This window comes from Cyrtonyx montezumae, unplaced genomic scaffold, assembly GCF_038088225.1.
Source record: "Cyrtonyx montezumae isolate F1298 unplaced genomic scaffold, pur_monq_1.0 scaffold_3, whole genome shotgun sequence".
Lineage (NCBI taxonomy): Eukaryota > Metazoa > Chordata > Aves > Galliformes > Odontophoridae > Cyrtonyx > Cyrtonyx montezumae.
The window spans coordinates 21,239,456-21,508,407 of NW_027072034.1; the positions used below are offsets into that span (position 1 = coordinate 21,239,456).

The 268,952-nt window shown below is 40.0% G+C and overlaps 1 protein-coding gene across 1 annotated transcript; it reads right to left on the minus strand.

The window, feature by feature from the left end:
* Nucleotides 1–51,507: 51,507 nt before the first annotated feature.
* On the minus strand, nt 51,508–195,552 carry ABCC4 (ATP binding cassette subfamily C member 4 (PEL blood group)). The gene is made up of 31 exons (XM_065740845.1): nt 195,392–195,552; nt 184,249–184,359; nt 181,430–181,550; nt 180,572–180,787; nt 177,115–177,204; nt 176,485–176,648; nt 172,445–172,570; nt 169,512–169,761; nt 166,578–166,682; nt 161,245–161,334; nt 160,737–160,928; nt 159,173–159,267; nt 158,978–159,064; nt 149,511–149,607; nt 148,273–148,488; nt 146,158–146,298; nt 144,790–144,827; nt 144,338–144,438; nt 140,633–140,779; nt 114,645–114,724; nt 97,149–97,299; nt 96,436–96,555; nt 92,163–92,273; nt 90,604–90,704; nt 89,042–89,233; nt 84,424–84,579; nt 80,182–80,271; nt 79,539–79,711; nt 70,426–70,531; nt 56,762–56,896; nt 51,508–51,980 (listed from the first exon to the last, which is right to left on the minus strand). Exons 1-31 carry the CDS (start codon nt 195,463–195,465, stop codon nt 51,873–51,875), a joined length of 3,984 nt encoding a protein of 1,327 aa, XP_065596917.1. The 5' UTR covers nt 195,466–195,552; the 3' UTR covers nt 51,508–51,872.
* Between the last annotated feature and the right edge of the window lie 73,400 nt (nt 195,553–268,952).

Sequence of the window (268,952 nt, forward strand, 5' to 3'; positions counted from 1 at the left end):
GGAAGGGAAAGAAGGGAAGGGAAGGGAAGGGAAGGGAAGGGAAGGGAAAGGGGAAGGAAAGGGGAAGGGAAAGGGGAAGGGAAAGGGGAAGGGAAAGGGGAAGGGAAAGGGGAAGGGGAAGGGGAAGGGAAGGGGAAGGGGAAGGGGAAGGGGAAGGGAAGGGAAGGGGAAGGGAAGGGAAGGAAGGGAAGGGAAGGGAAGGGAAGGGAAGGGAAGGAAGGGAAGGGAAGGGAAGGGAAGGGAAGGGAAGGGAAGGGAAGGGAAGGGAAGGGAAGGAAGGGTAAGGGAAGGGAAGGAAGGGAAGGGAAGGGAAGGGAAGGGAAGGAAGGGAAGGGAAGGGAAGGGAAGGGAAGGGAAGGGAAGGAAGGGAAGGGAAGGGAAGGGAAGGGAAGGGAAGGGAGGGAAGGGAAGGGAGGAGAGGAGAGGAGAGGAGAGGAGAGGAGAGGAGAGGAGGAGAGGAGAGGAGAGGAGAGGAGAGGAGAGGAGAGGAGAGGAGAGGAGAGGAGAGGAGAGGAGAGGAGAGGAGAGGAGAGGAGAGGAGAGGAGAGGAGAGGAGAGGAGAGGAGAGGAGAGGAGAGGAGAGGAGAGGAGAGGAGAGGAGAGGAGAGGAGAGGAGAGGAGAGGAGAGGAGAGGAGAGGAGAGGAGAGGAGAGGAGAGGAGAGGAGAGGAGAGAGAGGAGAGGAGAGGAGGAGAGGAGAGGAGAGGAGAGGAGAGGAGAGGAGAGGAGAGGAGAGGAGAGGAGAGGAGAGAAAAAAGAAAAGAAAAGAAAAGAAAAGAAAAGAAAAGAAAAGAAAAGAAAAGAAAAGAAAAGAAAAGAAAAGAAAAGAAAAGAAAAGAAAAGAAAAGAAAAGAAAAGAAAAGAAAAGAAAAGAAAAGAAAAGAAAAGAAAAGAAAGAAAAGAAAAGAAAAGAAAAGAAAAGAAAAGAAAAGAAAAGAAAAGAAAAGAAAAGAAAAGAAAAGAAAAGAAAAGAAAAGAAAAGAAAAGAAAAGAAAAGAAAAGAAAAGAAAAGAAAAGAAAAGAAAAGAAAAGAAAAGAAAAGAAAAGAAAAGAAAAGAAAAGAAAAGAAAAGAAAAGAAAAGAAAAGAAAAGAAAAGAAAAAAGAAAGAAAAGAAAAGAAAAGAGATGCAAAAAAAACAAAGGGGTCTTTGTTTCAGAGTGTGCAAGTGGGCAGCTCAGGCTGCAAACAACAGATATATAACTGTAGCTTACACTGTACAGTAGGCAAAAGTCCTTCAAAGTGTGGAGTTATCATCTGATAGGCAGTAACTACCTCTATGTTGTAGAGACCTTTGTCATAGACTGTCATTCAAATGTATTGTGTATCTTAATTTTTTTATATATTTGTTGATATTATTTTTAAACTTGTACATCAACATTAATTGGCTGATGTTTTCATTTTCCTGTTTCTACTTATGTTTAAAAGGAGTCACTAAAGCTAATAAGGGCCAATTGCTCCTGCATCTTATCTGTGACCCAACCTCTTTCTGACACATCAGAATGAACCCAGAGGCACTGTGAGACCTCTAGTGGGGCTATCCTCATTTTGCACAGCTGGAATGACCAGCATGCACTGCCCCTTCAGGCCCATGGTTTGACTCCCGTATATGAAGAAATCAGATGCAGATGCAAGTGCACACGTCTGTAATGATGAGCAGGATCGATGAGAGCATTAATTCCCCCAGTTGTTTAATGCAGTGGACGTGTTTCTCTAGAGAGCTGAGTTCAAATTCAATTTAGATGACAAGTCAAAATAATAGTGGCCATTTTTTTCCTTCCAAGGAGATATCCATCTGCCTCTGGATACCATGACATAATTGGCAATATCTTCTCCAGACAAACAGGTCTGAGATTGGTAGGGACTGCTGCACACTGAACCTTGAACCAAGACTTCCTGCACCATTCCTTACTCCAACTGGTACTGTTGGCCTCATAGAGCCTGAAACTAATGTACAATACTTCAAAATTACAAATTAATTTATAACAGATACTGCCTGCTGGAAGGGTTCAATTCTGCATCCCCAGTGATGACAAGAACTCTATTGGTTTTAAAAGGGATCTGGATAGCCAGTAGTGCCAGCCATTTTCTAAGACTACCTACTAACTTTCAAGCTCTCCATATTTTACCTACTGAAACACATGACAGTGTGCTCCCATCTCCACCCGTGGCCACCCATGCTGGGGATTTGGAAGCATATGCAAATGTAGAGTTGCATGTAGTCTGAGCACTGGAGTTTCCTTTTGGCCAACTCCAAGGTCAGAGGAAGGGGCAGAGGTAGATGCGTGTACTGCTGCCCTCAGGTGCACGGCCCGCTCTGAAACCAGGAGCAACTCCCTTCTTTGCAGTCACCTCCTTGTTCCAGTTTGGGAACACTGACAGCAGTGCCAACACTGAAAAATTTCAGCCATAATGCTGACGTTTCCTACATCAAATCAAGCCCTGTCATTTACACTTTAAACATTTTGTAAAGATAGAAAGATACTCAAGGTAACAACAAAGGTGTTTGGATTCACCTTGGGCTGCAGAATTCTTCATTCTTTACAGAGGTCAAATGAGCAACCTTCCTCTGTGCTGGTAGCCCATATCCCAGCTGTGGCCGTAGCCCTGCTCCCCGTCACCATGCCAGCACCAAGTGCCAGCAGTTGCATGGACAAAACCTTGAAGGGAGAGGGGAAAGGTGCCTTCTTGGAGCTTCACACTTTCATTAGTACCTGTTAATATACACATTTTATTCACTATTAATCTGTGGAAAGACTTTCAAAGGAGCCTTAGCATACACCAGCAACAAAATTTAATCTTCAGCATTCAGCTCCCCCTGAAAATGAAGGACTATGTCATCTCTGGGTTCAACAATAGCAAAAGATGTGAATTCTCAGCTATAACTGAAAAGGACATTTCACACCTAGTCTTGGTTTCAGTGAGTAAGGCTTGTGCTTAGCGATTCAGTAAGACCACCTTGACATTTAAACATGTGTCACTCACTTCAAAAATGTGTCTAGCCCTCCACCCTCCTCGACCCCCTGGCCTCTGTGAAAAGGAAACTGGGCCTTTTAAGGGCATCTGTCAAATGTCAGGCAAGCATGCATAATCTGCAGTGTGCTCCCAGGGTAACTGCTGAATAGTTGCTGCTAAACCCTTCGGAAACTAAGGAAAGGGCCAGACCTGTTGAAACGAAGGACAAAACAGGAGGAACTTTTAGAAACGATTTGTTGGTACAAATGCAGAGACCTCCACTTTGAAGCGGGCAGGGCTGTTGCTGGTGGCAGCAGACAACAACGGCACGCATTCACAACACCGGCTGTCATAATTAATTTCTTGGCAATCATTACTGGGGAAAAAAAAAAGTTACAGAGAATTAAGCCAGCACAAAGTACCCGACACCAGAACAGGGAAAAAAAAAATCAGTGAAGCCTTTGGGAAGACCCAAATTAAGCTTGGCTTTCTGTGTCCTGTAGCTTATTAACCTTAAACTGTGAAATTCTTGAGAGAATTTGACTGGAGTATGAATAGAACAATTGCAAGTCTTTCCTCTGTATTGAAATGAAGTGATTATGTGTATCACTGTAGCGCATAAACAACAGAGATGTTGAGAGACTCAGCATTTCCAAGATAATAAAATAAATGGGCAGAGGAAGTTTTCCTTAACTCATAATGATTTATAAGCCAAACTAGTAGCCGTCTAATCTATTATTCTTGGTAGCAGTTCCCTTCCCACCCAAAGATGTATTTATATATGCAATGTATCCAGTAATATCCAGTCAGAAGCTGAATGATTTATCTTGCGGTCTGCAAATTACATTAACAACATAATTAATAACTTAGATATAAAAACTGTGTATGTCAGAGCAGTATGTCATGTAATCAATGGCAACAAATCATTTCCCCTGGTGTTTAATGATTCTTCCAAGAGGGTGAATCTATAAAAACAGAAGAGTCAATCAATGAGGAGGTTGCATACATTGTCTGTCCTATTTGCAGACTTGAAAACGAAGGTTGCGTTTATTGTTTAAATTTCAACTATTGGAAATCAATCTAGGAATATAAACAGAAAGGAAAAAAAGTATTAATGGAAAAAAAAAAAGTTGGAATGTGTAAAACCTAGTCAAAGTTGCCAACTTCTCAGGTATCGCTAAGTGCTGATCACATAAAATGTTTATGAAACCATTATAACTTGCACAAAAGCATAAACACGGGCAGCACATTGAAAAATTACTTTTTAAAAATGGAGTACTCTTCCTCCAAACTATAATGTACAACTTAGATAGATCATGCAAAATCGATGAGCTTTTCTGACACCACCAGTTCATTCCCATGCCTTCTGCCGAAGGCAGTGTTCAAAGCCCGTCTCGTTCATCCTCAAGAGCAAAATGGGATACAAAATGCATGCCGGGCATAGGCACTCTTTTATTGAATGACTCCACGTGAGACAAGTTTGCTTAGTTTGTTTCTGCATCGCTGTGCTCTGCATAAAGGAGCAAATGCTCTTATCTAGAAGCTGCTTTGGACTGCCAGGTTCCTCCTTGGATTTTGGCAACAAGCTTTTCCACTTGCACTGACTCATTTCAGTTAAACACCTTCATTCAGGAGTCAGGGTTGTAATTCAGGAAATGCTTTTATGTTGTTATGACAGACGTTCTTTGAATTCATTTTTCACTCTAAGATGGAAAGAATGACTGCCTTCTCTATAGCTTGGAGGCACTCAGAAGCTTTAAAATAAAAAAAAAGGAATTATTAAGGGCTTCATGCTTTTTTCTGTGCTATCTACCTGGAAGAACCAGCTCTCAACTAGGAGGCCTAGGAGGACAGGGGAATCTGGAGCTCTGGATCCACACAAGCACTGAAGTACACACGGGTGGGATTCATCTTTCCAAACTTTACTGTTCACATTTGGTCTGGCTATCCCACTCCCTACTAGTAATGGCAAGAAATAGGCACTGTATGGTGCATTTTGAAACTGATGTCAGAGGTGCCCAAGAGGATGCATGAAGTAGTCTTTTCCAGCTGATTTGAAAGAGCAGCTAGTTCTGGTGTGGAAATCTGTGTTCACACCATCTGTGGGTGTTCCTCAGGGCCTCTTGTTTGCCAGAAGCTTCACAATCCTAAGTGTCTTTGTAGATCTGGTCCATAACACCTCAGAGAAGAGCAGGTATGAAGGACCTTCTTGTTATGCTGATCATGAGGGTAATCTGCAGTGCTCTCCTATGATGCACAAAGTTCAGCCTCCACCTACTCCCAGCCCCACCCTGTCCCCTGCTTCTGGCCATGAAGGGTATTATAGCTTGAGCAGCTACAGAGTAATAATTACTATTTGTGTGCATTCTTCCCATTGCCATGTTTTTCAAAAGCTACTCTTGATCTTGTTCAAAGCGTGACGCACAGAGGATAACAGCTCCTGGGACAGACAAATGGCACTGGTTAGCAGCACAAGTCTCACTTTCCAGTTGTATTTCTACGTACGTGTTTGTATGCTTCCCAAAGCAAACCTGGTAACCAACTTCAGCTATGCAGGGATGAGGCCGGAAGGGGTAGGAGGGAAGGAGAGAGAACAGAAGATTTTAGATACCTACAACAGGGAGCATACGGTTAGACAAGAATAACCCAGATACAGCAAAAGCCAGAGACAGCGAAGGATCAGTTACACATTGAGCCTCTAATGATCTGCTTACATCAAAAGCCCTTTCAAGACACAGCGACATACCTGTCCTGCAAAGGCTCCTGAGCTACGGGATAATGTAATCATCCGCGCAATATCCCGTCTCCTTTGTGAGTAGTTTAAGCAAAGAAAAGCAGCTGCACTGACTCCAGTACTAAGCCTCATCTTGAACAATAACCGGGAACAATAATGCCACCTTTGCTGAAATGTGCTGTGTTTGTAGGGTGTCTCTACCTGGGATATTTGGGCCTTATCGGTGCAGTTTCGGCATTTTGTAAGTTTTGATTTTTTTATTGTGCTCACTGTGGAGTTGTGTGGGAGCTGGGGAGACACGCTCAAGTCAGTTGAATTCCTCTTACTTGTTTCATGAGCAGGTATTTAGATGAGCTTTGTCTCCCTAAACCTCTTAATATAAAGAGTAAACTAGATTGCCTGTGAGTGTATTGACTGTGTTAAGAATGCTGGATTGTATTGCAAAGGAGTTCAGGCCTGTAATGTTATCACTCAGCAGGAATGGATCCCATCAGAAGGCACATGGCGTGCCATGACGTAGCCAGCCTTAGACCACAAAAGCAGACTTTTCTCTGTGAATTAGACAAACCACACAAAAGGCAACAATAGCTAGCATAAACACTATTTAATACTATTCACAGGCTATTGAAGAGATGGGCGTTGACTAAGAATTGCAGCAAAGCCAGTACATTGTTGTCAGATGAAAGGACGCCTAATGAACAGGAAGCATCATTTGAGCAGGCTGACAGTAACCATATAACTGCAGGATTGTGGGACTGGCATTTACCCCATGGGTCTTTACAGTCAAAAAAATAAAGAGAAATTAAAGCATAAGGAATCCTTTTTTGTAGGCACTTAAAGCCCATAAAGCGACACAAGAAACTGTACAATTGTCTTTTCATGATTTGTCTGTGCTTTAGATAATCATAAAAAAAAAAAAAAAGAACATTTGGGGTGCAGTAACTATAGGTTCTGTGTCGTAAAATAAACCTTTCACACAACAGAAGATTTAGGTACTTGCAAATTGTCCCATTTGAAATAAGAGCTGGTTGGTTTTTTTTTTTTTTTTTTGCATTCTTTTTCTTTTTCTTTCTTTTTTTTTTCCTCAGTTACCTCAAACTAGATTGCAGCAATGGCTCCCTTACCAGTGTCACGATAAACACTTTTGTACTTGCCCCAGCAAACAGACTGAATAAATGCCTCCTTGCTGTCCTACTTTATTTGCTAATGTGTAACAGTAGAGGGAACATAATTAAATAGATTCCTTTCTGATACTATTATTCCAAGTATGTCCTCCCATCCCAGTGATCACACACAGAAAACAACTTTAAATTGTTCTTGCTTTGTGTTGTTAACCTTTTAATTTGGGCACTTAGGATTCAGGATGCGAAAACTCCTTTCTGTCCAGACTTCAGCTGAGACAGAAGCAACTCAGGTTCTTAGAGAACAGAGGTCTGAGAGCCGAATTTTGCCAGTGAGAGTTTTTCTGAGTAAGATGTAAAATATTTTAGGACTGGCATGTTTCAAAATGTTCTGTGGGAAACTGACTAGGGAATAGTGTCCACAGAAAGACCTCCAGGCCACTTAGGCCTGTTATTTGGCAAAAGACTGTGATGAGTATCATTGTAGCCAGGAAGAGGATATTATTATTTTCTGAAACTGAAGAGCTAGCTCTGTGCTGTTTGTCACTGACAGAGCAGGGGCAGTGGAATTAGATGTACATATATATGTGTGTGTGTCTGTCCATGTACACATACGTGGTCCAGAAGAGCAGCTCCTGCACTCTCAATTTCTCAGCACTCTGCCCCAGTAATACAGCAATCGGTGCACACAGGGGGCTGTGGAGAGGATGGATGTGCATCTCTAAACCCCCACTTTCAGACACTTCAACCACAGAAAGCCCCAAACCAGCATTTTGGCACTGACACTGTGAGCAGGAGGCAGAGAAAGTTTCAAATAACAAAGTGTATCCCGTATCATCGTTTATCCCAATTCTCCACTAACCCGTCAGCCCTTTCAATAGGTTCACTGTAATGCACTTGCAGAAAAGAGAAAGCAGGTGTCAAGGGAATGAAAACGTAAGATCCTTTCCTACATGAAACAGCTGGGAAAAGGCAATCCGTGTTGAACTGTGTTTCAGAGGATTCCAGCTAAATTGTCCCCTTAAGGATTTCATTTTCTTTACAAAAATTCAACTACTTGAAAATTAGTTCTACATTAAAATTTCTGTGAATGAACAAATGAGGGAACCAGCCAGCTCCTGACGCGCTATCAGCCCCATTTACCTCGCCCACACAAACCTTTTGATATGTGCTGAATTAGAGCATTGGTTATGCAGTTGGCTTTCTACGCTGTTTATTAACTGGCAGAAGGAGACCAAAAGAAATACTCAGACTACACCGTGTGCTGCCATTACTCTGTTTTTGAAGATCCCCTTTATGTTTATACAAATATATTTAAACACGCACTAAGGTATAGAGAAACAGTTTTTGTCAGTAGAACTGGAGTGATTGATCAGCCCAGTTGTAAAACTACGTAAGATACAACTATAAAATTTCACTGATCTGGGGTTGTTAAGCTGGTAAACTAATATTTAAGGGGACACAGCTAAGGTTTTTGGGCAGCGGAAGCAGAGTAGGATGTGCACACGGGCAGTGGAATGAATAGCTGATTTCAGCTTTAACCACTGAGTGACTAGTATAGTTTATCATGTATTTAAGGCTGGAAAAGCAAAACAAAAAGAAAGAAACAAAAAGAAAGAAGAGAAATAGAAGTTTAATTAAATGCCATGGATGCAGTATAATGCAAATCTCACAAATAGAGCATAATTGGTTTAGCAGAGAGATCCAATGCCATAAATAACCATTCATAATCATATACAATTAACATATCAATAGTTCTTTTTTGGAGTTATAGTCCATAAGCTAAGTTAGTTCTTCACGAGAAAAGTCTGGCAAAACCAAGCTGTTAATTAAAACCTTTTCAGAATTTGGTTCCACATTTCGACTCCTTCACAAAAAAGTCTGAAACTATTATAGTGTCCCTCTTCTTCACAAGCAAATGGACACATTTTTTTGCCTATTTAATACCACATAAATCTTCTGAGAGGAGAAAACCAGTAATATCAAGCCTTTCCACTACAGCTGGTTAGATGAAGTTGCCTGTGCTGTAGAAGAGTATTGAGTCAATGCAGTTTAGTGGAGACTTTGGCTTTTTGTGCAGCATCAAATTCAACTTGTGTGACTGAATTAAAAAGACTTCACAATAATCTGAAACAGTCTTAAAAGAGTCCAGTCCCAGATGAGGGTTTATGTACTTTAGGTGAGAATTGTAAGAAGAAGTTAAATATCTTATTTTCCTCAGAATTAATTAATGCCCCTCTTTTGTGTATATTAACAATAATTTAACCCTGATCTCTTAGTAAAAGAAAAGTGCTCACTAAAGAATGGCGAAGAGCTTGCCAGTTACCTGCAAGAATGCTGAGAGCTTTCTGAGTACTCCCAAATTAAAGGGGAATTAGAAAAGTTTTAACCGGTTCCACAAAGGGCTGAAATTTTCACCTCAAGATTGCTTCAAAGAAAGGTAGCTCTCCGAGCAGCTGGAGCCCCTGCTCTGCTTTGAACAGCAGACTTGCAAACAGGATTGCTTTCCAGCTCTGTGCCTCTCCTGGGGTTTGCCTTTCTTATTAACTTCACCAAACATAACTTCACAAAACAAACACCAGCCCAATCTTGACTGATGGCTCCTCAGAGCTCCATGGGCCTTCCTCTGCCCCAGCTCCTCTTCCTGTCCACCGGCCTCCTGAGGCCTCTTGGAACTGCCTACCTAGCTCCACAGCCAGTAGGTCTCCTGCCCTTGGTGGCTTTGGTCAGCTGAGAGCAAGGTGGCTGACCAGATGGTCTTGGTATCTGCCACCCTGCCTGTTTTGCTTGTTTCAGAGCCCTGTTATGTGACTGTGGAACTGTGCAGGATTCATTTCAATTTACTGGTATATTGTTTCTTAATGAGGCCTTAGAATAACTCTGTGGTCGTGCGTGCTACATTTTAGCTTCATATCTATGAATTTCCACCCTCACCTACAAATCAGTCAGACAAAACCATGAGGAATGATGTCTAACAACAGAGTTTATCAGTAATACCACAAAGAACAACAAGCTGTTTTGTCAAGATGACACCCATCCTTGTGCCTTGGCTGAGGCACCTCACCACAATGAATACATGAGCACAAAGATCCCTCTAGGATCCACTCCATTCTGAAAGAGAATTACGATGACCGCCATCATAAAATATATTTTTAAAACAGATAATGGCTTTCTTGTCTGTTGAATGTTGCTATATTACCAGCAAATCTGTTTAAAAGCAACAATGTCACAGGATTTATAAAGCGTTTTCCAGGCATATGTTCCTTCTGTACTCTATGTTGAAATCAAATAGGACAAGAAGACAAAAAATGAATAATGAAATGTCGTCCTTCACCTCCTTAATTCTAATGCTATACTCAGGTCTGTGGGCTTTCTTCCCTACATTTCATTAACAATGCTGTGGGAGGAATAGGGAGTTTGATTGATGGGACCAGTGTTACACTAAGCTAGTTGATTATTTCATATTGGATGTCAAACAAAGATATCTATGGTGCTTAAATCATTAGATAATGTAAAACAGAGAGCATTTAAATCATGAGATAATGGGTACAGAAAGTGTAGCACTATCTAATCTCTGAATCAGCTGAACTTTAAAAACCAAACTCCAAGTCCAAGTTTCTCAAATTCCCTAATACCAGTCCTAGATAATCAGGCATGGAAAAAAAAAAGTCTGCTAGTCTTACAACTATAGTCCTGCAGCCGTTGTTCTATGACCACAATCACTTCAGAAGACTTGATGACATTCTTTAATTTAATGCAGTTTTTGTCTTCAGAAACAGAACAGCACATGTAGTGGAATTTATTCCACATACCTGTATTGCGTGTGCTCTATGTACAAATGAGGATTCTCAGGCAAAACTGTCAGTGTAAATTGTATCTCTACTTCATTCTGAGTACAGGCACAAATCCTTCACCTATTTGTGCCATATTCAGAGAGCACAAGCACAAGTCACAGGAGCATGAGGAGACATTGAGAGCATGCTACAAGTGTATTTTTGAACCAATTAGAGAAAGAAAGTGCCAAGCACAGATCTTCAGGCATCACTTCAGGATGGGATACATGGTAGCATTTGGGTCACTCATGCTCAGTATCTTCCTCTGAGAAATAGACTGGCCATTTTTCTCCCAGCGACACCTTCCTATGATCATTATTTGATCAAGGAGCCCAGATGTTCCCCAGTGAGGAGAGCTATTTGGGCAATTTAAGCTTCGTCAGTCTGAAGAGCATGAGTACTGCATTAAGCTGCAGACTTTTGACAGGTAGTGGTTTTCTTAGTTTCTCACATTTCTCGTTCTTTCAGTTTACTCCTGTTCTCAAAAAATTCCTCTTCTGTGTTGCACCACACAGTGATGACATCCACACACTGCATGTGGTCAGGGGCTTCCGCTGTTCCAGCACAGTCTGGATCAGCCCATGACAAATGGTAGGGCTGTGTTTCCACCCTGAGGTAGTGAATTCCAGGTATACTGGACACCTGTCCAAGTAAAAGCAAACTACAGCCTGCACTTTGCTTCTAGAGATATTGAGAAAAACGCACTGGTGACGTCAGTTGTGGCCAACCATTAAGCCTGAAGTTATGAACTATATGAATACCATGGGCAATTTACATGAATGGCCCAAAGACTGTGGGAATAGTATGTCTGTGTATATGTATAAAAAAGCAAGATAGGCGATGGTAATTAGCTAGGATGTGCAGAAACTGTGGGACCTGCACATGATGTAAATAGTATGGAGTAAGGGTTGAATGTTGTCTTAGTTTCAGCTGGGATGGAATTGTTTTCTTCAGTGTCTGGAATGATGCTATGTTTTGGTTCTAAGAGAAAACGTTGGTAACACAGATGCTTGTAGTTTTTTGCTAAGCAGTGTTGTACAGAGCCAAGGCCGTTCACAGGGAAGGGCCTAAGGAGCTGGGAGGGAACAGTCAAGACAGATGAATTTAACTGTCCAAAGGAACATTTCACACCATATGACATTGTACACAAGGACTTTTGAAGAGAGTGGGAGTTCATCTGACTCTCTTCCACTGCTCAGGAGTGTATTCACTCCTCCACCCCACTAGGATGGGAGGAATGAACAAATGACTCAGCCCCCTGCCGTGTTAAACTACAACAGCCATGTACAACTTTTCAGACACTAAAGGCATCTAGTGTTTATCACACATCATGAGTAGCCAGATGTCCTGATGCAGACATTGTAGATATCCAGCTGTATCCAATGCAGCTGCATAGAGCATACTGACGTGACTCCCATCTCTATAGCTGAATATGCAGCTATATAGCTGAAGGTCATGCTGCGTTGGTGGTGGCTCTCCTGATAGCACCAGGGGTAGGCTTTGTAGCATCATGCACCAAAGGAGGAATAACATATGTCAAAAGAAGGTAGGGAAGGACTTGAGAATCATGACAACATGCTCAGAGTAGTGAATGAGAAATGTACCACTCCTCATGTTGGTGCACCTCTCCAGGCTGTAAGAAGATGTGCTTTGTAAGAGCAAGAGAGGGAAGGTGAGCTGTTGGAGTGACACTGCCACTGAGTAGGATGGAGGGGGCTGGAGAAAGTTAGGGAGGGAGAAATCTCAAAGACTCCCTTCACAAGGGAATATAGGGGTCTCACAGACAGAAGGCACAAAAAAGACAGCTGTTGCAGCTGGAACTCATACATTCTCCATGGGAGTGTGTGTGTGCACTTTGATGAAGGAAATGGATGAAAAGAAGAGAAAAGAAGAGGAAAAAAGAGAAGAAAAAAAAAAGTAAAAAGAAAAGGAGGCACAAAAAAGAGAAAAAGAAAAAAAAGGGGAGAAGGAGAAATAAAGAAAAAGTGAGAAGAGAAAAAGGAAGGGAAGGGAAGGGAAGGGAAGGGAAGGGAAGGGAAGGGAAGGGAAGGGAAGGGAAGGGAAGGGAAGGGAAGGGAAGGGAAGGGAAGGGAAGGGAAGGGAAGGGAAGGGAAGGGAAGGGAAGGGAAGGGAAGGGAAGGGAAGGGAAGGGAAGGGAAGGGAAGGGAAGGGAAGGGAAGGGAAGGGAAGGGAAGGGAAGGGAAGGGAAGGGAAGGGAAGACTTTTATTGCTATGCTACTATTCACAGCTAGGCAGAGGTACCCAAGATCTGATCTTATGCTCTGAGTTTCATTGCACCTGGTTTTTGAGCAAAACAAGAGAGTCCTGCTTCAACTGCCCCTAACAAGCAGAGCTATTCAGTGAGAGCACTTAGACATCCTCGCCCTCGCTCTGGGACAGACCAGACTGAGCACTCCTGTTCAGACCTTCCTTTTGTCTTAAATTCTTTCTTTCCTCCTTGGTCTATTTTTTTTTTCCTCAAAAAGACACTGCACAGTCCAGAAATTCCTTGCTCCTTGTGTTGCATGTCTGGAATCCTAACAAGTCAAACCACAGAAGTTAAGCCAAAAATTTGAATGGAGACAATTAAATTCTTCAACACTTGCAAAAATTAAGGAGTCATAATTTATACCAACTTTAAAATCTACCCCATCTGTTAGTACATTTCTAACAATGTGATTTGTCACTGTAAAAAGTAATTAAATGAATGTATAAAAACGAGTCTCATACCATTTTATACATTAAATATATTTTATTATAATTAGTCACCTGAACAAAGGATGATGAAGTGATTATAAATGGCAACACTTTGAGAATTTAAATACGCAGAAGACATCGTTTAAGTAAAATATTTTCTCCTTGAAGAATCAATTCACCCAGAATATATAAAGGAGAAACCAAGATTCATTCAGATAATCCAGTTGTCTTCAAGAAACTGAAAGTTTTGCGAGAGGAGAGCAGTTATGTACAGTGTGGGGCCCGATTCACTCTCAATTAAAAGACTCCTGCTGATTTCAGTGGCTTTCAACCAGCTTCCTCAGTGTGCCACTGTGCTGAAGAGCTCCCTCACTGAGCCAATAGAAAGAATCAATGGTCTTTTACACCAAGAGAAGAATAACTCACCCGGATTAAATTGATCTCACTGATTCGACGATGTAAAAAGTTCACATTAAAACTGCCCATTATCATATGAATAAACAAACCTTTCTAACGCTGTCATTGTTTTTGCCATTTCCTTGTTGTGTTTTTGCGGCTTTTGTTGTTATTGCTGTTGTTTTTTGGTGTTTTTTGGTTTTTTTTTTTCCATTTGACGTTTGCAGTCACACCTGTAGTATTTCATTTCTGTGCCAGGAAACAAAAAGCTCTTCGGTTACATGCAGTACTTTCAGCTGTGAGGTGTCGTTTACTTGCATTAACTCAAACTAAACAGTGAACCGAGGGGAAAAAAAAACACAAAAACCCAAAACTTTAATCATATGGTACTAAACATAGATGTAGAGAAAACTGAAAATCTATTGCAGGAGAGGGAGATGGGGTTGATCCCATAAGCAGAAACAGCAGGAAAAGCACAGAAACAAAAAGAACACCCAGCATGGGAATGATGATGAGGCTCATGTCTGACCTGACTCAACCAGATCGCTTAGAAAGCGTCTGTCCCTCTCAGTCATTTAACAAGAGCCACTGGTAGTCACCAAACAACCTTCTCCAAGCCTTTTGCACCCTGCTAAAAGAAACAAATAGCCAGACAAAGGTATTTAGGATCTGAACAGATTATGATGTCTATCCTTCTAATTTTAGGATGAATTTCTGATGTGTCTGAAACTTAAACCTCCTTCTCCTTCCTGCAGCCATAAACTCAACCTTTTCTTTTGCTTTTCGGCAAGGAGGACTTTGTTTGTGACATTGAAAAGACAAAAATCCAAAGAATTTTTCTCTAAGGTGATGGAGGGTTTTTTTTCCTTTATCTTTGTCTTTTAGGTTGAGAATTAAGGTTATGGAAATTTAAATGTCCAACTTCATATTATGCTTTATTATTCTTTGTTTCTTTAATCAACTCTCACTCCTGTGATGCAGGAGAAAGACAAACTACAATAAACAAGAGTTAAGTTTCAGAAAACAGCATACTCAAATGCATCTTTGCCATCTTTCCTTCTTTTTACCTGCCTTTGCCCTGGATCTAGCTGCTCACTCTGACCCACTGCTGAAAGCACTGTAGGCCAGAAAATCTTTATTTGGACTACTCAGCAGGAAAACAAGTGACATTGTTCTTAACTTGAACATCACTGCCACGTTTCACTTTAAACATGTAAAAATAAAAAACAGAGCCCCAAAGCCTTTATTATTTAAGTTAAACAATGAGATGGTTACTGTGTCACATGAAGCAATGCTTTGCTCCCAGTGTCTTAGAACATCGATTTTTTTTTCTGAGAGACTGATGCAAAATACATTTTATAAAACACAGATAGATGAAAAGCAGGGCCTCTTTAGATCAGCTCCAGGAATACAGCTTGCCAGGACAGGAAGAAAAAAGAGAAAAGGGATTGTGCTGGGAAAACATGAGAAATTTCACCTCATGGCCAAGGTAAGTTATAGGGAAAGGGCTGTCTTTTTCACCTTCAGTGTTGCGTGGGAAGTGGGCAGAATGTAGAAGGTGAAAATGTGGAAGTGCTGTCAAGCTTGTGGTAGCAAACCAGAGGTGTGCTGACAAGATTACTGAAGTTGCCTAATTAGCTCCTTCTTTGCTAATATTCACCCCAAGATCTCCACTGTAACAGGTAAACAACCACCAACAAAGGAAGCTAAACTCTGGAGTTAACTGTAAAGATGCACAAGCCCATCTTTCCATAGGCTCAGTAGCCACGGCAGAGGGAGCTGCCTCCTCCTCCTTCTCTCACCAGCCTTGGAAAGGGGAGAGATATAGCTTAACTATTTTATTTTATTATTTTATTTTATTTTATTTTATTTTATTTTATTTTATTTTATTTTATTTTATTTTATTTTATTTTATATTTTATTTTATTTTATTTTATTTTATTTTATTTTATTTTATTTTATTTTATTTTATTTTATTTTATTTTATTTTATTTTATTTTATTTTATTTTATTTTATTTTATTTTATTTTATTTTATGTTCAGAGAGCAAGAGCTGCTCACTGGGTGTGCCCCATGCCCTGCTTTCCACACAGCCTGAGAGGGAGCTGGGGGGATGTCCCTTCCCTCCAGGGGAGGTGGCTGACGCACTCCATGTGAGCTGTGTGCTGAAAGCAAGTGTGGCACTGACCAACAGCTGGATCTGTTATGAGACGTGAATGAATATGCACATGACTTGCAAATTATAGCTGATTCCTTGGGGTGTTATAGATAATAAAATCCTGATCCGATGTTTGTGCATCCAAAGAAGCAGAAACAGTTTGTTTTCTTTTTCCCCTCTCTCTATTAAAAAATAAATAAATCTAAAGCAAACCAAAAAAGCCTCAACAAAATAATAATAGAAAGTTTTAATAAACCTCCTCTTCTGAAACAAGGATGAATTTCAGTTCCCTAGAATTTCCCAGTGACTTGTTAGCAACCATTGTGTATCTTTATCTTTTCCTTAAAGGAGGACAAAAATACACAACTCATGAAGCTGCCCAGTTCATTGCTACACTCATTTGCATGTAAGTTTTATTCCTATTCTTTTACTCTTTGTTTATTTTTGTCCTCTAGATGGTTAACTCTGCAGGAAAGGGATTATATCTTTGCTTTTTCATACAGTTCTGTGCATAATGCTCCCCTACTGGTTCCTTTAGACACCATCATAGTATAAATACAAATATTTACTACCACTGCTAGCACACAGGAGGAATTATTCCATATAGCTGTAGAATTGCAGTCAGTAAAATTTTAAGGATCTCAGTACAGTAAAATGCATGTGAATTGCTGTTACCTATTGATCCAAATGAGTGATACCTGTATGACTGCAGCCATCTGGGTTAGTTGCTATTACTCTTCATTTGCTGGCATCATCAGGGCTCTGTATCACTGCTGTACACAGTCAGTTATGTGCCCCGTACCATGTAAATTATTTTCTTTTTCACGGGGCTGGCCATTAACAGTGACAGAAATTATAACCTCTGTCCAAGAAGACCTCTGCCTATGCAGTCCTCCTCCCTTTCATTTGCAGCGTGGCACGCTAAATGCTGGCAAGACAGACTGTATGCAAAACCTTTCTGTAATAAAGGTGCGACACAAGGGACTACTTGTAAAAGACTGATTTTCTCCTTTCTACTCAGTTCCCTGCTATATTTTATATACTGTGGTCTGGTGTTAAAGGGAGATTATATACTTGCCACATGGTAAAAGTTTTCATGACTGCTGACTCCACTTTCCACAGTTAAATCTACAGTTTTTCTTACACACACGGGCACACATGCCCTTTTAATGTTGAGTTCAAATGAAATACAGTATCAAATGAAAATAATATTGTGGCAGGTGTCTCAGTTTCAAATTGTTTTTCTTAGATTGATATCAAGTTTTTGCTCCAGGAAAAAAACCTCCATCTTGCCAGTAATTCTTTATTATTGAAGGTTTTATGTAGAGCAGTCATATGAACAGCAAGGGAGTTTGCATCCCTAGTATTGTCCATCTCTGAAGTATAGCTGTTCTACAGTGCTGGAAACTACACGGAGTTCCTCAGAGATATCTTTTTGCCACCCCAACCAAAGGGCATGAGTTACATTTGGAGTATCTTCAGTTGATATCGCTAATTGTTCTTTCTGGAGGCTGCCAGGCTGATGTTATCATGCTGAGAACCACAACATGATGACTGGACGTCCCTTTGTTGCTGCTTTCTCAGTGGCTTTCTGGCCTTCAGCAGCCTCTGGTTCTCAAAATAAATGCAGGGTCTGGACTTGCCACTGACTGTGCCAAATAGAGCATCTCTATTTGAGTGTCCTCAGGAGTCAGAGTCCCTGCACAATGAGTGGGGTGCATGTGGCTTTTGCTCAGTGGGTAGGCCTGTCCGTGAGGAGAGGCTGCAGAGGCTTATGGGTAGCTGCTTTCTGCTTGGCTTATTTCTGTCTCTTATTGACATCTGGGTAAAGGCCACCTCCAGCTGGCACACATACTTCAGGGAAAACAGTGACTCCAGCATCTCTAACCTGCACTCTTTTGTTTTTGATCCATTTTTATACTAAGAAGAGTACACCAACCTTAACAGGAATTGATTTACTCAAGCAACAAAGGTCCCTTGATTTTTGCCACTTGCTTTGTCTTGATCCTTTGAATACCACTGAGTCCTCTGTCAATTATTACATTTTGTATTGCTTCCTGAGCAGGGTTTTCTTTTTCATCCTCACAGTTCTCTTGCGTTAATCGATGTACAGAGCGAACCGCACCATGAAGTAACTTAGATTGTACCTCAGATGCTGATGCTGATGCCATCTGAGGTGAAATCCTTCAACTAACTCAGATAAGGCCAAAAAGTATGATTTTTGTAGCAAGTAACACCTGTAGCTTGAGTTCACATACAAAAATCATCTTCAGTGTTTAAGTAGTGACCCAAGTTTTTCATTTTGCCTAACAAGAAGCCCTAGCATTTGGAGTCTTGATCCATGTCTTTGGTTCAGCACACAGGGTAACAATGTTTGGCTTGAACTTCTCTTAATGTAGATAATTGACGTCTGTCCAGAGTCACTAAATATCACTTAACTTTTCCATGAGAGTGAGCTCAGTTGTTAATTTCCCAAAGGTAGTGGGACTTCGCTGTATTATTTTATTAGCATTTCATTAGCATGTCTTAAAGACTGTTTCCCAGCCTTTTCAACCTAGCTTTTCAGGGGACTATAAAGCTATTTTGAAAATAATGTCATTTTGATATCAATGCACTCGCTAACCACAGCCGCATACATGACGATGTCCCAGTGTCGTGGCCACAGCCCAGATGTGGCCTGTCCTGGGTCTGCTGGTGGGGTTGGGTGAATATGGGCCTCGTGTCCAAGGCCAGAGCTGGGATGTGGCAGGGTGGGTGCCCACTGCAAACGGGCAGTTGGCAGCACTCCCAGGCCCCATAGTCTAGAAGCAGTCAGTGGGTTAATTAGCAGTAGAGCAAAAGTTAGGCTGAAACTTTCATGTTCCTCGAGTACTTTCGTTGCTGGCTGGCAGATTTCCCTGTCTGTGTGGAGGAACACCTGTGGAGGAGCTCATGGAGTATGACTGAGACTGATGCAAAGAACTGATGTTTTGGGTGTATTGCCTGGCCTCCCCACAGCTGGTCTTGTATTGTACCTCGCAGCACACACGGATGCCTTCAGAGCTTTAAGACATCTGAAATGACACCAGAGGTGTGCTCAGGCACCTGAGTGACTCGCTACGTGACTGACTTCTAAACAGTTCCCACTCTTTAGAGGCTGCAGTCTCACTAGCCAGGAATGTGCAAGAACATGGGAATTAGGTCAATGTGATGTAGCAGTATGTATTCTCTATTCTCAACATATTTCATGAGGCTTTCCTAAAAGTACAAATCTATGTATGGGTTAGGCTAAACAGACGGCGATGTTGCAGCTCTTTTTCAATTGACTGATACAGCCAGCCAGCCCGAATGGGACACTTGTGTCATCTGTTCTGATGCTGACTTCAGCAGAGGCAATGGTACTTTCATGATTTCTTTCCTATTTGGATTGGAGAAGATATTTAAAACAAACAAACAAGCAGTTTTTCACATGTGACATTTAACTTAGCATTATGGAATCTGCTGTGTGTGAAAGATATTGCTTTCCATATTAAAAGCTCATTTGTTTTTGCATGTGATAGATATAATTTTGACAGGAATGAGACAAGAAAGGTCTGCTTTTAAATAAAAGGCACTGATGAGCTCTACTTCTATCAGAAAAAATAGCAGATATTTTCTTCCCATGAACACTGCCCATTCAAAGCCTGGAGTGAAGACTTACTAGTTTTTCAGACAGTTGGTGGAGTCAGCCATGCGGAGACTTGGCACATTTTTAAGAGATATACAAACACAATGGATTAGTGGTGTTTATATTTTACCCTTCACCTCTTACGGGGGTCACGTTCTCAGAAGAAGGTGACATCATTGTGAAACTTTACCCTGCTTAAGCCCCAAGCAACATGTCTCCTTATTTAAAGATCAGATTATCCCTTCTTCATTGTTTTGCATTTGATTTTGCTTCTTTTCTACATTTTGAGGAAGGGCAGCTCACTATTTTGAAGAGGTGATGGAGCATGTCAGGATTTAAGGAGTGAAAGGGAAGAGATTGGTTTGGATTTTCTCCCTTTCCTTTGTGTGCTCTGAAGCTCAATATACTTAAAGTGGTGACTGCAGGTACATGGGCAAAGGAAAGCTTTTGTGCTCTTATAAACCCCAGCATTCGCTTGGACTATACCTCTGTAGTCAGAAGACAGGAAAGAAGTTCAAACAGTTTTTTCAACCACTTTCCATTTCAATGGGTGTTTATTAGCAATATTACAGAGTCTTGGAGACCAGCACTTTAAAGCTCTGATAAGGAGTTTGATGCACATGCAGATAACACAATGCAAAGAGCAATAACAAATATAGACATCCCTGCTTTAAAGAAAGCTAGAGGACCAAGTGCTGCTCACATCTGAGTGTATCATTTTCAGACTATGGTAACTGATTGTTACTGTATGGGAAACAACTTTAGCCAGATTGCTAACTCCCACTTGACATCTGTTCTGGATAGATTCTTACTTCAGTAGCCTCAGAGAAGCTCCTGCAATTTATCTGTCTTGTAAACCTTGCATAATGCTGGAAAATCCCTATGCCATCTTTATCTGTAAGTGTTTGCAAAATAAGGAGAGAAAATCTGACCTCCATGTCATGAATCAGGTGAGCTTCCCATGTCAAGACTTTTTTGCAATTAAAAAAAAATATTGCTAATATTAATTCATTGTATTTTGTATTAATGGATGTGACAAACATGGGAGACAGTAATTTCAGGAGAAAGCAGTTTTGAAGAAATATGGTAAAGCAAGTGACTCTGTGAGATATTGGCAATTCTGAGGGGAACTTGTGCCATTGACAATATGGAGGTGACAAAGTAATACCTCGGTGCACTGTTTGAAGATTGATAGAAAAGTAATGTCATCTTAAAAAGTGTGGAAAAAACATGGGTTATAATGATGTGAATATTTTAGATGCTGTCTTCTTACTAAAGGTGGATGAATGTGTCATGAAAGTTTGATCGGATACTTAACTGGATTTGTTTCTGCTACACACACCTTTTATGCTCTCTTTCTGAGCATTGCAGGGTGTTTTAATTTTACTGACATAAGCATTTGCAAAGGAAAAAAAGCATATTTCAAGGTCGTGTATTTAAGTATTGGAAAATGCATTATAATTCAGCATGCATGACTATTCATGCTAGAAATTCTTGTATAATTACCTCATTTGAGCCAACAGCAAGGCTTTAATCAGAAAATAAAGAATAATAATAAAAAGATTGTCCTTAAAAAAGCAGCTGCTTTCATGATAGTACCTTGGTTTCACCCATCCTCTCTCTGGGCCAGTCACTGTGTATTAGCATGGGGAAATCCATGTATACTTTGATCCTGGTCTTGTTTCCACTGAAATCAGTGACAAAACTTCCACTGATTTCAGTAATGCTGAATCAGTGCCTTCATCTGCATAAGTATAAAACAAGAGAACAAGAAGAGCGTCGTGTAAGATACATCACCAATCATGATTTACTTAAAATAACATTATTCACTGGGGTTAATGAGTGCTTGCAGATCTCTCTGTTAGCTTGCATTTAGCTATGATCTGTTATGCTACACCTTGTATCAATTTCTAAGTTCTCACCGCATGTAGGAACTCCATGGCTATTCAGGATTTACACCTTTTAGCATTATGCGGTGTAAAATTTAGCCCCCATTTTTGGTGAAGGCATTGTCAACATCTTTCTTGACTTACCAGTCTTTCTCTTCTCACCCTGGAGACCTTTTTACTATCAGTTTCCCTGGGAGTAGGAACAAGATCCCCAAAATGCGATAGGTCTTTTGAGTCAGGCATTGGAGGAAATTGCACGACATTAAGTACAAATTGATATCTTAAACATATTTTATATTTAGAGATATTCCTGTTGTCATATTTAAGCTCTTGATGGAGGCGGGACGTATTCCTGTGGCAATTTCCACTTTAGTATTTCTTGGAGTAGCAGTTGTTTTGCTATTTTTGCTTCCTATAGGCAACACAGGACACTGCCTGAACCTTCAGGGATTTGATCTTACAGAGCTGTTGGGATTTTGTTTCACTAAGTAAAGAAGCTCTTTTGTGTTGTTTCCGCCTGAGCATCCAAACCTAATCCAAAAGAGAGGGAATGTAAAATTAAGACTGAATCAGCATGTTATTAGATCTGTTTGAATTAGTTTTAAGAGGAAGGACAGAGCTGTGTTTGGTGAGACCTGATCAGGCAACAGATGTACAGCAGCTCATGCATAATAGCTCCACTCCAAATCGGAGAAAGAGCCATGAAGGGGCAGTGTTTGTGGACTGCAGGATTCATCCCTGAAAATCAACCTGCCATTCATTAGTGAGTACATGCATGCATCTACATATGTGAGGAAGGGAAAATCTGACCTGAGGGGCATTTTTGAACACCCCTCTAAGAGGTGTTTCCTCAGTAATGCTGTAGGTGAAGGACCCAATGAAGATGCAGATATGCACAGAGTGAGAGTCTTGTGCTCAGGACTTGGACCTCCAGTCAGGAGTTCCCCAGGAATTTACATGGCACTGACTTCAGGAGGAACTGTGGAAATGTGCTTGTGAAAATAAAACCTTGCCTTCTGCTTGTATTGCAGTAAAATGAAATTTTAAAAAGGCCCAAAATGGGTAAAAATAGATAAGTACCTAATGACTCTTTCATGAGACCAAAGTAATCCTCGATGCAAAGTTTTGGGAAGGTGCACAAGGAGAGCATGTCCATTGGTGGTGTTAGACAAGCCAGCAGCCCAGTCCTGACTGTAATCAGATGTGGAAACTGTACTGCGAAGAGACACTAATCCCCAGGGAACCCTATAGTTGTCACCTATTACACCACCAGGGTCTGGCGTGCTCAGCTTCACACCATCTTCACATCTACCACACAGACATGTGCACCACCGAGCCCTTCCCAAAGGCCCCGTCCCTGCGAGGTGAGGTGCACCAATGGCCTTGCTACATCCAGTAATCCCATTATCAGGTAGGATCAGGCCCTGGTACCAAACATGCCATCTTGCTGGCTCCAATCAAAATGCAAATGGCCCCTGCCGCGTTCGGGTTAAGCAACAAACACCAGGAATATTCCGAGATCTCCTATTCCCCAGAATGAAGTAATCTTCCAGGATGTTTGTCAGGAGGAGGTTGCATCACTATATTTTTCTGCGTTCCAGCCGTGTTAGCTATGGAAATGCATTATGATTCATAAACAGTGTTTTGTTCCCAAATCCTCCTATGTTTTTTTTTTTTTTTTTTTTTTTACAAAAACATCTCTATCGTTACATTTGCATTTTAAAAGGCTGCGGATGTCGCACTTACAGTGGGCATTATTTACATTTCAGATTTCCATATATCCGCACCAACTGGCTGTGCTGGCTCTCGGATCCGGCCGTGCTCTCTATCATCCATCTTCTGCTGCACGGATAATTCCTTGCTCTTCCAAACTTTGCTGGTCGGGCCGTGCACCACAGCTCACATCTCGCCAGCGCTCCTAAGTTCAGCGGTCGTTAACGGAGCGCTTACGGAGGGGGTGCTACATATTGATCTAATTAAACGGTTTTGAATCAGGACAACAATAGTAATGGGATTAATTATTGTAATTTGTGAAGCAGAAGTATATACATAAACTGGCGATTTTTCCCCCCCGTATAGCCAGCAGAAAATGAATTTCAGACATTAGGACCTGAGAGACCGGAGAGCTACAGCTGCTGAGCTGGTGCCTGTGCCATAGTGCTGGCCAGCAGCTCTGACATCCCCACACAAAGTAATCACAGATCACAGCATTTAATCACTGAAAACAAGCACTCCAGAGGACAGCAGTGTCAATATCCCACTCTCTCATTATCTGTTTGGATTGCACATCCACACTGTCAGATAAACAGAGTGGAAAATTAAGATTAAAAATATGGTAATTTCATTTCAGGCAGCAGGCACCACTCACTGCCCCTATTATGCTATTGATTACCTCTGAATTCAATTTTTCTTTCAATGCAAACTTTAATCTGTTTGCTACCCAGCAATTCAACTCCCCAAGGGCTATTTGAGAGTAAGTAACCATTTAATCTGATGCTAACTGAAAAATCACCGTCCTTAATGAATTGTGTAAATCATTCAGCTCTAAAGCACCTTTGACTTCTATTTCATTTTTTATTTTCTACTCAATATAGGAGGGGATCGGCGTGTGAATAATTACAAAGTAGCAAGTATTTTTAAATAGAGCAAATATGATAAAAACCCTATTATAGTGGGGCATGTGTAATGAACAGTACTTTTTAATTTCAAAATAGCTATTCATTAAAAAAGAATGGGAGATTAAAAAGAGAGGCTCAAAGCTCAAGGTAAAAGTTGATAGACATTGTAATTACATGGTTAATTTCAAAGATTTATATGCTGTTATGATTTAAAAGGAATTTTTATGACCTGACATTTTCATTTGAGAAGATTTTTTATTTAAAATTAATCTTCTAGCTCCTATTCTTAATTATTTCTTGGCAAGCGATAAATGGGAATACAAAAAATGCCCTATATCAAATTTTCAGCAGAATAAATGCATGTGAATTTGTGAACAGCAGCAAAGTGCTCCTACTTACCGTCATCGGATCCCTTTACCCTGAAATCCCGGGCTTGAGTCAACTCTTTGCGTATGGAAATTATTGACACATTTTAGGGAGGCTCTCAAGCCGCCACTGTTTTTATTTTCCCAAAGGAGAATTTCAGGACGCTCTGGCTGAAGCTGTCGGGCTGCAGTCGCCTTTCTGCTTTGCGATGCAGCAACCTGCACACCCTACTCCCCCCACTCCTGGGTGGGTGCCTCCCAGCTCCCTGCCAGGGCACCGCCACTCGCCGCAGCTATGTGGGCATGTTTCCCTGCGCTCAGCCCGGCAGCAGGACGGGGGCTGGGGGCTGGCTCGGCCCTCAGCAGCTCTCAGGGTGGCACACCCAAGGGATGCTGTGCTACCCCATCCCCAGGCACAGCAGTGGTTGGTGTTCCCAGAGCCAGCACAAAGCCGGGCACTCGGCTCACACCACGTCCTTCCTTTGACACCAATGACAGCACCTTTTAGGACTGAGCTGAGCACGCAGGGCAGCCTGTTATTAGAGCAAACTGAGACCTCTCTAATTTTCCCTGCACTGGGCAGGGTTCCCGCTCCTCCCTCTGCCAGGTCTCATGCAGGATGTGGGAGTGCAGGACACGGAGTGCAAGATGCAGCATTATGGGATATGGGACATGGGACACAGGATGTTGGATGTTTGACACGGGATGTGGCACATGGGGTGCAGGTTGTGGGATGCAGAACACAGCATATGCCCAGAGAAGCCGTGGATGCCTCAAGCCTGGAGGCATTCAAGGCCAGGTTTGGATGGGCTCCTGGCAGTCTGATCTAATGGCTGGCAACCCGACCCGTGCATGGGATTGGAACTAGGTGACCTTCCATGTCCCTTCCAAACCAAGCCATTGCATGACTCTCTAATATAGGAGAATGCAGGATGTGACATGCAGGGTGCAGGTACAGGACATGGGACGCAGGACATTGGATGCTCAATGTAGGATACAGAATACGACACATGGGATGTGAAATACAGCCTATAGGATATAGGGATGCACAATGCTTTCTCCCTCACGGTGCAGTGAGAGAAAGGGTGAAGATATGCACTCCAGAGTTTGCCCACACTGCTTGCAGCCACATCAAGGGACCAAATCAAAAGTATGTGAGGACAAGGGGCTTTTTGCGTGGCACCAGATGGTGCAGCTGTGGTGGTGGCAGTGACAGTGGCAGTTCCCATGACATTCTGGTGGGCTGCCCATAGCCCCACTGCACACACCCACACCCACGTGTAGCCCTAAACACCCTCCTGTATGTTTGCACACACTCTTCCACAACACACACAGGGCGGTAGGTACAAGACAAAGCTGCATGCTAGGTATGTCTTCCAGACACAGTCACCTGCATCTTCTGTCCCCTCTCACACCCTTCTCTGATGGCTCTGCTTTTCCTATTCCCAAGCACCAAACAGCTAACAGCAGCTACCATTTAATATTTTGGTCTATTTGAACTGCCAAATAAAACTCCCCTCCTTACCTACTGCACCCCCGATTCTGGAGGTGGTTCAAGGTGCTTCATGTCCCCTGCCAGCACAAGTGACGACTACCACCACCACATCTGACACCAGGTGACACCCAGCTCTGTCTGCAGTGAGTGTTAGATCAGAAATCCCACACGGAAGCCTACTGAAACCAACCCATGGCTGAAACCTCACGTCATCCCTGCTGACTCCTCCAGGACGGCGACAGCCAGAGCTCAAACCAAGACCTGGCTTGAAGATTATCCATGCAGCAAATGTGAGGTGGGAAGGTTTCCATTGAGAGAGGGGGAATTTCAGCTTTCCTGTGTCATCCTGGAAATTCCTGAGCTTTCTTACAACCTAATATTATGACAGTATGCTGTGTGGTGAAGTGTTTTAAAGTGGGTAAAAAGCCTGATTCATGTGGTTGAGCGGCACTCAGTTTGGCTACAGGTTCTGTACAGAGTTGAAGCCAAGAAGGCTACTGACATGAAGAAAGTGCTGCTGGTGTTTACAGAGCCCCGAGACATCTGGCTTTGGAGGCAGAAAGCTCTAGTGCCAATAACGTTATTAAAAACTCTCTGCGACTGTTCCAAAATATTTCTTTAATAAAAGGTATTATACACAGAATAGCCCGTGTTGGGGCAGAGCGTAAAGGTTTTGCTGGCACTTGTTTGGGAAAAGGATGTGTAACCGGTGTCTTATGACCCAAAGCAAGAGTGGAAAAAATCCTTCCACACATGAAGCGTTTGGTGGAAGCAGTGCTGTGCTGAGAGCTGCACACACTGACACACTGACACACTGACACACCAAAGCAGCCTGCTGTACAGAGGCCATACAGTATGCCTCTACAAGGATGCAATGTGGAGTGGTACAAGATATATGACGAATCTGCTGAATGTGCATGTTGCTGAGCTTCGCAGCCTCTCTGCAGCCACTGGTTGTAGTTTCATTCCCAGGCAGTGCTCACTCCAACCTGGCAGTACACCCCTTGCTACTGCAGGGTGGGAAAGGCTCAAACTCCTGCCTTGAGCCTCTCCCAGGCATCATATGCACAGTGTGCAAAGATCATCTGCTAGCCAGAGACCCCTGATGGAAGTTTCTGCTCTCTGCAGTACCCAGGTAGGTTGTGGTGAACAGAACAGGCTCACAAAATGGGGTTGTTTGGCGTTACACAGGCAGAGCTCCCATGCTGCAACCCTGTAGCCCAGAGGAGGTACCCAGAGATCTCATTCTGCTCTTGTTCCAGCTGAGGACTGTCAGTGCAGTAGGAGGAATGTGTTTGTGTGTTCCTCTATTTGTCCCACAAGAACCCTCACCTGGGACCAGAGGAGAGTGTGTACTGCATCGCAGTCATTACAGTGGGCAGCTCTAATGGCCTGATGCAGCTGGAGTGAAATGCCTGCATTCAGAGTAATCTTAAATAAATATCTTTTCCCACATTGGTGCTGGAAACTGTTTTGAAAGCCGTTATGATCCATCATGGCAATGACCACTTCTGGACTTTAAATCCACAGATTAGATGCTGTGCATAAGAATTGGAAGCTATTATGCGTTCAGCTCAGTGCAAGGAGCCTCAGCCAAATACACCCAAGTGCAGAAGCCCCAGCACATCAAGCCCCAGCACCTACTTCCTTATGGATTTACCTATCTGCAGGTGGGCAAGAAGCTCCTGAAACTGTACCTAAACTGTACCTATGAATAAAATGATTTCTAATGGAAGGAGCATAGAGGTGATTATCCCTCTGTACTTGGTGCTGGTGAGGCCATACCTTGAGCACTGCATTCAGTTTTGGGCCCCTCGCTATAAGAAAGACGAAAAAGGTCCTGGAGCACATCCAGAGAAGGGCAACGAAGTTGTGAAGGATCTGGAGCACAAGTCTTACAGTGAGTGGCTGAGATTGCTTAGTCTGGAGAAGAGGAAGTTTGAAGGAGACCTTACTGCTCTCTACAATGACCAGAAAGGAGGTTGTGGCAAGGTGGGGATCAACCTCTTCTCCTAGGTAACAGCGATAAGACAAGATGGAATGGCTTTAAGTTGTGCCAGGGAAGGTTTGGATTGGGTATTAGGAAGAATTTCTTGTCAGAAAGAGTGGTCAGGCACTGGAATAGGCTGCCCAGGGAGGTGGTGGAGTCACTATCCCTGGAAGCATTCAAAAAAATGTGTAGATGTTGCACAGAGGGTCATGGTTAGTAGGCATAGTGGGAATTAGTTGATGATTATGGTCTCTTCCAACCTTAATTCTTAGTTCTTAATTTTTTTATCTACACAGAACTCCCAGTGAACTTGTGTCTATAAAGAGATTCATGAGTCATCCTTGGTTCTGTAATGTTACAAATGTACATAACGTCACACACATCAAGCTTCTCAAAAGCTAAGAACCTCCCCCCCAGAAATCAACGCTATGTTGCATCAAATTTCATTTTTTGCAAATCACATTTGGATGGGAGCATCACAGCTTCAATACCTGAGGGGTCAATATATTTTTATGGCTATTCCAACTGCAAAAAAAAATTGATTTAATTGAAAGAAAAAAAAAAGAAAAAAAAATAGGTAACAGAATGAAAATAACACTGCAGAAGAAAGAAACAATGTCAGGTTGTATTTTGTGAGTGTTTATGTGTGTGGGGGGGGGGGGTGAAATCTGTGAAATGTGACCATCACCATCTTATAAAAAGACTGACTGGGTTCCAGCAGTGCAAAGAAATGGCACCAGCAAATGAAAGCTGACTTCAGGACTGTTCAGGAAATAATGTTGAAACTGTACCTTGGAAGCGCAGCATGGAGTGGTTGTGCCCAGGGCTCACCCTTGGCTTCAAATCAGGTATGAAGGGAGAGGATGGAAGCTTGTTGCAAATTGGCTGAAAAACTGGGACACTGGTTCTGAGAAGAAATGGATAATAGGCGAGGTAAATGAAATGATACCTTGTAGACAATTTCTGCTGTATAAATTAAGGAGTTGTTTCTGAAGGAAATACTTTATTACACAAAGTGTAATTAATGTGTTGGTCCTTAAGCCACAGATACCACTGAGGCTAGGAAGAGAGGATTAAAAAATGGATTATTAATAGAGATGGCATGAGCACTGAGAGCCATGCTACATTAACCAGACAAAAAAAGTGTTGTGTTCCTAAATTGCTCAAACACAAGGAGAATGTTTGTACAGGGAAACTGCAGAGGCCTTTAGGGAGGAGACACGGGACATGGCTGGGCAGGCCATGTGGAGACTGAGTGCATCCACTCAGCTTGTGGACAGCTGCTGTGAGGTGCTGAGCTGGCAGGGATGTGCCCACCTCCTCACGGGGCACCGAAATGCTCCAGGGAGATGACCAAGGGCACTGGAGAGGGCCAAGGGGCAAAGGATGCCCAGAATCATAGAATCATAGAATGGCTTTGGTTGGAAGGGACCTCGAGGATCAGCAAATCCCAACCTCCTTGGCACAGGCCAGCCACTAAATGAGGTACCAGATCAGCTGAGGTCTGGAGACAAAAAATGGTCGTGGCCAGGCCACTGTGCAGTTTCTTACTTCCTTCATCAACATACGCAGTGCTGATCATGATTTCAGACAGCGAAAGGCTATCTCTACCTGTAGCTACATTTTTTATTTTTTTTTCCATTGTAAAAACACATGAGAAATGAGATGGCATTGGTGACATTGCTTAGCAGCCTTTCCACCTCTAAGCTGTCTAGCTGTACTTTGTTTTGCTGAGCTACTGCATACCATGTTAATTGCTATATAGGTAACATTTAAGTATTAAGTGCTGTACAAATAACTCTAAACATTAAATCTACCAGACAGCACTTTTGGAAACTTCAGCAAAATGGCTCAGAGGTAGAATGCCTCTGCTGTGTAGCTGACTTGCTCTTGAAATTAAGTATGTGGGCGAAGAGCAAAGGAATTTTTATGGCCAAGAATTGCACTCCTGTCACTGCAAGACACCTTCCAAAAGGAATGAAAGTATTAGTTTGAGTGATAAGGGCATACATCAGCCCTGCTAAGATCGCTGGGGACATTAAAAAGAACATAGCTAGCAGGTCAAGGGAGGTGACCCTCCCCCTCTACTCTGCTCTGGTGAGGCCATGTTTAGACTACTGTGTCCAGTTCTGGGTTACTCAGTTCAAAAAGTCAGGGATATCCTGGAAGGAGTCCAGCAGAGGGCCGCAAAGATGATAAAGGTCCTGGGGCATCTCCCCTATGAGGAAAGGCTGAGAGACCTGGGTCTGTTCGGCCTGGGAAAAAGAAGACTGAGCGGGGATCTGATAAATGTTTATAAATACCTAGAGGGAGGTGGGAGGCAAATGGATGAGGCCAGGCTCTTCTCAATGGTGTGTTGCAATAGGACAAGGAGTAATGGTCTAAAACTTGAAGACAGGACATTCCACACTAACATACAGAAGAACTTCTTTATGGTAAGGGTGACAGAGCACTGGAACAGGCTACCCAGAGAGACTGTGGAGTTTCCCTCTGTGAAGGTATTCAAGACCCATCTGGACGCCAACCTGTGACCTGTCGTGGTACCTGCTTTGGCAGGGGTGTTGGACTTGGTGTTTTCTTGAGGTCCCTTCCAACTCCTGCAATTTTGTGATTCTATGACACCTCCAGGAATGCCTAAGCTTTGAGCTGAGCTCAGCAGGGATATCCTTAAGCAAGCACAGAATAAGGCACTGGCGGAGCTGAGTGGCATAGCTCAGAGCTGGGCTGAGAGATGCCATTCAGGTAGAGTGTGCTCTGATGCAACTGTGCTTCTGCTGTTACAGCCCTGCATGTCCAGCATACCAGCAGCTGCCCTACATGGCCAGCCAAGTTTGGGTTCAGCAGCAGAGGGCCACAAGTGATGGGCACATGACAACATCAATGCACAAAAACATCAACACCCAACAAAACTTAGGAATTGTGTTTATGTGAACAGGGTTCCTCTGTTGAGTTGCATTATGGTATGCTTGCTCTCACTCGCTCCCAACACCCAAAAAAGATGCTGGCTAAGAACCCCAGCAGCTGGAGTTGCCTGACCGCATACCAGAGGTGGTACCTGTGCTCCACCTTACTGCTCTGAATTTCCCAGGGGCTTGCTTATGCAGCTCCTGTCACTTTGCACAGGTTTCTGTGAACTACACCTCCTCCTGCTCTGGGACAGGAAGGGTGTACATGGAGCAAAAGCTCGTTGCCTAACCAAAAATCAAAACTATCTACAGGTCACTGCGACAGCTGTCTTAAAGCCCCAAAGATGGACTTGCTGGAGAGCTTTAAATAGCACTTTGAGGCTAATGGATAGCTTCACAGGGTGAAATGTGCCAGCCTAGAGCAGATCCTCAGCATATAAAGAATCAATGACTGTAAACTAGGAGTGGAAATTGGAAGAGGCAAAGCACAGTGCAGAACTGAAAAGAAATCACTGAGCAACTAATGCGATAGGGGGAGAATTGAAATGGAGAAATGCATCCTATTTCTATGCCCAAAATGGGTGGAAATGCGAGGAAGAGGTTTTCTGAAAATAAATAAATAAATAATAACAATTTGAAAGTAGTAAAAGACTCTCTGCTAAATTAAAAAATGTTGAGGAAAACCTTTGCACAGCTATGGGAGAAAAGGACGGCCTGAGATCGTGCTGGAAAGGAACCTGCCTCCACATCAGAAACGAGTCACAATGATGAATGGGAAGAAGTTATAACTCCAAATGCTGCGACTATCCTCAGTTCTGCTCTGGACAGATGTTTGATGTATTGTATCTCTCTATGACAGAGTCCTGAGGGTTCTGAGGTCGTTTTTAAAATTATTTAATATTTTAGCAAAACTTGTATAGCTTGTCATGCCAGCAAAGTATTTTTTAATTAAAATGAAATGTATGTATGTGGGGTGAGCCAGAGTTTATGAGGAGCTTCTTCAGGGGGAAAATGATTCAGTCCAGGATTTTCAAGGATTCAAGGCTGAGCTGGAACTTACTAACTCAGGAGGAATGTAAATTAGACCGGACTTACAGGGCTGGGAAACTGGGGCTGGAAGTCAGACTCCTTCACCTGGGTTTTGTGCTACCCTTTGCAGCCCAAACATCAACCTCCAAGCAGCAGGGGCAGAGGTGCACTCATTCAGCTTTATCTAAGCCAGAGCCTTCTGACGCCTTTGCCACAGTGCCACTTTCCAGCAGAAATCAACAGCCGTTAAAGATGGTTTTTCTGGGCACCTTGAAGAAGCACCAAGGAATTCAGCAGTTTATGTGCAGCCTTCCCAGGGCAGGCGATGGGACACTTGCTCATGGTACAAGCTAGACAAGTCCTGCTCATCTCTAGTCAAGGAGCCTCTAGTGGTGGCCAGTACCCCAAATCAGAAAACTTCAAGCAGGTGCTGTTCCATTTACTGTGTCTAAAAGACCATCATCTTGCTGCCTGGACTGGAGTCCCATAGAAACCAGCAGTGAACTTTCCCCTTGTTCCAAAGAGGTTTTCTTTTTTTTTTTTTTTTCTCCTGAATTGTTAAAAAACCCATTTACCAGGGGTGTTAACATATGTTCTCATGGCTTTCCTCTGCACTAGAGAAGCTGTTTCATCAAAAATAGTACTTGGTATTAGATTGCATTATATACTGTTACATATAGTATTTTTATCTTGCCATATATTGCATTATAATAAATAATAGTATTTACTCTGAATAACAGCATTTTCCCCAGTGAACACAATCAGGAGCCTTTACTGTCACGTGTACAGCAGTTGATAAAACAGTCATCATCAGCCTTCCAGCATCACCACCCCCACCCTTCATTGGGCCTAACACCATCTTCCCATGGCCCTAATTCCTGGAGATTGTCCATGAATTTGACTCTGAGAGGGGGCATTGTAATCACTCAGGAATTGGAGGGAGAACTGGTGTTACAGGAGTGCACTACAGCAGGATTAGAGACTAATGGACAGGGGACGTGACCTTTTCTTTTAAGGCAGTTGTATATAAACCAGGAGACAAAAGAAACGTAATTGAAGGTAAGCGCAGAAGATGAGAGGCATAAGTTTACTACTTCTTACAACACTTCATGAATGCTAGGGATATATTTTGTTTTCATATCATTCATATTAATTTTCTGAACATATAATGTGGTCTGTTACGCTGGTAGATTAAGTGTTCCCCATTTTTTTTAATTATTATTTTCTGTGGTTTTTCATTTCTTCTTCTTCTGTTGATTTCATAATGTGATATATTTGTAATAAGTAGTTGTCCTCTCTGAAATCTTTCTTGATAAACAATACATATGAATCATCATTTTTCAACCTTGTTCTGAACCATTTCAAAATTAATAGACTAATTAGTAACCCGGTAAATTATTACCATAACCATTTTGAAAACCAACCACTTTGGTGTGGCCAGAAATTGCTATATAGAAATTGAGATCATATCCGTGAAGACTTTTGCAACTATCTGCCATAACCTGAGACATGAAAGCATGAAAGCCTCTCTGCTATGTGCTGAAGCACGCTCTTGTGGTGGGACTGAGAGTGCTGAATGTGAAAGGGTGACTCAGTTCCTCAGGATTCAGCTATCCTCTCCTCGAATGCTTCACATAGCTCTGTCCCTATTCATGCTGCCTAACTTCAGGCGTCTACCTGAGGTCTGTTGAGAGGCACATGCCTGAACCCTTGCCCCAGCGCAGTTGCCTGGGGTGGCAAAACTCCTCAGAGAGGTATCGCAATGTAGACTGAGTATGGTTTTAACTGGAGGTACACTCAGGTGCTGGGCAGACAGGGCATCTTCAGTCTAGCTAAATGTCACCTCTTTCTATTATTCTCACAGTGCTGAATATCCCCCTGTGATAATGTGCAGATAGCTTGATCTGATCCAGGTTTTTCCATCTTTCTGGAGTTTTAAATCTTCAGCCACACTGATGTCTGCATTAGCAAAATGCCACCATGAGGTTTTTTAATACTGCCAAAGCAGGATGACAGCTGCTGTGTGATCATCCCATATCCAGCTCATCTTCAGTCTCTCCCCACTACCCAGGGTGTTAACCAGATTATATTCCTATCCCTCTTGCACAAGATGAATATTTCTAAACTGGCTATCCCAGTCTCACAGTCTGCAGCACTATCTGTGTCCGCAGCATGCATATTTTTATTTCATCTCCCATCCTTCAAGAGCGATTTTTCTTTACTTTTCCCGAAGCAGTAGGGTCTTGGGATGCGCCCCTTCCTGCTGCTCTGTCTCAAACACCCCCATCTCCTCAGATGGTAATATGTTCCTACGTCTTCTGCAATTATTTTACTTTGCTCATCTTCCATCGTGGCTGAACTGCTATTGCTGACACCACCGTATTCCCATAGACACAGTGGTTTCAGTAGCATGGTGAAATTTGGGGTCTGTGTCAGCAGTTGTCCTAACCTGGGTACCATCAGCAGGGGTTCCACCTCGCATTTGGTGCTACGGCTCATCTCAATCCATCACAAAACTGGCAAATTTCTGGTAATTTCCTTCATTCTGTCATGGTACCAGAAAGGAAACGGGCTCTCCAGACTGTTGGTTTTGCTTCTGAAAGCCAAACGTGCCTGCTCGGTGGCATCCCAGGTGCTACAATACATATTCCTCCAGAAGTGCTCTAGTTTTTGCCATTATTTTGCCAGCTGACTTTTTGGGAGTAAATTGAGCAGGAAATTGCATATTTTCCCCTCCAGTACCTTTATTCTATTTAATCAAGGTACAACTCTTTTTGGCATTTTGTGGATTTACTGTTTTTTCTTTTACTTTTTTTTTTTTTACTTTTTTCCCCCCACTGCTTGTCTCCACAAATTTGAGAAAAATCCTTTCTACAAATACCAGCTAGTTTTTGCCAAGTAGCCTGACTTCCTCTTTATGTAGTGAAATAATTTCTAGTATCTACACTGAAATCTTGTGCAGTTGAACTTCAGTGGCTTTCTTGATTGTGATCCTCCTTTGTTTTTGACAAATAAGATATCCCCTGTCACCAGATTTCCAGATCAATTTGTGCCTGTCAGACTAGGTGTCTCATGCTACTCTGTACACAGTAGAGTGGCACACTTGTCCTCAACTGATCCTCAAGTGTCCTGCAGCGGAGCGTCCTATCAGCCAGCCCCATGTGACGCTGCTAGGTGTCACAACTGTAATGTCTTTATCTGATGATTGGCAACTATGTAAAGCATGGAATCGTAGATGCACAGAATATCTCCATTTGGAAGGGACCCACAAGGATCATGGCACCCAGCTCCAGGCTCCACACAACAGCATCCAAAATCAAACCCTATGTCTGAGAGCAGTCCATGAGCTCTGGCTCTTGGGCAGTGCCTCAGTGCAAACCCTGTCCCTAACCCCCAGCTGCTCCCTCCTCCATGCCGTTCCCTCGGGCCCTGTCGCTGTCACACAGAGCAGAGCTCAGCGCTGCCCCTCCGCTCCCTGGGAGAGCTGCAGCCGCCATCAGGCCTCCCCTCAACTCCTCTGCTCCGTGCTGAGCACACCCAGGGACCTCAGCTGCTCCTCATATGCCATACCTCATTTCCATCCAAGTTAATGACTGAGGCAGTGATGTCTCTCATACTTGTGGCAGTGACTCTGGCTACACTCCTTTCAGCTTTTTGTCCAGAGGCATGCAGGCAGGACATTGTTCAATTAATAAATGGGAAGGCTTTTGCTTGTGTGGAACAATGAAGCTGGCAGCACAGGCGTCAGATACTCTCCTGATAGGTGCATTACATGAAGAAGAAACCCATCTCTTAATGAGTTTTCCAAAGCACAAAATCCTACAGTGTAAATTAAACTCTCCTGGTTTTCCATAGGCTTCCAAAAAGACAATGTGTACGCTACTGGAAATGGATTACCATATCTATGTGGGCATACATGTGTGAGTATGATTGTATATTCCATCGACAGCACCCATGGAATCAAAAACAAGTTGCTTCTCACCGGTCTGCTTTTCCTCTCCTCTCCTTCGGCTGATAACCCTTCTTCTCTCCACACTCATGTTGAATGCCAAGATATTTCAGCACGTGGCCAACAGCATTTTGACAGCCACAACAGCATAAGGAGAGATTACGACAAGCATTATAACCTTCTGGTATCAAATACAGAGAGAATAATGATTGACAGTATAATGCAATCCTGACTTGCTGCAGGCTGGCCCAAGAGAGCTGGGTATCGCTGCAAAGGTGCTGAGAGATGAGCTGCTGCCTGGGATACCAATTTAGTTCCTGAACACGGCAATGGGGATAAAGTGTTGGTGAGGAAGATGGCACCAGCATTTCTGAATCCTTTGTGGAGAGGGTTGACTCCTCCAGGGTCTGTTCTAAACCTCACCTATCGTACATGCACTGACCAAAGGAAAATGAATTCATTGTGAGACAGTGGAACACTCTCAGGTGAGCCCAATAAATGTACAGACATATCTGAGGTACACCTGCTGAAACATTTTCATTTTTTAGACTTTATAGGATTCCACGTGTTTTCAAATCCACATATTTTTGCACAAGAGTGCTGCTGTAACACCAGTATGACCAGGACCCATCACCACCACACAAGTGTAGAGGTAAATAAGGCTTTTGTCGCCAACAACTGAAAATTTAAGGGCTCTGGCTCAGCATCTGAGAGAAGTACCACATTTAACAAGTTCAGTGCTGAAGAAGTGTCCTTCATGGAGTTACAACACTGATTTTTAAGCTCTTAATTACAGACCCATCTGTCTGGGAATGAGGGTTTTGTATCTTTCAATCAACTAAAGGAGTCTTCCTGGCTGCGGTAGTATCTTCAAGAGAGATATCCCATCTGAGCGTGATCTGGATGTAGTCAATGGGAGAGCAGCACTATGTAGGTGGGTATGCAAGCTCTGGTTGAGCTTCTCCATTGCATTCAGCTTTTTCAAGAAGAGGTCCTGGCAGTTTTTCATTTGAAGAGGAAAGGAACCATCAAGAAACAGATCAAAGGGAAAGGAGAAAAAATCCTTTCCTTCTTTGTGTCATTTCAGGGTAGGGAACAGTGACAAACAAGTTCCTATGCTTCCCACAGGAAGGTAGGCAGGCACAGCACCTGAGACATCGCATCAAAGGGACAAGTCAGGAGGTCAGTGTGGGCCACAGCTCCATGGCACAAACACTGCGTTGAGCTAACTCACCAGGTACTATCTCACAGCAATTTAATTCCACGGCTTGCAGTGGGAAACATTAAGACAACCCCTTTCAGGAAAAAGAAAGAGGGCTCCAGCAATTAAAAGGGTCAAATTACCAGAATGCAGCAGGAGGAAATATGAAAGGAGACATATAACAAAGAGTTAGCGTGGCTTGCTAGGTTCTTTCATTAGAGATGTGGCTCCTGGCTGAGGGAGGTCAGAGCAGCAACTCTCTGCTGTAGCGACGTCTGGGATGATGGGATGCATTCATGCTGAACCTCAAGATCAAAATCTCCTTGTTTTGGTGAGGCCTTTTATCTTCTCCTAGTAGTGAAGGCAAGTACTAGAACTGAGAAATGTATTTTCTGCCGTCATTTAGAAAAACAATGGAAAAAGTGAAGCAAAGGAAAGAACTGGGTAGAACAGCATGAGCAGCCCCAAAGGAAGGGGAAACAGAGAATTCAGCTGCTCACTGCAGGAGCAGCCAGGGTAATTCTTGGGGAAACCTGCAGATATGGAGCTTTGAAGAGAGGACCAAGACTAGCATCAGCATTTCTGTGTGGGCTGGCATCTTTGTGCTCAATGCTGGGGCAGGGGAAGCATCCACAGCAAAGCCTGCAGCCCTTGGGGAAGGTGTCCCCTTGTACAGCCAACCTTTGGAAGGAGCTCACATACAAACGACATCTTCCCCAGCAGGTAGCCAGAAAAGCAGGGTCAGGAGCAAGCAGCAACATATCAAAGACAATTACAAGTGAGTAATTTTTTTTTTTCCCCAAGTTTTCTCTTCCTTATCCTGCAATGGAAAAATCCTGAGAGATCACGGATGGAGCATAAAGAAATGGATAAAGAAGGCGGCTTAATTTATAGGGGAGCTTGAATTTTTAATCCTGTGCCCCAAAGAAACCACTGCCTAGGCAGCCAAATCCTATCTGCAGTGACTAATGAAAGCAGGAGGTATAGCACAGACCCCCATAGCAGCCCTATACTTCTAAGCTGCCAAATAAGCAATGTGTTAGCCTTCTCCGCCCAGGAGGCTGAAATTCCCCTCATGAAGGGCCCTCTAACATTAATTGCAGAGACACAACCTGCCTTTTTATAAGACAAATTATTAATTTCCTTAATCCATCATCAGGAAATGGAAGGCTTTGATGCTTTAATTCCTTTCCTGTGACCATGGCAACAACAACCAAAAAAAAAAAAAAGTGGAGAGGGGGGTGTTAATTTTCTCATCCATGAGAATTTAGGCAAATAGCCTGTTAGCGTTCTTTGTCTGCAAGTGAGTCTTTGCTGGAGATGAGTCCAGAGAATTAAACAAAAGGTAGGTAAAAAAATTGGTGCCTGGGATATGATAGCTTGGAGCTGGGCTCCAGCCATGCTGCTTCGATCAGAAGAAAAGTGCAGAGGGTACAGCATGGGGATAGTCCACTTCAGCCCCATCATCCTTGAGGAAACAAAACCAACTGACCAAAGCGGTGTGCCAAGGGCACTGGCGCCCACTGAAGCTCAGAGAATGAGTCTTGTTAAAATCAATATGGGGCTGCCTTACCCCCCAAAAGAAACCATACTGGTGCAGACTCAGCCTCTGTGCCCTGTGTGTGGGGTGCAGGCTCAGCCCGGGTGCACAGGCCCACTCTTACACATGCAGTCATTCGGAGCATAGACCGGGGCTTCAGCAGATCATCGGTCGTGCAGAAAAATGTTTGCAAGGCTGAGATGAAAGCAGACACCTCTGCTGGAGCTTGCTTTAGTTATTCTGCAGTAATGAAGGGCTGGATTCCTAGCACTTGAGTCAGGCTGGATGGTCTGAGGGAGGCTGATTCACCCAAGTTTGACTTCACTGGAATGAACTGAGCCAAGGCCTTGCCCGAGTGAAAATATCGGAGCAAGGATCTAACATGCATAATCCCCAAATTGAGCACGCCGTCCAGCTGGGAGGAGCCCGTATTCAGCTGCTATTAGGAGGCAGTGTCTCTTCAGGTCTTTGGTTCAAACCCTTGTGGTAAACTGACTTGCTGGGTCAGAGGAAATGCTTCCCTTGGGTTCGTGTTCTTTTGCACTCTGGGTGGAAGGTCCTTTGCTTTCTAACATGCACTGTTGGCACATACTCCTCTTCCCAAGCTCCTAAAATACTGGGAGTGTAATAATTGCTGAATAATATTTGCTCTGCAAGTTTTCACTTCACAGCTGCTTTGGGAGTACGACGTGTTTTCAGGTGGGAATAGGAATAGATTTGTTGGCCTTGAATGGGCAAAGAAGCATCCAAAGGACACTTGTGTATTCAGTACTGGCCACTCCCTGAACAGCACTGTGACTATCAGGCTTGGCTACTGAGACACTGGGACATGTCCCTCCTCTGCTGAGCAGACTTTGGATGCTAGAAGTCTTTGGCTGCATGGTGAGATTCATTTGGTAGGCATTGTGATGCCAAGTCCTACACACTTATTGAAGTAGCCCTCTTGAAAGAAGAGCCTATGTAGTCAAAGGAGAAAAGTGTCTGTGGAAGACCCTGCCCTGTCCAACAGGGTTTCCTCACCAGTGGCTGGCACTCCAAGGAACACATCCTACACAACTTCTTGGTGTCTCTGGACAGCTGCTGTCTGGCTGTTGCATTTTTGCCTATCTTTAAAAGCCAAGGCAGTGCTTTGCCATTAGCACTGAAAAATAGGAAATTTCCCGAGTCAATACTTTAGCAGCCCTGAACTAAGACTGTTTAGCTCAGAGAGGAATGAAAGCTGATAGAAAAAGTATCCCATCTCTCAGGAAAGCAGAGATGGAAGCAGACCCCCAAATCACACAGCTCAGGGAAAGGACTCTTGAACAGCTTTGCTGATTGAAGGTGATTTTCTCCTGGAAATATGGACACTGATGTAGTATTAGGATACCTGAAAGTAGTGGAATTATTCTGACGTTCTCACAACAGAATTACAAGTAAATATATTTAACTTTCACCCCATGCATAATGCATTTCTTAGAAAACATGGGCCCATTTAATCCCTAGGGAGTGTTAATTCAATGGAGATATCCAGTCACTAAATGATCCCTCTTCAAATTAATGTTTTGGCTATTTCTGTGCTTCGTTCCAGCTCTAAAGCCCAGGTGTAAATAAAAAGTATGTCAATATCTTTCTATAGGGAGGAATCCCAAATGAAGAAAAGTTTGAGCCTTGCTGCTAGCTACCATTTAGTTGATAACACTCATTTCCAAATTCTGAGCATCCCACAGAAGTGGGACGGGGGAGGGGTTTGATATCCAAAGTGCAGAGTGAGAGTGAACTGGAACTACAAGTGCTCTCTGTATGCCTGTGTAGAGTGTGGGTCTATTCAGCATGTGCGTGTTTACAGTAAGGTCTCATGGCACAGTTGTATTTCTGTGAGCAGAAGAAGAGATCCCTTTTGAGCCAGTGGCTGCCCACATGATTGTCTGAGGGATAAAACTGAACCATCTTTGAGTTCAGGCAGAATGAATGTTCTCAGGAGGACAGAGCGAGGCACTGATATGTACTGTGTTTACTGCTGGGGAGATGATCAGTTTTAACATATGTATGTGTGTGGGCTTAAGGGATTAAGCATGATTGTGTGCTGACTGTCAATACTATTTGCATTTTATCACGTGTAAGTGATATTAACACAGAAGTCATGATGCAATGCGTGGCCGTTTCATTCTCTGTCATTACAGCAGCTCTCCCTTGCAAATGCAAATGTACTGGAAGGCTGACCTAAATGTAGGAGAAGCTGAATGATGATCCTTATCTTAATGAACAAATACAATTATCCAAGTGTTAGAGTGTCAGGTATTGAAATGATCCTCTATAATATCTCCTTTCTTTTATTCCATGGCGATGAGCATCTTCTGATGGTATCAGAGCAGCATCTCATCACAGCACCTGGCAAAATCTACCTGAGGGTCCAGGCAGCATCAGATCTGGGCAGTCACTTCTACTAATTGGCTACATCTACTTCGGTTGGACTTCCTCAAATGCACAACAGCCTTTCAGGATATTCTGGGGAAAGCAACAGCGACAACAACAACAAACACATCTACTTAATGCTTTTCAGCTTTCTTAGCTGTCTCCAAGAACTGGGGAAACCTCATTCTCCCCTACAAGAATTGATCTCTCTCACATAGAAGCAATCAACACTGAAAAATGCTTACAGGGAAAAGTGACAGGAACCAGTGGCTGAAAATGAACCTTGCCAGATGCAGATGATCAGTCCACTGACGATTTATAATAATGAGAATATGAACGAAGGGGCTCCAGGGGGGTCTTTCTCCCTGCTTTGGGGACCTCTCTTGGCAGAACTGTGGCAAGGACAGTGACATCCTTTCTTTATTCTGGTTGCCTGACCTCCTTTGATTTACAGTATCTGCTGCAATAAGCCGAAGACTTCAATCTTTCATGAAGACCCAACTGCTGAGCTGGCCTCATCCCCTCTAGGGTGAGGTTTCTGCCTAGAAAATGAGGGGGAAATAATAGATTTCCATAAGTTGAGATAGATTTTAAAATTTGCAGGTTGCACTCAAATTTTTCAAGGTTTAAACTTTATATAATCTCACTACTGAATACAAGTTAGAAGACTTGATGCAAATCCAAGCTTGACTCCATTGATTAATAGGCACCATGTGCAACACATTTATGCTCTGGGAAGCAGAAACTTCTTCCCCCCTCTGTTAGGACAGGGGACATTTCGCTTGATCAGAGCATTGGAAACTTGAATCTTTGTGTGACTGCATCAAAGAGACTTCTGGGACTGACTGTCTGGGCTTTTACAGCAAAAGAGCTACATCAGAATTGATTACCCAGACTGACTGTTTCAAATGAGTCTTCATAGGGTGGAATAATTAAGACTCCTTGTAGAGGTTTGTTTTAATCTGAAAGAGTTCAACATTTTCAGAGTGACAAAAATTGTCTCACCTGCTTATGCAGTTATATAAATGCATCCTACTTGATCTAGCCTCCATCCCCAGTGTATTCTCAAAGAGGCAAGTGTCTGGATTTGACAATTGGGCTTAACTAGAGAAAAAAAGGGTTAGATTAGACACTGAAATCTCTGATTTCTAGGTCCCTTGCCACCAGCAGTTTGTGAGCTGCACTCAGACTCCCCACATAGTTCATGGTGGAGATAGGTTGCTTCTGTGTTGAACCTAAAGGAGTCAGCAGTATAAAGTGGGATCTTCCTGAAGGGAGCGCGCAGCTGCTTACGTTCAAGCACTAGGAAAAGTGGAGGACAAGGGTGTATCTGCAATCCTCTCTTGCACTAAAAGCTCCTTGAGGCAGGAGTGAGGCAATCCTGTCTGCTTGGGATCCATTGTCTGAAATCTTCTCCTGGAGATTGGTACCTACGCCCTTTCTTTCAAAAGACTCCACACAGATCAGTCTTTTAAAAACAAAGCAGGAAGAAGAAAAGGTGGTGATAGCTTTTATTATATAATGCCTTGGTATTCAAAGTATATGCTGAGGAAGTGGGAGGCCTGGGTTCCTTTCCCGCCTCAGCCTAAGGGGTTCAAACCCATGTCTCCCACATCCCATGAGAGTGCCCTAACCACCAGGCTGGAGGCTACCTTGGGTGGAGGATCCTCCACCCCCGCTTTGAAACTGCTCCACTCTGCAGCAAGGAATTTAAAGACTCATGAGGCTGGGAGTGGGGAAGGGGGGGGAGGGGGGGGGAGTGTGAGGGAGGCATGCTTGACTCTGAAACCCCATATTGAGGTCAGTCAGCAGGGAGTGGGGAGGCCTGGGCTCACTCCTCACTCCCCTCACTTTTGTTAACCAGCGACTCATGTGTGCTAACTGCAGGCACAGTCACATACTTCTCCACCTAGATGAGCACTCACAGCCTGCAACTTTCTCTTCTCTCTTTCGCACGTGACTCTAGGAAAGATGTTCAGGAAGGGCATCCAAGTGGGGACTGTCTTTCTCCCAGGGTGACCTGGGCACCCTTCACCCCGATGGCACTCTTGGGAGAGTCAGTCAATGCAGGCTCAAAGTCCTTCAGTCCAAAGAGGGCCAGGTTCACAGGCTGAGTGCTTTCTCTGCCTCAGGCTGTATGAAGGTGCTGGGGCCCTCCTCCTCCCCTCTCCTCTTTGCTTGGCAGGTGTGCACCTGTGTGTGTCTTCTCGGATGGAACAGATACTGCATTGCATGCAGAGGCTCTGAGTGTGACTACTAGGGCCAACCAAGCTCCTCCGCAAAGTAATACCTGGTTTCTCCGTGCCAGGTAGACGTAGGTGGGAGTGAGACACCATGTCAGCATACACAGTGTGGCTCTCCAAATCTGGGTAAGCTCTGGGGTAAAAAGGAAGGTATTCCTAAAGTTTCCAGGCAGTGGCAGGGTTAAGTGGCAGAAGAGTTGAGTTTTCCAGAAGAGCTGCCTGGACACATGCACTTCAGTTCAGCTTATTCGCATTAGTTTTGATCCTACCTACAGCAGAGGAGGCTTCTTTCTTTCCAAGTGGGCATGCTGGGTGGCAGGCGGGGAATTAATGTCCCTTCCCTGATGCTGGACAATAAATCAGCTCCTCTCCAAAATTCAGGATTAAGTGCAGTCCAGATAAATCAAAGTGGGAAACCCTTCTCTTCCTTGAACTTCAAGGCGATGGATTAGAGACGGGGAACACACTCAGCTTTAAGGAAGCTGCGTGCCTCCTTCAGCTACGATACGATTCAGTGTTAAAACTTTCACAGGGCTGATATTTCTCCCAGTGTAAGATCAACTTTCTCAGTCAAGAAAAAAGAAAAGAAAAAGGAAAAACAAAGGGAAAAAAAAAAAAGGAAGGAATTATGAAAACAATTTAACAGCAGGGGTCAGTCTTTATTACAGTCCCCTCAGGATGGGCAAATGAAAGCCCGGAACAGCTACCAACAACAGTAGCCACAGTTACAGCAACAGGGCCTGAGCCTTGTGTGAGCCTGGCAGCTCTCCCCAGCAAGCAGTCACAAAGCAGCACATTACGCATATTAATACGTGATAGAAGTTTGCCTCAATACCAGTTCCAGAGAAAGGATCATCGCCTCTTGAGAAAAGAAAAAAAAAGCTGGAGGGAAAAGCAGCCTTTCTGGTAAAGCCGTGACAACAGCATCAGCAGCTCCAACTGGTTTGCTGCCATTACTTCGGGCAGCCCAGCAAAGCCATCTCCCCGAGATCTACATGTCTCTCTGTTAAGTAATCGCTGCAGTCGCATGCATTACACCGCAGCGCAGGAATCCCCATTAGCCAATTAACCGTCCCATTAGAGGTCTGGGTAAGCAGTGCGGCTGCTGCGCCTTCCTCGTGGTGCAAGCTGTCACCCCAGCACGCAGCCTGGGCCTGCTGCCCCACAGCTCTCTTATTCCTGGGGAGCTGTCCTCAGCAATGCCTCTCATCTGGGGGCTCCTGCTCCCCCCAGGCTCACCATGGTGCACGCACCGGTGAGGATACCACTGAGGGCAGCAGGCCTCAGCAGGCCATCTCCCCAGCCCCATGACAGGGTGGCCCTCCGCTCCCGTTCGCCAGCAGTGCTGAGCCTCTCCCTTTCCATTTCCAGCGATGGGAATGGGCCCTGCACTGCCTCTTCGTGACTTCATTACAGGCACGCAGGTGTCTAGGGACACCTGAAGGAAAGGCTCCTTCAAAGCCCCGTGCTTCCCACAGGAGCCCTGTCCCACACATCACAGGCAACGCCTGTGCTCTGTATGCCGGTGTCAGAGCGCCTTCACGTTCTCTGGAGGCTGTGATCATCGCTGTCGTTTGCTGCCAGAAATGGAAGCAGAGACTTTTCCATAAAACTATTTAAAAAATGCAGATTTGCTTCCCTGCTGTGCTGCTGTGCCTGCATGACGTGACATGCCATTCAAGTACAGCTAGCTTTACCGACATGAATATGCGCAGAAAGGAACACACACGTGCATGCTCAAAAACAAACGAAAACAGCGTTTTAAATTCACAGGTATGGACATTTACACCCACTGATGCAGAGACAACACCGTGCAGCTCCTCTGATCTACTATGAATATTACTCAAACATCAGTAAGCATTAACCACGTGCATAAATTCCCTATCTACACAGAATGCTCAAAAGTAATTGCAAAAGGATTTGTTGAGTAACTGGGAAGAAAAAGAGAAAGAAAAAAAAAAAAAAGGCAGTGATTGTCAGGAGATGACCTGGTTGTGGGAAGTGGCACTTACTTAATCACTGCATGAATGCCTCACGGTGAATTACTTGCATAACTCCGCTTGAGGAAATCGCTACTCTGCAAAAGTGCATACATGTTAAATCAACCAAAGCGCAGAGTGCTCCATACTCGTGGTACAATGTGGCGTTCTTGCCAGTACAGAACAAACAAAAATCTAGCTAATCTCTCGGCCTGGAAGAGAGGTGGGGGAGAAATCCTCTTTTTTTGCTATCTTGGCAAAGTGTCCAAAAAGAAAGTTGTACGGCGCTCACTCACCCTATTCATGCCCGGCATTTATGTTAAAAAGAAAATCTTGGGCTTGTAATTTTCAAGAGCGAGCTCTTGTTGACAGTGAAACTTGGACTAATAATTCTTAGGCTGTGTTTCCCACACAATTCAATTTGATGCTAAAAAAGGTAATTATAGTTGTTTTCTGCAAAATGGAGAGAACACCAGCAGGACTTGCTCTCTTCAGGCTCCTCTCAGGATAAGTCCCTACTTTATTTGCTATCTGTGACTGAACTGCAAGATACAAAATTTTCCGGAATTTTACAAAAGGATCAATTTTTTTGTTGCCCCCTCCCTTAAATTCCCATAGCAATTCTAAAAAACCCTCAAAAACTCAAAAAGCCACATTTCCTTTGTCAGTCTCACATGTCTGACACGATCCAAAGACATACCTGACATCAAATCTGCATGTGAGAGTGCCTAGGTGATGCATGTGTACTTGGCTGCAATGCAGGCATTTAGACCTTGTAAACCGGGAAGTTATTCTCTGGGTACAGTGGATGCACAGACTTCGGTTGGAAGAGTTCTTTTGTTGGGAGCTTTATTGATTAATAAAGAAAATCTTGGTCTACAGGGAGGCCCACTGGTGCAAGGAGCAGGTGTGGTAGGAATTGCTGGGTAGAGCAAGCAGCCTGTCCAGAGCAGACATCCACTTGGCAGTCACGGAGCTGAGGGCAAGAGTGTCCTTGGGGAGGCAGAAGAAGGGTATTTCCTTTTGTAGAGCAGCCAAACTCCTAAAGCACCAAGGCTGAAACAAGCTGTGAGCCGTGGGAGCTGGAGCCTCGGCCTGGTGGGCGGTGAGAGCAAGCTGACCCCGCCATATGGGGAGACCTGAAGTGCAGAATGGGGGCTCTGGAGCAGAGTCCCCAACTCCTCCAGGTGTTTATGCAATATCTACAAATAGCCATTGAATAAAATGCGGAAATACTCCCTGGAGCTGGAACCACAACCTGGGATTTCCTTTTTCCAGAAGAAACATTACTCCCCACATCCAGCCCCAGCTTTTGTTCATTCTCACTGGTCCCTGCACTGCCACGTTACTGATCCACTTCATTTAATTCTGGTGAATATCCCTGCCAAAACCACCCTGAGGATAACACTTGGGAGATGCAGAAGTCTGAAGGACCCACGAGGCTTGGGATAAGTGAAGCCTACAGTCCCCATCTCCTGGTTCCTGAGCCTGTGTCCTGAAGAACCACAGTACCCCATGAGGAAAGAGGGACAGCAGCTCTCATGCAGCTGTTAGCTCAGCAGTGTGAAACACACAAGGTATGATCCAAGCGGCTCGAGTGCCACTGGGCCTACCTCCTGATTTTTTTCTCTCAAGGCTGTTGCGCTTCTGAGCATGTGTTGGATCTGAGACCAAGGCCCAGAGGGAACTCTGTATCTCAGAATGTACAAACCTATATGCAAACAGCAGAAATCTGACTTCAGAGGTCAGAATGTGGCCCTATGTTTTGATACATTATATTGCTCAACATCTGTGAACCGGCTTGATTCGTTGGGTTGGTGATATCTGTGCTTCTTCTGTGGTCAAGTTCATAAAACTCTGATTTTGTTGCTTACCAACAGCCATCTTTCAGGCAGGTGAGACAGCTCTACCTCATCTCGACAAGTCTTACATTAGCAACAGCAGCACAAGAATTCAGTAAGCATATGCTCCAGGATACTGTGCATACCACAAGTGTGACGGAGCAGTGGCACAGCTGCACGGAGAGGTGGTGGAGTCTCCTTCTCTGGAGACGTTCCAGACCCGCCTGGATGCCTACCTGTGCAACCTGGGCTAGGGAGCTGCTTTGGCAGGGGGTTGGACTCCATGGTCTCTGGAGGTCCCTTCCAACCCCTACAACTCTGTGACTGTGTGACAGGTGACCGTTTCCATTGCATCAGTCCTAAGACTTGCTACCGTGGGAGATGAATGATAAATGTATAATTCATTTTGCACTAAAAACTCATATCACAATCAGATTTAAATGCTTCAGAAAGTCATCAGATAGGGAGAAACTCTGAGCAGTTTTCAGAAATGAGAAGTTTCAGTGCCCAGTTAAATTAAGTAACAAACTCATCAGAGAGAAGTACAGGACTGAGGGACGACACCAGATTTTGGAGTTTTGCTGCTAATCCATTCACTTCTGTGTCCATTAGCTTTATCCGGTCCATTCAGCTTGTGAGCTGTTCGAGGCAGAGACCATATCTGATCCGTCCATTTGCAGCTGCAGTGGTTCCGCCTTCAGGTCATAATAATGACTTTTGGAAACGTATTCGAATTACTTTTTGGTTCCTGCCATTGAGGCAAAAAGCTCAAAAATGCGACCTGCGAGATCTCAGACTGCAGAAGAATGGTAAAAATGAGCTGAGATGCAGTATTCTGTTACTGTCATAATGGAGGATTTTCAGCCCTTGGAGCTGGCAGTGGTACAAAGAGGTGTTCGGAGCTTTCGGGCATGACCCGTACTGTGCTCAGCCCTGCATTTCTGCCTTCACCCACACATTCACAATGATGACAGAACTCGGCACGCTTCTGAGAAACACATTTTTATTGTACGACAGGAGCTGCCGTGGATGTCAACAAAAGAAATCATTGCATAGAAATAACAGAATCAAACTGTTACACAAATGTAAAACCCAAGACAAAACGGAGTTAAAAGGATGAAAAAGCAGTGTGACGTTATGCGGTGTAAAACATACAGAAAGCCACGTTCTTCTGCTGAAGCGTCAGAAGTTCGTCATCATTTCAGGATGTAAGTGATGTCAGTATCTTTTTTCTTCCCCTCTCCCCCTCGAACTTGAAGGTGAGATATTTGGAAAGGTTGAATTAACACAAAAAGCAGCAGTGTCACTGAAATTTCTGTATCGTTCAGGTTTTTTGCCTCCTCAATTCTTCCCACCACCTTATTTCCAAACATGTACTGGGGAAGGTTAAAAGAAACTGTCAATAACACTTAAACAACCAGCACTGCTGATCTAGGTCAGAAGGAGGTCCTCCTTCTTCCAAAGAGGAGCATGAGTGATATCGCAGAAGACTAAAACTGGCTGGCAAATGAAGTGTGGTTCAACTCACTGAGCAGAATTTTGCCCTTAAACTAAGCAAAATCAGAAAGAACCTATTACTGAGAACCATGTTGGCTTTGACTCTCCCAGTGGTCTTTCGAGGAGGGGTGAAGCAAAGAGATACCAAAATGAAGGTTTGAGGAACAGTTCTTTTGATCTTCAGTAGAGGCTGCTCCCAGACTTTCGAACCAAACAAACCATAGTTCCGACTGATGATGTGCAGTATTTCTGCACAAAATTGATCACTGGACTCTGGAATACCTTAAGGCACCTCATGGTGAAGAAACATTTTAAAGGCTTTAATAACATTGAAGACTGAGTTCTTTTTCCAAGATCCCCATGGAGGAATGTAGCTTGAAATAAGCAGCTTTACTATCTCCAAACAGAGCTCAAACATTTTCAAAGTGAAAACTGAGAACTATTTGAACTTTTCTTTAGAAGGAAACACAAAACACCTCACCAGAGAGATAATTTGTACATACAACAGACTACAATGCTCAACAAAGGAAGGCCTCTCTCATCCTCGAGTTTCAGGCACGGTGCACTTTGTCACCCACCTAAAATTAAATAGGTGTGTCAACCTTAACCAGCAGTCATCTAAACTGCTCACAATAACTCTCAACAACAACGAGCAACAAAAGAGTCTAAAGGAACAGCTTCCTGACTGAAATATTTCTGTCACTTTAAACTAAAGAGGTGGATATAATGGCAACGACAGGCACAAATGGCTCACTATCTGTTGTTCTATTCAGCAGTGTATGGTTTTCAAGTGTGATTCTTTAAACATTTGATTTCTGATAGCTACAGCTAGCAATGTCCTGTCAAAACACGTGAAGAAGAAGCAGGATCAGCATTTTCAGATACCTAACATTTTTGTGCGTGTTCAAAAAGCTGCAGGATCAAATTCATTCTGCCTTACAGACTGATAGCTGGATCTGTCAGGGTCTCATGGCAGTGAGTCTGCAGCGGTCAGCGCCCTGGAGTTCTGCTCTGAAATACAGCTTACCATAGATTCATTTCAGAGCTGAAATGAACTAAACCTGTAATTATAACCTCGGTTTACATATGCACGTCTCTTCGATTTTGATTTAAAAAAAAAAAAAAAAAGCAAAATATATGCCCATGAAAATGTACTGTTCTCACTGAGCATTTAAAAGTCTCAGTATATTACACATCATACTCATTTTCTAGTGAGAACGATTTAGAAATCAAAATAACTTCATATTGTAAAGCATGGGTAGACTGCGTGTATCTGTCCAAACTACTCCATAAAAAAGGGAAACGCGTGAGCTCAAGCTTCAGTCCCTGGCTAGCTGTCTGCACCGTCACAGTCAGCTCACTCTGGCTGTTTTGGAGCACTCCAGCTGGATCTCTCTACGTACAATGAAGGCTGAGCAGAGCTTGGACATGGTTTACGCCATGGACCCCTTCCAAAAGGCAGTTACTGACAAGAAAGACCATGCAAGGCTGAACTTTCTCCACGCTACACAATCCCCCAGTATTATCCCATGTGACTTGACATACTCAAACACTTCTCTACATCTTCACATACCTCTGCAGTACACTCTGCTGAGCTAAAGAACAGCCCTATCCTTATTTCAGACCACTTGAATTGAGAAGAAACAAAACAAAACACATGAGATGCTAATAGTGTGCTGTTAGTGTCCAGTCCAATGTCTCTTCCGCCCATCCACCAGTGAAACCAGTTGGTGGGGGTGCAGGCAGCAGGGAATGAAGGTTCTGCCTCTCACCGCCAACTTCCGCACAGGACAAAGCCCTCCTAGATGAGCCCCTGTCCTCAGGCACAGGCTTTGGTCTCAGTTTGCTTCTCAGCAAGGAGAAGCAATGATCTTGGATTACAGCAACTAATTTGCTGGTAGAATGGCTTGAAATGAGAAGCATTTGTGTTTGCCTTAATTTTTGACTACTAGGTGAACATCGGGTAAGCAATATTTAGCTTACCAAGGTAACAGTAAGCATCTTCCTTTTTTCTTTTTTCTTTTTTTTTCTCTAAAAAGCACAGTGTTCTCAGTGTCTGAAGAGATCTGTTGTTTTTTAGTGTCTTCTGTGACTTTCGGACAATTATTGTTATAGATTTATTCTGCACTGGACCTCAAAGAGCAGGTATCTCACTGATCACAAAAATACTCTGAAGCAGAAGAGTGCTTGCCTGGCTTTTTTAACCACAGGAATAGTGCTTTTCTGAACCAGGACATCGCATACAAATACAGAGCCTTTCTCTCTCATGGCATTCCCCTCAGCACCAGCAACAGCCATTCAAAACTACGGGCTGCACTTTCCTACCTATTCCAGCAGTATGGTAACTTCAAACAGCACAAGTTCAACAGAATCCTTGATGCAAAATTTTAAATATATTAAGGCTAAATATTTTTAACATATATTTAATGAATTTGTTGTGTACCCTGCAGTTACAGCTTTGGCTTGAAGGCACAAATATTAAGGCACAATAAATGCAAATAACGTATACATTTCAATGTGGTGTGCTGAAGATAACTTTGTACTACATGGTATTTAGGTATAATGACATGTCATTCAAAGATTTCCTCAAGTTATTTTAATACTTCTTTTTTTCTCTGATAACCTGGATAAAAAGAGGAATGTATGTTAAATTATTTAAATATTTCTTCAGTGCAAATGCAGTCGTTTTCTCCTAAACTACAGAAGATTGAGATTGATTTTTCAGCATCTGGATTTCAGCAAAATAAAACTTACATTTACATTCATTTTGAACAGCATTACTTGAATTATTAAAAAAAATAAAAGTATTTAGTACTTTTTGCTACCAAAAAAGGAAAACGTTTTTGGCTTTTAATTCTTTTTTTTTTTCTTACCACGTGCATAGCTACCTGTGACAGGTAGAGAAACAGCTGCATTAGAAACTAATTTGTATGCTACCAAATCTGAGGTTTAGACACAGCTGTGGAGGTAAGGTGATGCTGAAAAAAAAAAAGAAAAAGTCATTTTTTGTTTGCTCTCAAAGTATACCCAAATGAGAAAAGGACACACTCCAATCTTTCTTTAATAAATTCCAAAGATGCACACTAGACCTGTTAGGTGTCCTGCACCTGTTTAAATAACATAGATCTCTACCACATCATTTTGAAATATAGAACTGAGTGTGCCTGATTTCCTTAGCAATACAAAAATAATTAGTTGGAAAGGAAAAAAAATATATATATTGCACTGAAATCAAAGAAACAGGGACAGTAAAACTTTTCTTCTCAGTATTAAATAGAAAGGAAGTCCAGTGCAAAGAATCGCCCCCTCCCTTTCCTCTCTCGTTGACGCTTGTGAACACTGAGAGTTTGGATGCTCTCACGTTTATATTCTGTGGAAAACAATTGTGGTTATGAGGAATCACAGTGCAGTTTCAGTTATGCATAATCCTGAGGAAGGATCCAGCGAGGAGTCTATGGCAAGCTGACCATTCTGAACGACTTCTGGGTAATTCTTGCTGAAGTAAACCTGGGGAAAATATCAGATTCAATACATCAGTTTCCATTAAATGCCTTTTAGTTTAAAATACGATTCTAGAGATATCCAGAGAACAGATAAACGTGTGCCCCTAAGGAATCCAAAGAGGAATTTCAGGATGGGGACCTTCAGTAATGGTACGTCAATGAAAAATTAGTAAAATTACCAATAACATGGTAACAAAGTCTGAGAAAAACCCCACACAACCTGTAGAGCCGTTCAAATTCTGGTGATTCAGATGAACAGATATATATTATCACTTTACATTAAATTGATAAGTAAAATCATTTTACTAGCTCAAAACACGGAGATAAATTAAAAACAGGGCGACAAAGAAGCTGTGAAATCTTGCGCCTGCACAAGGGTTTCTCATTTTCACACATAAAATGAACACAATGGATCTGGATGTTAATATCAGGTTGTAATCCCTGTATTTTACAAACTGTGATTGACAACCATTGAAACGTCGAGGTATATGTATGAAATATCCCAGCGTTTAATTTGAGCTGCAGAGCAGTTATAGGGGCCTATAGAAATGTGATCTCTGGATAGTGAACCACAATAATGAAAGAAGAGGCAAAAGCTTTAACAATGGCTCAACCAAGCAACTTCTCTAAAATGTAAGATGATACCAAATAATAGGACGGTTCTTTGCCAAGCCTTTGAGTTCTTGAATTCTACCAATTTCTAGCTGAACTAGAAGAGATACAGGTTTCCTGATAAATGTATAATCAGAACATAAAGGAAATGAAATGCTGTCAAGTTTCACTGTTCCACAATCATCAGTTTTTAGTAGCTGTATCATATCTCTGTTCCTTGACAGATGCGCATAACAAAATGAAATAATGTCAAGACTTGTGTGCTCTTATCTAAAAATGTGTTTGGGTGAAAAAGGACTTCAAATGCATTTTTTTTTCCGAAGAAGAAGAATGTGAAAAGTTTTGTTTGAGTCTTCAAAGACAGAAAATACACTATCTTCCTGAGCCTGACACGTGTCACGAGTTAGGTCTCATAGTCAACGCTGCCCCGACTACAGCTTATGAAATATTTCTCCAATTTATATTTGAGAGCGTTGTCAGCCAAGTTTGGGCTGTTCGATAATAACGTCCCTATCGTATATATGAATACATGTATAAGACATGGGGTATAAAAGGGAATCAGTCATTCTATGGGAACATCCCCGTAAGTATCACTGTCGCCTTTTGTGTACACATATCTTCAGAGAATATCTCTTTACAGAGAATATTAGGGTTTGGTCTGAACCTGAGGCTGCTGAGAAGCATTCCTCAGTAACCGGCCCCGGTTGGACTCAGAGGCAGAGAGTTAATCAGGAGCCACACACACCGTGCAGAGCCTGCAGCCTCAGTAGTGCTGCGCTCCCATCCCGTTCCTGGTTACAAACACAAAACTCTGGCATACTTTTAATGGAGCTTCTGAGCGTGATTTTTTCTTCAGAGTTAATAGAAAACCTTGGCACATTACTAGAGACCTAATGGCAGCTGCTTTTCAACTGTCTCATTGTGATTCTTCCCCTGAGCCCAATCCCTCGAGATACTAAATGCCCAAGTCTTTACACAAGCTTCTTCCACAGCCAACAGAGCTGCAACCCTCTTATGAGTAATCACAGAGGTGAGATAACACCTCTTTTAATATTTACGCATCTGTCAGAGCTCGAAAATAAAATCACCCTCACTCTTCCCTCAAAGTACTCAAACACTGATTGACAGAAAAACAGTCCTACTCTTGTGGAAAAGCTTCTCCGAGTGCTGACAACAGCATGGAGAACACTCCCAGGCTTTTTTGTTGTTGTTGTTGTTTTGTTTTTAACCTAAATAACACACTTCTTAAAAAAAATTTTTTTTAACTGTTTCATTTCTTGCCTTCCCACAGAATTTTCTCCTCATAAGCTTCCTGTGAACTGAACAAAGACAAATGATGCCAACTCCACCGCAGTCAGGCTCACAGGCTGCAGCCTCCATGGCATTCTTTCACATCTGCACAAAAACGTGGGACATGACCAAAAGACACACAATCAGCAAGCCTGGGTCCATTGAGAAGCCTGAGCTAAGTCTTCTGCAGGTGTTGTGATCCTGAATAGTTTAATCTTTCAATGCTCAGCTGTGATATCCTACATACACACATATATATTTAAATATATATATACACACACTTCTTTTCTTCAGAAGACTGTGTTTCTTTCAAAGGTGCCCCAAGTCTTTCAATTGAAGGTGTGTAATCCCTCTTCATTTGCACCTAAGGGACATACACAAAGGCCATACTGTTCCAGAAAATTGATTTAAAATCTCACCTTACTGAAAGAAAAGCTCTTGGTGCAAGTTTGTTCTGCACAAGATTTGGGCCCAAAGCGCAATAAATCAAACGATCATTGTCAAAGCGTGGCCACATTCCAAACTATTTTACTTAGCAACCCACTGTAACACGTTTGGAAAAGTATGCATATATGCTGTATTATCATTTCTTTTTATGCGCAGCGTGCTGTTTTTCAACAACAGCTAAAAGCAGTTCTTCATACAAACAGTTCTTGGTAACCACAGGAGGAATGTATGAGACCAGCAGCAATACGTGCAGCAGATACTTGTGTAAAATGAACGGCCCCCAGAATCAGCTCTTCTAACTAAGCAACTTCTCTGGAAGTATGCATGAAGCGCAGGGGACAGCAATAACAAAAACCCTCAATTAATGCCCAAGTTCTTTAAAGAGAAAGAACTGTAACTGTGCTTCTGGGTAGCTGCTGACTGGAGATACAGACTCTCGATTCCCATTTTTTGGGCCGAGCGTGGATAAGCACCATGCTTTGCATTCTTGGCAGATGCTAAAGCTTGTATCTGCCTTCTAGCCTGGGAGTTAGCAAACTTTTCCATCAAACCACATTTCAGCAGAGACTGGTTCCTGGATCTCTTCCCTTCCTGTACAAAATCACATAACATTGATGTGGTAACTGCAGATGACTATATGGGCAAGTAACGTCAGGCAATTATTTTTATACATTTTGATTTATCTTTCAATGCAATTGTGCAACTCAGGAGGGCTGCAAGGAAGGAAGGAGAGACAGCATGACGTGGCTGAATCCCTGTAGATGACAGCTGGGCAGCCACCTCTGGCCACCCCAGGGATCAAGTCCCAGGAAGCCAGCCCACCCGAACACTGGTCTCATCAATTAGATCCAATCCTTTTAAATATCATTTATATAGCCTTCAGACTGTCATATGCACGTCACAAAAATACCATGTCAAAACCATTACCTTCAGCAATAAAATATAAGGAGCTACGTGACAGCAGCTGACAAAGACATTTCCTCAGGTCTGCAATCAGTGCCACACATGAATTTATAGCATATACTGCAAAGTTTCACGTTAAAAACTCTTTAAAAAATCCAAAAAGAGATTTAGTTGGTATTAAAAAAACAAAAACAAAAACTAAACAAACAACACCTGAAAACGCACAGACATAGAAAGCTCTTTCCTATGCTTCAAAATGCCCGGTGAAACAGCTGTAATACATGAGCACCCAAAGTCCTTGACTCCACAATTATTTGTTTTTCCAGCTTTCCAGAAATGTGGCTATTCTTACAGAGGAAGCAGGCAGACACCTGACATTTTGTTTGCTGTCTTTTTCAGTTGCTTCATGCTCTCCTTTCCCCCAGAAAATAGTTTGCAATTTGTGTCCTCCTTACGATATGCACATCAAGCAACTTGAGGAGAAGAAAGCATAGAGGACAGAGATAAGACCTCGGTCTCTTGTGTGGAAAGTCTCTTAGGCTGCTACACGACTAATATCAGCGCCTCACTTGCACACTTAGAATTGTGTGAATAGAATCAAACTGCTCCCAGATGAGCACTGCAAGTCTCAGCTGCAGCAGTACTGAAACTTCATTTGCACTATGAAAAATACACCCTGGTTTTGGACATCCCGTGTGCTGAATTATCACAAAAGAAAAAAAAAAAGCAAGCAAGCCAAAAGCTAGTCAAAATGAGTTCCTTAATCAAAGGTCATTTCTTTTTATCTTCTTATCTCAGCTTTAGCTTTCCATCTGAAAAGTGGAGATGATATGGCCTCACCTCAGAGGCATATTATGAAAATTAATCCATTGATGTTTCTTAAACACTTTGATTGCCAGAGGAATGCTCCCAATTACATTAATAATGCTACACTCAAGAGTAGGATTCGAATAGTAAGCAGTAAATCAGGCACACAGCCCTGTATGCAACAAGGAGGCAACAAAACGTTCAACAGCTGTTTCTTAATTGAGCACGATTCATCCCATGTGCAGAACAAAGCAAAGGTAAAAGAACGAAGTAAGAGAAATAAGACTATGAGCACAGCTCCAGTGATCATAATTTAATGCACTATTACTGAACCTCACACTAACACTGGTTGGGACTTCTGGAAAATATAGACAGGGGAAAAGTAAATGCTGGACTCTTCAGCCTTAACGTGTTTTTAAGGAGAGTTTTTGCAAGACACGTGCCCAGCACAGGTGAGTATGTCATATGTTATTTATACTTACACTGTGTGTACATACAGAAGGATGCAAGAAATCCAAATGCTCTTTTGACCTGGGCTATATAAATACAGCTACCAATTGGAAGCCTGTGCATAACTACTAAAAAAACCAATCACTGAAAATGAGGGTTTAGCCTTGCAAAATCAACAGATTGTGATGTTTAGTGGAATGCCTACTATAACCCTGAATACGCTAACTTGTGCTAAACCAAGTGCAGAGACAAACTTAATTGTAATCATAAAATTACCCGTTTTGCTGTTTCAATCAGAGCAGCTGCTTCAGTCTTGCCCACTTGTTGCACCATTTTGTAAAACAAGCCATCCTTTTCTTGCAGCAAAATGTAAGGCTCACCGTATTCTTTTAGTCTTCCTGCATCTAAAACCTGTTAAATGAGCAGAAATCAACTTATTAACATAAGAAATTCAAAACCAAATGTTAAAGACCATAAGCAAAGGGGGAATGTATCCACTTCAAGCGCTAAGATGAACTTTGCATCCTGAAAATGCAATATTATGTCTTCTTCAAACAAGCGTAACACTTCGTTAGTTTATAGACCTGTTGAACAATTTTAGAGTGCCCTACAGCCATTCCACCTATAGGAATCCAATGCAAAGCTATGCAGAATATGGAAATACAATGTTTGTGAAGCCAACAAAGCAGATTATAAGATTCATTGTGTAAGAACGAAACAAAGAGGCCTGAAATGGGCTCTGAAGTAAACAGCTGTAGGTATAAACCACGCAATAACCACCAAGACGGTTAAGGGAGAATAAGTAGGTCTTTTGGATTAGAGGAGGTGAAGATGTAATTAAAGAAAATGAGGGTGTTGCTGAAAAGATAAACAATTTCTTGCATCAGTTTTTGCCAACTACATATTAGAAAGATACTTACCCTGAACCTATTCTTTCTACATAAAAAAAGATGAGATGCCACAAGGGACACAGGCAACCAAGGAAAGGAGGGGAGAAGGAAAAATAGAAAGAAGAAATTAAAAAAGCATTAAGTCAGTAAGCCACAGAGGATACATACAGTCAAAAACAACAGAAGGAATTAAGAATAGGTGGATCAAGTCTGTAAGAAAATATTCTCATGATCATGACTACTTCAGGACTGCACGGTAGCAAATGCTGCACTTACATGTTGAAGAACTTCACATCTTTCAAGGAACTTTTAGACCAGCATATATGTTTTTGGGACAACAATTTAGACAAAACAATAAATAAAATACAACTAGAAGACACACAGATCGCAGGTAGAATTTGTTTACCACAATTTTAGTAAAATGAAACTGTACCTCACAAATCTGACAGAATACTTAAAGCACCAGAATAAAATGGAGAAACATTTTATACGGATTTCCACATGGAAATGTGGAAAATGTTTCCACCCGAAAGGTGTTTGGTGTAATGAAACAGCTGGGGACAAAACCTATTCGAGAACTTACACAGAAAACAAAGATTAGAAATAAGTTGCAGTTTCGCTGTTTGGAGAGCTGGAAGGGTAGTGCTCTGTGACAGCTATGTATGGGTCAGTCATCAGTAAAAAGGAGTTCTCAGAGCAGTGACAAAGCTGCAAATGACACCAAAGCATGTAGGTAAGTCTAGACCAGAGGAGATTCAGGTACACCTAACTAACCTAAGAGAATGAGAAATACAATAGCAGGGAAAAGTCAATATTGATGAAAGCAATACACTCAAATACTTAAGCGGCTTACAAATTAATGGTATTGACTCAAGAAAGAGAACTGGGTAACACTCTACAAGTTCAGAACTCCAGTCAGTGAGCAGGAACAATGAAATTAAGAAAAAAAAACAACCCCAAAGTTATGTGAGAAAAAGTAATGCAGAAAACATTTTTGTCCTTGTATAAATAAAGAACTGACTACACAGGGCACGCTATTGAAAAAGATATTGCCACAACAGAGGGGCTTCAAGGACTCTTAACCAAAGCTATAATTGTGGTGCACATACTCGTAAGAAAATAAAAAAAGACATAAAAAGATGGAGTTGTTCATTTCAGGAAAGAAAGAAAGAGAAGGTGCTATGATGATAACATCCAGAACTAACATGCCATTTTTTTTGTACTTAGTTCTGTCCCATTTGAGCATTTAAGGATTAATTGTAAATCTAACTGTAACCACAACATTTTATATTCCACAATAAGAGTTAAAGACAGCGTCCTTAACAATGCTATAAATTGAACTAGCATATACAGCTCCGTGTAATAATTAACATGAAGTGCCACATAACAGGACATCTGTGACTCCCTGAACGACTTTTTTCAGCACAGCACTAGGTTACACAAACACTCCTTAACAAGAAAACAGAAAGCATGTTCACTAAATGTGTCTCTCCCGCTAGAAACAACTACAACAAAAACTGGAGGATTTTTATTTTCTTTTACGTTCCTGTAGTGCTCAAATTCTAACAACAGTTTTGCAAATATCAGAAAGAACCACAAAGGTGGACAATCTTTCCCCTTGAAAGAACCTGGGAGGGAAAAAGTAATAATTTATTCTTTCTTGACAAGTTTTAAACACTTAAGTCCTGAAGATGAACAGATTGAATGGTTTGTGTCCAGAAGACTTCTATCCACACTTTAAACAGATCTTTAAGGTATTTATATCCTTTCTTGGGGAGTAAAAAACAACTTATGTTGTGAAAACGGACAGAACAGAGATAAGAAAAACAACCCCTGCTACTTTTTAAAAATCTGAAATGGAGAAAAGCATGAATGAAACAGAACAGACAACATCCTTATGAGTCAGGAATACCCTACAAGCCATATTTATCCTACTATCTGCTGCCATCTACGACACAACGGAGAGAATTTAAGCAGGCTGACTTGGAAGCTGAACATTCAGATATCTATACGTTTATTAAAAAGGGCTTAGACAAAGTGATAGGTATTCTTTGAAGAATACGTGCTGATAACATTTAAATAAATAAATAGGTACTTTGGCTAAGGCTTTGCATACTCTTACTCACTGACTCCAAGCCAAATTAAAATCATTAGGACTTCAAAAAGCAAGCTAATCATTCAGGAAAGGTGGAATCTGGTGTTTACTAGCCACATATTTTCTGATCAACTTGCATGCAACCCTTATCACTGTACAATATGACTGAATCGAACCCAGATGCATCCCAAGGTGGTTGTACCAGTGGAACTAGATACAGAAAGCCAGAGAAGTGTGTAGGCAGTGAAATCAGATCGGCACACTGATTACGGAGGACACACAAAGAAGCGTGGGACTTTGTGATTCTGAGAGACAGAGAGATTTTGGACAAATTTCAGTCTTACTGTATATACTACAAACCAAAGTAAACCTCGTAATTTCACTGTCTCTGATATACTTCGACAGCTGAGAGTAAACTAAAACAAGCACAGAACAGCAACATAAATCCAAAGCAACCATATGGAAACCAGGGCTGGGTTCTTCACTGTCTTGCAGTGGCAGCCTCTTTACCTCATCTGCACTGTTCTTGTCTCTATAATCAGATCCTAACAACTTCAACGTATTTTCTCTAGCAGAAAAGTAACTCCAACAATGCAAAATTTATGGAATTGGATGACAGTGACCATGCAGAAGTGAGAACGCAGGAAAAACTTCATTCAGGGGAATTCTCTCACCTTCTACAGTAAAGTGAAACTGATCTTTACTTACAGTCATTCAAATTATCCTTACAGCAGCACTACTAAGACACTTCATGTTCAAACAAGGTGCAAGTTCAATGCTGCTTTTGAGCAAAATCCTCTCGTGCCATCTAGTTCTACTCTACCCAAAATTTAACTTGGGTCCAGCAATCTGGACAACGATGCTCATCACAGCTGATGAGATCTGCAGGATGAACAACACGCTGGGCAGAAGGCAAGATGGTTTTTAACAGCTCTTGGTTTGACATGGAGGCACAGAATAAAAGAGCGGGATTAAAGTATGGCAGTGAAGGCACGGAGAACCAGGAAAGAAACAACTTGAATCAGACTGACCTGCAAAAGCAAAATGAATAGGGAGTATCAGCCATTCAAATGTGCTGTTTATGTTAGCTTTAGCTAACGTAGAAGGACTATTTGCCTATGCCACAGAAATGCTGTTGCACTAAATCTGTGTGAGATTTGACAGCTATAAAATAGTCGTCCATTTCTGCCTCCTCTCTATCCTGCCTGGTTATTTACCTCCACTCTGCCCAAGTCCCCCTAATTAAAAACCAACACTTTCATTACATAATCTCACAGTTTTAAGTATTGAGCATGATTTCTATGGACAAATTCTGGGCAGGGGGGTTCAGTATTTGAAATATCAAGAAATTGTACAATAAGGCCAGAGTATCCACAGCAAATACAGAACTTTATTTATTTCCCAGGCACTGTATGTAAATATTTAGCTTAAATAATATTTAATAATATTTTAAGTGAGCCTTACTCATGTGTAGAATTCTGCTCTCAGACAGATTAGTTCAGATGTTCAATACATTTCTGTGACTGTTTTCATAATGGGATTTGTGTAACATTAAGTGGTGGAGGGGAACGAGAGACAAAAATTGTAACATAAAATGGTGAAAATGTAATCTGAGAACCATTTCACAATGAAATGAAAGGAACAAGACAATGAAGGAAGACAAAACTTCATAAAACTGGTCCACATTTCTGTGAAGACCCAAGCAGCAGAACTAGGACAATACTTTTTCTGATGACTACTGAAATGGATTTACATCGTTGGGTTGCACAGAACTTCTGAAGAGAAAACATTCATATTGCAAGTGAAATTAAAATCTTATATAGTTAAATATTGTCATTAGCCACAGAAAGAGTGTGGATCCTTAAAAATGCTGTAACAAATTCCATGTACTTATGGTTATCCATAGACCCAAGAAAGAAAGTCCTAAATCCCGCATTTTCTAACTTTCAGCAACAAAAGCAGACAAACCAAGAGAACAATAGTTATAAAACACTCTGAGGAAAAAAAAAGTCCAAGGTTGGAAGTGTTGAGCCACAGAGGAGGGGGCATGGGAATTTATTTCAATTAGTATTGAGGAATGACTAGTATTCCTATTCACGTTCATCTTCACCATAAAGCCAGAGGGAAAATGGGACATTTAAGAGTTGATCATAAATGTTTTTATTTCCTATTCAAAAGGAAAATAATTCAAGCAAATTATCTCCTAGGGAATACATCTGATTTAATTTAGACTTGGAGAAGACATCACCAAACAACAAAATTATTAAAGTTCAAAACTCTGCTAGGAGTAAAACTTTGAACAATGTTTTCCTCAGAGAGCATACATCAAGATGATCTTCAATAAAGTCCTGGGAAGAGGATAATATTCAGGAGATGCTTCTGGTTACATCATATTAAAAGAAATATATTTACACAAGACAATACACAGCTTTGTGGGAAAGAGTCAACAGCCCATTCCCCAGCTGGCATTAAGTTCAGATGCAAGTACGCTCCATCTCTTCCATCTCACCAGGTTTGCCAAAACAGATCAGAAACATGTACATACTTCTCTGAAAAGTCATTTATAAATATTATCCTATCTAAACAGGTTTGCAAAAATGGAAGAGCATCCAGGCTGCAAATATAACTCAGGAACCATTTTAAAAGTGTTTTGTTGTTGTTGTTGTTGCTTTTGTTTTTTAAGAGGTTTTTCTTTATTTTCATTTTTTTTCTTTCTGTTTTGATTTTTGCTTTGTTTCACTTTTTTTTTAAAATAAACTTTTTTAATAAAGTTTTCAGCTTTAATCTAAGCATTCCCCAAGCTCCTTCAGGAATCACATACGACGTACTCCATGAGTGACTACAGACAAAGTTGGTGTCAAATAAAGAAGCTTTCATGCACCACATGCCAGCTGTGTACTTCTTGCTTTTCCTCTCATCAAAGCAGAGCACACTTGGGTGGTTACCTTCTTATAATATGAATTATTCTTTTCAGAATTTTCAAATGTTTCATCTCAGCAGAGTTTAACTTCAATGTTAAGACTGCCCTTGGTCTCTGGTATTCCACAAGTCCCCCTGTCCACTTCCCTTGCTTCACAGAAAACGCCATTTCAGACATTGCTCTGTAATCCGAGGAAGTGGATTTCTTTAAACTGAAAATATTATTTTAGAGAAAATTCAGCATGTAACACTGACTGCTAAGTAGTTCCACATATGAGTTGTCTTTACTCCTCTTGCAGAGGCTTAAAAATCTCTCCTGATGTTTTTCTCCATCTGATTGCACACCACCCTAAGCTGGTTGGAATGTTGCGGGGAAAAAATATCAAATATGTATGTAGTAATGAGTCTTATTTTATTGATTATCATTTGATATTAACTCCTATATCTTGTTGGAGGAAAAAAACTTGTTAACCAGTTACTGTAGATGTTTCTGTATTGTTCAGTCTCCTCACCCCAAAACACCTGATACACCAAAGCAATTTCAACCTTTCCCATAGAGCCTCTGACTAAGAGCTCTTGAATGCTGACAGAACTCTTCCTTGGCCAATCAGTAATGACTGTTTCCAACACTGGAAAGCCACATTTCTCAACCTGGATTGCAGAATGGCTCAAACATGGCCGTGAAATGACTGAAGATATACTTCAGCTTAAGAAATCCCACTCTCTAATAACGATTTGAGGATTGTCAGATAAGTTACAAAGAAACTATCTTTTAAAAAAATTAAAGAACATAGTTGCATCTCTCCTAGATTTATCTGCTTCTGATCACAATGAACTTGTGGCTCAGCTGCCATGCACACAGCTTTACCTTATCAGAGACACTGTGCTCAAAGCATCAGCTGTCAACATGCCCTGCACTAATTTGCTTCTAAACAATAACAGTATTTTCAAGAGAGCAGAAAACCACTCTCTAAACGTGTGTTAGCATTTCTAGTGTGGTCTGCATTCATACCACCATCTTTAAAGAAACATCACCTGACTGTTCTGTCCTCATACAGATGAAAATACATTCACACACAAATGACTGACAGAAAGAGAGATTGAGGTTCATCAGACATTAGCTTCACTTCCTGCTGTAATTCAAATACAGCTTTTCATTTGAGTGCTCCCAAGCAGAAGTATTGCTTCAGTAATTAGCTCCTTTATTTAGGCAAAAGAAGAACCTTCTTGGGCAGCCATCTTGAACTTAGGAGCAGCTTTTAAGAACAATCCTGAAGATATCAACATTTTGGGAAAGTACGGCTTCAAATTGGTAAAGAGAATCAACAATTCCAGTACTTCTTCAAGTATCAATCACTGGGACTCTGACTTGTTATAGAGACTGCTAGGCCAAGTGTGATATTTACAACTGTCACAAACATACTTCATTTCAGTAGACAACAGTGGCTCTGATACACAGTTCATGGCTCAGTACTTCATGCAAACTTGGATTAAACATCAAAATAATATCATCTTAATCATAAAGATGTATAATTTACTCACATTTGAAAATAAAGTATTCAATTTTACATCTTCTGAACTGAACTCCTGAATTCCACAAAACAGCACAGAGGAATCTGTATTTTCTTGATGTTTGCAAAACATCAACCCAGCTTTGCAGGACCTGGAAATTGGCTTTGTTCGGATTAAAAACAAAATGGATCATTTCTGAAAGTCACTTGCTACTGCTCAGCTCTTCCAGAAATTCCACAAGTCCTTAATTAGAAAAATCTAGAGGTCGACAGGCCTCTCTGCCCACCATCAGCTGTCCAACGGACTCCAACACAGTGAAGAGCCAAGCAGGTAGATCAGCATTAATCACACCCAGAGTTGCGCATAACTGCATTAAAACTCCTAAGAACGTCCCTGAAACATTTACCCAGCCCTTTTACTTAAGTGTTAAGATATTTCCTAAATTTTCACATTTTATCTTCCGAATCTGGAAATACAGACAATTTACCTGTCACCTTACAGAATACACGTATACAAGCAACGTTTCTGTGGGATGCTGATATTCAGGTATCATGAGATCAAGTATTCTTTCACCTTTCTTCTGGAAAGCATCTCAGCTAGCACTATTAAGTTCAGCGTGCTCCACACTGGTCCTCTTCTATGAATAACACTCATTTTCTTCATATTTCTTCACCCAAGAAACTTTGGTCCTTTTGGTTCCAGCACAGATGGATTTTTTCTTAGGTTTAATAAAAAAAACCAAAACAATCATCATCATAATCATCTAGTTCTAGTGTTCTCTAACCTGTACTTTCCTGAAAGTTAAAAAACCCGAACTCTGCATTTTCCTCTGTTGGACAAGGTTTGGACACCATGCTTCCCACTCCAGGAAGATGCCTTGTCCACCATCATGCTCTTTCCATGCTAAGGATGGGCAATGCTGCCATTTATTATCATCCTTGCTTAGGTGTCTGCTAGCAGAACTGCCTCATCTCCAGCTGGATGGCTGAAAGATTCTAATGTGCAATACCAGGTCAGATGTCACAACTCCAGAAACAGGCACTCAGACCTTATCCGCCGCATGGTATTTTCTGTCTAGCTGTAGGTGACTCCCCTATTACTATGCAAACTTCTTGAATCTCCCTGAAGAGTTCCCTCTTTCCTTTCAAGGTTTTTATGCCAAATTTTGGTGGACTGATTTGCCCTGTTGAGGTTAGATGTCTACAATACATAAAACACAGCGTCTGATTTATGAGGCCCAGGTGTTCCAACAAGGTAAATATAATGTGATGTCAGAAAAATTAGAGCAACTGAACAAGGGAGGTGTGCCAGAGAGATGTGAGAAGTCATCTTCTATTGATCAAAAGAAGACCTCAGGTCCGGTTATGAAGCACACTGTACTGTTAAACATGAATATTAGTCATTTCAGTACACAGCCACAACAGGTTTTCCCATAAATAAATCAGATCTCTTCCCATGGTTCTCTTCCTCAAAAACTTCCTATTTGAATAACAGTTTTTAATTACTAGATCAAGTTCTGCTTGCATAAAGAGCTTTCATTTCAAATAAGTATTTCACTGATATGAAAAGTCTCTGTGGAGAAACATCCTTGTCACTGAAAAATGCACAAGTCTTCATGATTTTAAGGCTTTCCTACAGAAGCTCTTCCTACAGAAGAAAGACCTCATCACAGCAACCAGAACAATGAACTGCATCAGGCTCCTGCCAGATGCACATGCTTAATTTGCTACTGATTCACAATTTCCCTAGGTGAGACTCAATTTCTGCATACTTCAGCTTCTCCCCTCTCTAGAAATACAGTTTCTAAAAAGTATTTCTCAACCTGGAGAAGGAAGCAGAAAAGAGGGGGAGGAATGGGTGATGTGGATTTTACAAGATACCACTGGAAGTCTTGGAGTGGTTCCTGTTGGCTGCCCCAGGCTGCTCCTGACTGGGTTTGGTGAGCTGCAGACGTGATTTAGGTAAAAGGCTCTCATACTGTAAGGTGAGAAAAGGACAAGGAAGCAGCTGCTGTGGTGGTGGGGACGCTATGTAGAATGGTGGGCTAGTGGAGCAAGCCTGAACTGAGATTCTCCCAGGACGTGCCATTAGAAGAGAGGAAACTGCAGCATTTCTCCCATCCTCCCCCTTCTCTGCCAGGGAGAATGGTGGCTGTTTATGTCAAATGGCGAAAATGGGTATTTGTAGGCATCTGATCAGAGGAGGTACAACTTGGGTTCTTAAACTAATGAGGAAACATGAATGAAAAAATATCCTATAACTCTTGAGCAGCGCGGGGAAAGAAAAAGGACTGAAAACCACTGGATTACAATTTTATGGTACCATTATTTGATGACCTGACTTAACAAGTCTTTCCAACTTTGGTTCCAAAGATCGTATGGATACTTCCCTATCTCACCCAGGTGTTTGAAGTTTAATTAATTAATGTTTGTAAAGAGCGTTACAATTTCCAGATGAAAAGTCCTATGCAAGTGCAATGTAGTATTACTCATTGAGGTGATTGGGTTAGAGAGTATCACATTACACAATGCAGCTCTTCCCTCAATGATTTTATGCGTTTGAAGTTTTGATAAAATGTATTTATCACTAAGATAGATATAATGGAAATACTCTTAAGGCGTGACCTGGATTATGAAACCAGAGGTATGGGTTTGGGAATAGAACAAACGAGAATTAAAACAACTCCTGAGGCCAGATTTGTCTACAGTTGTATAAAAACGTATTCTGTTCTTCCTTTTTTTCCTCTTCCAGTAGGCTTTCTTCTCTTTTAAAATAGAACCGGTTATTACAATGGGTGTGAGCAGACATGCAACAGTTCACGTTCAGTTCCTATTTCCATACTCATCCAACTTGACTTTTTCTCATGACTTTCTCAGAATTATTGTCCTTTTTTTTTTTTTTTTTTTTTAATGTTTGGATTGACCCTCATGACGGACATCATCTTTTTGGAAAGTTCTGGTTTAACTAGCAATTGAATGCAATTACATCAAAAATATGCAGACAGTGTCAAACTGAAGACTGTAGTCAATGTGCTTAAGACAATGTGCTTAAGGATGGCAACCAAAGGGATCTATGTGTAAACAGGCTAAAAGAATAGTTCAGCATGAACTTCATGACAACCAATACACATAGATGCAAAGACCCAAATCTGAAATGGGCTAACCCCCTGTGATCAGCACTAGTAGCAGCCTGGGCTGTTATAGCTCTGATAGAGTAATAGCTCTGCTGAAAAGAAGCTGGGGTCCTGGCACAGAGTGGGCTAAGCAAGAGTCAAAACTGGGTATCAACACAGTGTGGATCAGAAAGTGGGATCTACCACTAAATATTGCACTGCCTCACTCAGCCCACCGAGACTGAATTAATAAACTTGACTCAGTTATTCCACACTCATCAAAACAAGTCTGGAATACGGTGAATGGTTTTGCCAACCTTGCTCCCTTCCTCTTTTACCCAGAACAACAAATATGAGGGTAAACTTGTTTGAAGTTTGAAACATGGTCACCAGGGTAATAAGGGCACTGGAGCATCAACCAAGAGAGAGGACAGGTTGACAAAGTTTGTACATTGAGGAGAACAGATGGCTTTAAGAGACTCAACAGGAGTAATTTCATACTTTATATAAAGTTACTCAGAAGACAAGAGCTAGGCTCTTTAGTATATAAGGAAAAATATAGATTTATTGGCAGATAAATAAACACTGGGGCAGGATGCCCACAGTGGTTACAGAATCTCTACCTTCTGGTGCTTCAAGACACAATAGGATAAAGTCCTGAATGGCCTGACCTGTAATAGGACTAGAGACCTCCTTTGGTTCCTTCCAATCTAAATGAGTCAATGGGGAGAGTGAAATTCTGGTTTATGTTCAGGCTATGTATACTTGTCCAGGCATGGGTTTGGACTATTATGATTAAGATTAAGTCAAGAAAGCTGAACGGGTTTGCTCAACATCTGAAAAATAAGTTTACTCATTGTTTGTTAAAAGACAGTTGTTTAATATTCCGACTACAAGGTTCCATCTTTGTTCTTCTTCACTCGTTTTCTACCAAACTTAGCAAGACAGACAACAACAGAGACTTGGGATGACAAATAAATGAAGGCATTATTTTATCGATATGTCTCCGTTAAATGAGAAAGAAAAACAAAAGTTTTAATAATACCTGATACTGGAATAACAATGCACTTCAGCCATGCATTTTTATACTTGAAAAGAATCTGCACAAAGTTAAATCTGTAAATTACTAAAACACATTAAAATTTTGAGACACCAAATTTTAAAATACACAGAAATCCCTCTTTAGCTGAGTTTTCTCCATTTCCATAATATTTCAATAAATGATTATTTTACCACGAACGCTGTTTTTATTATAACGGTACTAAGTTTGTTCTCTAGAAGGATTATCCTGTTCCTTGTATTTTTAACACACATACTTTTCTTACTCTTTCAAAACTGCATTATATTCCCACTGGGATTTACATGCCTGAGTAAGCCAAGTAATTAAAAAATATAACAAAAGCACACCTGCCGTAACTCTGATCACTCCTAAAACAATATAATATTTACGATCTGTTTGGAAGCAGAATCAATAACTCTGAATAAGGATGTTAAGAAAACAGGTTTGTTAATGAGTCAACATGCAAGTTTCCTCCACTTTCTGTCTATAGTTGACTTCCTCTCAGAATTACAGAAATCAATAGGATCAAATAAAGTAATGTAAAAAGATGACAAACATTGGAGTCACTGATGATTGCAGAGCCTAAGGTAGACCTTTTAGCAAATCTTTTCTTTGATATGCTCTAAAGAGGTCAAAGTCATTCCAAAAAGACTGTATTAGACAACGTATAAGTGGACTTTTAGGAAAGTAAGATCTTGACTGTGGCTAAACTGAAACAACGGAAGGTCAAAAATAAGACATAGGATCTAAACATGTAATAGAGTAATTATATTGTTGGCAATTATACTGAAGAATTTGAGGAGGAACTTCCAATTTTAATCAAATGGTTTTAGCGAAATAGTAAATAAAAACTTCTAGTTTTCATTTCAGCTGCACGACAGTAAAGGTAAAACCAAGAAAACATCTTCATGGAAAGAACATTCTGTGCGTAACATGTTAATGGTAGTTAATGAACCAAAACCCACAGAAATCCCTTTGGACAGCTAACGAACACATACAGCTATTAATTAGGTCACACTTGTTTCCTCACAAGTCTTTTGTTCGCTTTACTTGTAGAGAACACCAACATATCCATTAGACTTGTGGGGAGGTATTCACCAGAGAAGAAAATATTTATTTATTACACCTTAAATGCTTGCAATTACAAGACTTCTTATGGCAGTTCTGCTGGTTTCTCTCTTTGCAAGTAAACTATAATCACTGAGTTCACAGTCTGCTGTTTTCTATTCCTCAGAACATCACTCACCTCAGTATATCCAATTGTTTCATTTTGCATACTTTGGGCTACCATTGTACCTCAATCACAGATTTTAAAATGCTCTGGGCATCCAGTTAAAAACAAAAACAAAACCAAAAATAACAACCACACAAAATAACACTGAAAGAGTTAACAAACTTCATTTTAATATGAAAAGAAATTTCATAAATATTTTTTAAAGTTGCCACTGAGAGGATATGGGTAATTTCTGCTTGACACAAACACACTTTGCCCACTATGTAAGGTTACTTCATTAACAGACTGTGAAGAAAATGTTTGCAATAGGCCCTGTTGCTACTGCATAAAATTGCAAAACTGCAGAAAGCACATCATTTCAAGGACACGAAGCAGTCTAACCTCCTGAGAGCTGAGGGAAGACCACTGCCTTCATGAAAATAATCAGCAAGTATATATTTTTCATTTTCTACGTGTGTGCAAGGCATCACAGGGCAGGCACCGTGTGGTGCTCCACATTAGCAGAGTATACCACTGTTCCGTTGCGAACAAAGATGGCAGAGGCTGCTGGATTAGCAGCACTTCATCTTTTCTGTTTGAACATTGCTTTAGAAAGCTGGCCACGTTCAGCACCTCACCAGTCTGGCTCCACTTCTCCAATCAACACCCCTGCCCCAGGGCAGCTGCTACCTCGTTACCACCACCATCTCCCGCCCCAGAACCTCTACCACTTCCTTCTCACACATTCCACACCACTAAATATTGCACTGCCTCTCTCAGCCCACCGAGACTGAATTAATAAACTTGACTGAATCCAGCTGACTCTGTCCAGAGCACTTGGGTGTGTCTTCACTAGTACCGACAGAGCTTATTTGCTTAAGTCTGCTGTTGCACCTCACCTGCAATGGTTTTGTGCCTGGCAGGTTGGAAACCACAAAGTGAGAAACTGCAAGCAATCTTTTCGGGTCATTACTACTACAGTTTCATGAGTTGCCCGACACAGCACCTAGGATAACTAGGATAAGTCTGAAGTTACAACTCAAACTTCTGAACGTTTTATCAATCAAAATTAAGGACAGTAAACAAAACAATCAACTTGCAGGAAAAGAAAAATAATAATTTATGCTGTTAATTCTTACCATAATTCTGTCACTGTCGATAATGGTGTTCAAGCGGTGTGCAATGGTCAGAACTGTGCACTTAGCAAACTTTTCACGGATTGTCTTTTGAATGAACTCATCTGTTCTGAAACACAGTAAGAGCAGTGCAGACAAAAATAAGATGTTTGCAGGGATGACTTAATGGCAGGCAGTTTTTATGACATCATCAAACATGACCATATAGCAGGAAATGTGCTTATGAAGTCAATACAGCGCTTTTTCCTGGAAGCATACCATGAAACATATCCCAAAAGCTATTTGCTAGAGGTTGAGGAGAAACACATTTCTTCTTGGAAGTAGAGCAGGAAGTTTCATTTGAGTCTAGCTTTCCAGACTTTGATTACAGAAGAAGGGACATTCCTTTTATCAGTGAGGTATTCCTACAGATTTCTATACCAAAAAAGATCACTGTTATTTAAGGTCTAGTTTGTGCAAGCTGTGAATAAAAGTTAGTGAAAGTAAATATCCTTCATTGTAAATGAATGAACAGAAGACAACCAAGATTTTTCATTTCAATGGTAAAAGTAGATTAAATTAGAGAGCTTGTAGGTAAGCAAAGCTACAACTGCAGTAGCTCAAGGACTTGAGTACAGAATGGCATGCTCTGTAAGTCAAGTGTTGATTGGTACAAAATCCAAGGAAAGCAATAGAATCATAGAATTCCTCAGTTAGAAGAGATAAAGGCTTTCAAGCTAAGAGTCTCAATCTACTACATGAATTATTCTCCTAAGGAAGTGTATCAGGAATAAACATATGACTTTTGAATAAAGAAAGCTAAGTCAAAGCACAGACACTGGAAGTACAATGTTAATGTTGAGAATTGTTACAAGTTAAGAATCCTGAGAATGGAATATTCTGAAATATACAAGAGACACTAAAATGTTCTTTAGTTGCATAAACAAATATTAATGCAAAAGGCCTGTAATAACGATAATTCAAGAGACTTTAAAGAAGAGACTACTCAAGAGACTATGCAGAAAAAGCACTGATATCACCTAACTTAAAGCACTGCAGTTAGACTTAAATAAGTCAATGAAAAGAAAAGAGGCACAGCTGGAGTTTGAATCAGAGCACCTGGATTAGGCAGCCATCAGGTGATGAATGCCCTCTACAGGCACTTGACAGCCCACAACGCACCAGAAGCCTTAGCTCCCACCCTGGGCACAAAGCCAGGTCGTGTGAATATGCATATATTGTGCATCAGCCTTCAAAAAGATAATGAGTGGCAACAGTAGAGAAAAAGGCAGTGTGGGAACACATGTACAGAAATTAAAATTATCATCCAAGATCAAAGGAAGACATAAACAGTTCAAAATATATCAGTGTTAGTGAGACTAGGGATGTTGCAGCCTAGAATTCAGGCCTGGCCTTGGGAGCCTGCTTTGGCAGGGGGGCTGGACTCGATGATCTCTAGAGGTCCCCTTCCAATCCCTACAGTTCTGTGATTCTGTGATATGAAGGCACAGGCCACATTTCCAGGATTCCTATTAAAACAGAATACCTTACCTTTACGCAGTGATTAGACAACAGTAAATGTTCTACAAAGAGTATAGAAGATGTCTAGATAAACTAATATATTCAGGGACTGTGTTAACTTCAATTAGTTGCTTGCAAAGCCTTAATTCTTCATATTGTTCTAAGTAACTGATAAATCAAATACAGCAACACAAAGACTCACACAGAACACACCTTCCTCTGACAAATCCTTATTATCTAAATAGTACTACATTCAATCTGTCTGGACATGACAAATAGTTGGTATTGTCTCATAAGTCAAGCAAAAAGAATTGTTCTGTTTCCACTGTGGCAGGAGGCACTAACAATAAAAAGGAGAAACAGACAACTTTGGAAGTATAGGATGACTTGAGGAATGGAGTAACCACTGTTTCCACAGTTCACAGTATGATTTTGTGCTCTGAAGGACTGAACACAACTTCTTTTATAGACTGTTTAAGTAGTCAGCATGACAAAGGACAAGACAGATCAAGACTGATAACAGGACAAATGATGGGAGAGAAAAGGAAGATATAAACAGTTAAGTAAGAGTTCCCACGCATGCTTACTGTCATCCTCTCACAGAGATGGAAACATTTATGCTCTGTCATGAATTGGACATGACAGAGCATTTCTAGACAAGAATTCACTTTTTGCCAAAATTGTTACTGCAGCCTGGACCACTGGACCAGTCCGGAGCATGACACGCTCCTTTCTTGACCATCTACTACATTTACTACCAATAGTTTAGCAATAAAAACTCTCATTAAGGAAACGAGAGGTCTGAGATTCTTGGCAGCTTCTGCTACTATTTCCTAAAAGAAGAATCAGGAAAGATTTAGGAAAATCCTTCTCTATTCAGCACTAGTGAGGCCATCCCTCAAGTACTATGTCCTATTCTGTGGTCCCAGTATAACCATATATAAACATAATGGAAAGAATCCAACAAAGGATCACAAAGATGATTAAAAGACTAAAGCACCTCCCCTACGAGGAAAGGCCAAGAGAGAGAGAGGACTGTTCAGCGTGGAGAAGAAGAGGCTTGAGGGGGGAGATCTTATCCATGTCTATAAATACGTGAAGGGACAGTGCAGTGAAAATGGAACCAGGTTCTTTTAAAGGGTGTCTAGGGACAGGACGGGAGGTAATGCCAACAAAATTGTTTCATGAAACACTTGACCCCTGTGGGTTAATAACCTCCTTAAAAAAGCTTAATACTCCACTAGCTTTTACTTCTACCAGATCACAGCAGTAACAATACTAACACCCCATTGCTAATGAACATTTTTTTTTGCTGTCCTCTCAGCAATGCCTCAATGATCTGACCACTGTTTATTACAACAGAGAAAATGATAACACTCAGTAGGGAAGAGGTTATGGTTAAAAATAGTCTACAGTGAATAGCAAAACAGAAACAAAAGCTTCAATACTACCTGGAATAATGTAAAGAAAGTCTTTTTCTTTCATTATAGTCAATCACAAAGTGAGGTTTCCTATAGGGCAAGTAAGGAGCACAGAAAACTGCAGTTTGCTCAGGAATTTCAAAAATAACCTTTGAAAGAGCTCAAAATGATTTTCAACTCTCAGGTTATTCGTACTGTTATCTCAGTAGAATGCAAAATCCTTGAACATCCCTGTCCTCTGCACACATTTGTTATACGTTCCCTCATTACACGCATTCCTTATAGTGCCATCCCTTCCTACATTTCCATTAAGAAAACAATTATCATTCTTGAGAGGCTGGAGAGTAGCCCCGCTTGTGGTAGAGCAGAGGGGCAGAATTACCTCCCTTGTCTGCCTGCCATGAGTCTTTTGATGCATACCAGGATATGGTTGGCTTTCTGGGCAGCAAGGGCAAGTTCTCACGAGCTTCCTCATAACAGACTATATTATATGCCAATTGGAGCATTCTCCAGAAAAGTGGCAAAGGAAGAAGCATTTCTGTCCTTTTTTGAAGGCACACATGATCCCTTTGTGGTGTCTATCCACACTAAGAAAGTGTCCAATCAACTACCAAGGGATTTCATTCACGTCTTCAGTGGCACATGATAAACCAAATATCCAACGAACATCAAACAAAGGCTTCTGGATGACAGAAACTCAACCTTAATCTGATAATATGAAAGTGTGATCCATGAAACTCCCTATTACAAAGAACAGTGCAAAAGGAAAGCAAAAAGAAAACACAGGTAGTCTTCTCATCAGTCCTCCCAGTTACGGGGAATAGGGAGGAAAGCGGCTAATAGAATTAAGAAAAACAATAAATGGTTAAGGGAGTGGGGTCATGAACAGAGCTTTGGCTATCTATGTGATGGAACTAGATTTCAGAAATCTGGTCTTCTGGGAGAGGATGAGTTTAATCACTCAGAGAAGGGGAAGACCATTTTTGCCAACAAGCTTTCCAATTTAATCAGGAGGGCTTTAAGCTAGAGCTGGGGAAGAGGATCCTCAAAACATCCCACTTTGAGGCTGATGATGGTAATGGATGCCCTAGGCCTGGAGCTGAAACACAGGCCAGTAAGAACACTTAAGGTGCAGGGTAAGGGAACTCCAATTGGTAAATCTCCCTCAATGGGAGCCCAACTCAAACGCCTGAACACTAATGTATGCAGTATGGGGAACAAGCACGAAGAGCAGCATGTGCATGTCTACAGGACTATGTTGCCACTGGCATCATTGAGACACTGTGGGATGGCTCTCATGAATGGAATGTAGGAATAAATGGGTATAAACTCTTTAGGAAAGACAGGCAGGGGAGAAGGTGTTGCCCTCTACATCAACAACCAGCTGGGAGTCCATGAAGATCCACCCAGAGATAGATGAGGAGCTGACAGAGAGCTTATGACAGAGAGTTTATTATTAAGGGGAAGGAAGGGGAAGGAAACATCATAGTAGGAGTCTGCTACAAGCCACGTGATCATGGAGACTGACAGGATGAAACCCTCTGTAGAAAGATAGGAGCAGCTTCACATTCAACAAACATGGTTCTCATGGGGGGACTTCAACCACTTTGATATCTGTTAGAGGAACAACGCAGCAGGGCACCAGAAATTGAAGAGGTTCCTGGAATGTGTTGATGACAACTTCCTCTTCCAGGTGGTACAGGAACTCGTGAGAAAAGACACCATGCTGAACTTTGTCCTCAGTGACCAGAAAATGGTGGAGTTCAAGATCCTTAGTGTGCCAAAGAGGTTACACAACAAGCTTGCTACTCCGGACTTCAGGAAAGTTGAACTCTTCGGGTAACTGTTTGTCGGGGTGAAATGAGATAAAGCCCTAAAGGGAAGAGGGGCTCAAGAAAGCTGGTCAGTATTCAAGGACCATCTCCTCCAAGCCCAGAAGCAGCAGATTCTGAGAGAAAGGAAGGCAGGCAAGAATGCCAGGATGCCTCTGTCAATCAATGAGGAGCTCCTGGAATTACTTAAGTGCAAAAAGAACATCTATAGGGAGTGGAAGCAGTAACAGGTTACCTGGGAGGACTACAAAGAAGTTGTCTGAACAGCCAGAGATCAGGTTAGGAAAGCTAAAATCCAGACAGAATTAAATCTAGCCAGGGATATTAAGGGGAGTAAGAAGAAATTCTACAGGTATATCTGTGATAAAAGAAAGGACAGGGAGGATGTGGGCCCTCTCCAGAAGGAAAATGGAGACCTGGTCACAAGGGATACAGAAAAAGCTGAGGTGCTCACCGACTTCTTTGCCTCCGTGTTCACCAGCAAGGGCTCCAGACACAATGCCCAGGCTGCAGAAAGCAAAGGTAAGAACTTGGAAGATCTGTCCGCTGTAAGTGAAGATCAGGTTCAAGACCATCTAAAGAACCTGAGGTGCACAAGCCCAAGGGACCCAATGAAGTTCATCTACAGGTTCTGAGGGAACGGATGGTGAAGTTACCAAGCCACTATCCATCATATTTGAAAAGTCATGGCAGTCTGGTGAAGTTCCCACTGATTGGAAAAAGGGAAACATAACCCCCATTTTCAAGAAGGGGAAAAAAAGAAGAACCAGAGAACTACAGGTCAGTCAGTCTCACCTCTGTGCCTGGCAAGATCATGGAGCAGATCATCCTGAAGGCCCTACTGAGGCACAAGAAAAATGAAAATGAGGTGATTGGTGGTAACCAACATGGCTTCACCAACGGTAGGTAAGTCATGCCTGAGAAACTTTTATGATGGAGTTACAGCATCAGCGGATAAAAAAAAGAGCAACTGATGTCATCTGGACTTGTGCAAAATGTTTGACACTGTCCTGCATGACATCCTGACTGCCAAATTGGACAAAAATTGATGTATGGATCACTTGCCGGATAAGGAATTAGCTGGACGACTGCACTCAAAGAGTTGGGGTCAATGGTTCAGTGTCCAAGTGGAGACCAGTGAGGAGTAGTGCTCTTCAGGTACTGGTGCTGGGACTGGTGTTATTTAACATCTTTGTAGGTGATGTGGACAGTGGTATCAAGTGCACCCTCAGCAATTTTGCACACAACACCACGCTGAGTGCCGCAGTTGACACAGTAGAGGGAAGGGATGCTATCCAGAGGGACCTGGGCGAGCTTGAGAGGTGGGCCCATGCCAATGCCTTGCTGCAGTTCAACAAGGATCAGGGCAATCCCAAGCAAGGTTGTGGATGCCCCCTCCCTCCCTGGAAGCATTCAGGGCAAGGCTGGATAGGGCTTTGAGCAATGTGGTCTAATGGGAGGTGTCCCTGCCTACAGCAAGGGGGTTAGAAACAGATGATCTTAAAGGTCCCTTCCAATCCATTCTATGATTCTACAAAACGGTGGTATAGCTGTCCCTCTGGCACTGTGGGCTGAAGATCTAACAGCAAGTTTCACAGCAACTCAAGACTTGGTATATCCAGAATTAGCTGACTGGATAAAAAAACAAACATCTAAGGAGCAAGTATAAACACAATGTGAGTGAGAAGTAATCAAGCTGTTGAAAGAAATGCTGGAAAAGTCATTATCTTCAGTCTAATGTCATCCTGGGATTGTCCTGAAAGCGTATCTCACACTAAACAATTCCTGAGTGGCCCTGGAGAAGGCCACACATGCCGATAACTTCTCCAAAAGGGAAACAAGTACAGATAGCAATTAGATGTAATAAGAAGTTAAGTTTTACAAGGTTAAGCTGACTAACAAACTGAATTATGTGCAATGACTATTTTTAAGCACTCAATGAACATCTGATGTGAAAACATGGCTGTGGACTGCTTTTACAAGTAGTAAAAACACAGGTTAACACATACTGCTGTGTACACTCAGTACACAGAAAGCTCAGTTCATTGAACTTAGTATTAAAAATAAGTCTCAAAGAATACAGATTTTGTTTCACTATTCCACCAAAGTGACATTTTTCAGTTCTGCTCCAGATTTCCAATCACCTTCCCAAATCACTTAACTGCTATAAAGTTATTCCATTCTTAGGGATATGAATTCTGACTTCAAGAACAAAAAGATAAATTCATTACATACAACTTGGAAGTAGTCTGACTTAGAGGAACCTTCTTTAGAGCAAATTCCTCCTCTCTCTTACAACAGCACTGCCATCCATGCAGTATGCAGAATACTCAGTACCTATGAGGTGCAGGGTACTCATGGAAGCTCAAAGATGCAGAAAGAAGAAAGATGCACTCCAAATTCCTTCCATTTACTCTTCTTCTCAGCTTCACTGAACAGCAAAGATGAACGGGTTAGCTGAGCTGAAGAACCGTGTTGAAGAGGTCCTCAGCCTTGGGGAACATCATATCCACTGCCTTGTGCCATTTCACCCACTCCTCTCTTTCTCCCACCCTCAGATCCTGTCTTCTCACATTTGCTTCCAGGTTGCAGTGGTTAAGGTAAAAAGATGAAGAGCCAGAAAAATGAAAAATAAAGTATAATCTCTAAAGCTGGCAGCAACTTCTCATGGTTTTCTATTCCAGGTGCTCGATACAATGTACATTTACCATCAGGATAGGATAGAGATAAGAGTGCCAGGCATGGGGGTTGTGTACCACAAGAGAAGGAGGTTTTCTTTACATTCCAAAAATGCCTCCCTAACTGCTCAGTTAAGCAACACACATCAGCATTTCCTGATGAGCATCCTATCAGATTGCGCAGCTGGAAAATACTTTGCTCTAGTTTTAGAAACACATTAAGAAAAAAGGCAATAATGACTGTAATGCAAACTGAATTCAAAGGAGAAGTTCCATGTTATTATTTGTATTGTTATGCGTTGAGTTGATACAAACATTTACCTTATTATAATATATATTGCAGCACGCATTAATCAAGATTAATTAAATGGATAGTGCAAGTTGAGAACACACACGTTAGATGCCAGAATAGGGAGGATGAGTAAGAGGTATTAAATTTTCACAGCTATGACTAATCATAGTTAATCTATCAGTGCTCAGCCAAAAATAAACTAATAGTCAAAAAAGAAAAGAAAAAAGTAAATGAAAATAATAAAATAAAATAAAATAAAATAAAATAAAATAAAATAAAATAAAATAAAATAAAATAAAATAAAATAAAATAAAATAAAATAAAATAAAATAAAATAAAGAACCTCTTGGAAGGGAATGCACTTCTCTAAAGGTTTTAGAAATACACTGTCAGCTGAACTGCAAAGCTACCCTAGTGGCACTGCTTCTCCCCCAAGAAGATGTTATAAAAATGAGTCACGCCCAGATGACATACAAAATCCTTAATGCATCTGTTTGAGGGACTTGCTGTGTTATTGTCCTCTTTGGACTTTGAGTTCCCCCTCAAGCCATAGTTTGTTGGAACTATATATTCAGTTCAGACTAATTGATGCAGTACGTTTGCAGTATTGTTTCCAAAATATTTCCACCAGCGTTTCAAAAATTAGCAGTGGGGGTACTTAGCTATTGGAACAATTTAACAAGGGTTGTCATTGAAAGTTTCTTTCTATTGAGGTTACATGTCCTCCTAGAAGTATGACTTAGTTAAAATAGGAATGAATTCAGGAAAGTTCTGCTGGCCTAAGTTATACAAGACATGCTTTAATCATCTTCAAATCTGTTTTCCAGTTCCTGTGGTCTTCAGGATGGCTTACCTTTCTCCCTCTATTTTATCTGTAACTTACTACACTGGTATCTGAGCCATCTGAAGTGACAGCATCTCATAATCACATTGTTTTGACTGTAACTACTTTTTACCTTTTTTCTTGGGAAGGTCAAAGGGGGAGGGAGGGGGACACATTAATTAATGTATTATTTTTCCAGCAGATATTTCTTCCTAGAATCAACAGAACTTAGCTTAGTTTCATGGCTACTCTAACATCACTGATCTGCATTTCCAGGCAGGCTCTTGTCTATGGCTGCAGGAGAAATACACTTTGAATATTAATATTCCTACTCTACAGAATGCACTGAAATTAGGGATATTTTGGGCCCATATCAGATTTACATTATTTGCTGTGGATCTAAAGCTCAGTTGCCCCATTATGAATAGATAATTATGACAGTATTGTGGAAAACATAAAACAGCAATACAAACTACAAGAAATACAAAGCATTTAAGTTCATCTCTACAGTACAGGTGATCAAACTAAAAGAATAAACAGCTCATCTTAACACAGCATTTTGGTTTTTACCTTGGGTCCACATTTGCTGTTGCTTCATCAATGATAAGGATCCGATTTTTTTTTAGAACCGCTCTGGCAAGACACACCAGCTGTCTCTGACCAACACTAAAATTAGACCCAGATTCTGCCAGCTGTGTCTCCATTTTATTAGGCAGATCTTCCACAGCCTCTTTCAGTTGCACCTGTTGACATGTCAACATATTGTAGGATGAGTAACTCCCTTTTAAATCAGCTATTGTATGTCTGATGACACAATAATAAGTATGCAAGATTTACCTTTTATATTCTGTCACAAAATGACTAAGTGCCAAGTTGGATTACACAGTGTCAGTTATTAGAATTCTAAAAACATTAAAGCATATTGTTAAGAATCTATTAATGTTCATTAAAACAAAGATATGAATCAAAATGTAACCAAAACATCATTCCAAGGGATAATTTCTTCATAAAAGGCTTATGTAACAATATACATGTCTACACACATGCACAAATAACACGCACTGACAAACAGACACAACGGTCTACCTTTTTCCATCAACAGCTATGCCCTTATCAAGCGTTAGGAAAACATCTAAAACCTAATGCACACAAGCACAATAGTGCAATTTGGCTTGTAAACATCAGATGTACGTTCTTAGACTTAGTAAATCACCTCTTCCAAGGCATTCCACAGTTCTTCATCAGTGTATTCATTGAAAGGATCTAAGTTTTTCCTCATTGTACCAGTGAACAATACAGGCTCCTAAAACCAAGTAAAAATAGCATCCTATTATAAACACAGGTTTTATATGACAATTAGTAAGCTAATAACAGTCAGAATTAACTCACAACACAGAAATATCCTACAATAAGCTATCTTTTGTGAAACACGTAAGAGTACCTAGCACACTGACAAGGAGGGAAAAAAATGGAATTAAATATTCAGATACTCTGTATGGAGATTATTTACCAAAGTAGGTCTACTTGCAAATTGCTGTATACAGTTACGTTGGTTCTCAAATGGGCATTTACCTGTCACTGTTTTGAGGCCACAAGCTATATATATAACTACATGCAATCACTGCTACCCTGGCATTGTTAATGAAAACCAAAAACTGCTGCTGTCAATGGGCTCAGACTCCTATATGATGTCTGGTTAGTTTTGAAATTTGTTTACACTAAATAAAACAGAGAAGAATTAAAAAGCTCCCAATGCTGTCTTTGCTCTTTTCTTTCCCTTCCCCTCCTCATTTCATACCATAAAAGCCCTTCAGTTTTACCAGAAGAGCCTACAAGAAACAGCTTTTACCATTTCAATGCAATGTTTAAATCTTCCTACACGTATATATTACCTATACTCACAAAGAAGTTAATCTACACGCCTCCAGCATCAAACTGAGCTTAGTCAGAACTGGAGAATGGCTGGGCAAAGATCTAACTCAAAAGAAACCACTGAGTCAAACCAGCCCAGACTTCCATTAAAGTGCCAGTGTGGGTTTACCAGTGGTCAAAGCAGCCATTGATCTACCTCAGTTCCCATTCAAACAAGTAACAGATCATTAATTACATGGATGCAAACCAATGGATATTGAAAAAACATGCTGTTTGAGAAGTTGGAAGATGATTGTTCATAGGTTCAATAGGTTCATTAGGTTGGAAAGGACCTACAAGATCATCTAGTCCAACCATCCTCCTATCACCATCCCTACCCACTGAACTACTAAATCAAATCCCTTAGCACCTCATCTAAATGCTTCTTGAACAGTGCTAGGGATGGTCCAATGTTCCGTGAGCAGCAAGTACTCACTAAGGTGATTGGCCAGATCTGAGAATTGTGCATTGATACAACTAAATTTCTCTTAATATTATACAAAAACAATACTTCAAAAGCTTTAATAGTGCTAATCGTAAAGGAAGACTACTCATCACATAGTCAAGAGTTCTGTTTAATTTGAGACTCCCCAAATGTTTTCTTTTTTATCCCCATAAAAGGATGCCTACTGTATTTCATTACTTCAGTTTATGCCAAGATTATTCTCTTGACTGATGCCCCACCTAACCTAGAGATGGACAGTCCCAAATGGCAGCAGCAAATCAGAACAGAATTTCAACATTAACACTTTTACTATCTTGACATCTAAACCGCTCTGAGGGGCATCAAAGGATTAACAAAGGCAGAATATGCTGCAAACAGTGTAAAAGAACATCTGCATTTCTTGACACAGCATGCCAATTATATGAAAGTTGTGCACTGACAATACATGCCACTAAAATCATATCGAACAAACAAAAGGATTTGAAAAAACATTAACTGGTTCAAAGAACATTTTTCTTCCAAAACACCTAGAAAGTAATTAGTTTGACAATTTGTTTTTTAAATATAATATCTGGCGTGTTTTGAAGGTATTGTTCGTTAGGTTTGTTTTCCTTTTCACTCTATTTTTATACGTTGGTAAAACAAGGGACTGGATTTAAAAAGTGTTCATAACTATTATAAAAATCTTAACAACAGACAAGCACTGCAACAGTAGATAAGGATATTTTTAATTACCATTTCTGACACAGATTATTATTCAAAATAGTCTGGTTTACGGGAGGAAAGTAATAAGACAAACCTGTAAATAATTGTTGTAAAAATGCTTGCAGTCAGGGAGGCAGACAATATTTGCATAGAATAGATTTATAAACGCAACCTTCACACAGCTCTATCCAAACAAGCAATTAGAAGCCTAAGCACATTTTTATTTCTCCAGGTAGGTATTTAAGCTTACATATAAGAAAACTTCAGCCTTGCCTCATTACTCTCTAGGAATGGTTTAGTTTAGCATGCCTTATAATTTAAATGAACATCTCTCTCTCTGGTGCTTTTTTATTTTTTTTCTCTTTCTTTTTCTTTCTTTTAAAGCTTCCCACATAATTATGAAGATATTTGCTGCAAAACAACTGCCTGTTATCTGACTATTTCTATGACTGACACTACTGTTATTAACGTACTACAAAGACAGTGTTTGTCACTCAGTTTACTACAACACAAACAGTTTGGTTTAACAGTTTGGTAAAACACTCAGTTTACTACAACTCTTATTCCAAAGCCTCCTCCTGATCTTACTACCACCACTTCAACATTTTGCATATTTCTAGTGAAAACAAGTCTTCCCTTATGTAGAAGACAGATGCTACTTGCTATCCTTCAGACATTTAAAGCCCTTTTGAAATCACGATGAAAACCCTATCACAATATTCTAATAGATTAAAATAGTTTATAGTCATAAGCCAGTGTCAATAAGATTATATATATATATATATGTATATATATATATATAAAACAATAATGTAAAGCATGTATAACCAAATTCAGTGAACTTTGAGCATCTGCATCACTCAGCATGTAGAAACTGTACTTGACCAACAGCTTTCCTGTTTCAACACTGTATTTTAGTCAATTGGATTGAATGCTTCCAAACGTGGAAACCACTTGCACTAGGGCAGAGCTTTGGGAAAGCTGTAGACCACCCTGAAAGAACTGATGACTATATATTTTCAGGAGAAAGGAACTTAAGTCCACATGAAGTTCTCTGGAGATCCCAAAAGTTGACTATTTCCTCAGTTTAAACAAGTACCTCTGCTGCGCAGAAAGATTTCAGCATACAGAAAGAAAAAGCAGATTGCATTAGGCAGCAATCCAGTTGCTGGGGGAGTATTTATTTATTTTTAATAAGATATATACTCTCTTTCTCTGACTTGTATTCTTGGGAAAATAAAAACAAACAATTTACAACAATATAAATAAATAATACAATTTATAAAAACAAACAAAACAACAAAAAAGGCATGTAATCCAGTGAGGGCTGGAACCACTGTTCATTGCCATTTTTATCAGATTCTGAATTCAAAGAAAGTAATATAAACACTCTGAATGCCACCCCGATGACAGACTAGCGAAGATTCAGAGAAAAATATGGCCAAAGAGCTCTAAATGCAACTTCTGTAACAAAATACAAAGATATGAGAATTAGCGTTAAACATAGCCAATGAATTCCTCTGGCTTCCAGTCTACTGCTCTATCAACCTGCTAGAAAAAAAACCAAGATAATTATTTTCCACAGAGATGGACTTAACATTTGTAACATATGAGCTTTTCCCTCTTCTTTTGTTCTCTGCTGGAGAGGAATTAGCCCTCTTATGAAACGTAGTAATATGCATAGACACTGCCTTCAGGAAGTTCTGAGGTTATACATAAGCCTTCTTCGTTGTCTCGTTTAAAAGGCAGACAATAAAAGACAACACTTCTGGACTATCAGACTTCTTAGAACATCCTTTCTGCTCCAGCATCAGAGATGAATCTACTCCCAACAATATCTTCCGATTTTTTCCCCCCTCCATTGCAGCCTTTCCTATATTCAGCTTTTGAAGATCACCAAGTTCTTATTATGAGTCATAATGATCCATTCTTTCTTCCTTTCCCTATTCTCCTCTCCAACCCTCTCTCCAAAGCAAAAAGTCTGATAGCTCACTTACAGTTGGCATATGAGCTCTTTCAGGACCTAGCTTCAGTCAGTTCATACAGGGGTGCCTACGGAGGAGAATGTGGCTCCTCCAAGTCCCTTCCCAAGAAAGCTTCAGGCAATGCATCAGGTGAGTTTTTGCTAAAGAAGAAACTGACATCAGAGGATTCCTGAAGCTTTGAGTATTGCCACCCTGTTTTCCTTGCTCAGTGCCAGCCGTGAGGGACAGCATACTGCTAACATCTATTTGCACTTATTCTGGAGGAATGAACTGAGAAAAGAACTTGGAAGAAAACCCTCCAATTTCCAAAGCTGATTCCTTTCTATATATACTGAATACGTATCCTGGAAAAGCATTTAACTACTACAGCACTACAGAGAAAATGTTTATAGCAAAGTCAGCTTCTTACCTGAGGTATAATTGAAATTTTCTTCCTTAAGTCATGGAGGCCTAGCTCTGATGTCAAGTACTTATCAATCCAGATCCTTCCTTCAGGTTCAGCCAACCGAAAGAGGGCTGCTATCAAAGAGCTCTTCCCAGCTCCTGTTCTTCCCACAATTCCAACCTGCAGATGAAACCAAGCTTGTACAATTAAACCAGGAGCCTTGCAGGATAAGCAACAGTTTTACAACATTTGTAATAGAAGAAACACAAATAAAACTAGCTTATAATTAACGTTTTTTCAAGTGGAAGAAACCTCCCTGCTAGATCAGTTGGGATTCAGGTGACAATTGGATCCTAAGTGATTTTTTAAGATCATATCATTCAAAGGTGTTATTGTGTATGTAAGACAAAGGGGTTCAGTGCATAGGCTAATGTGATTCAAGGCAGCCAATTTTACTGGTTAAAAAAATCTGGTTTGCTGCTTGACGTTAAGTAAATCACTTCAGGCATGCATCTACTTCTCAATCCAGAAAAGGACTCTTACGAGCACTTCAGGAACAATTTATTACTCCCAATTTAGAAACTAAGTCTGGTTAGTATGGTTAAGGCGAAGTAATGTAAAGTACTTAAATTCTAGAGCCTAAGTAAAGTTAAAACTAGCAGTAGGATTATAAACAGTACCCATGCTTCAGACAGCTTCAGCAGGGAGGATACAAGCACTGAAACTACAGGACTACACGAGCAAGCACAAATTCCCATCTAAACAGGAAAAACAGTGAATAATAAAATCACAATGATTCAGGCTTCATTAGGTTCCCCAGGGAAATGAGAAACCGTATGCAATGTGAGAAAACAATGCTTTCAGGAAAAAAAAGAGGTAGAGACAATGCAAAATATGAGACTGCTAACTTTAACGATGGTGGTAATATCTACAAATGGTTTTATATAAAAATGAGACTTGGGAAAAAGTCAGGCCATTAATAATTAAGTATAGACAAAATTAGTGATGATTAAATACTACTGGAATGGCAAACTTTTTAAAAAAATGTCTGCAGGTGAAGGATTCTTAAGGAAAACAATGTACAGTAATCAACTGCATCATAGAAGGTGATGGGTGTAACTCACTATGCAGATCTGATTTGGCAGGATTTGTTATTTCCTGCACTCAGTTCTAATCGGTACATTTCCAGAAAGAAATCGACACACTGGAAAGAGTTCAGAGAAGTGCAACATAAAATTAATATGAGTTGGAGATACTGATTTTGTGTGGAAGGATTTATGAGGATTAAACATGTACAATATAGCTTGGCAAAGCGATTCGGGTGCAGAAAGGAGGAAGAAACATGAAAACCTTCACGGGTATACGTACAGACACCAGAGGGCAATTACCCACTGCCTGAGACTCAGATGTATGCAGTTATGACTGCTGGAATAAAATTAAGCATAGGAAACATTACACTGAAGAGCAAGGAAAAACTTTTCAGCAGTCAGAGACCCTCAGCTCAGACAAAGCAACAGTGCCCACATTTGAGCAAAAATACACACAAGGAGCAGCTTACACTACATAATCTAAACAGTACTTTCCACTTCTGTTTTTTGATAGAAAAATTGAATCCAACAATTCATTATTGTGCAACTGTACATAAACTGCGGTGCTCACTAGTAAAACTACCACTTAACCTAACCAAATCTGCTACATTAAATAATAAAATATTCAGCATTCATATTATATCAAACAATATGAAACAAAGGAAAAAGTAGTTCTGAACAGTTATATTACATCTCAGAAGGAAAATGCGGAATGGAGAATACAAACAGTTATAAAACCAAAAGTTCAGCTGTTTCCCTGTAAATGTCAGTGATGTAAAGTATTGCATTAAGAACATACAGAAAAAACAACAACAACAAAACAATGATACTTAAAATAAAAATGCAGCTGCTCTGCATATTGTAAAAATCCCACTTTCAGTTTGGCATCAAATGAAAGGACTATGCTGTTCAGTATTTAGAAGAATCTATTTGTATTTTTGGTCCAATTGACTACCGGCTGCTGAAAATTGACATGAATTTGAAACAGCTCTCCCTATACACATTTTTTAAGAACACTTTATTCTTTAGTGATCCACATCCATAACTAGTGCAAACACAAGGATGGTCTGCAAACAGAAGTCCTACCCACCTAACAGGAATCATCGAACCAGGTTTTATAGCCTTGATGTAAGCCATGTGCATATACAAGAGTACACCTGCTACACTGGACTCATCATTACTCAAAAGTCACTTGTACTTCAAAGCAGAGCTGCACAAAAATTGAGACTGAGATTTACAGCATGTCAGCTACTGCTCTTGCTATCCCTCAGGCAACCTCCCTTTCATGCAACACTGTAAGGGTATTTGCGTGAACAGCATCCATGCCATAAATCTAGACCTCCACCCTCCTAACTTTTTCATGTAGCCATACCACCAGATATAGGATCAACTTCCTAAAACAAAGATAGTGGTGTTTACAAATTAGGGTTGTATGTGCTAATCTGCTTCAGTGGCTGACTTTTTACAAAGGCAGACAGCAACAGGACAAGGGGGAATGGTTTGCAAGCAAAAAAGAGAAGATTTAGATGAGATACGAGGGGGAAAATTTTCAGTACAAGGTTACGAGGCACTCGAACAGGCTGCCCAAAGAAGCTGTGGGTGCCCCATCCCTGAAGGTGCTCAAGGCCAGGTTGGATGAAGCCCTGGGCAGCCTGAGCTGGTGGGTGGCAGCCCTGGGCATGGCACAGGCTGGGGACTAGGTGGGTTTAATGTCCCTTCCAGCCCAAATTATTCTATGATTCTACGCATCACCCATACTACCAGAGCACAGCTGGCTGCTGGCACAACTCCTTGTGTGAGCACCCTCTGATCTGTCTCAGGGAGACTGCACTGGGTTAGCAAAGGTGGTTAAATCTGAAGCACCCTCCTTGCCTGTTCTGACTGCAGGAAGATAGCAAACACAGAGAGATGCAGTATAGGTAGCAGCTTTAAAGACACCACACTGTAAGTGATCTCCTAGAAGTTATCTCCTCTATTCCTACTGCGACCAGAGCCTGGCAGACTGAGTGCTGGGTCACTTCTAAGGAAATCTAAGCACATGGCAGAAGTTTAAATCCATTATTTCCATAAGAGGCACTACAGCCATCTGAAGTCTGAAGTAGCCAGCGGTATGAGCAAGCACAGAAGCTGTCAATGAGCTCCATGAGTAGAACCCTCAATATATGAAAAACCTGGTTCTAAAGAGACACTTCTCCATAATTAAAAACAATGTAAGGGGTACATAGATGCTTGGAAGATTTATTTTACACAGTGGCAGTCTACTGCAGTACTGTGCAAAACATCATAGAAAACAAACATGAAACTCTTGGCAACGGTTTCAGGCTGAACAAATTCACTTCAGGATGACAAAACCACAGCACAACTAGAGCAAAAATAAATATACCCACTCATGCCTCCTCCTCCTGCCCCTACCAAGAAGTGAGTAATACAACATTATTATCTCTTGCTTCCATTTTCTTTTATTATTATTTTTACTACTTCATTTTTCTCCGTAAGAAAAGTAAACTGCCTTGTCTGCTATTACACTGGAGTGATAGATTATAGCTGAAGGGATGGCCCACAGGCAAGAAAAGTTCTTTTTCTTAAACACCTTTTTTAACTCATCCATACTTAATTCCACAGGATCATCTCCATGCAGCAAAGTTGGGTTGAATTCCTGTAACACACATTATTAAAAGAGTCCACTTGAAGAACAAAACATGTTTAGGATTGAATGGAAAAGCATGTTACAACTGAGGCAAGGGTAATGATTGCTGAGAGATGAACCAGACTCCTAGGGAAGATATCCTCATCAAAAAAGTACGTGTGGATTTGAAAAGTAGCAAAGTGTGAATTAACACTGTAGGGCTCTAATTTAATTTTGTCTGTGGGGGAGACCTTCCTTGCAGCACTCCTTCAATTGGGATAGTGTCAAAATTGGGAAGAGTCAAATTTGCAGAGGAGAAAGAGTTTTATTTCTTCATTTCTTTTGGCTACCAATCTAATTAACAGCAACAGTTAATTGGATTGGTAGCCAAAAGGAACTGAAATAAAATCCCCGATTCTAAAGTTATGCAAGGGATTTGTATTTGTTTCTTCTCTATTCCACTCTGGGCTCTGTGCAAGAACATGTACGTTCCTTATATGCAGTTGTCTCTGCTCAGCTTGTGTGCTGATACCTTCATTCCATTTCTGTTTCCCATACTGAATTCCCAATTTTCCAATGCAGCTCCATTTGCTTTGGATTTGAACAAATATTTTGGGTTTTACTCATATTCTGCATGTCAGCCACTTTCTGATGAAATCTAAATTTTATCAGTTATTCCAATTATTTTTAACCTTTTGTTTCGATATACAGAAATGTAACATTCTTGGATGCATTGATGCTATATTTACAGGAAATAAAGAGGCTCCAACTAATGCCATTAAATATGATTGCCTTATTTTTTTAAATTACACTTATCTGATTTCCTAACGTTCACATATTTTACAGTGTCTTTTTATATCACAGTTTCTTTTCAACTTATCAACTTTGCTTAATTCCTATAAATGGCCAAAGCCAGCAACATACATACCTTTTCTTCTGGTTTAATAACAACAGACAAATGTCTTAACACCAAAGGTCCATCTAAACTGTAAGTGAAATTAACATTTTCAAATGCTATCATTCCATGGCTTGGCCATTCTGGAGGCGGATGCTTGTTGGTTTCCCAAGGGGCTTCTTTTTCAAGATCTGTGTATTCCATTACTCTTTCTACTGATATCATCTAAGGGGAGGAAGACATATCCATAAATTTTAATTTACTCTGTTTTTTCAGCACACGCACACACAGACACAGACACACACACACACATACATACACACACACGCATTTTCAATATGAAGATTCAATGGAAACTATTCCACAGCTTTTCCTCCAGGCATAGATAGGAACACTTGGTACTGTCCTCTTACTTATTTTATACAACTGAATCAGTGAACTACAATTTAAAGTACGTGCATAAGTTTTAAGAAATTTAAGGTAAGACTGCTGTCTGTCAGTCTTGGCTAGTTTTACACCATTTAACTGTGCATAAGAAAAACAGAGATAGAAATGAAACTGTAGTATAGGCTACAGGCAGTCCAGTGACAGCTCCTAGTATCAAGTTACCATCTTCGTCTTCCCTTTTTTGCACTCCACATTACCACTGTGCTGATGCTTTTTTTTTAATGTATTTGTCACAAGCAACTCCAAAATCTAAGACAGCTGTTAAACCACAGTATTGCCTTCATACGCAGTAAAACTCGTTTCCCTGTGTGCCAGCAAAAAAAACCCAAAACATCACCACCACGAATAACACACCTAAAATTATTTATTTTATCTGCTATTAAACATAGTTTTGTTCTTTTTAGTAAAGAAATACATATGTCTCCTAGAGTACGGTCATATTTAAAAGTAACCTTCACCTGTCAACACAAAACAAAAAGCAGTTTTGTAATGTAGTATGCTCCTTTTATAACTTTTTTTTCCTTACACACTAGCTTAAAAAGAATTAGAATAGAGCATGCTAGTAAAAATTGCAAATTGGTGAAAGTTAGACTACTTTACATATATTCAAAACCATGCTATCCTCTCAGGTGAATATGAAGTTAAATATTTTCTAATATTTATTAACTTAAAGCAAGTTAAGAACATGTAAGCCTTTACAGTGAATTAACAGGATCAGAAAAAATTTAACAATGGATATAAACAAAAATAAAACATGCAGTAATGCATAAGAAAATTTTAATCCCCAATCTGAAAAAATCCTTAAGAAAAAAACTTACTGAGGGATTAGTTTTACGTAATTTTAGTTAACTTGGAATGTAGATGCCTACATCATAATTAGACAGCCTTCTTTCTACTGAAGAAGGGAGATTATAAAGGTTCCTGTACTATCAACAAAGATGAACAATTAATCTCAACAGACATTCAAAATCAATGAGACAAATTATACTCTAGAAGAAGCTGCTTTTCTCTACTGTCTGTAAGCAGTGCCTCAGTTGCTTGACAAGGTATTAACATCCTAAATTAACTAGGAAGATTGCTATCCTTAAAGCATCATGTCACAGCTACACAAAGGAACCAAGAAGCGAAAAGGAAGAAATAAACATTACCAGGTTTTCAACTTCAGCACTTTGTCTAACACCCCACTGGAACGTTCCCATGAGAGTGATTGCATAGGATAGCGCCAAACCAACTTGCCCTGCATTCAAAGCTGCAGAACAAAGAAAAAAGAGAATCAAATAGGTACACTACTAATTACACAAAATTCTAGTTAACTTCACTTTCATGAGGTTTCTTACATGATGGAAGTATCACAGCCAGAATTTTGTTTGGTTACAGCATACATCTGTGTGTGCAATGAGTAGCTCCAGGCAGAACAGTTACTTGCAGCGCTTTTGGGGGTTATATTTTGGAAATTATTTGTATGTTTGAAATGAATCTTGATTCTTGGCCAGGTATTTTATCTAAAAACTGAGACTCGGTCTCAAGACCACACTTACATATCTCATTAGGGTCATTCCTATCCAGCTAAGCATTGGTAATTTTCCAGTCATTTTATAAGGGAATCATATCAGCCTCTAAATCTAAACAAAAAATAATCACAAAATGATTTTAAGAACATTTACATAAACTCTGTACAGTTTTAAGTGATCAGATAAAATAACTGTACAGAATACTTTTCCCCTATTTACATAAAGATTTGTTGCGTTCAGTGGGCCTACTCTCATAAAATAATTACGTCTGCCCCGATATTAAGCATGATTGCCTTCTAACTTACTTGAACTTTATCCTAGCACAGCTCTATTGACTTCAAGAGAGTTACTCCTTATCCAGAGGCAAGGAAATATTCAGGACCATTGTTTTGACTTGTCTGTTTGCATTCTATTAACTTCAAATCTGACTCAAAATTTTCAGTATCAAGAAGTGTACTGCGTTCAAATTTTAAAACACACATGAATATACAGAACTTGTCCAAAGGAAAAAGAAAAGAAACAAAAACAGCAAATTAGCACTAATTTTCACGTCCAAGATAATTATGTCTTCCCTCATACTTTAGATGATTATCTTGTTCTAGTACATCTACCCAATTACATCCTGGATGATGCATACACTAATGACAGTTTGTGAGTGACAGTGAATATAAAATGCATCATTACAAGGTGATTTTCTTTCTCCAACTAGCTTATCCTGCTGATCTAAGATATTAGAAAAGTATCCCTAGGAATTTCAGTTTGCCTTTTTGCCTACTGTGCCACGTGTAGAAAGGAAAAGAGTTGTTAAGAAGCAGCTCTGTGGGTGTTTCAGTAAGAAAAGCAAAGCCCCGTAGGGCTAAAAAAGAAAGGCAAAGGTGGCAAAAAAGATTTATTTGTTATTGTTATTGTTCTGAAAGCCAGAATCTCCCAAGTGAAGTGCAGATCTGCATGTTCGTTTGCACATTTGAGGATGATGGTAAATGCATGCCCAGAAGATGTCTGAACTGCTTCCAATATTTGCAGAAAAGGAGATAGGGACCCAATGCTCTAGACTGAGGAAAAGATCATGATCTAGAAAGAAACATTTAACTTAATTATGGTCCTTAAACAATTAGAAACAGTAAACTATGAAAAAGAATTAGACATTACTATGCATGGTAATTACTGGGTGAACTTTTTCTAATGTCTGTACTTACTCTTGGCAAGAAGCAGGGAACCAAAAGAAACCACTATAACAAAAATGGCACAGATGGCATCCAGACGCACAGCAAACCACCTCGAGGTCGTCAAAAATAGAAACCAGGCCTCTAAATGGTATTTTAGAAAGACATTAGAATAGTGGATTATTAGAAAACTGAGCTTTATAATGACTATTAAATCATTAGAAGACCTTTACATTTTTCCATCTTTGCTTTTTTTTTTTTTTTAATCAATTACAGTTTTCATCTTCAAGTGCACATCTCTATGAGATAATCATCAGAATACTGTCCATCTTTCCTGGAATGGTCTGACCTAGTTATCTCACTAACAGCAACCAAAGTTAGCATAACACACAGTAATAGGACTGAAAGAAAAAGAAAGAAAAAGGCCTGAAGCACAGCCCACTTATTTAAAATAGAAGCTTCTCCTTAATTCTAGTGGACTTGGAATGGGAGTTCCAGACAAAAAGCAGAAGTACAACTACATTTGCTGTAGCTGGACTACACTCCACAGGCTTTTAGACAGAATATCACAACACAAATGTCAGAGTGAAGCCTATAGAAGACAGCTGCAACTGGCTAAGCAAAGAAGAGCTACTCAATACAGTCAGTGGAGTTACAGAGCTGTTCAACTGACCAAATGCACGTATCCACTTTTGGAGGTAACAGGTGAACATTTCCACTGGCCACTTACATACATAAGCAAATGTTCACCATTTGGTGCTAAACTCCATCCCATACAGATGTTCTGCAGTACAAGACATAGGAGACAGAAGCAAAAGACACTAAATAAAGAAGGAAAAGCGTTTGAATTCAAGGCCAAAATCAGAAGTCAAATACCCATAACAAAGCATGGCATTATTTATTGCTTTGGATACAGTCAGATGAATTGTTCTAGCTGCTACCAAGTCACAGTAGAAGACTGCCATCCCAATGCTTTCTGCATTATGTCTTTACCCAATGCTAACAGCCAGCGCTGTTTCAATTGCTTAAGTGTTCTTTAGCTCAGCGCTGGAAAAGATTCAAACAACAAAAAAAATATTTCCATAAAGAAGAAAAAAAAAAAGGAGAAGGTTAAGTCTATTTTTAAGCCATGTCATTTTGGACTGCTACATAATGGAGTGACCAAATCAACAAGTCAGGCAGTTAACTTCTGGAGGGCAGTGGGGGAAAAGAGTGAAGATGCCAATAATAGGCAGCCAGGTAAAAGTCAGAGCTGGTAATCTCTTAGTTCCATTTACATCAGCTCTAACTGCATATATGCGATTTAGCAGCTGGTTTCATTAATCAAAAGACACTGAGTATGGTTTAATGGATAGCCATATCCCTGGGCCCAATGAAATTATATGTGCAGAAAAGAGTCACATGAAGTCACAAACCCAGTTTGAGTAACAGAATTCAGGGCGATATTTTTAGAATCATAGAATCACCAAGGTTGGGGAAGTCCTCCAAGATCATCCAGTCCAACTGTCCACCTACCACCAGTTATTTCCCACTAAAACATGTCCCTCAGTACAACATCTAAATGCTTCTCGAACACCTCCAGGGATGGTAACTCCACCACTTCCCTGGGCAGCCCATTTCAGCACCTGACCACTCTTTCCGAGAAGTTTTTCCTAACATCCACCCTGAATCTCCTCTTGGCGCAATCTGAGGCCATTCCCTCTAGTCCTATTGCTACACAGGAGAAGAGTTCGACCCCCACCTTACCACAACCTCCCTTCAGGTAGCTGTAGAGAGAAATAAGGTCATCCCCGAGCCTCTTATTCTTCAGACTAAATAATCCCACCTCCCTCAGCCACTCCTCATAAGACTTGGGCTCCTGTCCCTTCACCAGTTCCATTGCCTTTCTCTGAACAAGCCCTAGGGTGTGGGTATCTCTCTGAGGCCCAGGAGATGGGTATTACTGAAAACAGAGAAACGTGACACTGGTGTTGGAGATTTTCAACTCCAAGGTTTTGCTCCATTCTTTTTGTCCAGGGTACTGCTCTAAACATTCTGCTGGGGACAGAGATCATTCCGTAATCTCCCTATGTAATTAGGGCCACTGTGTATACAGGAATACGACATTCCTGGGGACAAACAAAAACTCACTATGATGTAACTGTTGATGACTCATGAGCTCTCGTACAGAGATGGTACACTGGCAGGAAGGAAGCACAGCTTTTGTTAAAACCTCCAGAAGCTTTTTATATGTTTCTTATATAAAGGTTACTTCACACTACATTCATAAGCAACCCTGAAACAGGGTTTGAAGGCAGTGTCCTGTTTTCTATGCTGAGCCTTAAATAGAGTGGAGAACACTCTGGCAAAAAGGACTAAACAAAAACAGTGCTGACTGGAAGAACACCGTATGATTCAGGAAAGAATTTAAACCTCTTTGAGGCACTTAAGAACTCAACAATCCAACTTTGAGAGCTAGCACTAAACATTTTTCTCTTCTACTACCTATGGTTTGTACACATTCTGTATCAAAGAATCGTTCAGGGTGGAAACAACCTTGGGAGGTATCTAGTCCAACCTCCTGCTCAAAGCAGGGACAGTCCTGAGGTCAGATCATGCTGTTTCATAATTCATGCAGCAGACGTTTGAAAATCTCAATGGACGGAGCCTGCGCAGTCTTTGGACATCCTGCTCCTCTGTCCTGACTATCCACACAGCGAAAAGTCTTCCATGTTGAGTGCAAACCTCTTATTTCAAATTATACCTGTTTTCTCAATTCAGTCCTCCTGTGAGCAGTCTCATTCTGTCTATTTCAGTATGTCCCCAGTGGATGCTGGCACTGATAAGGTCCTTTCTAACCCTCCTCTTCCACAAAGTAGCAGCTTTCAGTTTTCTCATCTTCTCTTCGTAGTCCACTAACCATCTTAGTGACTATTCCACTGAACACACTCTAGATAAAGCCTAAGAAGTGCTGAGGGATATATCACATTCCTCCTTTCCTTGTCTGTGCTCCTGTTAACAGGATACAGAATGCTGTTGGCCTTCTTTGCTGCTCAGGCACCGCTGGCTCATATTCCCTCCGAGAATCTAAAAACACATATACTAAGCAAGATGGCATACCCCAAATACTTCAGTGGGAAAGACATCATAAAGCACATAGGTACATAAAACACTGCAATTTTAAGCACTAAAGTTTAATCTCAAAAGCAGGTTCCTGAACTGCCCCATAGAAGTGTTCTTGAAATTCTGCATGACATAGAGGCATAAGAATGGAAAACGACAAGTTCGTGTTCCTTTGGTCTGACTCTAAAATACAATAAAAGATTTATTTTAAACGTCACAGTCCTCTCTGCATAGTGAAACTTGCACGTGCAGTTTTTCCATGAAAGATACAACAACTTCGTTCTCTCCTGCAAATCGATTTGGTCAGATACACGGTGAGTTGAAAATACCAACAAATGAGAAATTCAAATCTAGAGGTGCCTCCCTGGAAGGTAAGTTTCCTCAATCACAAATTCCTCCAACTCAACAGAAAGTGTGCAAGTTTCTGTGGCCTGTAATAAACAGCGAGTCAGAAATTATCATGTGGTCTGTTCTGGTCTGAAAATTTAGAGGTGATTAAATTAGAAAAAAGCCACAGAACATATCTGTATATCTTACGGCAGGGAAATTCAAGAACTCACCTAACAAATACCAAATTGCAAACTTCCATTCTGCTGTATCTTGGAGAACATTCTAATAGAGACTATTTAATTGATAGAACATAAGAATTCATAGCACAAATCTAAACCCTATTAATTTTGCTTGCAGAATGCTAATGTTTTGCACCCTCTGGTCTTGTTAAGTCTATTTTTTATATTTAAGTCCTGAAAGTTACTCAAAGTAAAGAAAGAGATTCACATAACTTTTCCAAGATTATGATTTATATTAATTATCTCTGCCTACTTCTAGCATACTACTTAATATTAAATGCTTCATAACATAGCTTGTTTCCCTCTCCCCTTATCTTTTTAAAGATGGAATCCAGGAAAATGTCAAAAATTATTCTTTAAATATTCTTATCAGGGACAATTAAAAATGTTTATCTTAGACACTGTTGAAACACAATGAAGCATATTTCAAGTTATATTACAGCCCAAAGTGAACTTTCAAAATCTAGACAGTATTAACTTTTTTTTTGGTTCTAATTGAGAAATTTTACCCGAGAGACAAAATGCACAGCTCCTACTGATTTTTAATATACATTACATACATGTCACTCAAGGCATAAGATCTCTCCCTCCTACAAAGTCAACAATTTGATTTCTCATGTCAGTTCATCACAAACCTGAGTGGAGGTCTTGATGTGCATCAAATAATTTTTGAAATCTTTCTTCTGCTTTCAAAGCCCGAATAGTCCAAAGTCCCTGGAGGGATGATGACAAGTGGGAGAAAACTGGACTGCGAGCTACAAAGAGAAATGAGAGTGACTTAGCAATAGCTGAAGGGCAACATTTATTTCCTTTTCTAGAACATGAATCATGAATTCTACTACTTTGTGCTTAACCATGCAAGTTAACTGTAATGCATTCTTTCAAAATACATATGCGGTATCTTGGAATCAGTCAGAAGGATTAATATGTACAAAAATGTCTTCCAACAACAGCTGTCACTGAAGAAATTCTTTGAATTTTACTAACAACACAAGGCAAACACATTTGTTATTAATAATACTTAATATCTTATATCACAGTCAAGCTGAAGTCAAGCACAAGAATCAGTTTAGCTCCAAAACACTGTTACAATGTGCATGTAAGGTCCCAAAGACCAGCTACTCAGCATGTTTGTAACAAACTTCAGTTACAGTTAAACCGACATGCTTAAGGTTTGTCACTACACAAAACAAGAGCTAAATATGTAGCTCACTAGTTGAGAAGAAAGGCAATAAGGAAGTTATTTGCATAACAGAAGAATCTTTGATGGATTGTCTATAAAATGCTAGCACTTCACATAATAATAAGCAGGGTTCAAACTAACATTAAGTCCCGCCAAGCTACATACTTGTGGATTCTAGACGTTTAATATCTCTTGAAGTGTCTAAGAAATATCGTCGAAGAAAAATGAAAAGAATAAATAGCGGAATTAAGGGAATGAGTATCCAAGGAATCACTGCCACAGCCACAGCTACCACACCAAAAATCTGCAGAAGAGTCTGCAACACAATAGAAACAAAATAAGAAATTATTTGCCAGAAGAATTTAATTTAGAGCAAGTATAAAAACTGTTTAACACAATTGAGACGCTTAAACATTTAAACAAAACTACCAAATTTTAGAGCGGACGCATTGTCTAACATATGCACTACATTTATTTTTCAAGGAGCTTGAAGATTTTACAGTAATACCTAAACTGACCAATTGTGCAGTTTATGGTTTTCTTATGTATTTGTTGTTCTTTAAGAAGCATCTTTATAAAATTAATTTACAGAATACTACCATCTTAATTTGTTGGCTGTTCTTTGGCTGCTGTCACAAAATAGTAATTCAGTAATGAAATAAACAACTAATCTTGAATGAGTCCAATCTGTATGGTGAATCAGTTACATTTTTTTCACTCCCAAGTAAAAAGACAGACAGTTGAAAGATTGACTTTCAGTTAAAAAACTCAACAGTTGGAAGACTGACTTTTAACAAAGACTTGTAACTTGTAACCCACTTGTATAAAAATCAGGCAACAGAAATTCTAGCTCAACATTACATTCTTGTATTTTATTTACTTAAAAATTCCTTAGAAGTGGCAATATTTTCCAAACTGTCTCTACTTCAAAGACTACGCAGAAGCCACCCTCATCATCACATACTACGCATAGGTAGATTATGGCAAAACTGTGTTAGTGATCTTGAAGATGTATGTCTTGCAGCTGGAAGTCTTCTGTCCCTTTATTTATTCAACAAGTCAGAAAAACTAAGCAACATAACAGCTCAGGCTGGATAGCAGATAGCTACCTAGGTTTGCAAATACTTTGCCAATGAAACAGTAAATTTCCTGTTATGCTTCTTCCCCACACCACACGACCAAAACTGAACACAACCTTTTCTCCAATGTTTGTGCTTTCTTGTGGCTTCTCTGACTTTATTTTCACCTGACTAAACAGTAACCCACAGACGTTAGTTACGCATTATAACTGCATGAGTCAGCATAATTTAGTCTTAGGCTTTAAGTGAGATTTTAGCTCATGATAGAAAGTTTTTCAGCATAAAAGCCTTGAATCTCAGAGATCCTCAAAGCATGCTGCAAGGTCTCATAAATCTATTTAGGAAAATAGCTATCAGGTAGGAATGGGATAGGAGCTCTGAAGAAAGCTGCTTTACTACTCCACTGCTCATCTGTGGGTGAAGTTATTAATGGCATCATGTTGTTTGACCTTCTAGATACAGAATAGATTGCAAACATTTTACCTAGATTTCATCATGGGGAGGTACAGTGGCAGTGAGAGTGCACAGTATTTCACTTGGATCAATTACCCAAATGGTTATGTCAGCACAAAACAAAACAAAGCACCCTGACTCTTCACCAGCAATGCTGTCAGCCCTTCCCAACATGCTTCTCCAGCATTCTTTAAAATCCCACACACATATTTAGTTTTCGTTGTGAAAAAGGATGAGAAGAAGGGAAATAAAGTCTTCTGACTTTCAAATTTTCTCTTCCTTAGATTTCTGCTTCCCCAACACTATTCCTTGACATCAGCCATCCATGCTCTACTTAATTTCTGAAGCCTCCCTCGATTCTATCCTCAGTGGCAAACAGAGACTGAAGTCAGTTCCATCCCTTGGACAATTCACTCCCAAACCTTCTTGATACATCTCCTCCCCAATCACCTTTGCTGGGCTACAAGCTAAATTGCATGATTCCTAGGCAATGACATGAAAGCACCCTGTGAAGTAATACTGTCTCCTCAGACTACAGGCTGCAAACAAAGTGAAACATTGAGGAAAGCTGCTTCAAAGGAAAGAATTACAAAGAAAATGAAACATTTCTTAAAAGAAATAAAACAATTGGAAAAAAAGCAACAACACAAAACTGAAGTTTTAGTGATAATAATCTGTAATAGATTGCAAAGTGCTGGTGGGGGTGGGAGCAGGATCTATTAGGATCCAGCTCATGTAAACAAAGCCTTGCTACAATGAAAATACAGGGAAGGAAAAGATGGTTAGGATGACTAAAGTAAAACTCTGGCACCGCCTTCGGAAGGAATTTTAGATGAGCCTGCACCACCTTATCATTATAAAAATTTATGATAGGGTGGATCAGTCATGTGTGTTGTTTTTTTGGAAAACCAAACTTGCATATAAATTAACTCCTAATGAAGAAGTCTGAAAGGCAGACACAACTACTTGCAGACTGTAATCAAGCAGTTACTGTGTGAGGTAAGGCAAGGGTTCTAGTTCCTGAGTTTCACAACAGATAACCAACTTCTTCAGCTGAAGGCTGCCTGAACTTCTAGTAGATGCACAGCATGCAAGCAGAAGAACCTAGGATAATCAGCAGGCTGCTGATAATGATAACGTGAGCAGTCAGACTGCTCTCTCCTCTAGACAGGAGCAGTGGCCTAGGTAATCATTTGGCAGGACTGGGTATCCAGGCCTGGTCTAGTAGAATCAGCTTACAGTTGAAAAACACATCAAAAAGCTAAGCACGATAGAAAACTACATTACACAAAAGAAATACAGCCCATAAAAAAATCAACACATTTTATCATATTTCTTAATTTCAGCATTTTGAAGTCTTTTGTAATACCATGCAAAAAACAATAGCCTTTTTTTTTTTTAAAGGAGCTGATTAATTACATTTTATAGCTATCTGCACAGTACTGCACAAGACCATCTTACATAAGAGACAGCAGATGCAGATGCTACTAGTACTCAAAAGACCTGGATGCAAACCAAGATCAAATTAATTTGCTTACAAATTGAGCCATATTGTCCAGTGTCCACATTCAAATTTGTTTCAGTTTCCCTGGAGAAAGAAGATTCATCCACTCACAAACCTGTCCTTAGACCACATACTCTATCCTTAGAAAGACAGAATATAGAAAATACAGAATATATAAAAATCAAGTGCTGTTTCTGTTGGGGTCATTCCATTGCTTGCAAGTATCCTGAAGGGCTTCCCTCATGCTCTGATTAGTCACACTATTCACTGCAGCTTATTTTTCCTCAAGAAACCTGGTCCTAACTGCAGTCCTCACTAGTGCAAGCACAGTCTCCTAAAAGCCTCTGGGGAAGTGAATACTCAGATCAGCACATTCATGTGCAAAACACGTGCCTTCCCTTCATCTTCTGATGATCTACATATTCATAATTCTTACAGGTACTGGGAGTGAGATCTTGGCATTTCTGTCTCAAAAAGGTTTTGATGTAGAACAAGGTTTTTTTGTACTCTAACCACATAACAGAAAAGCATTTAAAGTGACATAAGGAAACTGTAAGAGAAGAGCCATTAAAATCCGAGAAAACATAGGAATAACAAATCACAAGCTAAAGCCTTTCCCTTTATTGCAGAAATGACACCATTTATATAACATTAGAACATTATGACAAGTTGTAAGCCGTCTGAAAACATACATTAAAATGTGGAAGTAAAATTTTGAGAGTTTTAAGATGTCTCACAAGAACATCTCCCTTTCTATCTATTGACAGCTGCCATTCCGTATTAGCTGTACCCTGAACTCAATACTTCATGCCTGCCTCGAGCACTCTGAGAAAGGCTATCAGCGTTCACTCAGAGATGTTTAGAATCTCTCAGGTTTGCAGGCACCTTGGATCCAGTGGTATGTATCCTCACTTCTTTACAGTTCTTTTTCTCCTAATGGAAGCACAAGTTTTTTGTTGTTGCTTGTTTTTTTTAAACACAGTTTACAATTTATTTCAGCATACTTGTAAAATATACAGTTATCACGTAGTTGCATGACTGTGTAACTGACTAGGGTGACATGCAATGACTTTACCAGCATGGGTATGACAGATATGAACTGTACTGAGCCTACATACTACCAGAGGAACCATATCATCCTGTAATTGCAGCTAGTGTGCACACAGGATCTCTTAATGGGCAAGTGGAACTCAAGAGATGGCACATGAGACTCATAAACCTGAATGTAGGAGTCCATATGCGAGCTACACAGCTAAACTTCTGTCTCATTTGTCTGAGATTAGGAAGAGACAGAGCTAATGTTTAAGTAGATACCTAGTGACTCAGCAGTTGAGCATTTCTCTAAAGCCTTCTAACTGCAGTGACAAGATGTCCACTGCCTGCAGCTCTCTAACCATCTATGGTCCTACAAGAAGATACCTACATTTCGATGACTGAATCTGCTGTCAAATCCCAAAAACTGCAGGGATTCAGCAATGGTTTTACCAATACTTGAACAGAAGTTGAAACGTATCTCCCTCAACATCAAAACACACGTCCAGGGATTTTATCAGCCCATGGATAGGAAGCCATGCTAATGTAATAAGAGCAACTGTGCATATTCTGGATTTTAAGTCCACAACTTTAACTGCATTAATGTAGGGCACTCTCAGTCAAGCTCAGCTGCCTGAAGTCAAGACAGGCCAACTACAAAATCCCACTCTGTTCATACACACTTGGCATCATGTTTTCTCCTTCTCCTCCCCTTCCCTGACTAAAATTATTTCCTCATTGGCTGACGAGTAACTTCATGCACAATTCATCCCTAATCCACTTCTGACATTTTTCTTTTCCTAATTTTCTTCCTAATTGTACTTCCTCAAACCAGACTCCCCGGCTCAACTGTCATGCAGCTCTGCTAACACCTAGCTGTACGCATGACTGGTTGTGCTGGAACAACAGAGACTGAGCTTCCCTGGTGAGGAGGGACATTGTGATGAGAAGATCAGAGAGACAAACACTTCCCTCGGACATGTGCATCCAGTGCGGCATCACCAACTGCACCACAGATTACATTTTCTTTTTCTTTATTGATAAAAAAAATAATCAGAAGACATCCAAATAAAAACCCATGTAATCTTCACATGTAAACAGTCTTATTTTGTCCCACTCAGCTAAAGTGACTGGAGCTGAGGTGTTTAGGTGTGTTTTTAAACTACTTGTTGAATAAAATGTATGGATTTTCTTTCAGAACTAATTTTAAAATGTAGAAATATGATTGTTTGCATTATTGCTCACACCAAACCATCAGCAAAAGATTTGTCTTGAGGGAAAAAGCAAGACTTACGTACAACATCTTTTCTCTTGTAATCATGACTCCAACATTTGAAAGATATCTCAGATAGAGTTCTTTTCTGAAACAACCAGTGACAGAAATCTCTGACAGGAATGATGGCCCTCAGTCAGCACTGACTTAGTTTTAGGAAAATGCACATCCACAGGAAAATTCAGGAACAGAAAGACAAGCTAAGACAAACAAAGCTCTGAAAGCAGAAGAAAAGGCTTAGTTGGGCAAGAAATTAATTTCAGATAAAGTGATTGAAATGAAAAATTAAGAACTAAATACTGTTAGCTCCAAAAGCTTTAAAAACAGCAAGTTCACATTCTCTTGTACAAGATGCTTTCTCTCATTATCATAAGATAATGAATTTATGTGACTAAATCCACGTCACTGCAAGTGGTCTGAACATACCTGTTGGATATAGCATGGAAATGTACCTGAGATTAACAACCACATCTTTAATGATCGTATCTCCTATTTTTTCTGGTCTCTATCAGACAGTCTTTCCAGATCACTGTTTTTCCAAGTGAAAAAACATATACTTATCTTCTCAGGGCAAATGTTTTCTGTGTCAGGCATGAACCTTAATATTTCACATTATGGCAAGTCTTTCCTAATTGTTCTTTAACAAGTGACCTTATAATAAAAGGGTTTTTTTTAAACATAGGTACTGCTGTCATTTTGTTGTACTAAACTAGCAACCTATCATCACTCATCTCCTTAACCCACAAGAAGGGCTAAAATAGGCTTTCTGGCACTCTGCGCCATTATTTTATGCAGGTCTCAACACCTGCAGCAACTCTCAAAAATCACAGTTCATACACTGCCTGAGACTTCCAGATACTGATGCTTTGAAAACAGATGCAAAATCAAGCTCCAGACCTTCTGATTCAGTCAGACATACAAAATACCAGTTTGTTCAAGCTTTGCATGAAATTACTACATTGTATTGAGGTTATTTTCCTTTTAACAATAAATTATCCTCACTTATGTGAATAGTTCTCAGGGTCCTTTGGACACGGTAATAACATATTGCTAATATAAATTTTCCATGAAAACACAAGCTTTTACCAGAGTTAAAGCCACAGTCTCTATTTATGCATCTCTACATGCAGTTCCTATTCATGTCCACTACACATAGAAGCAGCTGTCTCCTAGACTGACCTGATCAGCAAAAAAGGATAGAGCAAATATGTATTTTTGTAAATGTTTGTGCACAAGCTGCTTTTCTATTTATGAGCAGTAGATACTCCAGATTGGAACCTCTAACATGATTTTCTGAAATGCTTTGCTGCTATTGCACTTTGTGCCCACCAAGCACTTCTGCATAAAAGTATTCTCAAGTGATTTGGGCAAGCAGGGCATGGCCTTGAAATGAAGATCTGTAAGACAGTCCCTCTTCTTGAAATTAACAGGGAGTGAGCATTATTCTGACCTCCTTATAAAAAAGATTTATCTCCCCTTATTAATGAAATATAACACATTTTGTTGTCCAACATTGCTAGGTTTGTTCTTAATTCCTTAAGTTTCTAACCATACTCCTACACTGTTCTTTTCCCTAGGAAAAAATGTACACACACAAAAACTACACAAAACTAAAAAGCCCAAGACAAACATGAAGGATCGTTCAGCGAAACACCTCTGGTGTCAGGCAGAACAGTACACTATTCTAAAGTGTAGTAAAGAAGGTATTCTAAAGAAACAGCAATAACCAGAGAGAGTGGAGAACATACATACACAGATGCTTTGTTTTCTCAGTTTCTCATGCCATAATCTGCCTGAAACAATACTGAAAAATGACGGGCACCAGGCAACCTCTCCAAGTTTCTCCTCAGGTAGTGGAAAACATCAATTTTCAGCGTAGGGATTTTGTGATCTGGATGTAAAACAAGGAGCCTAGCACCCCATGCTTCCTCAATAACACCAGTTTGTTGGCTTCTAGGTTCCCACTGCAATTTTCCTAACTCCTCTATCAATCCGGGCCACCAAGTGGGTGATTTTTTAAATAAGGAAAAACATATGTCAAAGAATGGCCGAGCAGCTTCTGATCCTCAATTACTTCTCAGAATCCATTTTGAAAACTCTTGCTCAGCTACATCAGTCCAATACAGTTCTCCTTAGCACAGAGTCTAACAAAATCAAAATGTTTAATCCAGCAGTGAGTATTTCTTTCTTTACTACTACTGCAAGTGGTGTATTTCCTATTTCATTCTTGGCCCATATGTTTAGTACTTTATCAGTAGAGACTGCCCGACCAGTACTCATCATTCTTATTCTGCTTGCAGTCCCTTTGAAAGGCATTTTTCTTTAGGTGATAATACTCGCCTTTTTCCCGTTGAAGGGACGCATACACAGAGAGCAAAATAAAAAATTAGCAAACATCTTACTGCCTTCAGAATAATAGACTGCATGAGGCAGTTCTCACATGTCAATATAAAATGCTGCAAATGAATGGATATTAAAAGAACCAGGAAATGAAAGGCACTTTGACACCTCTAGTACAAGCTACATGGACTTCCTGCCCTAAGCCTCTTTCCTCCAATGCCAGAGCAGCCCCCTACCCTCCCCACGAATACCTAATTTTCAACCTGGTGACCTTTTCTGCTTACTCAAGTCTAACTGCTTGGCTAAAAGTCAATTCAATTTCAGCAACTTTAAAAGCTTTGTGCAACATCTGAACTGTGGGCTCCACTGCTATGAGGATTGTGAGTTCTTCGGTAACACAGCTCTTCATTCCCACATCAGTTACAAGCTTATAAACAATTAGCTGCTTGTTCTTATAATTCAAAATACAATATCTATCCATTTACTTTTAGGTGGAATTAAGTACTTTCACTTTTGCACATTTCATGGTGGCCTCTCTGACCCAGTTAAGTCAAAACTATGAAAAAGAAAAAAGGACTATAGTCCCAGCTATCCTAAGAAATAAACTAGGTTTTGGTTAGTAACTTTTGTAGTTATCTTCTTTCCTAGAAGATATGCAGAAAATGCTTTTTAGCCTTAGGTTTTTTTTTTTCTTCTCCTAAATTATCTAGAACTTTGCAACTCATATTAAACACTACTTTCCTACTCAAAATAAACTCTTTACTCCTAATTCTTCAGGATAACATGCTGTTCTGCAGTCCCTCACTTAGTAGCCTGACATGTTCAGCACCTGTACTATAATTCATCTGCACAGGCCTCTGAACACCATCACCACGTTTCATTGAGTTCAGTCATTGTCTGCTGGTGTATGTAAGCAAGCAAAAAGCAACTTCCTTGGCAGTGAATAAACATTATTTACTGTGGTAAGTGCATGGCCATTTATAATTTGTTACATTTACACTTCAAAACCATCAGGAAGGCCTTTTACTTGTGACAAATCATCAACACACCACAGCAAATAACTGATACTAAGTGAGTCCCCAGATTCAGATTTCTACCAGTAAGAAAACTGACATTTTTTTTTCTTATGTTAACCGATGCATGGACAGCTTCATAAATTGGAATACCAAAGCCAGCAAATTCTTGGTTTCAGAAAGGAAGATCTAAAACCTTTATTATAGCATGAAATGAGTAACTTTCATAATGAGAGCTCTGCTTGTTTAAACATTACGCTGATTTCAAAACCCAATGTGAAAAAGACAGAAGGAAAAGAAGATTGAGGGAAATAGCTGCAGAAGAAAATGCAACCACTCAGCACTGTTCTTCCACAGTGTGAGAACAGCCACTGTCTAGCCTATGAAAAACATACACTGACACACAATTTCTACAATTTCAGGCGTTCAACCCCAAAATTTTAAATGATATAAAGCTATTATCTAATATGAGACAAAGAGACTCAAGTTTCACAAAGACATTTGATATTCAGTTTCCCACTGAACTCATCTTTTGCAGCCAACACTGTCGCCACTGTGACTCCAAGAAGGAACTCATTTGGAATTTTTGAATCAGATGTAGAGTTCCCCACAGCCAGATCACAGCTTCAGATCTCATGAAAAGCACGAAAAAACTTCTTATGTTCTGCATGAGATGTACACATAATCCTGGCAGCATATTTTTCAATTTTTATGAGACGCAGTCTTTTTGCTAGAGATAATTCCTTGTCATGTTTGTTTTGAGCATAAATATGCATCATGATTTCACACACACACACCAGTTATACGGCTTAGTAATTCAAATAACCTCAAAGTTTCCCCTTCTGTCTTGAATCAAAAGTAAAATCTCCAGTCCTTTTGCCGAACAGTGAAATCCTACTTTGTTTGTAAGCAGACATCCTATCTATAGCATATCAGTAGTTTAAGGCAATCTAGAAGATTTGTACTTATCACCATTCTGAACAGGATTGTAACACTCTATGACTGACAGCAGAATTAAAAGATTTCTAGCTACTGTGAAGTATCAGAAATGTTAATGATCCTTGGAAGTCTTCAAAAATAACAATGTTTGAGCTTCAGATGTGAAAGGATACAATAATGCTTAAAAAATTCAGGTAAAAAAGTATAAATAATAATAAAAATTCTCACTTAAGCACCAAAACCAAAAGTAATATACATAGAAAAAATGTCTGAATATGTAAGTTCACTTACATCAGAGTACTTCTTTGCTGTCTTTCAGAGTAAGAAAAGCAAAAAAGAAAATAGCCTCTAATAGATAAAAAAGAGCCTTAGATGAACAGAGTCTTTCTGAAAGTTTAACCAAAAGGAGGCAAGCTTTCAGATGACATAGAACTGGAGCACATTAGTGGACTTCCACACAACTGTTCAGCTTTCTACTAGCTAAACCATAAAGCAGAGTAAACTGTTAACGAACACTGAGAAGGTAAATAGAGAAGAGACGATTTTAAAATGATCAGAATTCTCAATTTACTGGTTTCAGTCAGACATACCAAAAAACTGCCAGAAGATTTTTGTCTATCACTAAACCACAAAGTGCTGAAAATTTGGGGGAAATGAAGAAGACCGTATCTCATAAGACTAAGTGAGATAAGTGAAAACTAGGTGAAAACTAGCTTTATTTTTCTGAAAAGTACTATATTAAAGATGTCAGTATTCCATACTTACTAAAAAAATGGAAGGAGCAGCCCAGTAATAAAATACCTGCAAATTAAGTATAAAGACTAAAAATAAAAGAGTAAAGTTTAACAAGCAAAGGACAGGCAATGGAACTAGATGACAAAAAGGTAGTGAAACATTTTTTTCAATAATATTGTATTCTTTTTCCTATGTTAAACACAGAGTTGCATCTTCAAGTTCTATTAGGATAGTCAGTACTAAGTAAATATAAACCCTAAAATATCTTCCAAGTTACATTATGCTCCCACACCAATTAGTTTTGTTACTAAAATTGTACCTGCAGCCTTGACACTAATACAGAATGACGGGGGCACAATGGTTTTCCTAAAATTTCTACACATCAATGTAAATAGGAAAAAAATGAGGTGAGAAAAACGTTTGGGACTGAATACATATAGCTGCTGTAGTGAGAACAGATCTTTAGCTTTCCCTATAAAACAGAGGTCTGTGTAAGTAAGAATCCACCTATACACATATGAGCAATGACTGTGGCTATGCAGTCCCTGTGATGCAAGAGACTCACCTTTAAATTCAAAGGAATATGATGATGGGCCCAAAGTAAAGACCAATCATAGCTTTGCCATAGATTAGCTCCACTGCTGATCACCATCAAGAAGACTAATTGGCTACTGGGACTTAACAATCAAAGCATTCAACAACCAATGAACAAAAGGTCAATAAAGGACTGCATTATTTAGACAAGTGGCTATGCTAAACTCCCAGCTCCTGAATGTTGGTATTGGAGGCACCAGTGCAAGCCAAGTCTCGCTCTTCTCCCCCACCCCTTACTGGGGGAAGGGATGAACAATGACATCACCATGACAGACAGCTTGTTATTATTATTATTTTTTTAACACTGTAATTATATAATTTCATTTGAACTCAAAAGAATAAATGCAAAAACTGAAAGTATATACAAGTATCAAGTGGATATACCAGAAATTAAAGTTAGCTTTTTGCAATGCTAATTATATCCTTTTCTGAAATTAGAGTTCAAAAGTAACCAATGAAAAAAAAGTCCAATTTGGTTTTAATTGGCATTTTTTTATGTACTAGCAGATGCACTGTAGCATGCATCTTGGAATTTTAGTTGCAGAGGAAGTGCAGAGAGATTTCAGTAGTCAACAAATAACTTGCTTTACAAAAAAAACCAAAAAAACACAACAGAGCAAAATACTGTTTAAACCTCTACACAGAGTCTTATAAATCACTGTACAAAACTGTTATGATTAACTAGAAGGGAAACTCAAAGTTGTCTTCAAAACACAGGACTGTTCTGCATACCACGCTATAAAGAACTTGTGGACATTTAACACAGATTCAGTAACTGTTTTTTATCACAACATAGTTGGTGTTTATATTTTACAAAGTCACAAATACTTGAAGAACTATTTTTTAATAAGCACAAGTGTCTCCTGAAACCATCTCACATGCATACATACAAAACCTAACTAAACTGAAAGAAAAAACAAACAAACAAACAAAAAAAAACCCCTCACCTTTCACAGCAATCACAAAATAACAAAGTCATTGTTAATAAAAGATACTGGAATTCCTTTTACACACTTTCCCTGACACAATAAATCTTCACACAATAAAATGCAAGGGTCAGTGGTACCGAAACAAGTAACGGCAGTTCCACTCTTTCGCACATACGAAACCAAGTGACCCGAGCTATTATTCCAGTCTGAGGCACTTTTTGTTCCTAATATCCAGATGCAGCAGCTTTTTTTTTCTTTCTTTTCTTTCCTTTTTTTTTTAATAAAAAAGAAGAAATGACTGTGGACACCTCCTTCACATTTTCCTTTTCTTCAGCATTTTCACTTCATAAAGCTGCAGTCAATGTGTTTTGTGTGTGGTGAGAAGGGAATGGCACATTCAGTGGTGGTCTCAGCCACAGCCTACATTGGTGGCTCAAGTAGTCTCAGGATTAGGCCTTTGTGTGTGATGAAAGGATATGAAAAGTCAGTTATTTAAACGCAGTCAAGCTGTTGATTTTGGGGAGGAAAAAGGTTTTGCAATTCAGTTTTCCTCAATAAATCACTGCCCTTTTCCAAGGGCAGCTGCAGATAGTTCACATGTTCACAGTGTTCTCCAAAACCAAAACAAATCATGATTTTTTCCCCCCAGTTCAACGCGGGAAGAAATTAAAAATTAAGGCGCCACTGCATGAAGTTACTTAAATTCACTGGAAACTGAAGCAGAAAATCATCTTTGTTAAAAGGTAATGAGATTACTGAAGAAAGGATAAGGAAGTACAGGAAGAAAGAACAACTCTTAAAAATATATCATTATAATATGAACAGAAAACCAGAAGTCTGAAATATACTTCAGCATCCTATATATATTCTATCAATTTCCAGGTAACAGTATATCACCTTGTGCACTCATACTGCATCAGTGAAGACCACGAATCAAAGATGTTCAGCCTGTACAGATCTACCTCAAATCAAAGTGAGAATCAAGTACCAAAAAGAAACCTCTGATGAGCCCTCAAAAATGCAGCATCCACACTACCAGCTACTTAGGAGTATCTGGGCTAACATGTATAAAATACTATTGAAAAGATTGGATTTCTAATACTTTCTCTCAAAATTCTTTTATTCTGTTCTATTCTATTCCTTAATTGATCCTTTCTCAAACAAGTACGGTGTGTTTTATTAATGCTGCACTGAGCTAGACATTGTTAAGCATTTTAACAACGATATTTCAAATTATAATCCCAACACCTATCACTGAAGCCTGCATCAACAGAGGCAAAGGCAGGAGGAGCAACAACAGCTGGTTACAGCACTACAATATCAGCAGGTATTTTCAGAGAAAAAGGAAATTACATTACAAAACCCAGTCATCTTAAACGGTATTTGACTTCTGTTCAAGATTTCTTTCTTTCAACTTGTATATAAGATGATCAAGGTCATACCAAACAGAAAACACATTTCTGCAATTATTTATATTTGGGTAGCACTTGGAGACTGTTGTCAGGCCTGCCTTCTGATTAAACTAAGAAATATACAAATAAAGCATATAGATCTAACAAAGTGGGTACTTAAATCCTCTTGGAAGAATTTAAAGCACTGCCACGACCCTTATGTAAGTAGTGACACACCTGAAGAGACTGTAGTATACGTAAAAATATGTAACTCGGAAAAGGGAAAAGAAAGGGAGATGGAGAACTGAGGCTGAGGAAGCTTAAAGTACTAAAGCAAGGGATTAAAAATATGCAAGCTCTCTAACAAAAATATATTACCCCTGCCAAACAAGTTCATTCAGCATTCTCACTATCTGAATCAAGTGATAAAAAAACTAGCATCCGATTTTACAAATATATTCCATGCTGGATAAATAATAACTGCTGTAAAGAACTTAGCATTGCTTTTAATTTGTGTAAGGAAGAGGTGGTACAGAAACTTACGGCCAGCCAAAACCCACTCCAGAAGGTAAGATCCTTTTGCAGGACAGGAGACTGTACGATTCATTTTCTACATTAATCAGTTTTGAATTGGACCATAAACATACTATTGAAGGTATCTCAGTTAAAGTACGTAACTTACCTTCAGTTTCTTTTCTGTTTATATACTTTGTATTACTCACCAAGCTCTGTTCAATTGCTATGTAGTTACAAACACCATAAAAATGTTTTCATAAAGGCTTAATCTTGATTTATAAATCTTAGGAATGTGATATATTCTCTGAATGGATAGTAAACTGTACAAACAGGACATTTCCCATTAGTTGTTAATGTCCTAAGTAAAGATGAAAAAGCATGATTGCCTCCTCTGAGCAAGGACCGCTTTCTGCCCTTCTCTCTTTTAAAGACAGGTATGCTATATTCTGGTGTACTTAAACCACAGGAGGGAAGCTATAGACAGAGTGAGAGTTGCTGCTCTGGGCGTTATTGCAAAGCCCCATTCACAAAATCTAGCTGGGTTTTCAGAAAAAAACACAAGACTTCTAACGTATTTTTGAGCTTGCCACAAACCGATTTTTTTCTTTAACTAAATATACAGTAATCATCCACTGTCGTGAACATGACTGACTGTTTCTTCTTCATTAATCCAATAGAAGATGCAAAAAAATTACTTCCTTTACTTTAAGGAACTAATTTTCATGCGGTATAGCTGTCTAGACTAATCATGCTCATTATGACTGTAGTGCGGTGTATCAATCTTATTAGGGAATCAAAAAGAACATTATCAACTTATAGCAATGCCTTAAAATCTGCATTCAGTGTAATTATAAAATTCTTAAAACTAGCATATTTTAATTACTAATTTGTAGGTACTGAAATGGGCTCGTATTGTAGCTTTTGAGTGCCCGATTACATTGTGCTTATTTATACATAAATGATATACTCGCTTGCTAATATAGTAAAGGGCTGCAATGCTTCACAATGATCCTAGTAATAACTCAAAAAAAGAGCACTTCTTCAATGCAAATCCGCTCAAGAAAAGCTTCTATGCACAAAGTAAGATGAACCAGTTACTGCATTGTTTATTAAGTTTCACTTGATTCCTCCTGACAACCATTTAAACAATGAATGTTGGGAAATGTCTCTCAGAGAATCAACAACAATGGCTGGGATCAGACCTTTTATATTTAGCTAATACTGTTTTTAGAAAGGGGAAAATATTTCTTCCTGAAGGGATTATAGGAGGTCTTATAAAAGACACCTGCGAACAAAACAAGCGACAAAAGATCTCTATCATAATTGATAACAGTTATCCTTTGTACAGATCTGTGCTTCTTCAGAAATAAATATTATACTTTTGCTACTGAATTTCAAAAGACATCAACTAATCATCAAGAATAATAAGTTTTAGGAACCCTGCCAAAGAGGAAGTGCTTATGTCTTATGGATAGCGGCCTATTACTGAACTACAGCAAGTCCCTAAGTTCTCTTCTCTGATATCAAAGAGTACAGGCAAGCTTTCATATTGTATCCATTTAACAACATACTGAACGAGCAACATCTTTGCTTTTGTTTTCACTCTGAAGAAGAAAACTTTTTGCTTAAAATACAAAATTCAGTATTTTAAGATTTTTCCCATCTTTTTCTCCTTGTTTTGACAATTTCCTAGTAGCCTAGTTAAAGAAAATTTGAAAAGTAAACAGCATGAGGGGAAATGTTTACAACATGCGGGTTACAATACAAACTTTGAAGAAGAAAACAATCATGCATACAGCAGCAGCTTCTACACCTTTATCACAGATCAGTTATACTTTGTCAGCATATCCTGCCTGGAGTATGTGTACACTGGTCAAATAACTGGGCTTTCCAATTCCCCAGTTCTCACGTACCATGCATACAGGTTACCTCCTTCCTTAACTTGCTTTTGGAACAAAGCAGTTGGCTCTCACAGAAAATAATAATAATAAAAAAAAAAACCAACAACAAATACAACAGTGCAGTTCTCAAGACAATTTGCCTCAGGGTCTGCTCCCAAAAGGAAATATGGACAAGACCACACCAGCTTTGGCTCCCTTCTGTTTACATGGAGTTCTCTAGCATTTTCCCAGCAAATTTTGCATCCTCAGACAACCCCACATGCCTTCAAACCACATGCCAGGGCATGCAAAACACCCACTCAGTTTCTTGCTATAAACACATCATGCAAGTGGGCTGCAACACAACCCTCAAGTTATTATACATGTACAGAATCAAGGAAAAAAGTTAATCTTTTTATCACAAGATTTAAGGTCCAGAGGATGCTCTGACCCCAAGTGGTGTGCAGTACATACACTGTCCAGTCTGCTGTAAAGAAGACAAACATGTGCAAACACAAACACTTCTGCACTGCTTGGTCTGAGGACTAAGGACCTTTATGCAGAAGAAATGGTTTTGACTTTGTGGATGCAACCCCTACGTTAAAAGAGAAGAGGATACAGATTGCACAACAGCCTGATGCCTGATCTTCCAGCCACAAGGAAAGGCACTTATGTATTGTCCCAAGAGAGCAAAAATAAAGTACAATATTCTGTCTAAAAGATTGTTAATGAGACTGAAGAAAATTTGGAATCTACAAAGATCGTAGAAAATGGGTAGTGTATTATTAAAAATATTTATATTTCATTTTCAGGACATAATTTATGAAGGCTTTGAAAATAGGAATCTGAAGTCTTAATATTTGCTATGAAGAACTCTCTAACTCACACACATACAAAGAAAACAAATAACTACCCATGAACAAAACAGCTCTTGTTTTAATTGTCAGGTAAAACACATCATCTTCCTTTCTTCCCCCAAATAGTATGATGCACTACAAAGCTTTGAAAAACAACTGCGTATTTCAATTCTAAGAGCTTAACAAAAGTAGGGCAGCTCTTTGGAACCTATTGTTTTCTTCTCTGTTCTCCAGAGCTCAGCACTAACCATGTCATTAGTCTGCTTTTAAGAACCTGAAATGTCTTTGGTTTAATTTTAAAGAAGTCATAACAAGGTTGAAATCTTGATTGAGAGCAGCTGAAAAGTTAGCAATCACACCTTAATAAACATTTCTCATTGAAATATTACAGGGCTGATCCCCCAAGTGGATCCAGAAGATTCACTAAGCCGTTTCTTTTGTCTAGCTTTCATGATTCTGTCTGTTCAGTGATTCAAGTTACTTTGATACAGTACAGTCAAATGTAGCTTTATGCTTTCCACAGAACTTTATAAGGAGGATTAACAGAAACTGCAACTGAAAAATTACCTTGGTGTCATATATAATCCTTTCCTCATCATTGAAATCTCAGTGCTTTGTCCACTTTTTTGTCTATAGTAACTTATTTCACTTGTTCCTATTAAGGCTATTATATTCACCTTATTACTACTAATCCTTTCTTTGTAAATAGCCACACCTATTTCAATCCAAAATGGTGTGGTAAGCATTTGATTCTTTGTGGAAGTAGACACATAATTAGGTTAATCTTTGCTATCTTTTCATGTGAGTTGATTGTTTCTTTACTATGGACATATTTCTTATAACAGCAATAAGCTTGCCAGATTGCTTGAAGGCAAATCAGGAGCAATTTACCAAGCATGTAGCTACTATGAGCTGAAATCCTGACATAATAGCAAGCTCTGTATAGCCACTCCTACCTGCCAGTTATTACTCATGTTAGCTTTTTACTGACACACTGGATTTCAGCCACACCTTTCTTTCACAAACAAGCACTTTCCTTAAACTAAACTACATCTCTAATAAATAGTTCATTTTCACCAAAGCCAACAGGAATCTAAATTCAGAATGCAGTGCGGAAGCAAATTACCTGCACGAAATCCAAAAACGTCAATGGAAGCAAGTCATCCAGATGGCCAATATCTTTTGAGAAACGATTTAAGATTCTTCCTACAGAAACAGAGTTGGAAAAGAAAAAAGGGAAAAAAAAAGGTAAATATTATTCCATAAAAGATAAAAAATATCTTAAACTATGTTTAATAAACAAATAGAATCAGCTAATATCTAAGAAGACATATTCTGAAACCACCATGGAAGACCTTTTATAACCAGTGCAATGTATTTTGTGAAGATTACTTTCTAACAAATGCTTTCACTCAAACATAAAAGATATACTTCAAAGCTGATATTTTTTTCTAGCAGTTTAGGTTAATAGTTCAATAGAACGTAACAGGTGAAACACAAAATCTTTGTATATTCAGTCCGTACACATAAAGGGGATTGAAGTAAAGGCACCTTACTACAAGTTTCATCAAGCAACATCAGTCAGAATCTGCTTCTGGCCTTGACTGAAACTCACTAGTGCATGCATGTCTTAGATAGATCATAATTAATCTAACTGATCCTTTTTAGTATTTCTGTTCTCATTCCCCCTTTGTGAATTCAAACAGCAGGCATTTCTGAAATAAAATTTAAGGTAGATTTCTGTTTGTGCAGTGTTACATTTAGATTTATTCAACACCTTGACAACACTACTCTTCATTAAAACTAATAAAACAATTTTTAATCTGCTGTCACTGAAGCATTTACACTCTTCTATTTTCCCAAGTTCTACATGAGTGAAAAAAAATCAGTTAGAGCAATAGTTCTTTAATTATTAAGTCACAACACTGCCACTCATAAGTGGATTAGTATCTTTCTCTATTAATTGATACCTTGACTCTACAGGAAAGAAACTAAGCTAAGGATGGGAATCTGCCTGTTATAGGGTGTGTAATGCCCATACATGCATTCACATTGCTTTTTTTATCTATGTATATCTTGATTCAATTATTACTTCTAACTGGTACAAACAGATTCTTTGCATTGGCAACAAAAGACTTTTTTCCCTTTTCAAAGGAGCTCATTAAATTGGAAGTAGTTAAGTTTTAAGTTTCCATGGATTGCACTGGAGACATAATTCAGAGATAGGTACATAAACAGAAGCAATTTCTGTAGCTACCATCATTTTGTTTTCCAGTTCGTGGCTGTCTCAGAATTACAAATTTTGCTGTGTACTGATTTCTTTTTTAAAGGAATTTTCGTTCCACACCAACCAATACGCAAAACACTCCTCAGGGCTGGGATATGACACCAAAGATTCTGCTGGCAAACAGCTTGTTCTGCAGCACTCCAGTCCAAAGGCAGTTATGTCAAAAGACTAAAGTAGCACAAATCCTATTTTGGTGTACTGCTCACAGAGAGAAAGGGCAGCACAAGCAGCACAAGATTCAGCAAAATATATTCCATCGGTTTCAACCAGAAAAGTTAGCTAGGGATTTCACTTATTTCACAATGGGATAGATACATTAGAGGGAACTCCAAGGAAACTTAGACCTTTTCATTTGACTTCCTTACACAGGGATTTTGCTCATGGAAAAGTATTCACACCCTGCACACAAGCTTGAGGTAAGACTCTTTAATAAAATCTCTAAACACTCCTGAAGATCCAAGAGTTCATTGGTCATTACCCAAAGAGATGAATGCCTCCTTTGGGCAGGGCTTTCCTTAGTAGCCTGTCCCAGAGAGCAGATGAGAGAAGCAATACGGTACAGTGGTTGGATTCAGGATACTGGCTTTCTTTCCTCATCTTTGCCTCTTGTTTCCTGAGCTACCCTGTTACAGGTTACAGAGCAAAGGGCAGAGGAAAGGGTGATAGCGGCACCCAGCTCCTTGGTGAAACACCATCAGAGGCATTGACAACAGCCTGGCTTTGTCCTGCAGCTTGGAGTCTGCATCCAAATTCAGTCTTACAATCTTCCTCCATCTTTTAAACATAAATAAGTTTTATGTGTCATAACCTGGGCTAGGGAGCTGCTTTGACATGGGGGTTGGACTCGATGATCTCTAGAGGTCCTTTCCAACCCCTACAGTTCTGTGATTCCATGACTGTCAGCCTCAAACAGATTGTCAGCTGTTCTGCAAAGAACGTCTACCACAGCTGCTATCTTGCTGGCTGCTATTGTGGGGCCACCCTACAGACATGGCACAGCTTGGGCCACGACCAACACCTCCAGGGAGTGAGCAGTGCCTACCTCACCCCCGTGCTCTCACCTGTGAAAGAGCATATCCCAACTTGTACATGGAAAAGCTCTAAGTTTATGCTCAATTTGGATGGTAAGGACAAGGCCTTAAGGGCTAGAGAAGAGAAACCATCACAAAATGCTCACCAACTGTCAGGAGCATTTAACTCTTTTGTAGCTTCACTTCCAATAGGATCCTGGAGTTCAGTTCTCCATTTTTCCCCACCTTAGATTTCTATTGAAGAATGGCCAGTTAAAGTTGCTCAAGGAGGAACTTTGCAGAAGCTGAGTTTGGGTTTGGGCAAGTTTCTTGGAAGGTGTAACCATTCTCAGCAATTTCCTGAAGTTTCATTTTTGCAACTAAGAATTTTAGGCTGCAAATATGATACAGATCTGTATCAGTGCTTCCAGCTGATTAGAAAGCAACACTATACAATAAATGAGAAGTGCCTAATGCTTGGATTCATCCTGAACACCAGGGATGGTTGTGACAACATTCTCTTTTACAGCAACAGCTTCTGGTGAAGCTGTTTGAGGAATAAAGTCACAGTAATACTCTGGTCTGCCATTCTATTCCATATATCCACTAACAACCAATTAGTCAAGTTCCTGTGAGTAATCAAGTTGTTCATTAATTGCCAAAACTGTATTTTTGGCAATTGCCTTTAAGCACTGTTACATTTAACAATTTCATTCAGTGCTTACACAGACTATGTTTTGACAGAGCTACAAGCTGCCACTAGGAAAGTGGAAATTACTCTGACGTTATCAATAAAACATGAAAACATCTTTTAATCTGCCTAATCCTCTTTAAAATGTAAATACAGTAATTCTGTAAAATGACACGAACTAAAATATGAGTGAGCAGAAGAAATGGTATATAAACGGCACAACTTAACAGTGGAACCTTTTACAGTCTACCTCAAACAATTACAGCAATTTAAACACTGGGGACATGATTCAGCTGGTTCACAAATAAGTACTGACTGAGGTGAACCTACGGCTGCAGAATGTTACTGCTTCAGAATTTTCAAGTTACTGGAAGAGTTGTCTACGGTCTATTTAGTGTTTGCACATTGTAATTCCAGAAAACAGAGCTTAAAGTCATTAAGCCTAAGAAAATTCCCTGCTTGTTGCTAAGAGGTCTGTCTCATAGTTATTCCAGTGACTACTACTTCGATGCTACTTTGAAAAGGAAGCAACATAGTTCTATTTTTGTGACGCTGGTTCTCAGTAATATTATCCTGTTGACTGTATAAGAGAAGACACAGGCCCTGAAGATTTATTTCAGATCCTGTTCATAAAGATATAACTGAACTGGCATTTTATTCAGCGTGTTCAGCACAGAAGGCAGCTATGGTAACCCACTAAAGCAAGCAAATTCCAACACCAGATAGCAGAGAGCAGTATAGCTCCAAGCAGAAGTGTGATACTTTGGAAACATCCACAAAATGCCCTGTAGCCATCATGATATTGCACTGAGAACGACTGCTAAATTTACAAGGATGTCTGCAAGTAAATGAGGTCTATTTTGCAAGGTATGAAGAAACAACTGTCTCTACTTATGGGAAGCACAGCAAATCAGTGGCTTAGTTATGCATTATTAACCATGCAAGAGAAAACCTTCCAGATATGAAAATAACAGTAGTCATTTTCAGTCAGGATTCAAAATGCTTGCAGTTATTTCTACAGTTTCTACCTGCATTTACAAAGCTAGCTTTTTGAGATGGTTCTTCAGACTAAAGAAACCGTTGCACCTGCTTTTCAAGAAGGACAACGTTTGTACAACGCATACTAAAACAAAATAAAATGTTTTCTCCAAAGCTTCTAATATCCTGCTCTCCCAAATCCAGACTATCATCATCACCATACGATACTTTTTAAAAAACATATATTGTTAAATGAGCTTTTCTGTGATACAGAGACAAGCTGAGAGACAGTATTTCTTACACCTAATTCAGTATTTTCAGTTTACAAAAATCCTCTGGCTCACTTAATGCTCATCCCTTTTATTTATCCCCTGTATTTCAGTTTGAGTTGCAATAGGAAAGAGGAAGTACTAAATACAGGTCTTACAAAGCAACTGAAATTTCCTGAAAAGGCTACAAAAAAAGGCTTAAAAAAAACCCAAACAAACACAAAACAAGACCTGAGCATGCTGATGTTACAAGAGCACCCAAATTTGCAAATACAGTCTGCTGCTTTAATCACTCTCAAGCTTCCACTTAGCGTGCTGTGTCAGTAGTGAGCTGCAGAAGGGAACGTGTTCTTTTCAACAATTCCATGTTTGTTTTTATATCAAGTAACTTAATCAGAACACACACTGTTGTTAAATTTTTTCCTTAGTAATTAAATAACTATTCAAAGCCAATTAATCACAGTTAAATAAAAGTTTGTCACCAGAGTGCTATGTACACATTTGAGACTATTTAATGGTCAAATACTTAGCAGTATCAAAGTTAAACAATGATTCATTAAACCTCTTCCACTACACAATAGTTAGGCTAAACTTGAAGTGAAAGAATCAAAACTCTTTTGTTCTCCATGAAAAAGGCATCTAACCTATGTGATATTTTTTACTTACAAACTCTGTAGACTGCTTTAATTGCATGAATCAGAATGTGTTCAGGTGCAACAGAATCACTTTGCTTCTGCAGGTGCTTACTGATACTTTGGAATTGATGTTCAAACCTATCATCCAAACAATGAAAACACTTGACAGCGTACCACACCTACTTAAAATGTTTATACATACCTCATGATGAAAGAAATATAATCCAAACTGAATCAATACTTGTGATGTAAACACCAGAAAAAGATTTTTTTTTTAAAACAAGAAATGAGGATTCTCCACAGGACCAACCAAGTGCCACCAACAGCATTCAATATTGCACAATGTAAATTCCAAGGGTCAAGGACCCTAAAAGCTACTGCACATTATTTCTAAATGTATTTGGCATTTCTAGTATCCATTGTTGGCCTCTGCATTCACTGAAATACTTCTCTGTAACAAAATAAAGCAGACACAGATTTTATATACCTTGCAAAAAGTTCACTATTTCTACCCACTTGCTTCACCATACATTACAGAGATACTTTGCTATTTCCCCAGTCCATTGATCGACTTCTTTAGGAAATACAAGTTCTAAGGAGAAGTGCCTTTTAGGGACAGAAAGCTTCTGCACCCTGTGCGCGCCTGCACAGCTGTGAATGCTTATAACATCCTCCTCCACTCTGAGATCAGGATAATACTCAATCCAGGCAATTTTAAATGCCTCCCGCTTTAGCTGAATACACATTTTATTAATAAATGCTGCTTTACTTAATCTAAACAACTCCATAGCAACTGGCCTAACTATAACAGGAACACTTACTAGGGTAAAAGGTCTTCAAAATCCCTTTAACAGTGAAGACATTGCCCAGTAGTCTCCATGAAGAAAAAGCAACAAATTAAATAAACATCATCTCCCACTCATCACTGCAAACTGCTAGAAACTTGTCTGAAAGCAAGCTGTACCGTTAGGAGTTGATTCAGTAAGGTAATTAATCATATACAAATAAATAATCAAAGCAACCTTAAACGCAACTGCACATTTGCCCCAAGCCAGTCGTGCCACAGAAACACTCTTCTGGTTTAAGACAACTCTAATTTGGAGGGACTTCACTCTGCGGCATTGCTGCAACCTGCTTTTATCAGCAAGGAGAAAGCCCTGCACACTGTGTTCTGCTGACAGTATGCTCCACGAACTGCTGGAAACAGGGATGCAGAGCGTGGGCACAAGCATGGTGACCACATTACTGCACTGTCAGCATTCTCCCTCCTGGCAAAACGCACCATCACAGACCACACTGAAGTTTCTGACAAGGTGAAATAAAGGAAAAGGTGTTAACTTTCCCTAAAGAGAGAAGCGATCTACTTTAACAGTTCAAATTACAGATTATAAAGCCAGAGTAATTTTCTACAAACACACGGCAGTAAAATAATGTTCAGACATTGCCTGAGCATGTAATAACATAATAACATAATACTCAAAGGTGAAAATAAAAGTAATAACTGCACAGAATCAGCTGTGCTTACATATACACCCATTCAGCTACGCTGAATAATTTTTCCCTCTCTGTTAGTGGCATAAATCGACAACTCCCCACATACTGTGCTGTTAAGCTATGGCATTCTGTGACTGATAAGTCTTTGCCCATTCTCACTTCACACGCACACACCAGAAAAATGGGGGAAAAAAATACTGTGGCTACAAGCAGCCTTCCATTCGATCAAAGCTGTGACAAAAGTGGATTGTCCATATCAAATGTTGGCAGCAAGCAGACATTACATCAACCTTGTAAAATACAACTATGAAATCAACAAAGTAATTAAAGATGGATTACCGACTTTGAAAGGAATTGTAAGTTTGTGAAATATTTCTTCAGAAAGAAATCTGGAAATGCATCTCCTACATAGCTGTCAATTACTGATCTACTCTGGCTTTTCTTCCATATTTCTACAAAGAAACGTCAATAGGTCTGTTATCTTTTTTTAATATATGTTTAGCACCACACATCCACATAAACTGCCATATACAGCATTACTGTCTTCCCTACAGGCATCCTATAAATATAAATAAGAAATGCTATCCCATTTTTTTCTTTAGCAGCCTGATACTGACAGGAATATTATCACTTTCTTAGACATTTGCAAATAGGCACAGTGGTGCTGGGCCAAAATATGCTGAGATCATAATATCCATTTATCTAAACTGCCAGCTTGTAATAAATTCAGGTGGGATGCTTTCTATCCAAATTAATTTACTACTTGAAAAGGACTTTTTACACAAATGCTGTCAAACGGGAAAACAGCTGGGAAATGGGAAGAAAATGTGAATGCTGTGTTTGATCTTATTTATAAGTGTAGTATTTAAAGAAGAAAGGATAACTATTGATGATGATAAGAATGAAAAACAGGCTTCTGTGTACATAATTTCTATTTTTACTGATGACAGAGATGTCTATGTTACCTATTATAAATATAATGATTCCAACCGTACAGTTTTTTTCTTGAGGTCGAGCTTTCAGTCCATCAGCTTAGCTCAGGACTCCAATGACCTACCAGTTAGAATTGTCCTGTTTGTAGGAAACCACAACAGGTCAGTGATTCAAGCAAGGTCCACTTTTCCCTTCCTTAAATTATATGGCACAGTTAATTTGCCGTTCCTTTTTCCTCTTCCAGTGAGGCCAGAGATGCACGAATATTAGTTATCACCCATCAAAGTCTATCTCCCCAGTTAAGATACAATGGAGAAAGCATATGTGAATCCTTCATTAAAAGCAAAACATAAAATAGCTGTAACCTTCTTTCATTCTTAAATTGCTTTCATGAGAAGTTTCAAAATGCTTCCTGCATTGCATTTGTTTTTCATTCTACGTATCACTACTATCTAACCCATTAGCTATAATTTCAGAACTCGTAACAGAATCGGAGATAGTTTTATTTTCGTTGCTACATTAGGTGCACTTAGGTGCTCACAAAAGAAACATTTTAATTAATTTATTCTACAAAAGCAAGGTAGATCTAGAGTAAAACATCAATTAGCAGTTTCAAAATTACTGATCAATGTAATGCAACCTCTATAACAATAACTAGCATTCACAGATTTTTCTTTATTAGCTTACTGTGAAATAAAGCATTGGAGTCAACTAGAAACAATGAACTTCTGGCTGTATAGCAAAGTTTTATCCTCTAACCTAAGCACAGAGCCACATCTCCACATCGTAATTAGAATGACAACGGAAGTCGATGTCTAATGTGGCACAAATTGCCTCCCTGTCTCCTGCCATGTTGTAATACTAAATCTTTCATACATGATCTGTGATGAAGATTGCTCAAAGTTCTAACAACGTCCAACTTTGGAGCTACTTTATGTTTTCCTGAGTTTGAAGAATAAAATCCACATTTAAGCGTGCTGAAACACATAAAAACTAAAACACCAACTCTAATATACTATCAAAAATACTTAAAAGCACAACTTAATTTCTACCACGTAGTGCAAAATAAACAACATAAGGCACAAGTTCAACTGAATTTTAAAAATGTCCCCTCCTGGATTAAAAAAAAAAAAAAAAAGGCAACCCCTTGCAGCATTTGTTCCAAGACCAGGTGTTCAGTTGCACTCTATCTACCAAATTTCCTGCTGATTTACATCACTTTATTCTACTCCTGATGCAAAGTTATCTGTTTTAGCTTCCCACTCATTATAAAGCATCACAGTAATAGAAACCTGGAAGGGTACATATGAAATATGGGCTTACGCTGGATTTTTACAGGCTGCATCATTAAACCACAAACATCCAATTGTTAAAGAATATTGTGTAGTATAATTCGCTTTTCTGCTATAAAACCAGTTTGGATCGAAATATGCCCCAACTGTTGCTTTGCTGCTATTTCGAGGCAGAGAGAGGAGTTTCAAGAGAGTTCAACTGAACACTATATATCAGGATGGACTGATGGATTTGAAGACTGTTATTGCTCAAATTTTTTTATTGCTTTTAGAGATTTGGTGGTCATACACCAATACGCGTCTATATGAGAATTAAAATAGAAAGGGAAAAACATATTTTGGTAATGTTTTCCAACAATAAATGGAGATTTTCCTGTGCTACTCATGTCATCAAAACTGGTTTTGGAATAGGCCTTAGATACTGTATTCCAGAAAAATCTCAGGAAAAAAGAATATTAGCAGGAGCAGCGTGATATTCGTGTATCTACTGATTTTCTTACCATTCTTTCCATTTTTACTTCCAGGCACTGAAGTTGGAATGGTTAAATCAACATTTTAGCCTAAGACGTCAATAACCAAGACAGTGAATAGAAAGCTCTTCCATCCTGAAATCTTCATGTGAAATTGCTATGTGGCAGATACAATGACCACCCAGAAGACAGGTATTCTTTTACATTTTATCAATCAGATGTAATCAGATCCCCTCCTACATATTGAAGACAACGCACTCTGTTTTCTCCCATTTCAGAAGCCATGGAAGGGAATTCCATACAGACTACTGTTGTGAAAGCTACGACAAGACTTTTGGCCTCTATCTAGCCCATTCATTTTGGAGGATAAAGTCTTTGGGCAGCTCAAAGAGCAGAGGCACTTTACGTCCTCATCTGACTTTGAAAACACTCATCTTCTGCTTGGCATGGTACTTTGGTTCGATCATTTTCTTTTCTTTAGCTTCAGTTTCTTTCTCCTTCTCTGTCCTTCTGGAAAACGTGAACTGTTTGGCAAGGAAAGATTCCCTCTAAAGCTCATTCTGTATGCACACAGTTAATGAAAATATCATTTCTTTTTAAGAACTCAAGCCACAAAAGAGCCACTGCGACAACCTAGGCTTGGCCAGACAGAAATCACAACAGATAACATCAGGTAAAAATCAGAACAGTGTTTATTTTAGTTTGCTGTGCAAATAATCGAAGCACTCGCTTTTAAAATTTTCTGCTTGTTAAAAAAAAAGGACACATCTTCCCCGTGAACTTAAAAATTTTGCTTCAATTTAGGACATTTTAAACCACATCTTAGAGCAAAACATCCTCTGGTCTCGCCTGTCAAAGCCGTTCTGCCTTTGGATGAATCAGTGAGTAAGTATGGCACCGGAAGAAGGCAAATGAGTGTTTGCCTGAAGGCTATGGCAATCAGCATGGGAAGGACTTCAGCTGGATTCAAATCCCTTTTTATTTTTGCCTAATTTGGGGCATGGAATGAATCCTTTCCTGAGGACTGGGCTGTAGGGGAAAAGGAGGGATGACTTCACCTCCTCTTCAGTTTTGTGATCGGCATCAAATTCCCCTTGCAAATCTGGCCTCAGAAGCAACCAAAAATCTTTTGTCTCAGAAGAGCTGAAGGCAACAACCACATCCTAACAATCTTCTTCAAGCAAGAATGCTGTCCAAAGGAATGTATATATAGTCTGGCAATGCATTTCTTTGGGCCATCAGCTTCCGGCAGAAAAAAAATTGCTGTAAACTTCTTTACAGCCTAAACTATAATTAACAACACTGAAATGGAAATGTGGGTTATAATATACATTCAAATAAGAAAAAAGCAAAAGATGACTTCTTCTCTTCTGTATATTAGATTCATTACACTTTTAAAAAGTAATTTTAATAATTAAATGCTGAGAATTGAGGAAAGTTGCATTGCAACTGTGGCTAACTTTGCTGTACCCCCTCTACTGGGCAACTATTAGAAAGTTTCACCTAAAAAAAAAAATAAAAAAAAAAGGTACTAGGAGCAAGTACCTCCAAGTGGTGACTATGCTAAAACACCAGTGGTATATAAATCAAAGCTAAATAAACTTTAATGTTCATATAAACATTCAGTTGTCAATAAATCTACAAGAAGGAACAATGAACACTGGGAGTATTTTACCTAAGTCCACAGCTTAAATTAGTGAAAAAAGATATGTTTACAGTTGCCTTGCTTGAAACTAAGGAACAATCTAGTAAGGCCTTATAATATTCAATTTTTACACCTTTTAAATAATAAGAAACAAAGAACAGCAAACCAGTATACGCTAACAGCAATTTCACTTTTCCATTAAGAGAAAAGAATTTCACACACATCAAGGAGAAAAAGATGACTTCTCTGAATAGTCATTCAAGCAAAAATAAATACAATTTACAGTCTATTTTGTCTTTGTTCAATTCAAAGATAGACTTCAATGTGAAGCTCTGATTTACAGCTGTCCAGCAGCAAGAACACCTAAATAAATAAATAGGCAAAAACAGAAGAGTGTAGTTTATAACAATGGACTCCTGAGAATGCTATCATTTTTTATTTGCATGACAGAAACTCCCAAAAGAGGATTAATGCATCTGAAGTGGGAGTCAAAGCCACTAGGCTGGACAATCACATAGCCAGAGGCATGCCCTTCCCTCGAGTCTGTTGTGCCAGTGAAGGGAAACCAACACAATTGGCTGTAAAAGGAACAAAGAGCCAAGGGAAGATGCAGCAGTAAGCTGGAACATAAAGTTGCAAGACAAGATGTGCACTTTTCTATTTTCTTTTAAATACAGGATAACAAAGGAGTGAGGGAATTAATTCATTTCCCCACTCATATATTTAACTAGTCTCCGTTTATAGATATACTGTGGTTACAGTGATACTTGTATATCTTGAGAGATTATTTTAAGATGAAGGAGAGCCAGCTCCTAGATGAACTCTGCTGCATAGGGAGCAGGAAGTTACACAGATGCAAGCATGAAAGATAAGCAGGCAAGATGATGATGGAAGGTGGAAGAAACACAGGAATGTGCCAACAGCTGCAGTTACCAGGTGCAGAAATAGTAAAAGCTTTGCAGGAGCACAGGGCTAATGCTCGAATGGAACCACAATCCTTTCTACACCTCACGGCAGACTCCTCAAAATACACTGGGGCTGTAGGACCAAGAACGAGCCTTCCCTCGGTTTGGCCCTGAGGAGGAGCTGCAAGACAGCCCTGTCAAAAGACTAGCGGGTAGTAAGTCACAGAAGCTGCCAAATCTGGCATGTTTGGATATTGTGAGAGTTTTGCATGTACTGATTTGAACTTTCGTCCTGTGCAGATTTGGCTGTTGGCATGTTCACTCCTTTGAGTTCTGTTTCATTCACTGTATACTCGTTCCGTGACTTTCCTCTCCATCTTTCCTCAACATTTATTTTTCTATTTCCCCTCAACACAGCATGGCACAAGTTGTTGGACTCAAACAACCATACTTGAGAATGCCATCCCAAGCAAAACAAAGGCATGAAGCCTGACAAAGGCTAAAAAACGTGTATGGGTAACATATACTGAGGTAGTGGAGAGGGCAGACTTGGTCAAAGAAATGGTTGAGAAAAATAACCCAACCTGCACCTTATGACATTGACTCAACTGGGACAAGCAAATGGGAAGGTGAACAAAAGGTAGCTACAACACTTTAAGCAGAACAGTGCTTGAATTAATGTTTTGGATATGCAATGTGACAAAACCAGCCAGATAAGGAAACTGTAACAACTATGTGAGTCATAAAAGGAACAGGAAGGATGTTTTACACTGAAAAACATGAGAAATCCTTAGAGCAAATGAGATATCAGGTTGTGAAATAGCTCCCAAATTAAAACTGTGGAAGCCACAATGCTATTGTCACCCAAAGTAAGATTGCAAAATACATTCATAAGATACTACATAGCCATAAATCAGTTGATACATACTACCTACTCAGAAGGTTATACTTAGACAGATGAGGCAAGAGTTGCAACCAATTCAGAGAGATGCCTTTAGAGAACAGTGCAGAAGATTCAAGTTTCCTCTTGCATTAAACTGTTTAAAGAAGCACATCTCACTCCACTAACTGCAGAACTGTAGGGGTTGGCTGTGTCTAAAGCTGTGTCTTTAGAGTATACTCCAATGAGTTCCTTTAATTTCATCCACACGTGATCTTCAGCTTTCACAGGGCTGATTAAGATTTCAGGTAGAAGAACTCTCAGTAAAGGTTTTCCTTCTTCCTTCAAAACAAACATGTCTGTCTTTGGGTCTTAACAGTTCACTTTTCACTTATTTAGGTATTCATTTTGTTTCTCTAACGATTTTCATAATAAAGAGGGGTTTTGTTTGTCTGTTTTTAAATCAGCATTGTATCTGCTGAAACTGTATCAGATCCAGTACAGTGAAAGGAAGATTCAGGATTGTGAGGAAATGGACAACTAAAGGAGCAATTAACTAAAACAAAAATACTTTTCAGCTGTCTCTATCCTATGTATATAACACCATAAAATCCCCTCGTGTAACTTAAAGTTGTATTTTGGAACAAATGCTACAGATTTTGCTAAAAATCACTGATCATAATCTGATCCTAAAGGAAAAGCTGTTATTCTGCATTTAATAAGGCATTAACAAAAATCTCTGATAAAGCTGAATTAAAATGGAAAAATAAACACATAACAAAATTAAATTACAGAAAAATCCCTTTTCCTCTTGAAATAACTTCATAACCAGAGAAACTGATCCTGCAACAGTTTGTGGGTACATTGTTAAAGATATGAAGCACAAGTATAACTAACAAAAAAGAACCAAAACACCTACTATAGTATGAAAGGCAAGATTATTTAAATAACCTGACCAGTATTAATATTACAGAGCATTAATTAGTAAAAGTTAGCACTGTGGATGTTTAATTGTAATATTTAGAGAACAAATGTTGACTCTAATAATAGCTTAATTTTAGAATGCGTATATTACGTAAATTATACGTATTATATGTAAATTTTCATCACAGCTGAATCGTATTTACAACTCTTTTCTTTCAGAATGTCTATTTTGTCCTTGACTGACTCCACAGAGGAAGTCCTTAACGAGCAATTCCCATCCCAAATATGAAAATTCAATTTCTGAAGTTTCTATGGTCATCTATACAGTGGTCACATTTTCAAGAAAAGAATACAAACAATCTGAGCTGTTTGGATCATTCTAGAATCCTTGAGGACCTTCCAGACAACAGCATTATATTTTATTTTTTAATTTTCTGCATTTTTTTTTCCAGAGACCAGAAAAACTTCCTGACATCAAGGTTTTATACGCTTTCAGTATTCTTTCTGCAAAACTGTCATTACTAATCACTGTCACAGTTAGTGAAGAAAATTATGGTTTTGTGAAATGAAAGTCTCTGGTACAGCACACGATCCATGTGGTGAGGCCTTTTCCCCTTTGCAAAAGACTCCTTACTTCAGCAGGGCATCACCCTTAAACCTGTAGAGGTCTGTCCACAATGGACCACCCTGGAAGGATGGGGACCTAAATTAAGTCAAGACATTACAAAAAACATTACCAGAACTAAAAACCCAAATTGATACTGAAAACAAGATGGCAGATATACTGTAAAACACTAACATGCTACCGCTTGCATGAGTCACATTCCTTCTCCTCAGTGCCTTCATACCCCAAAATGACCATTTTGTTCAGAAAAGAGATTCTAGAAGAACTGAAAGGTTCTGAGATCAGAGAATTCAAACTGAATTTGAATCCCATTGAGAAGGTATGACTCATCTCTGAGGTTTAAATTAGATTATCTACAAAGTGAAGCAGCACAGTAAATCTACAATAAAAGATGAATGCCTACAGGAAAATAATTTTTGCCCCTAGTGGCAGATGCTTGAACTTTAAAGGATCTGAGACTAAGCTCTTTGTATAAGCCTTCCTGATGTAAAACAATTCAAATAATTTCTTTAGTTGGTCCAACTTTGCTCCATATGCCACACGGAAACAATGACTAAACCCTGTAAAAGAAAGTATATTGTCACTTTTAAACCAATTGAGGATCAAACAATTTACAGAAACCAAGACTTATTTTGCTGACAATTAAGCTCTATCACCAAGACTCGAGATTCAATGAAATTTGACAATTGTGAAGAAAGAGGCTTTTGTCTAAGTAAGTCTGAAGCATTTGGAAGAATCAACAGAAAATCAGAAAACTGAATTAGATCTTAGTATGAGAGCCTTTGAGGATAGTCTAGAATTCAGTAATTAAACTGCCTTCTTTGCTTTGCTCTGTTTCCTCTCTGAATTGCTTTTGGTGTTACAGCAGAAATAGAAATATAGGCTGATTTGGTCTGGGGAGCAAGTATTTTACCTCTTAGATCAACAGCGCTTATTTGTCTAGTCCACTGGTCAAGCTCCATTACAAAGAACTTCAAATCTTTCAAAGATTAGATGAAAGACAAGTATGAGCAACTGCTGCACACAGTAAGGGAATCTGACTAGCCTTCTAAATCTTTTTTTTTTTTCCCATGCTGAAAGCCATATTTATTTTGCAGTAATTTAAACACAATCCAAAGAAGTTCGCAAATTCTACTTTAGCACTGGAGATCACCAGTGAGTGTAATATTCTTTTACCTTCCCCACGCAGAATCAAAAAATGAACATACCTCTTTGTCTCTTCAAGAAATGTAATACTAGCTTATTCTCCTGTACACTTAATTGAAAAAGTAATAGATAAGATTCCTGTGCAAAGCATTTCCATGCCTACTTTGCAATTAATAAAGAATAGTCAATAGGCATCTGAACGCCTTGCACTGCAGAACTACAAAAAGCTTTAGCAGAGTGCAAGTGTATTAACAAGCTAATCTGTCCTTACAGGACTGGATTTTAAGATGAAATATCTGAGACGATTTCAGACTCTGGATTTTGCATTTCACAAAACGTTTCTGGGTCATTTGTGTACATAGGAATGTTTCTTTATTGTGAGACTAAAATGGGAAAACAATTAATGAAAATCTGTTTTTTCCACAGTTATCTTTAAGCAAAAGACCACTTTCACTGCAGCAGAGTTTATTCTCCCTTAATTAAAAAACATATATATGTCAGGATTTTTTTTTTTAAGATCTTGTTGCTGCTTTCAAAAAGGAGTAGCATCTGAGTGGCTTTGACTTCAGTACTTAGCAACAATCATAACATAATTATGAAGAAAGATCACTGCCATTACTTGGAATATTAAAACTTGTCAGCTTTATAAAAATCTCAAGACATTTTTTTCTTCTCTCAAGTTTAGTTTTATTATGAAAGTGCTTCTCAGGTAAGATTTGTAAATACTAGAACTATTCCAGAAAACTTTAACTAATTTTCTGTTGAAAATACTGGGAAGAAAATATCCCTTCTATATTATTTGGACAGTAGAAAAAGATGACTCTCCTAAAGCTAAAACCATCTACATTGCACAATTCTAGTACGCCCAGTCTGTACAGGCTTCTGTAGATTCCTCTTTTCCTGTGAGAGCATATCATTTACTTCTTTCTCCAACAGCAGAGGAACATCTGCTGACCAAAGGTATCTGCTTCTGACTTTCCCTTAAATTGTTTTCTATTTAGGAAATACCAGAAATATTCAGAAGGCTACCAGTGATTGTTTCCTTTTGAGTGGTTACTACGACTGGGGAAAGGAGACTAGAGAATGAAGGATGGGAGGAAGGAAGGAAGCATAATAACATCAGGCAAAACATATGTATTTTTTCATATATACACACATTAAAATTATGATTCACTCATTTTCCTTAAATTTTTTGGTAAATATGAACACTGAAGACTGTATGATACCCATCTGTAAGCACACAAGACAGCTATGAACAAACTGTTTCTTCGTAAAGAACAGCTATGAATAAGGCAGACCCTGAAGTCCCACACGGTAACGTATATGAAACTCACCTCCCCTGCCATAAGGTTTAGAGCAGGAGCCTAAGTTTGGTGCTATACGGCCCTGAAAGAGCTTGAATCTTTCTCGTGTACCTTGTAAACCTAGGCTAATGTTAATCTTTGTTAAAACCCTCCTTTGCCTCATCATTTCTCATTCTATATGATCTTCAAACTGGAATTTTTAATTAGTAGGAAATAGATGAAATCAGGGATTTGAGGAAGTTCTGTAATATTACTCATTGCAATTCTGACCTCCATTTTTGAAAGGAAAACCTTATTTGAACAAACACACAATTTCTCCTTTACACTTAACAAAAGCTTAACCAAGTAAGGCAGATACAACAAATGCGATCTGAATGGGCGTAGGAATTCTAGAACATAACTTTGCTTTTAGTCTTTCATAAATTGCAAGTTAGGCTCCTATTTCATATTCACTTACATGTACAGGTTATAACAAAAATAAAAGTTCTTCTCTAAGTTTCCCAGCATGAAGGACATACCCCATTTCAGCAAGTGGGAAAAGAAAGCAAACACAACAGGGAACCATGATGCTTCTGAGACTGTTCAATATCCCACGTAATGAGATGATCATTACATATAAAACATTTCACACTCTAAGCCCAATCTAAGAGAGGACAGATGCTCACCACCTTCCCTGCAAAGACCAGCATGGCATTATAAATGTAAGTGCACTGGAAGAAGAGATGCGTGAGGCAGTGTGGAGTTTACAAGTTTAGATTTTGAAATTAAAATGAGAGGGGGAAAAAAAACACCCAACAGCACAGAACTGAGTAAATACCCCCAGTAACTCACTACTTACTGTCCTCTGGTCATGTCTTAGAAAGGACAGGGTGGGAACAGTATTCCTTTACGAGAAATTAGTTATGACATCTTAAAAACTGATGTAAAAAACTTTGAAAATTTAGAGTGAACCGTCTCTATTTGAGCTGTGAACACACGAACTGATGAATGTGAAACTATGCTGAGAAGTGAATACATGCAGGGAAACAGGAACATGTATTTCTAAAGAAGGGAAGTTTACCACAAAGCAGTAGGGTGTTGCTTTTTTTTTTTTTTTTTAGCCTACGCACGAATTAGCAATATTCTGCATTGCATCATTTGCATATTAAATAGACAATAACTTCATTGAGAAAAAAAAAACAGGTTTACCACACACATGCAGAGAATCTCATCACATCTGATAAAAAGAGAACTGAGAAAGAGAAGTGTTAGCCCATCTATCCTTCATCTATTATAACTGCCAACAATAATGTTCATATTCTAAATCTTCATCTTCTCTTTTTTCCATGTGCTGTCAGATTATTGGGCACTCTGCATCTCAACACTAACACAGGGTAGTGAAGATTAATGCGTGGAAGAAAGCAAGATACATGCAAAATACAGTTTAAAGAGGTTAGGAGAAATGTAAGACTAGCATTACCAGACACAGAAAGTAAAGGATAAATTCAGGTATACAGGGGGTGAAAACAGCCAAGGAACATGCTGGCAGAAGATTCATCTTACAGGGTGTTTAACAACTTCCTTTGAGCTCAAACATCTTATATATTGCATGAGTAGCTCATTTTAAAAGTTCAGGTTTGAGGTGTATTGTTGACCTCAATAATATTTTTCAACTGGCAAAATGAGAATGGATGAGGGAAAGCATATCTGCAAGAACATCAGATTAGCAGTCTTCTGGTCTTCTCCAGCAGTGAAAAGCCCAAAAGGAAAACAAAAACACGAGCGTACAATTCATTTCTGCCCTGAACCAGACAACTGAGAATTAAGACTTGCTACCTTTCTCTAATACACCACTGAGCTTGCTCTATGCTCTGGCTCTTCGAGTACATTCTCCTTCCTAGTGTCCAGGTGAACAGCTGCCAAAACAGCCTCCGTTTCCTGCTAGGGACCACTGCAACTAAATGTTCTGCTCAAGCAGAAAACAAACACTATGTACACAAATCTTGCAAGTCAGAATCATCTCAGAAAATGTTCAACAAGAGCACAAATTTAAATGAACATTAAAACAAAAACACCAAGAACGAGCAGTAAGCAGTTTCAAGGAACCTACTCCAAAGTCTTGTCACAAGCAGTAATTAATATCCATTACAAAATTAATTATAGGACTATTGTCAAGTAACTAATGAACCAATAACACTACCAAACAAGTTTTTCATCTACTTGATAACATTTTAAAATAATTTGCAAAGTTGTTGTAAGACTGGTAGCTGTCAACAAATACGGTTTGCCATACTACTGCCTCTTCCAGATAAAGCATTATTTTGTATTAAATAACCAGAAACCAAAACTTGACGAAGCTCTACTGTCTGTATTCATCTGTATACTTGACAAAGTACACTGACAACTTATCCCAAACTGATTCCTAGAAAAAGAATACCAGAAGACAGAAAGCAAGCAAGTAATAATCTCATATTATTCACAAATAGTAATTAATGCTGAATACTGACTTTGCACTTTTTAAACTGAACAGCACAGTAAAGCAGAGCTTGAGACAATGCCTCCAAATGCAGAGTCACTCCACTCCCCTACTTTTAGATTTCTATCATTCGGTTTTCACTTTGGATTGCCAGAACAGGCAGATTCACATACAACATCCATTCTTTTCTACAGTAAAATTTTAATTTTGGATCAAGAAGTGCCCTTTGTTTCCAAGTACTCTCTAAGATCACCACAGGCACAAACTAATCTTCACTTGTTGCATAATCTGCAAGATGCTGGCAATCTGAAAAAAAGAATAATTAATTCACCCAGATGCTGCAGTGCAAATTACCTAGGATCATCTGGGAGAGAGATTTCTGTGCATTATAAAACAGAAGAACAGAGCTAATGAAATGAGTCTGCGCTGTAACAGTCTTTGTTTTCGTTCAGTTAATAGCAATTCCGATTAAAAAAAATAAAAACAGTCTGAAAGAATCACAGTGGTCTGTATGTCCCTGTGAGATGACAATAAAAGGTTACAGAATGGGAAAGGATCCAGAAAAGCCAGTGCTCTGATGCATAGGACTTTCTCCTGGGATGCTAGAGTCCTGCCTTCCAGTCCCTTACTAAATCAGTGAGCGAGGAGACTGAGCCTCCCTTCCTATACTCCATGCACATGCTCTCACTACCACCTGGCTGTTTGCCACCCCTGTCCTACTCTTCTTCCCACCCAGAACTGCTGTCTATAAACAAGGAAGAACTACTTCACTGTCAGAGTAACAGAGCACTGGAACAGGCTGCCCAGAAAGGCTGTGGAGCCTCCATCTCTGTATGTATTCAAGACCCATCTGGACACCCACCTACATGACCTGCTGTAGGGAACTGGCTTTAGCAGGAGGGCTGGACTCAATGCTCTAGTGGTCCCTTCCAACCACTGCAGATCTGCAATTCGGCAGAAGAAAAGCAGAAGAAACCCTAACCACATGGTGCCTCCAGTCCTCATGGCTCACAACAAAGCAACATCCAGCAATTTTTTAAGTTAATAATGGAAAAAAGAAAGTATTTAATCCAGTTATTATCAAAACTAAGAAATCTCCATCTTTCACATTATCTTTGAAAGCTGATTTGCAGCATCATCTCAGTGAGGCCTTCTTTTACCCTCCTCACATTTTTTCACTGATGTTACTGCATCCTTCCCTTCAAACACCTCCTCCCTACTTATAGTAACTCTTGTCAAAATCAGGCTGACATCTATGTAAGACTAAAATGTAATACCACTTTTACTTCCCCCACTATACTTGCCCTGTTTCTGAACAACTTCTGTCCAGTCCTCTAAACCCAACACTTTTACTTAGGTCTATCTTAGCTTCTTGTGCTTCCTTTTCCTTTGGCTGAGGTGGACCGAGAGTAGCTTGCTTTGTGTTTGCAAATGAAAAACCAGAACTGCAGTATTTGGGCAGGTCAGCATATGGTCAGAAATGAGTTTTGCAGCAGACCTTTTTCACACCAGGGGATTTTAATGCAAGGAAGAGAGAAAATTCCTGTGAAGGCATGAGAAATGCTGTGCCAGGAAAGGATTTGGAAGTGGTCATCGGTACCAGCCTCTCACTGTTTCCATCTTAAATAATGCACCATACCCTCCTACAGTTTTCTGTAAATCTTTTCATTTTATCTAGCATGTGGAGGATAAACAGGGTGAGCACTGATTTGGTGAACCAAAAACGTAATGGGTTTGTCTCATCAGTTTACAGTCAAGTTTCATTCAATTATTACTGTGGGGAAAAATAGGATAGAGTTGAATTGGGTTACACTAATAGATAATAAATGTAAACATAACTACAGAGTGCTATTTACTAACTTTGAAGACTACTCCTACAGTAATCAACTTTTATAAGGCTCCTGACAGAATCATAATAGTGATAAAATACATGGAAGTGTAAGGCTATTTAAACTCTTAACAAAAGCCATGATAATACTAGCAGTAAATGAGCAACTCCCACAAAATACCATTTATTAATCACGCCCTGATAAGGTTTGAAGTACACAGTACCATTGTTATGTGAAAAAACATTAAAGTTTTTTTTGTGTGTGAACAAATGTAGCAACCTAACAGGTTTTAATTACCACACCTACTTCAGTGACGAGCTGTTCCACTAAAACACCCAAACATAATATTTACAACCCTGTGTGGTTGTTAAGAATCTCAGTGATTGATGGGACATATTGTGTTGTCATCTCACCACCAACAAATGCAAGTGATTACCAACACTGAAGAGAGAAGCTGTGTTTTTATTTTACAACAAGAGGCTGTCCCGTAGGGACTTCTTTTCAACATAAACTAACAAACCTATGCACACGTGAACCTGCTTTAGAGCTTGGCAAAGAGAGTTGCAAACAAAGCTTTGCTACAATAAAGACAACGTATTTCATTTTGTATTAGCTCAAGAGAATATGCAAGCTGTCAAGAGAGGCAGTATACTTTTACACAATCCCTCAGAAGTCATCTTGACCACAAGGAAATATCTGAAAACTGCATCAGAAAGATAGTATAGATCTTGTTTCAGAAAAAAAGAAAGCAATTGAATCGTTGAGTCAAACAGGAATACAATACCTTTTCTGGCATTGCTATTGAATATTTATATCAGTGATGAATGAGACTACAAACGAAATATTTTAACATGAAGCTCTGCCTTGTTAACTGCATGATATGCCAAAACACCACCTACTATAAATCACAGGGTATAGGACCAGTATTTCTTGTTTAAACATGCTACTTGTTCAGCAGAATCACTTGCGTGAACAAGCATACATTAATGTACACTAACTAAAGCAGTTTCACTATCCAACTGATAGAACTATAATTTAACAACCTCATTATCAGCATTGTAATTTTCAAACTGCTGAAATATCGTATTTGTTGCAAATATTATACAGCTTAAATACTTTAAACAACACGGCCCACTTGACGCTTCTGTCAGATAAAATGCAGATAGGCACTTTTGCACTGACGAACAAGCTTTTAATCCTATAAACTTTCTCTGTCAAATTATAGACGTTTCAACACATGATTTATGAACACCATAATTAAAATCCTTATGCCTTAAAGAAAAACAAACTCTTCATTATAACATCAGCTTTCTTTCACATTTTTATCTTTTAATACTTGGAGTTAGCTTTATACGCTGCTGTTAGCTATCAGTTTGGCACATCACTTCTGGAAGCCACGACAGAAGAATATAACCTTGGTCAAACCTTGAAGTTTGTGTAAGCAACCAAAGGAATCAATGCTTACTTGCAGCTTCCACGAAGCATTTGAGGGTGGGGAGCTGATAATTTAACAGGTAAAGAAGAAATCACACAGTTCATTATTTTCTGTCTCTAGGAAGGCCAGAATGCTGCAATGCCTGTCAAAATATTTTTCCTTGTTCCATGAACCTTCGGAATCAACAGTTTGGAGAGACAAATTAAAAAAAATAAAAAAGGGGGAGAGGAAAGAAAAAAAAAGAGCTTCACTTTCAAACGCAATTCTGTAGTGGCTCTTGTTCAATGAATTTTAGACAGAGGAGTAGGAAGAGATTTCTATTTTATCTGAACAAATTCATGCATATCACTCATTGATTCTTGTGGCACCCATCAGCACAGCAGCAGCAGGTTTCAGTTTCCTAAACTCAATGCAGTTCAAAATTACACACAATCTCCGCTAAAACTACCATTACTGAAAGTGATGCAGTTATACATTAGCATTCCTTCTCTAAAGAAATCTCTGTTCCCAAATCCCAGAAAAGAACAATTTATTTACAAGCCAAGCAAGTAATCTTGAATCAAATCCTGAAGCTTGTCAAAACCAGAATCTCCTCCATTATCTATAAGAAACTGATTTTAAAAGAGGGAACTCCCAGTTACACAGTTATTGCAGCTGAGGTTTGAGTCCCTTTTACTTAGCTTTCTATCATGCTTGTTTTAAAATATTTCAAACATTTTGAGAAAGAAATGTAAGGAATAATGGGTGAAGGTCTCACTGACTGGACCAAAACTCCATAGGGTTATCTGACTTTTGACTACTAAGTTCCTGAACTCAGCATTAGATAAGGCGAAAAAGTTTGCTACGTAAAACATTAAAAGAAAATATTAAACTTGCAGATCATGAAGAAAATATTAAACTTGCAGATCATGAATATCATGAAGATAAACGCAGATCATGAACCAATTCTGTTCAGTGTAGAGGTTGAAAATTCATTCCTCAAATGCCATCTCCAAAAATCTAACAGACAAATTTTGTTAGTCTTCTAACAAGCTGTTGCAATGCTATGCTGGGATAAAACAGATCATGCTGCCCTCTTGTGCTAGACCTGCACAGAAATCAACTCCTTTACTCCTGCAAGTGACACATAAAGAGGAATATATAAAGCATTCACTACGAAGTGCAAATGTCCATATTTTTCTCCCTACAAACATCTTGACATGCCCGCAAGTCTCCTACTGGGATATGGATAGAAGAGGAAAGGAAGTTTCTAAAGAAAGAGTCAAATTCTTTGAAGGAGAAAGTAAGAAAGTTCTGTTAACAAAGTCAGATGTGATGAATCCATGAAAACAACCACGCAATCAATAACTTCCCACTGAGCTTTCACTGCAGCTGTTTAAGGGGGTGCCATATAGATATCAAGTGATAAATTTAAATTTCAGTCTTAAGTATCTGACTGTTCTTTCTGAATTCTGGATAACACAATAAGCTTTAGTCACATCGGATTATCAGCTCAATAGGGTTAGGTTAAGCACTTAAGAAACAGTTGTGCATTAGCAAGGTTCTTCTAATGCAAAATACTATTAAAACAGCAATGTGTAACTACTTTTAGATCTATGCCAAATTGCAGAAAAGTGAAATTTGTGTAGGTAAAAATATTTTTGGGTGGGAAAAATAAGAAAGGAGTCCTCATATTCCTGTTCTGTCTGTGCTATATAATCCAAGTTCCTAAAAATATACCTATATTCTTCACTGTCTGAATAAGACGCTTGTTACTATTCCCTTAATAAACCTCCCTATACATTGTTGATATAATATATAAAATGAGGTCTTAGTCTTGTGCTTAAAATGATCCAAAAAGCTTTTTTAAAATCATTTTTATTTTTTTATTTATCTAAGAAAGAAGTCATTTCATTTATTCACCATGACTGATTGGATCTACGCTGTTGGGAGCTGACAGACATGTCACGATTCAATACGTATTTCCATTTCCTATGTCGACTCCCTGATGCTGCTCATCAGTCTGTTTCTCCAGTAAGAACCACTGAGAGCTCGGGACATCTATTAATTTCTTTCCTTCCTCAACTTTGAAAATGGATCACTGTGTGTTCAAGATGCAGACTGCAGCATTTTTAATTGGAGATTATTTCTAGAGAAATGAAACAGCAAAAATCATTTCTGCAACTGCTCCTGCAAATGTTTTTAATATTAAGAAGTAATTTCAACTTCTTTTCAGTATCTGTTTCATAGCATGGTATGTGTAAAATTAAAAACAATAATGAAAGAAAAAAAGGCTTTTACTTGAACAAATCCTACCCCAATGCAAATTTTAAAAGATACATATGCAAAAAAAAAACAAAAAAAAAAACACACACACCTAAATCAGGTGGTGAAACAAAGACATTCAAAACAGAATTTCAGAACTGCTATATGCTGCAGTTCTGAGCAAGAGCATCATGTCTCCCATGTCATCTTTTTCCTTTTCCAAAAGATCCTTAGATCAGAACATCTGTATCTTTGCACGCTACCATGACCAAAAGAAAGATGAAGGAAAAGAAATTTAGACACACAGAAGTTAATCTTCTATTATAGAATATCTGCTGATAAATAGAAACATACATCAGTAAGTCATGATGGTGTGTGAATACCAGCGATAGGCAGGTTGTATGAATGCCACTCTTTTACAAAGCGCTGCTAATTTGAGCTTCACAGTATGTTACAAAGCAAACCGTTTCTTATTACTCTACATTGTCCCCGATGTTTAGTCTATAGCTCTGACTTCATTCGTTACAATGAGCCATGGTTTTGGGCATCCTTACAAGATGATTACGTATTCCTCAAAAAAAAACAGCCAGTACACAGGCTGCATACAAAAAGGTAAGAGGGAAGAGGATAAACACTGCACTTCTGACAACAAACCCCATTAGCACTGTAATTTCTTGTGACATACATGCTCTCACTAGCTTTCTACTGAGCTTGCTGCTTTACTTCTGACCCTCTGCAGCGGCCTTCAGTTTTCATTACCACAGACACAGAATACAAGCAGACCATATAACGGCCTTAAACTTGTGCAGCCGTATAATTTTTTTTTCTTTTTAAGGGAGAAATTGCATATATTTTTTTTTCATCGTATTATAGATGTGATCCTTTTCTACACATGAAAATATTGAAAACTCTCTCTCAAACAACAAAGCTATCCCTAAGCACTCTTACAGTTATTAAACAGCCCCTGGAAGGATGAATTCAACCCTATATTCCTTTCCTTCAAGAGAATGAAGGCCAGAAGGCACATCAGATCTCTGGTCATTAAATCAGCACCACTCTACTTCCCCAACTGTCTTAACTCTGCTCCAGCTTCTCCCTCTCCTTTCTTCTGAAGAGTGTAAGGATCTGCATTACAGTTTTAAATTCCATTCTATTGTCCACTCTGAAAGGATATTAAGCTACACAGTTTCTCAACAACTGAATTACCACACTTGCTTGGAATTATTTTTTAAAAAGGACAAATGATTGTTGGGGTCAAATTTTCAAAGCAAAGCACAAGAAAGGCATCTCCACAAAATACATTCATTCACACATACAATACATTCACTATGTCACAGAGAGACTTTTGCTAACTGAATCAGATCAGCACCGATCAGCACCGACTAGCAACTGGTGCAGCTGGTGCTACTAGCAACAAGCTGTTCAATGAACAATACCCAAACCACAGTTTTGAAAGGAGTTAGATCAACTGTCAATAAGCAGTCAACATTCTGACTTCTACATTTAAGAACAGTAGGATCTTATTAAAAGAAGCAGAAACCACAAGTGTGTAAAAAAAAAACAAAAAAAAAACCTTTCAATTTATAACTGCTCAGAAACAGAATATTTAACATAATCATCAAGTCACATTAAATGTTAAGGGTTTTCTGACAATTAAACTTACCTATAGGATTTCTGTCAAAAAACAGGACAGGAGCTTTCAAAATGGATTTGAACATTTTGTTGTGCAAGTTCTGACCAGAATTAACAAGAACTTGGAAGACCAGAAGACTTCTTATTATGCCAAACAGTATTGTAGCCACTGTTAAACCTGAAATAAAAAAAACATTGACAGAGCATGTATACAGATATGCATCTTATACAGTAAATAAATAAAATTCAACATAAAAAATGAACAACAAAATAATTTGATTGCTTTCTGCATAATGCAAGTATCCAAACATATGCCTAGGGACTCAGACTGAGCACAGAACACAGCTACCTGGTATTTGTCACTAGCTGCAGTTAGCCATATTTAAACAATTTCTCTTTTTCTCTTCAAAAGAATCACTACTTTATGGAAATGCAGGAAATGTCTGTTAACCCACAAAATAAATCTGTATTAGAACCTTCTGCATAACAGTTCTGCTAAGAAATTCATTTCACAGTACCATGTATAATTGTGGCTTGCAGAGGTCACTGTGAACATTCAACATTTGCCAGCAGGTATTAACCAAGTAATATATATACATGGCTATTTAGAAACAACCTTGAGTTATTCTCAATCAGTTCAAACCACTCATGCCATACTTCCCCTTGTAAACCACATCAAATCATTTAAATGATGTACGTTTCTTAAATACAAAACAAGATGCATCCCTTATGCCGTGTGAATAGAGCCCTTCTAGGGAATTGGTTTGCAGACTGTTTGTCTTTCTTCTGGGCACATCTCCACTTACAAGACACAGGTGCTACAAGGCAAAAAATGGAAACAAAGAATGGCGAGATTGCTGCTGGTCTGTATGCTGCAAGTAGCCCGCAATGTGCCTGCCCAAATTCCCAGTCAATGAAGAGGAGAGACCAAAGCTGAACAGCAGAGTTATTAACCTTGTATTTGGCAGCTCTGCAGGCCTTCCAGGCAATCTGCTCCAGAAACTGAATGCAGCCACCACAAGCCCAGATGCTCAGGCCTTGAGGACAACCTTAAATTAGACTTTAACTATCAACCAACACATAATCTGTTCTAAGGACAGGGAAAACCTGGATATGATTCAGGTACAGCTATGGTACAGTGGCAGAATGAGGTTTTACATGATAGGATGTCATTAGGCCAGTTAGTTTACAGATGTATCCTTCCTGAGTGCAAGAGAAAGTATAACTACTCTATTTGTCTGCATGTGCTTCATTGCCTATATTCTGCTCTGAGTGCAACTGTTTTTAAACAGAAAAGCACATGGGTGGGATGCAAGTTTGTTTGCTTTGTCCTGACTGCTATATTCCAGGCCAGGTAGAAGAAAGATCATTTTCCAAAAGTAACTGCATGTGCTCCTCCAGGAAATCTGTGTCAGGCAGAAGAGGTCCCAAACAGAGAGAACAGGGCAGAACTTGGGCTCAAATCATCACCTTCAGAAATCTAAGCACATTGCTCAGACATCTCTTCGCACTACAGTCTGAAGAGAAATGGGAATGGCAAAACTAAATTCTTCAGCAGCAAATAAACCACATTAGACATTAATTTTAACCTCATTATTCATGTATTTCAGAGTGAAAGACTAAAAGGAGTTTGCTGGAGCAATGGATGAGGATGGAAAGTGCTCCTGGCAACACCATATTTCTGCACAATTTCATTCAGTCTTGGAAGCTGACAGAAGTTGCTGGTGTGGTCCTCACTGCACAAATCACCTGAGGCTGGTGGAAAAGGAGAGGAACAACACTCCTGTCAAGACTTTCCTCCTGTCTGCCTCAAACAGAAGGTTTTGCTTTCCGTGTTCACAAGCTTACCTCCTCGGCATGAGAGGCAGTGTCTCCTGATACTCATTATATACAAAAAGTATGGATGTGGCCCCTCAGAGCTCTGATGGCTGTGATTCCCATCAACGCAAATCTTTTCCCATAGAAACAACAAAGACCAGGAAGGGACTATCATGGTGATGATTTTTTTTTAACATTGAGAATAATAAACAAAATTAAGTTACTTTGTACCATTTCAGAGGATACAAAAAAGTTAATTGCGTGTTTCATGTGAAATTTACTATCCTTTTATAACTGTTTTTCAACTTAAAATTTTATGTAAGTAAGAATGCTTTCCCTTCAACCATTGCAAATGTATCACTGATTTATCTGAACATTTCAATATCAAAGTTAACTTTCGCTGTTCTGTTATCTAGAACAAAATTTGCCTCAAAGGATAGAATTTTCTGCAATTTGATTTAGGTTATATGGTCAAAGAAAGCCAAGTTTGACATTCTTAATCATACTGTGCAGTCCACTGATTGGCACATGAAATATCCCAGAAAAAAATAAAAGACAAGTTATCTGGCTCCTACACTGCTGTTTTCCAGGCAAACTGCAATGTATTCAGTCAAATACTTAGATCACATGGATTCTCACAAAAAAAGAACAAAAAAATAGATATCACTTTTCCTCTCAAGCAACAGAGATATTTCCAATACATTCTGAAAATATTTTTTTGTTATCCTACCTGTTTTCTCAGACCTATCATTCATACCTCAATCACAAAGATGATAAAGGACATGGAACACCTCCCTTATGAGAGGTTGAGAGACCTGGGTCTGTTCAGCCTTTAGAAAAGAACACTCAGAGGGGATCTGATCCATGTCTATAAATATCTAAGGAGCAGGAGGCAAAGGGGCAAGGTCTGGACTCTTCTCAGCAGTGTGTGGTGATGGATGAGGGGAAATGGCCACAAACTGAAGCATAGGAAGTTCTGCACAAATGTGTGTGGGAACTTCTTCCCAGTGCAGTGAGGGAGCAGTGGCACAGCTGCACAGAGAGGTGGTGGAGTCTCCTTCTCTGGAGACGTTCCAGACCCGCCTGGATGCCTACCTGTGCAACCTGGGCTAGGGAGCTGCTTTGGCAGGGGGTTGGACTCCATGGTCTCTAGAGGTCCCTTCCAACCCCTACAGAACTGTGATCCTGCGGAATTAATGTGCCACGCAAAACTTTAAAACACTAAAAGTGCTGAATATCAGAGTATGAGAGCATATTTCTACACATTCTTTTTCAACTTCTTTAAAACGACATTTCAGAAAAGTATTTTAAGAAGCCCCAGTGTCTGAATACAAAGAATAGTGCCTTTTTCTGGATATTAAAAGCATATGGATAACTTATATATATTATAATATTATATATTGAAATATATAAGAAGAATATATATTGAATTTTTTTTTAACATCTTGCTTTGCATACTCATCTAGGAGGCTTTTTAAAAACTGGTTCTTTCGCTACAGCAATTCAGAAGTAACACTGCCATGCCAAGTTTTATAACAGCACAGAATGAGTATCAATTTCAAATCCCTCTTGCCCAACCACATAATGACAAAACATAGAGCTGAGTAATCTATTAGTAGAGACAACAACCATAACCTTACTTTCTGAATGCATAACTGTCTGAAATCTAGGCAAAAACATTGAAGAGTCTGCATTTGAGCTATTTCTTCTCTTGTATTTACCTAGCAATTTATTAAATCCAGTAAGTTTAGTAAGGAAGCAAGACTCAGGCTCCCAGTCTGTTAGGACACTGCTCAGTTCCTGCTAGAAAACACCTTTCCCCACATTGCCATTGCTTTGCATCACTCAAAATTGTTTATTATAATAGGCTAAATAATAAATCTTAACAGTATATAGACACACACACACGTGTCATTACCTGCGTAAATTCCCAAATAAAAGTTAAGGTTTAGATGCTCAGTCTCATTTGCTCCACTATTTCCATTTGTTGTAACATTCAGCTTTTCTTGATGATTTGCCCTGTGGAAATGCACATGGAAGATAACGATCATTAAATCACATTCTGCAAATATTCATGAGTACATTTAACTGTTTCTAGATTCAACTCTACTGAAATCTTCAGTTCAAAAGATCCCATGTACTGATGCTGTCATGCATCACACCATGAGAAGAAGCTATCACAGCCACAGCATAATGTTTCATTTTTTTTTTCCACGCACAAAATGAGTAGAGATAAGAAAACATAAAGCATATTCTGAAGTTTCCTAGAACAAGCTTTTCCCCATACCTACACAACAGTGATTTCTATTTGACAAACAACTGTTGAGTGAAAAGACAGGAACAACTGATCAGTTTTCATGGTTAACTTACCAGTAAGAAAGCCACCAATCCTGAAGCACATATGCCACCTTGAATGAAAGAGGAAAAATACAGGAATCATTTTGCAAAATGAAAAAAACATTAGAAAGTTAACTTCCTTGCTATTCTTTTATGTTCTCTGGGAAAACACCACATATTCAAAAAAGTATGCCATCCAGTCTTTCAAGATTAGCAGTAATTTGCAAAGCACATTAGAAGATTTATGAGATCCCTCTACAAAGAAAGAAGTTACCTTAAATTACCTTACTTGATAGTAAACTAAAGGAAAGTAAGACACTTAAGCAAGTAAAACACAGTAGCTCTTCCTAACATATGTTAATTGCACATTAAAGAACACATTTTTTCTGTACCTAAATTTGCTACCACAGATATTTCAAAATGCTTTTTGATTAACAAACTTACTGATGTTACCAGTCCAGAAATTTGTGTTTGCAGGAGATAATTACCAGAAACAGGATTGAAAAAGAATGAGAGGAGAGGGAGGGAAAAACTTCTACTGCCATCTTCGTCCTGTGACAGCAGGTGACTATAAACCTGTATAAGGACTACTTATCTCAAAATATACCTCTGCTCACGTGAATTAAAGTTCTGGGCAGCCTGCTGCAGAGATCTGATCCAGCTCAGTTGTACTTCTTTGCAACAGACTCAATTTAAGGATAAGCAAAAAGGACGTAACATGGATAAATATATATACTACTTTTTACAGCCAAGACTAATCATTTCCATGAAATGAATTTGAGCTTTCTCAGCAGGAAATAGAGAGAAGGGCAATAGGCTGTCTTTACACAGCTTCCTCAGCTCATCATTTCTTTCAGTAAGTTTTAAAAATTTTCCTTCTCTAAAAACTCCTTCACATTTCAGTTACAGGCTGCATCACACAATATTTCACTTTCCTCTTCTTCTAAATAGTGGCTCTCCTTCTAGCCTTTCTCTTAATCTGCACTTACCAGCAGAAGAGCTTTTCTTTTAACAGCTCTGTAATCTTCCCTCCATACCCAGTCAATCTCCTTATGCTTCCAGTTATGGGAGGAAATATTCCTTCACATTTGCTAAACATTATTTGATACACCTTAAGATTTTCTCCAAAAAACTAAAATGGCTTCTAATATTTGTGCTGTCAGTAGAATTATTATTTTACTGAAGTATTACAACTGCTGAAATAAGCATTAGTGCATAACATCTCAACGCAGTGCAAAAATTCCATGCTGATACGTATTACTTGATCAACGTATTAGATGTAAGAACACTGTGTTCCTGAATACTTTTGTTGCAAAATCATAATAACAAACATATATTATGTCAAAAAAAGGCAAAACCAAAATTATTTGTTATTATTATTTGTTAATCCCGATGACTTACCTGTGCCAAAATATTAAATAATACAAGTATAAAAATCACAAAGTAGTTTGCTCCTGCAGTGAAATATTTTCTGTAAATCTTGAAGTTTATTTTTCCCTCAGAGCGACTCTCCTCTGGCACTGCAGCCAGTGGATTTTCAGCCTGAAAACAAAACAAAACAAAACAAAAAAACCCAACAAAAACATTAACCTGGCAGCTATAGATTCAGACTAAGCTACTTGCAAGTCATAGTTCAAAATTAGCAAACAATTAAATAATAAGATAAAGTGATTACACATATAAAAACTTTAAGTATAAGAACTACAGCTTTGACAAAAAAAAAAATAGTCTAATCGCAGTAACACTGAAAAATCTACTCTGCAAAATGACACTGGGAGGATTATTCTTTGCATTGCACCATGGCATGTAACATGAGTTCATATGCAGTCAGAAATATTTGCTCTAACTGCCAGCACTGCTAACTGCTGAAGCAGATTTTTCTTTTCTTATGCACTAGCATCAATCATCACAACTCTCAAAACTAAGGGCTTAACATAGGAAAGGCTCTGTTTTCAGTATCCAAGTGTGTATAACCTTTCCTTTTCAGAAGAATATTTAAAGTAAATAATCTTCTGCAAGTCTAAATCAGAAATCAGTCAGCATACGCTGACAGCAAAAAAAAAAAACTGGACAAGCTTCTAATCAAAGCATCTATTAATTGGGAAAACCAGTAAAATGACCCATGGACAGGGGACAATAAAAGACAGAAATAGAAAAAATAAAAGACATAAAACAGACAGATAGATCTATTATTCAAATGAACAACATTCTGTTTTTGTTGTTGTTTTTGTTTTCAGGAGTTTTGGGGTTTTTTTTTAGTGGGGGTTGTTCCCTTTCCCACCCCCTCCCCAGTCTCATGTGATAGAAAACCTGGTGTTATATCAGCGCACACACAACATTTGGTATTGTTATCAGCAGACATAGCTGAACAGAAGCAATGGAATCAACAGATCTGACTCAGAAGTGAAGAGAAATCCCAGTTACTTGCTTCTAAGAGAAGCCTATCTTGTTTTTTGGGGAGTCCGTTGTTTTGCTTGGTTGTTTTTTTTGGTTCCCCAACCCAACAGCCCTAATATTGATAAGAAGTTTGGCACGTTTGTGGATCTTACAGCAGTCATTGCTGACAAATGAATAATATCAGATATGAAGATAAGTTCACTGCTTTTTGGCAAAAAAACCTTGTTCCAAAAGTATACGAAAAGTAAATATTTGAAGCCCTTTTTTTTTGTGGGGGAGGGGGCTTAGCAGTTCTTACTGCTTCCTATTATTGAAAAATAAATCATATATACCCGTAGCATAAGGATGAAAAGCATCAAGGACATACAGAGATTATCTGTTCCATGGAGGCAGTGCTTGCATAAGCTTAGCAGGGCTACAGGGCTCCTGCACTGTTCTGTGTGAATGCAAACACACCATCGCAAGGCCACCTCTGGTACAGAAAACATTACAGCTGCTTTTGCACAGTGTAGACCAAGAGATAACAAGGCATATGGAAGTCAAGCTGGCACCATAAAAGCACTCCTTTTTCCATAGCAGAAGAGCTGGGGAGAGCTGTGCAACAGCATCCCAAAGTTCTTCCCTCAGGGCCAGCTCACGATCATGTGGGTATGATAATGCCAGCCATGCAAATGAAGATTTTGTAGGAAGCCATTACTTCTGCATGCATTTCCCAAGCTCATGATTTCAGGGAAATTATTAATTTGACCTCAGCACAGTATAAACGTATAAAACCTACTCAACACAGCAGTGCTGGTCCTTTAAAGTACTACTGTCAGAGGACAGGAAATGCCAGGGTACAACTCTTTTTGAGCCAGAAGAGCCAATGATGAATCTGATCAAACTCTTTTGAAGAGAGCTTCACAGAGCTGTGGGATGCCTGCCCTCTGCAGCTCAGGTGGTAAGACTACCAGTTCTGGGCAGTCATGAGTGAGCTCTCACCTGCGGATGGAATCCAACACTCAGTGAAATTCAGAGGCAGTGGTGAAAAAGCCCTCCTCATAGTCTGAGATTAAAAAAAAACAAGACAACAACACAGCCAAACAAGAATTGTGACATTTCTGCTCTTAAAGCACTCACAGGTGGTTGTTCCACTGCTCCATCTTTCGTTGAGTGGGCAGAAGAATCCTGGGACCAGACAGAAGACTCTGAAAAGGTACGGCTCCGGGAGGACTTCAGGTTGGGGGTGCCTGGAACTGAAGGCTGTTCAGCCTCCTCATCCTTTTTCAAAAGGGAGGCAAAGTCGATTCCAGACCTCAGGAACTCTGAATAGGTCCCTTTTCCTACCATTTTACCCTACAATTAATACAAGTTTTGATTATCTTCATTGCAGTATTTCTGGAACAATGTTTTTACCTACCCCTGCCACTTCTAGAGTTCTACTATTGCTAAGCTTACAACAGTAAGCAGTAAATGAAATGAAGCCTTTCTCAGTTCCTCATTCCGAAGTTCAATAACAAGCTCTTCACTCACTAAGGAATCCCATTCTGACAGCTAACCAGGCCAAATAATACAGACAGGATGACAAAAGTCCCAGTTACAGCCAGGTGAGAATTACCTCTCTGGAGAAGCTGCAGGAGGAGGGCCATGCAGCTTTAGCACACGTTTACGGAATTACATTCATGATCATTAATCTTGTTAGACTACTCCTGACTGTTTTCATAGTCTATGCTGTTTCTTATACCTCCATCACAAACTTACTCATAGAACACTAATGCAACTTTTAAAGAGTTCTGAACAAGGTGACATACTTTCTTGGAACTCTGTGATGCATCAAAAATAATTTGAAGAACTTCATCACTCAACCATAAAAAACATCTGAAGTTGCATTTCCTCCTTACACATGAAAAAATGGTACAGCAAAGTCTGGAGGGAACCAGTTTCTCTGAAGGATTGCTTGTTTTCAAAAGTACCTGTAACAGTTTCTCAGTCTGAATTTAAAAAGGGGATTGGTTGCAAAACCAATCTTAATTCACACAAAAGTGTAAAGACCAAGAATAAAAGCAAAGCATTAATTCTGTCTAAAAAGAAATAATTTTTTCACTATATATATATAAGTATATATATATATATACATACACATAACGTCATATGTAAAATCATATGTAGGTATAATAAAATTCAGAAGCAAGAATTAACAGGAAAGTTGTTAAAAAAAACTGTTATTAGGAACTATAAATCTTTGAAAACAGTCACTAGTAAACAGAATATGTATTTACAAATAAATAAGGATTGTGAATAGACTAATTTTCCTTTCTTAGATTATAAAAGACAATTAAAAGGTATGAGAGCTACATACAGACATTGTTATCACTTACATCTTTTAATATTAGAATCTGAGTTGCAGCACGGAGATATTGCAACTGGTGAGTCACCAAAACACAGATCTTCTGATGTAAAGCCTGACAAATACATCTGCAAACAGATGGAAAAGGAATTTTAAAAATACTGTATCCTAAAACATATCAACTGTTTCTGGGAAACTTTTATTCTCTTTAACAGCGTTTCAAAGAAAATAAACGATGCCTCATGCCTATTGGACTTTTCAACATCATGTTCAAAGAAGCATGCTGCTTTTTTAATTTTTTACACATTCAAGGTAGAAAGAAGTAATTTCATATTTCTGGTTTAGGGTAAAAGAGAAGGATGTAGTTCATTAAAGTTGCAGTGCATGTCCTCCTAACAAACGTACATATCATAAGCTGAATTATGAGGAGGCTATTTAACAAAAATGAAACCAATGGAAAGGAAGCAAGGCAACATATGTGGACAGCTATAGAAAAACAGCAAATGGAAGTAACTTCTCTGAAATAAACTTTCCTAACAGTTCTTACAAGTAAGTTGCTGAGAGGGTTGGAAAAGCAAACTTTACTATTCTATCTGCTGTGGTTCATAATGGTACGTAGTACTGGTGAACACAGACTGGACTTCCCCTAGATGAAAACAAGCTGGAAGATACACTCCAGGAGCACACATCACATTCATCTGTCAGCAGGAATGCAGCCCACAGGGACAGATGACAGTCTGTTTAAAGAACCTTCCTGACATGCACGTGGACAGGAGCACCACACATTTTACTCCACAGATCCACTCCTATTGAGGTCTTTTTTTCTTTTTTCCCTAGTAAAACACAGGAGGATGGCTTTCACAAGAGAAGAAAGAAAGAAAAAAAACCCAACACTACACAACAATTGCTTCTTTTCACTCTTCCAAAAAAATAAAATCAAACAAAAAGCAAACACAACCAAAACCACAGTAATCTAATTGTAAAAATTCAATTGAGAAATGCAAATAAGCAATATGGGGAGTAAACAGAAAAAAGAACATGAGCTAAACAACAATGATATCATATGGTTTATTCTATCTCATAAATTCCTGCTGTGTGTCTGCTACACCTACTTTTAACATCTTGTCAGTCTGACAGACCGTAGGAAGCAGTGTACAACATGTTTAATACTACTAGTCAGAATAAATAATTACATGCAGAGAGTATATTACACAGCTCCAAATAAACTGTGCAATAAAATTAAGTTAAAAGCAACAGTCTTACTGAGCAAGTTATCTGCTTTCTAAGCAGCATTCAAGAAGTAACCATAAACCAGTGATGTCATGATTAATTGATCAAGATAACAATTAATCAAGATAGGGTACTTACAGCAGCATAACTATTTGAGCAGTTGCAAGCAACTATTTATACACCAAACTCTTTGTGGGAGTATTATTTTGGGTGTGGTGACTGCCTACCCTTTGAGCAGTCACAGAAACAAGCCATGTGGGACCTGGAGCATCAGCTTAAGACATGCTACAAAACAGTCTTCAACAAACCCCATCCAGAGGACTGGACAGAGATCAGAGACACCACAGGATATTTGCTTGCCTAATAGGAAAACTGCCAGAAGAGAATATATGAGATATTCATTGTCAAGAGATCTAGCTTTCAACCTTAAGTAGGTCCCACAGCCTATATGTTACTTCCATTATTAAATTTCTCTGTGACAGATATATGCCTTACAGTTTATTGTTGGATGCACAAAATCTAATGGCTGAAAACCTTGAAACCTTTCATGAGGGAGGGGAAAGGGGAAAGAGAAGAAGAGAAAAAAGAGAAGAGAAAAATCATGCATTATCACAGCATCAGAGCAAGCCAATTACTACTGTCAGAGTCACCAATACAGCATCTGACATGATCTTGATCGTGACCTCCGTGGAAATGCAAATTTCCAGAAATATATCAGTTCATTCAAATGTGAATTAGTATAATCTAAAAAAAAAAAAAACAAAAAAAAAAAAACAAACCCATAACTCTATATTTGATGTCTATCTGGGTAGAAAGAAACTAGCTGAATAGTTTGGTGATAAGAGGTGTCACAATTCACTGGCATGAGCGCGGGGAGGAAAAAAATCACAACAAAGCGCATATACCTCAATCTATTACTGACTTAAACAACTCACTGCTCAGACAGCTCACTAGAAAATTTTACCATTTAAAATACAGTATCATCATGGTGCACTGAGGCTGAAAAAATTAGTAAAACAGTAAGTGTATACTTAATGTCTGTTTCAACACATCAGGCTATTTTGACCTTTATGGGTTTTTTTGTTTTGTTTTTTTTTTAGGATATTCTCCCCCCATTTAACAACATCCTGTCTTTCAAAGTAGAGTGAGCACTAAGTTCATAGGCTGAAGTGCCACGGAAGACTGAAGGGAGAGTTCAAATAGGACAATACAGTCAAACGCAGTAAAGGGCCTCGCACAAAACTCCAAGCTCATTTAATTTGCATTCGTGAAAACTTGGCATTGCCTTAGAAATGAAACACAAAAGATCTGAGATAATCCATAAGCATTTATGTTTTGAATTGGTTTGCAAAGACTTAGTTTCATCCCGCCTACTTTTAGAGATACTGCTGTGTACAGCTGAAGAAGAACAAACATAATTGAAGGCATCCAATTTTAGGTGAACATCTTACAACATCTCATATTCTTACCAATTAGGCAAGGAACACAGTGAAAACACAGGTGGTGCACACCTAGCCTAAGTGTTCAGATGCATCAACATCTTTAGACTGCTAACTTTTTTAAGAGAAGGCCAAATTCTGTCAATCTGAGGAAGATTTGTACAGCAGTGCTGGCAGACAGTGTGTCCTCTCTTGAAACACCACTGCTTTGCAAGTGTGCCTGCTGTGTGGCTTTCATACTTTAGAAAGTCATAAAATTATTCAAACCCTGCCCACATCAAAGAGCGTGAAACTAGATGAACTTCAAGGTCCCTTCCAAGCCAATCAAGTCAATGATTCTATTGGGGAGCATCCAGAGAAGGGTTACAAAGATGCGGAAGGGTCTGGAGGATGAGACACATGAGGAGCCACTGAGGTCCCTGGGTGTGCTGAGCACAGAGCAGAGGAGCTGAGGCCTGATGGCGGCTGCAGCTCTCCCAGGGAGTGGAGGGGCAGCGCTGAGCTCTGCTCTGTGTGACAGCGACAGGGCCCGAGGGAACGGCATGGAGCTGTCAGGGGAGGGGCAGCTGGGGGTTAGGGACAGTGCTGCACCTGAGGGCCCTGAGCAAGGAACAGGATGCCCAGGGCTGTGGGCACAGCCCTGAGTGCTGGAGTTCATGGAGCATTTGGACACCACTCTCAGACACAGGGTTTGATTCTGGTTACTGCTGTGTGGATCCTGCAGCTGGACTCCATGATCCTTGTGTGTCCTTCCAACTTTGGACATACAATTTCATGATTCAGACTTAAATCACCTCCTGACAGATGATGCATGGGTTATTTTGCATGATTATTTGTTTTAAGCTCAACAACAGAAATTTCAGTATTCCTGAAAATGTATGCCAGCAGCAACTTCCTTTACCACTACAATTTCTTTTTTCTGAAACCAAAGTTTATGTTGTTTTTTTTTATGTAGTTTAAATCCACCACTTCCCAACAAGTCATTACTCCTGTGTGCATAGACCCTTATACAGTTTTCAGCTTTTCTTTTGAATTTCTTTATTCCCAACAAGAAAAAAATAAACCCCCCAAAAACATATACTTTTCAAGTGAGAAACAGCTTTTTTTTTTTTTTCAACCCTGACTTCTGAACCTTCTTTACAGGTCACACTGAGTTTGAAGCCCATCTACATTTTTTGGAAGTTCACAAAATTGAATATTTTTTTTCAGTTGAGTCCTTACCAGCACAAAACATAACATAAACAAAGCAAAATCAAATAGGAGGGCACAGTTTCCTTGACAAGAGAATGGCAATGCCAACTTATACTGATTTGTGATCTTCCATAATCTGCATCTATTTTCCACCAAACTGCTACACCACTGATCCCTGCCCACTGAGTACTCAGTCACACACTGCACTTAAACCTTCAGTGTGCATAAAAACTAATAACCTTTAATCAAGAATTTTCTTGTCCTTGTCTGTCTCCAAAACTGCCTGAAGCATTGCCCAGGTTTCTAACACCAGAAAACTAAAGCAACAATGACCTTAATTCGTTAACCGAAGCACCAAGGACAGAATCAGGACAGATCTGTTTCAAAATTATACATAAATAAATAAAAGTGCTTTAAGTTAACAAATCTAAGTAACAGGATATACCGCGTTTAAAAACCTCTTCACTTTGCCAGAAAACTTCTGTGCAATTAAAAAAACAGTTTGAGCTTTGATTCTGCAGGGCACGTGGCAGAAGACACTTAGGAGGGTGCCTACAACAGCACAATTGCTCCTCTAGGCAGAGGCAGCATCTTGGCACCTTTGTGTATGTGAATCCTCGTTTGTTCTTCCTTCCGTATCAGGTTTTCTTTACTTTGAGAGATGTTGTTCTTTAATCTTTTTAAACTTTTTATCTCTAAGAACCAGCTTTCTTTCACCTCTGCAAAGTGTTTCTTCTTTAATGATTACACTTTCTTCCTTAACGTTCTTTCTGCCTCTCCTTTTTGCAAGTTCACAAACAAGTTTAAGTTTACTCTTGCTAATACTTCTATCTGTTTCAATGGAAACAACCCCTGAAATGAAATTAAAGCACATACAGAAGTGCTCACAGGCATAAAGCCTTTGTTATATTAATTTGCTTACTACATGTGCTTTTCTCTCCTTTGACTTCAAATGTAAGAAGTTCAGGATGAATTCTCAGGCTGTTTTTGTATGTTATGAAATTTACAGAATTTCAGGACAGGAAAAAAGTGACAATCACCAAAGACACAAAAATGTATCTACTTATACACTGTTTCAATTTCTATGCTTATCTTGATAAACATTTATTTCTATCTCATGACAAGTCCCAGCCTCCAACATGACAACGTGTTAAGGACAACTGCGCTGACACAAAATAAAGGTCCATAAAATTCATTGTCCTGACCTAGAAGTACGTGAGCAAACAAACAGATACTTCCTTTAGTATACATTTTTAGTTTCTTGATTCCATACACCATGGACTTTCTGAGTCAGAGATCTTTGTGTTCAAGAAGCCCTCCCCTAACTTTTCCTTCATAAACCCGTATAGCTCCCTGGGATCATTTTTATTTTGGTACGCGTAATACTGCTGTCATCACTGCAGTAATACCAGAGGAATAATGAGCCTGGACCAGGTGTAAATCACCAAGTGGGAATCCTTAGGCAATATCCCTGAGATATCTCCTATTTCCAAAGATTCTACAGAAAAAGGATGCAGAGAAAAACCTTTATGTTTACTGAACAGCTCCCCTATATGCTTGGCATCAGGGGACAAAGCACGTAACACATGTACACATATGCTTTTAATGCAGCACTACCTATGTACCAGGGTTATTGTTGCTTGGTTCTTCTGACACAGTAATTCTGCCTGTAATTCCTCCACAGCAAGGAGACCTTCTAGTTTCTAGCACTTACTTTTCTTCCTCCCTTCAAGCACTCGAGGTCTTAGGTAAGAATACACTAAGGAATTCAGGACATCTTATGGCATGCACTTTGCATGATGGAATTTCCCTTTCTCCTTTGCCACCAGCTTGCCATTTCTTCACCGTCTTCTGCAATTCCAAAGGACACTTCTGCTACAAAATCACGCCTGCTCTTTACAATTCTCAGTTGAATGAGATGGCCAAGGAGAGATGATAACTTCAGAACACCTGACCAAGTTGCCAGCTAACTCTCTGGTCAGCCTCAATCTACCGTTGGTTATTCAGCAACCCACTGCCCAGCTACACGCCACAAGTCACCTGAGTTCCTACTGGAGCCTGTCACTCTCTGGTACCAAATTAGCCCACCTGAATAAATGCTGAAGTTCTATTATTTTATTGTTATTACTGTGGTAGATGCAACGATTTCTTTTGCAGACTTTTTTCTAGTTCTAAAGGCAAAATTCAGAGAGAAAAGAAAAATGACTATTACATTCAAATCAGCTTGATCATAAATTCAAAACAATTTGCAGAACTCCCTTTGATATTAGCAACAATACACCTGTACATACTATTCCCAAACGTCATCACAATTTTAGGTGTGATCTCCAAAGGTTCTCAAACTGTCCTGTAGTCTATTCCAATATATACAAAGGAGGAACTGAAAGAAATCAGGTTGATCATCAACTGGGTCTGGCATACAGCTCCTATCACTAGAAAAGATACAAGGGAAGAATGACACCTAGAGAAGAATGTCTGTCTTAATGCAGTGATAAATCTCACTCTCTGTTCAAAGGAACACCTTAACTCAGCATCATCAATAGGACACAATTTCTGTTGAAAGGTGATCTGAAACCATATAATGATTGAAATATGTTTAGAAAGAAGTACAGACAGACCAGGAAATCTCTTAGGGCTCAAGTAGGACTGAATTACTTCCTTAAGAGTATGAAAAGCTATTCCAAATTTTGTCATACAAGAAAACATGCATCTGCAATGTGTGTCCCTCATTTCAAACCTGATGGAAAACTCAGGGGTCTAAAATTTCCTAAATTCTCAATGTTAGTGAAAAGATACTGTATGTAGAGTATACATAAATAAAAATAATATATAGGTATATATGCATATTTATGTGTGTATATATGTGTATACCCACACAGACATACAAAAACACAGAACTATACCAGTGCCTCCCACTACAAAAAGGTTGATGCAGGTCTACTGGTAATTATCAGAGAACATACAGGAAAAAGAGAAAACTAATAGAACAAAAATGGGGAATATCCAATTTATATCTTATTAGGCCTCAAGGAATCCGATCAGGAGACAGAAATTAATTGAAAAACTGACTTTATCTATTCCATCATCCACATAACAACTTGTCTGTATTGTGGAAAAATTCGTAAGAAATGCAAGCCCTCATTAATATTATGGACCGTTTTCCCACTGGAGCTGTGTTACTTACATTCTTTTTCATTTGAAAAGAATTTATATATTTTAAGCTGTTTACTGCAGCAGCTGAACAGAACAGAGAGAAGCAGCAAATGTAATGAATCAGCCCTCTACAGACCATAGCTTCAGGGAATTACTAGGAACATACCTATCTTAAGATGTAAACAAATAGACTAGGCACTTCTAAAAAAAATTAAACTTTAATATAAAATTACAAAGGAAAAAAAAAGAGTGAGCAAACTGAACAATATCCATTTCAGATTCTCATTAAATAAGCCCCTATTTCTTCCATCTTGCCCATTGTTTTATGCCTTGCGGTTTGGACTCCTGGGGGCAGTTTGTATGAAGTGGTATCTCAGACATTCCTCAGCACGATGTTCTAAGAAATCATTCTTGCTCAAGCACTCTCTTTAGATTTCTAGCACTGTTCAGGAAGCAGTAAGGAACAAGCTCAGCCTTGTTATTCAAGGAAAGCTACTTAACTCTCCCCACTAATCCAGTACCTTTTACAGCTTGCATGGGGGCCTCAGAATCCAAGTTCTGATACAAAAAAAAAAGCCCTCATTTAACATCTTTAAAAGAACGCATTTCAGTTTTCCTTGCCACTACTACTCCACACAGTCTGCTTTCCCCACAGAATGGTTTTATTGTACTTCATCTGGTTAGATCAAATTAATCCAGAGCTCAGAGGGAAGAGGTAAATTAAAACTCATGCTATTAGGAAGAACCATAGCCAGTTTTCCAAGTTTCATGTTCTCTGAGGTCATCTCCTTACATCTTCTCACCTCCACAGTTACCAGCAAAACTTACACCATGCTAGCAGAGCACATACAAAAATACAGACTTTCAGTTCTGCAGCAGAATGTAGAGACGCTCAGTGCCACAGCTCTCATAAAACACAATAAATCAAAGAGGGAACTCAATCTCCTTTCCAAGCCACTACTGTTCTTCCCCATTTCCCCCTCAACAAATAAACGTTCAGACCTAAAGGAGAGACAGACTGACAGCACAGGCACATGTGCTTTCAGAACTAAGGCATGGACACATTAAGAATGGGATATTCCCCATTTTTGTGGTATTTGTTTTCTTTTTTTCCCTGTGAAGCTGTTAAGCCATCCTGCACAAAAACAGAAAAGCAGTGGCTAAATCTTAGATTGCTCCAACGAGCGTTAAAGGAATTTTACAGAGTATATAAACTACATAAGTAGCAAAGGCCGTACCAACCCTGGCAGGTGAAAATGAATAAGCATACAGTAACAAGTACGGTGCCTACGTATCGTAAAACTCTAACTTCATACCAGCTCACAGAAAGAAAATGTAACCATTTGAAGGAATGGATAAAACGAAAGAAAATGCTGATGAGGTTTCAAAGGGATCTCCAAATTTGAAACCATAAACATCAATGGGATGTACAGTTTTCAGATTTGGGATACTACAAGCTTCCTCACTTGGGAAAAAAGAAAGTGCATACAGTAATGATCAATGGAAATTCTATGACCATTTCTTCAGTACATGTTTTTACAATTGCCTAGGGGTGGGGAGGAGGGAACAAGAGTAAAAACAAACTTAAGTAGTTCTAGTGTGGATTTCAAGGGAGGTACATACACTTCAGAAAATGCTTTTACTTCAACCAAAGCTGAGGGAGGTCAATCAGTGGAAGCTTTTCCTTACACTTCTAATAAATTCTGTGTTTGACAGGAAGAGAAGCAGGCTATGAAGAAGCAAGGACAAAACACTGGCTGGGAATAACTGGATTCTTGTAGTATCAATGTGCTGTAGATTAGGCAGTTTGAAAGAAGAGAGACAGAGAAGAGGAAATGCATTGAGAAGGGAACCTGATTTTTAATGAACACTGTCCTATCTCTTCAGAAATAGGAAAAGGTCTAATCTCTCACTCTTTTATGTTAAGCTTATGCATTCTCTTCTACTCTATTTCTGCTCTCCAGAGTCTGGTCTGCAGGCCACAGTTCCCTGTTTCTTCAAAGAGAAATTTCAGCTACTCAAGGCTATAAGAGCTCTGTCTTTTCCTTCAGCTGCTTGGAGTGCTTATCACTCCAAATAAATAAAGCTGCAAATAAATTACTCCAGAAATAAAGCTGCAATAAAACTAAACAGAGAATGAAAATCCCAGCCCACAATGTTCTTCACTTGGTACTAATATTCATAAAACCCAACTCTGAACAATATTGATGTAATATATGTTGTTTTCCTCAAGAAAACAGCACATATTCCCATAGGAATAATTCTGATATCATCAAACAAGAGTATTCCAAAGCTTTTAAAAAGAAAGAAAAAAAATGGAAGGAAAAATTCATAGCTCTTCCAAATATGTCACAGAAAAATAAATGCAGAAAGAGAATGCATTGAATGATGTGAACTTTCTATCAAAAAATGCTTCCTCGAGTTTTTCTATAAGAAACTGAAAGTCAACAATTGTATTTTAAATAAAAATGAAGTAATAACCTACTTTTCAAACAAGTGTCTTCCAACTTCAGAATCTACTGCACTCAGTGGATCATCCAAAAGATAAATGTCTGCATCTTGATATACGGCTCTACAAGATTTAAAGAAAAGTCAGTATCACAAAGTTTTATACTCATTTACTTTTAGTCACTAATGTACATGTCAACATGCACATTTCAGAAACAACAAAAATACTAGCCTGGCCAGATTTACACGGGCCTTCTGTCCCCCACTCAGCGTAGCTCCACGATCTCCTATAACTGTTAGGTCACCATTTGCTAATAAATCCAAGTCCTGTGAACATAAAGAACAGGCAGAAAGCAATTAAAAAAAAATAATCATTTTAACTTCAAATAAGCCTATTTCCAGATAACATTCTCCTATTTGAATAGTACTGTTTAAGGTTTCACCCTACATTTAAAAACAAGGACTATACTGGATGAAATATCTACAGTTAATTTTCTTACTTTGCAACTACAGCAAAAAATAATGAAGAAACCAGGGAAAATAGGTGAAGTCTTAAAAGATTTCTTTCACAACAAGATTTGACATAGGAAAGTGCACAACCATTCTTACTGTTATATGGAATACTTGCTGGTGATTCAGACCAGTCTAAAACAGTAAATTAATTATTTAACAAAATGAGCTGTCACAATAAATAACAACTGAACAAGCTTCTATCAGTAGATTATTTTCCATTTATCATTATCCCGAAGAATTACATTCATTTTATTTTCACAACAATTGAAATAACCACAACATTCATTACAAAAAATTTGTTAATTTATAGGACTGTAGCCTATTAAGTTAGAATAAAATATACAGTGTTCCATGTCATACTACTGTATTTCCTCTTAAGTGAACACAGAAGTTTTATACTAAGCTGTAAAACATATTCAAAGGTTTTATGAGACACATAAACTTGAAACAAAACATAAAAACATACCTACCATCAAATACTGTGGCTTTTTTTTAAATGCAATCTGCTGCCTTTTTAAGTCAATAAAACCTTGAGTTTAGACAACAGCACATGACTGAATATCAGCAGAAGATATTAAAACTCTACCCACTACGTGTAAAAGCCTTGCAAAAGAATTTCATCACAGTAACCATCTGCTTTTCACCTGTGCTGCTGCTGACAGGAATATCATAACATGCTGCATAAAACCTTTTTAGCTGCCAAGCAAAATGTCTGTTTCTTGACAAATCTGGCTTAATCCTCTTCTATATCTCATGTCACAAACTCCTTTACACACAGACCTTTCAAAAATATTTTTTCATAGAACTACTTGGGCTTGGCAAGTTATCCAATACATACCACTAAGGTTCTCTGATAGGTGTTAGCAATACATAATGAATGATACTTTATTTTTTTAAGCATAAAGGATATTTATAAAATAAAAGTCACAAACAGTGCTAGTTTTAACATTTGTTTTTCTGCATTTGTTTCAGCTGCACACATCTCTCCCATACCGATGAACGTGTTTATGAAATTAAACAACTGGGCATAGATTTTTCCAAATTTGTCTGAGCTTCACATAAACTACAACTCCCTCTAGTGAAAGTTTTAGGAAGTACATGAATCTACTTAAAAATGTGGATGCCAAAAATAATGCATGCGTCTCTATTTAGCAGTAGATTTTATTTCCCACAGTACAAAAAAAAAATCCATTCTATATACTATATGATGCAGCATGGACCACTAGCCTGCAAGAACACTAAGATAAATACTGAAGAAAAGATACACAAAAAGAAAAGCATACCTTTTTAAGAGCACAGACTTTTAAAACCTTTTCGTATTTTTCTTTCTCATACTCCTTGTCAAACAGAATATTACTTCTTACAGTACCAGAAAACACCCAAGGCTGCTGAGAAACGTAGGCAATTCTTCCAGAAACATTTATCAAACCTTTGTCTTTAGGTAGCTCACCAAGTACAGCACTTAGGAGTGAAGACTAGAAAAGACCAAAAAATAGAAATTCAGAAGAGATTCACTGTGATTGAGTAGTGTTTATTGGCATGATGGCCTATTTCACTCGGCCACCCTAAGTACTGCTAGTAGTCTAAATGTACCCTTCACATGCCGTCTAGAAGCAAAATGCAAAGTACAGTTCAACTTCAAACAATTTCCTCCCATGCACAGAAGGACATGTGCCTTTCTTGAATGACAGCATCTTGATGTAATGCGTTCTAATATACAAAAAATATCTTTACAATTTCAAGCTTTTAGCCATGTTTAACAGAATAAAAAACCTCCCAGAATGGACTTACTTTTCCAGCTCCTACAGGACCGATCACAGCCAGTAATTCCCCTCGTCTGACAGTAAATGAAAGCTGTTGAAGTGCTGGGCTTTCTAAACTCTACAGATTTAAGAAAAAGTCATACTTCATCATTAACGAAATATACATAATCAAAACAACTCTTAGAGAATAATGCATGTAAATGTCTGTAAGTTAGCAACCCATATGACAATCATATTTTAAAACATAGTTTACCTCTTTAGTAATTCACAGATACCACTGACAGACACCAATCTTTAATCCAAAATCACAAAATTTCATTCAGGGAATGAGAAACCTAAAGGCAACAGCAGCAGTAATACTTCCTCCCAGCCTTGAAAACAGGAAGTCTTGGCTGATCATCTCCACAGCATTCACAACTCCAGCCCTGCATGCTGAGCTTCACCATGCAGACAGGCATATATTTTAAGAGAAAGGGTCTGAAGCTTTCTCAAAACCTGGGAAGCTAAGTCTGTGCTTGCTCTCACCGAGGCTCGATCAAAAGTCAAAACAGAAGAGTACTGTTTGCTTTTTCACAGCTTCATCTCATGCAACTTGGAAGCCTTGGGCAGACAATGATGTGGACTATTTTGAGTGAAAATACTTGACCTGGAATTCTGTGTTCAATAGTCCTCATCAGTACACCTATTCTTTATGTCACACTACTGGTAAGAGCTTATATATTGCAGCTTTTCTACCAAGGTATAATGTAAAAAATCACAGAATCATAAGATGTCTTGGGTTGGAAGGAATCTGAAATACTATCCAGTTCCAACATCCCTGCCACAGGCAGGGCTGCCACTCACCAGATCAAGCTGCCCAGGGACCCATCCAACCTGGGCTTTGAACGCTTCCAAGGATGTGGCATCCACAGCTTCTCTGGGCAGGCTGTTCCACCCTCAATGTGAATAATTTCTTCCCAATATCTAGTCCAAATCTACGCTTAGTTTTTAGCCATTGCCCCTTGTCCTACCACTACATTCCCTGTTAAAAGAGTCCCTTCCCTAGCTTTCTCATAGGCCTCCTTCAATTACTGAAAGACCACAATGAAGTCTTGGAGCTTTCTCTTATCCAGGCTAAAAACCCCAGTTCTATTAGCCTGTCTTTCACAGGAAAGGTCTCCAACTCTGATTATCCTTCTGTCCTCCTCTGGAGGAGCAGAACATCTAACAGTTCCATGTCCTTCTGCTCCAGGCCCTAGAGCTTAACACAATACTCTAAATGGAATCTCACAAGAGCAGAGCAGAGAGAGACAATCATTCACCTGCTGGTCAGACTTCCTTTGATGCAGCTCAGGGCTACACATACCCAGTGGCTAAGTTCTACATTGAAATCCTAAAACTCCTTCACTTGGGCTGCTCCCAATCCATTTTCCACCCAGTTTGTAAGGTACAGGACCTTGCACATGGCCTTGTTGAACTTCAAGAAGTTCACACAGGACCACCACTCAAGCCTGTCCAGTTCTCTCTGGATGGCAATCCCTTTTCTCCAGCATGTCAACTTCACCACACAGTTTGGTGTCATTCATACACCTGCTAAGGGTACACTCAATGCCCTTGCCTATGTCACCAACAAAGATGTCCAGTAGCATTGGTCTAATTCTCTGAGGAACAATACTCATCAGTGGTCTCCACCAGGCCATTTAGCCACTGACCACAACAATTTTAGTGGAACAATGTAGTCCTTATACATCAGATGGTCCATCCATCAAATCCACATCTCTCCAATTTATTGACGAAGATGTCATGTTGGACAATCAAACGCTCTGCACAAGTAAAGGTAGTTAACATCTGTTGCTTTTCCCTTACCCGCCAATGCTGTAACCCCACAACAGAAGGCCAAGAAACTTGTCAAGCACATTTGGCCTTTTGTGAGGTCAAGAAGGCTGTCATCGATGGCTTCTATGTTTTCCAAGTGCCTTGTCAAAGTTTTCAGTAGCATATGCTGTATGATCTTTCAGGGGACAGAGGTTATACTAACTGGCTTGTAACTCCCTGGGTCTCACTTTTTTTCCCTTTTAAAAATGAGGTGATGTTTTTCCTTTCCCAGTCAGTGTAGACTGACACATTTCCTGAAATATGATGGACAGTGGCTTAGCAACTCCATCCATTGGTTTTCCCAGTACCTTCAGATGCACCTCATCAGGCTCCGTGGACTTGTGCGCCTTCAGGTTCTTTAGATGGTCTTGAACCTGATCTTTTCCTACAGTGTGTGGTTCTTCATTCTCCAGTCCCTGACTTAGCCTTCTGAGACTTACACAGTGTGTCTAGGACACTTGATGGCAAAGACTGAGGCAAAAAAGTTGTTGAGTATCTCAGCCTTTTCCATATCCTGGGACTAGGGATGTAAAAGACCTTGAAGACCATCTAGTTCCAACATTCAACACTATAAAGTGACCTGGACATACCCTGCCTTTAATCCTAACCCATAAGCTCCCAGACAGCTCCTTATCAATTCCCATCTGTGCACTGCACCTGATTACTGACATACCAAGTATTTCTTATGAAAAAAAAAAAGGATCTTCATATATTTAACAATAGTTCCCTCTCATTAAAGCAAAACATCCTTGTAACAGGACCTGCCCTAATATGCATGTTAGACTGTACAAAGCACAACTGACACTAAAATGCAGACAGTAAAATAGAAGCAATCAAGCTGCCCTGTGGCTGAGTTCTGGGACTGCTGAAAGGGGAAGCTTGAAACTAGCTGTTTGAAATGATTTGGGAAAGACATGGTTGAGGTTATGAGAAGTATTTACCCACATCCATGACAGCTGGGAGAACTAAGCTGACATGCATGTGCCTCCTCAGGCCAGGAGAAATGCTTGATGAAACATGAAAGCCCTCAGAGCCCAGTAGCATGCATCCCATCAGAGCTTCTGTCTCACAGAATAACCATGGGTTTTGTAATCAGTCACAGTGTAAGAATTCCAAGTTGCATGTGCTGTACAATGCTCCAAAACCATTTCTGTTGCTACTGTTCATCTCCACAAGGTGGCAGCAACAGGGCTCTTTTCTCAATTCTGCTATGAATTTGATTTCTCAGTCCAGAGAAGCCAGTTCAGGAACTAAACTGGAGTTAAGGTCTGGAGAACTCTGCCAGGATATGGTAGAAAATGAATTTTTAATGCAAAGTTTGTAGATGAGAAAATACCTGTTATTAAATCAATTAGTCTTTACAGAATAGTAAATAAGTTTTCCCACACAACATCGCTAGTACAGACCTCTTCAGGACTGTAATGAGATCTTGAGGTCATGTATCTGAATTTACAAAAGATCCATGCCCAGGTTTTCAACACAGAACATCATAAGAGCCTAAAACCATAAGAATTTATATTTATATATATATATATATAAATATTTATATTAGACATGCAAGTGGTATTATAAAATATCATACTCTACACAGAACTGATAATGCAAGCAAAAAGCATTGCCACATATCTCAAGAGCATGCTATTTTTGAAAAACAGCATTATTCATAATTAAAGACAGTTTGTCCTATTTTTAGGTACTGAGGCACTTTAATTTAAATTAGAGCACAGACTGATGTTAAAATAAGTTCATCTGACACCTAATTGCCACCAAATGTCTCAACTCCCTTGTACCCTGTTAAGTATTTGTGCCTGTCACTTTCTGCTGCCACTGCTTCTTTCCTAGCTTTGCAGACAGGTTTTTCACGGGTCTCAGCTCTTGGAAGAAAAAAAAGGGATTTGTTTCCTACTGCTTTACCCCTGCGAAGTGGCTCTCCATGAGGTGATACATACAAGCATTAATGCTAGCACATGGCATGACCAAGAAAGTAGGAAGGTAGAAGGACACGAGACTGATCCCTTCAGTGGAAGCAACTCATGAGGTGAGTTTGGGCAGACATCCTATTACATCCTATATCCAAACAGAAGTAGCAATTCATCCCATCTACAGAGATAATATATTGCATAGAAGTACTATACTGCTTAGGCTCCTCATTTAAGTGACTAAAATGACAAGGGACAAACTTGGCCACCGTTCAAATTCTTGAATTTTAAATTTAAAAGTTTTTCAGTTGAACAGGCTGTCTGTTCCAGAAATTAAAGGCACATCATGAAAAACCCCGTATCGAAGAATCCCTAGTTCCATGCTGCTATCAGACTAGCCTGTGGAACTCAGATAAGACTTGCCTCAGTAAAACAAGAGTGTGACCGTGAATTAATTGGTTTTGTTTATCTTTTGATAAACTGTAATACACCATGTTAAGTTGTTTTCCTAAGAGTCTATCTAATAATCCCTTTTTTACTTCCAGTAATTTTGGATTTGTTGGCTGTGTTAGGGTTTGCTTTCTTATTTTTCTTTAAGTATCTATTTTGGCTCACAATCTTTAAAAACAAACAAAAAAACAACATCCAGCTGTACAGTTGTTAAACAGAGATCCAAAGAATCATGAGAAACCCACTAAGGGTAGCAAGCTAAGTTGCTTACTTGACAAAGTACAGCATACTTCTTTATAAATCCTCTCTTACAGAACTCACCATCGTTTTAGTTAGCAACTGTATAAAATTAATTTGCATTACTGTAAGAGTATGCAAGTGAAATACTTTGAGATGGTTTTACATTTCTGAGAGAACTGTTCTTCTCCCATGCACATTTCAAATAAATATCAAAATAAAAATTACACTAAGAGTTTTGCTTTCTTTTTTAAACCAAAAGGAAACCAGTCATTCCAGTCATGCTACTCAGCTTTACATAATATAAATAACTTAGGAAAAACCTAAAGGTGTTTTATGGGTATGGTGTGCAACCATTTCCTATAGATTGCTAACCACCATTTTGGCGAGTGTGATGCATTTTAAGAAAAGAACAATTTGTAACCGAGCATTCTCAATTAAAATACAAAGAGTGAGACCTGTAGACTAGTCTAAAGCTTTCAAACCTGCTATGGGGAGTGTAAAACTGTTCTAGTTCTAGACTAAAGGACTGATCAACATTCAGGTCACTGGAAAAAAACATGAAAAAAACCCACGTATGCTAAGGCCTGCCTTACTGTGCTGTCTGTCCTTAATTCCAATTTAAATATCAAAGCTGCATTACAATCCTGTTTAATAACAAGACATTCTCAGAACTAAATGTACAGGTTTTCAGTTAGTATAATATTCAAGCATAGCTACTCTTAAGATGCATGTGATACTGTTTTTACTACCATTCAACAGAGTTAATCTATCATACTGAAAGGTTTCTCCTATACAAAAGATGGAATACAAAACAAGAGCACACTATGCATAGAAATACTGATTTTTAGACTTAGTGCCTATAGCACCAGTATCCTCTTAACATTTAGCAAAAGTTTACCTTATCCCAGTAGCAAGTCAGATCCTGAACATGAAGAATGACATTCTCATTATTATCATGCAGTTGCGGCTTGAAGTGTGAGACCTCATCAAGTATCAGGAAGTTCTGCAGTAAAAAGAAAAGAACAGGGTATTGCCTAATGTGAGACTGGAAAAGAGACCCAAGCATTTTGCAAGCAGCATACAAAAATCATTTATGGGCAAAGTACATACACTATGAAAGAACTGAATTTCCAAAGCAGTGCACAACTCATTCAAGCAATGCACCTCTAACTACCTGACCACCCTGGAGACCACCCAGAAGTGCAGATTTCATTGCACAGTAGTACTGTGGGACTCTTAACAGCAACCTGCTCAGCAACAATAAATTCCTGAAGCAAACATAACTTGAAAATCAGTCCTGACAAACCTTAGAATTGTTTGATTTCCTCTTCCCATGAAGAAGAGATGAAACCTTAAGTGCAACACCTTATTGTTCCCTGCTTTCTCGCTTTCCTTGCCTGATGCTAGATTATAAATAGCTCGAAGAAACTTTGAAAGGAAAATTCATGGACAAAAGTTACCACAAGTTTAAGACAAAACATAGAAAAACTATCATGATTTGAACAGCTGACCATGAAGACCTTAAATAGGTCTCTAGCAGACAATACCTTGAGAAATGCCAACTGCAGCTAACAAGTACTGAGCTAACAGTCTGCAGACACGAGACTGGTGCTGAAGACTAACAGAAGTCAGTAACTAAGAGGAAACAAAACAGAGCTGACAGCTTTGAGGACAAGAACAGCACTGTTATGTGTTGGCAAGCACAAGGGACCTTGCCCAAAATTCAGCTAGTAAGCACCATTTTTAAGAGAGCTGTGAGAAGACAAAGCGTTTTCATGCAGCAGTCTCCAAACTCAACACAGACATACATCTGCACCAAAGGCAAAAGTGCAAAGTCAAGAGAAGCCTGAGATCTCCAGTCAGGTGAGTACTGCCAAGTCTGGTTTTAGACAGGCAGGTGCAAATGGCAGGTGTGAGAGAAAGGATCTGGGAGATGAAGGTGGTAGTCAGAAAGAAATTCCAAACATACCTAAATCCATATGGCAGCATGTGACATAAGAAAAGGCCTTTGAAATGTGATTTGCATTTAGATAATGGCCCAAATATTAGAGAGTTATAAGCGAGGAATCAGTCTTTTTTTTTTTCAGCTCTTACCAGGAACTTCTCCTCTAGCAGCAGCGTTAAAATCAGCTATAAATGCTAGCTAGCCATTTAATTTAAATATATAACAGTACCACACATGGGAGATCTTAAAGAAAAGTAGTAGAAAAGAAGAAGACAATTACAGAGCTAACACCAGGACTTTTACATAGCAGGGGGTGGGTGCAGAAAATCAACACTATGAATAAAGTCTTCAAAAGCAAGTGAATAACTTAACCCTTAACAGACTTCTTAAGTTTTTTCAAAACATTCTTCCATTATTTTTATACCCAATAATGTTTCACACAGAGAAAAATAAAACTGCTAGCATCCACAGGATGCTGAGAAGCAAACATCATCTTGAGATAGGACCATGTCCTTGAGAGAAAAAAAACCCACTATTTCTTGTACTAAGATAAATTTTATCCTCCTTCCACAGTCTCTGTCAAAATAGTCCTCTGGAAAACAACTGCTCTCACTTTGTTTCACAGTTGGACCTTGTGCCAGTGCTTCATCAAAAAAAAGCAGATGAGCTTCAAGAAGAGATGCAGCTGTATAGGTAAGGTGAGGAAAGAAGACAGCTTAAAGGAAAAAAAAAAAAAAGGCTATTTTTGCCACACAGTTATTGTATATTTATGCATGAGTATGGAGGAACAGAAAATATTTCCCATCCAACAATACTTTATCTTCACCTGAAGCATGGTACCTCCTGCATTTTTGTCTCTGATTGAGCATATTTATGACCAGCACTGAAAACTCACTTGTTTTATGAAGCTTATGGAGAAAGTACCCTCTTAAAAAATGAAACAAAAGAACAGCTATCACTTTTGCCTTGATAACCATCATCCTTATACTTTTTTCTGTATTCTGAGTCTCTCTTTTTACTTCCTTTCCACTTACTTACATTTCAGTAACACATCTTTAGTCATAAAACATCTGGCTATTCAGTAGCAGAATGTCTAACTCTCAAACGCTTCGTAGCTTTGGAAATGGAAGCTAAAATGTTGGTGTCTGCATTAGGAATGATAAAAGATTTGTTAGGACAATTATTTGAAATTACTGAACCTTCACTTTGGAGATGGTTTTGAAAAAGCATCCTTAAGGAACTGTAATGGCAGAGAAATTGGAGACAGCTGTCGGGAGCAAAATCTTTGGCCCTATAGGATGTACTGGAAAAGAAGACATGAGAAAAAAGGATTGCCACTATCTGTTCAAGAGCCTTTGTGTCTTGCTCCTAAGGTATCTTTTTTAGACTTCCGCTAATGTTTCTCAACCTGAACAACTAGAATGACCACTTGAAAGAGCACTGTGCAGGAGCTGAACACAAGGTAGATGAAAGTACTGAAAGGACACTGTGCAACATCCAGCACCCCAAGCAATTCTCTTCCCTCCCATAGTCTAGTTTAAGCAGTAATAAGAAATGTTATGGTCTACAATTTTGTTGGGGTGGTGATTTTCACACATCATGCTTCTCTAACTCCATTTATAACGGCTTTCACAAAATGCTTCTTTAAGAGCAAATATTATGTGTTTAATACATGGTTTCTGCTTGGGCTTAGTACAATCAGCCAATTCATCAAAAAAGATTTACTATCCTCAAGCATACAGAGAAGGACATTTTTAGGTACCTTCTATAATAAATGGCATAGTAACACTCAGTAAAGCCATGAAATTCAGTGTACAGCATTTCTACTCACTCCAATCTAATATTTTTTCACCAATGAAACCAAACCATTCAGACCAAAAATCATACCTTGATTCGACGTATGCTAACCACTGCCTCGGATACTCTCTCAACAGCCGCAGGGAAGAAGAGAGTTACCGTCAGTCTGACTGCACCATACAGGGACACTGCAACAAACACCCGACTTGCAGAGATAACATTGCCAAGTAGAACATATGCCATGAAAGTCATGAACACTGTTATTTTGCTCGCCACAAAGAAAGAGGCTAAGTTCAATCCTCGAAGGTAGGAGCTTTTCAAAACCATGGCAATCTCCTTCCTAAAAATGCAAAACATAAACATTCACATCAATCCTTCCCACCAGTTGCCTTCAACAAAAGGATGAGGGAGATCCCATTCTCAGAATTATACTTGTATATCCTTTCTCCTCCCCTTGCGCCACCCCAAATTGCATGTGAAGACTTGTGCTCAGAATTAACTGTAAAGAAAGCAGCAAATAGCAAAATGAAATTTAAAAGGCTCAGGAACTGAGGAAAATAAAAAGTTAAGATATGTAATATCTTGATAGCTATAGGAAAACAAAGAATCCCTGAGAGACAGAAAATAAAAGTACTCTTCATTCCTGTTTCGGTCAAACTGTCATCTTAAGTCCCATTCATCTGCTTTGACCTGTTCTGGATGGTGTACAAAAGAAAAAAAGGGAAAAAAAAACATGTATAATGGCCAGGCATCAAGCAGCTCCTTATCCTTCAAACACAAAAACCTGAGTTTATTCACAAACTCTCGCTAAGATCAACACATTCTCCATAACCAGAAAAACAGGGCAACTTCCCTAACATTTAAGAGTCCATCTGTAGACCATCAATCAGCTGCTGTTTCTCAAGCTGGATCACGGGGTTTGCAGCATTTCCTTTGATCTCAGTCTAAATCCTTCTCACTTTGGACCCTGTTCCTGGTTTCTTCTCCTTCTTCTAAGCTCATTATTAAGAGAATAGCAGTTTTTGAGGCCAGCTGTTCTAGCAAATAGTCCCTCAGCTAAACAGCACCTGATGTATGGCACAGTCTCCCTGCAGAAACATAATGGCTGAAGAAGCACGTTTTCAGTTTTCAGTTTAGTTAAATTTCAGTTTCCATTTCTAAGTGACTCCTCAAATCCAGTGATCAAAATGTGACTGCAATGTCTACAATGATGCTGCCAATAGGCCTAAATTCATCTAAAAATAAGAGGTTTTCTTTATCAAATGAGACATAATAATTTGCTTCTTCCCTGCATAGTATGCTTATATCTGCTTGAAATAACATGGGATTTTAGTAAAATAATTGCACATTTATCTTCTGACAATTCTCAATTAAAACCTTGATCATTTTGATTACTTTCTACTTGAAAATATATACAAAGATTAGAAAGTCAAGTCATGATTGTATTGTTTGAAGTACATTAGGCCCTCACTTACGAAGACGAAGATGCAAAATCTACTACTGGAAAATTAGTTAAGCAACTTTCCCACTATACTTGCCAAACTGGCTGAACTGACAAGACTTTCAAAGCATTTCAAAGACATTTTCTTCAGCTTAATGGCTCACAATCTCAGACCTCCTCCAATGGCACTGAAAGAACACATGTACGTAAACTATTTAAACTGGATCTAATTTAATTACTTCTACAATCCTAGATGAAACTTTTTTCCCACATTCTAATAATCCTAATTAATCCTCTCACTATCAGTGGATAATTAGCAAGTTCTCTGTGCTATTCTCCATAACTACCTGATAAATTGCAGCCTACCCATAAGGCTTTATATTATACACCACAATGTATTATGGAAGTGAGTTATTTCAAAGGAAGCTAACAGGAAAAAGAGCAACAGAGAAGTTCAGAAGTCATCTGAACGACCTTTCAGGGCCACTGTGGAAACACTGGGCAACAACCACCTGGCTGAATTTAAAACTTCTAACTTAATTTTCCCACAGTGCAGTGAAAGAAAAGATCGAGGTTCAAGATCTGTTTTGGAAGAGTTTACTTCACTTCATCGTTGAATAGGAAACCACTAGTCTTAATGAGGTGCTGACTCTTGTGAATGCACCCACTGAGGAAGTTTTCAATAAGAAAATATCCTCTCTGGCTCCATGCAAGACACTGAAACCTCTAATCAATCAAGAACATTTGGTCAGCACAGGATACTATATCCTGAAGTACTGCAATATGTGCATGAGAAGAAACATCTCAGGGAGCATTAGCAAGTTCAAAAACTTGCATATAGAAGGGAAGGAAAAAAATACTATTATAAGAAAGAATTTCAAATAAATAAATAGATAATGATAAATAAAAAAATAACAGAATCTATGGCAGGTTAATAACCTTTTACTGATACATTGGAGACAAACACTGCATGAAAACTAGGTGATAGGAAACATGCACCTGAATTCCCGTCAAGAAGAGCGAGTAGTGTTGAAAAGCAAATTTATGAGGTAAGTTTTGATCAGATGCTGACAGACCTTTAAAATGAAACACCATCAGACTAATGGTCTCACCAGCTGTACAACTAGAGCAATTCTGAGCTGTTAGCATTCTGCCCTCCACTCCTTTCAGGTGCGGAGCAATTCTTCAAAAGGCAAAAACTGAAGAGTAGTAGCATCTGAGAATGCTATTCATTTAGGACAAAGTCAGACACCACATATTTCTCAAAAGAGAAATGCCTGCTTATTGGTCTCATTCTATTACCTTAGAGAGCTGTGAGGATGAAGCTGTTCAATTGCTTTATCAGTTGCTATTTTTAAGCACAACTGTAAAAGATAAATATAATTTACAAATACCAAATGTTTTTTACTTCTGTCCCCTTGGAATACATTTTTTCATTCCTTCACTCTTGCTATAGAAGGCTAAAAAAGCCACAGAAGTTCAAGTAAGCCTCACTTTAAAGCACAAAATAATGCATCTATTGACATGTAAAAAATGGAAGCAGATATAGATCATACACCGAGCTGTATCTCTCCAGGATTACCTTCTCAAACCACTCACAAGTTCCGCGAATGATTTTTCCCAAGCGTACATCTTTATTATCTTCATACCACTTATGACTTCATTCATGGTCCTAATCCTGACATCTGTAAAGGCAGCTGTCTTGCTCCTGTAAACAGCAGGAAGTAAAAATTCTCAGATTTTCAAAAGAAGATGGACTATTTTTGATCATGTAATACACTCATATGAAGTTTGTGCTTTTACTTCTACAGGATTCCCGCAACTGAAATGACATTACAAGATCTTTCTTAAACAATATTTTACGGCTTACACACAGCAAACAGATTTGATACTCCTGTCCATGTTCCTGGCATTCCCCAATCTTAGGAAACCATCAGTTGATTCAGTGTGTGGAACTGTGTATCATTTGGTTCCAGCACACTGTATTCCTTAAACAACATCTTTATGCATAAAAAAGCTTAATAATAAAAATGCTAAATGTTACAATTGGAGCAAAACAAAAAGCTGGAAAACTATACATTTTTAAGAGTTATTTTCACATTTCAAACCTATTATCAAAAGGCTATTTTGATGTTAAAAAATTTGGCCATGGTTTGTGTCTTTTTAAGGCTAATTCTTCTTGAAGTAAAGATTACTTAACAGAGCACGGGCTACAATTTAGGAGAAACAAACACATATCTAAATTTCCTAAATAAATAAACAGAATTTAAGTGTTGATTTTAAGTAATGCTGAATTAAGAGAACCTATTCTAGTTGTCTATTACGATTGAAGTGATGAACAAAGTAGGAAATATATATAATTAAATAACAAAGTCACAGTTTAAATTACGAAAAAAGGAGTGAAAGTTAGAAGCCACGTCAGAAATCTATAAACCATGCTAATAAAGCAGATTATAATTCCGAATTCACTCATGTAGATAAGTATAGTTAGCACATAATGATCTATCGTACGCCTTATTTTGACTAGTCCCACTTGTTTTTCCTGCTTATTTATATATAAAATCAATGAAAGACAAACTCAGAGACCATATTAAAAAAACAACAAACAACACAATTTAATTTGTTCTCCTATAAGACTTTTCTAGAAGAAACAGCCATGATCAAAGGAGATATGAAGAAAGAACACTGGGCAATTTTTCATCATTTTAAACTAATGTAGTAGCTATGGATAACCAGTGATCCATACAAATCAGGATGGCTAAAATAAGTTATTATAGAAGAAATAAAGGAAACTGACCCTAAAGTAATACTGCTTAGCCTAAACCAACCTTACTAGCACAGAATGAGAGAATCTTTGCAAAGTCCTTTTTTTTCTTCTTTCAAAAAAACTGAGACAGAGATTTTCTCAATGAATGTGAGACCTTCTCCTTCCCCCTCACCCTTGTGTGACAAAACACACGGTTTGTTGTTCATGTCTCTGTACCAACAAACAATGATTCTCACCTGCACCCTTTCAGAAACAGTTACCTTTCAAAAGTAACTTCCAGATTTGGTCTCCAGATGATAGAAGGTTGGAAGCAACCATTAAAGGTCATCTCGTCCAGCCTCCCTTGCAAGGAACAGGGCCACCTACAGCTAGACCAGGCTGCTCAGAGCCCCGTCCAGCCTGACTGTGAATGTCTCCAGGGATGGGGCATCCACCATCTCTCTGAGCAACCTCTTCCAGTGCCTCAACCGGCCTTAGCATAAAATTGTCCCCCTAACACCCGATCTAAATTTCCCATTATTTTAGCTTGAAGCCATTTCCCCTTATCCAATCACAACAGAACCTGCTAAAGAGTCTGCTCCCATCCTTCTTATAGCCCCCATTTAGAAACTGAAAGGACGCTATCAGGTCTTCCCAGCGTTCTCAAGGCTTGTAAGCCTTCTCAGAAGTATTACAATAATAATACTCATTTTAAATGAAGCATGTTACAGAATTCCTTTTCACACTGATGATGTATATCCAGTGGATTCTGGTGGTGTTTGACACAATGGTTCCAAATATTATTCTTTAATAAAGAAATAAATGTATACATAGAGCTCTGAATGGGAACATTTGCAGTTGCACTGCTAAGCACTGAAAGGGTTCTGTTCTTGTGAATATATTTTAAATGGTCTTCAGCCCATCATCTGAACTATTTCTCAAATAATATAGGATTTCATATGTATTTTGTGCAACACACAGTGGTACTCTCGCAGGTAAAAGCACAGGAAGAAGGCGGAATAAGTAGCTGTATCATAAACTGGTGTGCATGTGTTTACAACATTGGGTTACAAGCACAATGTTACTAACAGCAGAAATTATCTGCCACACTGACTGCTTGGATTCGTGGAAAAGCCTTTAATTCTTCAATTACTTTTTCATAGGGTGATTTCCTTATATTCATGCAGATTTCCAGCAATTGTCACATGAACATATGGATCGTCACAAAGCTGGCATCCATTTCAGTTTTTCTAGTAATTCCTTCTGTTCACTGGGCATTTGTATTCACAAACAGGGAGATATGTGGACACATGTCTTTCCCTTGCACTCCACCTAATAAAGTGGCCACTAATTAATGGGGGAAAACCCAAGGAATGCTCCATTGCTACTGGCGTATCTTTAAAATACATAACTTAGAGAAGAGATTTTTGTCACCTTGTTGTCTGACCCTTGGACAAGTCCCTTAATCTCTTTATGCCTCAGTTTCCCATCTGTAAAATGGGAATAATAATGCTTACCACTTTGGAAAAGCACTCTGAACACCACCGATAAGGCACTGTTTAGGTGCTAAGTATTTTAATTGTTGACATTACAACTCAAGCCAAGAGGAAATTAGCTTGATATATCTGCATGCACAGCACATACACAGTGAAAATGCATGCATAGGAATATATGTTCTACAAACAGATCTTATCATAAAAAAAACCTTAAGAATTTGACAGGGAACACGGAATGATTCATTATTTGAGAAAGAGCAGGTGAGCATAATAACTGAAGACTATCACAGTGATTACAAACAGAAGTATATCTGTGAGTTGGTCTAGTTTTGTAATTCTCAGATCTCTCTTCATACTTAGCCATGCAATGGCAACGCCAGTCAATACTTCTGGAAAACCTGTCATAAAATACAACTTGAAAATAACCCTACAGCAATCCACTAAAAAAGAAGTTTTACTTATTTGAAGAGCTAGAAGGAACCCATTCACCCTGAACAGACGTGCAGCACAGATGTGTAACACTACAAAGTGCATGAGTACACAGAAAAGGGAAAAAAAAAATCCATTTTGATGAAAAAGTCATTTATAAAATCAAGATGCAAGTAGAGCATGATTTATTACACAACAGAAGGAAAAGCAGGAAGCCAAAACGTTGAAAATAACTTGATGCTCCCACCTGAGGTAAGTCATTTTTTAAGAGGAAGTCACAGAAAAATAAATTACATTTGCCTGACAGTGGAAAACTACTGTAGACCTGTTTCATATATCTACAACCCCAGAAACTTAGAGCTAGAAATCTCAAAGCTGGCATCAAAACAGTGCTTATAATTTTCCTCTTCCTTTCTCTCATCTCCTTCACCGTTTTCTTCTCTGCATTTTTATATTGGAGGAAAGACAGCAAGATTTTTAAACACAGAACTTTCAGAGCATTCCACTCCAACACCTTTATCATCTCAATAAGTAAAACTTACGGCAAGACTGACAAGTAATAATCTCTCCCTAAGCATTAGCTAAGTAAGGCAAAGCTCAAGTTGCTACACAACTCTATGCCCCAAACCTACAAGGTAGATGCTAAAGAGCTACAAGGCAGCTATAGAATAGCCCAAGGCTTTAATATACTGGACAACTAAAAAGTGCCAGATATTGTCTGCATCTCCAAGGGACAAACAACTTCAAGTCCATATGAACAGAGCTTCAGAATCTCACATTATTAACTATGAGAAACACTGGCAGAGATCAAAGAGAAGGCAAAAAACCCTCACCACATGGAAGTTGATTTCACACCAGTACTCTAACTCTATCCAGCCCTCATACAATCCAGTATGTGTATTTTTGAACTCGGGCCAGAAAATACTTACGACCTGATGTATGCAACCTTACCTTAAAGAAGAAAAAAGCCTCCCAATGCAGGTTTGTATGGGCAGAAGAATAATCAGAACTGCCATTCCTGCAAGACATGACGGGCCTATTTCCATCCAGAGAAGTACTGTTACTGCTACAGCTTGAATTGGTCCAGCCCACAAGAAGTGCAAGAAAATTGTTACCTAAGCAAAGAGATAAGAAAAAAAATCAGCTTTCAGTCCTAACTAAAACATTATAATCCTAATAATGTGAAGTTGAGAAAGCAACTGCTCTGTCTGAAGCAGGTATTGAGGCATTCAACCAGAAGATCTGGTGAAATTCTCCACCAGATTCAGAGATTTGAATATGGCAGACTATACTGAGATGCCTAAGAAAGCAAATAAATCCCCATATTGTCTTTCTTGTATCTACAGGCACCAATACTCACCTGAACTTAAGAAAACAGCAGGAAAGTATGAAATGGGCAAAAAGGAATGTTTTATGAGAATAAAAAAATGAGTTGGATTCAGTGATCCCTATCAGTTCCTTCCAGCTCAGGATAATCTATTATTCTATGAATATTTCTTTTCACATGATATTTGGCAAACAACTAGAAGAAATGTTCATAAAAAATGCTTACCACCAGAAAGATCTGTTAACAGTTCTTACCTGATCAAATTTGTTCACATCATTTGAGAGAAGATTTACTATTTGTCCAGTGGTAGTTTTTGCCATAGCTACATTACTGAGACGAAGTGCCTAAAAAATTCAAAGCAGTCCCAATTTGTCACAGCTTATGCAGCACATAACACACATACTTAGAAGACTCAATACATAAATATAATGCTGCAGCAAAAGATTTTGCCTGAGGGTATCTGGGCACAATTCTAAAATGTTAGACAATAGGTTGGTTAACATTCCAAAAAAAGTCCTGAAGAACAGCATATAAAAAAAACAAGTAGTGTAGTGAAAAGACTGCAAAAACACAAGTGCCATAAGAAACACTACCTTCACTCTCTCTGAAGTGGGGAAATACCTTGTAAATTTTCATTTACATTTCTCTCCCACTCAGGAGCAACTCTACAAAATTAAAACGGAAAACTCTACCTGAAGATCAAATTAAAATCAAGACAATGTTTGGACAACCAAAACAATTTTGTTGTGAGATTCCTGGCAGAATGCAATAAATTAAGTTATTCTTTTTATACTCTCACTCCTTAGTAACACCACAAACTCCATCTTCTGATTTGAAAATCAAAGTAAATCTCTCTCTACGAAGCATAAGTATTTCCCTTGCTAACATCACCTGTTAAATCCTAAAATTTCTAGATTTTATTAAATGAAGCACGTGCTATGAAAAGCAACAACAATAAATACCAAATAGTTTCATAGTCTGATACAGGCTAATCAGTAGGAAATAGAATGTGATAATAACAATATTATCCAAAATATCTTATCTGTAAATCTGCAGTTGGAGTATTACCACAGAGATCCAAACTGAGATAGCTCAAAGATGCAGATAACAGACTCTGCTTCCTTCTATACCTGCTACGAAGAAAACAGTTTTGCAGCACAAAAAAAATAACAAACAAAACGTGCTACACATTTTCCTGTAACAGGAATAGTTCATTCCTAAAAACACTGAGCATTTTAACCTGGTCCACGTCTACTTTCCCTTTCCACTACCTAATGGCTTTAAATATTGCTTTAATCATAGCATTTGCAAATTCACTCTCAAGGTAGGAAACACAACCAAAAATTAATTAAAGTTAACAATTTTTAAAAAGCAACTATATATTCAAATTACATTTGATTTTACATTTGCCAATTCTCTGCTCTCAGTGCAAGGATTTTCTGTCTGTAACTTTTCCATACAGATCTATTTCCCAGCACACATCTTTTCTCAAAGAAAAGTTTCTAGTTATATGAACTAGTGAGAGCTGTTTCTACACCTCGATGACTCAATTTACACTGTTCTCTGTAATTGCACAGACCAAATTTCAATATTTTTTACCGTTCTTTGACTTTGGCACTCCAATCTTAGTGTTAAATCTTAGTGTTAAGTGTCCCAAACTGTTAAGGGCACAGAGAAAGGGGAAGAAGTGACTACAGAAAAGAATACTGTAACTATTCAGTCAAATAACTCCTGACACCTTTCCGTCTGCTTCCTGTCTTAACTACTTCACAGGCCAAACCACTTCAGGGTTTAATTCTGAACCCAGAAGAATTTCTATAATTAAAGTCTGCTCCTCCCTCCAAGCCTTCCATAAGTAGTCTGTGGTTTTAAAGCATGAAGTTGAGCCATGAGACTTTTTTTTTTTTCCTGTGCATCACTAGTACTTTCTGATCACAAAACACCTCAGAGCTTGAATACAGGCTTTTTGCAAATAAGATGAGATTTTAACTTTCCCAGAAATGGAACAAGGTACGAAACTTAAGAAGTTCAGCTGCTGACTGAAGTTCTTTATTAAGGATGCTCTCCCATTCAAGCCACTCATCCTTGCAAATCCAAGGCTCTACTTAATACGGCAATTAATGATTGCCGCAAAACTGCTGGCAAATCAGCATCCAGATCCTTTCAACAGCATCTATGTGGATAAAGAGGAAGTATGACCTATCTAAAAGCCTCAGATAATGAAGACAACTGATTAGTAGGGTTTATCAATGTTCTCCTGCGACCTCAGCCTTCACCCTCAGGAGTAAACATTTATGAGATGAGGGGAGATTAATTTCCCATTTAATCACATATCTAGAAATAAGGATGCACATTATAAACACTTCTTTTCCAAGCTTCTAGGCTTCTAAGCTAATATCAACACCGCAACAACAACATTACTATATACATATTTCATGAATTTCAAACTGTGTTATGATAATCAGTTTAGTAAATTAATACCTTGGAGATGTGTTTATGTACACGAAAGCACTGTGCCATGTTAGAAATGAGTTCCCAGAGGACAATTTCCAAGGTATCAGAAGAGGGAGAAGAATAAATACGCTCATGAAAAACAACCTCCACTTAAAATGTTTACTCTCCTCACTTCTACTGCTTTACCTAAAAACCTCACACGACCTATTGCATCAGTGTAAGTGTAGTGGATGGCACCTATGCTTAGTGGTTAAAGTAACAAAGATTTATTTATGTTCTAAACAAGATTTACACTTCTGATCCTTCACTGAAACTTCTTTGCTCAGGTCTGTCACAGGCAGGTCACTAAAGTGAGAAGTGCAGGGCGTTTTCCCTTCTGACATTCACTTCCAGCTTGGAAGTGGAGACAGACTCAATGGCTTAGGCACTGTCAGCACCACCAGAAGAGGGAAGCAGATGTTCAGAACTGGCACATTTGCTCACCAGAGCACCCCAAGGCTAGCATTTCATACTTGATGTTACTCAACCTCATCTCATAAGGTAATAGCCCTAACTCCGCTTGATCCACCTTCCATCTGATCACAGCCCTGCAGACTGGAGGGGCAGCAGCAAAACCACAGTATCTTCACACCTCACTGAACTGATCCCTATGCACTCAGGGAGGCAGAAATCTCTCTATCTGCAAAGCAGGCAATTCACTGGTCCTAAAGCACTGCGAAAGAAAACAGAAATGAGTCACGCCATTAACCACAGCAGGGGGTAAGATCAGACAGTGAAGCAACTCCCAGGCACGGGAGGGCAGAGGCTCATGGTGACATTCAAACACAAGGACCCCCCTGGGAAAAAAACTGGAGGGCTACGAGATTGCAGGCAGGAAGCAGGCAGGGCCCAGCATCCACCAGCAGCTCTGCCCTTCTGCTGTTTGCTTACCACATCCTGCTGCTCCAGCAACCAACCCTTCCACCAGCAGCAGATGAGCACTAGCAGCTAGTCCTAAGCTTTATGGCTATTTAACTCACCACCTTCACTATGAGGACTGAAGTTGTCCTTCAGACATTGTACTACTGAAGAGAGAGCAAAAAGCACAGAGATGCATTTAAGAGATAACATACGTTATTACAATGCATTACATTTTGACAAATGAGTAACTTCAATGGCATTGCAAGAATGAACATAACAAAGAGCCACGTTTTTAACCTCATACCTCTCATGAAATAGCAACTGAACACCAACTATTACATGTAAATGTTAGCTTACCTTCCGATAAATCATATGACACATAGCCACTCTCAGCTTCATGCCAGCCCGCTGAACATGATAGAAGTATAAGTGGTGCATTATAGCTAGAATAAGTGTGCACACAGACAGAGCAGCTGCATAGCAATATGCAACATTCAAATCTGAGGTATCATAGTTTTCAAAATAACTAATGATTTTTCCCAAAAATATTGGCTGAACTATTTTGAGGGTTTCCTAAAAGAAAAAGAAAGGAAAAAAGCATCAACAATTTCATATCATACCACGCTTCCCAACTCTGTGTCCAAGCAAATAACAACCAAGTTACCACCACAAATCACATCCCATATTATTTTTATAGTCTAAAACATCAAGCCAATTTCATAAACACGCACTCAAAAATAATTTAACCCCCATTAAAATTTAGCTACATCTTTAAAAAGAATTCAGTCAATTGCCAATAAGAACTCTGAGGTGATAAAAGTTACATGAATATATATTACACGTGCATATTCAAGGATAACTTTGTGTGTCCTTTACATCCATTTACATACAACAGGAAAAAGACAAAATTTTTTCTGTGGGGCATCTCCCTCAGATACACAGAATAAAGCTAAGCCCTACAAAACAGGTCAGATAATTTGTAATGTCTCAAAAGTATTGCACTGGAATCGGTCCATAATTCAGCATCCATAGCTCAGTTTTTCAGTCTCAAAGAGGCTGCAGCTCTTACTTATTTTTTCTGAGAGAGTATATGAACATTATGGATTCTCTGAACAACCCACCACAAAATAATCTAGCTGTTACACAACCTCAAAGGCCAAATTCCACATCACTGTTAGCTAAGAAGTGTATTGTATCACATTTTATATCACTTACCTCAATCATTGTGAAAATTCCCAAAACTAAATAGGATTTCCAATAACAAAGAATAATTGCTTTTGTTAAATGGGGTGTTTTTCCTCTCTTTTTTGCTTTTTGCACCTCTTTATCCCAGTACCTGACAAACAAAAAGCAAATATGCTGGAGACAGAAGGAAAACAATAAGGCAATTACCTGGAATAAAACAGTTTCAGACTTGAAGAAAGATTGCCACAATCACCTTTATACTCCACCTTCATTAAGAAATTAAAAGGTAACAGGCAGTAACTCTTTTTCAATGTACAGTGCTCAGTATTAGAGGATTATTCTATAATCAGACCATCTCTCACATCTGTCCCTAACTCATCTCTGCCCTGTGCTTTCAGGAGAACGAACAGATATGGCACCGTCTGCCTTTTTGTAGCATCAGCAGCAGTTTAGTCACTTCACACTCCCTGTGAAGGGACATTCCTCTGAAGGAAAAGATTTCACCAGCTCAATGGCAGTGACCTTTGTGTTACCACGTGTCTATCCACAAGCAGGATACAATTTGTTCAGATTAAAATCAAAGACAGTAATAACAAGAACGATGTTGTTTAGTTAAATATGAGCATGAAATTAACTGGAACTTATGGAGACATCTGAAAATACACTTGTCAGACAAGATGCCCCTCTTTGCTTCTGGAGGCTAAATATTTTCTGCCAGGCCCTCTGACTTTGCTGATTTGAGAGCTGAAATTAGTCTAGCTCATGAAAGCCAATGTTATTATTTTGTAACTTGGCACACAAATTTGAAGTATACAGTATGGATGGGAAAACAGAACATTAATTTTTACCTTCTTTTTTATTAAAAACAATTACAGTTATTGTCTAAATAAACGCTCCAGAATCAGAACTGAAATTTCACGGATTCTTTTTGCCGACCAAAGTGAAGAAGCTGCTTCCTTTAGTGGCTATTTATGAATTATATTCTTTGCTTCTGAGCCAAGTCCACTAAAGAATAAAAAATAACCTTTTTTCTTTGGCATGCTGTATTTTCTACAATTTTCTGACTCATAGAAAGTGCGTGCTTTTACTGTAAGAATCACTGGAAAGAGTTCATCTTCCTCTACAGTGCACTTCCTGAATAGCTTCAAGACATGTCCTTGGAGTTTGGCGAAGATCTCCAGCTAGAAAGATGTTAAAAACTGCAGTCCTATGAGCTTATCACTGTCTCCCTTCAGCTTCCTTAACCAGGGCAGGGTGATACAAGAACTGGCCACAACCTTGAGTTTCTGAATTCCTTTCCTTGGGGAGTCTCTTGTCCTAACCAAACCATTAGGAATGTTGATTTGCTCTACATCCTTCAGCATAAAGACAAGGTCAGCCTTTATTAATACAGAGATCACCGTTCGCTGGGAGACAAAGTTATTGTTCAAAGACAAAAATCTCCCTCTACTGAAAGGTTCAGGATAATGTATGAGGGATACTCCAAAAGTAACACCTCATTTTATTATGCTGGTGGTAGGGCAGTAGAGGCTGAGCCTTCTCATATACTTCTCATATACTATTCCAAGCTGTTGCCATGGCAGTAGGGGGGCAGTCTTCCAAAATGGCATTTGACATGGACGTGCATATGAAGCAAAGACAGAGCTCTCAGTGTGATGTGATGTGCACTATGTTTTTGGATAGGAAAGGAGTACTCGTTCTCTGGATTTCCTGGAACCTAGAAAAACCAGCAGCTCTGACCACTATATCATGATGCTGACTAAGCTGAAGGCTCAAACTTCCAGAGTCACATCAGAGGAGAAGCTTTATCTTGCAACATGGTAACATCAGGTAGCATTCCAACCTGAAGACTGTTGAGCACATTGCCAGTACTGTCTGGACTGACTGTCCTACAGCACCTACTATACAGTCTGGATCTGGGACCTTCTGACTTTTGTGTGTTCATGTTGATAAAAGACAACTGCCTGGGCAACATTTTTCAAGCAATTATGCTGTCATAGCAGCTCTGAAACAGTGGGTCATCTCCGCTGATGCAGATTACTTATGAGCGCGGCATGCAGGCTCATGTTCATTGCTGGTGAAAATGCATAACTGATGGTGTTGACTGCTGGAAAATGGTGTCAAGTAGCTGAGAAATTGCTCTACAAAATACTGTTACCGTGCTCTTTGTATTTGCTGTAGTTTCCATGGAAATAAATAGAAGGCATTAATTTCAGAGCAACCCTGGACAAGAGAACCTCCTGAGTTCAAGAAACATTTAGACGTCATATTGAGGGACATGATTTAGTGGGAATTATTAGTGACAGGTGTATGGTTGGACTGGATGATCCTGGAGGTCTTTTCCAACCTTGGTGCTTCTATGAGTGGGAGATAATTCACTATTAAAAGAAAAATTTTCTTTATATACACATGTGTGAAGTGTACATGGCTTTCATTGAATTCATCTTGTTCTCCAAAAGCACAATAAAAATATTTTTCCTCTCTTTTATAATGAGAAATTTTAGCAGTTTTCATAGCTATTCTAACATAAGACCAAAAGACCTGCACTAATTTAACAAAGATTACTGCAACAACAGCTGAGGGAAAACCTTCTTTACCAAAGCATTCTGCAAAGTGCCAGACAAATTTTAAATGACCTAAGAGAAATACTCTAATGTACTTTCATTACGTATAATAAGAAGAAATTAAAATGCCTCCATGGTAAAATTTCTAAATGCTACTCTTAGCTATCCGGAATTGTTAATAGACCTTGTTAAACTTTACAACAATCTCTTCAAATTTTAGAACGTGAAGAAAACCTCAGCAGCAGCAGAAAAACAATGAAGTGCAACTATCATTTTACTCCTTACCACTGTAAGTCCTCCCCAAGCTTCTTTGAGGAATCTTCTGGCAGCACTTTATACATATCATCTTCTTCAAGTTTCCGTTTGTGGCCAATAATAAATAATGGATTCAGCCACCTATTTAAATATCAATGATCCAATGATTAGTAAACTTTATTTCCTTAACTGTTACTTCTTTCTCTTCCCTCCTTCTTCCCTCCTATTCTCAAGCATCACTCAACATCCACGTGTTTTACAGAATTTATCTTCACAAATCCTGAAGAAGTAAGTCATCTTCATTCTATGATATCCTAAGGCTGTTTGTGCCCCTCAGAACCTTACCTCTAGGCATCCAGATAGCCAACATAATTTTCAGACTTAAGGCAATTTTTTCAGTGTTTACTTATATTTACGGAAAACTAGCATTCCTTTAAACATTTATGGAAAAATGGAACTTAAACCAATTATTGTAATACTAACAGAATTGTGCGTAAGACTATACTATATATTAAAATAAGATTTTTGTAATTTGCATGGGTATTCATTTATATGGGAGAAGAAGTGACATTAAAATTCCACTTTTACAAATATTTAATGTCAGTAATTTAAAGACAACCACACAAATGTAAAAATGGGTAAGTAATAGTTTATTACAAGGACACTGGTGGAAGTATAAACACAAAGCACAACATCTCGTTAGAGAAGATACTAAGAAATGAGTATATTCAAAAAAGGGAAAATACTTTCTAAGAGCTCAATTTCCTCAACTACCCAGATTCTTAAAAGCTCAGTATTTTATGAATGAGGCAGAACGAAATAGAATAATACCTATGAAACACACATGCCTTAGAAACAACAGGGAAGCTGGGGAAAACACATTCTGCCACTTTGTATCTTTGAATCCCTAATATTAGGTTTTGTGGAGAAGCGTGAATTTTAGCTCTCCTGTTCATTCCCTAGAAAAACTTTCCAGGTTGGCCATCATGAAAAGAACAAAGAGGTCAGAGATTCATCAACTTTAGAAAAAAACCCTTTCATTCATGACAAGATACCTGTCTTTGGTCAATTGCCTGTGGAAGTTCCTAACTGCCATTCAGTTTCTGCTGTCTAATTATTCCCTGACTTCAACACAGCTTTTACTAGAGCACCTGGTGCACTGGACAAAGAGTATTCTTTTCTTGAAGGCACGCATACAAGAATTCAAGACTGTGATGGTTTACAATGAAGATATTTATTTATTCACAACCACAATAGTGGTTATGGGCATTCATCAACAAGCTCGGCATTTCTTGCTCAGGCATGTTCCGGTTGAACTTTAGATACACTTGCATAGGAGAAATATGTTGGTTAGTTTCAGAGAGGGTGGCAAGACAGGCTGAATGCTGGAAGAGGGGGCTCAGAGCTTCTTCCAAGGCAGAACTGTCCCAACAACCTTTTCACAGGTGAGAGATGTGATCCTTCCCCTCTACTCTGCACTAGTGAGGCCTCCCTGGAGTACTGCATCCACATGTGGAGTCCTCAGTACAGCAGAGGACACACACCTGTTTGAGCACATCCAGAGGAGGGCCACAAAAATGATTCAAAGGATTAAACCCCTCCCCTGTGAGGACAGGCTGAGAGAGCTGGGGCTGTTCATCATGGAGAAGGGAAGGCTCTGGGGAAGAGCTGAGAGTGGCCTTTCAGGATCTGAAGGGGGGCTAATAAGAAAGAAGGGGAAATACTCTTCAGCAGTGTCTGCTGTGATAGGACAAGGACAAATGGTTTCAAACTAAAAGACAGATCTAGACTGAGATAAGGAAGATGTTTTGTTACACTAAAAAAAGTGAGGCACTGGAACAGGTTGCCCAGAGGGGTGGTGGATGCCCTGTTCCAGGGGACATTCAAGGCTGGCTGGACAGGGCTCTGAACAATCTGATCTAACTGTAGGTGTTTCTGTTCAACACTGTGGGGTTGGACTAGATGTTGTTTAAAGGTCCTTTCCAACTCAAATAAATCTATGGTTCTCAAAGATCCTCTGTTCCTGCCATGAGAAGAGCTTCTGCCCATTTTGACCCAAATGTTTCCATCAAATCACATCAAATCTGGGGCTCCTGCTACCAACTACGAATAATAAAGCAAACACGGGGCAAATAACCTCAAGATCCATCCACCAATTTCTGCTTGCTGGATGGAGAGGCTCTCTTTGCTCCAGCAAAGTCACAGGAAGCATCTGCAGCCTTCAATCAGCTCCTGTGGTCATTTATCACGTGTTCCTCCTCTTGCAGCATTGGGACTACTCTTGCAGCATTGAGACTAGTCTGCAGTGTACAGTCTAAGAGGCCAAAGGACTCCTTTCTAACTGAGCAGGACAGACTACAAGTAATCTTCCCCACCTCCTTTATTGTACGTATCAAGGTAAGGTTATGCTTTCAGGAAAATACAGAAAGATCAATTCTTCTCAAAACAGTGGAAACAGTTAAGACATCCCACTAGCTACTGCTATCAAAGTGGTGAAAACAAAAACCGTTCTGACATTCAAAATTAACAAGGAGTGTAAGTAAGATATTTATTGACATATAACAGAATGCATACTGGGGAGGGAGGAACGCATTAAAATAAAGCAGTACTCCTAATTTTATTCTATTGAACATTTCCATGTTCATACTTATACTAGCATGGTGAAAAAATACAGCCAGGCCATGGAAGAATGATGCTTCTGCTGAAGATAACCACGCTATCCTAACACCAGTTTGACTCAGCACTGCAGACAACAGTGTGAGAAAGCATAGCCACAGCCGAGTTGTATCCCACTTAAAAACAGACTGGATGAACTGGATATCACTGCAGGTCTCAAGTCTGCAGGAGAGCCAAGAATCACAGCCTCTCTCTCAGTCCTAAACTCTCAAAAAAACTTACTGATGATACCTCCACTGAAGTCATGGTTTGCAGCAAATCTCTTCTCATATCCCCCTCTACATGGCCCACATTAACCAAGTACTGTACACAATATGATATTTAATTTCCAAATTAAGTAGGAGGTGGAAATAGCATAATGTAAAAAAAAAAAAACCAAACGAAAAACAAACAACACCAAAATGTCTGTTCCGTTCAAGAATATCACCAATTCATTGCTTCTTGTATTTTTCCATTAGTTAAAACTGTAATCTTAAAAACAGTAATATATTGCATCATAACATCTATTTTAACATTAAAAAAAGCCTAGGAAAAGCAATTCAGAGTATGCAGAAAGAGGTGGCAATTCATCTTGTAACTCATTATTATATTGGACAACATGGCAGGGTTAAGGGTAGATTTAGACTAGATACTAGGAGGAAATTACTAACTTTGTGGGTGGTGAGACACTGGAACAGGTGGCCAAGCAGAACTGTGGATGTCAGCTCACTGGAATCATTCAAAGCCAGGCTGGATGGGGCTTTGAGCAACCTGGTATAGAGAGAAGCATCCCTGCCTACAGCTGGGAGGTTGGAACTAGATCATCCTATAGGTTCCTTCCAACCCAAACCATTCTATGATGATGGTGGCAAAGACTCTTCCCTTGCCTGAAGTCTCAGTTAAAGAACACTGTAAGAGGACTGTTAAAGAAGGTAGGAAATACCAGGCAATGGCTCACATAAAGAACATTCCTGCAAACTCAGTTGTCCAATGCAGCCATGAAGGAAGACTGCCCACTGTAGCAGTGTATCTGTTTTGTTCAGGTGGGTATCAGCTAGCACTGTTTTCTTCAGAGCAGGGGAAAAGTCCTGCAGAAAAGTAGAAATCCATCATGAAACAGAAAGCACAGAGGCTGAATTATTCCTTAATAAAAAAAAGCTACAAAAAACTCAATCCAACTTATAAAGGGAATATACCAACATTGGTATGTACTACTCCTTTCATGTCAAAGATGGACACAAAATGACCTCATTACTAACCTACTGTCAGAAGGAAGAAACATGAGGTTTTGTAGGAAGGAAAAATTAGCACCTCAACCCCACATCACTGTATTTCAGCTTAAATAAAAATCAGTCATCATCTCACTTTTCCCAGATACCTTCCTGTTCACTAAACATTTTCATTTTGAATAATTATTTTTGTTTATACATTACAACCAAGCAGCACCTCCTTTCAGTCACTCCTTCAAAACACAGCATTCACATATTGCTTTTCAAAGAGCACAGTCCCATTTTTCGCTAGCACAAACTACATATAAATATGGGAACACTTGGATGAATCCTGAGTACCCTTTGTGCAGCAGGGAATGCCTCTGCTCTATCAAGACAGCTGATCAAAGACATCAGTCTGGAGAGAAGCCCAGAATTAGTCCTTGTAACTGCCAGAATATTGATGTCATCAGGAACACAGACTGAAAAAGAAAAATTAAAAAATAATCACCTGTAAACGTGGTGCAATCTCAAGAAATATCCAACTGCAAAGCAGTAACTCACTGCTCTGAGCCCCAAAAACTTTCCTCCTCTACAGAAGTACCCCGGGCAATGATAAAAATGTAAAATGATTTGTTTCTGAACTGACAGAGGCCGTAACATAAACACTCACTTCCTGCATTTTCTTACTTCTGGGCCCTGATGTTACACGCCCTGTAACATTACAACAGAGCCTACCAGCTACAGTTTACTTGGCTGTTCAGCAAAGTGCAATTTTTACCCACTGTAATTAGAGAAATTATACCAGTATTTTAAAGATATTCCACAGGATCTGCAGGAAAAAAAAAAAGTAAAGAAAGTTTTCTTACCAGCACAAGAGACTTCAAGGGGAGGTCTCATCAAAATAGCATGTGAGAGAATTAGGCCCTGCTATCCAACAGGCAGGGCTGTTATGTAATCTGAATAGTCACACTACTCTGATACATGAAATAACATTTCCTAAATGAGAAAGCTGTTAAATTAGGTTTGCTAGTGTCCTGAAAGAGCTCCCCTTCAGTCAAGGAGGAAATACAGTACTTAGGCTAAATGAATAGCAGTGCCTAGCTGATCCACTTCATCAATCCAGGAAGGGGACTTTGCTTGCTCTGGATCTATGTGGTGTCCTGCTTGAAAATGCCCTGGGGTTGGTCCATCCCCTCTCCTCACTGGGGCTATCAATAATGGCTACTGTGACTGACACTCATGCTGGGTCTCACCAGCTGTACCCCCATGGGTAAGGGCACTGCTATCTGCCACTCTTGGCTTCTAGATCCCTCATGCTGCTCCCCAGCAGTTACACAGCTGTCTGTCACTAACACCTTAAGATATCTTCTGATGGACAAATGCAAGGTTTGATTATCACCAGCTTCCAATAAGGCCTTACTTCATCACTAAGTCAGCAGACCAGACTACACGGACTACTTCTCTGATTAAACAATACTGCATGTAACAACAAATAAAAAAAAGCAACATGAAAATAAGTTTAACTATGGTGTAATTTTACAGTGCCCAGTAAAAGCCACATCCTGCATGCTTTCATCAGCTAATACCTTAGGGAAATGATTTACAAGCTACATTTTCCTCATTCCTCCTAAGCCTATTTGTATATTACACTACAAGCATCACTGTTTATACTCAATGTCCAGTTATTTTTCCAGAATTGCACAGGAGAGTCTTTGTTTACTCAAATTCTTCCACAACACAAGGATCTAGGATTTCACCTTCCTGAGCAGCTTGGAAGCACGACTCCAACCACTAAGCTGCAAAGGAACATGCATTTCTTGCTATTTAGTCACCCACTTTGGAGCTGATTTTCCGTAAAACAAATTGGGTTTCCTCATGGGACCTTTTGATAACAAATCCCTGCTGCTTATCCTCCACAGCTCACCCCAGGTATCTCCATGGTCTTTTTATTATTTTTTTTTTTGTACTGTTCCTTACCCAGCTTCACAAAAATCACAGGATGGCTTAGGTTGGAAGGGACTTTTGAGATCATCTAGCCCAGTCTTGTGTCATGGGCAGGGCTGCTCCCCACCAGCTTTGGCGGCCCAAGGCCCCAGCCGGTACCTCCAGGTGCCAAAGTTTCTCTTGGAAGATGTCCCAGCACCTTGCCACCCTCTGAATAAAGAGTTTAATCCTAACATGTAAATTAAACCTCTCCTCTTTTAGTTTAAAGCCATTCCCTTTGCTCTATCACTATCTACCCATGTAAAATTGGTCTCCCTACTTTTTATATGTGCCCTTAAAGTAATAGGAGGCTTCAATAAAGCCTCCCTGGAGCCTTCTCCAAGCTGAACAAGCACAGCTCACTCAGCCTTTCCTTGTAAAAGAGGGGCTCCAGCCCTCTAATCATCTTCATGGCCCTCCCTCTGGACCCACTCACACAGCTTCTCATCATTGTGCTGGCAGCCCAGGCCCTGCACACAGCACTCCAGGTGCAGCCTCACAAGGGTTGGCTTTTGGGAAGCCCACTGTTGGCCTTCCCGGCTGCAAGTACACACTGCTGGCTCATGTCCAGCTTTTCACCTGCCAGGACCCCCAAGTCCTTCTCCACAGGACCATTCTCAAGGAGTTCTCATCCCATCCTGCAGACACATCTGGGATTGCCCCAGCATGGCTTCATGACACAACTCTGAGCTCTATGCCTGCGGTGCATATCCAGCACAGCTACATCCTTGCTTTTAGTTCAGAGGAGCACTGTCAGGATAGAATGCACAGACAAGGTGTAAATGACACCTCAACTCACCATAGTCCCCATGTGATTTCTTTTCCTAAGCTATCACTATTTCACATGCTCACTGATTCTCCTCAGTAATCTGTACTCTCTCACTTCCCCTTACCAAGGCAGTCATCTACAATGACTATACATAGTAAGTTCTGGTACTGAAGAACTTCTATTGAAGCAGGGCCTAGAGTAGTTACACAGAGAGAAAAGGAGAGAGATTTTAAACTGAGAAGAAAAAAAATTGGTCATCCAAACAAATCCCTGATCTCAGATGAGCTAACTGCTCAAACAATTGGAGCAGGCAGTTTCTTCACTGTTGCAAAATGCATCTAAAAATTGTTATAGTTCACCTGTGGGTTGAAGCAACAACAAAAAAAACAAACAAAACTACAACAAAACACTCTATGGAACAAATCCCAAAACCAAAGTTATTTAGAAGGTCTACAGTTGAGTGTAATGGTCCCTCATCTCAATTTTCAAAGAAACCTTCTGTTAGCATTTTCTGCATTAGCTGCTCCTTCCACACCCAATGGCAAGAGGAAGAATTAAATGACCTATGAGCTCACACTGCTCTACAAGTGATTGGATGATAGGGATATGGACAGAAAACAAACAAATAAACAAACAGATGATTACTCCTTTTGACTCTCCACACCCAAAAACAGTACTTTGTTATCTGTCTCCTCCATTCTTAAGGCCTGTTCTAGATCTACATGAAAATAAAATCCTTTTGAGGAAAAAAAATCCAAACAACAATAAAGATACTCAGCGGGACAATATTCTCCTAATTTTGAAATTTTGCATGGATTACAGGAGGGACACTTCATCTCAGAAATGGCTAAGTATGGCTAGGACATTTCAAAGGCAAATACCTTCAATGTGTAGCTAAATGGTTCCTTTAATTGCATTATCTAAACATGGATACTTAGCGTAGAAAGCAAATGCCAACATTCCTATAGTATCTATGCCCTTATCATAGCTGATATGATTTATACATAAGCTATGATTTTCAAGCAGTATTTTCTTCCATACAGTACAGCTATCTTGCAATAGCATGAGCAAAACTTACGGTCAAGAATCTGACTGAAATGTGACTACAGGATACTTAACATCTTACAAATGAACAAGCAAGGTATTTTTATAAAAAGGTGTATGTATGGCCTTCTTTCAACAGGGAGAAAAAAAAGAGAAGTCTGATTTCATTCTTCAGCTACTGAAAATGCATTTTCTGTTTATCTATACTGAAAATGCTTACATATTTAAGAGTTTCTTATAGTAACAGTCCTGCTAAAAAAAGCCACATTGTACCAAAAATCAATAAATGAACTAAAAATTAGCTATCTGAGATAATTACCTCAGATTCTTATGAGGTGGAAACTTAAGAATCTTAATTTAGGACACTCCAACTGGGAATTCACCTAGTATTAGGCAAGGTGCCAGGCAAATCTGAGAGCCTGATGCTGTTTGATATTTTCATTTGTTACCAGAAGTAAACTTAAAATCCACAAGGCAAATCTCTTCAACTGCCACCATAAGGAACACATATCAGCTGTAACGGTGGCATTGCTGGACCTTACTGGAAAGGCAAAGAATTCCTTGTCTAACTTCTTCCAGTGCAAGGCAGGATGTGACAGGTCACAGGACCAAAGTGCAGGTGACACTCAGGCTGACTCAAGGCCCAGCTGAAGCTGTCAGTGGCCCCTCTGACGCTAAGCTCTGGGGCAATTGAGGAGGAAGAATTTAAGAAAAGTGTATATTTTCACCAGTACAAGAGAGGTTCATGGCATGACTGCATTCAGTCAGATATGAATAGCTACACACTGCAACCATCACTGGCAAGACTAGTGCCTTCATGACTGTGCTTACTGCATTCTGCTCATGCTTAAATCCAAAGACGAAGATGTTTTTTGTTGTTCTCCTGCTATACTTTATTCAGACCAGTCAATAGGTCTCAGTCACTTTGTCATTTTCCCTACAGTACACTGTTAGTAAGCCAACAGCAACGCTTTAGACACCAAAAGGTAATTATAGAAGTTATTTACTGCTTGGAATCATAAATGTTTAGATACCTCGGAGCAAGTTTTCAGTTCTGCCAAAACGAGGCTTTGACAGAATTATTCTTATTAATGTATTTAAATATTATTGTTGAAAATAAATTGTAAGTATGTGATATTTAATAGGACTCTCTTTTACTTCTCTGAATAAAAACACTGGATTCCCATTTCAGGGTGTTCCAGCTTGCTCCCTTTCTCATGTTATTAAAGGCCCAAAATTTATCCCATCATAAAAATTCGGTCACAACACGTTTTATAACTTACCACAGGAGTGCATTCACTGCCTGAACAAAAGAGTGCTTAAAAATCCAAATGCTGTACAGTTAGGACATCTTTGATCATTCAAGAGAGCAAATTCTGTACATTAACAACAGTATACAAACAGCTACTTAATGAGCATGCAAGCTCCAAGACAGAACAAGTTAAGAATATCCTTACTGTACAGTTATTAATTTAACAATACTGAACCACCCCAGCAGAAGAAAATGCGAAAAACACTAGTCTCACAAAGCAGGAAGTCTAAAGCATTTGTAACTCAAAAATCTTTCCACAACAGATGTTTGAACATGAAAAACACTGAATGAAACTATCTTTCAAGTCCCTCATGAGAAGGAAAGCAAATCCTCCCCTCAATCTTCCAAAGCCTTCATTCCTACCAGCAAGCTGAGCCAGCAACAAATCTCACAAATGAAGTACATCAGAAATGTGTCTGAGCACTGCTAAATGCATAACTATCAGACAGATGATAAGTTTGGTAAGCACGGAAGCTTGCAACTCTGAAGGTCAGCAGATAAAGCAGTAACTGCAACATCCAAAATAACAATTTGGGCTTTGATAACTCTATAGTAACAGATAATTCAGTGAGAGCTATGGAAAACAGGAGTATTTTGCAACCACTCTGCACTATTTGTGACAAAATTATGAAGATGATTCTCATAACATCCAGACTAGCATTACAGAAGGGATGCACTCACTATAAAATAACAACATTTACACACAATATGGATGCTTCTCTTTCCCATGAACGTACTGCTGGATAGTTTAATGTTCATCAAGCTCATACTTGTCAAAGTCACAATCCCAAAAGCAAGAAGACAAGCTTTGAACAATGGGAGAAGAATGTCTTCAGCCTACACACTCATTACCCTAGTTTTATAATTCAGTGAAAACACGACTTCTTTTCTTTCCCTGTGAGTTTGATCTTGTTTCCGCAAGGCAGAATAATTTTAGCTTTTCTTCTGTACTGCTGGCAACAAAAGAGGGGGTGGTTCCAATGGCAAAATTGCACTTTTGGAGCAAAAAAAGCCAAAAAAGACCAAAAAATACGCCAAAACAAGAAAAAGGACGTTGGCCCAGCTACCTGCTGTGCCCTACCTTCTATCCTCACTGACAACATCTGGGACCTGGTGAGCTGAGCAGGCAAGCTCCTGCAATCACATGACAGCAGCTCCCAGGACAGCCTCGTCCAGCACTGCTTTTCCAGTTCTCCAGATGAAAGCATCTCAGAGCATCCTGCGTGAAGCGGCAGCAGTTAAAACGAAGCAGTGCCTCAGCAGTGCTCACACAGCTGACTCCGTAGATACTGTACAGTTTGTAGGACAGGAAGAATATTCTTAAGGTGACCCTTAAAGTTAATTTATACCAAAAGCATGTTTGCATACTTCCTGATTTTATACAAAACCATACAAACTTGTAGGAAAGTGGGACCCCCCTGCCTACTACTCTATTTAAACCACTACAGACATCATTTCAGCTGTGATTTTCACTGAGAAAATAGCAATGCTTTCTGACATGCAAATAATGAGGCTATGTACAGGTGTTTTTCTGATGATCGCATTTAGTACAGCCTAGAGAAGAGGCTTCAAAAGGGTAAACCCATTGCTGTGAAGTACTCTGAAGGCCTGAAAAGCAGCATATAGAGCAATTTCTCCCATTTGTTCCGTTTTGGGGTGTTTTTTAAATTTATTTCCAAACCTCTCTGTGTCCAAGCTTCCTAACAACTCTGTGTCCAATATGGGCATAGCTGGTGTTAAGAGCGAAGCTGTAAGTCAGCACACTGAACCCGAGGACCTTATACAAGTATACTACTATATTCCCCCCCTCCCCCACAAAGGGCCTTTGACGACATACCCTTTCACTATAAAACTGCTTAGCTAAAATCAATCAGGACTTCTAAACCCCCCCCCCCCCCCCCCCCCCCCAACATTCCGAGGGATTCCTGCACCTGTTTGGCATGGTTTTCAGGATCCAAGAGTGTTACATGAGTGTTGCACAGGCTACCAAGAACAAAAATAAATAAATAAACCCTAGCGCCGTGTGCTCTCTCCTTCCTCTCTCACACGTGCTCCGGGCTCAGAGAGCTGCCTGCCCTCTTCCCAAGGGCTCTGCACTGACAGACGAGTTGCTGCTCTCCCATTTCCCCTTGCGTGTCCTTTCCTAGAGCCTTTCAAAGCAATAGAACCGGCATCGCCCCGGGCCGGCCGCGTGCTCACCAGAAGAAAAGCCGGGAGCAGAGGTTGGCATCCCGCAGCGGGTTGGGTTTCTCCTCGCGGGGAACCGCTTCCATCCCGCCCGGCCGCTCCTCTCCTCCTCGCGCCGCTCCAGCCCGCCGGCAGCAGCGCGCGGCTCCAGACGCCTTCCCACCGCGGCAGCCGCCGCCGCTGTGCCGCCGCTCCGCGCCGTTTCCGGGACAGCCGCCGCTCCCGCCCCGGCCCTCCTCCAGCCCGCCCCGCAGGACGCCTCCTGTCGGCCCGGCTCCCCGCGCGCAGCCCACGGCCGGGAGCTACCGGCGGCAGCGTGGGGGCAGCGGCGGGCAGGCGCGCCGTGTCGTGCCGGGCGGCTCCGCTCCCTTCTGCCCTCCGGGAGACCCTGAATGCCCCACAGGGCTCGGGGGAAGGCTTGAAGCCGGCCGTAGTTTTATTGCCATCAGATCACTTAGTCCAGCCACCACCGTCACCACCACCATCACCACCGTCCCGCTAATCATGTCGTCAGTGCCACGCCTGCATGTCTCCTCCAGGGACAGTGACTCACCGCTTTCAGAGAACTTTTCCCTAATAGCCAACCTGAATATCCCCTGGCACAACTTCAGGCCATTCCCTCTTGTTCTGTCGCTGTTACCTGGGAGAAGATGCCGACCCCCACCTTGCCACAACGTCCCTTCAGGTAGTTGTAGGGCAATAATGTCTCCTGAGCCTCCTCCAGACTTAACAATCCCCATTCCCTCAGCCACCCCTCATAAAACTTGCACTCCAGACACCTCACAAGCATTGTTACTCTTCTCTGGACACACTCCAGGACCTTGATATATTTCTTTTAGTGAGGGCCCCGGAACTGAGCAGAGCACTGAAGATGGAGCCTCACCAGTGCTGAGTAGAGAGTGACAATCACCTCCCTGCTCCTGCTGGCTACATTATTTCTCATACAACCCAGGATGTCATTGGCCTTCTCGGCCACCTGAGCACACTGCAGGCTTATGTTCTACCAAGTGTTGACCAAGACTGCAAGATCCTTTTCCTCCATGCAGCTTTCCAGCCATTCTGCTCCAAGCTTGTAGATATGCATGGGGTTGTTGTGACCAAAGTGCAGGACTTGGCCTTTGGTTTTGTTGAAGCTCATGCAGTTGGCTTCAGCTCACCAATCCAGCCTGTCCAGGCCCCTCTGAGTGATACAGTCAACTCCCCTCGCTGAGCTAAACTCCACCAAAAGCACTCATTTTCACCTCAGTTCAGGACTGCAACTGCAGGGTCTTGAAATGAACAAGACTGGTCTGAGTTCACAGCTCACCAGTGCTGTCTGTGGTTCAAGTCTGACACTTTAGGAGGGTGGAGTGGTACTAAATAGTTCCATAATGCCACAAGCTCCTGGGAGGAGACCCTACAGTCTCTGAGAAACCTGTGCCAGTTCTCCAGCACCTGCATAGCACATACACATTAATAAGACTCCCTGAGCTTTTTATTCTCCAGACTAAATTGTTGGTCTCTCTTGTCCTTTCCTCATAGGGGTGGTGTTCCTGTCCTTTTGGTTCTTATTAGACTCTTGCCAATATGTTCATGTCTCTTATACTGGAGAGCCCAGAATTGGATCCAGCATTCCAGGTGTGGCCTCACCAGTGCTGAGTAGAGGTGAATGGTCACCTCCCTCAACCTGATAATGGTACTTTGCCTAATCCACTCCAGAACGTTGTTAGCTTTGTAACAGGGCCCCACTGTTAGCTCGCACACAACTTGGCGACCACCAGGACACCCAGGTCCTCTTCTTCAAAGCTTCACAGCTGAGTGGCCTCCATCATGCCCCGGTGTGTGGATTTTTTCCTCCCCACATGCAGGACATTGACTTCTTGATGAGCTTCATGATGTTTCTGACAGCCCATTTCATCATCCCACCCAGGTCCTTTCAGATGGCAGCACAGCTCCCTGCTGTCTCATCCACTCCAGTACTGACCCCTGGGACACCCCACTAGTTACTGGCCTCCGACTAGACCTGGGGCAACTAATCACAGCCCTAGTCTGCTAGACTGCTTCCCCCTGCAGCTGAGGCAGCTGCAAGAGAGCGCTATACTTGCATTCCTCTTGTTTATCTTTTGCCCTCAGAGCCAGCCTTATTCTCTTCCTACTAAAATGCCTTATCAGTGAAACAATTAACAGGGCTGGCATCATTCACTGTTATAAAGGAAGGACGGGATCCAGGCTGTACATGAAGAAGGTGCATCAGTTCATGCTTACAAGAATGTCATAACAATCACAAGCCAAAGAACTCAAGCTTAAGCGTGCTGTCAGTAAGCACTAACAAAACTGGGAGCAGAATACATTGAGCATATGCAGTGCACCACAGTGTTTTACAAGCAATAAGTAGTATGCTTTTCAACAACTGTCTATAGATCCTTGTGGATTATCATAAGGAAATAGCATGGCAATTTGAAAGGACAGGCTTTAACAAAATAGTGTTTATGTATTCCCAGGTCTCCCAAAACTTTGCTCATCAACAAACTCTGGCAGGTTTAGATTTCTGCAAAACAGATTTATTCAGCGAGATCTTCATAAGGGAATTAAAAGGTTTGTCAGCTTGTGTCAGGTAGTGGGAGAAAGAAAGATGTAAATCCTAAAACTGGCTTCTACTCCTGAAGCATTACCTTTGTGAAGTAAAGTAACCAGTAAAGTGCCAGTGGTACTGCAACAAAAGATTATCCAAACATTTCTTAGTTTAGACAAGAACAACTGATCATGAACAAGTAATTTTTTTTAATGAGTACACTTAACAGTATTAAAATAAAACATTAAAGTAATTGTATCCAAGATCATTGTAATGGCAGGAAGAGGACAAAGAAGAAACCTTAAGAAGTAAAATTCTTCTTTACCAGCATTATCCGTGACAGATGTCGACACTATTGAATTTTAAAATAAATACTGCTGTTAACTTCAATGTCCAAAGCAAAACACTCCAGAAACATTGGAGTAAAGATTTAGGAAGTGTGGAGAATTAAAATAAAATTCAAGAGGAAAAGAACATCCTGAAAGCTAAATGAATTGGTAACTCTATCTGCTGAGTGGGCAAGTAACCAATAGAAATTGACGCAGTAATACAGAGTTAGGTAGCAAATGAAACAGCAACAGAGGTCTCGGGAAAATGATTCTGCACAGAGGAGGAGGGAAAATAGCACAATAATGAAATTTATAATATCCAGTCTACTCTAGGGGAAAAGAAAAACAACTGCCAATCTATCAAATGTTTTGCTATGGTAGCACAATACTCACAACATGGAAAGTGCGAGATGTATAAACAAACTAATTAAGGTATGACTTAACAGATCTGTAATATCAGTGTAGCAAAGCCAGCTGCTCAAATAAGGTAATAGCCAAACTAAGCCAGTGGCATTTAGATTACACCTATTAGCCATATATATTGCACTGGGGTAATTAATTAGTTATCAGAGCAGATGTCACTAACTTGCAGACATGTAAGTCTCCACATTCCTTCAGGGCACAAGGACAAAGCTCACTAAATAAACACCTGTATGATGCACAGCATTCAGCCCTCTTTGATCTCTTGTCCTGAATGCATCCAGGCAGACAAGTTTCTTTGTGTGTATGTGTTCAACAGCACTTGCCACTTGAGTACAAGTGGTTAACAAGCATCTGCTTTTCACAGAGCCCTCACAACATATTTGGGTGGTTTAATTTCCAAATGGTGAATAAAAGCATGTGGATCTTAGGTGAAATATAGGTGCTGATTCTGATTATGCAATAGGAACCTTAAGCTTAGTATTTCAGAGGATGTAGCACAAGAACCTTTCATGTTCAGGCAAGTTCCCATTGATTTCAGCACAGATCACTTTCTGCAAATTGCTCCCCAAGGCCTCAAGGCAGGTATCCAGAGCACTACTAACACATGTGCCTGAGTGGGTTTGAAAAGTCTGGGTAAATAATTTGCTGAGCGGTATCAGCGGGGTAATAAGGACAGAAACATTTCCAAAGCTGTTTGAAAGACAGCTGATGGAGTAGTTCCCCAAAGAGAAGCTATGACAGCAGAATGTGAAGGCTGTACAACAGTGCATTGTTTAATTGTTTTTTTTATGGAAGCCAGACAGAAATTCAGTCTGTATGCCAGCCTGACAAGCCAATCAGGCAGCCTTGTTCGCTGCCATGCCACAAGCAAAAAAGAGGCAGTCCACTGGCAGGAAGCCCAGCTTGTCACCCTCCAGTCCGTGGCCTGACTCATCATCTTGCTGACGTATCTGCTGGAGAATAGATTATCATCCTTTTGCTATAGATACAAATCAGCCTGTTCCTCTTCAGCTACAGAAGAGGAATTTAAAAGCTGCAGAATCATGCTGTAAGTGATTCTGCTACTCCCATATGCTTGCCAGTGTTTAATACCAACGCTGCTCTTATTTCTTGCTCTTACTCTCCTAGCCATCTGTACTCTCCCCAAATATCTCATTTTACACTTTACACCAAGTGATTTATTCATTTTTCTCAAATTATGATGCATGAACATTGCCTATTTCCATTTTCAATATGGTAAGGTACTCCACGTATCCAGAAGTTGCCACTCCAGAATGATTGAGGTCTTCCATTAGTTGTGTCATATCTGCCAGTCACACAGTGACATCTCAGGTGCTTTCCAAGTGGCATGAGACATCTGTTGTGACACTGAATCCCACCCTTACCGTCTTCACTATTAAATCTCCCTGTCTTTTAAGCCAGGGCCCTGTAAATCATACAGATGCTTAAAGAATGTTAACTCTGTAGGATGGTTTAGATGAGCTTGCAGCAGGCTTTCATCAACAGCTCCTCATGCTTATAGTTAAAATACTGACTAAGGTATATTTACAGTACTGCTGTTTTGAGCTACGCACCTCTCTTTTATCCCTTCCCAAGCAGGGAAAAGCTTATTTTACTTTTCCAGTTTCATCATGCAATAGACATGAAACTTTCTGCTTGTATTCATTACATTTTCAAATCTACTCTTTTCTTAATCCATATTTCTAATATTGGTAATACAGCTTCTGAGGAGCAAAATCATCATATACTCTATCAGCTAGATAGTGATGTGGAAATTTTTGACCTTTATTTGCCTTCTTCCTAACCTGACCTCTTGCTTTTCCAGTTTAATACTAGACAGCGCAGCCCAGGATAATCTCCAAGCAACAGTGAATTACAATATCAGAAAAATTAAACTGAACTAGTTTCAGGGCAAGAGTGAGTCAGCAAACTGAAAACAAACTTCTGTGAGTACTGTGTAGGCTGTGACTAATAGCACAGGGAAAATAAACTTCCCATCCTTGGCATTTGAAAAACCAGATTAGATTAATCTGCCATGATATAGGTAACACAGTCCAAGGGTAGAAAATGGACTAGCTGGCCTCTTGGCACCTCTGTTTTCTACAAACACTGCTGTCCATGGACTTATTTGACTAGGCAAGATTCCCAGGGTGTTACCATGACTTCTGCGCAACAAAGAAGGAAATTACTTTCAGAAACTCAGAGCTTGGTTGTAGACCTCCATTTCATTTCATGTAAGTCTAGTTTCAGTGATATAATGCTGTCGTTGTACAGATGAGGATCTTGGACATGAGTTGTGTCTTTTTTTTTTGTGGTTTTCCTTTTTTTTCCAAGTAGCTTTTGGGCTACACAAAGCAAAAAAAAAAAAAAAATCACAATTCCTGTGGTTACCATTAAAACAAGCTGTTTTTCAAAAGTGACTAAGATGTAATAAACTAGTAGTAAACAACATTCGCCTTATGCTTCTTTCAGTGCTTTTTTTTGATTACAGATTATCTTGCCTTCTCCACATTTATTTAGAGGAACGAGTTTGCAATTGCATGATCTCTTTAGAATCATAAAATCACAAAGGTCAGAAAAGACCTCAAAGATCATCCAGTCCAACAATCCACGTATCACCAATATTTCCCCACTAAACTATGTTCTTCAGTACATTTCTTGAGCACCTCCAGAGTCAGTGACTCCACCACCTCTCTAGGCAGCCCATTCCAGTGCCTGACCACTCTTTCAGAGAAGTATTTCTTAACAACCAACCTGGATCACCCCAGCACAACTTGAGGCCATTCCCTCCAGTCCTATCACTAGTTAAATGGAAGAGGAGGCTGACACCCACCCCACCACAACCTCCCTTCAAGTAAGCATATAGAGTTCAGGTCTCCCCTGAGCCTCCTCCAGACTACACAACCTCAGTTCCCTCAGCCACTCTTCATACGGCTTGTGCTCCAGAATCTTCACCATTTTTGTTGCCCTTCTCTGGGCAAACTCCAGGGCCTCAATGTCTCTTGTACTGAAGGGCCCAAAACTGGGCATCATACTCAAGGTACAGTCTCACCAGTGAGGAGTACGTGATCACATCCCTGCTCAGAACACTATTTGTGATGCAAGCCAAAGTGCCCTTGGCCTTCTTGGCTACACTGCCCATGGGCTCATGTTCAGCCAACCACTCACTGGGATACACAGGTCCATTTCTTCCACACAGCCTTCCAACCAGTCTGCCCCAAGGCCTTAGCTTGCCTGGGGTTGTTGTAGCCTAAGTGCAGTACGCATGCTTAACACTCTGTTTTCTTGAACTTCCACTCCACACAACAAAACAGTCGGCAGATCCATTATTGTATCCCAAACTGTCTGGGTTATTATTGATGCCACTCTGCCTCCATGCTAAAATTAAAAATACAGTCAATCTACAGATGGCCAAACAGAATTACTTTTCTGCCTGAAATAATTAATTTCTTTCTAGTAAAAACACAAATAATAAACAGAAGATACATGAGTTGCTTTCCAGAATGTCACAATTATTGTCACAAGCACCTGAATCCTGATCATATTTTGTATGGTGTTGCTAGACTTAAGTTTAAGAAACTTGTTTTTGGCAATAGCAAGGGTACACAGAGGGCAAGACAGACAAATCTGTAAGTTAGATTTTTCTTTCTGTAGTGTGAAGTCATAGGAAAGCTTGCTTAAATTTGAAAGCATAGATGTGGCTTTTACCCAACTGGATGTTGTCAACTATGATGTTATGTTGGACGTAATTAAAACAATTTCTCTTTTTATAAGAAAGTACTTCTGACTTCAAAACAGAAACTGCAGATGGTGTCAGCAGAGATCTTCAGTCTATACACTTTCCTCAAATAACACTGAATCTAAAAACGTGTACTTTTTAAAAACTTTTTCTGAGCAGCCTTAATTGTCATCCTGCATCCTGGATGAAGCTCAAGAGTAACTGGAATACTGCTAGGTGGAATAATGGTCACAAACTATGACACTCATATAAGATTAATAGTAAATGGAGCACATTCATGCTGCACACTGAGAACTTGATTTCCACCTTTAATTAAACCTTACAATTCTAGATCACATACAGCTGTGTGCACACCATTATCTTCAGATACAAGCACAGATGATCACCCATTCTAGCAAGATGCTAAGGGCAGTAAAATAATAAAAAGTGTTTCAGTGCTTAATATTTATTTTTGCATTGAGACAGGAGAGGATGGCTTATTTGGTCCTCAGTACTTTTCTGGAAAGCTATTGACAGATGGAGAGGGGAAAAGGTATTTCTAGAAATAAGCTGAGGCCAGCAAAGTGCAGATATGTTAGGAGATGAGATGACAACCAATTAGCTGCATGTAAAAACATAACCTGTCTTCAAAATATGTCATAACTGACCTGAATGTGAGGTACTTAGTGTCAGAACACAGTGTTAACTCTCAGCTTTAGCAAACATATTCTGTCAACACTGTTAGCACTTGTCCTTCCTTAGCTCTCCGCAGCTTCAGCAGGGTCTAGAACATGCTGGTACATGGCCTGGATTTTTGGCTGAGTCACTCAGAATTTCCAGCTTTTCTGAGTCACCCAAAGTCTACAGAGAAACTCCTCTGACACTTCATGGCACAGTTCTGAGCACATTACCAGTTGCCCGCCAATGCAAAGCAACCCACAATTTATTTTTGTTGTCCGCATTTCCATGGCTCACCTAACCTCCTTACCTAAACATGCACCATGGGCCAAGGCTGTTCATTAATTCTTCCTTGATATCCTGATAATTTGGATACTGCAAGCAAGCATGGACTAGATACCAAGACAGCAGGACTTTTTTTTCTGAATCAAATGCATTTCTCTAGTATAAATTTTACTTTAAGATTTGTAATGTAATTATTGCACTGTATTTGTGCTAAATTCCTTGTTTATTTTGGTTACTTTAAAATTGTAAATTTCAGCCAAAACACTACAAACATTTTTTGCACATCCATATATATTTATGTGTGTGTACACATGTGCATGTACATACACATACACAGCATCAAGGATATTTATAGACAAAAAGTTTTCCTGTGTGTAGATTCTTTCCACATCCTAATCATTGTTGCATCTCAGTATCTTCTATCCACATATTAAGTACCATGACTAACACATGTCAAGTGTAGTTTATTCTTGCTCTCAATCTGTTTTGACTTAGTGTAGCTTCAGGCAAGTATGTCCACAGCTGTGTTTAGATTATGGAAAAGAAGACTGAAATGACATATATTGAAGCTAGAGCAGAATGTGGAGGTGTCTTCATAGTGCTCCCATACCATGACTATTTGTTTCTCAGCCTCAAACAAAGGTAGAAAATTTTGTCTTCTGCACAGAGAGACTTGCGGTTCTACTTCCTCTGTGGGGGAAGTTGTTTATATTGATCTTTATCTCAGAGTTTTAGTCATGTATTTGGACACCCAAGAACTAGCAACAGTGCACTTAGAGGGCAAAAAATGAGACCTTGCTTTTAATGATAATTTGTGGAAGGTTGAGCAGAGAACAGACCACACAGAGATGGGTTTATAGCGCTCTGTGTTACCATGGGGACATGCATCTTCTCTTCTACACTTCCTGGTATTTCCTATAGGCCCAGAGTTTCATATCCAAGTGCATGGAGTAGGCATAGTCCAGAGAGAAGAGGAAGATGAGTAAATGTAAAAGAGAGAAAAATGCTATGGCATCAGCTGTGGCACATCCATGTCATGACTCACACTGGTCAGATATATACAGACCCGCTGTCTACTCTTGCTCTTATGCTGCCAAGCATCCATAAAGCTCCTGTGGCTATGTTCACATTATATATTTTAATTTTTTTCTTCATTATTATCTTTGTCCTTACTATACAATTCTGATTTCTCTGAGAAGATCCCCTGCCTGTGTATTCATTCTGATAGCCTGGGCCAGAGAGATATAAAATGCTTTCAGAAGAGGAGTGGTAGCTCCAGACACAGCAGAAGCAGAAGCAGCCATGAAATTAGAAGTATCAGCATGAGTTGAACAGCAGTGACATAATGACTGCTAGGTGAACCACAGAGAAAAGAACAGAAGGGCTGGGGCAAGTATGCTTCAAGGCCTAGGGGACGATGCGGGCTGAAGTGGTGCCAGAGAGAAAAGCAAGGATAATGAGGAAGGAGGGTAGCAGGCTGAGCACACTAAAATAAGAGAGTTGAGGTAAACCATGAAAAGGGGACAGAGAAGGATGTGTCAAGCATTAAGTTGACAGTAGATGGTGAAGTGTGGAATACCTGCTTTGTCCAGCAAGCACAGTGGATGCATCAGATCCCAATAATAACTGAAATTCAAGATCAGTCTGATGGAGAGGAAACCCTTAGAATCCCTTCAGTTGTGGCTGGAGCACACAGGAACAGGTGGGATAAATTTGTCTGTATATTTATAGGCTTATATTGCTGTGCATGAGGTAGCTTCAGGCTTTATCAGTAGTCATAGCTGTAGTTCTGTTTCTGTGGCTAAAAGCATTTTATGCCCTTCTAAACATACTCCACAACCACAAACTATTGTAACATCATCTTTCCTGACACAGAAGTGCCGCTATGTGGCATCTTCAGAGGAGATCATACGGTACAACTCTTCTCTCTTGCAGCAATGAAAAGGAAACAACAAGCCTTCCCACCTCCTAAGTGTGAGCAGCACCAGGGTTATCCTTTCCAACAGATAGCTCTGACTGAATTAATTTTCCATGAACCTACCAGACTGTTAACAATGTAAATGGAATCTTTTTGCATTCACCCTATTAGCACCAATTTAGCACCTATGTTGGTGGCACTTCCTTCTCAGCTCTTATCTCTACTTACCATCACCAGCAAATAGAGTAAAAAAAACTTAGAGTACCCTGTCCATAATTTTGCTATCGGGTAACCATTATAATACAGAGTTTTTGAGAGGATTAGGCAAGGAATTATAGTAAGAGTTGTCTTCATATTAAGACTCTGAGCTCCTTTGGGGTTTGATTGTCCTTTTCACTCTTTAATTGTCCAGTTCTGATATAGTGCTTCTACTTCAGAAGCAGAATTCCCAGGAGCTGCATTATTTAAATTAAAAAAAAAAAAAAAAAGGAAAGAAAAGAAGGGAAGGGAAGGGAAGGGAGAAGGGAAGGGAAGGGAAGGAAGGGAAGGGAAGGGAAGGGAAGGGAAGGGAAGGGGAAGGGAAGGGAAGGGAAGGGAAGGGAAGGGAAGGGAAGGGAAGGGAAGGGAAGGGAAGGGAAGGGAAGGGAAGGGAAGGGAAGGGAAGGGAAGGGAAGGGAAGGGAAGGGAAGGGAAGGGAAGGGAAGGGAAGGGAAGGAAGGGAAGGGAAGGGAAGGGAAGGGAAGGGAAGGGAAGGGAAGGGAAGGAAAGGAAAGGAAAGGAAAGGAAAGGAAAGGAAAGGAAAGGAAAGGAAAGGAAAGGAAAGGAAAGGAAAGGAAAGGAAAGGAAAGGAAAGGAAAGGAAAGGAAAGGAAAGGAAAGGAAAGGAAAGGAAAGGAAAGGAAAGGAAAGGAAAGGAGAGGAGAGGAAAGGAAAGGAAAAAGAAAAGAAAAGAAAAAAAGAAAAGAAAAGAAAAAAGAAAAGAGAAAAGAAAAGAAAAGAAAAGAAAAGAAAAGAAAAGAAAAGAAAAGAAAAGAAAAGAAAGAAAAGAAAAGAAAAGAAAAGAAAAGAAAAGAAAAGAAAAGAAAAGAAAAGAAAAGAAAAGAAAAGAAAAGAAAAGAAAAGAAAAAAGAAAGAAAAGAAAAGAAAGAAAAAAAAAGGAAAAGAAAAGAAAAGAAAGAAAAGAAAAGAAAAGAAAAGAAAAGAAAAGAAAAGAAAAGAAAAGAAAAGAAAAGAAAAGAAAAGAAAAGAAAAGAAAAGAAAAGAAAAGAAAAGAAAAGAAAAGAAAAGAAAAGAAAAAGAAAGAAAAAAAAAAGAAAGAAAAAAATTAAGAATAACCTTGACAGTTTTCAGTTCTTCATAATAAGTAGTGAACCTTTGAATGAGTCATTTACCTTGTAAAAAAATTAAAGAGATTTTTCCCTTAGCAATTTTGTAAGAAGGTTATTTCCTGATAGGAAGGTCATTCTTTGAAGGAAAAGGGCCCACCCAGAATAAGACCATGGCCACAGTAATTTGGACACTAGACTGTTTCTGAGTATGTGAAATGGGTAAGTGCTGTCTGCTTCCTCCTTCAGAGTTTCTGTTCAGTGGGAGTGACTCAGTACACTCAGTTGCTTTGTTGGACTTGCCAGCGCATAAATTAGAGAGAGGCAAAAGGCATAAACAGGAATAAAAGGACTGGGGGGGGGGGGGGAAGAACAATCTGGGTTCCCTGTAGGCTCCAAAGCCTGTTCCCACTCTGCACAACCCTTCAGATTTCAGATAAGTCCAAAGATGAAATACATCACCAAGCATCCCTGCAGATCACACTCAGAATGATTTCAAGCTGCTGGGAGTCCAGATCAGATGTGCTACACGTTGGCACTTCTGTACAAGCCAGGAGACATTTCAGATAAAGGATCCTTCCTTAATGCATGTAGTGCATGACAGCACTACAAAAGAAACATACAAATTCAGCTCTTGCTACCTTCACCACAAAGAAAAAAAACACATCAACAAAGTGGTGAGATAAAACAGCCTAATTCCATAAATGCACTGAAATTTCTACTGAGACTGCCTTTCAGTAGCCAGTAACAAGCTTGGAGTTTTTCTTCAAGCTGAGAACTGTTATGGATCATAAAGCTGAATGAATGATCATAAAACTGAATGGCTAGGCACATCCTTATCATCCTAGTAGGACCTGATGCTAAAAGCATTATGTGCATTGTATATTTAGGGAAGACACAACTTGTACAAAAGCAATCAATACAGATGGTAGAAAACTACTTGTTCTTTATCAGATTCCAACTTAAAAAGGAAAACAACCAAACAAACACAAAACCATGCCTAAACTTGGTGGCAGCTGACAAGTAGAGAAGAAAGGAACCTACCATACATAGAAACAAAGAATGGGCTGGGTTGAAAAGGTCCTCAAAGATCACATGGTTTCAACCCCCTGCCATGGGCAGGGTCGCCAACCAATTGCTCAGAGCCACATCCATCCTTGCCTTGAATGCCTCCAGGGATGGGGCATCCACAGCCTCTCTGGGCAACCTGTTCCAGTGCATCATCACCCTGTGAGTGAAAAACTTCCTCCTAACATCTAACCTAAACCTCCTCCCCTGTCTTAGTTTAAGACCATTCCCCCTTGTCCTATCACTATCCACTTGTGTAATGTCATTCCCCCTCCTGTTTATACACCCTCTTCAAGTACTGGAATGCCACAGTGAGGTCTCCGTGCAGCCTCCTCTTCTCCAAACTAAACAAGACCAGTTCCCTCAACCTTTCATCATAGAAGAGTACAGCCCTCTGATCATTTTATGGCCTTCCATTTGTGCCTTGGCTTTCCTGATCTTATCTCTGCACGTGCGGACTACATCCCTGTATTCTTCCCATGCTACACAACCCTGCTTCCATTTCCTCTACAACTCCCTCTTTTTCCCTCAGTTTAAGCTGCAGGTCCTTGTTCAGCCACATTCCTCTGCTCACTGTCTTCTGCTCTTGTACTCACAGAAGGGTTTCCTTAAAGAGCTGCCAGCTCTGTTCTTCTCCTGTGCCCTTCAGGACAGTTTCCCAGGAAATCCCGCCCAGCAGTTTCTTGGGCAGCTGAAAGTTTTCTCTCCTGAAGTTCAGGGCCCTGACTCTATTTTTTGCCAGGGCTGCATTCCTCCAGATCATAAACTCCACCAGAGCATGGTCACTACAGCCTGGGCTGCCTCCAGTCTTAATTTCTCATGCTCTCCTCTGCACTGATGAGCACCAGGTCCAGTGAGACTTCATCTTGGGTCTCTGTCTATTACCTGGACCAGGAAGTCATCCTCAACAGACTCCAGGAATCTCCTGGATTTCCTGCTACCTGCCTTGCCACTACCCCAGCAGATATCTTGGTGGTTGAAGTCCCCCATCAGGACAAGTGCCTATGAGTGTGACACCTTCCACACTTGAGCAAGAAGGCCTCGTCAACAGGCTCCTCCTCATCAGGCAGCCTGTACTAGACCCCAGCCACTAGATGTCCTTTACTGGACCAACCCCTGATTTTAACCCATAAGCTCTCAGCCTGGTCATGGTTGTTGCTCAGATACAGCTCTTCACAATAGATCCACTTCTTAACACAGAAGGCAACTCCCCCTCTCCTCTACCCTGCCTATCCCTTCTGTAGAGCCTGTAACCCTCAGTCGCAGTATGCCAGTCATGAGATTTGTCCCACCACAATTCCATGATAACAACCAGATCATAACTTTCCAGGAGCATCGTGGTTTCCAACTCCATGCTGCATGCATTGGTGTGAAGGCACTTCAGCTGGGCTTTCTGGCACACCAGCTTTCTACAGGGGCCTAAAAATTCCTAAGGCCAGAGAAGAAATCTGTAGTAGCAGAGGCTGCCATGTTTGTGACTTGACCAGTGAACTATCACAGCTCCCAGTGCTTGCATAGGGAAATTTTAGCTGCCATGGCAACCATTTTTTTTTCTAGTTGACTACACTGTGATAAAGATTCGATTAAATCCTTTCTATTTATGTCTCCTATCTAAAAGGTTTCTTTATTGAAACAGTAAATTTAAAGGTTTTGCTACCTAGTCATGCATCAACCAGCCCAGTTCATCCCTGGCTTGCATGAATGGCAGCACAATTAAATAGCAATAAATGACAGGAGATAGAGAGTCAGAGTTGCAAGGGAGATAGAAGAGAACTGCTCTTTTGGTAGTAGGATGGATGGGTGAACCTATGTGAATGAATCCTTTTTTGACATGATGCTGATTTCACAGAATAAGTTAATTTGGGGTTGGGGAAAGCTTTTTTCCCAGCCTATGATTCTAAGCACTTTACATTTTTAATCATAAAAGAAATTCCAGACAAGTAATTTCATATAAACAATCAAAGTCTTTTTTTTTTGCATTAAGAATAATATTTTCTTTGTCCTTTGCTAATTTTCTCACAATGGATTTTTTTTCATACAGTTTAATGAATTCAGAACAAATTGTACTGCCAGAATTATTATTATTATTATTTTTCTCATAAAAGACTATGATCTGAGCATTTTGTAATGTACTTAAAGAAAACTCTAATCTGAAGGACCTTCAGAAAAGTTTTTTCTACTTGGTATATCTTTTCCCTGGATGTAGACTTCCTTTCTTTCTTTCCATGCTGACTCAGCAGTGCAGATTGTGCTCATCAGAATTTGTAAGACTTGAAGCTTTTTGTTTAGATTTTACATGACACGGAGCAATCTCTCACTGCATTTGTTTCTCTGAGCCCACATTTGAATTTATCACTACTTGTCCTTTTATCAACATCCCTTTTCCATGACTTGCAGGCGTTGTTTCTCAGCTCCTCTAGGGCTATGGATTCATTCATTCTTTTTAAACTGACTCCAACCAGTGCATCCAAAACTTGTGGGTACATTTCTTCTCAGTCAAAATTGGATGGCATATGGAAGATACTCCTGCTGAGCCTCTAACTCTAAATCTGGGGACTGCTCATAACTCTTCCAGCGTGGAACATTGTGCACACTGTTGCCCTGAGTAGGACTGCAAGCAAGAAAGACTCCGAGTGACCAGGAAGAAAAAAGAAGGTAAAGTGTCAAACAGAATGGTGGCTTTTCAAACCAAGACTACTGTATTTATCACTGGACTTAGCCGGTATCTGGTTTAAAGGTTTTTACTCTTTCTGATCCTGTAAAGCAAGAATTTTGGCACTTTACAGGCCAAAGACATAAGTAACTAAAAGCTTAAATGAAGCAATGTATAATGCAATTCAACACTTCTGGCCTCATTTATGTTTCTTATCTGTTGCTGGAGAGTAAAGCTTTGTTATTTTATGCAGAGTATTCAGAACAGATTTTTTCAAATGAATGTAGTAGCAACAATATCTTTTCCCATGGTTTTTAATACCTACTTTTCCACTCTGCATCCTCAGACTTTAGATTTTTCCTTCCCTGGAGAGCTTCTGCTTTTGAAACGTAGCACAGTACTTGTGTTTTCTCCTTTTTTTTGTTTCTTTGAAAGTAAGAGTTCTGCTTTGTATATGTTCTTTCACACAAAACAGTCAGTAACATCTGTGCAGTTACTGCAATAATTCACTTTTGCTTTTTTACTATAAACAGATTTTTAAGATTATGTACGTGCATCACTATAATAGTCAGAGGATGCGATCAAGATCAAAAGGCATGCACTGCACATATCCTCACACAGCTGTAGACCCAGCCACTGTCATAAGCAGCCTGCACACAATTGCTTCTGTGGCTGGTCTCTCGTCTCCTTCCCAAATCCAGATCCCACATATGAAAGATCCCAGCAAGTAAAAATATTTATTGTATAACTGAACATGAGTATACTTTTTTTCTGAGGAATTACAGGGTAATGAGTCACTTGTCCCTGCTGTGCCCACACGGGACATGCCAACTGCCTGATTTTCATGTGTATCACTTCGGTGGGGACCTGCTTTAAAAGAAAGCTTCCTCCAAACAGTGTCATCTCAAACATGAAATTCATGCTTCATTCATGTGTACTTTTAACTGTGATATGAAAGATGAGCAGCGTGAGGCTAACAGCTTTCTATATTGCTCCCCAGGGTTTTTCTGGCAGCCCTGAAGGGGCAGACTGTTCTGAACCCACTCCTGCAGCCCCAGTCTGTCCAAATGCTGGCATGGAGCAGCACCTTTCTGCCACCCCACTCCACCCCACCCTGAGCTGTGTGTTTCACTCCATCCCTGGCTCTGCCAGGAGGCCTGGATGTCCATCTCTTTTTGAATGCTACAAATCCAGAAGAGCTCAGATTACGGGAGGGCAGAGGAGACAGACATCCTTTGAGGTGTGGAAATGAACCCAAGAGAAGGGAAGGGAGAACTTCAGGCAGTAACACCCATCAGCAGCAAGACTCTTCTGCACTCCAGCAAAAGCCAGGTATCACTGCTGATAGCCAAGATAGATAATTTCCATTCTGTTCACCCACCGAGGCCATGGGAAAATGCCAGATCCTTACAACCAGCACCGAAGAATGGCAATTCCTTGCTTCTGGTGTGCTCCCAGGCTCTCAGCATGGCAACTGTTAAGCTCAGACTGCTGCAGAAAACTCATAAATTTGGCATCCAAAAATTCAGTCAGGCCTTGCCTGCCAGGAGTCTGGAAGATTTGGAAACTGTAAGGTGAAGCCTCCCTGGCTCTGCCTTTCACAGGAGACTCCTGAATGAAATGTGCTATTTACCTGAGGCGTTAAGCTCCAGCCAGCTCAGCCTAGGCAATGCAGCCAGGTAACGTGCATAGCACAGAACATAACTACCTAATGAGAAAGCCCTAAGGATAAAGCAATGTATCTCAGCTCCCTGCAGTGACTCCTGACCTCTCCTGTGTTTCACAGTTGTTGCAGAAATGGCTCACAGCCTGTATCAGGCACAGCACTCTGCCAAAACCAGGCTTTGGTGTTCTCCCAGGACAAATCCATGAAGATTTTTTTCCTCAGACATGAGAAAGCAAAGTTTGCTTTCAGTCAGAGATGGTGCCTTTCCCCACTGCCAGCTCTGAAAAGCTGCATGCATTCCTAAGGGCCCTGGAAGCATTTTTCCCTCCCCAGAGCAAGTGTGCTGGGCAACAGCCGGTATCCTTGCCCAGGAATGGCCAACACAGACAGTCTTGTTTCCTGATGCCCTTCTGCCAAGGGATGCTTCCACAGTGCAACACTACCACTGCTGTACTAATAAAACAAGCACTGCCAGAGACATGGATTAGGACAGTGCCAAATTCCAACCCTGCCAGGCACAGTTTGGGAGCTGCCACAGATTGTTCCCAGCAAGTAGCCTGGAATCAGCCACTTGGCTGAGAGGAAAAGAGATTTTCAGCTCATATCAGGTGGAATAGTGCTTCCTCGCTTTCTACATCCCTAGCACATAGCATCAGGCAGTAAGGGACACAGACAGGCAACCTTTGAAAGAAACAAAACAATAAATAACTAGAAGAGATGCTTCAAAGAGGTGACTATGCCATCAGGTGACACAGACTATGCTGAATGGTGTTTCCTTCTTGTGTATACAGTCTAACTAGAAACTAGATAAGAAGAGGACAACTAGTGGGTCATCCTGGGCCATCATGCCTCTCTGGAGGGTGTTACTACTGCAAATTTTGGAGAAGATGAGAGTAGAGACAAGCTTTGAGGTATCCACAATGCAGGCTGGTTAGAGATGGACAGGAAGAGACAGCAAAGGCCGTGAAATATGGAGAATGTTTGACTTCTCTGTCCAGTGTGTTTCTCTGTCAACTTTCAGTGGTGCTGATGGCTGCTCAGGTGCCGATGCCAGGCTACTTGCTATGACTGAAGAAATAAAAGAAGCAGGGGCATGCCCAGGCAAACACAAGCCCTGAAAATGTGATATAATTGCATTAAAATGATATAAGTCTAATGGCACTGGCTAACACAACAATTAGCTGGTGGGAATCAAAACGTCATCACACACCTCTGTTTCACTGAACTGTGTATGCCTCTGAACTAGATAATTTTATTTTCTTTTTTATCTGCCCTTGCTTGTGACATTAATACATTCCTAATAAGCTTACCTCTTCCCATTGCATTTGGTTGTATAAGACATTGACTTTGGATGCTTTCCCAGAAGAACTCTGGTAGAACAGCATCCCCTGGATTTGACCCTGGCAGAGGTGCCGAGGTGCCTGGGCCCTGTTAGTTTAAATATTGCAGTGCAAATATCTGCATAACTAAGTCTGTGGGCTTTCAAAACATGAGCAATAGTGATTGCTGACAATTAGCCATTAAGGCAATCAACTTGGTTGCACTACATTGTAAGTGCAAAAAAATCAGTTTACTTTTGCAGGTTTAGAATCATTGTACACATCCTTGTTGGTGGCTACAGGGTACTTTGTGAGATATAATAAGCAACTTTAGTACATTACATTATCCTCCAGAGACCCAATTGTTGGCATACTAGTAACAAGCTTAGGTGGAATCCATTACAGATTTTTCAACAAAACTGTAACAGAGTTTTTTTGGGTACTTTTTGTGTTTTACACTGAGAGTAGTACTACTTCCTGTCAACTGAAAGAACTCTGTCCATCTGAAACTGCATGCAATGCATGGGATAAATATTTTAAAGCCAATACCATTTTCACAAACCCCAAGTATAAGATTCAAATGCAGGTTAAGTCAAATTTCTTAGCAAAAATATTGATCTCTACATGAATCCTGAGGTAACTGAAAGATGTAAGGCTGCCCCCAGATGAAGTTTTGCACACTTCAGAAGGAGCTTGTGTTCCACTAAGTGTTTGTATTAATTAGGAATAGAGAGCAGAACATGTGGAAGCTTTTCTTCTTTACTGATTTTGAGTGATAAAGAGAATGCAAACATAAACTCTGTACATCAGTCTCTGTTTAGATGGCCCCTCACACTAAAACAATTTCAGCCCTTCATCCTGTTACACTGGATAGCGTACAATATGGAAGAACCTAAAGGTGAGGCTAGGTGTTAGATGTCTAGCTATCCAACTAAGTCCCCCTACTTTTTGGGCCCCAGGATCAGGCCTCATGTCTTGCCTGAAATCACAAACTTTGCATTGGAAGCTGGGGGATGAAGTGTGTCACCATTCCAGTTGCTCCGTAACCCACAGGTCACAATGGTCTACAGGAGTTACACAGGAACTGGGAGGTTCATTTTGCACAAGTTGATGAAGAGACTTCCACTTCTTTGCTGACCATTTCAATTAATATATTATTCAAAACTGCTTATTGCTTTTTCTGTTTGTTCTTCTTACCCATTTTGCCATGGAAGTCATCTGCATCCCAGTATATAATTTATGTACATACTAAGCACAGAGCTGATCCAGGCTTCACTAGGATACCTACAGTAAGCCTTAATTGTATGCTTAAACACAGGAGACAGGCAGCATTATAGACCACTCTTTGATACTCCCTTTTAACAGTCTCACATGTGCCCTAGCCCTTCAACTTTCTGGAGCTACAAATCCCATTCTTAGTGCTCATCTCTACCCCATCAATACAGAACAAATTCAGGCAACTACACAGACATGCCAGTCTGGGTGCTGTCACATAACACGTGTCCATTATCAGATTCAACTGTTTTGAGTTAATGTTGGCATATCATAATAACCTCTTCCTTCTTTCCATACAACTGGTCTATGTTTTCTATCTTTGTTCTCTTTTATTTCATACATCTCAAGACCTTTTGTCATTTACTTCGAAATTCACTGTGAGCCTTGGTTCAGTTTGATTTTTGGCATCCCTAACAGTATTCCATTGCATTCTGAACCACAGATAAGTAGGTTAGCAGATGAAAATAATCTGTTAACTCTCTTTTCCCTATTCACCCAGTAAATCTAATGCTGTTTGTTTTTTTTTCACTCTTGCATCACTGCAAGTTGCAGACTTCCTCTACATTCAAGTCCCTAAACTTAATGGAGATGATTTTACTGCTAAGTCGCGTGAATTTACCACGACCCTTGCTTTCAAAGTCACAGAGCTTAGTTGCAATACTGCCTTAATTTCTCCCTTTATCTGAAGTTGAATCATCTTGTGACAATTTAGTTAAAGGTTATTCCCCAGAACCATGTCTAAGAAAAAATACATTTCAAAACCAAATTTTAAATTACACCAGTTTAAATTACTGTTCAGAAAATAATCTAGTTTAATTCTACCTCAGTGACTCCAAATCTCGTAGCTATTTACCTTATAGGTCAAATTATCAAGGTTAGTTTTCCTGTGCTAGGTGGTCTTTATCAGTGTGAGTCACTTTGACCTAAATGGTTTCTTGTTTAGCCACATTTTCCTTTCTTATTTTTTTGCAATGAGATTGCAAAAAAGGACTTGCAAACTACTGCCTACTTTTCTTTGCCTAGAGCAGCATATATCCCACATATCAGTATTTTACTCATAATTTCTACATCACTGTTTTCACGTCTAGTCCCATCCTAATCTTAGTTTTTATCAGAAGAGAATACTCAGTGCCAAAGATGAAAATACCATGTTTTCATTTAAAGAAGACAAAAAATGTATTTTATAAGCGTGATTTTCAAAACATTTTCTGTTCATGTTCAAGAAGCGGCACTCGTATTCAACAACTTGAGATGTGGAAGAAACATGAAAGGAAAACAAAACGGATGAGTCACGGCAGCTTTGTGGAAGGTGTTAACACCAACAGCAGCTGTGCCAACCTTCGTGGAGCTGTGGCAGAATGAGGCTCTTCTCTTGGAGGTGGACTTTGGACAGAGGTGTCTGAAGTATGTGTGTAATGCAGCTGAAGGTGGTAGGTGGATAAAACACTTTAAAATGTGTTTTTTCTCTTTTCTCAGAATGAGATTTTGTAAATTTCCAGAGCTGGGGAGGTGGCAGTTCAGTAGTTACTCATCAATTGCCCTTCTCAGTAAAAATACAGCTCTTACTACCATCAAATCCCAAATATGTAAGTGATGTAAGATTATAAATCAGCAGCAAGGAGTGAGACAATGAGACCTTTAAAGAATGGTGCTTTCTTGCACAAATTATCAAGATAAATTGTATTGCACTGGGACAACAATGAACACTGCAAAGAGTATGTTTTTCACCATTGCTGAAATCTACAAGCCATGGATAGGAAACCAGAGATTGTTGTCAGAAAGCAATTGTTACAGAAGTGTTTTTTACTTAATCCCTTCCAAATCTCTGAGAACCATTTGCTCTGGAATTTGGCCAATGATAGCCAGGGAGATATAGAACTGGGAGGATTGTAGCTGTCAGCCCAAACGAAAAATGTTTTCTATTGTAGAGGCATAGAAGCCTTGTCAGCAGTATCATTTTGCTTTACATATATTTGCAATCTTCTCTTTTAGAGTCCTTCCTCAAAAATGGAAAAGTTTCCAGGCTAAATTGTCTCTCATCTGAGAGAAAAGAATGTGATATTAAAGACAGACAAAAGGACAGTTTTTCCTTATAAAGGGAAAAATGATTTAGACAATAAGGTGATACTGACTCGAACAGTAGCAGTGTTTTTGAAGCTCTTTCCCATCAGGCTCCAGGACAGTGCTGATCAGATCAGTCACCCAAAGAGAAGATCAACGTTTGGTTCTGGATGTCCAGGAGCAATAAATGCAGGCAATATATTTTTGTAACATAGCAGAAAAGTTATTATTCCTACTATGAGTTTAACGTGGACTTCAGCCCTTGTCATTGACCCAGTGAGCGTACCAATGGCTACCTTTGTTCAGGAATGGATCAGCACAGTGACTGACTGAAGAATTCTGTCCTCTCTTTTCCTCTTCCCCTTCCCTCTTCCACTTCCTTCTCCTCTGTTTCTGGTCCTGCCAACAACTTGTCTTTCAGGAGGGAGGAGGTGGAGAGAGGAAGAGGGGGAGGAAAAAGAGAGCTCTCTCAGCCTATGGTCGAAGACCAGATGGGAGAAGGCACAGCTCTTCTCACAGACACTCTACTCCTGGAGTCCTGAGAAGCTGGCACCACACAGCAATACATAATGATTATCCCTGGCAAAGCTTCGCCTCTCAGCAACGAAACTAATTTCACAGCTACTCTTGCAAAAGCTGCTCAGTGATAGCATCCCCCCTTCCTATTTTCATCTTTCCCTTCCTCAGCCAGTTGTAATTCTACCAGTAAACTACCAACAGTAGCCTGAAGTATGTAACAACAAATACACTTTCACAAGAAGGAGCTTATTTTTCACTAACTGCAGAAGTAGATAAAACCACAACATTGAATCAAGTATTCCCCATAATAAACTGTGGGTGCATTGCAATATTTTGCTTTTCAAGTATTATGAGACACATTTGGCTACTTCTGTAGAGCACAGAACAGGAAAGGATGTTCAGTAAATCTGAAAAGGTGCATGCAATTTAAGTCCAGGGTTTAAAATCTGAAGTAATAAGTTTTAATGTTGAAAGATGACCTGGTTTCAGATAGGAATCAGTTGTTTTCTTACAAGTAGCTGCGATGGTGCTGTATTTTAGGTTTAGGATGAGACTAATATCCATAACAAAATGACATTTTAGTTGTTGCTGAGCAATGCTTACAATAAATCAAAGACTTCTCATCTTCTCATGCTGCTTTGCCAGTGCAGAGATGTGAGTGCTCAAGGAGCTGGGAGGGGACACAACCAGGACTCAAACAGGCCAAAGGGATAACCCATGCCATATGACATCTTGCTGAACAATAAAACTGTGGGAGCTGGGGTCAAGGGAGCTGCTGTTTGGGGTCTGGAAGAAAAACTGCATTGCACATCACTTGGTTTTTTATTCTTTTTTTTTTTACCCTTCTTATTAAACTGTCCTTATCTCAATCCACAAGTTCTTGTACTTTTGTCCTTTTTTCAGTTCTCTCCCTTATCACTCTGCGGAGGAATGAGCAAACAGCTGTTTTGTGCTGAGCTGCTGTCAGGTTATACCACAACAAATTGTCATTCAACCAGTTGTTCCCAAATGGGATGGATTTACTGTGCCAAAGCAGATGCTCATTTGCAAGAGTGATTGTTTAGGATGGTCTTGCTTCTTAATTTCCAAGGACTAGTGCTTTATCAAGACTTCCTGTGCTTTTCTTTAAAAAAAAATATTATTATCTTTCATTTAGAATGATGAATCAGCAGGTCTTTTTTTAATATAATTAACATCAAATATTATTTTATTTTAACACACTCCTTGTGATATGACACACAGAGATTGCTCAATTTCAAGTTCTGGAAAATCATACCTTTAGAAAGTGCTCAAGAGAAATAACTGAATGTGAGTTCCCAATGCAGTGCCACGGAAAATAAAGCTAATGATATTCTTCTGGATAAAAAAAATAAATAAAGAGAGTATAAGGCACTGGTGCAGGCAATACCAGATTATAACTTTCAATTTTGATGCCTGTAATTTGACAAGAATGCTCAAAAATTAGAAAAGATGCAGAAAAGAGTCCTAGAAACTTTCTGAAGTCTAAGAAGACGCTTCATGAAAGAGCTTAATGTGTTTAGTTCATGAAAACTGAGGGTCAGTTATACACTGAGTGCAGTATAAAATTGTTTCCAGAATAGTCAGTGCTAAATGGCTGTTTGATAAGCAAAAGAAGAGACACAGGTTGCTGCCAGGGAATTTAAATACTGAATGAACTATGCTTGGAGCAAACTGCTTGGTAACACATTCCAGTCTACAGCTTTATCCATTAAATCAGAAGCACACGCCTTCTCCAAAGAAAGACAGTAGTCAGAGTAGTCCCAGTGAAAGGGGGAAGTGGTTGAAATCTAATTCAGTTTGGGAAAAACATAAAAGTGAGATGACTTTAAGGTAATGCAATAACAAGGACCAGTAATGCACACACGAGACAGATAATGAGCAGTGATCAAGATGTAGCATAGCAATTTTTCTCTTATTTGGTATCTTTCCTTACTAACAGCACAGTGCTGAGCAGGGCCAAGGCCTCACTGAATCGCCAGCTTTCTGGCTACTCAGCAACGCATTCATCTGCTGGTTTCTACAAGATGGGTGAAACTTGCCTCAGCCCATAGAGCACCATGATTATGCCCTTCTGGCTCCTGATAATTTTGGAAGGCATTAATGTGGTTAAGTGGTTCTCAGTCAGGTGCGTGAGTCGTGGGTGATGGACTACCTGATGCGTTTTTAATTAGCAGCAAAGGTGGAATTAAGAAAAGAGCTGTAGCCACTGAGTATCAGTCCATCTGGGCAGCAAGCTATTTACATACCAGCAAACCAAGAGCTGTGCCAGGCCTCTGGATGATCACACATGCTCTCCACCTGGTCTGTTTGGAGGTGTGAGACGGATGCGTATAGTCACCTTCCTGCTCCTGGCAAGCTGGATGGCATTGGCTTGCTAGGCTGATACATTCAGAAAGGCTGTCTGAACAATACTATCTTGGACCTTGGGTCAAGTGATGAATAGGTTTATCTTGCATGATATGGACTTGGAATGTCAGCAGTGACAAGAAAATATGTTAATAGCTCTATTGAAGAGAATTGCTCAGTGATATAAAAGGATTAAACTACCAAATTCTGCTTTCAGTATCATATGAGCAGGTCACAGGAGTTGATGCCTGAGTGTGTATGCATAGTTCTTCGTTCTGCACAGCAGCTTTAGCAGAAACCACCTAGCTTTTGTTGGGAAAGTAAAGGTCTTTATGTGAGCAGGTAATGTTGGTGCTGCGTGTCATGCTCAGTATCTCAGTTACTGAAGATGAAAAAGCCATCTGTGCTTGTGAGCAGATATGTTTCTAGTGCCTTCAGGCAAAGAACAGCATTGCGAAAGTTCCTATTGCTATGCACTGGCAGCACCTGCCAAACAAATGTAGTCATTCAGAAGAAAGGTTGGTTCCCCGCCACACCACAATGGGAAGCAGTCTGGGTGGAGGCATCCTCATGAAAGAGAGGTGTGGATGGGAACTGGTGAAGGAAGGTAACAGCGTGTTTTTCCTTCTTGCCTAAATCCTATGTGAAGTGATAGCATCCCAGAGGCCTGGTAGCACAACAGGCTGGCAGGGAGAAGAGATGAGTTTGCACTATTCATAGATTCATAGATACATTGGGTTGGAAAGGAACTACAAGGTCATCTAGTCCAACCATCCTCCTATCACCATCCCTACCCACTGAACTACTGAATCAAATCCCTTAGCACCTCATCTAAAGGCTAGGCTAAATAAGAGATGTGGAGAGTTTTGAGATCTGATTAAGTGTTGTAATTTAAAGAGCTATGTTGTCAGGTGGAGTATTGTGAAGGCATGACAATATTTTCTGATCTGCAAAACACAGTACTAGGGAAGTCCTTCATCAACACATTTGCATTACTATTTTTATATCATTGCTTTATGACAGATTATCTTAAGCAATTTTGGTATGCAGATTTGCCACAGTTGGACAACATCCTCAAAACTTACACAGCTGTTTCATGTATATTCTTAGCATTTTCCTGTTCTGTGCTTGTACTCAATCATGTAGCACAGCACTAGGAAAAAAAATGATTATTTGCATATACTTTCAAATATGCTCGTTCAAAATTAGTAAAAATCAGATAACATGAACTATGTATTGACAGGATTGCTGTTTAGTCAGTTCTAACATAATTTTGGCCACAAATGGACAGAGATTTAGATAATGTCTTCTCGAGGCATGGATTCCCATGGCAGGTAGGTGGCAGGGAGGGCCTAGCAGACAGGGCCTGTCCTACTGCCCCAGCTGGGAGCTGTGCAGATGGGGAGCCATAGTCCACGGTGACAGTGACCTGGGTCAGACAAAGCCAGGAAATCAAGCCAGCAGGTCAGGGACAGGGTCCAGGTCCAGACCAATGGTCGTTGGCCCAGCACAGGCTGAGCTGCAAGGCGGTTGGAGCAGGAGCTCGAGCAGGGACTGTCCTCTTTCTCTTTCCCAGTATCTTTCTTCTTCACGAGCACTGCAGTCATTTCACTTTGCATCTGCCATTTCTCAAAGTACTGAGCCAACCAAAAAGTACATTTCTCAAAGTACTGGTCCACCAAATCATGATCATAGAAACATAGAATCACTCAGGTTGGAGAAGACCTTAAAGATCATTGAGTCCAACCATGACCTAACCATACTACCCTAGCTCTGACATCCCTCTGCTAAATCATGTCCCTGAGCAACACATCCAAATGGTTTTTAAACACATCCAGGGATGGCGACTCAACCACCTCCCTGGGGAGCCTATTCCAGTGCTTAACAACCCTTTCTGTAAAGAAGTGTTTCCTGATATCTAACCTAAACTTATTCTGGTACAACTTAAGGTCATTTCCCCTTGTCCTGTCACCTGATGCTTGTTCATTCCCAATCCTACTGCTTCCAGTAATGCTATCAGCACACTGTAACACAGTGGTTCTATCAGCAGCTTCATTTGATGAATTCAGTCTATCAAAACATGATGTCTTCACTGAGCACCTGATTTCATCGCTGTCAGTTCAGAAGATCTCAGCAAAGCACAATTACCTTTAATTTCGCCCTTGCTTGCAGCACTGATCCAGTAAATGACTTGTCCTACAAATTTGCTGTGTTTTAGAATTTGCATTTTTTGTAGTCTTATCTATATACAACAATTTTTACTTTCTGCCACTCACTGCAAGTCTAGACAGTATGCCAATAACGATGTATACAAAGTATTATTAACTTAAGTAAGTTTGCCAGTGTTTGGTGTCAACCACATAAATAAAGAAGCCTAATGCAAAAATGACCAATGGCCCCATTGCCCAACTCAACTGTTATCCTTTAAGGCCAGGTGAGGAAGTGATGAAAAAACAAGGTTGATCAAGTGCATTTTTATTCTTCCACCAAATATTCCCCCGTATGTGTTTGAGATCCCACACATTCCTAGGCAAATGCTTAAAAAGCAGTAATGCTACATGACTAAGTAGTTTGCCTATCAAAATACTAATGTAAAATATATTGAAATGTTGTAAAGCATAGCCTGTATCTCTATTGATATTGGATATATACATATACTGATATGCATATGCATGTATACTCTTATACACACACATACCCAGCTGACAGGAAGTTAGTGTAAATCCTGAGCCAGGCTACCTGCTGTACCAGTATATTCTCAAAACCTTTTTGCTAGTGATGAGTATATAAGGCTTCTCTTTCTGTATTGTATCAATACAACATCTGTACTTTGAATAATGGGATTATACTATAAAATAAAATGCTAATATTATAATTATATTACTGTATTGTCTCTGCAATGCTCACTAAAAAGCATTACATTTTGAATGAGCATAAGACACTGAGATTACCTTCTCTAGCTGTATATGTCACCCAGCACCTCTGGAATAAAAGATGAGTGACAAACATCTCACACTACAATTACTTCATACTGCTATAACTGTATGTGCTCCATTTACCACAGGGAGGTGTGAAATCACCAATTCCCTTAGCTTTCGCATTTCCAGTGATTTCATTGCTCCCTGAAACTCCTCTATAATTTGCACTCACCCAGCTTTTGCAATCTACTCTGTCTACCTAATTTCTAGGTGGCATTTCTCTGGAAGGAACAGCAGGAACTGGAACCCTACTGCAATGCACCCTTCCTACTTTTAACACCATCTCTTACTTCACTGCCAGTTCTCAGGAACCTATTTTGTGTTTGTGCTATTAGCTCAATCATATTTCCATACAAATTAGCCCTCACCTGCTCTGATGCCTCCAGGCTTTTTTATTTCATCACTATTTTAGACACTGCTTTTACTTCTTCAGTTTCTCCAGCAGTTGTGAGTCATGTATTTTGTCCCTGTAAATCTTTGTTCTTCTTGTCCAACGTATTCATGATTGTTTAGGCCTTTCATAACCCCTTCCTCATTTCCCAGGATCAGTCTGTGTTATTTACCCATGCTGCAGAGGCAGATAGTTTCAGCATTGCTGGTTACTTATCTGGCATGCCCTCCTCATGTTACCTAAACTATCTCCTTTGCAGAGATCTCCTTTTGCTTACCCAGACAATGTCTGGATCAAATTGCACATAGTTCTTATTTTGTATTTTACCATAGCTATCCCCACAACTAATTTGGTTTAGCAAAGTGTTTGTATCTTCATGGGGAAACTGTATGTTGCCACCACTCATATCTGTATCAGTCAACACATCAGCCTTGGAAAATCTTTACTTATCTAGTTAGTAGATTACAACAATTAACATAGGCATCATAGACTGGATGGTGCAGCTTACCATTATTAACATCTTTGCCCTGCTTTTTGAGCTCCAACTCACAGCTTCAAATACAATGCATGCCATTAAAATGGACATTCTGGAACAGCATGCCTTGTGCTACAGCAAATGTGTACATACTCATATAATTTCCATCAACTGAATATTTGCATTGTATTCGCAGTGCTTTACTTAATTTCTTCATATACCAGAAAGAGTACCAGTAGCTCTTACAAATCTTAATGCCATGAAAGATACCTGCAAAGGTATCAGCCCTATTTAAAAACTGGGACGGGACTGATTTCCAAAGGGAGTATCTGTAGTAACAGCAATCTCACATGGTACTCACGCAACAGAGCTGTAATATGTCACACAATCAGGTAGCATCTTTTGTGGCATTTTTGAAAAATGGTTCAAGGAAAGCCTGTAGCAATGCTTTTCCTTTTCTAGCTTTATACTTAAACACTCATTAAACTATCATCTGCTTTCCAAATGTTGTCTGTTCAGTAACAAAGAAAAGAAGTTCTTCTTGTAATGGAAAACACCATTAACAGGTTAACATTCAACTTTTTCTTGAACTTCTTAAATGACTGATTAACTTGCTCCCTGACAGTTTATAGAAGAAATGAGGGTTGTAAACAGGACTGCTTACTTCTTTCTTATCACTTAAGTATCTGTTTAATTTATTCATCACTCACACAATAACTGCCCAGAAACAATGCGTGGTGAAAGTGTGTCTAACCATGAATTCTGCAAAGTCATCCACTAAATGAGAATTGGGAGAAAGGCCAAGAAACTACTAAGTCCTTCTCGAGCTCTAAAAACAGAGCCCAGATTCAGTTCAAGTGTTGTCTATGACTTGTGCAGGCACTTTGTGCTAAAGTAAGTGGCCTATAGTGTCCCATAAACACAACACTCATGACTGAACGTGTACCAGATTGGGCCTTTGTATATACAAGAGTGGGAAAGGAAAATTACTTAGGATATTGCATTAGTTGTCTAGAAACAGAAATGTATAGCCCCTTTCTATCTAGGTTCTGGTTTAAAACAGAGAGATGTCACAGAGGAGACACCACTGCCTTTGGTCCATGTCATGAAGAAGAAAGCATAGGGCCTGAGTGGCTCATCACAGGCCCCAGTGATAAGGCACACAGCTGGGAATTGCAAAAGGCAGACTTTGCATTCAGCCACCTTTGGTTTCAGAGCCCAGACAAGACAAGATCAACCAGGAGAGCTCTTAGGAAAAGTTCTGTCCTGAATTTAGTTGCAGATGAAGATCCATGTTGATCTCTCTGAGCATTCAGTCAGCACCATTGTCACTGAGCTATTCTGAAAAGGTGAATATTAGCTCTCAGGAATCTGCTCCAAAGGTAGCCAATTTCTGTGGCCTCCTCTAGTGAAAAGATAAATGAAGGACTATATATTATATTCAGTTTGGATGTTCTGTGATTCTATGAAACCATGTGCAGCTCCCACACAAGTTATGAGAGTTTAGTCAAGAAAGTATGACTACCTCAGTGTGGTACTGCACATTATCATTCTGCTAAGAATGCCTACTACTTTAAGGATGACATTTTATTAAATCAGTGATATTCTCTGTGGGTTCTGCATGGCATGAGGCTGCAGGAGCACAGTCAGCAGTAGCATGTTTCTGCACCATGTTCATCGTGCAGGGCATATGTACTGTAAGAAGCAGTAAATTGACCAGAGAAGAAATCTTGATGGTGGCTACATGAAGTTATTCTCCTCACTACTACAGCTGAGGGACCACCTGCTATTTCTCTTCTTGCTTTAAATTTGTCACTACACATCACATTCACAGAGGCAGCCTCTAAGATATTACTGTCCTACGGCTGTCTGTATGATGGCTGGTTATGGCTGAATTAATTTCACAGCCTTTTAAAAATGCATTCTTCAACTGTTGTGTGTTTCTTCTAAAATGTTATGGTAATCTGTTAAATAGCACTGTACAGTTTGGACTCTGGACTTTTTTGCTAGATGTGATGTTTTTAGGTTTCCAATTAACTAAAAATTAAGCATTAACTGGAATACTGCAATTGAAAAAAAACTATGAAAAGATTTTAATTATTTTTTACAATTAGAAATTAGTAAGTAAGTAGCAGTAATTAGCTCCCACAAAGTTGTACCTTGTCTTTCATTCTAAACATTTGTAATGCCCATGGCCTTTCTTAAATCACTCAAGCATGACGATTTCTTTCAGCCACATTAACTTTCTGTAGCAAGTGTTACTGAGCTTGTTCAAGTATAATTTGCTTATGTTATGCCTTTTTCTTACTCACATGACTAAAGCACTTTTCTCTCCACACAGTGGCTTTACTCAGTCCCTGGGTTACAGAGAAACATGCTAGGAATACAGATTATAGCTTTTATATTTTCTTTCTGTGGGTTAGCAGCCACGATTGCTGCTACTGCATCGAATGAGTGGAAAGTCACGAGCCGAGCATCATCTGTTATCACTGCAACCTGGGTTTTCCAGGGTCTGTGGATGAACTGTGCGGGCAACGCGCTGGGTGCTTTTCACTGCAGACCTCACCTTACTATCTTCAAAGTGGAAGGTAAGTGGAATTTAGCTGGAACATACAGTGAGGTTTTTGGGTTTTTTTTTTTGCAGGCTGGGAGCCTGAGGAGAGAAAGATTATTTCAGCTTGTGCAAGAGATCATAATTGAAGTGCTGCTATGAATATAAGGACAGCATAGGTAGAATGTCAGAGAAAAAACACCTGTAGAAATGATATGTACTTCAAGAATGTAAGCTCTACTGAGCGGTTGGTAATACAAGATAAGTACTCTGGATAAAGTTCCAGCAAGCACACTATCAGTAACAATCCAGTGTGAGCAGAGAGATGCATGACACTGTCTTCCATTTCTAACTTCCATGCAAAAATAAGCATACTGCTTGCTGGACGGGGAGAGGAGGAAAGGTAGCAAGATCCATGACAGCAATCGGTGCTTTTTTGGTATACAAGGGAACTAGGTAGCAAAGCACTACATTCACAAATACTATGCAAATACTCACATGCAGGAAATTAAGTCTATGTGTATATTCTTACTGCATCACAGGCTAATATTTTAACTGTAGAGATCAAAGGTATTTTCTTCCCAATGTCCTTTTAAATGGTGTGCGTTGAATTTGAAGCCATCTGTCAGAGCACAAAAGCAAATGAGTGTCTTCTTACCTTAAATCAGGAAAGGGTTTCCTCAGGGCCAGTGGCTAATTGAAAGTCTACAACTCAACAGGTTTTCTGGATAAAGCAGTATGTGAAGAGATTTATTTTCTACGTTTGTTAAGCCTTGAGACTGTGGGTAATGTGGTGTTCTCAGTGAAACTGCATAACTGATCCTGAGGGCAGGGGCAGAGGGACTGCTCTTTCCTGGATATGGGCAGCACAAGAGCAAGATGGGGTCAGGCTAGAGTGGGAAAAATATGTCATGACACAGGCATTTTAGGGAAAGAAAACAGGAATCTTGAGATATCATATATATTCAGGAATCCCGAATAGCTGAGATAGAACCAGTTATCCAGTGCCAGTTATCCAGTTATGCCAGTATGAGACCAGCAAGAAGCACAGTTATAAAGTGCTTACATGCAGTGGCTGATACAAAATGCACTGCTGCGTGGCTGTTCCCACATGGCACAAACAGGGCCATGCACACATGCCCCCACACGTGGAAATGTGGGGATGCTACAGGTCCATGCCTTGCCTTCACCACCCACCCCATCAGACTGCATGCTAGGGCCTACAGATCAACTCTTATATGTACAGATCATTTTGAGATTTCATACAGGTTGCCATCCCTGCTCAACACCATCACAAATGTCATGCAGCGGATCTGAATGAGTGAGACTGCTTGCAGTGCTTTTGTAGAATGCTGACAATCAGAAATGAACTGACAGGCACTGAAACTCAAACCTACTTTGCTTTAAATGTGAGTGTTATCGTTTTGCAAATAACAATTTACACATCATTTTTGCTGAGATTTAAATAGAAAAAAAAAACAATAGACGTTCTTGTCAGGCACACATAATCAAATTTGTTTAAAGCAATGTAAAGCACTTTAGTAACTATAAACTTCCATTATCCCTCTTATAATTCATATAAAAGCTGATTTCAGAATTATCAGTGGTAATCCACTTGCCACTTGTACTTTGTGTTCTTACTGTTATTTTGATCACTGGCAGAATGAAATCTGAATAAACAAACTACATGTCAGTATCTTTTAAATGTCTATTTAACCAACTTAGTAAGATTTTTCTCATTTGCTCCTTAGAACAAGGTAGACAAGAAATCTACAACAAATTAAAGTAGCGTGCTCTTGTTAAAACAGGAGGGAGGCAAGCTTCTAGACTGACATTTAGGACATCTAATTTTAACCTGCAGGCACCAGCATAGAGTAGTGTTACACATAGCTTAAGCACTACTGAGAAAGAGAGGTATTTTGTTTGGAAAATCTGCTAAACATAAACTCCTGGTAATCCAAGGAAAGCGAGAGTTCAGCAGGGAAAGAGCTCCACTCTCTCACTCTGTCCTACAGTGTAAAACACTAAAAGGGTTTGTGTTAAAGACCATCGATGTATTGTTATTGGCTTAGTGACTTTGGGGAGGGCTGATAAAATAACTTGTACTACTACACATTTATGATTTTATGGAGTCTGATTGCAATTTGTCCTACAGCCAAAGATAATTCTGTTACACAAGCTCCTCACTCTACTCTTGTCTATCCTTAGGTTCCCCCACAGAAAGAATTAACAGTAAATAGCACAAGTCAATTCTACTCCAAAGCAGATTTATTTGATCATAGAAGTTTTTATTGCACTTTTCAGGGCCTCTCACAGCAGAGACTTCTATACAGCCTCTATGAAGTTTTAAGAGGTGTATTTTTCTCAATATTTAAATCACAGCAAACAAACAATGAAAAGAAACAGACTTCAAAGGTCTTTCCTTGAGCAGTACTACCTTGCTGTGATTGGCAGTATGTGAGTGTATACCAGAACTGACTTTCCAAGCTGACAGAAGCATAGCAAAGGCATGGACACAGCCTGTGCAACCCAGCCTACCTACCACCCCATCTTCTCCTAACTCAGTGCTCCACAGGCAATAGTCACCTCTCCTCCTTATTCTCATACTTATCATCCTGAATTCCTGCAATCCCCAAATCCTTCAGACTTGTCCCCTTTCCTATGATGCTTCCACAGTCAATCAGGGCAGCTACTAGACTTCTCCAAATAATGAGTTCAGCATTTGGCACTTTCAGCCTATGGCACTGACTCCTCTGCACTCTCTGGTTTTCCCTGCCATGCATTTCTGGAAGTGTACCAGAAAGTAGAAGAAATGTGCTTCCCTCAGCCTTTGCTTAATCAGATCTTCTGCTTGCATTTCTGAGTTTTGCCAGGGCCTGTAGTGAAGTAGTGAAAGCACTGCTATCCTGACAGTAGCAGAACCAGAAGAATGATGCCTATGTGTCAGATGTGGCACTGAGAGACATGGTTAGTGAGCATGGTGGTGATGGGTCAATGGCTGGAACTGATGATCTTAGTGGTCTTTTCCAAACTTAATGATTCTATGAGTCTATGATTGCTATCATACTGCAATAAAGCTAAAGGGAGGAAAGAAGCTGCAAGAGAACAACCAATTACTATTGGAACCCAAAGCAGCATTGTTCAGTCAGACACCATCTGGACATGGACAGCATTGCTTATGTGAGGCCACTGTGGAGTAGCACAGGATGAGGGCTGGGGCCAGAGCCCCACGACACCCTGCGGAGAAAGATGTGGGGGTCCAGGTAGATGAAAAACTGAACATGAGCCAGCAGTGTGCTCTTGCAGGTCAGAAGGCCATTGGTATCCTGGGCTCCATCAGAAGAGGTGTGGCCAGCAGGGACAGGGGGATGATTGTCCTTCTCTATTTTGCCCTCGTGATGCTTCACCAAGAGTACTGTGTCCAGTTCTGGGGCCTCCAACAAAGGAAAGATGTGGAGCTTTTGTAGAGGGTTCAGAGGAAGGCCACGAAGATGATCAGAATTCTGGAGCATCTCCTCTTCAAAGACAGGATGAGGGAGCTGGGCTTGTTTAGCATGGAGAAGACTGTGAGGAGATCTCGTTGCAGCCTTCCAGTATTTAAAAAGGGATTATAAACAGGAAAGAAATCAACGTTTTTTCGGGTAGATATTGATAGAACAAAGGTGAATGGTTTTAAGCACAAGGAGGGAAGGTTTAGATTAGATGTCAGGGGGAAGTTCTTCACAGAGAGAGAGGTGAGATGCTGGAAAAGGCTGCCCAGAGAGATTGTGAATGCTCCATCCTGGAGATGTTCAGGATCAGGTTGGATGGGGCCCCGGGCAGTCTGGTCTAGTACCAGATCTGGAGGTTGGTGGCCTTACCTGTGACAGGGGGGTTGGAACTTGGTGCTCTTTGGGGTCCCTTCCAACCCAAGCCATCCTGTGTTTCTATGGCTTCTGACGCCCTGGGCTCCCAGCTGCCCGCTCTCCATGGTGCTGCAGGCGCGGCCCGGGCAGAGGCGGCCGTGCCCGGGGATGGCAGCGTCTCCACCGGCAGGCACTTCGCTCTGGAGGGTTCCCCCCGATACCACAAAGGCAGCGCGGCTCGAGCCCCGCTTTCCATGTGGAGCGGCCAAGGAAGGAGTGGTGTAGCTTGCCCCGGAGTGGGGGTACAGGATCATAGAATTGTAGAATCACTGAGGTTCCTATAAGGTCCTTTAGTCCAACAGTCAACCCATCTCCCCCATGCCCACTAATGACATTCCTCAGTGCCACATCTACACGGTTCTGGAACACCTCCAGGAATGGTAACTCCACCACCTCTCTGTGCAGCCTGTGTCATTACCTCACCACTCTTTTGGAAAAGAAATATTATTAATATCTGACCTGAACCTCCCCTGGTGCAACTTCAGGCCCATACTTCATGAAATGTGGTTTTGGGAGGGAGGGGTCAAAAGAGAGGGAATATGCTGAGATCGCAATTTCGAATTTGGGAATAGGAGCCATGAGAAGTGATGTTAATGGATAAATCCCCAAGCAATCTTCACTTCTCAGTAGGCAGAAATGTCAGCATTTGGACTGACTGAAATGCTGGTTCCAGCACAGAGTGTTTTGTGTATCCAGAACAATTATATGTTTAATCTTGGTAACAAAAGGCTACTAATTCACACATTAGATTACTTGGTCTTCTATCCTTTCAAATGAGACAGCTTGAATGCCTGTTTGGTCCCTAGAGAAAGCTTTAAAGATCCTGAGATATAGTAACAACATGCAGCAAAGGTTTGGGATTAGCTGTAACATACTGTGTATCACCACTCTACATATGAAAGAGAAAGAAGAATAAAAAACTAGTTCAGCCTAGGTGGGACACAGTTTGAGAAATGTTGGGTCTCGGTAGGGTGGTTTCAAGTAAGGCAAAAGATTGATCTCTGTATGCAATAGACCCATTCATGAAGAAGAGCCATGTTTGATGTAACAACCCTTTACATGATATGTATGAAATGAAGAAGGCTAATTCCCTCTATCCAAGATATCTGCCCTCAGTGATTTCCAGCAGCAGTGCTGCTGTAGATCCAGAGCAAGACTCAGGGCTTCCCTCTGGGCAGAGGGTTGCAGAAGAAGCATCCAGAGCCCAGGAAGCCTCCAAGAGCCAGAACAACTTTGTGAAACCTGGATTTTTTGAGTCTCAGAGCTGAGGCGCTGCAGGTTAGAGATTTTGGAGTGGCTCAAGAATCCTGCTGCCAAATTTTGTTTTCTAACCTTTTGTTTCCAAGATTTTAATCTATAAGCTCTGAAAATTCATTAATCTCAACCGCAGTGAATCACTGCTTACTGTGATTTACTATGAAGACATTCTGGACCTGGCCAATTTGTTGAAGCAGAATGGTCCAGCACTGTGAGAAGACTGGAAAGAGGAACGCCTACAGAGGGATGTGTGGCCACAGAGATATAAAAGATACGCAAATGGGGTCCAAGAACTGCAGGGCCAGACTATCCTACGGGCTGATGGAAAATACAGCGGGTGGAGGCTCTGACAGTCAATTTCCAGTTACCGGGAGAGAAACTGACCCAACAGTTACAAAGAACAGATTCTGATACTGTCTTAAAATCTGCAGGATTCCAGAAAATGATAAGGCATTATAGAGCAGCTCTCTTTTATAGTTCTTTATGACTGGAAATCTGTCAGCATTTCTGCAATTTTGTTTTTGTGCTATGAACCTCCTACCTACCCACTTCTGTAAATGAGAATAAATTAAGATACTGAGTGTCTTTCACACTTTTGTCAAGATCTGGGCAGAAGTAGTGCTGCCTGTGCTTCTCTTCACTCATCCTCACTCTGATGATTTTGACTGGGACAATCCCAAACATGTGGTCTTCATTTGTGAAAAGTCAGTGAGAAAGTCTGGAAAAGTGCTGCCAGTTGCCAACATGTTTTCCTCACAGCTGGTGCAGGGATGGGAATGAAAGGTTGTTATTGGGGCATTAATAACAACACTCTTTCATCTTTGCCAGAATAGATTGCTATCTCTGGTTTGCTTTTAGTTTTCTTTGATTACTCCTACACAGCAGCAGAGAGTGTACTGCAAAATGAATAGGTCTCTGCAGTAACTGGTATTCAGCCAATGTCTTAAAATACCCCTGTTCAAACAGGCTTTCTACCCTGGTCTGCCTTGTGAGCACTGAGGTGGGTGCAGGGAGCTTTCCTGGAGCATGCACAGAGGAGTTCAGGGCTAATGTACTTGTAAATTCTTGGTAGTCAGGCCTTCATTCAGAGTCATGGAGATACAATCCATTTCATTTTTGAAAGTCCCTGCAGCAGGAAGAAAGATGAGACATGACCAAAATACCCATGCCAGGTGGGTGGGAGAGAGAAGGTAAGTGCAAACCATTACAACTTATCCTTTTGGAATTCATGTTGCTGAGATTTAAGATTATAAGTCATTAACCTTCTAGCACATCTGGCATCTCCAAAGAGTAGAGAAAAAGGGAGGAATGAGGCTGAACAATCATGTGAGAATGAGTGTATCCAGCAGCTACAGGATCAGAAACAAAATCTATGTGCATAAAATACTCCAATGTGCAGACTGCATGGACCTGGCTGAGCAGGTTTGAGTTAAATGCAATTTCGATAGAGAAAACAAATCTCTACACAGACACTATGGATAACTGTTATTATATGTTGTTATATCTTTCCCTGTACTCACACAGTTTTTCAGTGTTAAGCCAGATGACAGATGAGTGCAGCCATTTTAATGGAGCTTTAAATGTGCGACTCCTCTCCAGAGCCCACATGCGCTGAGTCCTTCAGTGTCTAGTTACCCTTGTAAAACTTCCCAGGATTGGATGCTGTGGTGCTCTCTTGTGGTTTGGAGGCTGGTCAGGGTATGCTTTAGGCACTGTCACAGAGAATATTACACGGTCAACTCATAAAAGAGAAGCAGTAATGTATTTTATTGCTATAAGGCAGTGATTTAACAAGGTCACCAGGCTTTGAAAGGACCTGATCTACGTCTAAAGGATGATACAGGCAATTGATCTTTTATATCACTCTGTACCTTACAGCCTGTTAGCAAGCTACTAGTAGATGATAAATCTCAGCCTTGTAAGTAAAGTTTCAAGAAGCTTACTGTTAGTCACTTACCAAGTGTAAGTCACAGGTAAGGAATCCCTCAGCCTAGAGAAATAACTCTGAGAGGTGTCCCTGTTCAATGGCAGATGCAGGTATGTAGCCCTCAGCCATGCAAGGGGAGCTGAGCAGGCTCTGGGCTGTCCTCTATTTATGGACTATGATAATTGACTACTTGTCATTTTTGCATACCAGCTATATTTGGGTGCATGCCATCTGCTCTGAATCCACTTTGAGTCCAGTTCAGCTATCACCACTGGATGCACCCACCACAGCTATCACTGGTGGTCATCATAGGAGCAAGGTTACAGTAGAAAGGTCAAGCTGAGGGGTAGGGGGGGCAGAGTGGGAGGGGAAGGAGGGGCAGGGGAAGCACACCACCACACTCCAGCCCATGACTATAGATCCTTCATCTTACCATCACGGACCCATGGCACAGTTACCTCTAGGGGTTTTGTTCATTGTTTCAGACATTCCTTAGTAGCTGATACAGGCATTACATTGCAATGTTCTTACAAGCATGAGATTCATTCCAATAGAATCTGGACTCACTGTATAATCAGATCATAATAATTGATAAGAAGTAACAGGAGCTGAATAATTAAATTTGCATCCTATAATTATAGTAAAGATATGAAAACAAATATTTGAACTACTTATATCTACAATACTATTTTCTACAGGTATAAAATCACAAAGAGTTCTCATATAAAAGTTCTGTCATGTCCCCCTTTCCAATATATTTGAGTACAGTTACAGGGATTTAATCAGAATGTATTTCAATATGACAAACATGTTCAGTGTCAAGACAAATGTCTCACATTACTCTCACAAATAAATCCTTGTAGATCCCATGCAACACATGCATTAACACCAACAGTTTGCCATTTATTTCTGTCTTTTTGACTTCTTGTTGGCTGTCTTATATGTTATAATGAATATATTCCCACTCAATTCAATCCTAGTGCAGCGATTGAGTGTATGATATATACCAAAGCATTGCATATTGCTAAAATAAAAACTGAATTTTTTTGCTATTATAGAATCATTTATGCTGGAAAAGACCTCTTAAGATCCTTAAGTTCAATCATTTATCTTGCAGTACCAAGTCTAGCACTAAACCATGTACCTAAGCACCACATCAACTCATCTTTTAAATACCTTCAGGGATAGCAACTCAACTAATGTTCCCTGAACAAACTGTTCCAATGCTTAACCACCTTTTAAATGAAGACATTGTTCCTTATATCCAACCTGAACCTCCTCTGGTACAACCTGAGACCATTTCTTCTTGCCCTATCACACATTGCGCTAGCAGGAGAACAACTCCCACCTCACTATGACCTCCCATCAGTTCTTTGCAGAAAGTGATGTCTCCCCTAAGCCTCTGTTTCTCTAGGCTAAATAACCCCAGTTCCCTCAGCTGCTTTTCCTAAGACTTGTCCTCTTGATCCTTCACCAGCTTTGTTGTCCCTCTTTGCACACACTCTAGGACCTCACTGACTTTCTTGTAGTGAGAAGCCCAGAACTGAACACAGTGTTTGAGGTGCAGCCTCACTAGAGCTGAGTACAGAGGGGACAACCACTTCCCTAGTCCTGCTGGCCACAAAATTTCTGATACGAGTGATTGTGCACTATTTTTACATTTTGCACCACTTGGTAGCTTCCCAGGCAAGTGGGACATGAATCTTAGTTAAGGTCATATGCGTAGCATCAGTGAATGGTAAATTGACCATTACAGGTTGTCTGATTTATTTTCTCAACTTGTTTAACTGCTTGGAGGAAAGGTAAAAGTCCCCTTTCCCATTCAGTTTGTCATTGTTCTATTCATTTAAATGTAGTTGAGCTAAACAATTAAGGTCTTTCTGGACCACCAGGGCCAGTATGGAACAGATTATAATAAACAGCATTTCTGGGGAAAGGCCATTCACTTATAATAGAGTCACAGGGACATACTGGTTCAGTGACTGATATGTTCTTAATTCTTCACTTAGAATTTTGACCATTTCTTTATGTTCTGATTCCCACTCCGATATTCAGTTGTCCAGTGCTATCTCCTGTCTGGTTTCTGAACTGGCCAGACTGGTGAGTACATGGGGATTGACTTCTGGAGATAATCTGCCATTTCTCTCAGTCAGTTATGACTTCAGAAATTCTGTATTCAGAAATATCCAGCAGATATTAGGTATTGTGATGCGTTGGTAATATTTGAATCAGGAAGTGCCGGGGCTGCACAAAGTACATGCATTACAGCCTCCTTCTTTCTGTTGGGGTTAGGATTGATGTGTGAGCTAAAAGACTACATTCAGCAGGTACCAGGTCCATCCATTCAAAGCACTGAAACCTAAAATATCTTCTTGATTGTCAATTAAAGACAAAACAAGTAGGTGACATGCACTTATTGAGTGGGAGTCATAAACTGACCCTGGCAGTTTGGCAAACAGTACTCACTCCACTAACATCTGCAATCTTAACTTTTTGCCATCTGGGTCTCACACACAACTTCTTGGCGCCTTATTGTGTTAGTATTGAAATTTGTGCTCTTGTATCTATTAAAAATTTCACAAATTATCCTCGAGGACTAACTGGAATAAAAACATAAGTGATAACCGTCTACTTTCTGGATAGACAGATCTGATTGCTTGCCAGATATTACTCATTTATTTTGTTTCATGCCCTGCAATTCCTTGCTAAGATGGACAAATAGTTGTCTCTCTTCCCAGGGACTGGCACCAAAGGAGTCAAAATGAACTCTCTCTCCACTGCTATCTAATTTCTGGAATGTTTCAATTAGACTCAAGATAATGCCAGTGGGTTGACCTCAAGTCACAGCCGTAAGAATGCTGAGAGATTTCTCTCTTTTTGAAATTCTGCTTGCAAGATTTAGATTTATTGTCTTACAGCTTACTTTCTGCTCCCTTTTCCACATATCTCACTCAATGATCTCCCTCCCAAGGTCTCAAGTTTTGTTTTTCCGCTAGTGCATCATCCCAGCGCATTTCACAGCTGTCATTAACAATGCTGTGCATTAATTCTGCCCTTGTAGGGGACGCCTGAGAGCATTACAAACACTGTCACTCAGTGCTTCATTATTTCTTATTCTTGTCTGATTCCATCCCATGTTGCAGCTCGATAAGGGATTAAGAATTGTCAGGGCTCCCCTAATTAGTGGCTCCAACATCACAAAATCCACTGTAACAGACAGTGGGAAACCAAGGGCCCTTGTTTGTGCATGGCTGTGTTATCTGTAGAGAGCTCACTTAGAGAAATGATGGGGATTACGGTTCACCTACTCCCCCAGCCCAATAAACTACTTGGCTGGTGATAGAATGGATTGCATTTGCTGGGTTGAGTCCTAAATTTAAGAAAATTTCTGGACCCCAATAGTTATTTGCTTTGTCCACACTCAACACTGTTCGGTCCCCATCTCTCAACCATACTTGTAATAAGTATTCCGTTTCAGTTTCACCTGGGTTTCTGCTATATCTTCCTTGCAGATTTTTCAATTGCAATGGGTCCTAGAGAATGGCTCATATAGTGTGCCATAGAACATTACCCCAAGGTCCCTCGGTTCTTTCTGTTTTAACAGCACGTCTGGCTTTGTCTTTGGGAGGATTTATGGGAAACAAAGGATTGTTTTCCCCTGTCCCACTGTCATCAGACATCACCCCAGAAGTCTCCATCCTGGTTTTCTGGGGTATTAGTTTCCAAATCTGTGCAGTGCTAAGGGGCTGGGAAGCCTGCATAAGAAGAAAGTCCCAAACTGGACATGTGAGACTGTGCAGGCACAGCTAGTGGGGTGCCTGATTAGCAACAGGATACTTCTGTTGATATTTCACTATTCAAATAAAGAAGCCACATCTCCCTTTTGAAGGTATTCAGGATTAAATAACGTTTTAATATTGCTATTATATTTCTAGATTTCACTACTATTTAAGAAACACACATACTCACACAGCAAAGCATTCAAACCTTCCTTAGTTTCTCTATTGCTGATGCACCAGCACAGTATTTCTGCTCCATGGAATGCTTTCTGTCACAGAAATGAACTGAAAGGCATGAAGGAGACAGAAAAAGATGTCATAAATTGCTACTTAGAGGTTCAGCACAGATAACCATGTGAACAGACATCTAAATGGGAAGAAGGACCTGAAGAACAAGATGGCCTTGTACCTTCATGGAGTGCACAGGACTCCATGTGGATGTGCTGGCCTGCAAAGAAAGATGGAAAGACAGATTCTCGTTCTGCCACTACAGTGATTCCCTATGGGATACTGGGAGACACTGTTGCCTGACCAAATATTAAATAAATCTACAGATTAAATTCTAAGGTCTTAATTCAGCACAACACTGAAAACAAAACACTTTTGTTCACCTCTTATCTTAAATAACTTGTATTGGTCATCCAGATATTTGGCCTTTAATTTTTCTAAAAATAATCTGAAAAAAGCAGAGGCACTGAAGACCATGACCAACACTTTGCTGCTATGATCATTTTACAGTTACAGTTTTTTTGTACTCAGTTAACTTTTCTAACAAAAACATATCTCAGTATGAAGGTAATTAGCCAAGCCCTCAAATAAAACATGCCTTCAGTATTCACCTTCTTAAAGACAAAATGTTTGAGTTTAGTTAAAGTTAGTTAAGACAGAATGTGTGCCTTTTAATAAGGCATACCATCAAACAGCTATTTCACTGATCTTATTTTATAGTATTATTTTAGGCTGTACTACATTTTCCCTTCTAGCCCCCATTTTCCCAGAACTTAATTACATAGACTATTTTAATGGGGGCAATTACATAGTCTGGCAGTCAGAATAAGAAAAAAAATGAATATTTGAAGATTCTTATAAGATTTGCTTTCATAATAATATATATATAGTACTGGGTATAAATACTGGGTACACCAGTTTTTATACTTGCTATTATTTTCATATTCTGGAGAGACCAGCTGAAAGGTGTGGCTACACCTTCCCAGATACCAATCAGCTGCAAAGACATGCCTCAGGGTTATATTCTGCTGCACAGTAATTGTGTTCAGGGCAGTGCGCTCTGATTGATATTTCCAAAGGAAATGAGAGCTCAGAAGTTCTAAATTTCCACTGCAGATGGAAATCTGCCAAAATATTCTTGTATTTGGAGACTGCCTTTTCCTTCTTCACAAATGAATTTATAAACAGTAACACAGAGTGTCACATAAAAGCCTTACTATTGACATTTCATCCTGGAACAGCAAAAGAGAAACTAAACCTCAGCCACTAAGAAACAGTGAAAGTGACTCAGTGACCATATCTCAGTGCAGTGTTTAGTTGGGTGACCAGGACAAACAGCCCTTCCAGAGGCATAGATACCTTATTTGCTGCAGATACTGGCATCCCACCCCATGCACACATCCTACTGCATGCCACGCTCTGCTAAAGGCAGTTGTTGTTGCCTCACAAATGATGAAAAGAGGTCATTCAATCCACTAAGTAATAGTTAATGGTATCTGGCTGTCCTGTAGCATACTTATAAAGGCAGTGTTCCAGCTTGCAACCAGATGATAATCAATAGACCCCAGCCAAACCAATGCGATAGGCTATTTAATTTAATTTACACCTTTTTTTCAACATCTTGATGCTGCGAGTAGTTTTGTTTTACTTGGTGGCTTTTGCAAAACTGCTAATCTCATTATTTCTTAATATCCTCCCTGGAGACTCAGTGGTTCACATTTAGCCTTTGCAGAAATTCAGTGTTTTAAAGCGCCAGCCTTCAGTAAGCCATAACTGTGTGGAAAAAGGCCAAGTCCCCGTCACCTGCCAACATCAGCGCTTCCCCACAGCACAGTTGTTCTTCACATCCCCTGATGACACCACGGCCTTCATCCTAACTGTGTTTCTCCCTCAGCTCTCTTCTCCCAAGGTTATCTTCTTCTGTGACCATCACAGGACTCCTTCAATGTTTCTGGACAGCTCTGGATCTGACAGCACAGGCTGCAGAAGGACACCCACATTACTACTGCCTGGGTAAGGGCAGGAATGGTCTCAGGCCCATGCTGAAGTGCCTGAGGAGCAGATCTTTCCAGGAGACACAGAGAGCCCTGCTATGTTACAAGCCAGAGGAGGCAAAGGTGAAGTAATAATCTACAGCTGAGAGGGCGCTGTGCTTGGTGTGGTCCAGGAGAAAGACGATAAGAGACACAGATGGTCAGAATCAGATCTTCCTCACAGGCAGAGGCTGCTAGGGGCTTGGCTGCACAAGATGGCAAGTCCATCCCTCAGCACACACGGAGCAGAATGCTGTCACACAGCAAAAGGCTGCGTGCCTTACAGTACAGGAACAAGCATAAATATTTCCAGCCAAGGTACTTCACACACTTAGCCTGTTTGCCAAGTGGCTTTGCTGCCTTCTTTAGTTCAGAGAAATGTTGTTGCTCAAAGGAGAAAACAAGTGGGATTGTTTTCTCTCCCTCACCCTTCCTGTCTGTAAAACCAGACATCTCTGGTCAGTAGTTCCTTATAAACAAGAAAAGGTGCTTTTGTGGAGCCTGTTGATAAGAGAGACTCCACACCACCACACGTCCCACATCTTTTTATTATTATTTTCATGTTTGCAATGATATGCAAATATTTGTTTGCTTCCTAAGGTCACTTGCTAGTTGCACTGCAGCACTGAAATTACTGGAGAGACTTAAGGGAAGGCCCAGGGCAGAGAAAGTCACAGACTGGTTTTCTTAACCATCTGGTAGGATTTGTACTCAGTCAGCAAAATCTGAGTGTGCAGTTAAATTTCCACACTCACCCTACAGCCCTTTCTTGGGAACAATTTGCAAGGAGATGAAACACTTGTAGCCAAGTGAGCCCAGTGTGGAACAGCTGGACCATGGGGCAGGGAGAGAGCTCTTAGCAAAGCATAGAGCTGAAATATATCATCTCAATGGAAGCAGATGTTAGTAGACTTCAGAAACAGAACAGGTGAGCCGCATAGAGACAGAAAGAAAAGCAGTTTTATCAGTAGCTCAGTGCAAAGAATGAGCAGAACTTCAGCTGGTGTTACTGCAGGATGTCTACCTGCCACAACCAGAACGTGTACAGTCACCTCCAAAGAAGCACCAGCACAAGCCTCAGTGTGCTCACAGTCTTTGACCATCTGATGGTGTACCGGAGATGGGAAGTCCTGCACTATATCTCCACTTCTAGGACATTCACTCCTTTAGTCTGTTACCAGAGGGGTGTCTAAACACAGCAGAGGAGTTGGCCTAGGCTCAGGGCACAAGGCATGTTTGGAGTAAGGCTAAAGGCAGAGACTGTCTTAATGAGGACATGCATATGGCCACCCGTTCACCACTACTTTTAGCTGGTAACATGCAGTCAAGCTGCTGGAAAGCAAACAGTGAGCTTGAGAGCTGCAAAGGCTCTGCCTTGTGTTGGTGGTGTTGGTTTTGCTACCACTGTCAGAATGGGAGGGGCTGGACCCAGGCTCCCTGCAGTCTCAAGAAAGGCTAAACTGGAGAAATCAGATCATTTCCACAGTCTTCTAGCATATCGATCAAAAGAAAGAGTGGGAATTCTTATTTAAGGAGCCTAAGTACTTTTGATCACTTGCCCTTTACAGTTTTACCATCTCTGTTAGTTTTGAATGAAAATAAAGTGAGCACATAGTGCTCATTTCCTGGCGTGGCATTGCTGCAAAATGGTTACAGCTTGCTGTACTGAAGTGAAAGCAGTGATGAACAAGGGAGAGGAATTAGGAAATAAATAAAGGTCTTTCAGATCTGATAGGCACTTCAGTACCTCCTTAAAAGAAGAAATAATGTTGAGGAAAATTCAGTTCCCTAACACTCATTTCTATTATGCATGAGTCATGCAAAATGATTTTTAGAGCCAGAGCTTTCTCTCACTGGCATTGCTCACTTTCATCAGTAAGTGAAAGAAGATCTAAGTTCACTGAGTTACATCTGCTTTCACTCAGTTCTACCAACAGCAATATTTTCTAAATGGATCTATTTCTTTTTCTCTCAACATCTTTGCAGTCTTACTGTCTCCTTCACGACACTGGGAGAGACAGGCTCATAACTGTTCAGTTTTATGTCTGACCCAGTGCAGTTGCTCAAGTAATGTTTGCATAACGTAGCCCCTCCTTCACCTCAAATTATTCACCTTCTCCTTACTAAACAACTCAGTGGAAACAGCAGAAAATTACAGTCCCATGTGCTTCTGGTCAACTATTGGTTCTGTGTAGTTGGACCAATAGGGATTAGCCTTAATATTCAGGAATCAAGAAATGAATGGCATAGAGATTGTACTCTGTTGAAAATAACAGCAACAGAAAACAAAAACAAAAACAACAGCAAAACCCCACAAAACTACAAGTTTCATTAAAAAAGAGCCTGAATGTACAATGCGAGATGGTTTCTGCTTGCAAGCAGAAGCCTCTGCTGCAGTACTGTGTCCACTTCGGGTATTGCACTTTAAAAAAGACTAGAGCGCTTGGAAATAAGAATAGTCAGAATCCATGTTTACAAAACACGACTTATAAAGAAAGACTGGAAGGGCTGTCTATTTAGTTAGCTGACTATTTCTTCTTCTAAAGAAGTCTAAACTGAATGTAGGCATGAAAATAACCTCCAAATACGTAAAAAGCAGTTGCAAACAGGATGAGAATAGTCAGTTCCTCCTGTCTATTAGTAATACCACAAGAAATGGTGAGCCTGGGATACCATGAAGATCGTTAGTAATTTCATCATTATGCCCTAAAAACACCAGTCCCTTTCCATCTGTTTACAGACAGACCAGATACAACCTTCTGCTTAATTTTGTTGCTCTGTGGTTCTTTTACTCTGCAGTTACCCAAATCAGTTCAACCTTGTATTCTGTGACCTGAAGCAAAATGTCCTCTTCTCACTCTGATTCCCCTTTGCAGCACATTTGGGTGGAAAGCTTTTATTCAGATAAGATGAATTATCCCGTCTCTACAGTCCACTTGTTGGTAGACCTTGGTCTACAGAGGTCTTTTAGTGGACTTACAGTCTGCAAAAGTTGGCAAATAGTATTAAGATTTGCTCTTTCTTTATATATATTTATTTTTCTGAAATTGGAGTAGGATTTTCACCCTGTGATTGTAAAGCACATAGCTCTGTATAACGGGTTCGTTGCCTGTGATTTGGCCTAGGTATTGCTGTGAAATCTACAACCCTGAGCAAAAGCAGCATGTTCACATTTATCCTACTTCACTTCTCTGTGCTATTTTCATCGCAAAATAAATAAATAAATACATATTTTAACATAGCTGAAGGAGCACAAAATGGAGGAGTCAAGGACACAATATAGGCCACAATGTTTGAACTCCACAAGCTGTTCATATCTTCCTTGTATCAAATATAAACTGCATTTATACTAGAATTTGAACAAAAAGCGTCCAGTTAATGGCCAACTCAGTGAAGAGTCAAGCAAGGCTGGCAGGGACAGGTGATGCTTTGAATAACCTTAAAGTCCTTTCTGCATAAGCTGAGATTTACCATGAGATTGTGATCATGTGTGCAGACCTAAGATACATTAATAAATAATCTTGTGTGGTATGTTCCTTTTTTCCTACCGAGGCAATGTTGTCCTGCTTCTCCAGGCACTTGTAGCTAGGCACAGATGTGGTGCTAAAAGTACTGTCCTGAATGTTAGATGTAGGCTTGCAATTTATCCCAGCCCATACCAGGAATCTGTAGTGTACAGTGATGTATGTGAGCTCATCACCTGGAGCTCCCTTATATTCATCAGGGGCAGAAGAACCTAGAAGGTGACCCAATGTGTTCCAGCTCTATGGTAGGTCAGAAGAGCAATGTAGACATGCCAAATGACAGTAAGGCTGACAGTTGACTTGGGAAACTGTGGACATATCAAGAAGGATTCAACTGAATCAGCAGATTGACCCTAACTCAACAGATACCTGCAGGTGAATCCTACCCTACCTCAGATGAGTTGGATGTCATTTATACCCACATCTTTCAATCCAAACCAGAATGCACATGGAGGGTGATTTCCTCCCTTCCTACTGCACTAACTTTCCCACATTTCACATTTCTCCCATATCCCACACAGACTGCTTGAGGGGAACAGTGCTTCACTTAAACCCACTGCAACCCCAAAATGCTACCTTGGACTGAGGAACCCTTCTTCATCCCACTAGTCTTCATGAAGTAGACTTTTAAACCCAAACTATCCTTGATGTTCAAAGCCCTGTTGCTGTCTCTTTCCACACAGCTTGGATGCCCCAACAAAATCTGCATTCATTCACGTGGTGATGAGCACAAGTATGAAAAACAAGTCACTGACAGCCTGGATTTCACTCATGCAAGAGAAAACAGCAGCTATTTAAAAAACTAAGCCTGCCATTTATTCATTGGATTGAGCTTTTACATAAAACACGCTCTGTGCGCACAAATGTGAACTTGAAGTCAAGCTGTCCCTCATGGTCTCATAGGTTTTTTCCTCATGCAGAAATAATGCTATCATTCTTGAAAGATACTTCAGTGATAGCGGGATGGTGGAGGAGTAGCTGCAGCATGCAAAAAGGCTAATCAAGAGGAAGGGCTTGTTAAGCTCGGTTGTTAAACACTGTGTAGTTGGCAGGATGCTTTCAGGGATCAATGGATGATTTCATAAAATGTGTAATAGTTAGAATGCACTGAAACAATATAAACCCTGTCCAAAGGAGCCTTTTGTTGAAGTTTTGGCAGTATATCTTAGGCTGGAGTCAAATAAATTAGTCATCAGATAAATCAGTCATGCCAACTATGCGAGTGATACCAAAATAAACAGAGTGTTTTAGTCAAATCCATGAAACAAAAGGATCAGCGAATCTTATTTAAAATTCCCCCATGTAATTGGTGCATAATTAAGTTTCTAACATGAATGCAATTGTGCTGTTCCAGACTATGTGACGATGAAGATTGTATCTTTGAAAGCAAGTAAGGATCTCCAGATGCTTTTAAAAGTAGTTTTTGAACTGCTGGTTTCAAGTACGTAGTTGCAAAACTCAAAAAATTCAAGGCCTCAGTCATTTCTGAGTTAGTCATTATTACAGTTTTGATGTCTGGGCCACCAGGCTCAGAGTTAGTCAAGCTCTGGGAGGGGAAACATGGGGTGTGGGAGTCCAGCCACTGCAGCACTGTGACCAAGCTGCAGTTTGTTAGAGGGAAGAAGTACTTCTTTTAAATGGGTTGAGAAAGTTAAAATGTTGTGAGGAAGCTTCTCTTATCCAGTGTTTGTTTCTTAAAAGCTGTTACCTCAGACCAGAATATTACGCTACAAGTGACTGATGTTTGGTAAGTACCCAGCCTAAATTGTCTTGTGCACAGTGGATATAGTCCTGAAGGGATGTAGGAGCTAATTCTCCATTCTCTGAGTGATGTCTCACAGAGATGATGTCTCTCACTCTTCTCCCATCATATGCTTCCCTACGCTATTTTTTGCATTCCCTTCCCAAGCTGTGTGGTGTAGTTGACACCCTGGAGAGAAGGGATGCCATTCACAGGGACTGTGGCAGGCTCGAGAGGTGGGTCTGTGTGAACCTCCTGGAGTTCAACAAGTGCAAGGTCACAAGTGCACACCTGGGCCGGGGCAATCCCAAGCAGGGATGGGCGGAGAATGGAATGAGAGTAGCCCCGAGGAAAGGGACTTGGAGAGAGGTTCAAAACGAGCCATCAGTGAGTACCTGCAGTCCAGAAAGCCAACAGTATCCTGGGCTGCATCAAAAGAAGCATTATCAGGAGATTGACAGAGGTTATTCTCTTCCTCTACTCCATTCTCTGGAGACCCCAGCTGGAGTATTGCATTTAACTCTGGGGCCCCATCACAAGAAATACATCAATCTGTTGGAGCAAGTCCAGAAGACTGATCCAGCAAGTCCAGAAGCAAGTCCACAGAATTGATCAAAATGCTGGAGCACCTCTCCTACAAGAAAAGGCTGAGGAAGCCAGGCTTGTTCAGCCTGGATAAGAGAAAGCTCCAGGGAAACTTTACTGTGACCTTTCCATACTTTAAGAAGGCCTATAGGAAAGATGGAGAGGAACTCTACTGGGGAATGTAGTGGTAGGACAAGGGGTAATTGGTTTAAACTGAAAGAGTAGATTAAGATTAGACATCAGGAAGAAATTCTTCACTCAAAGAGTGTTGAGGCATTGGAACCAGTTGCCCAAAGAAACTGTGGATGCCAACTTCCTGGAGATTTTCAGATCCAGGTTGGATAAAGCCATGGGTAACCTGATCTACTGGAAGGTGCTGGGGGGCTGGAACTGTATAGTCTGTAAGGTCCCTTCTGACCAAACTATTCTGTAGTTCTGTGAAACCATGGCCACCCCGATCCTGCTTCAAGTCCCCCTTGGTCAAGCATAGCTGATGATTGTGTCCTTCTGGCAAAGGGCCATGTGTGGGGCCAGGAGACTTCCACCAATATAACTGGTTTGTTCCCCATTACACGCTCCTGCACAGGATCCTCCTCCTGTCCCCTGTCCCTTCCATAATCCCTTACCACAGGTGCCCACATGGCACCTCAGACTATGCATATATGCCAAATCCGTGGGAGAACACAAGTGCAGTGGCTTAAGTGAAGTTGTTAAGGAAAAAACATGCCTGCTATTACATAACTGCAGGCAACCACCTCTCCAATGTCACCGTGGATGGCTGTGCTACTAGAAAGGCTGTAAGGTTCCAGCCTTCTCTACGGGCACCAAGCCCTGTGAAGAGAGCTCCTGTAAGCACAATGACCATTTAGCACACTGGGTCTGGTCATGACCAACACTGGATGTGCACAAGTATTAAAGCAAAGAGCTGTTTATGCATTGCAGTGCAGTTGGATGAAGGGATTCCTAATAGATACTGATAGAGTTATGATTAATGGGCGTTTGTTTCCAGGATATACCTCTTTTGCAAACTGAAAATACTTCACAATTAGTAGGGTATAATACTTCACAGTTAGTAGGGTATACCCTAAAAACAAAAGCCTTTATCACATTTACTCAATGTACATTTACAGAAAAGAAAGGCCATTTCTTCTGCACAATCTCATCAAATCCTTCCAAATAGTGACTATTGAACAAGCCTTAGATGTATACTTTTTAGTGAAATACCCTCAACACAAACTTTGTATTTCCTCATGGAGAAGTAGAACTATCATTGAGATTTGCCAACCTGGCCAATAGTGGACTTTGTCTCATGTTATTTCCTTTTTTTTACAGTCACTTGTATATTACTAAATTCTATATCTATACTTTAATTCCATCAGTAATGACTGATTCTTTCTCTAGAAGGATTAGATCGAAGTCTATGTTGTATTTGCTTTGGAAAGGCTGTGCTGTTTTCATTGTTACCACAAAACTACAAAGATTTCAGAACTGACAGATATTAGAAAGAAAATACTTCTCTGTAGGATCTTAGGGCATCTGTGAGCTTGACTTTACCTTAATTGATATTTTCACTGCTCTGCTGATGGTCAGCTGTATTTGCATGTTGTCAGGATTACATCCTTTTCATGCAGTGCTCCACAAAGGAACCAAACACAGGCATTGTGCTGGCATTGCTCTTATCAGGAACTACTGGAACCAGAACAAATGTCTAATATCAATTATTATTATTGGCTTTTAGGAGTACATCTTGTAATAGATACTGTGCAAACATTGAATAGAAAGGCTAACTGTGTCCCAAAGAGTTTATAACCTAGGGAGTAAACTTCAAAAGAAGTGGGTAGGTTTATTCCATAAAGGAGGAGGAAGAAGAAGGGAGAAGAAGATCAAGATTGTTCAGTCATTTTACTTAAAAACAAAAACAAAAAAACAAAAAACAAAACAAGTGATTGAAAAGTGCTTTGGATTGGTGGAGTTTGTAGGTCCTTGTTAAGCTGTGGCTTCAGTGTGCTGGGAGTTACACTGTCGGTCACCACTGCATTTCCCACTTGGGAATCATTTCTGTCAAAAAAATAGACTGCAGCATCCTGTCTCTCCTTTTGAAATGTTCTATAGTTTACAGTTATTCTGTGTCTTGAAGAAAAGGATCAGAATGTCCAATCAGACCACACCCGAAAATAGGATGCGAGCCAAAAGCGTTAGCAGCAACGTGACTGCCGGAAAGGAAGCAGCCCGCACAACAGCAGTGGCCGGGAGCTCAGCAGCCCCTGCTCTGCAGGTGGGCAGCCTGTGGGCGGCAGACATTGGGAACAGGATCCTGTCTGCCCCAGCTCCAAGTTGCACACAACATCTTAATGCATACTGATCCAAAAATAGCCCGTATGATGAGAGTTTTTTAGATGTCCGATCAATGTTGGGGCTAGAAAACAAGCCTACAAAAAAAAGGAAATGATTGCACAAAGATGATAAAATCAGCGCTCTGAATGCCCGTGTCCACTTTCACAATTTGTTTAATGATATTAGAATGGGTGCTAGCACCAGAACACTGCTGCCAGTACAAAACACTCATATGGTACCTGCACTCCCAGCCTCAGACAGGTCACATTCTAAATTGGTTTGTCGGTTTTCCAAGGAAAAGAAATAATTTAAACACATAAATGGTTCAACTGTTTAGCTCCAGTCTGTTTTGCACAGATAACATTTTTCAAGGTGCCTTTTGGATTTTAATAGCATTTCTTGAGGGGAGGACATAAAACAACAGAGATTTCCTGGGAAAAGGATGTCTCCAACTCCGAGGCTGTGAAGAATATGTGTAGGGAACATTTATATAATTAGATAAAGAATGAAGTTCTGATCACACAGATTACCAGTAACTACCACAAATCTCATTGGTAGAGATGCTCCATGCTATCCCAGAAGCCTTCAAAAATGATCAAGGATCTTGTCAACTGACGCAACCTAGAAAGTTATAAAGATAGCAGTCTTCATTTGTAAATGTACTATTAATCACAATATTTGAAGCCTATATCCTGTAAAATTGCTTGGATTTTCCCCTTTGGTACAGTTTGTGTATTTGACTTTGTTGTGTTTGGAGAAATTAATCTACGAGCTCTGAAACCAGGCATCAGCGTAGGTGCCAGTCTGGTCCTAAGTGTCTGAGCAAGAATTTATTTTGTCTACTTATCTAAGCTTCTGTGTTACACATAAGAATAAATAGACTGTTTCTTTAATTCTGTGCTTGCGTTTGTGCCATTAATCCATTTATCATTGCCCACTAACCCATACATGACAGAAGCTCCTATATGGCCAGCTCCTATAAGGTCAAAGAAGCAACCAATAGAAGGACTTCACATACACACATCAAGAATTGGCTTTTGTGGCAGGATTAAAAATTTTATTTTATCATCAGGGATTAAAAATTCTGAACATTCGGTTCTGGGATCCACTTCTAAATTACAATATACTCTCACTGAGTTCTCCCTGCTTAGTTTTCTGTTTGCCTACACTCAGCTATATCTTAAATATATGCTAGAAAAATAATAAAAATATATCTTGAATTAGTATCCTTTGGATATTTTTATTGATTAATCAACACAGAATGTCTAGAAGACACTCTAAATATATACTTCAAAGTACATAAACATATACTTCAAAAAACTATCATAAAAAAGAGTCAGCTAATTACGTTTAACAGACAATGCTGACTGTTGTCCCAGATGCTTTTGGCTTTACTGTTTAAATAATCTATTTTCCTTCCTTGACACCATGAATGGGAAGATAGCAATAGCTGCAGCTAGGATTTATAACTCAAATCCAGATTATTGTGCATACAGAAAAGATCTTTCTCGCTTACAAAGAGGACACAGTGTCACATTACCCAGGCACAGGTGTTTTCTCTGGTTCTTCTTGCTCTTTATGCTGGCATTTTCAAGTGGACTTTACTTTGGAAAGAGGAGAGGCTTTATAGTCAGTAATCCTTTTTGTCCTTGAAATACCTGAGAATACGAACCTTCCTGTCTGTTTTTCCCCCCACTATGAATTTAACTCATAGAGATTCCAAAGCTCACTGGTGAAAAATAAAATAAAATCAGTCTCTTAGAATGATCAATCCAATTTTGACTAAGACAAGAAGGAGTAAACAAATCTGGTAACACAACACATAAAACATTGTTCACCTTTCCTCCAAGTGCACTCTTGCATAACCCTTGAACATTAGTATATGTTATTAAAGTTTAAAATTACACCCTCACCCAGCACTTGTTAATCTGCTTACAGCATCTTTCAGCAGTTTCAGTGAAAAGGGATACACCAAGGCTGATGTAATTAACCTGATTTTATGTGATTCTGGGGCATGGCATCTTGTTAAAAACAATACCGGGAAGTCCCACCTGATTCCACAAGCCTGAGACCCATAGTGGAGACAGCTGACAGCAAGGTAGTCTGTGTTGGCCAGAATAGCATCTGCAGAGAGGGCAGAGGCTGCCATGGAGCTAGGCAGAAGTCTGAAAATGATCTTGCAAGTCATGTAACACAACTGGGAATACTTTAATTTCCAGGCTCTTCATTTCAAAAGCCTGTGTTTTAATGCCACCACTAAAAGAGTTCTGTTTGCTAGCTGTGTCAACAGAGCACATTAGGTAGTTACAAAGGTAGCACATATGAGGGCAGATTCCCACAAACCCCTTCTGAGGTTGCCTTTGACAGAAAGCCACTGATGTTCAGCAAGGGTTCAGGGCTGCTAATTTAGGATAATATTATCAAAATTCATGCTGCTTTTGCTGAGCATAAAAAACTCAAGTTATACCACACTTAAGTACAGCTTCCTAGCCAGTAGACCTTCTATTCTTTCAGGAAATAAGTTGGTCAGTCTGACATGAGTGATCTTATCTGGAGTTTATGTAAATCTTCATTGTATTACAGGTACTTATAAATAATTTGTTTGATGATGTATTCCAATAATTCCAACAGTTGAGGTTATGTGTATAAATTTATAATAACATACTATACTGGTGGGTAGGATTGCTCAGGGCACCCTCCAGAGTCTCTTGGGGGGAGAAAAGTGCTGTGGCCCAAACTGAGCCGTGAATTTGTAAAATTGCCAATTAGAGATCCAGTGCTAGACCTGATTTCTTAAACTTTCTTGCACCTTCTTTATCTGCAAGCATGTGTGCTGAAAATGATTGAACTTCTCCAAGATTACTTCAGACTCATAATATAATTCCAGGCTATATATAGAGCACCTACCTTTATCCCATAAAACAACAGCTCTGGCCTGCCAAAAGTACAGCACACAGGTTTACTGCACTGGCTGAATGCCCACTGGGGAATCAGTGCTTCATGACACAGGAAAATGAAGAGCACATAGTAAGGGCAGAGAACGTCTCCTGTAAAGATCTCACTGCCAATTCTGATCTCTACGGATCTTTAAAGGGATCTTCTGTTTTTAGAAGTGTTTTTAGTAAACAAAGAATGCTTCAAGCAAGTAGAGTTACAATAGAGTTACATAATATACTTCTTCAGATATGTAGTATTTAAAACTCACCCTTCAAGATTTTGGCTCTAAATCTTTATGTAGGTATTTTTCAAACAAAACTATTGCCTGATGCCTCATACAATAACAGACAGAAGTCAAGGAACTTCAAATCACAGATTTACACCAAATCATGCCTTGTGCTATAGAACAGAAAGATTTATCTTTCCAGACGTGATAAGTACAACCAAAATAGTGCCCTCTGTGCTCCCATGATTCTGTTATCACCAAATCTTAAATCCTAAATCACAGAATCACAGAACTGTAGGGGTTGGAAGGGATCTTTAGGGATCATCTAGTCCTGCCAAAGCAGCTCCCTAGCCCAGGTTGCACAGGTAGGCGTCCAGGCGGGTCTTGAATGTCTCCAGAGAAGGAGACTTCACCACCTCTCTGGGCAGCTGTGCCAGTGCTCTGTTATCTGTGATTCTGTGATTTGAATCAGAACTACACGGGGTCCAAGAGAAAAGCATAGTGTCTCAGTTTCTGGTTTTGTTCAGCAAGGTCTCACAGTCTGTTCGTGCAAAGTATTTTACTCTCTCTCTGTGGATTCTTTGGATCTGCTTCCCTCTAAAGGCCATTCAATGAATTATTCTGTTTCCTGTAACATCAATCAAGTCTTTCAATTAAAAACAATGCTCAGGTCTTTTTCTTATCTAGGAAAGTGTTTGAGCTCTAGGAGGTAGAGAAATAAATACCTTAATGGTTATTATTTTGTTGTAAGAGAGCTTCAAAGAAATAAGATTTAAGTAAAGTAATAGATTTTATCAACTAGCAATGCTTTTCACAGTAAGTTTATCTAAAATGAAGTCTCAAGCATAAATGTTTTTGTAGTACCTTATTGTACAGTAAAGTGAACCATGGAGGTGGACTGGATTGTCCTGGACAGAAACCTGAATCTGGCTATCCTCACTCCCCAGCCTCTGCTCAGAGGATGTTTGACCTCTCAGGCACAGAGGCACTATTAGCACAGTTTCACATGAGCCTAGAAAGAACATTCTGGTGTAGTAGAGCATGAGAAACGTATCATATCAGAAGGAGAAACTGCTCTCTAATATGCTACATTTCATACTTACAGTGCTTGAGTAATGCAAATGCCAAGGCTGCCAGGATAGGCCTGTTGGACTAGGAACTTAGTTTCTGCAAGGATGGAGGAATGTAGGAGGGACGCTTTGACTTCATCTCTCCCACTGAGAAAAATACATCTTGCTGAAGATCAATGAGATTGCCCAGCCTTTCAGCTGGATGCCAAGATTCTGGTTTAAAAAATGTTGGAGGTACATCCCCCGGTATAGTGAGACTTGGATTTAAATCCAAGCTGTGAAATTTAGGCTTTAAAGGAAGCATTGTGGATGCCTCTCACTGTGGGTAGAAAAGGTGCCCAAGTAGGAGTGGCATGCTGGCAAGTTGGTAGTTTTGTCTGCTTAATTACAGGGAAAAAAGAAAGGAGATTAAAGTTTACCTTTTTATTAACTGGGTAGACTGTGAGAAATAAGATAATTTCTAAGTTTACTTGTAATCTGAGTAATAAATGTAATCGACCAGCATTTATATTCAGCTTCATTACTATTTAGACATCTCCAGGGGGAGGTAGAGAGGGTAGATCTTACTTTAGGTAAACTGAATATCTGTCTCCAGTTATTTCTGTATGCAGAGTGGAGAGCAATTATTCTCCTGAGGTAAAACAAAGAACGAGGATGTGAGAGTGGGGCTTATTTAACTCAGAGAAAAGGAAACAATTGAGTTGTTTAAGCACAGGCCATTTTGAAAGCTCTTAAAATATCTGAGATTTTCCACAGGCCTGGCAAAGATGATATGGGAGGCCCACACCCTGCACTCAGGGCACTGGAGGATACCTTAGGGCATGTGAAATGGCACAGTACACAAATGTTTAGGTTCCTAAATTGCTCCATAGTTGTTTTACCCAATGTAATTGCCCTAATCAGGCAGTAAAGAAGCAGCAATAGGGCTCTCTCTTAGTGCTCTAGCTTGCTCCAGATGCAGCCTAGTGACTCCAGGTAGCTCCCAGTTTTAGGTCCTGAATTCTACATGTGTTCTGAGTAGAAATAGGAGAATTGCTGAGGCTCTTCACCAAGCCCTTCATTTTCCTCACCACCATTGTCCACACTGCATCAGTTCACTTCCAAGATCTCCTTAGTGGGTAACTGCAGATGACCCTGCTTGAGCAGGGAAGCTGGACCAGATGACCTCCAGAAGTCCCTTCTGAGCTCAACAACTCTGATTCTGTAATTTTGTAATTTGATCAAAACATAAACCAGGCAGTAATTCTGAGAACAGTAGTCTCCACAAATCATTGCTGGTAAGTGACACCTTCTCCCACACATGCCTAGCTATACCTGATATGAAAAGCTTAAATTCTGTTTCATGATATGAAAACATTAAAAATAATAAAAAATAATAATCCTCCACAATTCATAATTAGGACTTTGGATCACCACTTTGGGCCTAGGAAACATCTAAAACAAAACAAATGATATACAATGATGTCTCAGACAACTTTCTTTAGCAGAAGTTAGTGGGAAGATATAAGCCATCCTGCAATTTTGGCTGGAGTGCCTATAGCCACGTCACTGAAGGCTGTAATCCATGTGAATTTAGAAATGCAGCAAAGCTGTGTATGAGTGTGGTGTTCAAAGTGGCAGCACAAGAACATTCTTATTCATTTGCAAAGCCAATGCTACTAGGGACCTGTCAAAAATGTTGGTTACAAAGGTATTGTGAAGGAAATCCTCTACAGATAGACCTCTACCTTCTTTAAAGCAGACTGAACAAATTCAAAATTAAGCTCCCTTGTTGATATATATACTTTGAACTTGATCCGAATCCTGAAGTGCTATGTTTTTTTTATGAAGGTACACCTCCTTTGTTCTTCATGCTGATCCTGAATCCAGCTGCAGTGTTTCTTAAGACCATCTGTTTTTGTCTTTCACGCAGAATGCCCTGCAATCTTTTGGACTTAACTGCTGCTGTTGAGGAGTGTACTTGCATAGGCCTATCACTTTCTGAGATCATCCTAAAAATGTAAAGCCCATACAAGCAACAGAACATTCATAAATAAGAAATAAGAAATTGTTAAATGTAGGTGAGAGATTGCGTGTTGCTGAATGTGTTTTGGAACAGCTACAAAACATTAGACATAACCAGTTATGTGAGAACTGTGTCCAGATATCTGCAGTGTCCAAGGCTCTGAGAGAGACTTACCTGAGAATAGATAACAATATGAAGTATAATGAGATCTCCTGAGCACTGTCAAATATTATTTACCAAAAAATAAATAAATAAATACAGTGTTCTTTTGGTGAGTGATGGGGAACATTAAATGGTGTTAAATGGGAAAGCATGCAAGATAAATCTTCTAGCAAGAAGCTGTTCATACAGAGAAGTTGTGTGAAACCAGTAAAATTTTATCCCTTGTAGACAAAATCTGACTACAGCAGTAGAATGAGGAGATAAACAGGTTAATAATCAGATTCAATAGAAAGCACTGCTCTGAGTGTGACTTGCTTGCAGAAAAACTGTTCTCAAAGATACATGGCGGACCTTAGGGTGACTAAAAATTAGTTCTTCAGAGATTTCTTCTCTAAGTCTTTATGCACAAATTCTGCAATCATGAAGAAAAAAAGATACCACCTCCTTCCATAGTCTGTATGATTGGAGGTATCAGGTTGTCACAACAGAAGATGAAAGCCCTCTAATGTCCAAAAAATAGAAGAAAGATATGTTAATAATTAAATAATGCTCTCCCTGCCAGAAAGAGGGAACTCACCCAACCTATCTCAACAGCTCTTTTTGGACAGATGTCCTCCCCCTCCACTATCTGTCTTCTGTATAGAAAAAAAGCCTAGTCAGTCAGAAATAACTGTCAGCTGAAAATTGAGTCTGCACAAGTTGGGCTAGATGGAAAGCAGTGGTGCAAGTTTCTTTAGCAGCATTTCATTCTGAGTGGGAAGTTCTTCCCAGTGCAGTGAGGGAGCAGTGGCACAGCTGCACAGAGAGGTGGTGGAGTCTCCTTCTCTGGAGACGTTCCAGACCCGCCTGGACGCCTACCTGTGCAACCTGGGCTAGGGAGCTGCTTTGGCAGGGGGCTGGACTCCATGATCTCTACAGGTCCCTTCCAACCCCTACAGTTCTGTGATTCTGTGATATTGTGATCGCCTCTTGAAAGTGAGTCAGTTATCTGTGGCAGTGACAGATGGTCACAGCGTGCAGTCTTTAGTGGTTGTTATGCAGCTTTGTGCCTTCCATAACTTCTTGTTCAAATAATTTAATCTCCATAGTTTGAAAGCAGTAATTGTAAAGTCCGTGTATTATGTTCCCAGATATTTAACATCTCAGGAGTGTGGAATGCAAAGAAGGTGCCTGGCCTAATTTTATTAAAGGTTTCCAGGAAGTAAAGTGCCACGCAGTCAAGACAAAAAATCCAGCAGATTTTATGAAAAACTTCACAGAGACCCACTTTGATTATCTTAGGAGCAGTTGGTATTTGCTCGGTTAGCTGAAGTATCACAAGCGTCCCAGTCAAGAACTGTTGAAGCACTACAAAGTCAGGTCCACTTTTCCTTGGCTCAACCCTCTGAGTAGCACAGGGGTGCAAACATTATCCATCCACTCACTAGAGGAAAGCCCCTCCATCACCTGGAGAAAAATGTAGAGTTTAAATGAAAGTTTAAATGTTCCTTACAGAAATGCCTCAGAGCAGTGCCCAAGGTTAGGGAAATTAATCTGTAATACTGTCTGAAATTTGAACTCTCGACTTTTAACACAGAGATTTCTCTCCTTTGCCTTGCTCTCCCTGGTGCCTGAGGACACCACCCATTAGAAAGGATGAGTAGAAAACAAGAGCAGCTACACGCACTCATACTGGGATGTTCAAACACAAGATTCTTGTAGATTGTTGAGTCCAGCCTAGTATACATCTTCTACCTCCCAAGTCCTATACAAAGTTAAGGGAGAGCTCTTTATAGGCAAAATATTATATAATTTTGCAACTGAGAGATTAGGCAACTGAGAAATTAGGCAACTGAGAGAATGATCTGCTGATAAGAAAAAGGTTTGCCTTTAGGATAAATACAATACTGTCTGAGAAAGGTTGTAGAAGAATTTTTTCAAATACAGCAAGACTCAGCTATGAAAAAAATATATATAGTGATTAAAACAAATGCTTTCACGTACTCAGAAGGACCACAGACCTGGTCACCCACTGTGATTTACTTTCAACCGTGCTGAAAGACTGAAATGTAATAATGCTGATGTTTAGGAGGACAGGCAACTGACAAACTCCTTTATCAACGCCAAATAGTAAAATTGACATTTAAAATTTACCATCAGAGAATCAGAGATTATCAGGAAAAAAATGAGCAGATGCAGCAGATCAATATTATGTCAGCTCAACTTTTTATAACGACAAAAACAACAAAAAAAACCGAAAGCAACAGAACATCTCTCTCCTAAATAGTTATTTGCTCTGCCAGAACAAAGATATTTCCCGTCCAGGAAGAAACATGCTATTACCTATTGCCTTGAATTCAACTTTCTTAAAAAGAGGTGGTGAAGGACAGCTTTATGGGACCTGGCCAGGGGTGGGCAGGTGGCCATTTTGTGATGTTAACAGCATGTTTGTTCCTGTATTCCTCTCTCTCATCAAAATGTGAACGAATCACCACATCCAGAAATCTCTTGCAGTCATTTCAGAGTCACAGTGTGGCTGATGACTTCACAAGAGTAGAAAATAATTTTCCTTGAAATAAAAGATGCACTATTATAAAGGGAGTATGATTTGCTTTTAACGTCTAAAAATCTTCAGTGCAATACAGATACAGCTGAGGTATCTGAAAGAGAAAAGAAACAGATTAGGAAAAACAAGTCACTACAGGGGAAACAAACGATCCTGACTCAGAGCTGTGGAATAGAAAAAGTAAATGCATAAGAAAAACAAAACTGATGGGAGAAGGGTAAAAAGATTACCAGAGACTTGAGGTAGGAAATGAAAGCCTATTAAAAAGTGTCAGGAAGGTCCAAAACCTACTGCCAGCGAGCACCTTCAAGGTATCTGCTAATCAGTCCCTGATCCTGCAAGCACTGAGTGGTGAAACCCTCCTGCACCTCCCTCCCTCTCCACCTGTGAAACTTCAGAAGCCAGTACTAGAGACCTCAGCAGCAGCACCTGCCTTGTTTTCCCCTCACAAGTAGTAAGTGACTCGATGAACAAGATCTGCACGAATAGATATTTGAATAGATGGCAGTAATTCAGCTGAAGGCAGTAAGAGGAAATGCCAAGGTAAACACATTCTGTATGACTTGCAACACAGTGTGAAATTTCACCCCATCATAAATAACACATAAAGGTAAACGTTATGTTTCCCAAGGTACTGGTCAGACACCACCTTTTCCCCTAGGTGCAGATGTGGAGCAACTGTGGCATCCTTGCTCCTTAACCCTGAAAGGCTCATCAAGGACGTTCCTGCTGGATGACCATGCTGCCCACTTGTTCCCACCTGCTGCCTGCCTGCCTCTGTAAAGAATGATGCTTTGAAACCGCATGACTGGGCAGCCAGGGTGCATATAGCCAGCCAATTATATAAATGTCAGCAGCTTCTGGGAGGACAATGAACAAAGGTGTATTCCTTCCCCTTTCCCAAAGTGACATTTTCACTGCGTTCAAGTTGGCTGCACTGTGATATCTCTTTTCCACCATAATTTGATGCTATGCCCACCCACGAGTGCACATGCCAACCAAGTTCTCATGCTGAAAGCTGCTCTTCCAAAGGACCACAGGTGGTCCTTCATTTCAGCAGCATCACCTCTAGGTTAGTACTGGCTGGGAGATGGAACTGACCTCACTAATTTTAGCAGTTCAAAAGGTGTGTTAAAGGCAACCACTCCTTCTGCAATAAGTGAATACAGACAGACATCCTCCAAGTGCACAAGTCCACGTGAGATCAATGAAGTAGATGGTCCTTCTCCAGTGACAAGACAGAGTGTTTAGGCTTGGTGGCTTAGGCTAAGGTCTTAAACTTCAGACAACTAAGATAAGAGAACCAATCCAAAAAGAGTAGATGGCTTAGACATGCAGCTCAAATGGGAGAATCTGGTTCATGCATTGTGGATTCCTCAAGGAATCCTCCATATTGAAAGCTCTATGGAATGGAGAGTAAGTCTTGCTTACAAAATGACCATGCGTCTCCTTTTGCTGCATCTTAGCACCTTGCCAAAAATTAAGTGCTTTTTCTGTAACTGTGCGTGGCATCTGATTACTCAGAGCTGTATAAATCTCAGTGCGGTAGACACTGAGTGATTTTGCTGCACAGCTGTCTTAGCTGAGATCATGTTTTGATTTGTCAGGATATTTTCTTCTTTGTATCTTCCAGGTCAACAGATACCAGATTTTATGTATATTTATCTTTGTTTTCACTGTGAATCAGCATTTTCACTTCAAAGTCATATTTCACAGAGATCACAGTTTGATTAACTTCACCATCAAACAAATTCCCAATTCAGTAGCCTTATTTTCCAGGACTTTAGGTGAGATGAATTCAAGGAACAATCACTATCTAGTAAGCTGTTCATTATGCTAAGTCTGTTCTAGGAAAATTAAAAGAGATCTTAATGGTACAGGGGTCTCTGTTTATGTTTTTGTTTTGTTTTTTTCTTCCATTTTTCTTCTACTATTTTTTAATTACATCATTTTGCCAGGGATTTCCACCAGGAGAGGGCGCAAAATTCATACCGGGCAATACAAAAGTCTGTTGGCTGCCAGCCTATGTCTGTGTATGCCGAAAGCTTTTCAGACTGTTTCTATTCACACAGGTAAATATAGAATTCGAAATTCAACACAGTAAAACTTCCACCCTAAGGCATTTATAATATAGATGGCTATGTATGAATCAGTCAGTCCTGGTTCCCTTCACAGTGAGTAAAAATAAACGGGTACTTGAGGCACACAGCTCATCTCATTTCACTCTATATTTGTTCGGCTGAGTAGCTCTCCAGCCTCCTTGGACTATACTCCTGGAGCCCCATTAACCCTGTGGGGCCTGGGCACCTACACCTAACGAGTGGAAGTTTACAACTATATGCCAAAAACCAGGTGCATACATATTGGGTAGGAGTCACCTGGTTTTACACGTCTCATTGATTTCCCTTCCAGCTCTGCAAAAAGAGACAAGGTTGATAGGGCCAGATGTGAGGAACTACTCTTGGGATATCTAGGTTCAAGAGAATCCCACCTCTTGTGTTTACCAAGTCATGCTCAGCAGTGAAAGCCTGGGACAAGGTTGCCCTTACAGTTCTTGTTGTCAAACATCAATTATCATATTGCAACATATTCCTTGCTAATTTAAGTGAACTTACTGAAAGTGCCTGTTACACCGTTTGTGAGATGATTATCAGTGCTGCAGTAGTGACTGGGATGAGCAGTGCCTCGCAGAGGTGCTGAGGAAGTTTCGATGAAACCCTCTGGCAGGGGAAGAGGAGTGCTGCTGTGGTTAGAACACGCTGCTACTTAAGCCCACTATGGCACAGGTTAATAGCTCCATTTATTTATGTATCATCAATCCCTGTTACCACTTCACTTAGCCATTGCCAACGTTCTTTAAACTCTACAGATCAGCAGATTAAGAGCAGGGGTTGAAAATTTGAAGTAAGCCCTTCCTGTTGAGTCTTCCCCATAACTTTTCACGCAGAAATGAGCGAGCCTGGATGATAATTCAAAATAATGACTCATTTCAGAGGCGTATAGGATGTGTAGATTCTATCTCTACAACTAGAGATGATACAATCCTCAAACACAAGAATTCTGTGATTTATGTATTCACAAAGAGTTGCTTTCAGCTGGAAGATGTAACTCTGCCCCTTAAGCATAGGCATAGCAGTCATAACCCAAAAACAATTTGGTGAAAGTGTCTGCATACACAGGTGCAAAGAAAGCATCACGTTTCTAGCCATGGTCCAGCCAAGTGGGGAGGTTCCGCAAAGTACCCTCCTTCTGTCTCAGCCTACAAAGGTGGGGAATATTTTGCATTTTGCTGGGGTTTCCCATGTGGAGACTGCTTCCCGGACACAAACTCATTTTAACGTCACCACTGCTTGAGCAAACAGGATAGCTAATAATTATTTAGCAGCACTGACTGAGTTTAAGAAACAAAGTCTAAGAAAGTCACGAAGCATGCTAGTTGCACAAGATAAAGTCAGCCCTTACTACCACAATGTAGAGATTCTCAGTGAAATGGGTGACAGGAAGAGGGTCTGGCAGATGAAGAAAATGCATTCACAGTTGCTTTACAACACCATTAAAATATTACTAGCACGTTAACACACTAAATCCCCCATTCATTTACCTGTTACAGTATTCATCCTTCAAAAATAATAATAAAGCCCACCAGGATTCAGGCTCATAGTGGATAAAGATCCACTGGCAATTGGTTTTGGTCGTGAAATATATAGTGAGTTGGTCACCACAGAAGTCTTTTAAGTAAGATTATAAATCACTGGATGCACAGAGCAGAAATAACTGCGCAGGCTGTTCTGAGGGAAGATATGAGACAGTGCAGGACTATAGCAAATTTACGTAACATGGCAACTCCATCTTTTTAAGACAGAATCTGGCAAACTCTATCGATAGTGCAAGTTACCCCAAAATCACGCACATTAGAAGTATAATTGTACCAGTATACTGCTCTGGGTACTCCCAAACTTACAGATATACTGGCGCAGTAGTAAACTGACTTTTACGGGACTCTAATTGAAAAATACTGCATTGTAACACTATAGAACTTGCCCACAGAAATGCTAAACACCATCCTTATTGCCCATCTAAGTATCAGGAAGGGCTTCAGTTATCTTATCTAGCCAGGTGTGACTATAACCATTAAAAAATAATAATTAAAAAGTTCAATCAACATCAAATGCATAAACCAAACGGAAAATAACCTCAGAAACATCTATCAGTTCATGACTACTACAGCATTATTCACAGCAGAGCTTTCTCGAGAAGCTTACTTCCCCGTTACAAAAATCTGGGCTATTGCACAAGCAAATCAAGTCAGAATGTCAAACCTTTCTGTAACCTGTTGTTTGAGTGTAGACGAAGAAAGGCAGTGACCCAAGATTCACAAATAGTTCATTTAGGAAATTTTTGCTAAAACATTTAGCACATTAGTGTGAATTCTTAGTAACAAGAACATAAATAATGTGGCAAAAAGAAAAGAAAAAAACCAAAGTTTCAGTGAAGTGTATGTCTTGATGGGCATTTTAAGGTCAGGGTTTTTAAGGTGAAACTATGAAGGAAGTACCTCCCTGTTTTGCGAGTGAATCTAGATAATTCCTGATAAGGATAACGAATTGCTGTAGTTATTACATATCCCACACAATGCTAGCAATGAAAAATCCTAAGGGTATGTGGGTGGTATGTAGCAGTATGTAGGGATAACTAATGCAGAGGAAAGAGAAACCCTAAGATTGGGTGCCATTTTTTGTCCCTAGCTGTGGATTTCTGTAGAAAGGAAAGAAGTGTGAGGCTGGGTTGTTCTGATCTCCAGTTCTTATCCTAAATCTTTCTCCCTCTCAGTATTTGATGATTTTTTTTTATTGCTAGCTAGTAATTTTGATCTTAAATCAAGGAAATAGCAGTTATAATAACACCAATCTCTCTCTGTGATTCTGTGATACTCAGTAGAGGTCAGTGATACAACAAAGTGTATCATTCTTCCAGCATATACAAATACATGAATATGAATGTGCATGTGTGTTTTGTTCCATAGCATGATTTTTAATAGGTAAAGATCAGTTATATGTATTTCAGTCTGTATGGTAATCTGCAGGGCAAATTCTGCTCTCAGGGACGCACATCCTAGCCTAATTACTTTATTGTATTTACTTGTATACATTAATATACATTGCAGTTAAACTAGATGATCTTTGAAGTTCCCTTCCAACTGAACAATTCTGTTTTCTTCTGTTCCGTTTTAATATATTCAATGATGCATGTGTCACATAAAGGACCTGGGCTAATATCTTGGCATCATGCGTTTGTGGATTGAATCATTGCTCAAAGTAACACTGCAGGTTTTGATCTACTTCAGAGGGCTTCCTCCAGTAAGTTTAAAGTTCAGAAGTTCAAAGGCACATCTCATTAGAAATTAACCACGACACTTTAAAAATGAGAAGGGAATGACTTACTGCACGGCTGAAAAACTTGGCAGAGGCTTCCTCACAAGGCAGCAGACAATGGCTTGCAGAGAGTATTGCAGTGAAGAGCACTTGGCTGAAGGGACAACCATTAAAGGGATCCCTTGCAGACACTTTAGATGGGCGTCTATTTGTACAAAACAACTGTCTTTGCAGCAGCAACTAATTCCCCATCATAAACCTCTGTCTTTTCCTTGTGCTGTTATGGATGGCTGATACTGTCCTGTTGTGGCCTTCAAACACATGACCCAAACCCAGAGAGCTTGCAGCTGTGAAGTTTTTTCAGCTTTTCCTCTCACTTTCCTCTCACCTTCCACAGAGTGTCTGCGACTCACATCCCCAGGGTCTGAGCACCCCTGGGACATCATACAGCCATTAAAGTCTAAGCAAATCTTTAACTTTTCTGTCTTTTCTGGCATAGTGTGGCTGACAGTTGGAGGTAGCAGGTTAATCACTCAACCATAACTGGGAAAAGTGCCCATCAGCCACAAGGAAAGAGTCCAAGGATGCTGCTGATCCCTGTGAAAATCCAGGAAATGCACCAGCACCCAGGAGTTTCACTGGGCAAATGGAGAAGTTTCTGCTTGCACCAGGAATGGTGTGGCCCTTGGAGATGTGAGAGGGGCAGAGGGTGAGGACTCAAAATGCCTGAGCTGCTACCACTGTAACTTGACATGTACAGTTATGTAGGAGGCCTGGCAGAGCCACCCAAGACCAGGGTGAGGGAAGGCCGCTTGGCTTATGCTCTGGTGCAGCCCTGGGAGTGAGGCCCAGGGAGGGTTCTGCTTTTCCTCTGCTGCAAGCATAGCTTTTTCACGTTATACTTCAAACTTGGTCCTCAGAAGGCATTTCTGTCACCTCTCTGATCACCTTGTGTGGATCTGAAGTGTAATGTCTTTAACTTTTGGCTGGTGTCCCCCATAGGTGGTGTGGCTTCAACTGGAGCCAGTATCTGGCTGTGTAGAGAGCATTAAGCAAGGGAATGGGATGGAGCCTTGGGCTGTGCTTACAGCACTGGAGGAGGTGTGCCCAGCACTGGATGAGCTGAAAAAACAGCTGTGACAAATGTGGGTAAAAACTTCTGCTAAGCACAGGCAGCGTAAGGACTTAGAGCAATCACAGTGCTGCAGAGGCTTGACAAGGATGCCAGGCAGAGGTTAGATCTCCAGGGTGGGAAGAAAACTGAAACTAGTTCAGACAAGTGATCCCAAAAACCAATATTGTCATAGCCTGGGGCATGTTACATGTCACCAGGAGGTGACTGAAGGGTACAATGGCTGGCATGGGATGGCAGCTTTGTGAGGCTTCATTGTGCACCATCATTGCCCAGCCTGCACACAGGCACCCATACGCTGATGCCTATACTTATGCCCACTGCTGTAGGTTTCTCTCCTTGTAAATAACACGTTTTACACCAACCCCAAGGACACTCTACATTTGATGGGGCCATGTAAGCCGGAGGAAAGTGGGAGCTGTGGCTGTGAAATGAATTTCATATGTGGTTATGTTTCAATATTTCCTATGGAAACACAGTATTTTGCATTGACAGTATATTAAGCAATAACACAAATACTTCCTGTATCCGCACTGTAACATGTATGTCAAGTTTGTTAATGGATACAGTAAACCTGTAGCTTTTGTGTGCCAGATTGCATCCTCTACATCTCTTACAGAATGAGACTTTTCCCGTACTTCACAGAATTGTGACACAAAAAATGCTTTGGGCCATCTCTCCAAATAAACCCTTAATCCTCCGACACCACTGAAAGTCATTTTTTGTAACAGTACACTATCTCGTAGGAAAAAAAAAAAAGGATGAAAAAGGAAAAAAACAAACAAACAACAACAACAAAGAATAGTCACTGCAATAAGCATTACTGTCACCAATTCCAATGTTTGGCAACCGGTGGCATTTTTCAAAGTATTTGTAACCAAACTCATCTGCCTTGTCATGCTGAGAATTCTGAACTCAATGAATTTGCTGTTGGAAGGTTTTCTGATTCGCACCTACGTGTAACCCATAAAAAGAGCATGCCAGACACTGGAAAACAAAAGAAACTGAATTTTTGCAGAGCTGACACAAAGTGTGCAGACTGGTTCATTAACCAATTTTCTCACTGTTTACAGCTTTGCTTACTGAAAAAAAAAGTGCAGTACAATATTGACATCCAAACAAAACACCAACAAAATCCGAAAAAAAGACCATATACATGAGACATCCTTTAGAGCTGCAAGCTTCCCTTACAGGCTGGACTAAAGTCAGAACTAATGAAAAATATCTCCTTTTCTAAATGTTGAAATGTACTTCTGACAAGAAAATAAAAGAATAATTGTAATACTAAATCTCCCAATGAGGATCCTGCCTTGTTTCACCTGACTCACAGTTGAAATGAATTAGAAAGCCAAAATAAACATGTAAATGATCCACTCAAATAAGGAGGTGTCTGATAAAAAACACTTGAAGAAAGTGAAAAACAGAAAAGCACGGTGCAAATCTTCTACCATACACATTATCAGCACAAAAAGGTTTATTTCTTTACGAGGGCAATGGTAAAGGAGGACGATGGTAATATAATAAAAGAAAATATCTTCACCTTGGAAGCATGAAAGCATGAACAAAACAGGCAGAGTACATTGTGTACTGTCCTTGGAAAATGGCTATTGTGGACCATGATCCTGCAAAAATAAGTCCAAACAAACTTTCTCTGAAATAACGTAGCTGCTTCATTTACTGCATGCAGTAGACACCTGTAGTAGTAGACATCTTCCCAAGAGTAATTGGGAGCACCACAGAGCATGGAGGAATAGGAAAGGCCCCTTGCTGCACACAACCTTTAGCCATGCTCCCTACCTGGATAATTCCCTTTTAATTAGACAACAGTTTTCACTGAAGTCAAGACGTCCAGCTTTTTAAAAGGATGGCCCCACTGGATCTGATAGAAACCATAAGGCTTTATTAAGATCAACTAGTTAATCACGAGTGAATTAATTTTATAACCCTCTACGTTCTCATTAAAAAAAAAAAAAAACACAACAAAAACAAAACAGACAAACCTGATAAGCACATGCTTCAATTAAAGGGGGATGGTAGCACCTGGAGACAGCAGTGGAGGAGATGGCAGCACGTGATGTGTCAGCAGGGCATTTCAAAGGAGGAGGCAGAAGCAAGGCACAGGACAGCAGCAGGGTGATAACTTACACTGTGGTCTTTGTACCCAGCCGTGGCAAGCCTCGGCACAGACTTGCCCCTGCTTCCAGCTGGCAGGAAGGGGAGACAGATGAAGGCAAGGGTCTGCTTCATAAGCTCTCACAAGTTTATCTGAAAGGAAGTTCTTCCCTCCCTCAGCTCCAGCTCCTTGCCCGGATTCCCATAGTGGCCCCTTGTTTACTCAGTAAAGGTCTGTGTCACCAGGATGGTGTTGTGGTTTGCTGTCACTGGCCCCACTGTTTGTTAGGCACTGGTCGTCCCTGCCAGTGGCTGCTAATAGTTTCGTTTAACCAAGAGCACAAAACCCACAACCTGGAGCAAAGCAGCTTCTGTAGCGTGACTTAATCTGAGAGCAAACTGGCTGGGATCAAAGAAGGTCATGGTGACAAAATGGAGTTAAAAGTTGACTTAAAACAACACGCTTAAGCAGCTCTGAGACAAAGGGAATAAGGAAATAATGTGGCTCTCTATAGATCAATACAGCCTTTAAAATATTGATAAACAGGCATTCAAATTATTGTGTATTTAATCTATCAGTGATACTGCCTCTTTTGATCATACTGGTTTGACTTCTTTTCTGAACTGGTGTGGGCATTTGAAATAAGTGATAGAAAGTCTTGACTTGACAGAAGCAACAAGAAGAGAGGCTGTCTGCAGCAGCAGCAATTCCCTGGTAAAGAGGACAGATCTGAAATCAAACTGAAGCTGGATGCACTCAAGGAACCAAAGTAAAGCTGACAGTAATGAGATCTGAGGAGAAAAAAGGCTTAAAAATATAGATGCAATTGAGAGCATGTATATGCACACGAAGAGGGATGTGGTCTGGTTGTCCATGGAGAGAACTATCTTGCCAAAAATCAAAGGGATCAAACATACTCTGAAGATTTTAGGGTACGAGAGCAGTACCTCTGCTCACTTGGTGTGCAGTCTGCACGCAGAAATGGGTCTCCTTGTTCCTCCTCTACACTGTGTGGTGACCCCCACAAGACTTGATAAGTGTAAGAGCTGGGCACCAGTAGAGGCTCAAAGCAACTAAAATAAGCCAAATGAGGGATATCCTCATTACACTTTCTGCTTCAATGAGGCTGCAGAATTGTAGGATAACAGAGTAGTTCGTGTTGGAAGGGACTTCTGAAGGTCACCTTGTCCAACCCCCTCTCCAAACACACACACTCTTGTTTTGAGAAGTCGTGTGTATTTTTTTGAGCTATCCAGGTGAGTACCTGTGAAAGATGACTGACTACTCATGTCCAGCTCTGCCAAGTGCTCAGAAAAGGGCATGGGCCAGCCACAGTGTACAAGGGCAGGTCTTGAGCTGAGTAGCAAAGTGTTCCCACTGAGGAAACACCACGGTTTAAGGCCTGTCCTCAGCCTCCTCATCTTTCCAGCTGCAAGGATTGCTCCTGGAAACAGGCTGCTTTGGAAGGACATAAAATCTTTTAAGTTTCTCTAGATACAGGGGTCTTTCATTTGTCAAATCCTTTCCAATCGCCATTGCGCAGGTCACTGCAAGGCAGTTGGACTAAATTACTTTAATGGTCCTTCCAATTCAAATGATTGTATGATAAAATCATCCAGAAAGTTTCCCCTGGTTTACCCTGTGATCTGCTTGCATTTGGCAAAACTTTGCTGTGTCTGGAGACAGCTTCTGAACTGCTGAGAGCTGCAGCTGTGCTGTTTGCCAGGTGGTATGCACCTCAAGTGAAGTAGGGGATGCATTTCTTCAAGTTTCCTGCTCAGTTTGTTAAACAGGTTATATCTATTTTTAAAAGCATTCTATTACAAACTTTCAGGGAACAACACAAGATTTTTTTCAACAAAATTAAGCAAAGCTGAAAGAAAAGAATACTGCATTAATCTTGGTGTCAAGAAACAAAGTCTCTAATGTCCAAGCACACTGAACAGAATGGGAGAGAGGAAAGTTTATTGACTCATGGAATGCAATTTTTCACTCCTTTAAAATGCACTGGGTTGTCATTTCCTATGAATTTCTTACTTTTGGTTGCATACACAAACCACGTAACTTGCAATCATTCTTGTCCTGATGGTTTACAGAAGACAGGTATTAACTTCATTTCATTTGATTTCTGATAGCTACACAAATACAACGGTGGCGACACAACATAAGCAAGGACTGGTGATTATTAACTGATGTTCCCACCCTGATGAACTTTTTTAGTTGATACAGAACAGGAAAACAAGGCATATTGCTTTGTCTGCTCTCACTTGCACAAGATTCAGTCGTTCTTAATTTAGGCAGCACTCTTGTTGTCTACAATACAGAACACTGCAAGTCTCCCCATCTATAGTCGTGTTGACCTTCTCTACTGCTAATGCCAAGTTGAGGTGCACTCCCCCGATGTACACCTGGCAGCACACCTGACCTTGGCTGGGTGCTGAAGTCGTACTATTCCCTTCAAGTTTGCCTTACCTCTTCAACATTCAAATTCTCAGGAAAACCCTGGCAAACAAGGAAGTCGTCCTTCAGCCTTAGGAAAATAAAGTTTGTTGTTTTTTCTTTTGAACAGGTGCTCTAGGCTCCCTGAAATTCATAACACAACAGAGCCAGGAAACAGCCTCAAGTTGCCCAACCTATGTATGGTAAAATTACAAGAAAAATTACTCTGGCACAAAGGCATGATGACCCTAGTCTGCTTATCCTGGCCACAGAACAAATGGTGTTGTCACTCAGTGTTTAATTTATGAGGCAATAATGATTGCTTGTGATTTTGATCCTGCAAGAGCTAAAATAATATCCTGTATTTCAGACTTGTTAAGAAAACTGTCCTGAAGGACGCCTCTGTACATAGTAATACAATAGGCTTTTATGTGTTATAAAAATCCAACTACTGAATACTATTCCATTCTGATTTTTAAAACGTGCGTAGTATACACTTACTAATGCTTACTAAGCAATCTTTACAAATGCCATTTTTATGTCCCAGAGCCAGTGAGACTTGTGACAAAACAAATGAGCCACAAGGGATGGTTTTCTTATGAAAAGTTGTGAGCACCTCTCTTTCCAAGACCAAGGGGATAAACACACTCAAATGACTGAGCACAAAACTGCATTAATGCCATGATCTGCTCAGTTCAGGTACAGAAAAGAACAGGAATCTGCCACACAGTGGCCCATGGGATTTAAAATTATCCCTGAGTGTAGCTGGTCTCAAAACATGGTAAGAAGAAACCAAGCAGGGCTAAGTCTTTCAATCCACTACACAACTTAAAGGTAACTAAAGAAGTGTGAACGATGGTGGCAAGAAGACAGAGGTAGAGTCTGAGGGGAAATACAGGTCGGTATTTATGTGCTCATCATGTTCCTAGAAGAGCAGCTGGGAGAAAAGAGGCAATGGTTTCCTGGAGAAACTGAAGTTGAAGACCCATGAGTTCAGATGATGCCTGAAGATCTTGCAATTGCACAGGAGAGAGAGGCTGATGTAACATGGGGACAAACACAACCTCACAGATGAGCATTTTCCAACAACTAATCCCTGCAGATACTTTCCAGTGCAAAGAATGTGCCATAGGGGAAGAGCATCTACTGCAGCTTCTGCTGACCTTCATCCCAGTGAATACTCAGCTGTGCATGACGTCATTTTGGGTTTGCACCACTAGAGACAAGATTAGATGCTCAATGCTTTGCTCAGATTTCAGATGAGAAAGACTGTAACGACCAGTCAAGTGGCACAAACATCTCCAGAGATATTTCAGGAGCAGCAGTGTCAGGCTAGGAGAGAACAGGAAACTCTCTCTGGAGCTAAACTGAGCCTGGTTCTCATGTACACTGAGGACACTATACCTCTCTGGATAAAAAAAAAAATGGTGTACAGGGGAATGGGCAAACAAATTAGGCTGCTTGGCGGGTCTTTGGTCACAAACAGTGAGTGGGCTGAAGGTGGAATTAATATCATCTGTCCTCAGCTACCTTACAAAGCCTCCTCTGAAATCAGTGGAGGTAGATGGGTACCAGTCCAGGAGACATGGCTTTGTACCGTACATCACAACCAAAGCCCAGATCTGTCCAAAGCAGAGGGCCTGGGACAGCAGAAGTGATTGCTGAAGGTCAGAGCAGGGAATCTGTTCCCTTGATGGGAAGCTCCTCTTC

What these genes read in the sequence shown, in the direction of transcription:
- ABCC4 (XM_065740845.1), bottom strand. Translation starts at nt 195,465, where the DNA reads ATGGAAGCGGTTCCCCGCGAGGAGAAACCCAACCCGCTGCGGGATGCC. An exon ending in GGAAGACACTTGTTTGAAAA is followed by an intron (nt 149,608 to 158,977) that starts GTAGGTTATTAC and finishes ATCTGTTTGCAG; the next exon opens with ATGTATTTGTCAGGCTTTAC. An exon ending in TGTGGAATGCCTTGGAAGAG is followed by an intron (nt 79,712 to 80,181) that starts GTGATTTACTAA and finishes ACATGTCAACAG; the next exon opens with GTGCAACTGAAAGAGGCTGT.